Consider the following 288,358-nt stretch of genomic DNA (forward strand, 5'->3'; position numbering starts at 1 on the left):
GGGCCATGGCTGAATGCAGCTGTGATGTAGGAGGTGTGAAGAAGATGGGGAGGAGCTGGTGTGGCACGGCTGCTGAGCTTGTGATTGGGTTTGCATCATCTCAGACTCAGCACATACTCAGCACTGGGTTGGCCAAAGGCAGGCACAAACTGTTCCCTGAGGTCCTTCCATAGGGGAGCCCTTGCTCCTAGGGGGTCTAAGCCGTCAGGATGCTCAGTGTCCTAGTACTTGTTGGCCTGTCCTCCCTAGCTGACTGTTTTCCCAGCTGCTATCCTCTCCAGTGGAGGAGGTGACTTCGTGTGAGTCATCCTCTTCGGGAAAGAAACCTCTGGGTTCTTCCCCCCGTGGTGTGAGCAGCTGAGGGGGAAGGTATCCATAGCTATTTTATTTTCAAGGTCTCAGCTGGGGGCAGGAAGATTGGAAAATACAGACTTAAATTTGTAGCTTAGGGCGTAATTTATGAATAGGAGTCGAACAGACGCGTGCAGGAAATATTCTCACAGACTTTAAACTTTAAAGCTAAACAGTTCTCAAGTTAAAAACAACATCAACTTCTTATTTTTTTTTCTTGCACAGGATGGTCTGGTGGGACATGGGAGGTCTGAGTTCTATTTGTGTCTCCTGTCACCAGCTTCCTATGACCTTGGACTAGCTGCCTAACCTCTCTATGCGCCTCCGTTTCCTTCTCTGTAAGAGGGGGATGATCACATTTACCTGCCCCATGCAGACACTCTTGTGACTTGTTTCATAGTATAAAAATATAGGGAGGGCCACAGTGGGTCAAACTGAAGACCTGACTCACACAGCAGCCTTTCTCTGGCTGCACAGGGAGAAAGTGGAAGCATAGGGCTTGAGTTTTCCTGTCATGGGCTCTCCGTTGATCTTTCACAAAATAAAACATGTATGGGAAGCGTGAGGTATGTTCATAGTGGGGGAGAAATACATTTCTAGCACTGCCCTGAATGTTACAGAGTCAGTGAAGGCCATCAGGGGAGCTGGCAGGGCAGACTCCCTAAGCATCCTTAGCCAGTGCTGCCCCTTCCTGGCTTCCCTGCTCTGAGCGCTCTCAGTGCTTCTGGCTGGGACCCGTGCTGGTCTGGGTCAGGCCCGGCACAGAGCGGTCTGCCCCGCGGCTCCCTCTCCCAAGGAAGGCGGGGAGCGAAGCCCCGGGCCCCTGGGGCACGGGCAGCGCTTTGGGCGCTCCGAGCATCGCTCCGGGCAGCTGGGGACGGCTGTAAATGGCCCCCGCCCGACTCGGCACCCGGCTCGGCAGCCCCTGGCGGGACGCGGTGCTGTCAAGGTTTTCCTGCGGAGCAGGCGAGGGTCTCCGTAGGACCGGGACCCCACCGCTCAGCATTTGGTCTGCGAATCGCAAGTCCACTTCACGCCCTCCCTAGGAGAGCCTGACGACTTGCGAGGGACGAGTCCTGCTGCCCGCCCCGGCAGAGCTGCGGCCGCGGCGGCTGGAAGTAGCCCGGACCAGGGCTCCAGCGGGACGGCACGGACAGGTCCCTGGGGGCCGTGGGCGGCCGGGACCGGGAGACCCGCGGGGCAGCGACACCATGTCCACCGACGGACGGACGGGCGGACGGACGGACGGACGGGCGGGGGACGCGTCCCGGGGAGGGCGTGCTCCCGGCGGAGGATGTGGGCGGGGGGGCGGAGGGGTGCGCGGCGAGGGGTGGAGAAGTTATAAATCAGCGAGGCTGGGGCTGGCGGGTATCTGATGCCCGCAGGAGGTGAAGCTGGCAGGGCCGCCCGCAGCGGATACTCCGTTTCCGCAGGTCGGGCCGGGCCGGGCTGGGGCGGGCGGGCAGGATTCGGGGGCTGCTGGATGCGGATCCCGCGCCTCGCTTTGCCGTTATCTCTTCCACCGCGGGAAGCGCCCGGGACCGAGGAGAGCCCGTCGGAGCCCAGCCGGCGCCTCTGCCCCTGCCTCGCCGCCGTCGGCAGGGAAAGAGCCCTGCGTTCCCGCAGGCAGGACCATGCCCCGCCAGCTGCTCTCAGGGACCGTGCTGCTGGGAGCCGCCCTCCTGCTCGCAGGTAAGGGACCGCTGGTTCGCGCTGCCCCGGTCAGACCCCGTTCTGCGCCGAGCTCTCCGCGACGGGTCCCCATCGTGATATGCCTCATCGGCTGCGCCTCCCGCGCCCCTGACCGGTCCCGCCGCACCCCGCTCGTCTGCTGGAGCCGGCGGGCACCTGCCTCCCCTTCGCTCCTTTCCTCTGGGCAGGGCCGGGGACGTGATCCCTGCTTTCCAGGGAGCGGAGAAACGCCGCATCCCCGAGCTGTCCTTATGCTCCGGATCCCCGTCGGCGTGTCCCGGGAGCAGCTCCCCGGAGGGTCCGGCGGTGCGGAGCCGCGGTGCCGCTCCTCCTCCAGCAAGGCAGAGGTGGCGTGGAGGCCAGCCTCTCCCGGGCGCAGGGGACCGCCGTACATCATCGGGAGTTGTCCCAGCCGGTGCATCACGGAACGAGAGCATGTGTTGGCTGCAGGGCGCGCTACTTTCCTCCACACTTTATTTTCAAGTGTGCCAGCTCTGCCCGTGAAGCGGCAAAGGTGTACCTTTTCTTCGCAAAAATCGAGGTTCTGCTGCCTCCCGCCCGAGCAGGTCGGTGGAGCGCGGTGGCGCTCCATGCGGGGCTGGCTACCGGGTCTTACTGGAGAGTGGGATGGAGCTGCTCTCCGGTGCCTGCATCCCGCAATGATGGGGATGGATCATTGCAGATCTGATGCTCTAACCGAGTTTTATTTTGCTTTGAGCCAAGAGCCAGTCCCCGTGGGCCGGAGCGCCGCGGTGGGCATTGCGTCCCAGCCTTGTGTGGCTGGTCCCCTGAGAGCAGGGGTGCGTGGTGGCCGGGCAAGGGCCGGTCCCGCGTGGGCTCATGGCTCAGCAGGGCCGCTGCCCTGCGGGGATGCCCGCGGAGAGGGGCGGACCGGGGCTCCCGCCGCCTGTCCCGGCCGGGGCAGCGCGCACGGCCGCGGGGACGGCGCTCGGCAGAAAGGGGCCGGCAGCCGGCGGGGAGCGAGACCAAACCCCGGGTGGGGAAGCGAAAAGCCGAGCTCCCCGCGGGACAGCCTTCGAGGCCAGCGTTCCTGCGGTGAGCGGCGCGAGTGGCCATGGGCTCGGTCTGCTCCGCGCCGCCCAGCCCACGGGAGCGGTGCGGCTGCCTGAGGCTGCCCGGGAGGAGAGCTGGCGGGGCCGCTCCGACGAGACGTTTTCCTGCTCGGGAAGTGCTGATTCATCAGCTTTGATACAGATACATAGGTATTCTTCTACTTTTTTTTTCCTCTTTCCTTTCCCCAGGAAAGTGCTAATTTCCCCACATTATTTGTCTCTGCCTAGGAGGTTCTTATGCCCAAGATGAAATAGGCAGAGGCATGGGACACCCACCCTGGATACAGGAAATGTGGATTCAGATCCTTGCCAGGCTTCCTTCACAGCTTGAGTCTGAACTTCGGCGTCCTGCTCCTGCATGGGCTCCTGCAGTGACCAGCTCCGCCAGGGGACTGGCTTCCTCTTTCCTGTCGGAAAGGTTTTCCATTGTGCAGATCATGGCAAGCCCACTGCCCAGGGAGAGGGTGGATTCTGTGAGCCATGGGCTGTGAGAAAGACCCTGGTTCACCTTCCTGTTCATGTGCACCCTGCACCAATCCCATTGGGAAAAGCTTGGCTTGCTTAGGGGACAACCTGGGGCTCTGGGTGCTGGGGACAAACATCCTGATGGCCAGCTCAGGTGCTGTAGGCGTTGGAAAGTTTATTCTCTAGTTTTGCTGGGAGCCCTTACAACCATTTTGCTGGAAATTCATACCCTCCCCATAGTGAAGAGATTGTGCTCAAATCAGAATTTAAATGTTTTCAGGCTCATTGGCTTTCTTGGGATTTTTTTGGTCTGTTTTCTAGAGAAGCATTCTTTCTCTGCTTTGTTTGGACACCTCAAATAGGTTGATTATGCTTCTTCTGGGCCACTGGCAGAACTCTCCATAGTTGTGTTTGCACAGAGAGTTTGAAAGTTATTATTGAAGTGGTTGATGTTTTGTACCATACACCTCTCTGTGTTTTTCTTCCCATTTCATCCTCCTTCACTGCTTATTTACCTGCAGTTCTTACTCAGGCTGCCCAGCACTTTCCATTTCCAGTGCTCTTGATGAAATTCAATTCATCACTGGTGCCCTCTTGTAATTCAGTCTCTGCAGGTGCCTGCTGAGCTTCCATTTACTGGCAGGTTCTAGGGGAGATTCTCAGAAACAGTCAGTGGTTCAGAAAGAACCTAAAAGACCTCCACAAGGAGGAGACAGAAGAAGGTCTTTCAGCCCATATAAGTCTACTTAATAATTTAAAATTCCCGAAAACAACATGCAGCCTACAAGCTTTGAGAGTACCCATTTGAAAAATGATATTAAGGAAATTAAATTCATTTGACATGTGAGTGTTGGGCACTTCAGCTCTCTTGTGCCACACATATTTTGGTTAACTTGGGAAAGAACAGTACTTTTTTTCTGGGTTTTGCATAGAACTCACATATGTTTTCTTTATATCTTATAATTATTTATTCCCCAAATTGTATTGCATATGCTTGCTAATGACTGTACACGTAACGGTCAACAGGAATATGTGGTTGCTGTATTAAGTTCAATCTCCCAGTCCTCAACTTTATTACTATAATTATAATTATTACTATAGTATTACTATAATTTTAGTCACTAGCATTTGGGATTGTGAAGGACGGTGTTTAAACCCTGAAAACATCAGATTCTGCAGCCTGGATCAAGGCTTATGCACCATGTTTCTAGAAACATAAACTGATGGTTTAGCTGTATTTCCAGCTTTCCACACAGAAGTGGAACCTCACAATTTGCAGTTAGAAGGTGGTAGACTCTATTACAGTCTTAGCTGTGAGCAGCACTATATGATCTCAGTTATTTCAGTAGTAACTAGAACATCAAAATCCCCAGTGGACTTTTCAACTTCATGCCCAGCTGGAAAAAGTGAAGGAAGAAATTCCAGGTCAAATCTAATCAGTGCTGAGGTTAATTTCTTGCAATAACTTACCTGACTTCTCTGAAAGTGCTGTTCTGATGGATGTTCATATGTTAAGGTTTCAATTTGATTTGAGTACTTGCTGAAGCAATGACACAGATGGAATGGTCCAATTTGGGATAAGGGCTGGAGTTATTAACAAAGTTGAGAAAAACTGGCTTTACCACTTCTTCTTCATAGAAATGGGGCTCCCTAAAAATTCTGAACTGCGTTCACATAAAGAAGAAGGGTTAGAAGCTGCTATATAACAGAGATTTTTAGAAAATGTATGTTGTGTATGGAGTTAAAGCATCAAACTTTCTGACACAGTGAAAGAAAATCACTTACAGAGCTAATTGATGTTTTACCAGACAGGTGTTTTTCCCATGTGCTCTACACAAAGCTAGATTTCGTTATCTTACAGCTGGTGTAAATCCGGAGCAAATCCTTTGGGCTGGGCTAGCATCTTCTAGATTTACACTTTGTGTTGGATAAACTTGGACTTGGCCTGTGCTGTAGTAAAGATCTTCATATCCAGAAGCACCCAATATATTTAGAACCCTAAAAATTTGCTTTTGAGGAGATTTGAGAGTTTTTTTGGTGGTATTGGGGTGGGTTATTTTGCATCCAAACAATAACAAGCAAGCTGTCTATTTTTTGTCAGATGCTTCAAAGACTGAGACCAGTAGCCTTCCATGTTGTGTGGGTGTATAGGACAAAAGGAAATTGTCCAGATTTGCAGGACAGTTGATAAGTCCTTACATTTTCATGTGGTTTGGAAACTTCCAGCACACTGTTTATCAGCTTGCTAGTTCTCATGTCCAACTGAGATTGGGAAAGGAAGAAGCTCAGCAGAAGCAGATGAGGGTTAAGGTTTGGTGTTTCAGAAGTCTGTGTCCAGAGGGGCTGTGGAGGGACTTCAGCAGCAAACCTGTTCCTTTGAATCCCCCAGAGTCAGGGTTTGGGAATTCTGGCTGCAGGCCCAGAGGGAATGGAAAGCAAGACTGCTGCAAGAGTAGGTTCCACATGAAATGCCCAATCAAAGTCACCTCTGCTCTTGGAGAGAAGTCTCTCCTGTTGGTGTGAGACCTTCAAGAAGAAAACCACTCCCTCCAATGACATGCTTCATCTTCAGATCTCGTCCCTGCCCCCAGTAGTCTCTTTTTTCCCCTCTACCGATATTTGTGAGAATGTAGAGAAACACTTCTGTATGTATTTGTGCATGAATTCTACCCACAGACAGAACCAGGCTCTTCTCTCTTTGCCCTTGTCATGCATCCTCACTGCATGTATTCCTGCAACTGGGAAGCAACCTTTCCCAAGCATCCTCAGCTGGAAATGGTCTGACTTCTTGATCCATCATGGGGAACTGCTTATCCTAAAATTGGTCCAGTGATAGTCAGGGAGATGCCCACACAGTTTTCTCTTACTGAGATGCAGAAGTTCAGCTTCATTCTCCTATGGTTGGAGATCAGTACTACATAAATCTTGATGCTTAAAAGAAAGAACTATGGTGCAAGCAGGAGCTGGAAAAGTGAAAATGCAGTCATTAGTGCTCTCTCCAAAGCCAGGCATGGCATAATATCATGACTTTGTGACCAGCAGAATGAACTCGTGATGGAACTAAGCAAAGTGCTAACAGATTGAGAAACAAGCAACAAGGGCAAAGAGATTTGAAACTATAGCTTTCAGAGGTACTTTCGTCTGAAACTTAAGTCCTGAGCCATTGAGATGTATGGAGAAATTTGGACAGGGAATGTGGATGACTGTTTCTTCTGCATTAAGTCATATTTGCATTTGGGGTGTTTTTTGTCTGGCACAGTGAGTGGAGATGTGCCAGGCTAAAGATGAAGAGGAGGATGATTTAGCTTGATGTGGTGCATCAGTGTATTCAAGACCATTATAGATGTTTGTGCAATAGTTAATAGATTCATTAATCATGTTTCTCAGACTTTGGTTTGTCTTGTGTTAATGCTGAAGCAAAAGGTTCATGCTCATGGTGAGCTGATTTTACTCTCTCTGTTGTTTTCTCTTCAAAACACACTTGATTTTTCATTACCAAAATCCATATCCACAATGTTAAGTCACCCTTGTAGCATATTTAGAGCATAATTCAGTGAGATGTTGTTGACAACAATTTCTCTTGGCATGGCTTTTCTGGGTGGTGGGGCTGCTTTTGCAGCAGTCACTGATATGTGGCACTAAGCACTTGTGCAATACAACTTCTTTTTAAGTTGTATTCCTTCTTTTGGAGTTATGGCCTTGAAACAAGGCTCTCTTTGCTGTTGGAGCAGCTGAAGGATGGGCATGGGGCTAGAGGGCAGCTGCTTCCAGGATTTCAGTGAAGATGCTGTGGTGCCATTTTCCCCACACCATGGCTGGAAGTGGGTGAAGCAGGCAGGGCACAGTGGTCCTTGAGAGCCAGGGACCTGTGAGCAGATGTCTCTGCTCCTCAGATGTTCTCTCAGGAAGCCTGTGCTCTGGGAACAGACCCCCTGCTTAGTGCGTGGGGAGCGAAAAGGGATGAGTGTGAGGGCATTTCATGAGAGGAATTTCACAATTTCACATAGCTCACTTAAGCGTCCTTCCTGTGGGATTCTTCCTTGACACAGAGTGAAGGAATTCACCCCTTTTGTTCCCATTGTCATTCCTCTATGGAAAAACCTCTCATCAGGATCACCATAGACTAATGTTAATAGAAGCGTGAGAGTTGCCATCCTGGATCAGACAAGGGCTTTTTTAGCTTCATGCCATGTCTTTAGTGGTGTCCAGCATCTCATCTTCAGGAAAGGTTCGCGAAGCCTTGCAGGAAGCAGTTATCTGATAAAATTCTTAAGGGGGGATTTTGTTTTTGGTAGTATGATCTAAAATCCAATAGCATTTCATAAGAAAATAAGAAACCATGGGATTGAGAGTCAAGGAGAGTAAAATTTAGTTGTTGTCTATGTTTATGCAAGTGGATTATTACATAGTGGAAATCAATGACATTAAACTATATAAGACAGAACTTTTTTGTTCTGTTGTGCTGAAAGTGTTTGGGGCACTTTTCTTTGTCTCATGCAGTGCTGCAATTGGCAATCATCCTAATCTATTTTAAAAGTATGAATGATTATAATTTCCCAATGTAATTGAGCCATAGGCAATCTTGCCAGAAGATTCCTGCACATGCAATTACCTCCTTAGACCGGATGCTTTAGATGTCATTGAACAGCAAGGTGGGTTTTGCTCCTAAGCCATTGTAAGGGAACTCCTCTGTACAGACTCTTCCAGTTCTTCTCATCTCTCTATTTTAAATTGTTGTGTTGCATTATTTACTTGTTCTTGTTTTAAACCCAGGGGCTTTACTTATAGCTCTGCTTTATAGGTTTAAGTGGGATGGATGGAAAGTTGGTTCCTGACTCTTCTTTTTGTCTTGGAGCACTACAGGACAGTTCAGCTGTAACAATGGAAATAATAATCAGCAGCCTTCAGCAAAGTGTAGCTCCTTCAACTTTGCTTTACATTTTCTTTTACATAGTTCCTAATTTGTTTCTGTGCTTACAGCTTAGTGATTACTACAGCCCCAGACGAATTTGACAGGCTTGTGCTGCTGGCTGGGCAGGTAGACTACTGTCAGGTAGGCAGTTTACCACTCTTTATGAAAGTCTTCCAATTCAGTCCTATTACACTGCTTCTTTTGTCCTGCCAGCTAATCTGTTACAAATTTAAGGCATCCAACTAGTAAAGAAATTTAGTTTGGCTAAGAAAATGTACACCTTTACTCTAAATGCCTAGGATTTCTAAATTGTTTTTGTGTGAATTTTAGTGTACTTGCTTTCTCTTTATACCATATTGATACTTTTCTACTCACTTATTAATGGGATAAACTTTTCTGAAGAATATTGAACTGGCCATTATGTGCTAGGATCTGTCATGGTAGAATTAGAGCAGAGGCACTGTGGTTGCTGATACCTGTCAGTAGGTAGATCTGGTGACTCACAGGCATAGTCTGGATGGGGCTCTCTACACTGCGAGCAGCACAGGCTGAATCGTGTGGGGAGGCACGAAATGACGCTCCTGGGTGAATGCCACTGGCTGATCACATGGCATCCCTTTGGCTGGGCAGGTGACAGAGTCACAACTGCTTCTCATCTGAATGGCCTGAGCAGGATCTCCATGCAGGGCCAGGACAGGCACATCAAGGTGGAGGGGTATGAGAGCCACATGGATTTGTGCTGAATGTGGCTGTGAAAGTGTTGCTAGCTGTGGTGTTACCAGCTTCAGCTGACTTGTTTTGTTTTTAAGATGGGCATTTACTCTGTTGGAGTGAAGACCAGACTAAGGTGGGCACAACTGTGGTATTTCTCTTCTTTTCTCAACACACATCAGGTATATGCGTGTTTTTTGCTTTCTGGGTGTGGTTCACCAAAGTGGTCCCACAAGGGTTCATAATGGAGGTGTCAGACTGCATTTGGATATCCATTTTCAATTCTGGGTGCTCAGTGGGAAAGAAAAAGTTTGTAGTTATGGCTGGTTTTATTTCTTCTCTATGAATATGTCGTCCTTATATAGCTGATGAAATGAGCACCTTCATCAGGCTAAATATTGGCCAAGATGTTAATTTCAGATCCTGTATTTCTTATTAAAACTTGGTGGATACAACAGGAAACCAAGATCATTTTTCCCTCAGATCTTTGGTTGTTAAATACTGAACTTTATTTGTCATTGGCATTATCTGAAGTGCCTATGCTCATGTATGGAAGTTACCTGATGAGTTTAGGGCAAACAAGGCACAAACTTCTGATGAGCTGGTGAAGTAAGTGCCTTCAAGTGGGTCTTGTGGGGCACTAAATATGGAACTGCATGGCCTTGGTTTCCAGGTATGATGGGAAATGTCATTAATTTCAATTTATAGTAACTGGAATGAGATTTATGTCAAATAACCGCTGAGGTTTCAGTTTGTTTAATTCCTACATCTAAATTTTTTAATGAACAACCCCCTCCCTGCTCTTTGCTAGAAAGACTTCACCACAAACTTCTATAAAACCAACCTGACCTAACTAGGGCAAGTGCTGGCAAAATGTTTGGCAATTATTGGGGAAATAAATATTTGTTTACATTTGCAGCTATTGGCCATATTGGCATGACAGTGTGTACTGCTCACAAGTGTTAATGAAGAACAGAACTATTGCATTATTTTTAGCTTTGGCTCTGTAACATTTAATCTTACATCAGTGGGTATAGTCATCTTGGAACAGCAAATACATAAAGAGTAAATGAATTATAACTTGCTCTGAGATCTAGAACTAAAAAGGAAGGAATACACTTGTTCAAATACACTTTTACCTTTCTGTGCCCATGAAGGCCTATTTTGGGCAGTTGCACATCCATTTTCCTTACTGACTCCACAGCGTGGAGTCACGGTCAAGGCTTTTAGTCTACCCAGAAATCATGTAATCTACTGTTACCAACCTTATGCTGTTCAGACTTAACTATGGTGTTATGGTGTGTATCATAAAGCAGTCTAGCTTTGCCATCCTTTGCCATCCACTATCCTATCTTTTTTTTTTTGGCTGGCTGGCTGTTATGTCCTAATAGTACTTTAAATTCTTACATTATAATTGAGATTGATCAAATGTAAGCATTTGATCCAGAAATCACTTGGCATGTGTTGCAAAACATCAGACTAGATGGATGGAATGTTTCTTTTGGACATGAAAGGGATGAACCAATGAACTGGTAATTTTTATGCTTCTGTGTGTACTTAGTAAGTAAATAGCATCCAATAGTTTTCTTGGTCTTGAATGCAAAAGAGAGAAAAGTTTCAGACACCACAGGGATATGTGCAAGTGATGGCTCTGTTAAGGAGTGATACAACTTGAGCTGTTGCTTCTACCCTGAGGGTGTTTCTGTCTGCCAGCTCTGTACCAGCACACATGGTCCTTCTCTTTGCACAGGAGCCAACAGGAAACAAGTACAAAACTACCTCTGAGTCCAGGGACCTGTATCTATTAACACTTGTAAATCCCCATGGCTCTTAATTGGCCTGCAGATTTCTGCTTCAATAGAAACAGTGGTTACATTTTGCTGCTTCAGATCATGAGTTTGCTCATCTGGACCATTGTCAGTGTCAACCTGGGACAAAGTCACAACTCCTTGCTCTCTCTCAGTTAAGCTGCCCTAGTTTCTCTTCTGCAGGCTTCAGGTATGAAGTTTGGAGTTACTTCAGAGAATTGCTGTGAAATTAGATGACTGTGAGGTTTCCTTTAGAATGGGGACTTAGATGGCATCTGAAAGACCTGGAGATACCACTTTGAGTCTCAGGGTGGCTCATGCTTTGGCACTGTAGGTCTTTTCTGGAGACTGTTTGTAAGAACAGGCAATGGAGAGGATGCTTTTATCCCTAGGAGCAGGAAACCAGGCTGTACTGCCTTCTTTGCCTGTACCTGAGCATCAGAAACCCAGGTGACAGATGAGATGGGTGCTATTGATACTATGGGGATGGAGGAGTGTCTCCTTCCAGCAGCAGTTCTGCCTAGCCACCAGCACAGAATCAGAAAGCTTCATTATCCAGGGTGCTCCCTTCTCCCTCTAGTCCTGCAGCAGGACCAGGCCAGACAGTTACACATTGAACAGGAAAACAAAATTTTCTTTTTCATTCACCACACAAGTTTTAACACAACACTCCCTAAAAGTTCTCCTGTCTTTATAAATGCAAGTATTAATGCTGAAGAGAGACTCAGTGTTGATTAAACTGGTCTAGACTTCTTCATATAGTCAGATGTAAATTGAAAATTTAAGTGGTTCTTAAGAGTTGACCGTGACTTTTTCTTCTCTATATATATCTTTTTCTCCTTAATAGAGTGAATTGGTGTAATGATGTAATTGCAATTATTATGGGTAGGTACAACTGTTTGACCAAAAAAAATAGTTATGTTTACTTACAGAATAGATTGAAGAGCCTTTTAAAGAAATGGTAATACAATAGCTTGTCAAGAATAACTCTGAAATAAAGAAAACTACTGGTACCTCAGATTTCCTTACAGAATGGAGTAAAGCCAAATACTGCATTTGAGGTTAGCTAGTGGCCCTGTTCTGGTTAAGATGCTGTTGCAAGGCAGAGAGAGGTCATTTTCACTGGAGACACGCCGAAGGTCAACCCCCTGGGTACTGTCATGTACCTTTCCATTTTGTCAGGATTCTGCAACTGCTTTTTAGTTGTACACATGTGGGCATTCCCATTCCCTTCAGTGGAATGACTCATAGGGAAGTGCTCAGAAGCAAGAGTAAAGTCCTAGGCTGCATCTGAACTAAATGACCAATGTTTTAAGCACCACAGAGAGGTGGAGACCTTGTTAAGAAATAACCTGCCCTCTCCTTCCAGTGCAGGAGTTTCCTCTGCAAAGTACATTTTTGTTGAACGTTTGAATCAGGAGGAAATGATATTTGATGGTAAAAGCCTTAAAGGCTCAGTTATGTTTCACAAGGGGTAAGACATGTGCAAATCCATCAGTGACTGAAACAATTACTTCATGATGGATAACTTTATTGCCCACAGATGGCACTTTAAACCCAGAAGGTCAGATTCTTTGTACACACTGAAGTTGCAAAGATAAACTGATCATTCTCCTTAACCTCTCGTTGAGCAGGTGAAAAAAGGATTAGTCAACATGTTGAGGATAACAGGAGTGGCTGGAAGACAGTCACATCCCCAAATTATAGAAAAGATATTAGAAAGTCATTAAACCTTAACTTCAAGGAAGTTTATAATAACTTCTAATATTGTAATTTTTTAAACTTAGTCTTAAAGCTAGCTTTTGGATTTCCTTTCTTTAGTCAAAGGTAGAAGAAGTTCTCTGTTTATGAAAAGAAATTTAAAAGTAAAAACTGGGAAAATTGGAATGGGAATAATAACCCAGATCATAGTCCCAATTTTGAGTTCAACTAATCTATAATTTTTAAGAGAATCCAGGATTTAGCAGAAATCAGTGAAAGGTTCATCCTGCATGCATGTTACTCATTTGTCTATAGAACTGGACACATATCATATTGGAAAAATACATGCATGTCCATTTATTTTATCTTTTTTTCATGACTTGCGATCAGAGGGGTTTTTTGTTATCAGATAATTAATATTTTTATTTACTTAATTTGGAAGAGGATCAGCTTTTTTTGTGGGGCAGAAGTTAATGGAAGAAAACTCCCTTTATTTTTTTCCCCTTGAAAATCACAGATTGCTCTCTTCTTTCATAAAAAAAAAAATAATTGTCCTCCCCTTTACTTAGAATGGCTAACTTTTGTGATCTAAATTAACGTTTGCTCATTAATTAAGCAACCCCATTGACTGACTTTCACATGCATCTAATAAGCCTTCCATAACAAATAAAATGCGTCTGAAAAAGCCACCCTTTCCCCATGGGAGGAGATTCCTCAGTTATCAGGATTAATTAGTTCTCTTGTTGTCACATGAAAAGAAGCTGCACCCCTCAATGTAGGTCAGTGTGAGGGTAGGCTGCTGATGGTCGCTTAGTGACAGGCACAATGATAAGTGAATGTGTCCTCTTGAGCCATGACCCTTCAGAAAAGACAGTGTCAAGTAAAATGCCCACAGAAGGTACATAGAAGGCATAATCTGCTTCTAAATATTGACAGTAGGAATTTCCCTGCTATTCTCCTTCCTTTTTCTTTCCTGGTAAACATGTCAAACTCTATTGCATTTGTACTCTGCATTGGTTTTGAAGCATTTAAAAACGTAAGGAACCTAATGACCCATGAATAGATAGGATGTCAAATAAAGCTATTTTTCTTTGAGACATAGCATCTTGCTGGTAAAAGCATTGTGTCCCATACTTGTACAGCCAACAATTTTGGCTTGAAATAAAACCTCAGCTTTTTGTCAGTGAAAAACTAAATAAATGAATATATAACCAGGCTTGTATGTCTTCCCAAATACACTGACATTAAGTCTTGAATGTGAATGCGATTAACTACTGGAGTTAAGTGTCTAAAATGTACTTGAAATCAATGATGAAATGCTGGCTTGTGTCAATGGGAGCAGAGTTAGACAAACACTAAGCACTCCTTAAGATCCCCCACACAATATTTATAAATACTGTGCTGTCTTTTAGATATATGTAAAATGTGCAAAAAGGCAAAAGCTTGAGTATGTGTCCAGTATATTTGGGTTTCTTGTTTCTTTTTTGCCTACAAGATGGGGTGGAAACGTGGGTGGTTTTGTTATGTTTTTTCTTTGATTTTAGTAACTCTGAGGCAGATTTGACAACAGGCTTCCAGGCTGACTTGTTTTATATGCTTCAAATAAGTTAGATCTTAAAGTGGTCGTGTCTTTGTTTATATCACTGCAAAGTTAGGAAGGAAAAAACCTTGTAACGTTTATGATGGTTTCTTGCTCCTCACCTCTGGCAGACTTTGAAAACAGCAGCAGCCCACATTCCCAGGGCTGGTCTCCTGGTCTCAGCATGGGTCAGACATGGGCAAGGTGCTGCAGGATTGGCTTTGCTCCTGGGCATGGTGCAGTGCCAGTGCCCAGCAAAGCCAAGCACTCAGCACCTCAGGCATGACCAGGCACTGCAGACCCACTCTCCTGTCTTGCTGTCAACACCTGTCACTCACATGGATTTTTCCACTTTCTCACCAGTTTTACACAGGAAGCAACCTACATGTTGCTCTCTAGCAACTAGGTTGAGTTGCATGAGCAACATACATGTTGCATCTCTAGCAACTGGGCTTTGATCCCAATGGTTTCCTCTGGCAGACCATCACTGATATTTTTTTCATACATATTGAACTGCTTGTAAACACTGTTTCATGCTTTCAGCCTTTCCAGGACCTCAAATAAGGAGCAGTTCAGGGAAGCTTGAGGTCAACTTTTCCCCAAAGTAAAAACCAAGATTCATAAAGCTGGATATAAACTCTCTCTTCTTGGGAGAGCATCTGACCCTTCAATTCTGGGATGACAAGAGGAATGCAAATGAAATGAGGGAATGTGGGAGTTTCACAAAACCATCAGATTGTTTAGCTAGAGGATGTTGACAAACCCTCTCAACCAGAGTGCCTGGGTTGCTCTCCAAGCAGCTGCCTAGGCTGTTGTAACATCTTATCTCAATTTCTCAGTGATTGGCCTCAGAGGCATTGTTTCAGAATGGTGAATGAGAAGACTCATAGACTGTAAGCATCTATGGGAGATTATCCCATAAAAGCACACTTTGGGGGAACCAGCTCTTCAGAGTTGAGATTCCTAAAGGGCAGGCATGAGAAATGTATGTTTGCAATGCATATCACATAACAATTAACTCTTCAGAGATTTGCTGCACCATTTTTCTCTACTCTTACCAGCTGCTAGAGTATATTAGTTTCTAGTTAAAAATATAATTATCTAGACAAATCTCAGAGGAAGTTTGTGTATGTGGACAGTCTCACCATTCAAATCTACAGTGTTATTTGAGGTGTAGTCCAGAAGATCTCTTTATTCTGAAAAGTTATTATGCCCTTGCTTGCAGCTTGTGCAAGTGAACTATAATTTTATTTATGTCTATGTTCAAATGTTCATGTCTATGTCTATGTTCAATTTAAATCTTGTTTTGAATTGGCAGAGATGACAGAATATATCGAAAACTACTGGAGCCACATCTTAAGTAAGATATCCAGGGCTAAAAAGAAAGCTCCTGAATTTGGAGCAGCCATTGGCTTTGATGTGTTTATACATCTAAATTTTAGTCACCAATCTCAGCAGGAACTGGTGTCCAAAAGTTCCTTCTCTAGTCAACAAAAGAGGGAAGCTTTTCTGATTGGTGATACGTAGCCCCAAGAAAGGTTCATGTATTTCTACTATGTTTGGTGCATACAGCTGTTCATACTTGGCTGTGCAGGGACCTCTTACAAGGACTTAAAATAGCTGAGCTAAAACTGTACTTGACTGAGTTCTAGAAGAAAAATCTGCATTGCCCTTTACTATGAGATGGGGTTTATCCCATATGTTGACAAGGTAATACTTTCTCTTGGAATAAAGTGATTTGGGATAGTTGCTGTTACTCTCTCTCAACAATGAAATATTTACAAATTACACTTGATCCCAATCAGACTACAACTGGTTTTCAACTTTTAACTGTTTTGAAATGTTTTTACATTGTGTTCCTAGCTTCTGGAACATTTTGCTGTCAGTGCAAGGGCAGTGGGATGGATCAAGCACCGTTCTTCCCCAAGGCATGTTCTTCTGTCAGTTTGCCATGAAAGCTTTTGTGGCCACAGCCTATTACAGAGCAAAGATAAATCATTATGTCTTTCCAGCCAGCACCTCCTGACTTGATGAGAAGGAAGATCTCATGCTCTTCTGGTTTTCTGACCATGAGGCTTTTTCATGGTCTTCTTAAAAATGCCTCCATGTAGACTTCACAAAGCCCACCTGGATGTTTTCAACTGTCCTCAGCCACCTCGTGTTATGCTGACACCAAGGCTTTCACTTATGCCAGAATGGTCTGGCCACAACGTCATGCTTGCTTTCTCAAATAAGCAGCAAATCTCATCTGGAAGGTGTCTTGATCTTGTTCTCACAATTTACTGTAAAGGTCTACCTTTTGGTGCTACTTTGTTGACAGGAAGCCTGCAGCTGGTGAGGGGCCAGGAGTAAGAGCGCTGTGACCTCCAGACAGAAAGGGAAGAGCCTTAATGCATTTGACTCCTTCCACATCAGTTTCAGCCTTGCAGCAAGTTGTTTGAGTGGGATTTCAGTATCTTAGGAGTCAGTACGTGGCTCTTGCCATGGGAGTGGCTGAATTTATCCTTCCCATTGAAGAGGCTGCCATGGCTGTGTTTCCTGAGGAAATGCAGCCAGTGGTGCTGGGGGCACACTTCCTTGGTTAGATGTGGATCCATGAGGTCCTCAGTTTCTTCATTATATGTTCAGTGAAAAATTTGAGAGCAAAGTCATTGACTGATAGCTTTCAATTCTATTTTCTTTCCTGAGTAATGCTGCTGGAAGGTTATTTGAGTCCTGAGTCAGGGCAACAGGACTTTGCTCAAAGGAAGAGAGTATGTGTGGTGAGAGAGGCACAGTTTTCTTTTCTTTTCCTTTCCAGTATAACAGCATAAATGTGAGTGGACTGGAAGCAGAATTATTTGACTTTGTTAATGTTTTGATTTTTTTTCTTTGTTTTTCTAGGATCTAGTTCAGGATCAAAACTAAAAGTTCCTGAGCTGAGTATAAATGGCATACAGCACGTTGTTCAAGCCGGCCAGACTTTAAATCTCACCTGCAGGTAACCAACTGAGTTGGATTATGATAATTTGGCAGGGACTTCATACACCTGACACTTTCTTTTTTTTGTAACTGAAATTAGAAAAAAATTAAACCTTGTGTTGTGGGGAAAGGTGGGGAGTGAACTTCAATGGCAATTGTTTAATAGTTCTTTGTTGTTTCTGTTGTTGTTTTTGGAAAACAAGATAAAAGAGAACCCCATAAATAGCCTGATATAATAAAAAAGAAAGCTTGGGAACTGGAGCTATATAATTGCAGCCCAGCATAATTGTTTCTGCTTCCTTATCTGTGTTTGCAGGGGGGAAATGGTTCATTCATGGTCTTTGCCTGAAACTCTTAGCAAGGATAGCAAAAGGCTGAAAGTAATTAAATATGCCTGTGGAAGGAATGGGAAGCAGTCCTGCAGCAGTCTGACCTTGAGCAGAACTCAAGCGAGTGACACTGGAAATTATAGCTGCAAATACCCCACAAGTCCAGCAAAAAAGAAGAAGGAATCTACAGTCTATGTATTTATTAACGGTAAGATTCAGTTTTTTTAACACTTCCTGGTACTTGCTCTGCAATACAGCAAAGTGGAAAAGTAAGGCAGTTCAGCTGGGGCTGAGTTTTGAATGACATTTTCAGCCTTGCATAATGTTCATTTTCCAATTAATGTACAAAATCTTCTTTCTCAGAACTTGCAGATACAAATGGTAATCTTTTATCAGTTAGAAAAAAAATGAAGCAAGAAAAAAACCCAATCCAAACATTTGCCTAGAGAAAACAGGAGTCCAGATGGAAGTAGACTACAAGTGAATATGTGAAATAGGTATCAGAAACTGTCTCCTATGTGATGTGATGTGATGTTATTTCTAGGCAGCTGAAGGATGCTAAAGCTGCCTGTCAGATCACTGACTTGCCTCATGCTGCAGAAAATTACTATTTGCATGTGAAGTCATATTTAAAAATAACCTCTGTAATCCATGTCACACATATTGGAAAAATCTAGAATAAATGAAATCAAATTAAACACAGAGTTGTGTTCAGCAAACAAGTATTGTGTAATGTATGGGAAGTGCTGGAATTAGGTCAGTTAGACTATAAAAGAAATTTCTTTATGATCCTGCTTCCTTCCAGGGTATTAATCAGACACTTCTGAGAAGAGTGTAATTCAATAGACACAACAATAAAAGAACAAATTATTGACACTTTAGGGATTTAATGACTACTTTAGTTTTTTGTTATTTTTACACAGTAATGTTAATAGATTACTGTAGTATTTCAGGACACACAGGTTTTGAAAGCCCATGTTACAGAGAACGTGCAACTGGAAGTTTTCCAAATTCTGGATCTGCTGCATCCAATGAGTTCACATCAGAGTAAATTAGCCTTTGTTTTCATTTTGTGATATGAAGAGTAAGACTGGCACTGTGAAAAAGCAGAATGAAGTGGACCTCTCACTACACTGACAGAAAATAAGATAGCTCTCCCCATAACTGTGTGTTGCTTTATTGAGCACTATCGGCTGTTCATGCTGTTCATCCTACTTTCCTTCATCTGAAATATGCTGCAGTGTTTTCATCACCCATCTCTTTTCATATAATTCTCTGTAAATCCAACAACAGATGCATCCATGGAAGAATAGCCAAAATAGGATATTCATTTAGTGATCAACAGCCTGCAGCCTAGGGAAATGTACAATTTCCTCGGATGCCTTTTGCAAGTTTCCCATCACAGGACCTTCTTGAACCTCCCACCTTGGATATCATCCCTGAGACCTACCCTCAATGCTCTCCATTCACTGCATGAGAAGGACCTCTCTGCTAAACTGACTTTACCATACAAGGGTTGCCTTTGCATCCTCTTGGTCTCTTACCTGCTTGAAGAGTTAATTTTTCTGTATCCTAAATTTTTACAAATGAGAGACAGAACCAGCCTTCCAACTCTTCAGTTTCCCAACTTGTATGTGGCTTCCTGCATTTAAAAGGCACCTTCAATCAGATGATTGTCAACCAAGGTTATCTGCAGAATTCCCATAGTGATGGAAGAGACACATATCATTGCAGAAATTGTTTTAGGACAGTCCCATGCCAACCCCTGTCCTTCCATCCCTGCTAATCATTTAAAGAAGGCTGTCAGAGTGTCTTGGTTTTGTTGGTTTTTCAAGGACATTCAGTCACAAATCTTGATGTCGCTGTTGAAGAGATGGCTAGATTTTATAACTCCTCCTACCTTAATTGCCAAAAAAGAAATAAAATGTTTAAGGAACAAACCTGTTCCCTAAACATTTTAATGGTCTAAGGTCCATTACCTTAGACCTTTCTGGCATGTTGATTTTCTGAATTTGGCAATCATTTTGATTGAAAACAAATTTCTTAAGATTGAAGTGTTAGTTGTGTCCCAGGAAGCACACCTGACATTTAGGGAAAACTATGGATAATGAGGGAGGCTGCAAGGTAACAGCTCATTTAATGCCTGTTGGAAGTGTCACTCTGTCCTAAGGTGGAGAAAGGTCCATTAGTCTTCCCAAACTTTACAATTTCAGGAAGAATTGTTTAGTAAGTTAGAAAGATACAAGATACTGAGTACCAAAACTCACCCTTTCTGATAAGTATGTATTAGAAAAAGTATTTTCTTTCTCTATGCTATCTCATTATCCCTATCTCTTTTCTACCTGTCTCTTAATATGAGTCACTGTTTCTGTAAATATGCATGAAATTCAATTATTCTAGCTCAAGTGGGGTTGAGATAGGGGTAACAAAATCCTCTGTGAAGACTGTCTTCTTTCCTGAGTCTAGTTTCACTCTGCATTAATTCGTGGGTGTTTAGGAAATAAACATTTGTGAAATTTGGGTCCCTCCTAGTCTTGTATTGTTTCCTGTGACAGGACGTTGTGTCAGTCCATTTCCCATATTAGCTCCATGTGGATCTCCAAGGTGCCTGTTTCCCATGTCTTAGCATGCTGCAGATGAGAACAAATAGTTGCTATTTACAAACACAGAATCCAAATCAGGAAAGTTGATATTGTTTGTACAGGAAGTCATCACTTATTGTTTTAAAAATGTTCTTCGTTTCCGTAATTAGAGTGATACTGAATATGAACTGGATTAAAAAAAAAAAAAAAGCCCAAAGACCAGACCACAATAAACCCAGTAATTAGTAAAAAGTAAGTCCTTTGGTTCAGTGATGAATGTACACTCCAGCAGAAAATGATCTGGTATAGAGAAGAACAAGTCACAAGGCAATGACAAGGAGACTGCAAGTCCCACAGGCCCCAGGATGACTTGAAGCATTTCTAAAGTCCTGCTTTTAGGGGTCAAGGAGAGGCAGGCTGGTGACTTGCCTTGGAGGAGCTAGTCCTGACACCACCCCTCTTTCAGCTGGAGAGGTCACTACTGAGTTGCAGAGGGGAGTGAGTGCACAGTGTCTCCACAACTCTTGACCCCACACAACTCAGAAATTGAGACATTAGGCAAGGGAAATTAATTCTGTTAAGAGTCTTCATCTTTGCCTCAAGAAAACTGATGACCTGACTTTCCCCATGAGCCATGGGAAAAATCTGAAATGAAGCAAACCTCTTTGCCAATTTCTCCACTGTCCCGGACCCAGAACTGCTCAGAGCTTTGTTTTGTAAGGGAAAATACAGCCAAACAGTAAAAAGGAAAGATTTGCAATGAACGCTCACTGCATACATTGCAGTGAGCCATGAGGAATTTTCTGCTTGAAAAGAGATAATGATGGAATAAAGACATTTAAGAAACACCAAATTATCAGCAGGCTGTTCTGAACCCTATGTAAATTTCCCTGGGGACAGTACTAAGGGCTTTTCTTTCTGTCTGCTTTGTCCCAATATCTCCAAGGCACTTTTCAATTGCTGGAGCTCATTCACTGTCTTCAAAAATGTGTAGTGCACTTAATTCTCATAATTACTCTCAAAATTTCTTGCCTTTGAACAATTGCTCCCATGGTATGACAGAGAAAAGGCTTGTAAGTTCATTTACATTGATATATCAAAGTTAGATTTTTGCATGAATTTAAGCAAACTGTGATTCAAGTTGAAGTGTTGCTATTTTCTGTGATGAAGACTGCTTTTGGCAAGTAATATACAAGAGTAAAATCTTAATTCTTCTGCAACAGAGAACAGAATTCTTCTCAAAGTAAAACTATTTGGCTCTGAGGCAGTAGCCCATTTCCTAGTCAGTGTTCTCCCTCTCCTTGTCTTTTCTCATAATCCTGTGGTGTATGTCTTATGGTCACTTACTTTTCCTTGCAGAGAGAGACATGTTTTAAAATCAGACCTCTAGGCTGTGTTAGTTGTCTGTTCTCTTCCTATACTTAACAGAGAATAAAAGAAGCTTCTGGTATGTACTGTTCATCACCTACTTTTCAAGAAATCTGGAGAACAAGCTTAGAATAAATTTCTTGCTTTGAGAGGATTTAAGCCAGGTGAGGCAAATCAGAGTTGTGTAATTAAAGGTGCAGGTCCTGAGAGTACTTGTGCTCACCAATGCCTAGAATGTTGAGCATGCCCACTAGCTGTACGTATTTGGTTTGATGTATGTCTTGGGCTCAGCAGTCCAAAATGAAGGGCTTTATCATTAGGGAATTGTTCAAAATGTAAGGCTTTGAAATCCCAAAACATCTGGGATTCTGAGCTCATTTTCAAGCACTAAAGCTCTATGCTGCAGATTCTTAGTGTTTTAGAACTTCCTGGGCACCTCCCTGGGAGGTCCTCCTGCTGACAGATAGCTGGATCCAGACCCAGAACTGACATGCATTTAAGATTTAGCTTGGATGGATTGACTCCTGTAATCCTAAAGATACTATTGTTGCAGGACATGGAGGATATCCAAAGAGTTCTGCAAAAGGGTCTCCTAAATCAGAAGCATCAGAGTCAAAATCATTCAACGTGTAACAAAAGCAGTAAGACAAAACACCCTGAGAGCTAACAGAAAGGGAGAATTTTCTTCTTTTTCCTTTTTCTTCTTATTTACAAATTACACACTGATAAAAGAACCTGCTCAGGCCTGGGAAACTCTTCCTCTCCATGCCTTTTTTTGTCTTTGCTTTTGGCACAGTTTTAGCCTATGAGCAGTACGGTTTTGGCTTACACCGTCGGAGTCAATACTATGATAGCACTTCTGTTATGAAGAGGAAACCCGTTGGAATTAAACTATGTTGCAGCTGTATCAAGTATGCGGACACATTTTTAGCTTCTAATGAGGTTCCTGTTACAAAACAGAGACCTCTAGGACTTGCTGACGTCAATGGCCTATAATTGCCGCGCTTTTGTCATTGCGTGTGCATGGGCTCCGTATCACAGGACACCGCGGGGAGCGGAGCATGTGCCCACGCTTTGGCCGCATCCAAAGCTCTGCAGTGACCCCTCTGTGGTCCTGCTCCCTCACCAAGGCTCACAGCTCCTACTGAAACAATCATCTTTCCAGGGTGAGCCACCACAATGGAGGGACACATCTGAAAGAGCATTCCTAGTATTCATTAGCCTTTCTAGGGATTGCTTGCTGAACGTAGTAATAGCTCTGTCGTGGATTTCCTGGCTAATATGACTATTTTTCCTGAAGATTTTGAACTGTGTTTTATTTGTGTCATGGTCCTTTGTTGACAATAGCATAGTGTAACTAGTCTCAAAGTAAAACAAACCAATCTTGTCTAAAAATTTTTGTACAATTGTATTAGAAATTCTTTGTGTCTGAGTGTGCTCTAGATATAAATTAATAATCATAGAAGTCCAGGTAAAAGAAAGAAAAACAAAAAAGAAGGAGAATACTTTATCAGGTTTTCTTTCAAGGTTTAGACATACTTTGTATTTGAAGAGTGTTATTTACTGGTTTACAAGAGGCACGAGTGGAACAACCTTTCTTCTAGAATATGACATACAAAATGGGATTGTTTTTCTTTAAGGAAATTAGGCATATGAGCCAGTTCAACAGACATATTTCCTAGGGCATGATTCATCTCATGGTAAAGCAGATGTCTAAAACAGGTCAGATGAGTCCCATTACAAAATTCCCCTTTTCTCACCGGGGACAACACCAGTGGTTTGGCTCCTAGCTCAGTGAGAAATGTCTGTATTGTAGATGTGCAAGTGAGGCTGGAATGACTCTCGGTGTGCAAGATTCTTTTGGAATTACTTCTGAGCAGCCCCAATAATTTATCTGGGATAAATAAAGTTAAAGAGGTTTAATCCCTTCAATGGAAAGGGAATGTGGCAGTTGGCCCATGAACTTCAATGAAGTCTGCATGTCTGTTCCTTACTAAAGACTGTGGTCCTTTTCACATGCATGAGGGGAAAGGGTGTTATGTGAATGTGATGAAAATATTTCTCCCCCTTTTAGCCTGAAAAGAATCTTAAGGATGAGCCAAGTGTAAGCAGGTGTTTTGGAAGAACTTCAGAGGATAAGCTTTTAGAGATTTCAAGGAGCTTAGATTTTCCTGCAGAGACTTTTCTTCTTGCAAATGTATGTGTAAGTCCTCTGACTTACATAGCTCAGATTATTAAAAACAAAACAAACCCAAGAACAGTAGCTGAAGCTTGTGGAAAGAAAAACCCTCTCCACTGTTTCTGAATTTGGCATTTCAGTGTTGGCTAATTTAGTTGTTTGTGCAAACCCCATAAATAGCCTAGACAGGTTACTGATACCAGACATAATATTCCTTGTGCTAAGTCTCTTATCACATTTTTATCTGGCTGCCAACCAGCTTAGCAAAAAAGCTGCTATTTATGCTCTTTAACAATATAGCAAATGACCTTCATGAATTTTGTGATTTCATGAGTGCTCTTTGTGGTTTCATGTTGATTGTAACTGAGAGATATTGTAAGGAACACAGTCAACCCAGCACACAGGCATTCATTCTAGGTATAATTTAAAAATACACTAAACTGATTTTTAAGTAACCTTTAACATATGTAAGTATTCTGGCTATCCAGCTTTCATTTTTCTAACCTCACAGGCAGGTCTGAAGAAAAAAACCCCAACAAAATAAACCAACAACCCAAATGAATAATTCATAAAATCAAGGTCAAACCCTTAGATTTTCCATTCCAAATCCCAATGAAGCTGAATGTGTAACCTGGATGTGGTCTTCAAAATAGGTCAGTCTGTGATGTTCCTTTCATCTAGAGCTTTCTGAACATAGAATTGAGTGAAACTGGCTCAAAAGACTGCTGGTGGGAAATAAAGTCATGCCAGATGTGCTGCCAAGCAGCTATGTGGGGAAGGTTCATTTACCTCCCCTCAGGAAGAAATTGAAAGGAAATGTAGTGGGAGCTAATTGCAGTAGCTGGGGTTGTGATGGGAAGGAAAGAGGAAAAGAAAAGGCAAGGAGAAGCTATTGCCTGGGGAACCAAAGAATTCCATGTTGTTGGCAAACCCTGTCAAGGTGGCATAAGCTGCCCTGGCGCTGCCGTGAGTTCAGCTTTGCCTGATCCAGGCTGGTAAAGCCTGCACCAGATTCTGATCTTGAGGAAGAGAGAGTATCCAGTTAGGGCCTTTACGATGGAAGGAGAATAAAATCAAAGGGAACCAGGAAAAGCCTCCATGCTCATTATGAAAACAAAACTGTTCTTAGGAAACATGATGCGTATTCCTTTTAATCAAAAGCAGGAAGACATTTGGAGCACTCGGGGCCATCGATTGCCCTCTGGCCCATGGCGGAAGTCCCCGGTGATGTCAATGGGAGCTCTGCACGCGAATAGCGGGGGCACGGCGACGCCTCGGCGCACACTGCAGGGAGGGCACCAGGAGAGCTGTCACCGAGCCTTGGAGCCCACCAAGGGCAACCAGAGTGTTTCTGCTGCTTTCATACAGCTCTTTGTTGGCTTCTTCAGGTGTGGACGTGCATTTCCACTGAAGAAGAAGAAAGAAAACATGGTGCTTTATGCTGGTTTCCTGGCCCCCCGGGAATCCTGCGAGGTCTGAGCTGCACAACCCCCACTGCCTCAATACTGGCATCAGTCAGTGGTGACACTGTCTGCAGACAGCACTGGCAGGCCCCAGAACAGCTCTTCCTCACACTTACAATGATCTGGAGATTATGGTACAGGAAACCACTTTGCAAAGCTTGCTGGTTTTGGGCAGAAGCTCTTAATTTTGTGACAAAGACAAACGAGTCTTTGGGGAGTAGTAAATCGGTTTGTCTGGTGATGTTAAGGGGCAGGTGACCTCTTCTGTGCTGCAGTCCCTGAAACAAAAAAGGTTCTTTTCCCTGTGCTACAAACAGGTTCATTCTTGGTCTTTCCTTGAATCGTCCTGCAGAGGAAATGTCAGCCTAACAAGTCCTCAGGGCATTTTTTATTACATATGCATCCTCTATTACTCATAAGTTCCTTTCGCTATCTCAGTGGACGTTTAAGACCTACTATTAAATAATACTTTGTGGGTTTCATTTCAGAAAGTTTGTATCAGTTTCATTAAACCACTTTAGCAAAATTTTTTCTGTATCCTAGAGTACATTTGAGATCTTCTGCCTTAGGATTCTCACTGGTATAAATTAGAGCAGAATCCATTTCTCTTCCTGTTTGATGTCTCAAACAAAAATATTATTGCATATAGTAAGAAAAGAGGATCCTAAGGGCAGAACAGTTTGATGACCCTGGGAAGTGCATATCATACTTTTGAAAGACAAGCAAAAGTAACTTACTTGAAGAACTGCTTGAGTGAACATAGGTCAACACACAGAAGTTTGGGGCCAGAACACTTAAATCAAGTGTTACAGTTTGAAGTTTTATAAGGGATTGATTCTTGCTAACTTTACTAATTTCTTATCCAAGAAAGATTTCCATTGTTATTTCTAGGATTTTTGACTGAGTGAAAATAATGGGATTTGCCTGAAAAAACATTAGAGCTGTAGATAAGCATAGAATTAAGATCTTAATGTTCTGCTTTTTTTAGGAGTTAAAAACCAAACCTTATGTGAATTTGGAGGTAGTCTATCTGCAATGTGAGTCAAACTGAAACTTCAGATCTGAACACCTGCAAAGAAGATTTGGAGCCAGAGCCCGTGGCTTAAGCCCCTCTTTGTTAAGTGGCCCAAACAATAGCAGCAGCAATGTTCCCTGTTCCCAGCGCAAGCTATTTATGACAATGCCCTTTGTTAAAGGGATTGTTCAAGGGACGGTAAATTACTCTGCCAAGCTTTAGCTTTGACTCAAGAGGAATTAATGTTTTCCTGGCATTTTCATTTACCTTGTCACATAAAAAAGAGACACATAGGTATTGTGATAGTGGGAATGAGGAGAAGAATTAACTCTCTCTAGTCCGTATTCTCGGAGGTGAAAAAATGGCTGGATAATCACAGTAGATTCTTTCTCCTGATGCAGTCAGTGTGAATTTTTCCTATCAATTTCCTTGCAGACAGCAGGAAGATGTGCTTTATAGGGGGTTCCTGATAAGTGAATTTCAGCTCACTTCCCATACATTTACTTTTCCTGGTGATAAAAAGATATAAATGCCATGAAATAAGAAGCAGATATCTCAGCAGTAGAGGTTAGAGGTGTTGCTGTAACAGAAAAAATGGACTTCAACCGTCCTGAAATTTCAAAGTACTGATACTGTTATTGAATGATACATATACCTTCAAATACTTAATAATAGTTTGATGAAGATGTTTAGACAAAAGTAAACAGAAGATTGATTTCAGGACTTTGTTTAGCTTTCATTACAGACAGGGCTAGTCTGTTTTTTTAAGTCTGTGCAGTCTTACAATTCCCATGCACTGCCTTAAAATTTCACAAATTAACTTTTATTTTTTCTTCTTTTGCAGATACAAGCAATCCATTTGTAGAGATGCACAGTGATATACCTAAAATAATAAACATGGCTGTAGGAAGAGAAATGATCATTCCATGCAGAGTCACAGATCCAAACATTGCTGTTACTTTAAAAAAGGTACCTCTATCCAAGCATGCTCTGAAAGTGTTACTGTAGATGATGTTTTTGTTTGTTTGTTTACAGCTATTGTAATGCTTTTGAAATATTTTGACAATTTAATATTTCTTATGCAATGTTTCTGGGCGTCAATGTGTTCAGAAATATTTTAGTCTTGGAGGCTTCATTTTGAGTTGCACAGAAGGATTTCATCAAATCTCCTAAAAGGGTGGAAATTTTCTGAAGAAACTTAAACTTTTCATACTACTTTATTAAATCCTCACTGGCAAAGGTTTCTTAAGCCCAGGAAGGAATTTCTTGTTAGGAGAAGAGATTTCCTCCCACCTCTTCCCTTGCCCTTCCTCCCTTTTCCTTTTCTGTCCTCTGGAACAGCCGGTGAGTCCCTGGGGACTTGCAGTGGCTGTACAGGGATCTTTGCAAGCCTTTGCCCTACCTCACTCCCACCAGAGACTTTGCTGCTTCCTTTGACATGTGATCACACTTAGACAAGGGATAGCTTTTCTTTGTGGGGAAACTTTGCAGAGAAACTGCAACATTTGATGTGGTAGGGCTAGTTTCAGAGAGAAAGGAAAAAAAAAAGATATTCCCATGTTTTAGGAAAACATTTGCCTCCTAGATACCTTAAGAGTTACATGGACAGCTAACTGAACCATATGTATGCAGTTAAGTACCTGGTATCAAGACTGAGAATGGGGCATTTTTTTCAAAGTTACCTCTTTTTTTTTCTGAAAAATTAGGTGGAGGTGGCAAAGAAGTTTTATTTCTAAATAAAGGGAGTTATGTACATACTGGCAATGAAAGTTCATCACTGTTAAAAGGAAAGGAGGTTTGTCTCTTTATAGAATAATGTGCAATTGCCAAACAATACCACCGTAAGGTACTTATCTAGCGCAACATAAGTCTTTGATTATTCTTTGACTGTAGAGCTTTACACCAACCACAAATTTTATCAATTCTTTCAAGTGCTGCTCTGCTAATATAGATACTGATTTTGCTGCTTGGTTTTAACCTGTTAAATTCCATGAAAGAGAACAAAATGCAAAGAAAAGAAAGTGATCTGACGCAGAACATTACCCTATGTGTGTAGGTACACACACACACACACACACACACGAACACACACACACAGAGCTTTCTTGCAAGAAGATGCACAACGTTGTGTGGCACGGGAATCAAAAGCAAGTGAGATGTAGCATTCCACAGAAGGGGTGTTGTAAAGTGGGAATTTATTTGGGTGCTGTAGTGTTGCATCTGAAATCTCAGCATATTAGATTTCTAGCTGAGAAAATTCCTGTGAGGTTTCTCTCATTAAACAATATTAAAAAAAATGTCTCCTTATTTGTAGAAGATTGAAATGTAGCTGCTCTTTTTTTTTTTGATATCAACTTGCCTTTAGCTTGGGCTTGTAGTGTAAGGCACAGCTTTACACCATTAAAACCAGATGTAATACTCTCAGAAGGAGAAGGAGGAGGTAGAGCCAAGCCTTGAAAGAAAGGATTGGTTGCTTACATGTTTTGCATTCCAGGAAAAATAAATGTGTTCCCTAATTAATCCTAGAATTTCCTGAAGCATGTAAGCTACAATGCATTACATCATATCTTACTTTATTTATCTTCTATGACACCCTTATATGAAGATTCCAGCACGGTTTTACTCACAGGGCAATTAAGAGATGTGTTAAATGCATTCCACAGCTGCAGGCATACTACTGCTGGAGAAATGGCAAGAGCTATTTTGTGTTTTCCATCAGTGATAAAGGAAGAATTTGGTGTCCTCATAAAGAAGTCCTCTGGAGCTGGAAAGAAAATACCAGCTTTAGTGTCATTAGGTTCTGCCTTCTGTATTGCCAGGAAGTAAAAATACAAAATATTTTTAATAATCTCTCTCTTCTGGAAGGAATCCCTACAGTTTCATGAGCACTGCCTCCAGTGTTTATTTCTTTGCAGTGCTACTTCTTAGTGGACCAATATGGGAAAGGTTTATTTATTATCCATCTTCAAAACTACAAACCATTTTTTAACTCAAACTTCATCTTTACCTTAGTCAACCTTTTCAGATACTGTGTTGCTTTCATTTTCAGGCTGAACATCTGTGCAGATTGTATTTTATAGCATCGCAATCACATACAGCATAGGAGAGGAATCTTCAAAAATCAAGAAGCTAATAAAACATGGACTGGGAAATGGGGAGGAAGCTTTTAATCCCTATTTCAAATTCAGCCTTCAGGTCCTGATATAACCTTTATCTGCAGGAGCTGATCTTTTCCTTATCATATGAAGAATTGTGAAAACAATTAATAGTTTTGATCTGATGCTAATAGTTAGATATTCAGAGCCTCTGAAAACATCATTCCTATCAACATGATTCTGGCAGCCTCATTCAGGATCCATAAAATAAGATAAACCTTATTGCAAGTAAGCTATGCACTTCTCTTACCTCTTCATTTGTTCTTATCTTGATAAATGGAGAAAGTATCACCTTTTGATACAATGATTGAATCCATCTGTTTACCAAGAATCCTTTTGGATTCTCCATCATAAAAACAATGACATTCATAGGAATAGAAGTAAATAAGCTTCAGTACAAGGAATAAAAAGTGGAAAGAAACCCAAGGGATGTTGTGAATCACATACACAGACAATCTGAATTCTTAATAATGCCACCTCATCCTTCCCAAATTGGTGGAAGGGGAAACATGAAAGAAAAGCCAAACATTTGAGAAGCTAATGTACATTTTAATGAAACTTTTAGTTGTCTCTTTCCAATACAATCTGCCTTTGGAAATGTGGGGAACCACAGCTTGACTATAACTCTTGACCACATGTACACACACAACATGGTGCTGTATTGTGTTAATGCCACCAGGTACCAAAAACATTCAGCTAAGATGGAGCAAAGAAGGAGGCACAGCCTATACCGAAAATAGTTGCATTTGAAACAAAGTACAAAGAAGGTAAAAGGCCAAGAATGCACTGGGAGCCACAGTGATAGGGTTCACACAGATTAGTATGTAGACAATAAATTCCATGTTTACTGTAGCCGTCGCAACAAGCTGATTCTTTGAATGCCTCTGACTCACTGTTGGTTCCCATCTGAAAACTATTATTGTGGCTGAATTTATCTTCTGCTGCTTCAGTGGAAGTTTCACTATTTCTTCATAGGTTTTCTACTTCTCTCTGTGATAACCAAATGGCCAAGATCTTTGACAAGGCCTTGAACTACACTGGCTGTGCTCTGCATAGGGGCAGGACCAGATGACCTATGGAGGTCCCTCCCAACCTAAATTATTCTGTTATTCTCGGATCCTCTGTCTTGTACCATCCACACAGTGATCAGCATGGTGACTTCAGTTTTCTGAAGTTTTCCTTCTCGTAACTTAGTGTTGTGTTATGCTTTCACAGGTGACTGGTGTAAGTTAGTCTCAGAGATGCAAAAGAATTATACAAAAAAGCTGTAGCTCTAGTGGTTTTGAGGAGTGTCAGATGAGTAAACTGTACAGGCAAAGATTTGCCTCCAGGATAAGTAAGCCTAGTGGACATCCAGACAACTCACAAAATTACAAGTTGCAAAATAGGACTCTTCTGGGTGTTTTGGTTACTTTTGTATTCCTGGAGTAAGGCTAATACAAAGTCAGTAATACATCAATTAAGTAATGAATGTGCAGTGAATGAATTCTGTGGGAAATGCTAGTCTAGGAAAGCTCTCACCCTCTAGCTTCACTTTCTTCCTGAAAACATGTACAGAAATATGTTCAGAAATAGTTTGATTTTCACCGAAGCAGGAAAAGGATAAATCCAATTGAAGCTTATGAAAACATAACTATTAACTAGTTACACCAAAGTTGAAAATGCATTTTGTTTAGAACAGGAATGGCAACAGAGCTTGTAGGGACCAAGATATTGTTGAATGGTAGCCAGCAGGCTGTTACCTAATGGGCTTTACTAGTGTGTGTTCTGCACACACTTCCCTGTGATTTGCATGCTTATTATAGCATCTTATCCGCTGTTGTAAAGATAAGGAATTCTACCACGTCATTTTGTGCTCTGTATTTATTGTTTATTTGATTCATCATGAACTTGGTTGTTTTGAAGGGAGTGGCATGAGATGAGTGAGTGTAATCTCAAGGGTGTCTTTCTGCGCAGGCGGCATCAAGGGTGCCACATTGTAGGGAGAAACTGTACCCCATGGGAGGGAGACAGACTTCATTCTGCTTCCCCCGGCCTCTGACAGCCACCCATGCTGGCTTTGCTTGTAGGAAGGAAAGGGCTCTCCAGCACATGAGTCCTCTGCTCAAATAAAGGGGAAGAAAGAGATGAAGTGACACAGTGAGACTGGTGCACAGTGGGAAATGATGGACTGCAGGGTGCTTAGTTGATCCAGGGATCTTTCCTTATGACCATAATTCATTTAAACTCTGCTCTGTGCCATCTTTAAAAATATCTTATTTTTACTATTAAAACAGGTGTTATTCAAAGTAGAGTCATATCCAGGCTTTGTACTCATGGCTGATCTCTGTGCTATCCAAATGGTGGCATTTATTCCATCAATAAGGTATAACAAAATAGCATGATCTGAAAATGAGAGGTTTTGTCTGAGATCTAATGGCTGTGTTAGGCTTTACTCCTTCAGGTTTTTCTTGATACCTTATTAAAATGGGGCTTAAAGGGCAAAGGATCATAATGTAAAAGGTAACTTGTACTGCTGACAAAATGAACGTTTGATCCCACATGGCAATAATTTTTTTGTTTGTTTTTTAAGTTTTTTAGGCAAAATAAATATGACATGCATGAATTGAATCCTGGCAGGAATTTCTTAAAGCCACAAAATGACAGCAAATTAAGCCCATTTGTCCTCTCCGTTGAAAAGTGTGTATTTGTTTCTCTGTGTTGGAACCAGGATACTTAATTGCAAATGTTCCTGGAGATGAGCACTTTAGCTGCCAACCAGGAGCCAACAGAATAGCAGCCTAACTGCTAAAACTAATGGTAGTGTCAATCTATTGTGTCATAAATTACATCCTGTTATAAATAATGAAATCCTGGAAACAAATGAAGCATTCGCATTCTTCACCCAGGTTTTTCCTCTATTTTGTGATGAAAATGTGACTTGAAAAACCCACATTATTAAATGTCATCCTTTTCATATTGATTGGCATTTTTTTGGGTGCTTTTTCCCCCATCCCTTTTTTACTAGGCTACTTTGATTAGAGAGTAGACATGAGGATGAGCTGTTTTTCTGATGTGTGTTTGGCACTTCCAGATTCCACGAGAAACCCTAATCCCTGATGGCAGGACAATAATCTGGGACAGCATGCAAGGCTTCAGAATACCTAAGGCAACTTACAAATTCATCGGGCTCCTGAGCTGTGAGACAACCGTGGCTGGGCACACGTACAGCACCAAGTACCTAACGCACAGAGAAAGTAGGTGGCATTCTCCACCCCCTGCCTCCTAGAAAGCACCCTGCCCTGCTGGCATCACTAATTGTTCTCCCTCTTTGCCACGTGCAGCCAACACCATTTTTGACGTTCAGTTAAGCACCCCACGTCTCGTCAAGCTGCTGAAGGGAGACAGCCTAGCAATTAACTGCACTGTCACTGCAGCCTGGAACACCAGAGTGCAGATGACATGGACTTACCCTGGAGAGGTGAGTGCTCTGCCTGGAAGGGAGAAATCAGAGGTTTCCCACAGATCATGCTGCATCTAGCATCCCGGGAGGAATTCTGCTTCGGAATACTTGCCATTGTTTGCATTCCATCATTTTGACCCTCGCTGACATGTCTCTTAAGGTTTTCTTTTTTTTTCCTTCTGATGCTTAATTTCATAAGTAAACATGTTTACACAATGTGCTCTGGTTATATTGCATAATCACGAGCAAACGCTAGAATTGTTTCATCTCTGGGAGCTTCTTTTTGACCTGATGGAACAAGAGAAATTTATCACCCCATCCCAGGCAGGGGCTCTCTCTTGTGACAAAAAAGTTTTCAGTCTTGAGGCTGTCTTCTCAACACATTCATTCCAAAGACTGGCAGACAGTCAGGCACCCGATTTGAGCATGTTTGGAAAAGGTATTTTGATTTAACTAGCCAAAATCTCATTTGTTAAGTGTCAGACGAACAATCCTCTTGTTTTGACAAGTACAGGAATGATCTTGAATGAGCTTCTCCACCCCCCACATTGGGAGCATCCTCATAAATATTTGTCACTTACAGAATAACTGCCAGGGAGTCCGTGTAAAACTGATAAGAAATTTGACATTAGCTTAAGGTTTACAACTCCCATTCCTTTCATGTCAGTTTGATTTATGCTGGTGATTCAAGTCAAGATCATTTATTATGTCACTCATTGTATCTAATCACAGGCTGAAATTATGATTGCATTATACAGGGAAGATTAATGCAATTGTTTATTGCTTACTGTAGCCATTTTCCCTGGCATTTTTTCACCTCAGAAATAAACAACTTAGCAACAAGAAATGCTTTAAATATATTATATTGCTTGTTGCTGCCCTACCAAGCCCTATCTGGGCACCACACTTGTGAAATTGTGCTTTGTTTTTATTTAGATGGTAAATGAAGGGTGGTCAGTGTTTATAAGACATCAACAATGTCCTGGGTTAAATAAACTTTGAGGCCAAATGCTGAGGGGGAGTTGCAGGAAATAACTCCTCAGAGTCACATTATCTTCAGTTCCACCCTGCTATTCCCTTGCCAAATCTAGTCCCTTTTCCATCTGTAGCATTTCCAGAATTCTCCCCTCCTTGTGTAAATTTCCTTTTCTTCTGTGTGTCTGTTCCCTATGGCACTGAATCCAGGCACCAAACTATGTGCTGCTCTTCATATCACGGCTTCAGGGACTTTTAGGAGCAGTGCTGGACAATGGCAATGGGGAGCTGGGCATGTTGATATGACAGGCTATAAAAAAGGGAGGATCTTGCTCCCTCAGATGCCATGATACCTTGGATGAACATAGGGATGGATTGCCCTATAAGGTTGCTTGTGTTTTTTATTGTTGACCCTCTGGAAATGTTAAGCATCCTTTGCTTATCTGTGCTGTACAAAGACATCTGGGATTTTTTTATTAAGTTATGGTGGAAGTACAGGAAAATAAAAATCTCAGGAAATGCTCATGAAAATTGGTTTGATCGAGCTCTTTCTTGTTCATTTCTTTGGCTCTTATAGACAAGGAGAAGAGGTTCTGTAACGCAGCGTATTGACCAGAAGAATTCAGAGGCCAACATTTTTTACAGTATCCTCGTTGTGGACAGAGTGCGGGACATCGATAAAGGCCAGTACACCTGCCACGTGAAGAGTGGGCCATCCATCAAGGCTGTCAACACAACAGTCATTGTCTATGGTAAGAAGTGGTGCACATTTGTGGAATATTCAGTGTTCCTGTACCAAGGTCAGCTGTGTGATGGTTTTACATTGTGACACAAGGTGGGAGCCATCGTGGGCAGAAAAAGGGAAAAGAGGGAGGGGGGCGCTCCAGGATGGAAAACCTGTGCTGTTTCCTCCATGACTGTTTTCTTCTGTTGGCAATAGACATGTTAATGTTCAATTTCATCACTTTTGTCTGCTAAATATTGTGATGGAGCTGTCCTCAGTCAGTTCTAGGAGATACAATCAGGCAAATTCTAGTTTGAGGGGAAAAAGAAGGTACAAGCATAATTTAAATAGAAGAATCCCACTTCTGCTTCTATGGTACTTATGCATTTCTATGAAAAAATAAACAAGAAATAAATACCCTAACTCTACATGGAGCTGGTAGCTGGTAGCCCATTCAAAAAATGCAAATCATTAATGTGGTTTTACAGCAGGACTCTTGATCAAGTTCCCTATGGTTTGTCTGGGCCTTCTGTGAAATCTGGAAATTTCTGATATTATTTCAAATGCATATGAATAAGGACTTTTTTTGCATCAGATCTCTTTGGGAAGTGACCTTCTTTGGGACACCCTGTTACAATTAGAACTAGCCAGGATCTTTGGAGCACCATTGGTGTTGAGGCCAAGTGGCTGGTGGGTGTCCTCTACAACAGATGACTCATGGTCAGAATATGGATTTATTACATATTTTCAGCAGTGTATCCTTCCTCTCCTATCTGGAAGTGTGGACTAAGTACTCTGTGTTGGTATTCTTAGAGAGAAATTTCAGCCCATTTTCTCTAGAATTTAAGTTCTGGAATAAGGCACTGGGAACACAGGATGAATCCTGATAACCACTTACTCTATCTTAAACAAATAAACTGCATCTTTCAGAAAGAGAGGTTTAGATTATAATTTAAATCAGAGAAGTTGGAGATTAAAATTAGAGTCAGAGAAGCTGGGACTGTTGAAGACAGCCTGCATTCGCATAAGCAGCACCATCTATAGGATACCAATATTAGAAAGAGACTGTATGAATAAAGGTTTGCAGAATCAGGGCTGTATCTTTATAACTTAACTTGTGTAATTAAACTATTATTTGTCTTGTGCATATTATTTTCAATGTATGTGGTAAGTGTGATTAAATGTTGAACTTGTTTAATGGATGTCCATCATCCTTATGCAGTTCATAATGTGAGTAAATATTGCATCCCAGGTACCATCAAAAGGACAATCAAGAATTTTTTATACTTTGAATATTTTATTTTGCACAAGTCGGCAGGAGAGAAAGAGATATTTTCCAATGTATTGTATGAATTTTATGTTTTATTGCCTCTTGGAAAAGCCATCAACTTGGCAGAGAGTTGGAGATAGGGGGCAGAGCAAATGGATAAGAACAAATTCCAGCAGGTTGTTTTTATTCCAGTGAAGTGACAAAGATTTGCTGGTTTGATGAAACAGCTGTTTACCGATGAAGTTTCTGCCTTTTCCTTTGCTATTTCTCTGAAGGTCCCTTAAATCCTCTCTGGAAAAATATTTTCTTTTGGAACATTCATTGATCCTTGGCCTGTAAGAGTGAAAAGGTCATCTGATCATCCTCAGTTCAGCCTCCCACATACTACAGACCACTTTATATCTTGTGCCCTTTTTTCTGGCTGGACACAATGTGAATTTGGCTAGAGTGTATCTTCTCCAAGCAGATTCACGCCCTGGGAACTGCTCTCAGTTTCTTGGATATTTATGGTATTCCTTTATATTTTATAGATCTCTAGGAGATAAGGCTCTATTCTTGCTGTTAACATGTGGGAGCATCAAAATTACTAAAGATAATTTTTATTTGGAGTCACATTTTCTTTAGTAGAGCTACTCATTTTGCAGGGTGAAAATCAGTAATGCAAAGCTATTTTTTTTATTTTGTTTAAGATAAAATGTTCATTAATTTGAAACGTCGAAGAAAAACTGCGCTGGAGGCTGTAGCTGGAAGAAAATCCTATCGTTTGTCAATGAAAGTGAAGGCATTTCCCTCTCCAGAGGTTATATGGTAGGACAACAGTTACTTACACATGTTCATCCTGGACCTCTTTTTATAATAGAGTTGGGGAGGGTCTTTTTGAAGTTTCAGAGCTGCCTGGGGTTCTGAGAACATTACTTCCATTTCACAAGTGCAAGAAAGGAGATATGGAAAGTTTAAAGATCCTCAAATAGGTGCGATATGTCTCCCCTTGAAATCAATGGATGCTCTATAGCTAAATATCTCTAGCGCTTTGACTGAAGTGTTGCATCCCGCTTTGCTCAGACCTAGATATGAAACCTGAACTTACTTTTCAGACAGTAAGAGAAAGAAAAGAAGGCTTTCATTAAAATGAATTATTGACTTGAGTCATACAGACATGCACTATTGCAAAAAACTGGAAGTTGGTATTATTATGCAGTGATCTGCAGTTTGTAGGCTTACTGCAGGACAGCATTCACTGGATCATTCATTTTGTCTCGTGTAAATTGTGTTAAGAAATTTTCGGAACAGTTTTTATTTTTATTAGTCCAATCCACTTTCATGTTCAACAATGTTATCTATTCATGATCTCAAGGATTTTTTTGTTTAAATAATTTAAAACACCAGTAGCTCTGGCTCAAATAATTGCACTTTACAAAGGGTCTATGACAGGACTGATTAAGAACACAAACTATACATACATGATTAGTGAGAGTTCATGTTACAGCCAGGAATTAATTTTGCTCCAAAAGTGTTGTCTTGTTTTACAAAACCTTTACGCTTATGGCTTCATGTGAAAAACTGAGGGGTGAGTGTGACACTGATGCCAGCCATTTTTACATAATTTTCTGCTTTTCCAGTGTTTGAGTTTATTGACTACACATATAGATCCAAAACTTCTGAACAAAAAAATCTCAAACATTGTAACAAATTTTAATTTTTTTTTTAATTTAAAATTGAGGTTGGTCAAACATTGGAATAAATAGTCCAGAGTGGTGGTGGAGTATCCATTCTTGGAGATACACAAAACCATACTGAAAATGGTCTTGGGCAATCTTCTGACATTGCTTTGTACAGGACATTAGACTAAATGACTTCCAAAGGCTTTTTCAGCTGCAGCTATTTTGTGATTCTGTAAAATACACAAACAGTGAAAAGCCTAAATCCGTAAGTCCTTTGACCAAATTTTAGTGCTTGTCTAATAACAATAAGAGTTTTTTCTAAAAACTTACTAAAAGCTGTGAATCATTTAGATCAAATCCATCATTATAATGAATATATGTTGCACCCTTCTACTAACATCATGTTAACCTTCTTGCAGCTTGTTAAAATGCACTTTACACTGTAGTTTAGACTTCGAAGAAAAATATTTTGCTTCAGGAATCTGTGTGTGAGCAACAGTTAGTACTTTCTACATTGATTTTCTGTTATCTTTAAAAACATTCACTTGATAGCAGGATATCTGATTCTTAAGTGCTTATCTAATCTACTTACTCTTCCTCTTCCTAAAATCACAGCTGTGCTTGGAGTACTGTAATACTTTGTCCCAGGATGTATTCTGAGGTCATAGAGAAATGGCCAGTGCAAGATGATGCAACCTTTATTTCTGTGACCCACTCTTAGCCAAAATGGTTGCTTTTTAGACTAAATGGCGGTCACAGCCATGAACAACTGGGATCTTCAGAGACAGCATTGCAATTTTCAACAACTCTCAAATACCATAGAGCCCCAAGAGTCAGATTCTTATAAATTTTAATATATAGAATAGTATTCTCTAAAGTGGTTTACAAATATCAGCAATCTTATTTGAAAGGAAAGGACAACCCTGTGGTAAACAGAATCTCAGACTGGAAATCCAATCCCTTCCCAGAAGATTGAGGGATATGATGTAACATGGGTGGTTTAAGCAGAAATGATTTTCAGAATTTTGATTTCTGGAATTCCATGAAACAGGTTAAAAGATGGGCTACCTGCTGCTGAGAAATGTGCCCGGTACGTGGTTAAAGACTATTCGTTAGTCATCAAGGATGTTGCTGAGGAGGATGCTGGAAACTACACCATAATACTGAGCATTCCACAGTGGAACTTGTCAAAGAATCTTACAGTCACTCTTACTGTAAATGGTAAGTTTGCAACATGTTCCCATGTTTCTCCTGAACATGTAAGTGCTCCGTTTTCTCTGAGCTGGATTGTCACCAATCTTGCACACATCAGGGAATTGTGGGTCTTCTTGCTGACTTCATGGACCCAAACTCAAGCCTCAAATGCAGGGTGAAGGATCCATCTTTGAACCAGAAGAGGGATGCTGGTTTTCATTAGAAGTGTTTCTGTCCTCTGCAGCCACATATTTGCTCCTATGTGATGATGTGTGACTTAGGACTGTTATTTTCCTTTGTTCTCCTGGGGATTTTTCTTGTTACTCACACTGCAAGAATGTAGTATTTTTATACTCATGCAATATGTTGGAATTAAGCTGGTTTTAATAGCTTTCCAATTTTTGCCCTTTCCAGTGAAACCGCAGATATACGAAAAGGCCGTGTCATCATTCCCTGATCCCAATCTGCATTTACTAGGCAGCAAACAAGTGCTGACATGCACTGTGTATGGTATTCCTCCACCTAAAATTACATGGATGTGGTTTCCCTGTAAACAAAACCATTCTAAAACAAGGTAGGACAACATCTTTACTTTTATTTAGTATGTCTTCTTTTACTATTACACCAAAATTTTTTTTTTTTTTGCAAGAGTAAAGCTTACTGTAAACATTGCTTGGTTAATAAAAATTGTCTACTTTTAATCGATATAAATTTCGGTGGACATGTAGTCACAATGCAACTTTTTCTCCATCATTATTTGAAAATGGAAGCCAGAGTGGTTATTTAGTATTGTTATTTGGGTTTATTTACAGTTCACTACTATTCATGCATGCAATATTAGTCCAGAAGTGATAATTGCTTCTGCATTTTCATGAGAGAAGACAGTGTCTTGCAAAGTTCACACACTTTCACATGGAGTTTTCCTCCATGCTTTTCTCCACACACAGTGACTCCTATGTGTGGTTTCTTCTGAAATCAACAGAAAACATCGTAGAAACTTCTTTTATGAAGGGCAGATCTGTCCTGTGATGTGTTTATTCACAGATTCAGTTCAGCAAGCTAAATGTGCCCACCATTCTCCAGATGATATTTTAAAAGGATAAAGAATAAATGGCACTATGCAAGCTTACTTGACGCTGATGTGGTGCTCAACTAATCCTCTTTTTACATTTTAGATTTTTTTTAACTCTATTTCTTATGATTAGGAGCTTGTGTTGACTCACTTATCCACAGCTCTTCCTGCATCATGAGATCTGACACAAACTTAATGATTAACACTCAACCTCCACAACAGCATTATCATTAAGTTGCTGTTGGAGAGCTCAAACAGGGAAGGTATTTGGATCACAGCCCAATCAAGATATTTAAAAACCTGACAAGTTTAACACACAACATTTTCTCAGTTTCAGCTGAAGAATAATCACATTCCACAGGATTTCACTTTTTTAACCCTTTCATAGAACTAGGATTTAGCACCAGGCAAATATTTAAGTATGTGCTTAACTGCAAAGGTCCAAGACACGTCCTTCAACTGAACAGGACATCTCAATAATGAGGGTCTCAATACTAAACATCTCAAACTAAGGATACTTGTGAGTGCTTTGATATCAGTGAGAGAGTGGTCAGCACTTCCCAGAAGCAGAAGTTATTTCCCCCCCCCCCCGCCCCCGCTATGTCCTTGGGATTATGCTAATGGCTGTCTTTTTGTGCCCTTCTCACCTTCTCACCAAGAGGTGGCACTAGCAATCTCTCCTCTTGCTGGAATAGGTATTACCTGAAATTCTCCATTTCAAGGATAGGTGAGAGCTGTATTTCCTCTGTCTGGTGTGTTACCTTACAGCGACAAGTTGCAAAACTTATTTTTGCAAATAGATGTAAGAGAAGAGAAATCACATCTTTTAACTAGAGAAACCTTGAGAAAGGCATATATGAGAATTTTCAGTCTTTTAGTTTTTTTCAAGAGTTTTACAGCTATGAATAGTCTGGATTGAAATCCAGTGCAGGACTGAAGAAACAGTTGGTTCTTCCTTGGGGGTCGAGGTGGTGCTCATCTGTTGTCAGATATTTCCTTCTGTTAGAAGCACAGGTCTGCACTCCAGCACAGGACAGTGAGTCTTCAGAAGAGGAACTGACATTTGCACGCAGGTGTTCAGTAATGTGCTGAACTGTAGACTCCATTAAATGCTAATTAGGAGTGTGTTTGAGCAGGTGATCAAAGGAGGAACGTAACAATTTGAATCAGCTATTGGCTCTGTTACAATGTTGTTTCCAGACTGGCTTCCAAATTACCTTCATAATTGTTCTGTGATGATTCCCTTTAACCCTCTCCCCTTCCTTCTCCTTTAAGTACTCATTGAAGAAGTATCCTGGAGAACACCATTTTTAATGCTTTGCCTAAAAGGAGTGGGATGATTCCCTCTGAATAATATGACAATTAACTATTGCAGAAAGACAGAAATACCTGAGTAATTACATTTTGTCTCCTGCTCCAGGAAGGGAGCAGAGTGGAGTACCTCAGCAGCTGGCACACCTTGCTCAGGCTGATATCTGTTCAGGTGTTCTCCCTAAAGAACTGGAAAACCCTTTAATCCCACCTGTTTCATTATACTTCCCTCTTTGTGTGATGGGAGGTTTGCCTAAACAAGAGATTTAATGTGTGTGTACCTTCTGCAGGAGATAAGAAACATATCTTGTTCTGCCATTACAGTACTTTTTTATATTTATCTGCCCAATGTCAGGTTTCCAATACTAAAATGTTGCTCTATTTGTGGTCAGGCAGTGCTTGTTTCTGTACACAGATATACCAGGTACTTTAGGCAATAAACCCCACAGGTTACCCTTCAGTGTGAGGTAGTAGAGATTCTCAGGAAATTTCCGAGTCCCATGTCATAGGACAGAGTGTGCACTCTGACAAAAAGATGCTGTTGCTGCAAAGACTTTGCAGGACACTGTTGTCTCCAAGATCTCTTTGCTCCAATATTTCTTTATATGTGTGCTTAACTTCGCACCACTTGAGCACTGTCTCTGCTAGCTGGGGACTGACTGCCTAAGTTAGATGGCAGTCTATTTTTGAAGGACTGTTGCCTGTGGCCTCCTTTAATAGCAGCTATTAGGTTGTGTGGATACTTCTTTCACTTTATTTTCCAAGCAGTATTTCAGTTACAAAAATCTAAAAATACCTCAATGAATTCCATTGCTTTTAAAAGCAGGTATAGTTCAATGCTTTCTGATTGATGCAATCAATTTGCATAACCCTTCTCTCTGCTTCACTCAGGCCAGTAACTGGAGACTGGCCAAATTAAATAATTTCCATAGTTTCCTTGTAGTAAATAACAATAAAAAAACTGGTAACATTGCTCAACAAAGGTGAATTTTTGAAATGTGGAAAGACCAACATCATTAAAAATTCCCTGTTCTTTCTTTTCTGTTACAATTACTTTGCTTAATCTAACTCTTGCCATTAATCAACCTTTTTAGCTAGCTATCTAACTAGATATGTAGGTGGAAAGATTCTCTTCTGATGTTCACCCAAACAAGGAAACATAGAAGAGTCAAGGAAATTTGTGTAGGGCAAAAAAGCAGTATTCTGGGTTTCTTTAAGCTTATGTAGAGCTATTAAATTTAGAGATGGCAGCCAAAAGACAGTAGAAGACACAATGCAAAATAAAATGTAATTTAAAAAATATTGGTCTGTATTAAATGACTGAGAAAATGCTTTTCCAGGGCTATCTTACTGCAGCATATGTTGCTGCTCTGTAGCACATTCCCAGGCTGGGCAGCCCCCAGGTGTTCAGTAGATAGAGAAGAGCACAGCCCTGTGGGACACTTATCCTGAAGTGCCCAGCAGCCTCCTTAGCCTCTTTTCTACCCCTCTGGAGCCATCCTATCCATCCTGAATTTGCCTCAGGCTGGGTTGTCAGCAGAGGTGTGTGGGGGCAGGCAGCAGCAGGGCTTGCTGAGGGTCTCCAGAGCCAGGCAGGATGGGATCCACCCAAACAGATCAGTTCTGAGGCTGCAGAACAAGCCTCTGCATGCCAGGAACATGCTTGATGTTAATGGTTCTTGACCTGAATCTCTTCAGTAGATTCTGTTTATCTTAAACTGACCTGGCAGAAATTGTCAAGAAAGGCATGTGGGATACTGCTATTGCTCACTGGAAGCACTGGCTAGTTCAGCAGCTGTTCAGTGTTGTTTGGGGCCAGTTTCTCTCTCTGGACATTTCTATGTGGGCAGTTCCAGAGAGATCTCCAACCTCTGCCCAAGGTTTGACTGATTGGCCCTTCAGAAATGGCAGACAGTTGCAACACTGAAATTTTACCATGGGTATTTTAACTCTCCCATCACCTTGCTGCCTCCCTCCTCTTGAGCTATCAGTTTTGTTTAGCCTCAGACTGAATGTTACATTATTATTTTATAACCCTGCCATCCCATCAATCTGTGTTTTTTTGGCTTTTGGTTTTTGGGTTTTTTTTTTTCTTTTTTTCCTGTGTGTGTGTTTGCTTGAGAGAAATGTAACAGTATTATGGAGCTGCTTACAAAAGCAAAGTAGATGGGGAAACTGGTACATGATTCTCTGCTCTCCTGACTACAGTGTCAAGATGTGAACTCTACTTGGTGGTAAAACCACCTGATGCTGGGATTGGAGATGGAGGGCTGAATACATGAAGTATCTGGGAAGAAAAAAGCTTGAGGTGCTCCTTGAAACTTTTGCAGAGATACAGAAAGGCTGAAACTATCATACTGACAGTGCATGGCCAGACTCCCAGCAGCTTCAGTGAAAGAGAAGGCAGGCCATGTGTGCATAGCAGTCTAATTGCATTTCTGCATTGTTTGTGTCAGGGTATTAATAAGGGATTGAAAGGCAGAATCATTAGGATGTGCTTGGATACATGATCTGGGGAAACCAGATTTGGGACGTCAGTGAGGTATGTAAAATGAACAAGTAAAGAACAAATGTTAATTGTACTTAATTAGGAATGTACTGAACCACCCAAATTTAATTGTTGGATGTCTGCAAACATTGATGCCCATTAGTTTGCCCACAGTGACTTGTTTTGTTCCCTGCGCCACCTTCTATTTTCAGGAAGGGAAAGGCTGAGTCTTTGGAGCTGGTATAAGTAGGTCAGATGCCATTAACAAACAGGTAGTTCTAAAATGCCTTTGCTTAATTTGACATGTGGCTGAATCCTCAGCTCTACCTTCACACTGACTGAGGCTCTGGTGGCCTTTGTGCCTTCCACCCTCTGCTACAAGAAAATCATCTTACAGCGATCTAGTAATGTTAAGGTACTTATGGGTACGCCAAAAATCCTACTGGCTATTCCCGTATTTTGGTGGGGTTGGGGAAATAGATTAGAGTAAATAAGAGTCAAACCCTGTGGTTTTTTACATAACCTTAAAAAAATGCAGAGGAACTGTCACAGGTGTACATTGCAGCAGCATGGACTTCCAGGGAGCTTGAAGCCAAAGGAAAAAAAGGAGTGAAACAGCATCTGATCTGCTTCAGCCTGAATAAGGAATATGCTCAAGTATCTCATTCTGCACTTTCACTGGGAGCCAAAAGCCAATGCTTGCTTGTGAACACATTCTTTCCTCTGAGTAGAGCTAAGTCCTTGTTTTCAGTCACTATTATGGAATTTATAATATTTTTTAATATTTTGTTTGCAAAATGCCATTTGAATCAGATCTGGCACATCCATATGTTTACGTAAGCTTGACAAATACATGCTTTATACTAAGTACAGTTTGCCCCAGTCTGTCCACAGGGTTACACATTGACGAATTTATTCTGCAAGTATAAATTACTTCATTATGGATCTTAGTTGAATCAGAACCTTAAGCTTTCAAGTTTCAATATTGCTAGTTTCCAAATCACTTCAAATGAAATTTTTAAAAAATTAAAACAAGAAGCATTGTATTATTTATTTTGTCACTGATCAATCTTCAAACATAAGAGCTACAGCAGGATCCAGATGGTCGGGGATATTCTGCTTAGTACCGTGCTTTTATTCTCACTTGCCTATGTTGGGGTTTTTTTCACTTGGTCTTCCTTTTATTTTTTCCCAGTTTCTTTTTTTTAACTTTTGCTGCCTTCACAGGGTGGTCTCTTGGCTTTACTATGTGTACTCTGACAGCCAGCCTTAAGGAAAAACACTTCAGGGTCACGTATGGTGGGATGTTTCTGCTTGATCTTTTGCTCGGTGTGGCCCAGCCCATAGGAAGCAAAGTGTGTGACAGGCTGCTCGTGGGGACTGCACGACGTGAGCGAGGCCCCGCACGCTGGCAGCCTCCGAGCCAGTGGGGAGTCCCAGCCCGTGGCCAGCAGCCTGCTCCTGCACTAGCAGGGGCTCCTGGCCAAAGGAAGGCACCAGGTCAGGCTCTGCGTGTGCTGAGGAGTGATTATGAATGGAGTGCTATTACTGGATCGAGTACACCTTTTACAAAAATATACAAACTTTAGTTAGCATCCTCTTTCCTTTTGTGTGTACGCCTTTCAAAAAGCCTTTGCAGAAGGCTTTGAACAGGCATGTGAGGTAGGATCGTGCTCAGAAAAAAATATTCAGTTAAAAAATAGAAAACAGAGGTTAAGAGGGAACAGCCAGTTCTTGCAGCGTAGGGAGGTGATCAGTGAAGTTTTTCAGGAGCCGGTGCTGGGGTCTGTACTTGTCAACACGTTCAGAAATAACCTGGAAAAGGTGGCAAGGAGGTGACAGTGTTTGCTGATGATGACAAGTTGTTCAGATTTGTAAGGATGAGGGGCTGATTGCAATGAAATGCAGAACTCTATGAATCCGGGTACCTGTCTGAGTGAAAAAGTGGCAGGTGAAATTCACTGAAGATAAAATGTGCATGATATACATAGGGCAAAAAAAATCTTGCTTTCATATGTAAAATACATGTTAAAAAGCTGTTGGCTGATCATTACTACTACAAAGAGGGATCTGAGTGCTGTGATAGATGGGTTTGTGAAAGTGAACACCACCATGAGCAGCTCAAAAAGAAAATGAAGTGTTAGGAATTACCAGGAAAGAAACAAAGACCACAGTATAGAACACCATGATAACTCCACAAATCCATAAATTATCCGTGTCTTTTATGCTATGAGCATTTCTGATCCTTTCATTTCAAAGGATGCAGCCAAACTGGGAGGTACACCAGGAACAGCATCAAAAAGGATCAAAGGAATTTCAGAGAATGAGAGGAATGTGTGAAGGATGAGCGAGGAGGGAGATCAAGACTCTTGCAGACTGAAAAAGAAGTGACTTGGGAGCTACAGGATAGAGAGTTACAGACTTGTGAAAGATACATGTCTGAGGATCAGTTGTGTATATCTTTTCCAATTCAAGAAGTAGGGGCCATTAGATGAAGACAGGAGGAGCAGAATTTGGAACTGGAAAAGGATTTAGCTCCTCATGTAGTGGATAGCATAGCTGTGAATCTCCTTGCCAGAAGATTTTGGGGGCTTGAAAACTTTCTACAGTCTTGGAAGAGAAGTATAGAAACAGTCTATATTGCGGGAAGTTCCTGAGCTGATAATAATTGGTGACTGGGGGAGTATTAGAAGGAAATATCTGAAGTTAGTCCTGCTCTTACTCATCCCCAACCATCTGCATATGGTCATTGTTGGTACAGGATATGGGGTAGATGGATCCTTGGTCTTACATCCATGCCTGTCAGTATTTTCTCTTCCTGTTTTCCCTCTAATCAACTCCCCTCTCTCCTTAAAAATGTTTCCCTCCATTCTTTCTCATCCTTTCCTTGTTTTCTGCCTGGACTTCAGTCCCCCACTCCAGTCAGCGGAGAATTGCTCCCAGATCCCTACTTGAAGAGAAGTTGAAAACAAATCATCTTGAAAAAACAAAACCTCAGTGGGTCAACTGCTTGTCTGTCTCCTTTGCTAATCACTGAAAAATGGAAAGGGTGAGAGTTGTGCTTCCAGCTTGTCAGCAAGATGGGCCGTATGAAGGACTGTGTAAATAGGCTACTGAAGAGTTACTCCTTTCTAGAACCAAGAGGATCCAGATAGGACAGAAAAGGAAAAAAGGGGAATTTTGGCTTTCTGAGAAGTAAGGAGTTGTGGATACATGGATCTTGGAATATTATAGACATAAGGTTTTGTCTAAAGTTGAGTGAGCTATTAGAAGTGAGTTGTGCAAGGAAAATAATTTACACTAGAAGGATCTGAACAATATCTTGGACTTTATTTACAGGGAACATAAATTGGAAATAAAAAGAAACTGAGTGCAAGAGTGGACATTATATGTAGAGGTTTTGTGGACTTTCTCTTTAGGATTCTGACTGTTCAACTAAATTGCAAGATCCTCTTCCTTGCAGTACTTCAGACTCTCAAAATCAAACACTTTTTTGCCCTGAAAGAAATTCTGGGTGCTTATGGAAATCTCAAGGGATAATTCTATAGTTCCAGTCAACATCCTGCTTCTTTGTGCAAGACATGATTTTTGCTTTTGCACAGAGAAAGTGGAGGCTGAGTCACAGTGGCTTCATGGGAGATGAGAGTGAACACAGTTTAGTAAAGGAGGGAAGAGAAACAAGGAAGGAAAGTAGCTTTGGCTGAAATATGATGGTGTTCTGTGTCCATGAAGAATGCTAAGCAGTGTGAAGCAGAAAATTAAAGATCAAAAAGCAAAATATAATCTTCTGATAAGACAAGGTGAGAAAATTTCAGATAACCTCAGTATGTGTGGACCCCTGAAAAATGCTGTTATGTTCCCTAGCGGCCAGAGCATTCAAGTGATGGCAAAGAAGTTGGAAGCAAAAAGAGTTTTTTTTATGACCCTCAGTCTCAGTCATCTGCATTTTTTTGTTGCAAGTAACTGGTGTTGCAGGGTGCTCAGGTGTGCAGTTATAGAAGTGGTTTTTTCCTGTGGAAATCTGAGTGTGGGATGATGAAACACTGAACGTTGGGGTAGGTAAGATTGCTGTTGGCCTTGCGTCTTCTTTTGAGATAGCTCAGATCAATCAGCTTTCCAGACACCAAACTGGAATAGTTAAGGGCAAGTCATAATGTTTGGAAAGGATGAGTATGAAAGGGAAACACCATCCAATTATCTGGCTGCATATCAGTAATAGCAAGAAAGGCAATGTGCAGCTATCAAATGCTTCCTTTTGTGATAGAGCCATGAAAGTACACAACAAAGCTCTAAATGCCATCTACCCTACTCTTTTCAAAGACACCCCCCAGGAGAATGAGGTTTTGGAACATCAGGGACCTGATACTAAATAAACAAATAAACAATAAACAATGTAAAATATATCCTGTTCCTACCACCTGTAGTTTTCCTCCTAGCTCCACCAATGTGCATGTTAGGGAAGGTGCTTGGGATGAGCTCCCAGCTGCAGTTTTGCCAGTATTTTGACCTCTAACTGATTGGTTTTGACCTAGAGCAGGAGCACCTGGACCATAGCTTCTTAGAATCATAGAATCACATGCATAGACAAAGCTGGCAGGGGGCCAGCACATGTTCTCCTTCCCCCACCCCCATAAAGCACGTTTTACAAACTCTACATGCTCCCTGCTACTATTTTTCCTCTCTGTTTCCTGCTCCAGATTGACTCAATATTCCCAAGGACACGTGGCTACACCAGCCCTGTGCTATCAATCACACAGCACTGGACACTGAGGTGCAGAGCAGGCATGGCCCATGCCATTCAGATTTTTTTTTGGCAACTTGCAAATAAAAACCAATTCCTATGTATTCTTTACAATTCCAGGAATTTCCAGAGTTCCTGTCTTAATGTTAGTGTCATTGCCATTGCCTCTTAAAAGACATGAGTCAGCCCAACTTGAATTTGTAGTAACATTGCCCTCACACTGTTAGGAATTGCTGCCCTATAAAAAGGATAGCTGCTGAGAAAAGTATGTTGGCTGCCAATAATCACTCTAAAAAATGGGCACTGTTGGTGACAGGATGGTTTCCTCTCCCTCCCAACAAATCTACCCCAGTGAATGAGAGTGTGAGTGAGGCTGCCAGGGGCTTTGCCAAGAGGAATGCTTACTTTCAGAGTTGAATGTTGTTGCAAGTAACTGCAATTCAAGTTACACAAGGTAACGATTGCAATGGCCTCTGGAATCACACAGGAGGGCTTGGGAGGGAGAAGCTGGGAAGACAAGGAGACAGAAGATGAGTATTTTTCCAACTGATCTGTGGATTGAGGCTCTTTCACTGGTATTTGTTGTTGCACTGCTTGAACTGAAAACTGCAGTACTGTCTTTGGCACGGGGAAGATGTGTCTGGATGGGCTAGACCTGGGGCTTTCAATCAGAACTGACTGTCATACATGAGGTCAAACCATCCTATGAGTAACTGGACAAATTTTTTACCTCAGCTCCCATGCTCTGCTATAAACACCGAGCAGCTTTTCTTCTGAGACCAATAGTTTCATCTGCAGGACTTCAGCTTGGAGCTGGTTTGCAGTGTGATTTCAGTGAAATACATCAAGATGACATGAAGTACACTCTTACCCTGGAAACTTTTCCCTGTTGATAGTTATAAATACACCATGCTATTGTGCTTGGCATGCTGCATGCTAATAGAAGTGAGGGCTCTGAAACTCATTAGGAAAGGGAACGGGCTGCGGAGCGGAGCGAGGACAGTGTGGAGCGAAGGCTGATCACCACAGCCCTGTCCAGAATAGGCCATGGGAGTTTTCTTATCTCGCTTTGGCAGGAGGTGCTGCTAGCTTCCTGTGCGAAATCACGAGCATATGCTGCTTTCCTCTTGTTGTTTGGCTTCCTCCGCTACACAAGACGGTTCCCAGCACTGTGATTATCTTTGCATCTTCAAACATGGCACACTCTGCTTCCTCAAGGGCTTGATGTATTCTCGAGTAGCAGGCTGGCTCCCCTCCCCCCAGCTATTTCTCCAGGGCCCCCACGGGTGCCAACTCCACACATCACAGACCCTTTATAAAACTGGACTTACCTCTGGTTGCATAACCTACCCCACAGCCTCTCCAAATCCATGTAAATTCCCGAAGCTCTGGGTGATGAGCAGGTCTGACAGCAGAACTCACCCTGCCACAGGCAGAGCCACTCTCACCCCTCTTTCCCCCAGTGCTGGGCTTCTCTGAAAACCTTACAGAGAATAGTGGCTCCTGTTTTTACAAAAGGATAGCCTTTTTCTCAGGCTCTTGACACAAAGGCCAATGCGTGCCTGTGCGGGTGCACACCTGCAAATGTGCATGCCAGCACGCATGCAAGCATATGGGAAAAACTACTTGGGGTGTGATTAACCCGAGTGCTCTGCTTCTACCAGCCCTCCACCAAGGCAGCAGAGTCTGATTACCTCACTTAAAAGTTGTGTAACTTCTACAAACATATGTTTGTACACACACCCCTGTTAGTATTTCTTACGTGGGATCTTACACAGGCAGAGTTGCACCCACAAAGGAGAAACATTAAAGGGTCTGCAGGGACACAGGTGAAAGAAATGCATAGAAGTGTGCTGGCAGATATAAGCTTGCTTATCAATCCCTGTGCATGCTGTGTGCTCGTTCACTAACCCAGCAGTAACCCTGCTGTAAGATTTCCTGAAGATGCAAAGCACCGAGGCTCATCCCACAGCAAAACATTTCAGGAATTCATGTACTCTGGAGAGATATCTGGAGTAAGATTGAAATACCTAAAATGCAGTGGGATTTCCCTGCAAACACAGACAGTTCCTGCTAAAAATGCAATGCCCTTGTTATTTTACTGAGTGGGTAGTTTGAAGAAATTGGTAATTTCCTTGAAATCAGAAAAACATGCAGCTGATGTTATGTGAGGACACACTCTATGAAACATCAATCGAGTTAACAGGAAGATGATTGCCTATTTTGGTTCCAGCCAGCATGGATTTTTGTGTTTTCAGTTTTCTCTCTTTCTTTCCAAGCATCTGTGCTTAATGCAAACATTTGGTTTGATGATTACATCTAAGTTCAGCAGAACCCTTTCTCTTTCTGTTACAAAATGCCAGTTGTTAGAAGCTGAGGTCAAGTTAAGAGGCAGGACTTTTGACTCATTTTTCCCTTCCCCATCTCTACCTGATGCTGTTGGCTTAGGCAGCATCTTTCACATGGCACCCCTCGCAGCAGAATGAGGTGGGATGATGGAATATTAACCTGAATAGCCAGCTCAGGACAGTGGACACAGCTCATGTGCTGTCCCTGAGCTATTTTAGTGCATTTGAGGTTAAAGTGAAGGGATTTAGCAGCTGATGAGAGGAAGCATCTGGTTCTGCATCCAAAGAGATGAGTCTGAGTCTTGTCCTGGACTCTCTCTGGCAGCCGTGCTGCAACTGATCCATAAACATTTGCTGATCCAGCAGTCAGTGGAGCCGAAGTTGTGTGTACAACAGTACTCACACCTCCAGCTGTGTGCTGTTGGATGCAGCATTCCCAGCTTGATTGTGACTCCTTTTTTTATTAAAACCATGGACAACAGCTATGAAGACTATTCGATTTTCTAGTCTAATTGCATTAACATTGTAATCGCCAGTTCGGATATAGAACGGAATGTGATGTCAGTAGAGTTCACATATGCACCTCCAGGGCTAATCTAGCACTTTACATGTGTTTTTCTTGTTATTGTGATGTTATTGTAGTTATGATGGTGGTTTGCATTCTGGTATTAATGAGTAATCAGCATCTCATTGTGCTAAGCATCAACAAAGATGTACTACTGTCCTCCTCCCTAAGACATGGCAAACTAAATATATACAGTCTTTTTAAGGAATTGTGAGGAAGAGTATAATAATAGCAACTGAGTCTGGAGGTTCCAGAGCTGTAAGAAAGGAAATTGGAGATGCTTTTCAGAGATGCACAAGCAGCTTCTGAATATGCATTATGCCTTCTTTGTGTCCTTTATCAAAATATGTGTAAGGACTTCTATGGTAAAGAGTACAAAATTTCAGCACTGTAACAAAGAAACATAAACGCATTCTGTGGGGACAAGAAAAAAATAAATTAGGAGGCACCTTTTAATATGCATGAAGTGGGATTTTGGGGTCTCTGTTTTCCTGTACAGATTGCATCCAGTCACAAATGTACTTTTGATACTGCCTGTTTGTGTGTCTGGCATCACAAATTGAGTTTTGATATCTTCTATGGCATGAAAATGTTACCAGCTTAGCCAAATTATCATGCCTTCTGTGTTTTATTCTTGCTACAGAGCAAGACTTCTTAAAGCTTTAAATGTGCAAAGTAAATGGCCTCTACCTTTCTGAATAATTTTAACCAATTTTCCTCATCTGAGTGCAACAGGTGCCCTTATTAATGCACCTATCTTTCATTTACCCTGGCGTCAAAAATAATGGATTAGAAGTTGGCTTTTAAACCAGAGTCTGAAAGACGTGGTTGTGTAGATAGGGCTTTCCTGCCAGGCTCTTGCTCCCTGTCCTCTCCCCATGCATGAATTGTCATTGCCTTCTCCTGGCTTTTTTTTTTTTGTCTTTTCAACACACTGATCCTTTCAGTGCACATTGTGAAATTTGGGCAGCCCAAGTTAGTTTTCATGTCGTTATTTCTTTAAGCTGTAATATCTGCTAAGTCATTGGCCAGTTTGACGCAAAGCTGCACAATTAAAAACAGGCATGTAAAGCTGGTGTACCATTGGTACTCTAAACAACACAAAGTTTACTGTGCAAAGCAAACTGCACAGTTTGACTGAAGGGAAATGAACCTCATTCTTTGGTCAGGATTGCATCACATTCTGTTTTTCAGTCACTCGGCTTTAAAGTTCATTTCTCCAAACAATTGTTATACAAGTCAGAACTATTTGATTACAGATACTACAGCCATTATCTTTCAAATCCAAGGAACATAGTGTATTTGAAAGAACTTCATCAAGCTGAAGGGTTAATCTCTGCCAGTGATGCTGGAATTGAACAAGCAAAAACTAAATTCTGGATGAAAAACTGAGCTAGATATTCTCAAAGAAGAACAGGATCAGGCAACACTTAAGAAGCATTCCAATGTGTTTATCCATGTGTACCAAATCAGACTCTAAGAAACAAATTATCTCTACCATGACCACACCTGAATGTTCTGATTACAAGCCAGTTTGTTGCATAAGGCAAAAACATTTTATCTCTAGGACTTCCATTCATTAAGATGTATTTGATTTTCTTCCAGTTAAATTATCATTTAAATCCCTTTTTCATTTGGGTATAATTCTGTTTAACTTCATTTTGTTCATTTGGAGGATTATGCTTGTTTTTACTGTGTGTCTTGTAATCATTGAGCCTCAGTATTAATATCTTGCTGTTTTGCAAACTGAATTAAAGAAATATTCAGAAATTAAAACTGGCATAATCTTTTGTTAAAGCAGAAACAACCTGCACAGAGTAAAAGAGCATCCAATGCATTATGGAATGCATCTTGAAACCAATATAATTTGTCTTGAGTTAAAGGCTAAAAATAATATGAACTCATGTTTTGGCCATGTCTGAAAACAGGACCATTGGAAATGGGATGTTGGTCTTGTACAGCTCTAGGTTTAGGCTCTGATTGTAAATTCTGGCCTCACAGTTTGCAGTGGCTTAAATGTAAACATTTACTCCAGAGAGCTAATATCAAGGAGTGGATGTGGAAGTGAATCCAATTATCAGGCTCCAAACCTCAAGATTTAATGAAAAGCAATTATACTTTCCTGGTTGTCACAGCACCTGCAGTTTTCCTGACTGATCACTGTTTTCAAAACAATTGTTTTGTGTTATGTGTTGAATTTCTATTCAATTTCTACCACCAAATCAATAACATTTCAACTTTTCTTGTCTTTAGGCATGGATTTTGCTTTTATACTGAAGGATCTTTCATCCTGAAAGCTGGCAGCCATGTAGGAAACAGGATCCAGAGCATCACTGAGAGAACGGCCGTAATAGAGGGCAAAAATAAGGTATGAGTCCTAGGAGCAGATAACCTTTCTGTGTGACAGCATGTGTGGAAAAGGCACTGTAAGATGCTATCAAGGTAACAGAGAAGAAGCCAGCATTTTTATATTGTTTGGATTTGAGGACCTGCATACATGCAGATAAGTTTCATACTTGGTATTTATCTGCTGAGTATTTTTTTTCTGGTGGCTGTCATGTAAAAGTAAGTGACATGCCAAGAGAGTGTATCAGTGGGATTCTCTATATCTGCTCTCTTATTCATGGTCTGAAGTATCTTGGGGTACCTCAGAAGCACGGGGCAGGGTTCCAGGCCATCTTTGCCTCATTTTGTGAAATTGCACAATTTCATGTTTTTTCTCCTATGAGAATTAAACTATTTACACTCATTAGCCAACTTATTCACAGATGTGGTCCTAGTTGATTAGATGGCCATGTCTTTTTTGGAATAAATTCTAAAAAGCCAAAAGAATCCAGATTATGGAAGCAAAGTTTAAGAGAAGTCTCAGTCAGAGACGGCAAGATGGGATTTATCCCAGCAGTGTTAGCCATCTGAAGTTGGGTGTTAGGCCAAGCCAAGCATCCTTTTATGGGTCATGGGGACATGCAGGTGATTCTGAAGGGTGTGTGGGCCTGTAGTCCATTGGTGTCTAATGTGGAAGAGAAAGTCCATGAGATTTACTTGCCAAGGGCTAAGGAGGCTTGTCCATCAGTTAAAGCCTCAAATCAAGGATACCCTAGAGCAACTGCACTTCCCTGGGGTAGACATGAGACTGATTTGGTATGGTTGGGCAGCCTGTGCTACAGAGCAGCTCAGGCATCATAACACTGTCACAGAGTCTGTTTTTACAGGCTAGTTTTGTTTGTGGCTGTAATAGCTAAAGAGATTATAAGTTTTAAAACCTATCTTACTCTAGGCCTTCAATTTTTAATGACACCAAAATGACTTTTGTAATTCTAAGGGCACTGGGGTTAAAGGTCTCTTTTCCATGATGGCTGCCTTCAGTTTCCTGCATATGAAAATGGGTATAAACTGTAGTTATTCTCATGTCAAGGCCCTTTCACACACCAGAATAAATAGGGTTTTACATGCAGCCAAGAATCAGATCTGGGACTGCATTTTCTCCGGCTGTTTTATTATTTAGAAAGTATCACAGGTGTCCATGGCAGCATTCCAGCGCGTGGGAACAGGCTGGATCCCAGGGAGGCATTTGCTCTATTTAGCTGTCCAGCTCTACGTGCCTAAAGATCAAGGCAAAGATGGGAGCAAACAGTTTCCTAGGGTACTCTATCATAGGAAAGCACATGAAAAATGAAACATAAGGAGGGATTTGAAGGAGGAAAGGGAAACCATTTCAGGCACAGGAAGACACAGTCCTGTGGGGGGAATGATGATCCATTCCACAGGGGGAATGATGATCAAGGTGATAAGAATCAATTCTTTTCCAGCAGTCGTATAGCAGTACTATGGGTGCAGTCCTGCCTGTTCACAGGGTGCAGAAGGAGCTGTCTAATGACCAGATCTCATTCTTCTTGTGTACCATGCATTTTGGAGACAGCAGAAGAGGAGTGGCTAAAATATCAAAGCAACTTCCAGTCAACAGCAAATAAATTCCTCCCTGGAGGAAGATGCTAATAATGGGTCCTTGCGGTAGAACTGCAAGTCTTTGGCAAGCAGCCCTTTTTAAAAATGTGCCCAGAAATGAACCAAGAAATGGTCCTTGCACGGAAGGATTTGCAGTGAAATTTATTGGTCCTCCCTTGTATTCTTTGTCTTTTTGCTCTTTAGTTCAACTAAAAAAGGTCTACCTTGCTTTGCTTTACTCCTCCTGGTCCCTATGGGGAGGGGGAGGTTAGTGAAACAATCTCTGTACTCAGCTTTTTCACAGCTTTTGTAAAGTTTCTCTATTTCTGCTGCTCTTCCGTAGCTTTTCAAGCACAGCTGGACTGCTTTGTAAGTAAAAAAATGCTCTCTAAGCCCAGGCTCCTGGCCAAGCTGAGAGCTGCACGATTAGTGCACACACAGCTGCTCTAGAGCATCCAGGATTGTTCTTTTAAATCCATGGGAGTCTATGGTTTTTCACTCTTCGCAGCCCAAGACTCACCCTCGGCGCCCCTGAGCAAACTCAAAGAGACAGCTCAGACAGAGCCCTTGCCCATCTGCAGGGATATTGTCAGAGTGCTAATAGCACTGAGCTCACTGAATGCAGCACATCATCACAAGTGTCTGTCTCTGACGGACTGCTACTGTGAGCAGTTCTGTTCCTGCAAGCAGCTGTGAACAACTCTCTGAGGCACTTCCACAGCGGTGGTGCCCTGCTAAATAAACAGTGTGTCTACCCCACTTCCACATCCCAACACAGCAAGAGTGGTAAAAACAATCTCAGAGCTCAATGGAAACAACAAAGATGCAGGGGACAAAGAGGTAGGAAATGAATGAAGAAACTCAGAAAGTTTCACATTTGGGTTAGCATGAAAGGAGAAATGCGTGTGGTCACAGGATGAGATTATTATAAGCAAGGGAAGAGATGAACAAGGAATGATCAACAGGTTTCTTTAGCAATGAAGGTAGCTGTTTTCACCTTCCTAAAGACATTGTGCCAGTTCCACATGTTTCCTGTATGTGCAACATCTAAGTGCTTCTAGTTTGGCTCTTTGCTGTGGTAGGTTGTTTGTTTGTCTGTGGTTATCAAGATAGCCACAAGTATATTTTAAAGTTAGCAAAACCTCAAGCCCTGTGCCTGTGCAGTTAAAGTAGTGCAGGAAGCCTGCACTATGTGATTCTTTGGTGACAGAGAAACCCTGACAACAGTGTTTTAGTAACATTTCCGCTAAAGCCTCTCCAAGCAGACATTGAGAAACTTGAGTGGTACAATGGAAGAACTTCGTAACATAAGCCATAATACTTAATCATAAGACAGCTCTTGAAGTGATTTGATTCCCCCACCCAATGCTTTGATTCTCGTTTTGTTGGACATTTCAGTGACTTCCTACAAAGCTGCGCTATTCTTAGGCCTGTCATGTAAACAGCTCGCAGACACTCTGCTGTTACTCAGCTGACTAGCACCCATCACTTCTCAGTGCTCCCCTTAAAGCTGACTGCTGCGTCTGACTGAGGGCTAACACTGATTACTACTCTTTGCATGGTCAGTGTTCATTAGAGTGTCAGTCAGTGAATGACCTGCAATAGTAAGGTACAGAGAGCTGGTGTGTTCGTTGTGCCCCTGAGTACAATTGGTAGTGGTGCACGCATTCAGTGTGCTCTGTCCCGGGTGTGCAGGCTCACACTGGCTTATCAACAGCTTTGAAGGCACTTGGTACTCCTGCCACAGGGCTACAAGGGGCAGAGTTCTGTAGAAGTCAGCAAGGGTCCTGGGTGTGCAGCATGTGCAGAAGACCACTAAGAAGGCAAGTTGAGATGAGGGAAAGCAAAAAGTGTGGGCCAAGAAGAAAGGATTATAAATCCAAGGGAAGGAGACAGTAGACATGAGGGCAGTTGAGTACAAGGAAAAGTTGGAGAGAGTGAGACAAAACCCTTTGATTTTTGGGAACTAACCTACTGAGAACCTGAAGTGGAACAGAATGTTCCTGACTGCCTCATTCCTCTGCTGCTAGCATATGTTGGGAGTACCATGGACCAATAGAAGGTACCACAAAAGCTGGGTCTGTGTGACAGGGTATGCCTCCAGGTATGGTGTGTAAAGGGTAGTAATGGATGGAATTGGAGCTTACCATACATATATGTGTGTGTCTGTGTGTGTGTAAAAGTATATATATGTCTATGTATATATATATACATATATATATATATATATATATATATATATATATATATATATATATAAACTTTGTTTTCCACTGCACGAATACCTAACTGACACAGGTTTTTAGTGGATCCAACACTTGTGAATGACAAAGCCACTTGACTTCATGGAAAAAGGAAGGTAATGGCCCTGTATCATGATTCTGGAAGGCAAAATTTAGACTCACCGGTTTGGCTTGCAAAGATGGGTCAGTCTGACTGGTGGTGGTATTAAAAAGTGTAACTCTCCAAAGTGGAGTGCTAAATAGTCAGAAAAGCCAATCCTTCCTGGACAAGACTGATAAGTGTAATCACACAAAATAAAAGGGTTCCATCTCTCCTGCATCTTCTATGCCAAGCCCTAAACATCTACCTCTCTTCTGAGTTCCCATCTTACTGATGAGAGGGAGAAGCATGAGCTGTGTCTGTTCTCAGTCCTGACACATGCCAGCTGTCTGGCCAGTACATCTGTGCAGATTGGCCATCTGGAACCCAAAGAGGAAGAGAAAGCTGTTTAGCTCACTACAGCAGCATTTTGATCTTTCTCCTCCACAAAACAGCTGGTTTTCATTAAATGTGTGAGATCTCATGAGCTTTGAGTTGTCAATAAGTCTTGGATGAAACTGGACAATAGATTCAGAAATTACTGAGCATGTGGGGGTGGAGAGGATACTGGCAGACAGATGGACAGGCTGGCAGACAGATGAACATAAGGACGGTATGATCTTCCTCAGAACCCAGGCTAAAGATAGCAGTGGGAGCCCCACTTTCCTCTCTTCAGCACATTGTAACTTCTCCTGGAGCCTTCCCGACTGCTACTAGAATTGCTGTCAACACTTTCAAGTGAATCTTTGGGAGGTACCAGCAAAGCCAAGCCCTTGATGAGATTAAAACCAGCAGAGCTTGGGGCTTGCTGCTGCTGAGCTGCAGGACAGCACAGGATGCAGAGGTAAAACACAGCTCTGCTTGACAGACAGCAGCAACTCATAGAGATTTTTCTGCCTGACCCCAGGGGGAAAGTGGGTGCTGTCCCATCCGCTCATGTCCTCCTGTTGAGGATATTTTGGTGTTTATCCCATGCTGGTCCTGAAGGTGAAACCTGTTGGCCAGATGTTTTGCACTGATGCTCCTTGCCAACATGTGAGGCACGCAGATCATACGTCTTTGGCACAAGCAGACCAATCCAGCAGTGCCCTACCAATGTTTAGAAATGGATCTTCCTAAATTATATTCCTTTAGACAAAGATAATGCCAAGGGCATAAAGAGAGCGTATTTTCATTTATTTCCTTTCTTTTTTTTAGTCAATAGTTCTTCTTAAAAGCATAACTAGAAGGGAATCGGCAATAACTGACAGACTTGCACTAACCTGCTCTATGTTGAAAGGGCAGTGTTTTGCTTTTTAAATACGTGGGCTGTTTCAAGAAGTCAGGGCAGCAATCTCTGAACAGAGCAAGTTCATGTCAGCATCTTAAGAGGCCTTCTGGGAGTCACATAAGAGCCAGGTTGCCAAACATTTTCTGAAAACTTATTTTCCTTCTCTGCCATCAGCTGGAGCATTGGGAATCCTCTATCTCAGCTACTTTGAGAAGAGAGAAATTCAAGCAGACCCTCCAGGGGAAAGACCAGCCCACTGTGGCTCCAACAGCAATGATCTTGTCAGCTGCTTTGTATTCTCTTTGCCTCCACAGTCTTTTCCTCATCAGTTTCCACCACAAACAAATCTGAGAATTCCTCTTCCATCTCTTAGGATTTCTGCCTTATGCCTTTTTTATTTGCCCAGCAAAGCAGCAGCAGTATGGGACTCACTTCCTAAGCCCCTGGCTTTGAGATGAGCCTGTGACATGGTGCTTCAGCAGAGATGATGGGAGTAAAAAAAAAGGGATAAAAGGCCAAAACTTTGGTGATAAATGGAAGTTGTGGAGAGATGATGCTGAAGATATTGACCATGCCACCATGCCTGGGGGGATTTGCCTGCTCTGTCTGATCATGCCAACTCAATTTAGACTTTATATAACGTAGCTGCAAATCCAGTGACTGAAACTCCCTGTTGTGATGCCAGATGATACAAGATAGCAAAAACTTTTGCTTCTTTTGCAGTAATAGCTGTACAGAGGGACCATGCTGCACAAACTGATCTCAAACAGCCGTAGTTTCTCCATCAACAATATGCCAGGCTTAGTTTTATACACACTGCTTCTCTGGTGGGTTTTGGCTGGCATCCACAATGAAAAACACAGACTGCACCACTGGAGGGCTCACAAACTATTTAAAGAGATGTTATCTTATCCTTGTGACTAATTTATAAGCTAAAAGATTTATACAGAGACATGTTGTCTCTTAAATATTCTGTTCTGTTGCAAAGTCAGTCTTGCTTCCTCCTAGACACTGTGGTTTTCTCTGCCTCAGTAGAGTAAACATACCAGTGTGTGCTCTCCAGCACTAAGGCCTCCTGTGTTCACAGCATTTAATTCCCTTGCCTTCCAAAGAGCCATTGCTTGCATGGGAGTTGCCTGTTGGAAGTGATCTTTAGTCCATGCTAAAGTATTTGGGACAGTGTAAGTTGGTCAAAACCAAAATGCTGCTGGGGGGAAAGCTGGCAATTTAAATCTCTGGGTTTCAATGCCAATGAATGTTCTCTCAGGCAATTTAATACACAAGAAAAGGCATTATCTGTAAGTCACTGCAGTCACACTCATTTACCATAACTCTATGCACCATCCTCAGTGTGACAGAAGTAATAATCACATCACAGTGGGCTGAAGCAGTAAAACTCAAGGTAGTATGCACAATTTTCCATTAAAAAGTAATACCTAATGATAGAAGGACAAAATGCAGTCTGATACTTCCAAAAACTTTTCAAACCTTTGGAGTAGTTGTGGGAGGAATAGCCAGCATGTGTTTTTCAGGCTCAGAAATGCTCTGCCTCTGTGTATAATAAAGACAGGTGTCCTGGAGTCAGAGAGCAAGAGCTTCATTCTCTCCTTCACTGTGCATGTTAGGTCACAGGTGCTTCCTGGGCAAAGCTGCTGTGAGGTAACACCAAAAGCAGCAGAAAAAGGCTGGTTTTAGGTGTAAAGTCTGGCATGGCAGAAGCAGTTTTTAACCACCCACATTAGCCTTCTGTGGTAAACATTGTGGGACTTCCTTCTGGTCCGAGTTAGAGTTGAAAAAGCAGATGCAGGAATCCTGGTGCTGTACTCTGTGTCCACACTTAAAAAAATTATGTTTAGAACCTGGAAGAAATTCAAAGAGAATGACAAAATATTGACAGGGCCAGGCACACCCTTTATAATTAGAAATTTGTAGAGGTCAGCCTACTGAATTTAGCGAAACAGGATGATTTTTCCCTAAGGGCTGTAATTATCTATCTGGTATTACAGATGCTCTTTAATCTCACAGAAGATCCAAAAAGGTAGTTTATAAAAATTGTAGCTAGAAATACAATGTAGTATGTTAGCAGACAGGTAGTTGGCCTCTGAGATAATTTCACAGGGTAGAGATGCTGTTAGCATTACTTGTAGTGAATTTACCATAGTGAAGTCTTCTAAAACAAATAAGTCAAAACGAAATTATTTGCCTCAACAGTGTTTGCTTGAGTGCAGGAAAAGTAATAGACTCTCTGTACTGAAGAATGATTTTGGGAAACCAGAAGATCTATTACATTTAGGGGCTCCACAAGAGTTTGGGGATAGCTGTGCTTTCTCCCAGGAGGAGACAAAAGCAGTGCAAATGTTCAGTCAGTGTTTATGTAAAAATGTAGATAACTGGTCCTTATTTATTACTGCCTCACCCTCTTGTGTTTGTTTCTGAACTCCAGTAATCAGGCAGACTTAAAAGAATGTATTAATTGCACAGAACTTATTTTTAGGATTAAGAGACACCAAACAATTCCAAGCAGTGGAATTCTGAAGTCCCACAATTTCCATTCATCACTGTCCCAGCTCTGCCCATAACTCCAGCCAAACCATGTTTTACAGAACAAGTAAAATGGCAACAGAAAGAAAGAAAATTAAGCTACCAAGTAGTAACTGGAAGCACGTTACACTGATAAAGTCCATGTCCGTGCCTCATGTCTCAGCTCCACAACAGAATGACACATCATTTGTTTCTGCATAACTTTCCTCTTATGCCTAGTGCCCAAGCCACTAGACCATGGCTTCCCATCACCCTAAAAGTATAACTCTTATTATTACAGTGGTTTTTATGTTTCTAAGAGCACGTTAGGTGTTTTTGGCCCCTGGCCTTTCAAGGTCTTATCTTTCAAGTCAAATAACATCTGAGAAAATATTTAGTGTGCTAGACCTCTTAAGATGGTGATAGAAAATAACATAACAAAAAATGACATATTATCATATAGTAGAAATATTAAGTCCAGGAAAATAGTACAAAAGAAGATGAGTAAACATCTCTTTTGCCGCTGCTCTGTCTCACCTGACACGTATGTGGGAAAATGAAAGAAATCCAACAAGTTTAGTGCCAAATTGAGCTACTTTTTTCCCCCAGGGTTATCCAAATGCCTGAGGCGTGTCTCACCTATTCCCTTTGCAGTCTGGCTCTCCTACAGGCTGCTTATCTCCTTGTGTGAAACACATTCTGTCGTGCTTCATGTCTTGTAGCTTACCATTACATCACCAGCGAGAGATAAATCAATCTGAAAGACATGTTCAAAGTCATGATGGTCATGATGGCTTTGATGATATAAGGGTCACCCAAGGAGCTTGTTTCCTGTTATTCTTCTATCCTTTGCAAAACTGTGTATGGTAACATCTCCTTTAAATAGTCTCAGACGTGCCCATCACTGAATGAATGGAAAGAGTGGATCATGGGACAGTCAATGGTGACTTAGGAAAAAGAGAAGAAAAACTTTAACTGAGTTCTTAAGCCAACGAGAACTAAGCCTCTTCTTTCTTTTGCAGACTGCTAGCACTCTTGTTGTAGCTGAAGCCAAATCGTCAGGAATCTACAGCTGTGTGGCATCCAACAAAGTGGGAAAATCTGAAAGAAATGTCAGTTTTATTGTAACAGGTAAGATCTACTCCTCTACAGAGTCAAACGTGTTTCCTGATCCTGGAGTTATAACTGTAGGTTGTTGTGGCTTTTTAATATACCACTGTTTCAGAATTGCTGTAATGTGTAAGCTCATACCATGCTTTTGGGTGATGCTGGTAGATTTCATAGCTGCTGGTCTGGATTTCTAGGGACGCTAAATTGGTGAATGACTCATTCCTCCCTCAAGCACCAAGCATCAAGCATGACAGAAATTACAAATACAGCAATGAGTAATTCCCCATTTTGGTTCATCTCTGCAGTAATTTCGTGCATGAAATTTTAGTGTACTTTCACCCACCAGTAAGCCAGTTTCACATGTGACATTGAGGTGTCTACAGCCTCATTCTGTTGCCCACCAGGATATCTCACAACACAGAGCCTAGAGCAGTGCCAGTGTCTGCAGGCAGCATGCTGCTAGAGATGTCTGGGGAACCTCTCACAGATCTCAGGGACAATGGCAACTTATGGGTGGAAAAGTGTCAGGATACAGACTACAGAGTTTTGTTTCCTTTTCTGAGAAAGACAGCCTGGAATGCCATTTGTGCCATGGCACTGAGAATTCCTCTGGTGTTATCTTCACGTATGAGTATGCTTTCTGGTATTTTTGCATTATGAGATGTGTTTGGAGTTTTCACAAACAAATGACTTAATGTTTTACTTCAGGAATTTCTGAAAAAAGCCCACAGTGTGGCTTTGGGAATAACTACTGCATTATTCAGCAACACAAAGTCTGCACATGCAATTACAAAGGATTTGTTTTCTGTCAAAAGTTTAGTTTTGTTTATAAAGCAGTAGTTTTATAAACTTAGGCTGTTGGCAATTTTCAGAGTAGATCATTAAAGAAATGTAATTCATTCAAAAAGATGAGAAAAAGCAAAAAGGCTAAAATATTTAGATGCTTTGATCCCCAAATCATAATCTCTGGGGTTTTTATGTTGTCATTCTCTTGCTTATAATTCTAATGAGTAGTTTTAGTGAAACTCATTCTATTTCTATTCTGAGAGATATCAAAAGAGAATAGACACACTCTCACCAGATTTAAAAAAAAAAAAAGGAAAGACTACTTCAAAAAATGTTCTCCCTCCCAAATTCTGTGTTTTTAAAATGACAAGCTGAATCATAGAATACCAAGTTGAAAGGGGCCCCAGGATCATCTGGTCCAACCTGTCTTGGGAAAAGCACAGCATCCTGTCCAGATGGAACTTAAAAGTGTCCAAAGTTGGTGAATCCACCACTTCCCTGGGGAGATTATTCCAATGACTGATTGTCCACACAGTGAAAAATTTCTTCTTGTATCAAATCAGAATCTCCCCAGGAGTAACTTGTACCCATTACCCCTCATATTTTCCATTGTGCCCTGAAATAGGAGTCTCCATCTTCTTTGTAGCCACCCTTTAAATACTGGAACATGTTGATAAAGTCTCCCCTAAGCCTTTCCTCAAGGCTGAACAAACCCAGTTCTCTCAGCCTCTCCTCAAATGGCAGACTTTCCACTCCTTTGGTCATCTTTGTGGCACCTCTCTGGACCCTTTCCAGACTTTCCACATCTGTTTTGTACAGAGGGGACCCAAACTGAATCCAGTATTTTGGATATGGCCTGACAAGTTCTGAGTAGAGTGTAATGACTTCTTTATCTCTGCTGGTGATCCCTTGCTATTACAGCCCAGCAGCCTGTTGACTTTTTTTCACCACAGCAACGCCCTTTTCATTCATGCTGAGCTTGTTGTCCACCACAGATCCCTTTCCACAGAGCTGGTCCCCAGCTGAGCAGATCTGTTGACCCAGATGCACTGGTTTTGTGCTTCCAGGAGAGTGCCCTTTCCTCTAACTGGTAAAAGAAGCTTGGGCACCAATACCTTTCTCTGGCACCTCCAGGATTTTGTAGTCTTCCTTGAATCTGCCCAGATTCCATCTGGCTTCTATCCAGCTTGCGGTATCACTCCTGCCCACACAGAAGAGTAGCAATGAGCAGTAGTCAGTGCTCTCGACAAGTTGTGGCACTGTCTCACCAACATTTCAGGCCTCAGCTACCAGAAGGCAGCATGACTCCATCATGCCAGCAGATGGGCACCCCTGCAAGCACTTGCCATTTCTTTTTTAGGTATCCACTGTTGTGCTTCTCGTACAGTTTCACCTGGCAGGCTTCGTTTGTGGGTGTCTACAGCTGTTAAAGCTCCATGTCATAACACACTTTCACATTTAGAAAGTGCCACTTATCTATAAATATAGAAAATTGGTAAGAAGCATGAGAAGTATAAACAGATAAGTGACACACAGGCAGGTTGTTTGCTAAAGTACAGAAACTAGAAAAATGTCTCTGTGTTCTATTAATGGAAGTGACAAGAACATTTGCCACCTTGAAGATGACTCTTGTCCCCACTCTTAGTTTTGCTTTCATCCCTATCCTCACATTGTGTGTGTTTGAACAGAAAGATGAACACCACATAGTTCTCCATAAATTAACATGCCAATGATAGTTTCATCTTTGTGTGGGTACTTCACATGAAACTTTGAGAAGTCACTGAGGATCATTCACTGAGAATGCTGCTCTTTCAATGTGCAAGGGGCTGAATTTGGCCTTCTTTAACTCTTATTCCTCAGTTTTCACAATATAACATGGAAGATCCTGAAACCAAATGAAGCTGTACTTTGATGGACCTCATTCACCATATTCAAATATCCCTTTAAAAGTTTTGATGGTGGTTTCAAATATTTTAGCACAGTGACATGAAGGATGTAGTTTTCCTATTTAGACCTAGCATTCTCAGATCTTAAATAAGGATGGAAGGAAATCCTTCTCCTTGATACTAAGGCTTGCACGAGAACATGCAGAATGTTATGACTTCCCTTTGAAGAATCTTATATTAGCTGGTGTTCAGAAAGAGGAGTGTCAGCTTTATTATGTCTTGGAATTTCTTAACATCTTGACTGGTGGCAAACATTCCTTATAGTGTAGTGGAGCTGAAATGCATTTGTCCTATGAGCTCCTGGAGCTGAGCACTACAGTTGTGTGACATGGAAAGTCCTGATCATCCTCTGGCACTCACTTGCATTGACTGAAAGCAGTGCAAACAATACTATTGTTTGGTCCCTACAAAAATCCAGTTGTGCTCACCGTAATTCTCCTCCATCAGGCTGAGACCAAACTGCTGTGGCTGTGTTTCACATCAAGAAACAAATATGTCCAGAATGTGCTGAAAAATGCACTGAGGGAGTAAAAACCTGAGAGCCTCATGTGCTGATGGATGTGAACAGGACACTGCTAAGTATTTCCTTCTGATGAGTCCAAAACCAATACTTCAGGGTTTGTGTGACAGCTTAGGGCTAGTTTATCTTACATTGTTGAGTCTTCTGGCGCCATTTGAAGTCAGCCTGAGCCACACAAAAGTGTCTAAAAGTAAGAGAAGTGTCCAAGCAGGAGGGGATGATTCCTTGTAGGAAAAGGAGCTGCTGCCCTCTGTAAAAGGGATGCACCAGAAATGACTATAAAGAATAGATGGAGACAAAGACTGTTCTGAACAGGGAGATCCCTTTCCTTGAAGGCAATCTCCCTCAGCCCTTGTCCTTGGGAAGAGAAAATGCACGTGCTGCAGTGCTGTGAAGGGTCTCTTTTTTTGTGGACAGAAACCATTAGGAAGGTGGTGGAGGGCAGAACGTGTCCCAGCAGCACTAGTTTGGAGTTGACAAGTTCCACTCCTTCAGGGAACGGTAAACATAAGGAAATTACTGCCAAGAGAGAGAACCTAGGAAGAACAAGCACTTTCTTTAGTTACTGTAAATATAATCTTATTTCTGGGCTTAAAGTGAAACCCCCCTATCGTTTCCTAGGAAGTTTGAGAGTGGTGTACATGATTTTATACACTGTGCCTCAGGGTGTATGTATGACACAAAGACCATGGGCTTTGGAGTAGCCTTCCTACGGCTTCTGTCAGATAAAGAGCACTTTTGGTGTACTGTCACTGACTTAGATCTAAAAGCAAATCATTGTTCAATACCCAAAAGTAGCTGTGAAACTTACATAAAGGCAATGTAGAAAGGTGATTTCTGAAACCTCTCCTTCTGACTGGTATGGAAGCAGTCTCTGTAACAACACCTTTATGCCAAATTTAATTGTATTAGCACCCTTTCCTCCAGCCTGCCCCTTTCCCTACATTTTGGGCTGTTTTGCTGGCACACAGCAGGCCCATGGGTGTGTTTGCAATTACAGAGGGTGAAACAGGAACAGCTCTGCCTTATCTCCCTGGTTTCCCAATGTCACTAAGCGCATTTTATTTTGAGATTCCTGATGGTGCTTGGCAAAGATAAACAAAATCTTCCATCAGGAAACCTGGGAGCTATTTCCACAGGAAGCTTCAAATCACTAAAGTAAATAAAACCCTTTTACATTATTCCCAGCCACGTTATTTAGCTAGCCTGAGCCTGTAACAATTGCTGAGATAGGTGTCATATATTAGGAGGCTTGTAGCGTTTAAACAAATGATTCTTTTGGAACCCTGTGCATTTTGCTGTTGTCCCTAGATTTATTCAGAAAATAGTCTTCACAGAAGGCACACTGAGGAAGAACTCCAGACCTGACAACATAAAAGTAGTTGTAACTGCATTATACTGTGGGCATGCTATCCTTTTAAGCTAAAAATAGTTCACTTGCCTCAGTCCCCAGGGATCTTTAGTTTCATCTTAAGAGTTTTGCTTGGCTCTTCTAGTTTTACTGAGTATTGGCATCTTCAAAAGCAAAAATTATCACTATTTCTTACCAATACCCTGGCTTTCACAACACACATCAGAACAATTTGAAATGTACTGTGAGTAAGATGCAGCACCTTCTTTCTTCCAAGTACTTACCCACATTCAAAATGTTGGCCATCTGATTGTTTTTAAGTGTGTTTGAATTTAATGTTTTTTAAGAAAATCAAGTATAGGATTCAGTTCATCTAACTTAAATCTTACAATTAGGTACCTAAGCCTAAGCTGATCATGTAGGATCTCTTCATAATTAAGCATGAGGGACCAGGATGTCTGGCATTTAACCCATCTTAAAGGGATGGTTTGCACTGCCCTCTGGAGAAGCCTGTGTCACCCCATGGACTGTAAACTTTTGCCCATATACAGAACACAAAACATCTATATATTCAAGTAAATGTCTGCATTTTGGCAGCTGAGGCCGAATATGATGTATTCCATGTATGGAGGTGTTTCATCTTAATAGCTCTTCCAGTCAATATATTCTTAATTGAGATTAGAATCTGGCACCACACACTCTTACATATCAAACAGGATCCTGATGGTTGTCACTCATAGATGAGTTCATGAAATTTGAAGTTTTTCTTATAGCTTTGTTTGCTAGAGAGAGAAAAGTGGTGTCCCAATGGAATGTAAGTGGAACAATTTAACACCAAGCTTTAATACCCAGTCTAATATTTTAGTGTCTCTGCCTCCACTAGGTTGATCTTTGGACTGCACACCTGAACCACAGCTGATGACAGGCACACACTTTGCTCCCACTGCAGGGGCACGATGAGTTCAACCAGAAGAAATCAGGCCTCTCCCTGGGAGGCATCTACTGTCAGGAGAAATTTAAATCCAGGCCTAGCAGGAGCTCATTTACCCTCTGTTTAACTCAGGGATAGATGTGGAAAAGAGGATGTTATGGGGGACAACTGATGCCAGGCTTCCAACAGGCAGAGAGCATTGAGCAGGTTTTGCTCATGGTTCCCCTGGAAGACAAGGCAGCTGTTTGCAATGTGGGGATTTAGGGAGAAACTTTCTGATGGATTGGTCAATCAATGAGAGAGGTTAATGAAAAAATATGTGGGATATTATTCACTTGAGAGGTACTTTTTACATATTCCTGCTGAAGTGACATTAAACCTGAAGAAACACTGGTAAGAATGAACTGAATGGAAGTGAGCATTGAGCTGTTCACGATCTAAGAAACAAGAAAAGAAGGTATAATTCTCCCTTATGAAAGAAGAAGCCCTTCTTAGGATTTCAAGTCAAGTTTACGGCCAAGTGCCATAGCAATTAGTAGTGAAAGAACAATTGAAAATGGCCACGGTCGATGTCACTTGACCGAGAAGAAGGAAATGACTTTATCAGAATATTGGCTACAAATAAACCAAGAGAGGTTGCATTCTAGGAGTAAAACTTGGAAGTGCTTTCTCTCAGGAACTTCTACTTTCACTGAGGTCAGTGGTAGGAGTGCCCTGCTGGAGGGATGAGCCCCAGGTGGAGGCAGCTGGGAGGCAGCTGACACCACCACAGCTCTGCACCACTGCCCAGGTGGAGGAAGTTGCAAGTGACATTACAATAAACTGCAAACAGGACAAACAGGACCTTTTCAAGTAGGGCTTTCTACATTGTTGGCTAAATTACTCCTGCCTGAACCATCTGCTATGAAGTGAAAACTTAACCCATGTCTACACTTTGTAAATTGTTGGTGCAATGATCCTTGGTTTCTCTCAGGTGAAAATATTTTTCACCTGTGATAATGCCAAGGCACCTAAATAAAATACCTTCATCCTAGTGCTGCCCACACACAGCTGGTCACCCAGGGCAGAGGGTACTGCTTCTGCTTACCTCTTGGGTGGCTGGTAGGCCTTAAATGCAGGGAGGGTAAGCACCTCTGTTCCAAGGGAAATCTCAGGCATGTGATCAGAGATGATGTAATTTCTCGGGACTTGAAGCATTTTTAAGAAATAGACGTACTTTACCTGAACACTTGTGAATAACAAAAAAACAGTATAACCAAGCATGATGAAATGCAGTATTTTTATACTGCCCTCTTGAGATTCCTTTTCTCTTATGCAGTTCACAAGCTGGAGCTGTGATCAGAATATTTCTCCTTTTTCATAGTCCCAATGTGATGTCTTTAAATAATTCTGCTTTTGGTACCTTGCCCCAGTCTGTCATAACTTGGCATAACATTTATACAAACTCATTACTTCCAAGAGCAACTTCAGTTTACACCAACTGACATCTGAGGCCAAGTGTATCATAGCTCTAAGAAAAATTATGAGAATAGCTGGAGCTGAGTGTATGAAAGGAAAGATTACACACCTGAGCAGGAAGACAACGACATTGATTAGTTCAAAGACTTCCTGATAAAGGGGGAAGTATATGCTGTGTTAATTTTGGCTCATTAGTTTCATATAAACTAAAAAGTGTTCTTGATTTTTGACAGATGTACCAAGTGGATTCCATATTAGTTTGGAAAGAATGCCTATTGAAGGAGAGAACTTGGTATTGTCCTGTTCGGCCAACAAATTCCTGTACAAAGACATTGCTTGGATTTTACCCAGGACAGTCAACAATCAAACAAAAGCAAAGAAGTCTCACAACAGGGAGTACTCCATCACCCTCACTCTGACCATCAAAAACGTTTCCCTGGCACACTCAGGCACCTATGCCTGCCGAGCAAGGAACATATACACGGGGAAAGAAGTGCTTCAACAGAAAGACGTTACAATCAGAGGTGAGCACTGCAACAAAAAGGCTGTTTACTCTCGGATCCTCAAATATAAAAGCACAAGGAATGATTGTACAACACAAAGCAATGTAAAACATTAAAGGACTCATTAAACAGTAAGAGATGTCTCATATCATCTTGATTTTTGTATCACTGTTGCTACCTTTCAAGCTCTGAGGTGGTGCTCATTTCCCCATGGGTTGGAAATAGGAGGAATAGCAAACAAAATCCTAACGCGTGAGCTTCCACTTGAGTTCAGACGGGTGTTTTCTGCTTTGAAAAGGCACATGGAAGCTGGGGTTTGGAAGATCCCCCGTGCTACATTTTACATGCCGTTATTTTTTCTCTTGCTGTCTCCTACTGAGCAATAAGGAAAACTTTGGATCAATCTTTTCTTCCGCTTTGATATCAGCCTCATCAAAAGTGTCAAAGCTGAATAAACTGATTAACTTTAAAAACTGCTGTTTTCAGTCAACAATGGACATTTAATAAGCTAACTTGAATGTGCAGAATGAGCACAATTCAGTTTGAGATTGACTGGACTACATATTTTTTATTTTAATCTGATCTTGATGGACTTATAAATATTACCTGCTGAGCAAGTTCTAATACTTATTTATTTGAAATTATTTTCTACACTAAAGTACATTAATCTTAAAAAAGTATCTTCTAAAAGAAGTATGCAGGGAAGAAATAAAAATGTTGATATAATGCACAGACCTATCATATCATTTATAATAATGATGATTTTACAACTGACAGCCATGAACCATGTTTCTCCAAATAAATCCAGGTAGACTTCCAGTTGCTGTGTTGGTCAATTCTTAAAGTCAGTTCTGCACTAATGTAAAAAACTACTGATAAAATTGTGAGTGTTGCTTCTGGCCTGAAGATTCAGGAGTTTGTAATGTTGTAATTATTTTATCAAATGAGGAATGTTACACTAACATGACTGAAAAGGTTTCAGCCAGCACGGTTAAAAATATTTTTAAAAATACAAATTGAAAATTGATGCCATTAAAAATATTCATTGCTTTTGGTATGCAAATGACAATTGGATTTATTATGGGGATTAAGAACCAGCAAAACTGCTGAAGGACAATTAAGGGCAACCTAAGAATTCCTTGTGAGCATTTCCCCTTTTCTTTTCCTTTGTCATGATTTTGCTATGAGATGTTTCTGTGTGCTATAAATTCTGTGTAAGGAAAAAGTTACTATTTTTAATAGATCTGATAACTTTATTTTTTTACAATTACATAGCTTTAATTATTTTTGGTTACATTTATGATCGATCATTTATATAGCATTTACACAAGCCATAACAAAACAGACCACAATGACCAAAATAGCTGCAGCAAAGGAACAAAGTGGCTGTGCTTTTAAAATAGAGGGTGACAACATGACAGTTTCTTGCGCTTGGGAACTCACCAGACTATTTCCTCCTTTAGGTATCGAGACTGTGTCCCACGGCTAAACTTGCCTTTCACGTGGGAATTGCTTTTGTCAAGTGTGAAAGGGTAAACAATAGCATTTCCCCATAATGCCAGTTTCATGGAGCCTAAAATGCTTAGAAAACAATTGGTAACCTGGAAGTTGTCAGAGTAAAGAAAAGAATAATCATTTATATCTTGAAATGTCACCTATAGCCTGCTTGTATACAGTAACTCTTTTGTTCATTATTAACGTGATGGCTTCCAGAAACAATGTGTTCTTGCAAAGGGATCAGGCTCTCTTTTTTTCCTAAAACATGCCTAAAATGCAAGTGAAGTCGTTGGCGACTGCTTAAAAATGGAGCAAGCTCACTCTTTAGCATTTGCAATTCTTCAGAAGAACTACAATACAGAATCCCCTTTTTTCCTAGGGTATTTTGTGGGAAGACATTTGATGGCGAGGTGGGCGGTGATGACAGGACATTACAAATTTTCCATGGCCTTGGGAGCCGAAGCACCATGATTTGTGCAGCCAGTTGCCAGGCAATATGAGTTTGGGTCAAAAAAAAAAAAAAAGAGATGTGGCAATTAGACTGTTCTGTGAAGTTGTTGTGCATTGCAATGATGTATGTCACTGCTGAGTGGAGGTCCCACCAGCCTGGGCTCGACCAGCACTCAGAGGCCACACTGTGCAAGGATGCCCTGACATCCCAGTGTGACTGGCCGTGTTGGAGGACACAGAGAAAGCTCACTGGAAACCTTGGAGGAAAGCAGTTCTTGGTGGCAGGATAAAAACTACTGATGTCGCTTTTGATGTCCTTGGATGACTGGAGAATCTCATGGGTTTGGGGAGTTTTCTCTGCCTTCTGTTGTGTAATATATTATTTAGGGAGAAAGGTGTGAATTATATTTCTTCTTCTTTTTTTTTTTAAGTGTTTAAAATAAAGCTTGTATTTATATTTTTGTACTGATTAATAAAAAATAAGTGAACAGACAACATAATCCTAACAAAGGGCAAAAATGGATGGAATGCATATGTAAACCTGAAAATTAACAAATTGTAATTTCTCCCCTTTTTTTTGCTTTTAAAAATGCAAATTCTCCCTCCCTACCACCCCAGGTCAGAAAAGTACTCTGATACCAGTGTCCTCTTCTCCCCCCTGTGATCCCCCTGTCACACCCCTGGGCCAAATTCTGCCTACAATGAAGTTCCTTAGGGTTACTGAGAGCAGAGTTTGGCCAGCAAGGCAGCATTTGTGGGCAAGCATGAAGGCTGGGGTCAGGTCTGGGGGGCTGCCCTGGGGTCAGGTCTGGGAGCTGAGCCCCACACTCTGCTGGTGGCCAGGCTTGCCCCTTGGCTTTGGAGTGAGCGGAGTAGGACATTGGAAACTGTCCCCCTTGGCTTCACTGCAAAAATGAATGGGAGAAAACAGGTGGTTTGCAAAAGAGAATAATCCTCAGGTTGACCAAGTCCTTGAAAAATCAGCTGATTGTAGCAGAGAAATTATTGAAAGTATGTGAATGATGACTTAAGTTTTAAGCAAAAAAGTTTTTCTTAATATGAAATCCCATCTTTAGTGTATGGCTATAAACAAATTAAAATTAATCACAACTCACAGAACGTGTGATTTGCCTTTGTTGTGTCATCTTGTCCGCCTTCATTTTGGATGTCTGGGCTGGGATGTCTGTCAGGGACTGCTGATAAATATTGAGTTCTTCTCAGCACGTGTATATGGACATGCCTCAGACTGTGCCTGTTCATAGTGTTGTGAAAAATGAGAATTAAATAAAAATTGAGATGAGGTATTAAGGAGAAGAGGGCAGTCTTCTTGGCTGCAAGGCAAATAGAGTTGACTATGTCATTGTGTAGGTATGTGATGAAGAATTTACAGTGCCTCTCATAAGCAATGCTGTTTGGGAAGAGAGAACAAACTGTCTACCAGGCTGTAAAGAACAAATTTCATTGCCTGTGAAAATTACTGGCTTGCAGCTCAGAAGTGCCCAAAAGCCATAGTCATTGCACAGTCATGACTATGTTGGAATTAATTTTAAGGGGCAAGGGCATTGTAAAAATATCCCACTTTAAAGGTGTTTTTAGTGCTGTGGGGATCATGCACACTGAAAAATCTGGTGGTACATAGTGGTTTAACATTTGTGGAGAGTTTTTATTTATGTCTGGTAACAGAATAATTATGAAAATGGCTAGAATAATTATGTGTAATGGCTAGTTTTTCTGTAAGGAAAAAGAATAATCTTCCAAACACAGAATATCAGATATTAAGAAAGTGTCAGAATAATATCAATACACCAAATCAGTATCAGAACTGATACTGAACTTGGTGTATTGGCACCTATTGCAGCTTGAAAGAAAATCTTTGCAAATAGTTGGTTTCTCCTTTTTTTTTTTGTTTCATTTTGTATTTGGAATCTGTGTATTATATTACCATGTTAGCAATTGCTGATCCTGGCAGTGTCCTTGAAGGCAAAGATTGCAAATAATTGGGGAATTTGAGGGAATCTACAGAGCATTTCCATCTGTGATGATGCTCAGGAGCTCCCTGAATTCTCCATGACTGCTTTAAATGGGCCAAAATACCAAAAATAATTATGTGAGAGTTGCAAATGTGAATGAAAGATGTTGCCATATAATGTGCATAAACGTTGTAAACATCTTGACCTTTGTTAGAACAGCCTTCAGCACTGTATGAAATGAGGGAAGGAGTGGCAAAGGGTTGAAATGATCATGAGATTGTTTTGTTTCTTTCAGAGATGACTTTAACATGATGTTTGTAGTGTGTTTTTGAAATGCTGTGGTGTGGTTTGGCCAGGCCTGGTTATGTTCAGCCAAATATGTGAAATGCAGAAGTGGAATAATTTATGAAGACTTTGGTACAATGCTTATGTGCTCGTGGTGGTTTTGGATTATGTGAGTTTACTGAATATGATTTGTAACTGTACTCTTTAAAGTAAGTAAATTATCAAAGTCACATTCATGGCTATCACGGTGTACGGAGCAGCAAAGTGCTATCAGCAACACAGAGGTACTCTGCTACAAGGCTGTTCTGATGATTCTTCAAATCTTTGGTGTCACAGTTTGTTTCTTTTGATGGTGAAAAACTGAGCTTTCATAGAAAGTCATTGCTTTCGATATAAACAAGCGTGGTTGGTCATGGAACTGAGAAAATCTTTTGAACACTGTCATCATTGGGTGTTCATTGTTCACCATAGCATGCCATTGCTGTGTAATGGGAGTTCTCTGCACACACCAAACCCTCCTGAGCTAAGTAGAACACTAAATAAAGTCAGTGAAAAATGAGCTTGGTAGAAGAGCTGTAGCAATCTCTAATACCAGTAAAATGTGTGTAGGGGAGATAATTAAATCTCCACCATTACAAGAATGTAAAACAAAGGTGTTGTTTTGTCTTATAGCTCAAGAGGCACCAGCCCTGCTGCGGCAGCTTTCGGATCAGACAGTGAACGCCAGTAACTCTGCCATGTTGGAGTGCCAGGCTCGTGGTATTCCTGAGCCCCACATATCCTGGTTTAAAAACCATGAGGAAATACAGCAAGAACCAGGTGAGAGCTTTGTGTACTCACCTACCTCTTACAGCAGGCTTTTTATTTACCCTTCTGCCTTACATAGCCATTTGCAGAGCCATTGGCATCAGTACTTAGATGTAAGGAAGGCAGGCAGCAGCCCGGGCGCTCCAGGTAATTCTGTGTCACTCCAAAATATGAGCCAGGCTGGAGATCTAGACACAACCGGCCTTTATGGAATCAATGAAACACTTTTCACCTTAAAAGAGTCATCTCCAGAGAAATACATTTACCTCCATTTGTTATAGAGGGAGCTCAAGCAACAGGATCTTGGCCAGCAGACATGGAAGTACCAGCAGGAGTCTGTAATCAGGCACTCAAAGTCTGTTCATGAGTCAAAAACTATCCAGGAGACTAAATCCATGTCTGGGGTATCCAAAATCCAAAGGCATCTATGGCGGCAGAGGAATCCAGGTCTCATGCAACAGAGAGGAACAGCTTCCCAGGTGGCATGTTGCAACAACCGGAAAACTTTGGGAGCTGTTTACTGATGTTTCTGGAATGTGGCTTCAAAGATCAGCTAAGGCTAAATGTCCAGCTGCTGGCACCATAGTCATGGATGTGATGTGTTCCTTGGATATTTCAGATGGAAATGGATGACAGAGGAAAAGGCAAAACCTTTCTCATGGGAATTCATGCACATTTGGTTCAGGAGCACACACTGAGATAGTGTTAAAACACTCAGCAAAAATGTTCAAGGAGGTCTGGTGCATTGGAACTTGAATTCAAAGTGTAATCTTCTACAGAACATTTTAGAAAGTTTGTAGTTATGGTCATGTCCTGAATTATTAGGAATTACAATAGCATGAATAAAAACAACTGGAAAAAATTCTGAGGATTTCTCCAACTGAGTTATAAGCCCATGCAGACTTCCAGCCCAGGCACTAAGCTTAATCTAGAGACAGATTCCATGAAGCTTTACAGTGATCACATTGCTGTAATGTGCATTAATAACATTATCTTCCAAAATGAAGGTTATGTGTCTAACTTGGGTGTAATGCAACAGATACAATTGGGAGCCAGGGAGATGTCTCCAGAGGGTAGGTCAGACCACTTCAATTAGGTGCCTGAAATAGATGGTGGGAATACAGTTTGATGGGACTGTGATTCTGATGGAGCCAAACACAAGTGTGTACTTGATTGCACATTTCCTGGCTAGAAGGTGCCCTAGCAGCAGTCCTGAGACCAAATCTGCTCCCTGCCTCTTCCTTGCTTCTTGGAGTATTTTCCAGGCTGCCTTCTGGGTTGACCTATCTGGAATAAACAAGATGTTTAAAGCTTCAGGTAATTCCCTCATGGTAATTTTCTTTGCACTATCTGGAGCCCCTTTGTGAAGGAGCCCATTGCTGCACACCACAAGGGCAGGTGAGATTTGGAGCAAGTCTGCTGCCCATAGGGACAGTCTGAAGGGCTTCTGGAAGGGCTCTAAGCTTGAGCTGCTTCTGGGGCAGACCTGGGACTGTAAATGCAGTAATCAGATTATCCTTTTTCCAAAAGCTGCAGACATTCTAAAGTGCTTACCTGGATGAAAGCATAGGCACAGTGCTATCAACATAAACAGTACCAAGTACTTCCAAGATCATTCCCTTAGGCTGAGCTTTTTGACTCACACAAGTGCTTTGTAAACACTGATTTCCAAGAGGCTCGCAAGGCGTCCAAGTGTATTTGGCTTTCCTGCAGACAACATTGTGCCGTGCAGTCTGTGGCTCAGATTTCTTCTGAGAAAATCTTAAAGCAGATACTAGTACACAAGGGCCAGGTTTTGTTTATATCCTGGCTCCCTCTCATTGCAAAATATTTCATTTCACAGGAATAATTTTAGGGCCTGGAAGCCGAATGCTGTTTATTGAAAGAGTAAAAGAGGAGGATGAAGGACTTTACCAGTGTATAGCCACCAACTTGAAAGGGTCCGTGGAGAGTGCGGCGTATGTCACGGTACAAGGTAAAGCATCACACTAAATGGGAAGAGCAAGCCTTCCAGAGTGATGTTCTTAGGCTGGAAGGGCAGAGGTATGACCTGGGACTCCTCTGGTGATCTCTGAAGCAATTTGAAGGAAGTCCTAGCAAGGGAAGCATACCAGGTTGGAAAGGAAGCCCAGCAGGAAATGCTAACTCAGAGTGTGTTTACACTGACCTAAAAAGAAGAATTGCTTCAACCCAACAAAGATCAGGTCAGGGTAGAAGACAAATGTAAATTTAGTATCAGCAAAACAAACAATAACCAGGGTAAGTAACACTCTCCTACCCACATATTTTCCAATTTCAGATAAATCCCACAGAAATTAGAGGCCTGGGATGTTCTGATTTGTTTATTTTTCAGTGTAAAGTGAATTGCCAAATCAGACTGGAAGATTTTAGCCTAGCAATAGCTACATACGCGAAGGTACTACTACAAGGAAGTGGTTTGATTAAGTTATTTCTGTAACCATTACTTGAGTTATCATGCTAATAATTTAAATGTCCAGCATTGTTCTCCTTCTGACAACCTCGATTCATGCCTGTGGCAGGGAAATAAATTAATTTTACATTAAATAAAAAGAAAGTTTATTCAGTGACCTTTCAATTTCATTGAGTACCCTTTTGGCTCATGAATTATGAGATTAGAGAAGTAGGTTGACATTCTCCATATAGGTCAGTGTCGTGCATGTATTAAATTGACATAATCTATTTTACTGACCTGGTGTTAAGTAAGTAGTCCTGGATGCATTTAGTTGCTCCTTAAAAACACAACTGAAATATAACCAGGCCTCTTAGGCAGAGATTATATGTTTGTGGATGTTCTCATATAATTGTTAAATGTGTCTGAATACTTCTGAGTATTTGGATACTCTGCAGGACAAGACAATTACAACTAATATTGATTTTTTTGCCATAAGTGTGTTTGCAGTCGGAGTTAATAGTAATGATACAATGATGTTTCTGCTTTAAAAGGTCAGGGATAAGTGTATGCACGTGTGGGCTGGCCGAACTGGTGAAATTGAGGAGTGAAATACCTATCCCCTTATGAATAATTATAGAATCACAGAATGGTCTGGGTTGGTAGGATCCTTAAATATCCTCTTGCTCCAGCCTCATCTAGTGGAAGGCAGAAACACCTCCACCAGACCAGGTTTCTCAAAGCCTCCTCCAACCCAGCCTTGAACACTTCCAGAGCTGCAGCACCCAGAACTTCCATGGGAAGCCTGTGCTAGGGCCTCATAACAATCAGACTAAAAAAATGCTTCCTAATATCTAATCTAAACCTGTCCTCTTCCAGTGTGAAACCATCCTCCCTTGTCCTGTCTCTCCATGCCCTTGGAGGCAGTGACTCTCCATCTCTCTATTAGGCTCCCTTTAAGTAATGGAAGGCTGCCAAAAGGTCTCCCTGGAGCCTTCTTCTCTCCAGGCTGAACGATTCCAGCTGTCCCAACCTGTCTTCATAGGAGAGGTGCTTCAGCCCTCTGCTCATCTTTGTGGCCCTCCTCTAGACTTGCTCCAAAAGATCCACATCATTCTTATGTTGGAAGCCCCAGAGCTGGATGCAGCGCCCCAGATGGGGTCTCACAATAGCAGAGAGGCAGAATCACCTCTCTCTAAGTGCCTTGATAATACCAAGGTTTTTACAGCTGCTGTAACAGCTAAATGAATAACTTGTGCCAGCTGCTTGCTGTCCAAATCATCCTACTAATTCATAGTCCTGGACAATGTAATTCATTATTGTATTGATTTTTAACATAACTGAAGCTTGGCTTTTTATTACAACCACAAGCATTCTGTCAGATGGCTTCTAGGAAGTCATATATCCTAGTCCAGCAGAGAGGAAAGGGAGCATCCAGGAAGGCTTCTGCTGTGGTTATGTGTCCTGAGGGACCACCAGCAATGCTCTTGTATGACTTCTATGGGAGCAGGTGATGAAGACCACCACATTAAAATTTATGGCTTTGAGACTGGATGATGAAAAGAGAGACGGTTTGTCTTATCTACTCTGGTCAAGGAAAATGTCTTTCCACTCTTTTCCTACTACGTGAAGGGACGTCACTAGAGCTTTTTTTACTCATTCCTACACTGCTCTGGAATGTCTGTCCCTCTCCCAGGAAAGGAAGCCTCCTACTTCATCCCTGAGCCTGGAGGGACAAGATCAGGGCTTGACGGCTTTCTCTAAGCTTTGCCACTTTCTTGTCTCTCTGAGAAACAGAGGACCTGTGCCTGCTGCTGTGAGCACCAAAGCCTTGCCTCTGTCCTGGGGCTCTCTGAACCCGGGCTGCAGATCAAAGGGAGCAGAGCAGTGCCTCATGTTGATGGCCACGTTTAGCAGATTGGAAGAGTAGTTTGTGAATGGGTCAGGAAGGAAACTGTCTGCTCTCTTTATTTCCTCTGAGAAAACATTCTTATACTCACAGATAAAACAATGTGTTATTTTTGTGTCCGAGATGGATGAATGGATGGGGGAATCAAAGGGCTGTTTTGAAATTATTGCAGGCTGTGTTTGGTTTGGAACCAGGGGTTGCTGAGCTATCTGTGGAGGAGAAGGGCCATGTCTGTGGGCATGTCAGAGCAATCTCTCTGCTTGCTCTTGGCTGAGGAACTGAAGAGGCACCAAATCTGCAAGGACAGAATAGAAACAGCAGATGGCTGCCAGAGCATCCAGCAGGTGGAGAGGACTGTACCCCTTAAAGTCTGGGGAGAAATGCTGCTGGGCATCTTGGGCAGCTTTTTTGGGGGGATCAACATGTTTGCAGAGCTGCCATGAAAGCCATTTCCTGCTCCCTCTACTGAGGACCCTTGCAGCCCCAGGGATACAGTTAGTTGCAGAGGTGCTGCTTTGAAGGAGATGTGTTGATAAAGGAAGGAGCAGCTTATGCTCACTGAAATATGGACATATACCAAGCAAAGGAATATAGCAAAGTGCCCTGTCTTAAAGCTGATATTTGATAACTTCATGTGAATCCTGCTGATGAAAAGGAAAATATTTATCAAGTATTCACTGAACAATGCTGACACTATGAAAATGGTGTTAGCTTTTAAAATAACTCCTATTTAAATGACTTATTTTAAATAACTTTTTTATCTATCTATCTATCTATCTATCTATCTATCTATCTAGCTGTCTACCTACCTACCTACCTACCTAACCTTTCTGACTTTGTATCTCAGAAAGTTGTTGTGCCTTTTGAGTCATGCTGAAGCCATCAGGAACTTCTCCATGAAGTTTAGCTGGAATTCCCACAGTTACTAAACAAAGTTCAGCCTGGGTCATGACTTCAGTTTGCAAGATTGCAGGTGGACATCAGGGGATACTAAGGTTCCTGTTACCTCAGAATTCCACTAAAGAGGTTTGGAATGGAGTCCTGTTGGTCGATAGTTCAACCTCAGTTCAAACAAGGGTCATCACCAATGGTCTGGCTAAGTTATGATAAACTTTGAGGATGGATATTCCTCAGCATCTCTGAGCACCAATCCCAGTGCTGCAGTGCTGTGATTGTGAGATCACACAGATTGAGCAGAGTAGATCCCAATGGGGTAGGGGTGAGGGATGCATTTCTTTTTCCCTGGTTGACACCTGAGCTGCACCACACTGTTTAGGTGTTTAGAGCTGAAATCTTAATGAGAAAGCCTATACCAGCCAAAGGCTTGAGCTTGTAGCTGGAGGGATCAGCAGATTATTCCAGGCTCTTGTCCTGGCATACTTGCATGGTTCTGGTGGCTTCTGCTGCTACTGAAAAAGAGAAGCTGCTGGTGACACTTCTTCACTCACCCCTCCTCACCCCTCTGCAGTCCTGCAGGCATGGGGTGGTGCATGGGGGCTTTTGGAGGGGAGAAAGGGGGAGAAAGGAGGCAGCTGCTTGGGACAGAGTCAGGCAGATGGGACAGAGCTGCACACAGGGAAAAGTCTTTGTCTAATGAGGTGTCAGGTGAGTAAAGCTCTGGGATGGAGGTGTAAGGGGATGCCTGAAATCTTCAGCTACCAGGCAGAGAGGGGGATTTAGCACTGATTAAAGCCCACCAAACTCTGCTAATCCTAAGGCCTCTTCTGACTGTTTCTGCCAGGTCTGCCTCAAATGAAACCTTTTTCTTCCCATCTCAGAGACACTCAGAGAGCTCTGACTTCAAGGCTTTCAGCAAGACTAGGACTCTGGCATTTGATAACCCAGCCCAGCTGGAGAAATGCTTTCTGGTTGCCTACATTTGCTCAAACATTTCAAAGACAGCACCTTTCATTTCTTTGCTCACTCCTGGGCAGCTACTGTAGTAGTTAAAGCATTTATGTCTTCCACCCCAGGCCTGGCTGTACCTCATGGGTGTTCTGTGTCCTGCCATATGAAGTTGTGGTGACTAATGAAACTTCAACCCCTCTGGTTTTGCTGAATAAATATCAGAAACTATTATTTGCCTTCTGCAGGAGTGCTGGTCAGAAGCAAGAGGAGACTATCCAAATGTAAAAGGAAATGCAGATGCCAGAGAGTAGGCAAGCAGCATTGGGCTGTATTATTTATGCTATCATTATGTTCCATATCTAAATCAAGTACTTGAAAAAAATACTTGTGAAAAGAGAACTCTCTTGGTATTTCTGGAGACTATTGTACCTCCATTCATAGCTGCAGTCATGTTTTTCCTCAATGAGCTTTATTCTCAAAGCTCCAGAACAGACATCTGAGGGAAATCTTAGATATGAGACATGAATACAAATCTGATTATCATTTTAGGGAGGGAATACATTATGCCAATTAAGCAACACATCCTCTAAACAAAGCCTTGTGGCCTTTTGCCTAAAACCAGGCAGCACACCCCTCTGGATTACCCAGTAAAGTCACCAGTGAGACACAATAACACCTTTTTCATTTGTCAGGAGTAACACCAAGCTGTCAGGCTCTGAAACTCTGCAAGTGCAGACAAAACTACTGTGAAATCATGTTCAGAATTCCTCCTCCTTGTCCTCTCATTTACCCTCTCTAGAGGGTATATCAGAATAAGAGGCAGGGTATGATGGTTCTTTTTGCCTTTTATAACAATCAGATGGAAAACATATTGTGGGAAGTGTGGGATTTTTGATGCAATCACAGGATTTGCAAAACAAACTGCTCTGAATCTATTTTACAAATCCCTAAATAGCAGTCTGAAGTGAGTTTTATTTTGGCTTTTTTTAAGATTTGTCCATGGGCTCTAATACTTTCCAGATTTCTAATCTTCATGTTTTCTTGCTGCTTCATTTTCAGTTGTGGCCAGTTTTGTTTTGCCCTTTCTGTGCTTAATCAGTTCCCTGGTTTCTAGAGCCCTCCCAGCTCCCTGCCACCTGGGTTCTGTGGGGTGCTGCTGGGAAAGGAGGGGGTCCTGTGTTCCCTCAGGGAGCCTGGCCATGTGCTCTGGTGTGACTGGCAGGACACCTGAGGGCACAGAGCCTGCCAGGGGAGCAGGGGATTTGGAGGGAGGGCCAGGCCATATGCCCTGGATTTCTGCCCAGTGGGAATGAGGCTCAAGACCCTGGTTCCATGCTATGTATGAGCTGAGCCCCCAGGTGACAGATCAGATTCATCCAAGTCATGGGAAAAAGAGCTCATGGACTCCTGCTGATTCCACCATGAGTCTCCAAGAGAATCCCCAGGGATGGTTTTGGTGAGGGCTGGAGGGCTTACAGCATGTCTGGGATGGAGGTGCAGGCTGCAGGTCTCAGCCACCAGCAGGGAAGAGCTCTCTGAGAAGCAGATGAGGAAAGGCATCAGGTCCTGGACAGCAAACCCCAGGTAGCACCACTGCAACGTGCCCTGGGTCACACTTGGAGTCACTGGTGCCTACACCAGCACAAACCCTCCTAGGAGCTTCTCCAGCACGTTAGCAGCAGCTCTCACACCACAGTACCACCTCAGCAGAGCTGTCCCTCTGTGAGCCCTGTCCTCTCCTGAGGCTGCAGGAGACCTTTTTTTTTTGGCTCTGTGAGCCAGTCCAAACAGAGATTAATACCCCATTGAAAAGAGCTGGTCCTTCCTGGTATTTAATTTTAATGGCAAAAAAACCCCAACACAACAACTATGAAGTGCCTTTGGTTTGCAGGTCATTTTCTAATATGTTTCCCACTTGATTTTCCCAGGCATATCAGAGAGGTCAAACCTGGAGCTGATAACTCTGACCTGTACCTGTGTGGCTGCGACGCTGTTCTGGCTCCTGTTGACCCTCTTCATTCGCAAGCTGAAGAGGGTAAGAACAGACAGGGATCTCCCTGTGGCACCTGCCTCTCCTTGGCAGCTCTTTGTTCATGTCAGAAAAATTTTCCTAGGCTGCTGGGATTGTCAGGTCGACCAAAGAAAAATTCTGTTTCACTTTCACAGCACCAAGTCTGCCAGAGCTCAAGGAGTGTTTGGATAACACTCTCAGGCTCATGGCATGACTCTTGGGACTGTCCTGTGCAAGGCCAGGAATTGAGCTTTGATGATCATTGTGGGTCCCTTCCAATTCAGAATATCCTATGATTCTATGATTCTTTGATGCTTCTCACCCTTGTTCCTGGTGAAATAACCAGGTTGCTGATGGATGCTGGAGAACCGTGACTTGCAAGCCTGAGTATGAGTAAGCCAGAAAGAAAAGCCTGAGTGGGGACAAGGCTCTGAGGCTCACTTGAGTGCCTGACTCACACCAAAGACATTCTCATTCCCTTACAAAAACTGTGGGGGTTTAGCATCCTAATGTCTTTGAAGATCTGAGTGAGTGGGAATGACAGATCTTCACAGAATGTGCTGGGGTCTGGTTCACACAGTGTCTGGTACAATTACATCACTTCCAAAGTGATATTTTGCTGAAGGAGTTTTGATGGTGCAGATTCTAGAGCAGATGATCCTGTACCAACATGATAAATTTAACTGCCCCTGCAGCTGACCCTCCTTCTTGTCCAAGGCTGACTGTGATGGTTTAAAACCCCTTTTTGCTGACAGCACCCTGTCTGCATTGTGTGGTGTGTGCAGGCTAAACCACAGCAGCCTTCCCAAGCACAAAATAAAACTCCTCAGTGTAACCTGCAGGAGCAGATGGATTTGAGGGAAGGTACTGGGGCACTGCAAGACGTGAGCTGAGAAATGACTGCGTGCCCCCCCTCCTCACTCCCACACCACCACCAGCCCAGGATATCACAGCACAGCACCCCAGGGATCTGCTTACAGCCGCCACAGCTGGGCATGTCCCAGATGGCTGACAGACCATGTCACCTCAACCTGCACTAAGGCCTGCCAGTGGCTTAGGTTGGGTACTAAGAACTTTTATTGACTGGTGGGAAATCAGTCTAACTAACTAACTAACTAACTAACTAACTAACTAACTAACTAACAGTCTAACTGACTAACTAACTTTTATTGACTGATGGGAAATCAGCCCAAATCAGGGCAGTACAGCAGCAGTCACTCCGCCTGCATTCCTACTGCTGCAAGCTTTGGTGAGGAGAAATGCGTGGGAGTTTGGGGGAAAGGAAAGCAGAGGTCAGCTGAAACTGTGGAGAAACTTCATAGCTGTAAGGGAAATTACAAGGCAAGAGGGACCAGTACTGAATGCTCAACAGTAATGATGAAGCAAGTTATAACGTGACTGCAAATCTTGGGAAAAAGTAAGCTTTAAGTGTAGCAAGGGGTTGCAGATCTTTTTTATTTTATTTTTTATGAGACCAAAACTTGTTAGATTGTTAAAAGATAATAAAAATATCATCAGATAATAAAAATATCATGTAGAACAAGGGACTTTAACTAAGTGACATGTTGAGGCAACTTTCCAACTAGTGTTAGCCTATGTTTATGGTCTTCTCTGTTTCTCTTATAAACCCTTACTCTCAAAGATTTATGACTGGAATTAGCTCTGAATTAAATGTTATATACAAATTACGTTGCCACAACAGAAAAAAAACATGCTCTCCAAGAGCATTTATTTAAAACCTCTCTGTGATGCACACAGGGAGAGATTATATCCTTAACAATTTTTCATCATTGAAAATGTTGCTTTGAATCTCCATTTGTGCCAAAACCTTGATATTGAGTGCATCTGAAGAAGGAACTGTGGGAAACTGCCTGACTTTTCTACTCCCCTATTGCTTTTTCTGGAATGGATCCACTTCAAAGCTCTTCTAATGTGATGGGTAGGAGCACTTTGGTACACACATCTCTGTCTAGAAATGCCCCTTCTGGAGCACCACACAAGTTTCTGTTTCTACTCATACCCCACTTATGCATGTTCTTTCCAGACTTAGTGGATGGTTTGGAGCCAGGCTTCAAGCCTCCTGACTTTCTCCCAAGCATCCTTCTTGGGACAAAATTTATCGGTTTGGGGCAGATGAAAAGCAATTAGAACAGCAGTTGTTAATTACTGTCATTTTAGTCTAATTGTGTTTGTAATCAAGGCATGCACTGCTGGGAATATCCTTCTCAAAAAACATGCCTAGAAATGCAGGTATTAGGGACATATTTCTAAACTGTAGGGGAGGGAAGTTGAAAGTATGAGGAGGCAGTTGAAGCAAATAATAGAAAAGAGAATATGTGGTTATATCTGTATGTTTGTGATATCTATATGTCTTTGTCCATGTGCTACTTCCACAAGTTTAGGAAAAGCAACACCTTCAGGTTCAGTTCTGCAGATTTCCCATAGATTCCAACTAATAGCCAGGAAATTATGGCAAACACTAGACCTTTTCTATAGAAAGATAAGTACTCCTGTGTCAAGAGAAGTCCAGTGGATTAGAATAGAAATCTTGATGCTCTTTGAAGGAACATACATACATTTCAAAATGGATGAACTGCAGGAAACTTTCAGATCAGATTCATCTTTCCTTATATTTCTCATGTGAAGTGGATAGATAATACATTTGCTCAGGAGAAACTAAGCTGGCAAATTAATTTGAAATTTTATGTTTTAAAATATGTGTTTGAGTCCAGCTGTTAATAAATTCCTCCAGACTCAAATGATTTGAGTAAATTTTTCAGAACTTATACCAAAGAAATAAAAAATCCTACAATTTGTCAGCAGTTTGTGAAGTGTTCAATGTCCAGTGTGCTGAGGACTTGTCTTGCACAGTTTCTAACCACATATGACCTATCTTTGCGGGATATATGGAACAAATAAACACTGGCAGTAGAACTCCATCTGTTGCATGTGGCCACTTCTTGCTTTGCACAATCATGAAGGAAAGTTATTTTTATCAGCAATGTTTAGTCACTTGCTGAAAGTATTTCTCCTGACCGTGCAGAGGGCCTGTGTCATAACACCATATGTTAATAGGGACCCACATGGATTTCATTGAATAAACTGGTATGTCCAGATGGGAGGAAAGCTAGAGGAAGGAGTTTCTTTTATATAAAAACTCTTGCAAAATATAGAAAAGCCAAAGGGAGCTTAACCAAACCATGCAGTGTGCAGTGAAACATGCAGCCTTGTGAACAGAATGAACTTGGAGCCCTTGATCCAAACAAGAAGATGCTGACAGATACTCTAATCCTCTTTTTTATTCTGCAATGTCTTTGTTTCTAGCCTCGTTCCTCTGAAATGAAGACCAACCATTACCTATCAATCATCATGGATCCTGATGAAGTCCCCTTAGATGAGCAATGTGAACGTCTACCTTATGATGCCAGCAAGTGGGAAATCGCAAGAGAAAGGCTAAAACTAGGTAATATTGGAATAGCTCATTTACAGTTTGGATTGATTGAATAAGATGTATCTATAACTATGGGAAAAGAGGAGCTGATGTGTTCTAGGCACTCAGCACAGTGTACTTCCAGGTTTGGTGTGATCTGTTCCACTCTGCAAGCACTGATCTGCAAATGAATTACAGCCTTTAGGACTGATTGACCATGTCTACTTGACTTTTCACATGTATATTTGGACTTCATGTAGGAAAGAGAAAATAGAACCACAAGATCCTTTAGGTGGGAAAAAACCCTCAAGATGAAGTCCAACCATGGATAATCTATCTATTCACTCCAGGAAAAAGCTGTGGAAGACAGTGACAAAGGCTTTACTAAAGTCCAGGCAGACAACATCCACAGCCTTTCCCTCATCCGTTAAGTCGGCCACCTGGCCACAGAAGGAGAAGAATATAGACAAGAATGATGCATTCTATATTTTGGAAACTGATTTACTTAAAACATGACACAAAACGAGCAACTAAAGATTTCCAAATCAGACTGCCGACTTCGAAGTTTCTCTCTCTAGACTCAGGAGCCTGACCTTTGGCATTTACTGTAGTTTTGGTGATTCACTATAAAAATGATGAAGGGTCTGGAGGGGAAGCTGTATGAGGAGCAGCTGAGGTAGTTTGGTTGTTCAGCCTGGAGAAGAGGAGTGGAGAGGAGACCTCACTGCAGCTACAACTTTCTTGTGAGGGGAAGAGAAGGGCAGACACTGAACTCTTCTCTCTGGTGCCAGTGACAGAATCGGAGGGAATGGCCTGAAGTTGTGTCAGGGGAGGTTTAGACTGGATATTAGAAAAAGGTTTTTCATCCAGAGGGTGGTTGGGCCCTGGCACAGGCTCTCCAGGGAAGTGGTCACAGCACCAGCCTGACAGAGCTCAAAAGCATCTAGACAACATTCACAGGCACATGGTGTGCTGCTTGGAATTGTGTTGTCCAGGGCCAGGTTCATCCACAAGGATGATCCTTGTGGGTCCCTTCCAACTCAGGATATTCTATGATTCTATTGTTTTCTTCCCTTTCTTCAACTTGGAAACTTGGAAAAAGACCTGTGCAGAAATGGATCCTCATAATCCATCCTGCACCCCTTCCCGTTTCTCCCTCTCCTTCTTTTTCCAGCACAGTCTCCTTGTTTTCCCTCTGTGCTGCAGTTTTATAAATATTCTGTTATTGCACCATAAAGAGCAAGAATGTGACATGTAAGTCCACACATAAATAAATAAATACCCTTGAAAACTTTAAACCTACAGCCGGCTCCCCAGTAAATGTCCCAGCAAAAGGCATGGGTTTGGAACCACTCCTTATTAAGCCTCATGTGGGGCTGATGAGAAGGGAAGGGGGGATGGGACCTTATTTGGAAGTTGATGAATCCCTCCAGAAACCACACAGATTTTAGCAAGAAGGTCAACATTAAAATGTCAGTGATAAGCTCAGCCTCGTTGCTATAGTGCTGTTTGTTCTTTCAGGCATGCATCATATTTGTCCTACAGCAAGGTCTAGAAAATCCTTGCATTTTGGTTAGGAGCTATAACAGATTCCTCCTGTCTCCTGGGTATCAGGAACAGAGCTTGGTTAACATGTGCAAAATTAGGATCACACTAAATTTGCCTGCCAGAAGACACAAGGTGGCCAGATGTGGATAAGCACAGCTGAAATACATTGCTCTCGATTTATAATTGTCATGCATAATTCTGGGAATGCTGGAACCTTGTGCTGGAGTGACTTCAATCTTCAGACAATTTTCTTACAGTGATGGACCAAGAGCCTGATGTGCAGACAATGTGACCACTGGGAAAGAAACAAACAGAAATGGAATGTAAACAGCAAGGAAAAACCCATGCCTTTCAGGGTTAGTGTTTGGAGTCCAGAGGTGACGAACGATGACCAGAGAATGAGTTAAAAGTGGAAGAACTGGTGTAAACAAATAAAGAATGCTGACAATGAATGAGAACCAGATTTGAAGAAGTTGTGTATGTGCAGTATGCTAGATTAGTTCAGTGCAAGTCCTGCTTACATGGCAGTTGGCTCAGTCTTTGAGTAACCTTGGCAGTCTCTGAGGATTAGTGTCTCACAAACACAAAATATGCTTCTATGGTTTTTAAAAAATATTTTTACTTGGAAATGCAACCCCTTCCAGCATCTAATGCGACTGTTTTTCTCTTTCCACCTACTTAGCTTCCAGGACACATATTTATTATAACTTTTGCAAAGAAGTCTCTCCTTTCAGCCCACATCTCTTTTGCTGTGTGTTCCTCCAACATGCATACGCACAGCCCACGGCTGCAATGCAATGCTTATATAACAGGACTCTCCCTTCATCTGTAAGAGGTACAGCCATTACAGGAAACTTCATATGGGCATCACTGAAGTCAGGGTAATTAACATTCAGCATAGATTGGTCTCACTGAGACTAAATGTCATCTTTTCATTAGGCAGAAAAGGCTGGTGCCATAAATCACTGTCAGTGCGGTCGGTGATAACACGCTGTGTTAGCTGAGCCATCGCGCGCTTCTCCCCTCCCGCTTGGGCTTGACCTTCCCGGTCTGGAGAGGTGGCACAGTGCTGATGCTGGGACGCAGGGCCTGGGGCAGTGTGGCTGCTGGCTCCAGAGCAGTGTCACAGGCTCTGGTGGCAGTGGGCTTCCCGAGCCCTGCTCCCTCCTGTGCCCTGCAAGCCCACGGTGCTGGCACCGAGCACAGCGCTTCCCACTCTCCTGCATGTGCACAGCTGTCCTGTGTAACATAATGGAAAACGTGAAGCCATCCGTGGGGAAAACCCAGATGACTCAAGCTTAGGCAAAGAACCTGAGAAATGAGCACACCTCGGAGCCCATACCTCCCACAGACATGGGGTGCGGTGCCTGCAAGTGCTTTTTGCTAATGCTCCAGGTCCAGCAACTGACATGCTTGAAGGACTCTGCTAAAATGGGACTGAAAGGAAAATTCTCCTGATTCAAAACTTCTTGACTGAGGCGTATGTTCACTTTAATGCATTCTGAGTGGCCCAGTAAATTCAAGTCAAGTGTGGAAAACTTAAGCAGAGCACTTTGCTTCACTGGTCTGGATCTAAATTCTGCAGTATTACATATCTGAGCACTACCCCAAACACATCCAGTGTAGCTGCTCAAAGGCTATGACAAACTGCTCAGATGGTTGGGCAACTTAATATTCCTCTGATTAATAATTTTGTAGTTACTTTGTATGTCAACAGAAGGGACATTTGCAAGAACAGCCATAGCCACAATTGCATACTAAACCGTGGAGTTTTGAGCTGCATGATGTAAAGTTAAAGCAGCCCTGTCCTGTGCTACTATTCAGCACGGTACAAGCAGCAGCAGAGCAGCAAAGACTGAGTGTTGTTACAGTCTCCCATTGAATCACACCACTGTTTAGAGAAGGAAGTGCTGTTTCTAGTGCTCATTCTCCTTTCTGAAAGGTTAGCAGCTTTGTGTAGCTTTATGAGCCGCTGTGTTTTCCAAGTGGTGACTAAGTAAGTTATCACGATGTGGGAAGTGCATTAACAGTGATGGAAACAGATTAAAGCTACGGATTAAACAAAGGTATGGCGGGTTTTATAGGACCTTAAACTGCAAGTTCTTTGTGCAGAAACCACGGACAGTTAAAATGTTAAGAACTAAAAACATCAATTCACAAAGAAAACCTGAGACCAGAGTCTTAATGATGCTTCCCTTACACGATCTATATCCAGTAACTGAAAAAGGCAACAGTAGTTTTTTAGATGCACACTGATTCATCTGTATTTCTCCATCAAACACTAAGCCCTTCACAAACCAAGGTCAGTTTGTTGATGCTTTTTAGTCATGTAGATCAAGTTCTTTGTGGCTTTTATTTGCTGTAAAAAAATGACAACATTTTTGCGCATCTAGGGTGGAAATAATTTTCTGGGGGTTTTTTTGGCTCAGCATATTCCACTCCATGTTTCCATTGATTTTTATAACATATGTTATTTGCTTCTACTGACAGACATACTGAGAATTACAGTTTAGATACAATATACACATATAAAAGGCAGTATTGATTTAAACTAGTACAGACAGCAGCTCTTTTTCCCTGCTTGCAAGTATCTGAGTGGGATTAATCTCTCACTCAGATACCAGCAAGATAGATGTCCACCTGAGAGCTAGTCAAACAGGTGTTCATCATAGGAACAGGACATTGTCCTGTGGAGATGGCCATGCCACATGTGTATATCTGAGAAACAAATATATGGTACATGTTGTCCTTTGCTTTTATGTGAAAAGCTGACTGGTATTTTCTGCTCTTCTCTGAGTAGAAGAGCATGGCACCGCAGATCCTGGTGCCATACTCTTGTTAGCCACTTTGGTACCTGGGTTCTGCTGAAGGTGAAGCACAAAAGCAATCTGAAAATAGTTACTTGGAAATAAAACTTATTGCTAGAGCTGATATGTTGACAAGATCTCCCTGAGCCAGCCTTGACAGCCTCTGTAGCAGGGCAGAGGCAGCCAGAGCTGTCCATGTGAACACATTGTCAAAGGGGAAGAGGGTCTGTGATATTGAAGACATAACTGGCAGCACCACAGGCTGCTGCACCGTGCAGTGTGCTCAGGGAAAAGTGGAGCAAAATCTTTCTCTGGCAGAACTAGACTGAAAAAATCAAGTTTGAAGCCAGTGTACGTCCAATGAATGGTTGCTTTCATTTAGTGACATTTTCATTCCTATCACTTGCTCCCTCTGATGACTCTGTCTTCTAGTTTGACTGCTTACTTTTTAAAAAAACCCAATAAACCAAGAAACCTAAACCAGCTATATGTTGGAAATATACCGATGGGATTCATTGGAAAGTACATTTTTCAGTTCATGATCTATGAAGCCATTTGCTGACAGGATTCCTTTTTTTTACCAAGATGTATCTCTCCACTTTATTTTCTTTACAGGAAAGTCTCTTGGACATGGAGCTTTCGGAAAGGTGGTACAAGCATCTGCCTTTGGAATTAGGAAATCACCAACATGCAGAATAGTTGCTGTGAAAATGTTGAAAGGTATCTTGCTGCAAAGCTGCACTGGGAAAAATGATGCCTTATACAGTGGTGCATTTTTTATACAATTCTTCCAAAAGCAAAAGCTTTCCCCAATAACTTTTTAAAGCCTCCAAAATGTGTACAAATCAAGTTGCAGGACCACCACAAATGAAATGGCAGAAGTAGGATTCCATTTTGGAATGGAATGGAATGGAGAATCCATTTCAAGAACTGCATTCTCAGTAAAAAGTCATACCATTATGCTCAACTGACTCTATACCAAATGCTGTGAATGAAATTCAGCTGAAATATAAGGTATCTACCTTGATGTAAAGACACTTGGATAGAAGCTTTCATATTTTCCTTGGTCATTCATTCCAAGGAATGATCATCTTACTCTTAAAACCAGATGCCTTATGTCTCAATCACATATGCCTGACTTAGCATCTCATTTAACCTTCTCAGTTAGATTTTATAATGATTTTTCTTCATGAAGGCCCTTTTATTAAACTAAACACAGTTTTAGCTTAATAGTTTTACTAGCTAGTTTTATTGAGCAGTTTAAATCTTGGTGGTGCTGTGCAGCTGTGCCCCCTCTGAACTGGCTGCAGGCTCATCACACGTTGCTCAGGATGCTGACACCCAGGTTGTGCAATGGATTTGCCAGCACTGTTCATACACCAGTGCTCATCTGAAAGTAAAATCATCCCCCAGCTATTCAGTGCCACCTTTCTCATTGGAGCAGAAAGGACAAACCCCTTCGTTAATTTGAAGAGGGCTCTTGGGATGTTAGCAAGCAGGATGATATTCAGTCATAGCCTGCAGCAGCTGTGATTGAATTCCCTATCCCAGAGTCCTGGTGGCATCCTTCCCATGTACTTGGCTTTCCCTTCTTTATGTGTGTAAGTGTATGTAAGGATCAGAGGATCAGAGCAGGCTTTTTTTTGTTTTTCTTTTTTTTTCTTTTTTTTTTTTTTGCATTGCCCCAGGAGTTTATGCTGTACTACCTATCTGTCTTAATCCCTGAATCCTTTCTGGTGCTGTTTCTCTGCCAGGACACACCCCCTATTCTGCCAGTATGGCTTGGAACCCCAACACTCTCCCTTGACTGTGTTTGGCAATAGTTTGAATGAATCCATCTTAGCCAGTGGCTCCCAGCTTCACACATGCCTACTTGTCATTTATCAGGAGATGTCTACATGTAAATTCCAGCCCTTGGAGTGGACTGCTGGGTTCAGGGGTTCTCTGTGCACATCAGCAGGTTTCTTGTGCCAGCCAGCACCACCAAGGAGCAGTGGGTGCTCCTGGAACAGATGGGAGCAGAAGGCAGCTACAAGAAGTTTTCCTGGTGGGATTCACACATGCATGTGCAGAGCAGAGGCTTGTATCTGAGTTAGTCACTCAAATGCCCTTCATTGGCAGTGGTGAGAGACAACAGTTCATCTCATCCTAAGGCAGATTCCTTAGAATGGAATGGAGATTCCTCCTGCATAAAGGGAACTGAGTCCTTGCTCAGCTCTGCTGACAATGAAGAGAGCCAGTAGTGACCAGATCCTCTCTAGGTATCTCACCCAGAAGCACAGGGAGATCTGCCTCATTCCATGTGTCCTCACTAGATTATCCAGGACCTCTGCAGTCATTCATTAGGCCTCATCCTCACAGAATTCCCATGTGGTGGAGGAGAGGTGTCACCACCCATACAAGCAAATAGCGGATCACCAAGTAGAAGACAAGTTTTGTCTGGGACACCAAGAAAAACTGCTTCCATTCAGATGTTGAAATAAAGCCCTTTAAGACCCAGCTCAAGGGTTTTTTCCACAGGACTGTTCTTCTTGCTCTTGGTGTCACTAAGCTGAAAAATTCCTTTTGGGCCTACACAAAGCAATATTGAATTTTCTTGTTTCTTAACAAAATCAAATCCTGCAGGAAAAAAAATTTGCTCAGAGGGAATGAGAAGTTTCACTCAACATTAAATAGAATGTTTGGATCTATTTGAGGGACTTACATGATTCCTATTATTATAGACCATGACTGGTAAGGGTGAGATGAAGTCACTTCACTTCAACCAGTTAATATTTACTTCCCTGGTCTATCTCCAGGCTTCCTACATTATGAACAGAACCAGGCAGGCATTACCTAGGGGTAGTTTATCTTTCCCTTATACAGATGGCTCAACTCGATGGCTACATCAGCTTCTGAAATACTTTGCTCTTGACACTGGCCCCTTAAAACACTGATTAGTTCAGGCTAGCATATAACCCTTAGATAGCTGAAGTCAGATCAGATGAAGCCAATTCTAGATAGACTTAATTATCGTATTGAAATCCCTTTTTATTTTTTCTTTCAATTTTTTGGCTGAAACATCAGAACTATTCATGTAAAAAAAAAAAATTCTCCCAGTTCTAAATAGGATAGAGTCTACTGGGAGGAAGTTGAGTGCCTGACTCTCTTTATGGGTTTAATTGCAACCAAGAGGATGCTGAGCAGCAAGGAATAGAAACAGGACATCAATACAAGAAGTACATCCACTAACAGAGATTATTTCAATGGAAAGCAATGAGAAGTGGTAAAGCTCAACAGGACCAGTACTTTGTCTTTTCACATTGACTTTTTATTTTGTATTTACAGAAGGGGCCACAGCAAGTGAGTACAAAGCACTGATGACAGAGCTGAAAATCCTAATCCACATTGGTCATCATCTCAACATTGTCAATTTGTTGGGAGCTTGCACAAAAAATGGAGGTAAAAAAATCTGCACTGCTCAGAAAATGGGTTTGGATTATCTCCCAATAACAGCCAGTGACCCACGTTGTTTTTCATCCAGAGGTCAAGTTAGTAACTTTTATATTCGAGCTCATCCTGTAGCTGGTGAAAAAAAGAGGAAAAGAAAAAGAGATTTTCGGTCTCTTAATGAAGTGATTAAGCATTTCCTCTCTTTAAACTCTCTTTTAGTATTAATATGTGAAGTGTGAATTTAGGAGTATGCCACTTGCTGTCCTTTATCTCACTCACTCCACTGCTCAAGCTCAAGTTAAACATGATCTGGAGAGGCTGGGAACAAGGGGTATCAGCTGCTGGCCCTGAACTATGAATCACAATGCAGCTGTTGTAAAATCCTCCATGATACCACACCAAGAAAATCAAAAGACCAGTATGGGAGTTTGTTTGTTTTAGATATGTCACCTATTTTAGTTCATCAAGTGTGTTTGGACTGTGGGACTCCAGTCTGAACTGCCCGAAGAGGAAACAGAGCATCCCTCAGGACCCAGACTCAAGACCCCGCTTTCCAAAATTAGGCCCTGCCCTAATTTCCAGAAGCAGTATTGTTTTGATTACGTCCAGTGTTCTTCAGGCAGCCGTCTAGCTCTTAGGATGTGTTACCAGTTATTCTGGACTCAAGCTGTAGTTAGGGCATGAAAGATTCTTTCTCAGAACTGATGCTTTATACCTTTTATTGCTTTATGCTGCTCAAAATGTTTGCTGTTTTAATTTAATTGCCCAGGGCCTCTGATGGTGATTGTTGAATACTGCAAGTATGGGAATTTATCAAACTACCTGAAGAGCAAAAGGAATCTTTTCTGCCCTAACAAGGTGAGGAGGCAGATGGTCCTGGTAGGGTTCATCTTACCTGACGTAAGTGCTGGTGATGAGGGGGTCAGCTCTCTGAGCTGGTCTCCTCAGACTGTCTTCTACCAAAGCGGAGAAATGACTTTTGGGTTCACCTGACCTGTATTAATATTTGGTGTGGGATGTGTTGTGCCAAGAAAGGATTCACCTCTCCCTCCCTGACTGTGCAAGGAGACTGCTGTGACTAATTTGGCTGGAGTCATCTACAGCAAGGGGAAGTGGATCCTATCCAAAGTGTCCCCATACGCTCTTGTCCTGCTTTTGATGAACCCATTCCTGGTGAGCTTGAGGTCAGCAAAGCCAAAGGAAGTGGTTTTGCCCACTTATTTCAGTACTGCTGGGAGCACAAACAAGATAATACCAATGAAATCTCATGTCCCAGGACACCCTAATATTCAGAGATTTACAAGTAATCTTATTATTGTGTGAGGAGAAGAGCTATCAAGAGGAAAAGAGATTAGAGTCTTGTCCTCACATCCCACAGCCTTCTGAATCAAATTCATTATATGTTTCTTATTACAAACCTAAATCCAAATGTCCCAGAAAATTCAAATAGTTCCAGAAAAAATCCTCCAAATGATACAGGGCTCTAACATGAGACTTAGCCTGGATACAGAACAGCGGGTCTCCAAACCTCTGCTCAGCTGTGCCAAAAGCTCATTGGCATCTCAGGGATTTTTTTTGGGAGGGCTCTGTGGGAGAGCCTACTCGAGAGGACATGCCCCTCTGAAAGGCCTTTGCTGAGCCTCTGTTCCCAAGGCTGTCTGTGCTGCACTCCACACGAGACACAGCAACCGGCTCCTCCTACACGTGGCTCTTGGAGTGGGATGCTCAGCAGGGAGCATGGCTGGGCAGGGTCCATGCTGAGTGGAGTCATTCCCATACCCCCTTCCCACACCCAGTGCTCCAGCACCCTTGGGAAGGTTGCCTGGGCAGGAAGGAGGTGGAAATTTGGCTCTGCACCAGCAGCACAGGGAACAGAGATGGTTGCAAGATAAGAGGAAAAGTAAGAGGGGGCAAGAGTAAGGCAGGCAGCCAGGCTGCTCCACAGGTAGCAGTGAGAGAGCTTCTTCCAAACATATGTCCCATTAAACCATCACAAGATTGGCCAAAGGAAGAAAGCATTGGATTAAGGCATTGAAGAGAGGCAGTCACTTCCAACAGCAGCTCTGTTTCAAACACCAAGTGCCTTTGCTCCTCATGGAAAGGGCTTACAAGCCCACACCAAACCCTGTGCAGGGACATAGAGACAGATCTCTTAAGCAGGTTGGGACCAAAAGCTGATGTTTGAGAGGTCTGGGATACCTCCATTGTGGGCACAACCTTCCCAATCCACTCTGTGCTCCTTCTCTGTCTGCTGGAGAGAAATGGGCCCTTGCAGATGCCTCATTCCAGGCTGAGATGAGGCACAGCCCAGCATTCAGGTCCATCCATACACCCTGCAAATCCTCACTGTGGCAGAGATAGCCCATTGCCCTGGTTACCCTAAAACCATGTGCTGGTGCTCCCAAGACACCAAATTTCTGCCCTCTGGGGACGATGGCCTTGGTGGAGCACAGCTCTGCCACCAGCCCCTGCCCACCACAGTGGCACTGGACACCCCCACCCATGAGAGATGTGACCACCCATGACACAGACCACCAGCCTGGCAGAAAGGCATCAGCAGTCTGCCTTGGTTTCCATTGCTCTGATGTAGCGTCTCTTCTCCTCCTTTTGTTTGAAGGACTCCTCTCTGCAGGGAGAGCCAATGAAAGACAAAAAGGATATTGAACCAGTGGAAAGCAAAAAACAAAGGCTGGCCAGTGTCACCAGCAGGGAGAGCTTGGCCAGCTCTGGGTTCCAGGAAGATAAAAGTCTTACTGATGTGGAGGAGGACGAGGAGGGTAGGTATTAATTCCTTCCTGTCCCTACGCAGACTGTGATATTTTTACAACATACTGTGAATCCCTGAAATTTTTTTCCTCATTTATCACCCTAATAAACATCCGTGGGAGATGCTCAGAGGGTCATGTCCAGAGGGTAAAAGATTTAAAAAAAGATTATTTCCAGGGTTACAAAATCTGACAGGAAAATGTGTGATTGTTTGTTCTGACTGCTCCTTATCTTTGGGGAAAACACAGCAGTGTCCAAAGCATGGGCTGTACAGCAAGCACTATTTTTGTTTCCAATGACAGTGGGTTGACCTTCAAATACCCCTCCAAAAAGACTGAATTTATGGGAATAATGGGTTCTGTAAGAAAAGGGGGAAAGAGAGCCTGTGAGCTCTCTTTGTAACAAACCTTGCTTGCCACCTCTGCAGATGCTGATGACCTGTACAAGTTGCCCCTCACTATGGAGGACCTGATCTCTTACAGCTTTCAGGTGGCCAGAGGCATGGAGTTCCTCTCCTCCAGAAAGGTGAGTTTTGCACTGAGGGTTTTTCACTGCAGAAGGACAGGATTCAGAGGTGAAATCATGTCTACATTGTAGTGATACCTTCCTTGGGAGAGGTCCCAAAGGAAGAGCTGTTTTCCTCTTGGCATTATAAATATAACTGTGTTTATTCAAGCATCCATAGTCCATAAACACAGGATCATGACTGAAGGCAGTGGGTCAAGCTCATTCATTTGGGGAAGATCTTTTGGGTGTGGTAGGTTTTTTCCTAATTTCAACATATATTAGGGCGCTCCCAATGATTCAGCCCTTTCCCTGCAAATGTCAAAGAGCTTACAAATTTGTCACTTTCTGGACTTAATAATTTAAAAAAAAATACTGCTGTTTACAGTAATTTCATGTAAACTACAGGCCACTTCCCTAAAAAATTAAATATAATAATAATAATAATAATAATAATAATAATAATAATAATAATAATAATAATAATAATAATAATAATAATAATAATAATAGGATATGAGAGACAGGAAATCTGTGGGCAGGAATAAGGAAATGCAGTTTGATTGTGAAACTGTTTTATTATAGTGCATTCATCGTGACCTGGCAGCCAGAAACATCCTTTTATCTGAGAACAATGTTGTGAAGATCTGTGATTTTGGCCTTGCAAGAGATATTTATAAGAATCCTGATTATGTGAGAAAAGGAGATGTAAGTCAAGATGCTGTTTATTTACCCAAATGTTTATAACATGTCATTTCAAACTGTCCACCAAAACGCTCTGTAGATGTTCACATTCCCCGAATTTAAGAGCTCAAAAGCTGTTGGTTTTTGTGTGAAGATGAGCTGTCCAGATGTGTTGTGGGTCTGGGAAGCATTTCAATCCTCAGGCATAAGGCTTAGACATGCTAACTGCTTCACAGCTTTGCCCTGTTAATACTTTGGTTTTTTAGACATTTCTTGGCTGGCTCACCATAACCCCCTTACTTCGCAAACTTCCTCCAAGGAAAACAATCCCTCCAAAAGAAGGTGTGTACCCCTCAGTGCTCCTGGTGCCCTGAGCAGCTGAGCAGGACTTGTTCCTCCAGCACCTACTTGTTTTTTGCCCTCACTGCAGAGAGCAGGCAGTGACTGCCCTGCCAGCCCCTGCTGTGAAGGGCTGGGCCAGCAAACTGTGCTGGCACCCACCCATGCCTTGGGAATTTGGTGTGGGCATTGCAGTCATGCAGAGAGTCCCTTTCTGGAGGTCTCACCCATCTGCCAGCCACTCCCACATCTGTAAATAACTTCCAGGGTTTACAGCATTGCTAAGTAGCTGGGAAATGTTCACACAGCTTTGGTACTGCTCAGGAGACCCTAACAAGCTGTGCTGATGTGCTCCTGCAATTCTGGCTCTGAAAATTTCCCCCCAGATATCTCCAGCATTGTTACAGAATGGTTGGTGCTTGGATGCAGGGCTTTCTGCCCTGTCTCTATGATGCTGGCAAGAGACCTCTGCTCCTACACACTCCCACATCCCTGTAAAGAAAAAGCCTGGTCACAGGTTTCCAATGTCTGGTGTTTTGTGCCACACATTTTTTAAAAACAGCCTTTTACTCCAACAATTTGTTAAGCGTATGAATGAGTGTGGGTTTATCTTGACTGCCTGTAAGGAAATCCCACAGGTTCCTGCCTGAATGGTAATTATTTACATAACAATATATAGTTGATTCATCTATGATTAAAATCTTTCAGGCTTTGAAAATAATAGTCAGATTTGTCCCTTTTACTGCAGGCTCGACTTCCTCTCAAGTGGATGGCTCCTGAATCCATATTTGATAAAATCTACAATACAAAAAGCGACGTGTGGTCCTTCGGGGTCTTGCTGTGGGAGATATTTTCCTTGGGTATGTTAACTCTGCACCCCAGGAGCTTGAAAGGAGTGGGGACTCCAGCTTGGGGAAAACATCCTTTACCTTCAATGATCTTTTGGCAGGTGTTCCAAAAAGACCTAAATCAGAAGCAGAGGGATTATCGTGCCCCCGTGAACTAGAAATTTTGGTGCTTTTAAGAGCACTGAAAGTTCATTTGCCAAGCTGAAAGCCTCAAAGGATAGCACAGCTGTCTGAGAACTTTACCAGCTACTTCTGGCATGGGCAAAAGCTGGCACTAAGCTTCCCACTTTTCCCTGTAGAAAGCCTTGGCAGAGGATGCAGGGCAGCACAGCCAGAGCAGTCTCAGTGCTTTGTGTGACTGATGGCACTAGCAGGAAAATCAGGCAATTTTTAAAGCATTTTAATCGAATGTAGAACCCTGTAGGATAACACAGAGCTGTGATTCTGGGTCACCAGCTGCCCAAGACCAAGGCACCACCTCCTGTGCCACAGACAGCATTCAAGACACCAAGTGCCATGAGCTGAGTGCTCCCTCAAATGCTTCTTATTCCTCTTGTGGGAGCAAGGGAGCCAAACCCACAGTTTGGATGTCTCAGATCCTGTCACCCCCATTTCCAGCCCAAGTCCAGGAGGTCCCCCCAGCACCCCCCTCACCCAGGCTACTGGACACAGCAGGTGAAAAGCATCTGCACTGATGCTGCACAATGAACTAGAGCATGCAATCTGAAAATAAAACCCAGTGAAGCCTTTTTTTTTCTCCTTTCCTTCATGTGGAAAAGGCAGGATACAAGATGTACACTGAGTGGGAACAACAATGACTGTCAGAATAGAAGAATCTTAATTGAGTTCAACACAGAGGCTGACAAAAGAGGCGAACAGCAGAGGAAACAATACTATACAATTCTCAGGACAATCAATCATTTATTAGTTTAAATACATGTTGTTGGTCAGCCTGCCAACTCTTGTGATTTTATGGTCAGCCTCATAATACCTGCTATTTTTTTCTTAAAGCCCCAGCTCCTTGAACCTGGTGACTCTCTGACTCTATGAAAGGTCCCTTTTTTTTTTCCTTTCGTTTTCCCTTTTCCTGAATTTTTTTGTCTACAGAAAAAAAAGTACCAACAATACAATCAGGCTGCATCTGAGAAACACAGAAAATAGAAAAACAATGCAAATGTACTGTGACCTCATTTAAAACAATTATTTCAATTTTTTCAAGGTGATTTGGGGCATTTGGGGTTTGTTAATATTGTCCTCACTAGACTTTGGAGTAGTCCAAACCAATAGAAAGATCAGACTTGGCTTTTCAAGGGATAGTGTTTGAATTAAATTAATGTGCATTTTTTCTATTCAGGCTAGGAAAGCACCACCAATAGTTGTGGTCTTGATCTTGCCCCCTCCTCCAAAGACTGGGGCTTGGAGCACAACCAGCAGTAATTCCCTGCCTGAGGCAGCCAGCAGAGCCAGACCCTGTAGTGGGGACACTCCCTGACCCCCAGCTCTGCAACCTGATGATGCACACCCCTAGGGAGAGTTTGAGGGAGATCCTTAGGGCCACAGTGAGGTCTTGGGTACTCAAGGCATGTATCTATTCTCCCAATGTCACTTCCAGGTGCCTCTCCTTACCCTGGAGTCCAAATAGACGAGGATTTCTGCAGCAGGCTGAAGGAAGGCACAAGAATGCGAGCCCCAGAGCAAGCGACCGAGGAGATGTAAGATGCCTTTGCTTGCCTTGGGTACCACTGCCCTCCTGGGCTGCCCTCAGATGATGTTTCAGCCTCTAAAAGTACCCTGTGCCAGCCTAAAGAAAAACAACCCAATCCTCCATCGGTATCATCTTGTACACCCCCCATCCCTGGCTCTCCCAGAGGGTAGGGGGCAACAAGGACCTGAGCCCAGTGCACCACCGGGGCTGTGCTCTCAGGGAAGCTGAGCAAGGAGGAGGAGGAGAAGGGGGAGGAGAAGGAGGAAGGTCATTCCTTGCTAGGTTTAATATTTACCAACATGCACAGAGATAAGTGCTGGAGGAATGTGACATTAACATCGTCTTGACTTAGGATGTGACAGTGGAGGCTTCCTTGCAGTCACTCGGGTAAGGAGGGTCCACCCTTTCCTGTACACGGTGTCTGATGGCAGAGGAAGGTGACGGGGACCCGCAGCTGCCCCGCCCAGGTTGTCTGAGTCCTCACTGCCATGTCAGCCGTCACTCCCTTCTCCCCTGTCTTCAGGTGCAGCCTCAAGCTGCTACTGCATGGCCAACACCTTTTTGGAGACCAAGGTGGGTCAGGACAGAGCACCTTGCCTGGGAGGCCCATGCAGCACACTGAACATTCACCCTGTGACATAAATCATTGAGGACCATGAACATGTCCAGGGTATTTTATCTCTGGAGGCAAAATTGAGTACGTGTGGGTGTCCTGGTGCCTTCCCAAGTGCTATGTCATGACTCTAAATAGCAACACTTACCAAAAAATAGTTCTAGCAGCAGAAAAGGATGCAAGCTAGCCATGCCTATCTGGGAGTATTGCTCATTGACTAATTTTATTATCCTAGTGACAGTAGATAAGAGCTTTTTTTTTTTGTCTCTTCCACATATTTTATTGCAGGAAGGAAAGCTCAGCTCTACCAATACAAGGAAGTGACACATCCATATAAGTCATCTTAGGATGCCTTTAGGATACTTTAACCTAAACATTGCCAGTTAATAGATGTTTAATACAAAGGTTTAATGCTTAATTAGGAATGAAAAAAAGGAAGTATGACTGGTTGGCTGAATTATCCTTTTGATGTGGTCTTCTGGGGTGTTGCATGAAGGTTTTCTGTTTTTGTGGGAAGTTTAGTGCTTTACTTTTAGGAAGAGGCCTCAATGGTGTTAGAGAGAATCTTTGTAAAACCAAACAGGTTGAGGAATTACCCCCCTATGTCTGTCTATTGATGACAAGATGTCAAAGACTGCTGTGCTGCCTTGGATTAAATGGAGCTGTAACCCCACCCTGTGCTCACTTTGCTGTTGTCCTCACAGTTACCAAATCATGCTGGACTGTTGGCAGAGCAATCCCAACGACAGGCCACGGTTCTCCGAGCTGGTGAAAAAGCTGGGTGACCTGCTGCAAGCAAATGTCCAGCAGGTATTAATGTCACAACCGCATGCTGTCACCGAGGCAAGGGCAACTGGCCACGTGGACCAAGGAATAAGGCTTTTATTTCTTGTTTACATTTAGGAAGGTAAAGACTACATACCCCTCAGCACAATATTTACAACAGAAAATGGGTCTCCCCCTGCATCTGATGCTTTGTGCAATGAAAATTTTCCTGTTACAAGCTCAAGCTGTGGAAGCACCGAAAATGTCAGGTGAGATAAGCAAGAATAAGACTGTGTGTGTTCGTTGGGGTGACAGCTCGGTGCATAGCCCAGTTTGGATCTGGGTGGGAGAAAACACTCAGAGACAGCCCACAGGTGGCCAGTTGCTGAGTCTCCCACTGCTGTGGCTCTTTGGAGTGCCCCTGCCCAGGTCACAGGGCTCAGGCACTGTGAGAGGCACGGCTGTGCATACCCCAGGACTGGGGAGTGAGATTTGGGTGGGGTCTGGTTAACAAGCCCCTTTTGCATGACCTACCTCGAAGATAGCTGGGAGCTGCCCAAAGAAACAGATAAATACCCAACACTTCCTGCTTGTGCACTTCATACTCACCAAAAATTGTCCTCCTTCTCTTGTTGAACAGATACATAAACACTTTCAAAATAAACCCCCCCCAGCGCATAAAGACATTTGAAGAGCTTCCCATGAAGGAAACGCTTGTATTTAATGTAAGTGACTCCTGGGCCAAATGATATGCCAGGTATTTCTTGTTATTTATGTGACAGATTTATACAGGGATAATCAGGATGAGGGGGGTTACTGCTTTGTCAGCTATAACTGATACAAGGTTAGCTGATTAGCTGTACTTGCAACAAGAGGTTATCCCACTTCCCTACAAATTAGGGTCAGAGATCCTTTCTGGCCATGCCATGGGCTGCAAACACTCCTTCCCTGACATGAAGTGGTCAGTTCCAGTAGGTGTGCAAGGTTGGTAGGAACAAGACCTGTTAGCAGATGGACAAGCTGGAGCCATGTCTAACAGTGGGACACACACCCAATCCTGGTAGGGACAGGCATGGATGAGAGGCTGGGGCAAGCTTTTAGTGACTCAGTAGAGGGCTTTAAGCAGCAGGAGATGGGAAAGGCACGGTGGTCCTCAACAGGTGGCTGGCCAGAGCCTCAGACTGCATGTAGACACTTTTCTTCCAGCACCCTGGATTTGCATTAACATTACCTGCCTGCTGCACCCCAAGGCACAGGTGGTTTGGAAAGGCACCGTTAAATACCTCTGTGCACAGAGCTGCTGTCTCCTAGAGCTGCCTCAGTATCAATGACCAGAAGGATGCTGGAAATCAGACCAAAGAGGAACTGAGTCCTTTGTACAATACAGTTAACACCTCACAGGACTGCATCTCTCTTTTTTCTTCAAGGACTATCAAGCAGACAGTGGGATGGTGCTGGCTCCAGAGGAATTGAAACGCTTTACATGGACAGGCAGCAAGCAGAAACGGACACTCTTTGGGTCTGTATTTTACATTCCCTTCTTCTCAGGTTTTAGATGGCAAAGGAGAATTCAAGGTCCTTGTGCTAAATAATGCCTAAAGTAGCTGAGGTGGCTCCAGTCCCTGCAAACACTCTTGCTGAGCCTAGGGTTGGTTTAATCAGCAGTCAATCATCTTCCACACCTATGTCTTTGAAGAAGCAAATAACCCTCAATGCCTTCGATGCACATCAGCAATACAATTTATTAGCACTTATTGATCCACCTAATGCTCAATTTAATGCCAGTGTCAGAGAGCACTGAACTGAGGTAGGAGGCAGGTAACTGTGGGAAACAAGCCATTAATAATAGGGGAGGAGGAATGTGTGGCTGTGAAGGATTTGCAGTTGTTTCTGCAAGTCCCAAGGGCACCCCAGCTGGGACAAGGCCCCCTGTGCTTGTTTTTGCCCTTCTTTTCCATGACTCAGCTAAGCACGGCCCATTTAACACCCATGGGCTCAGGATGCTAAAGTGGCAACTTTACAATAGATGGATGTGAGGGCCTCACTTCTCTTCCTGCCTTTAAGCACTTGAATATATTGGCCATCTTCCTCCACCTAATTCCTGACAGCTGCCCAAGCAGGGAACTAGGGCTGCTCTAAGAAATGGGTTGCACTGACATGAACTCTCTGTAAATGGGAAGTGTTTATTTTCTCAGCGCCGGCGCTGTATCAGCTCCCAGCCGCTGCAAAGCTGGCAGTGTCCTGCTTTCAGCTCACTGCTCTCAGCCAGCCCGGAGACTGCCCAGACCCAACCCATCGTTCATCTCACGCTGGCAGGAGGTCAAGGCCAGCCTGCCATCCTGCCAGCGCCAAACTTGTCAGTGCTTTGCAGTTGGGCAGCCTGGGAGGGGTAGCATTGTCTCAAAGAACAATCAGAGCTGCCTGAAACGTGCGGTCAAGGCAGAGAGGCCTCGCTCCATGACAAATTCCAGTGACCTAGAGGGTGTTGGTTGAAATGCGTGTAGGACAGAAATACGTGTGGGAGAGCGCGTGCTCACGGGGCTGGAAAGCACGGCCTGGATAAACGCGCTGCTGGCAGCAGCCTGCAGTGGCAAAGCTGCTCATGCATGGCAAAGCCACTCCGAACAAATGCTGGGAAACCCTTTCTCCTGCCTTGACCTTTCAGAAAATAGGCTCCTGAGCAGTTTTATGGTACTTCAGCTCTGTTGTGGCATGCTGTCTTTGGAGGAGCCAGGGACGATAGAGTGTATGTGGATATTACAGGGTTCCAAAGGATGCAATGTTCTCTAGATGTGGTTTAACTCATTTCTTCTCCGCATATTTCTGAAGGCTGCTGTAGCCACACAGACAACATGGCAACCTCCCTAAATGAAATTTATGAAAAGCCTTTTTCTTTGCATAGATTGTGCCCCAAGCATCCCCCTGGAAGTGCTTTAAGGGGCAGCTTCAAATACAGAAGAAAAAAGAATACTTGCATAAGAAAAAAGAATTGAACTGAACAGTGGCTGCTAGAATGTAAATCCTTGGGAAAACAGAGTGGTAGAGTGAGATCATACAAGGTCATCTGGCCTGCAAGCTAAACAAGTGGTACTGTAGTGTAGCACTGTGCCAAAAAGCACTCATGGATGTGAATGCAGGCAGTGACCCTTCAGTCTGCACACATTCCTAAAAGTGGTAGTATCTTAGCTAAGCATCCTTTACTGAAAATTAATTGGAACAGTAACTAAATACCCCTAAAATTTGTACTGAGCAAGGTGGAGCCTGAAGGGGTTTGAGACATGGAAACTGATCTAAGCAGATGTACATTCATGCTTCTTCCCTTGCATCGCAGGCATCCTGACATTTCAGCTTGGCTTTTCTTGCAGGGAGCTGATTCAGGTTGCCAGATTGTCAGAACAGTTTCTGAGTGAGCAGTAGCAGCTCACTGTCAGGGCAGCTGGTGCCAGCACCAGGCTGAGGAAGGGTTTCACCTTCCCCTGGCAGCAGCTTGCCTATGGTTACGTCCCTTCGCTGCAACAAAGCCTTAGAAGAGTCAGACTGAGCAGAGCTGAAGAACAGCATAGGGTGGGTAGGAGCCAAACCCAGAGCACCCTGCCTGTCTCCAGAAGTACTCCCAGGGTTTGTTTCAGAGGGAACTGACTGCAGTAGAGAGCCAGCATGTGCAGCAGTGCTTGCCAGGCCAAAGGCAGAACAGAGCAGGGAGCCAACCTGACAGTGCAGGGGTACCCCACTGACCCTGGCGAGGCGCCTCCTCTTGGGCTTCCACTTCTCCTGCCTAGGGCAAGGCACTAATGCCACAGCTCACCCTTGGTTTCACTATAGGAAAGAGCATCAGCCTAAACCCTGGTGAGCTCCTTAGGCCCAGGTGGTGGCCAGGAGCAAGAAACAGAAATGGTTGCAACGTGTATTGGACTTGCTAATGCCACTGAGATGAAAAATTATATTCTGAGGAGCAGGAAGAGAAGTGGGTTTTTGCTAATATAAGGCCTTAGGCAAAAGAGCCCGGTAGAAAGGTTTGGGGGCAGTTTTCTGAGCTGTGCTCCTTTGCAGGAAGAAAGGATCCTGAGTGCAACCCTCTTCTAGCTTTTCAGTAGTGGTGAAAAAGCCCAACACAAGTAAGCCAAAATCCTTGGGCTGAGGCAAACCCTTGAGTCAGTGTAAATTACAAAGCCAGAAAAACAGCAAGAATTCCACCTCCTGTGAGCTGGAACAAGCATTTCACGAGCTGCAGCCAGCCTCTAACCTCACTCTGGTCCTGAACATGGCAAGAAACCAGCGGCCATTTCCTCCAACAAACAATCCCAATTAAAGACCAACTAAATACAGTTTCCAATTTACATTCCTAGATTGGCAAGAAGATAGTCCACAGCTACAGAAGCCTTTATTGACTGTAAACTCAGACTCAAAATGAAGCCTGACTACAGATGCCAAAACCCCTTGAGCTCCCTCAAAGTTTTTTGTGGGAATGCATGCCCAGGTACAGCAGTGCACTCCAGATAAAATTAATAGATGCAGCTCTACTGGTACAAAGGTCTATTAAAGCAGAAGCCAAGTCTAGCTCACAAGAAAAATCTCAGGATGCAAAAGCCTGATGATGATGAAAGGATCAAAGCATGACAGTTTTTAAGACTCACAACTTGTCATGCACACTCCACTCTTGCCTGAAGACTCACAATTACAATGTAAATCACAGAGGCATTTCTCTTTAAACCCATCACAAGAAGTCCATTGCATCTGTGACTAACCTTGTCATAGTTATGGAATTTATCCCAAGGCAAGTACTTCTCCATCTGCCAACAGATGCAATATAAAAATATGGGATGCATCTGCAATCCTCATCACAAGGGCTCTTCCTCAGGAGCTCCATTCATCTACTAATAAATGCAATGGGGTGGTCTTCTTAGGGAGACCTTCCAATTTCCTACAGTAAGAAGAGACAGAGACCACCCTCCTTAAAAAACCACACAGGCTTCTGAGTTAAGAATTTGAGAAACTGTGACCTCTAAGAGGAACTTGTAACGGTCCTGTGCCACTAGTTCTGTAGTTAACTTAAAGACCTAACAATGCAAAATAAAATGAAAAGCAAAACCCTGGGCTCTGCAAGCCTCAACAGATGTTCTCTGAATGTCTTATTTGGAATTCAAGACTAGGGCTGCCAACGTTTCTGACCTTATAAATGAAGAGGATTGTCCATGAACTTATAAAAATACAGGGAGGAAATATAATTTTAGACACTGTGGTCCAACATGTTTACTTTAGGATTTCACATGTAAACAGTGATGGAAAACTGCTCTGGCTTGTCCTTTGTCTACAGATAAATCTTTGGTATTCAAGTTCAATGGTGTAAAAATTCTCTTTGCCCTGATTTTCATTACTGAAAGAGCCCTTTTAAGCACTGCAATCTCTGAATATGGGTGAGAAAGTGCCAAAAGGCTAACAGTGCCTCTAAAAGTGGCTTCGCCCAGAAGACATTAAACCCCTCTTAGTAAAGGGCATCTTATAAACGGCAGCCTACAGGATAACTAGTCCTTTTAAGGGACAGGAAAATTCCAATTCAAACCAGCAGTTCACAGCAGCTGCCAAAAGAAGCCAAAAAAGAGCAGATAGCCAGACCTCATGCCCTTCCTCACAAACATCAGCCATTTGCATTAGAAATTTATCCCAGCATTAGGCTTTGGGAACACCTACACTAGTAGTTTTCTACTTTTGCCTCAAGGTTTGAGACCTTCCACCACTTCAGTCCTGCTCAAAAACCCCTGTTCCCTTAGGAAGAAACATTTTGGTATGGAGATGCACTGCCTCACCACAGCAGAGCTGCCAGATACTCCCCACTATGTGACCCTGCAATAAAGTCTCACTCCCCAGCACCTGCCACAAATGAGCAATTTGAACTTAGGCTGAGCAGTCCAGTACTCCCCCCAAGCAGCAAGACTGATAGAATGCACAAACACTTTTAACAGTGATGCTCACTCCCAGCACCTCTGTCCACAGGGAACACAGGAGGTCTCCTTCACTCCTCTGTTCTGCACTCCCTCTGAGCAAGTCCATCTGCATCAGTGCCCCTCCCACCATGTAAGAATTAACTTGTGACCTAGCTTTGCTCAAGTCACTAAACCAAAAATCCTTTCATGGTAAGAAAGCTCACAATGACACTGCTCTATTACAGCATTAAAGGTGCCAGCAGGAGCAAGGAGTCAGTGCTTTCTGGAGTAACCAAGCCAAGAAGCTTCTGCAGTTTCAGCTGTGACCAGCTCAGTGACTCCAAGCGAAGACACACCTGTGGTTATGCGATGCTGGAGAAAATGATTGCCAGCCGCTCTCCTCCTCCTGACTACAACTCTGTTGTCCATTATTCTCAGCCACCGGTTTAAGTACTTCTAGGCCAAGTAAACATGCAGGCTCTTGGGAAACACTGTCAGTTTAAAAACTCTGATCCAAATTATTTCAATTATCATAAAACTTGAGAAGTTATCATTGGCTTAATCCCAGAGATCTGCTTTTCTACAGACTGCCGCACACATATTCAAAATAGAGCAAAATATTATTGCTTAAACCTTGACTTTCCCAAATGCTCAACACCAATAGCTTTTGCTAAAAATGCTGAGTGCTTCTGCATCCAGGAAAACCTGGAAGGCCATTATTACAGCCTCTGCTCAGACTCACTTCTGTCCTGACTGGGAGAGGCAGCTGGGAGCCCTAGAGAGCCAGGAATCTGCACCAGGCACTGAGGTATTCACATCCCATGGCTGGGGTATGTGTTGTGCTGGAAAATAAAGGAGCCTTCAAGAAGATAAAAACTAGAAACAGACCACAAACTATATTTTTTTATGAAAACTACTTTGAGAAACTTGTGGGAGGGCTGGTGCTCTGGGGAAGCTGAATAAGCTAATTGGGGATGGGGCATTATATGGATCTTACTGCTCCAGATGGCAGACGCAGTAGGAAGCCTTGCAAGGCAAGAATTTAAAATGCACTGCTAAACACAATTGGCAAGGATAGAGGAGAACTAAGACCAGATCCAGGGCTGTAACAACAGGGAATACATACCAATTCAGTTTGGACATTCCTGTTGAAATTCAGTAAATATTGAAGTTTTGCACTTTGTCATAAGCCGACACGCACACACTGGAACCAAACCACAAGGTAGATAGGTTAAAGTCAAGCTCTGTCCACAAAACCTCACAGACCTTCTAACACTGCACTGATTATATTTTATATATGGGAATCTGTCTGAAAAGACAGGATGGCTACTAGACTGCACAAACTTTAATTGATCACTAGAGAGTTTGAAGAGATTAGTTAGAAATTACAAGGCAATCTGTAAAGTTAGGGCAGCTTTTTTATGAAGACATCTAAATTTCCATGTTAAGTTACCAGTATGTACAGGAATAAAAATGTATCATTCATTTACAGCAGATTTTGTATAGCATCTCAGAAAGGTCATGAGTGTTCTTTGCTCGAGAAGCATTAGGATGCACCCATTCCCTTTCACCTTTGAATGCAGTACTGAAATGAGAGTTGGACATTTAACACAGTAGCACTGATATCAGCCAACTCAATTACAGCCCAATGTCAGCTTCTTGTGGTCCACTAAAATATGTATTAACTTGAATGCTACATGTTATATGATCTCTTGCTCTCTCAGAATTCAGCTAAAGAGCTGTGAATGTAACCCACTAACAGACTTCAAAGCAAATGACCTTTTGCATATTTATAAATAAAAACGATTTTTGATATTCAAGCAAAATAAATATGTACCACTACTTCTGAGCTAAGTATCTCTGCACAAGAAATCATCAGTTTTAAGTATCTATTGCACTGTCTCTTGTTAGTAAAGTATATTTGACCTTGATCAAGACAAAATTTCAGTACTCTTTTGTTATTAGAACTGAGCAAGAATAGTTACAGAATGATGCATCTCAAAAGACGTGTTTGCACAGTGTAAATATATAAATATGCTTTTATGCATAAATATTTAAGAAAACTGGACTACAAAAGATTACTTTTGTATGAACCCTCAAGTGTCTTCAGATCTGAAGAACTCCTATTTTTTCTTGCATTTTCTGTCTTTATATAATGTGTTTGACTACTAAATTCATATAATAAAGTTTGCTTTTGAAAAAAAATTAGAGTTCTGCCAGTGTCAAAGACTGCTGTGGCACAGAAGTCAGCAGTGGGCAGCACAAACATCTGGTACACATCCATCCCACAGGCTGATTTTCTGAGCAAAGGAGAACATGGAATAATCACACAGAAGGGAAGGCACATTTCCCACACATCAACCCAGCTATAGTGACAGACACCTGCCACCACTCCCTGTGTGGGTGACATTCCCTAGGTTCAGCATATTTAGGAAGAGCTTACTGCTGTCTAGAGACAAAAATTCAACTCAGCCTCTGGGAGAGGCAAGGTTTCATGGTGGGGGAAGACAAACATCCATCCAACCACCCACCATTCCTGGTTTCTTCAGCAGCTAGAAGATGCACACCAGAGAAAAGGACAGCAAACAGAGCTAAGGTGTCCTCACCAAAGCCTGTTCTGAGGCTACTGTTACAGTAGGCAGAAACTTAGGCCTGCAGAGAGACTGTTTTCTTCAGAGAATCCCCACATGCCCACCCCCTCCATCTGAAGCTGAGGATGCTGCCTCCACAGAGATGTTCAATTAAGTGCTCTCTGCTAAACAGCATTCAATCTGAGGGGCTCTCCAAATGCTGAAAGTGGAGATGAAGCTTTCTCTGGGAAAGCAGAATGGGATCATCAGTTGCTGGAGGACTTGTGTTGCTGCATATTACTAAGGAGGAAACTGGATATGTGCATCAATCAAAAAATGTAGCTTATATAATAACATTCCTAAAACACTGCAATCTCAGTGATAATGACTCCATGTTAAATATATGCAAGGACTACTGACAATTCACAATATATTACATAAAATTACATCTTCTATAACCATGGTCAGCATTGGATGGATATAGGAGACTTTATCCCACCAGCAAATCATCAAACCTTTGCTAGTTAAAAATGTAGAAAAAGAGTTCTGTGTAATGAAGTTATTGTGACTCCATGTGCAAATTCTCAGAGAAATTAACACACTTTGTTACTGAGCAAAAAAAGCTCAAAAAACATGGAAGTAAGGGTACTTGAGCAGAGTTTTCAAAAGTAGGGCTTATTGAGGAAAGCAGACCTGATCAAACTGAAGCAGATGGGATTTGACTTGGGAGTTACAGAAATATGCATTAATACACTTCTAGTGAACAGCATCTCTCAGTTTTAGGACATCTGATACACTCTAAGTGGCAAGCACTAAACACAATTTGTGACTCCTGTTTGTTTAAACTCTGCATTGCAGACAGAATGAATACAAAAGAAGTATGAGACAAATGAAATAAAATTCCACCACCAAAGTTGAAATGCCCTGGATCCAACCTCAGAGCTTCACAATGTCAAAATAAGGCCATGTTACTTCTGGTATTCTTTATTAAAAATACTGCTGTACACATGAACAATGAAAACAGGATTAAAGATGAGTAACACATATTGGGATCATGACATTAGAACTTAACATACTGGTGCTTTTTAGGGGAAACAGTTGACACCCGAATTACTGAAACAAGGACAAATCAAAAATATATAGGTACCCTCAACAAAATATTTACAATATAGTAAATACAGCAACAAAATTTAAAACAGGTACAAAAATTAAAATGACCAACATCAGATGATTTCAAAGGTTGTCCCTTCTGTGCTTTTAGCTGTAAAAAATAGGAAGGTCAGAAATAAATTTCCCATCTGGGAGGGCACATCCTGGTGACTCTTCTTTTAAATACAGATACACAGTTCTTCCTATGAATGGATCAAACTACAACTTTAGGACAACCTTCTAAATGGAATTAAAATGGGGTAGAAGGGCTCTCCCCAAAAAAAAACACCCAAGCTGAACTTCAGACTGTTCAAATCATTCCCAAATACAGACCAAATAAAATAAATAGAAAACAAAGCTCAACTTCTTTTTAATTTTATGTATTACCTGACACCAAATATTTTCTGGCTGATATTATGTATGAAAACTTATTAGCTGTCTACCTTTTTATTTTTAAACCAAGTCCTGAGGTTACTAGGGGCTGAAGCAAACTGACATTATGCAAATACACACAGGTTTGCAATTTAGACATGTCTTGCAGAGGGTGTGCTGGTCTAAAAAGGATGAGAATTCAAGCCCTATTTTACCCCTGCCTTACACTTCCACAAAATATTGGTCCACAAATTAAATTTTCAAAGGTTCCCAAACCCCACAACTGAACAGATGATCCCCTTTCATTTTCAAAGAAAACAATACTGGAAAAAACCTCAGCCCGCTTATAAATTAAGCATTCCATATTTCTTCTAGAATACAAGTACTTCTTTTTTTGTACAAAAGAATTACAATATGATTTGTCAAAAAACATAGAAAAGACAGCTGCTCTTCCTCAAATACATGAGCTAATGATAAAAGACTGTTCTGCATGTTCACTTTTCAAAGTTCCTGTTCCTTTTATATTAAAAAGAACATTCTGGCAACTGTTATCGTTTGAATATTAAACATTATGTTCCTTTGAAAATTGCAACAATAATTGATTTTTAAACTCAACAACTGATGCTACTTAATGTGGATTCAACCACATTTTCTAAAATGTGTAAAGCATGTCCCTAGTCTTCAAAGCTTTCGATGTGAAGAGAGTTGCTTTTTTCTTGATGCAAGTCTCAAGGCGGAGAATCATTTTAAAGCTTATAAAAGTGGACAGAGAAATATTAAAAACTTCTCTGAAAACTACAAATATTGAGAATCATTAAAATTGATGTCAGTAACATCAGTTGCAAGTGCTTAGAGTCTGTCCTGACCTTTTGAGTTTCCACATTTTCTTCATGGTGAGCACCCAGTGCTATTAAAACATTCAGTGCTGGGAAAGGATAGATACAGTCTTCACTACTGCTTTAAGAAAGGAAATTCCTACATATTTGGCAGTCTTCAGTATCAAAGTGTAGGTGTTTAACTAGAAATCCCATGAATACCCAAGTTTGGAGACAACTGCATGTCCAAAAATTAGAAAGGTAATTGAGGAGCAAAATTCCAGACTTTTGAGACTGAATTACTTCAGGAATATTCATGTGTTGAGTATTAGCAAAAGTAATATTACTTTGGGCTAAGCAGTGACTGCAAAGGCACAGCAGATCATTATCCCTCCAGATTCAGGCCGTAAAACTTGAAAAGCTCTTGATGCCAGACAACTGCTGTGTTTAGTTAATCTTCTTTTAACAGTGTCTTTGTATCTGTATCCAGTGTAGCGTACCATAATAAAGCTGTGGTTCAAAGAACAGAACTTTATACAAAAATTATACTGTAAATAACCTAAAGTAATACACTCCTGAAACTTCAGGCATTTAAACAATTTCTTTAAAAAAAAAAATCTATTAAAAAAATTGCATAAATGTAAATGCTTCTGACTACCAGGAAAATGTACAAACAGTTTTTAAAAGGCGCTGGTTGTGTTTAGAGCAAGTTTGATATGCTCCTTAAATTAAAGATGTTTCCCATTATGCTGTTTTCGTCACTTCGCTTAGACAAAGTTTAAATTGAATGACAGGGGACTTTCTTTCCTTTTTAGTCAATTCACCAATACTTCACTTGACTGGTTTTAAAAAGTTGTTTCTTCTCACATTTCTTTGAGCTAACAGTGGGTGGCATACAGAGCTTGCATACAACACACTTTTACAGAGGTTACGAACTAAAAGGTCATTAATAGAACACAATTTCTATTAAATTATTTACCTGGTCCTTTATGCTATTCTGGGTGCAAATAATATCAAAAATGAATAAATTTTGCTATATCCTCAGTGACAAAAATGTATCCCAGAAATGTCCTTGCAAAGAGTTTCCCTTAAGTATACAATGTGGCAAAACTTCAGAGATCAGAAAAGTCTTAAAAAAATTAAAATTAGTGCATATACAAGTGGAAAAAATAAAAATAGGAACATCATGCACCTGATGTGTTCCTTAATCTAAAATAAATTCTTCACAGATAAAGCCTCCAATGGCAGCCTTAGCTCTAGGATAAGTGAAACATTCTTCCCTTCAAGTAACAGTGTACCTGACTGAAGTGCAAGCAGCTTTGCTCATCTCCTGTTTGTTTCCCAAATGTGAAATGAGATGACAACAACAATTCAGCTGTAGTGCAATTTGCTATAGGTTAAGTTCCTCAGCAATGTCCTGCATGCTTTCAGCAAATACTACAACTGACCATTTGCGGCTGCAATCAGTTCTTGAAAAGTATTTTCAAAGCAGCGTTTTAAATCGCTGTAAGTTACCACAAGTACACTCTTCTCATCTCTGGAAATGAGGCTTATTTTTTCTGGCACACCAGCATCTAACTGTAACAAGAATGCAAAAGATAAAATAAAAGAAGTGTGAAAGAAATGACAAAACATTTCCCCAGCAACAAAAGCAATCAATTTCTTGGCAAGTACATTGTTATGGTGCAGTTCAAATCCGCTAACAGGACACAAAGGAAGAATCTGAATCACACCACAACAACATCCTCGCCAAAAAATCGAGACATTTTGGTCTTAACCTGACAGACATTCCAGACCTTAGGACTAGATTACCATTGTTTCCTTCCCCTTCCACAAAGCTAGTAATCCTATAATGCTATACTTCCCTGTGTAGAAAGCTGGCAAAATTTTCATGTACTTCTTGAAGAACAAAACTAAATTTGACATTACATTTGCACACATGATCCACAAACCTAAACATAGGGTAAGTAATTTACTTCTTGTTCACTCCAAAATGAGATAATGGATGGATCAGCCCCAGGTAGCCTGAAAACTGGTAGAAACCCAAACCTCACATTTATGGCAGTACTGGAAACAAACTACGCTGTATGGTACATTTAACCCCTTAGAAAGAAAAAAATACTTTGGTATAATCCATAACCAAATGAATAATTTGGGGTTGAAGATCAACGTTTGTTCCACATTTCTTCTCATGGTTTGTTCTGACTTCTCAAATTCAATATGTACTTTTTTTTATATTCTATTAGATCCTAATTTCTAACAGAGGAATATCCTGCTTTACATCCTGAAGCCCATTACATCACTGTTTCTTATGTTCTTCTCACTTTGCAAGAAATGTTCATCAGAGAACCGTCAAGACTCTTTTATGCAGAACTTGTGTAGTTTTGTTTCAGTCAATATGTTGATAGTTGCACCACAGTCTTTCTTATTCCAATACAAAAGGTGGGGCAGAGACAAGTGACATATGACACTACCAATCCATTCTTTGGAAATACAACCCCAGCAGGTTTAAATGTAATATAAATGTAATGTAATGATAATACAATTATAATATTGTACTGAATAGAAAAACAATGAAATTTGTCACAGAGATGTTCCACTAGCTGTTGTCTGGAGCAACACAGCAAGTTAGCAATTTCTTGCATTTATCTTCTAAAGTAATGTTTTGAGTGTAACCTTAAAAACTGGAACCACCACATTTTAAAGCTGCTGCTTTGTGAATGGTTTCAGAAGGCTGAAAGCAAGCCAATTAGCTTCTAATTTTTGTACAGTAGGATAAAACCACCAGTGTCTTCCAACATCCATTACAAAATATTAATACAATTAAGGTGTTTGCGAAATATTGTCCACTGTTCATTCCCATTAGCATCATACAACAAATCAATTAATTACCTTAATGGAAGGTCTTCCTAATGGAAGATCCCTATTAAGAAAGCCACACTTCTAATTACAAACATCAATATTTATGGCTTTCTTTCCTCCTGTGGGTGCATAAATCAATATCCTCAGCTGAAAAGATGCTCAAACACCACATTGAAAAGGAAAGTTTGTTGGTTTGGTTTTTTTTTTAAACAATAGAATAGCTTTTCAAAAGGAATGTGTTTGGCAAGTACCAGTAAGGTCCATATAACTTCTACTAGTACTTCTACAGTTTCTGAGGTGCTTCTTAGAGTGTATTTCCAAAGCAGAGTTCTGAAAGCCTTACATTTTTTGTGTGCTGAGCCCACAACCACAGAAGAGAAGAGTCTCTGTTTGAAAAGGTAAGCCATGAACATTTATAGAACAAGGCATTCTTTGACATTGTCTCTTACCTGACCTATGAATTCAGGACTGTCCCCTCTTGCTACAGTACTGTATGAGTCACTGCTTTCAAATCATGATGGCATTTCAATGCCTACTTGAATGTCAACATGCTTTCTTTTTGATTTAGCCTCAATCCCTTTAATGTCCTTTTTAAAGTGATTACAGACACCAACCAGAAAGATAAAAAGGAGGTTAAAAAATGCACAGCAGTGGTCTAATAGGAGGTTAGAAACCCTGACAATTTTAGAAAGATATATAACTGTACAGTTATTACACATCAAAGGATCTGAACACATTCCAATTTTCTTGGAAGAGAAAGTTGGCTATCCTAGTCCTAGAAAAAAATATATATTGGGCATTAAAACTGTGTATTGTCAGTGTCTGCATCACCATTCTCTACAGAGCAAGTCAAACTACCAAGCAGCTACAAAAGCAACAACAAAAAAAGCTGCAGCATCTTAATCTCCCATGGATTATTGAAGTTTGGCAAAACAATGTAAAATAAGTTGAAAGCTGATCTACTAATAAAAAAATTTAATCAGCTCACATACTTTTTAATTTATGGAGCAAGACAAGTTCTTAATCTACTGAAGATCTCGTGGTTTCTCACACATCTCTTGCTATTAATCATGAGAGTGCTCGGATAAAAATCTGCTAGTGGTGCAGCTCTTAGAAAACTGCAGATAGCTTTGTTAAGTCAGCCTTGGAAAACAAAGGGCTGGAGAGACTAGGGAAGTTATTACAGAAGTGGACTTAACATTTTAAGTCACAGAAATTTTATAGCACTGTCCTGATGGCAGGGATTTTGCACAAATTTCAGTTTCCTTCCTGCCACCTACTCAAGTCAGCACAATTTAGGAATGGATCTTGCCTTATGACCATCCTTTGTGATAACTACCAACAGAAACCACCCCCAGTTAAAGGAGTATTATGGATCCTTTATGCTGTGTTGAAAGACCAGAGTAGCATAAAGGGACCAGCATTGCTTATCCACAGTAATCAATGCATTCTAGGATGAAAAGTTAATATTGTATCTCATGCTATATTAACAAATTTTTAATATCATGTACTAGTTTTATTTAAAATATCCATAGATGTTGGAATATTAGCTTATTAGCATCCAAAATGAGGAAAATAGCCACCAGCTAAGCCAATGGCATTAACCTTCCAGTGCCAACCTTCCATTGCTTTTCAGTGGAATACTCTTTCAAAGAAAGCTAACCCAATCAAATGTGTAAAAGCTAACTGAAGTACAGTGTACCTTGTTAAGACATGAGATAATGTGACTGAGGTCAATCCAAGGAGTACCCGCTTCTGTCACCTGATGGAAAAGGTGATCTCGAAAGAGCTTTAGTAAATACCTGTCTCCAGTTTCTGACCACGTTGGGTCCTTCTGAAACCTAGTGAAAAACAAATTCTCATATCAAAGCTCAGTAAGTTAAGTAAAATCAAACCCCACAGATATAAATGACACTTCAATCTCAGCTGAGTAGTCTTCTTGCATAGCTAATCTCCTGCTATAAATTGCAATTACATTAGTCCCCCCCACCACAAACAGAAGATAACCTATACAAAACTTTCTCAGCTGCTTGAGCGCCTAAAGCTAATGCCTTCCAAGAGCCACCAAAAAATAGTGGAAGAAAGCAAAAATTACCTGCAACAAGTTTATCACATAAAACACATGTAGAAACCTGCATTATAAACATAACTCTAAGTTTATGCAGAGGGACGAAAAATAGACAATGAACACTACATTTTCATGTAGTTAGTCAATAAAAAACAAGGTGAAAACTCACTAGCTTAAAACCAGTATCTACATCCTTTGCTTCAGTTAAAGCAAGCAATGGATTTCCTCCAAAACTACTGCCACTCACAAGATAAACCATACTAAATACAAGGAAACAACTTGTAGCCTTCTCAGCCTTCTCCTGTCTATTTAAAGTTTTGGTCAAAGTTGCTTATCTAATTTTTCTCAAGGCTTCTTAAATACTCATTTCTCCATGGGCAAATATGGGGGGAATAATTTAGCTTAAATTTATGAAGGAAGAAAGCGCATTGCAAACTGTGTTTTACATACTCTATACCACAAAAACAAGTTTTCTTACTCTGGCCTCTCATTGATTGTTCCCAATTTTGCTAGAAGCCTAAACAACCTTCCATTTTGCACCTCCTAGAAAACAAGAAAAAAGTTATTAAGAGTCTCTGAAACAAAATTTTAGATATTTACTTGCAAAAAAATACATGGTAATAATGCCAATGAAGCACTGATAATTACAAAGACTTATTTATTCAAAGGAGAGGGTATCATTTTTTCAGACAGAGGTCAAATGCATTGTATTATGTATCAGTAGTCCAGTGCTCATTTTAGCACTTCAAATTATAATGCAAAGTTTCAGCAACTAATGATACCTCCCAGTCCCAGCAGGAACTGGACCAAGCAATCTATTTCCTTGTGGAAATGTAAGTCTTATCTCCTGCCAGCCTATACTCACAGGTATGCTAAAATACAGTAAGTTAAATGAGAAGAATATGGGGTTTTATATATATATATATATACACACACACACACAGATATCAAGATATGCATAAGTATGTGGTACACCACCTGATTTCAGGTAAAGATAAGAAACAATCTACCAGATCTGTTTTTCAGAAATGCTTTGTAAACATTTTGAGTAAATATTTAGCAACAATATCATCAAACTAATACTCAAATGATAATTGATTGCAAAGATAATTTTGAAACAGGTTTTTTCAAAGAAGTTAGAATCTAAGTCTTAAAAGAGTATAAATGCTGAGTCCATAAATGACATAAATAAAGCAATGACAATAAGGTCACACAGAGGGAGAACATTAAAATTATAGTTGCTTAGCACACATGCAACTGAAAGTTGATTTAGCATGTTTTTCCACACTACTTAGGATGCAGTAAAACAGTAACATCCTAGCTTACATTAAACAAAAAAAATTAATTCACAGTGTAAATCGAAGTTGTCGGAAAAGATCCTCTCTGATACTATTCACATTCTCCAATGGCTCAGGTCTACAACATTATTCATGCTAAGATGCATCTAATTCCATGCATGATCATATTGATTTCAACTGAATTCAGTCTGGAGTAGATTACTGTGCACAGCTAGGTAAATAAAGTGGGTCAAGGTGATAGCAGCCTGACCTTGGACAACCTATGGGTTGCAGGTTTCTTTTAATAGTCTAAAAACACACTGAAGAACAGCTTTTACCTCAACAGTAGCAACACTTAGAGACTGACATGGAAAACCAACCCTGTCCAGCTAGCCAAGGTCTACTATTTGGTCTAACCATCAAATTTATTTTTGGCATATGGTCAAATACTCAAAAGCCAAAACTACACCTGTGTAAAGTTCACTGCCTTGCAGATTCCCAGTGAATGGTGACACAGCTGAGCAAAAACACAGGCACTAAGTCTCCAAGAGGCCTCTCTGCAAGCCTAGTAGCCTATAAGGAAGGAGATACTCTCCACAGGGCTTATAAACTGAGGCTTTGACTACTATGACATGAATATGAAAAACATAAAAGTGAGGAAGGAAAGGAATAGCATAACAGGGTTACTGCTCTGTGAGAAGTGAGTGTTACAAAGATAATAACTACATACAAACCACTCCCAGCATCAGAAGTCCCTAAGCTACAGATGACTGCACGCTTGGACAATATAAGAAAAAAAAAATCACACATGCTACTCTTTGTCTAATACTCCCTCCAAAGCATTTGCTTTGGGACAAAAATGAACAGAGGGTAGCAGACTAGACTTAAGGGATACTGTGGCTCTGATGTTAATGGAGGGGATGTCATAGTACAAACAAGTTACAGTGTGACAGCTAATTAAGAAGTGGTATTTATCACTGTCAAGTAAACAGCTATTGCCAAACTGGGGGCTAAGCAACAACTTGAATTTGTAGTATCTCTGCCCACCTGCTGGTGATAAGCAACTGCTCAAACAGCCTGACTAAAAATACAGAGATTGTAATGCTGATCACAGGGCAATCTCCATCTTTCTATGGGAAGGAGTTCATCTGCCCAGCTTTGTGTAGGCACACAGGCCACCTTAACAACAAACAAACTTAAAAACCTCTGGAGAAGGATTAGTAGTTGATTCTGAGAAAGTGGGCACCCAGCATCTAGAGGTACACAGATACTGCCTGGCTCTTCTCCAGCTCCTTACTTCTGATAGATTTCAGCATCTTTCATCAAGGAGGGGAAGACTGTTCTCCAACAGGACAATACTGGAGAAATCAAGAGAACCGAGTCTATCAGAATCCCAAACACTGGTCTACTGTCTCTTAAAAAGTTCTCAGTGAAGGGTTACAATGGAGTGGAATCACAGAACTTGATTAAATCCTTCTGTAGTACCCTATCCCACATATTTTCAGGGCCATGAGAGCATTCCCCAATGTATCTCCTGCTGTCAGTTGCTTCTGACAAACAGACACCCGCCTGTTGAACAAATACACCCTGACTTGATACATAGTACATATTTCCTTTAAAGATAGCACTTGATACCTCGACTGAACACCACAGACCCACACAGCAAGAGTGCACACTTCAGGAAAGCTGAACATGGTATCTCCATGGATTAGAATTAATTCAGAAAGGAAAGCATATGAGAACAAGCACACCAAAATCCAAACCTAAAAATTTATGGGGCTTTAGCACACATTAAATGATCTCCATGACATACATAGCCTTCTTTACTCAGAATGCTATTTTTAACCATGCTATAAAGAACATAATTTTCCCAAGACTACTGGCTGGAAATGAAGATACTACTTCAGTTAAAACACAGCTGAACACATCTTAAAACTAGGCATTCTTGAAGCTCTGGGGCTCTCAAAAGCCTGAGTTTAGACTTGTCAAGCCTTCAGGCACATTACTTAGGTTAATAAACAAACAGAAGGGGAAAAAAAACCCAACAGAAACTAGTAGAAAACATTCGCTTTCAAGGTACAGCTCTAGGAACACTGACTACAGGTCTTTCTGCAGAAGTTACTACATGATTTACCTTTGCTAGATCTTCTTCTATAACATCATTTCGCATCTGAGCAGCATCCAACTGAGTATAGAATCGTGCACCAATCATAGGCATGATATCGTTTACACTGCGAAGTCTGTTTTGGTCAGTCAGCAAATACCTGCCAAAATAACCCAACCACCAAAGATTATTTTCTGGAAATGCCAAACATTATATTCCATTATGATTTTATAACTATTTAGCTTCTTGTATTTAATACATAAAGTTGACAATTGTTATGTTTCTTTTAAGAAGATACCATCAAGAAAACACAATCAATTTGCATGTATACATTGAGTCAGTTATTTATACAAGACAGGAGTATACTTTCACAAAACTGTGCAGTTCACTCCATTCAAACAGCAAGAACATACACAAAAAGAGAGAGGGATGAAGATTCTGACTGCAATGCAATTGTTTTTCAAATGAGGAAAGGAGAAAAGACTTCTACTTTTCCCACTCAGGCTGTAAGGGAGAAAAAGGCTGACTATATTGAAATGACACAAAAAGAATACGCAGCCAGAAAAAGCTAGCACTCAACCTTTTGACCAAAAAGTCAGTGTGCCTATTTTATGAAGAAAACTCAACAACAGCAGATTTACCTGTAATACTACTTGCATTTAAAAATACCATTTCACTTTTGCATTTGTATACATAAGAAAAGTGCTGCAATTTCCTTTAAAAGGTTTATTAAACAAACTTACAAAATCAGATTCTTCAGGTCAGAGGAATAGTTGATTGTCACCAGTTCCATTGCTTTCTGCAAATTCTCTCTCTGAATTCCTGATAAAGAATTGCAAGCCAAAGCCAACACAACTTTCCCCAGGGAGATCAGATCTGCTTGCTAATAGGGAAAACACACAGAGGTAAGATTCTTAGTTCAGATAAATACTACCCCATGGTACTAGATGGTGTTAAAGAGACAGTTTTTCAATAACCTTAGAAGAATTCGAGCAACTAAAGTAAGTGCTATTCAAATCATAGTTCAATATGATTGTTCAAGTTACAGTAGTTATAAAGTACAGAAGAAAATCTGTCCTGACACCTAGCAATTTTCAAGTACTATATTTATCTTTGAATGATTAAAATTTACCTATTTTTAGCTTAAGGACAGTACCAGAGAGAACTGTGTAGTGAGCAGAAGCTCTGTAATGAGGTTCTCTGAGCCACCCACCTGCTCAATCCTGACAAGTCAAGGAGTTGGTGGCAAACAGAACAAGTCTTCTCAATACGAGATGTAGAAATAAAAGGATTATTTGTTAAACTGAAACCAGCATTTTCTGCATTCATATCTTTTCAATCTAGCCATCCAGTGTGAATTGCATACTGGGATCCATATCACATTCTAACACATGATATCACCATTATAACAAATTGCTCAAATATTTTAATCTCTGATGGACAGTGTGAAAAGATCTGAACTGTGCAAAATAAATAGACAGGCCTGTACAGCTGCCAAACAGAACAGCATTGTGTGTTATGAAGAAACCTTTGCATTACTAAACACTTTTGTTAAAAGCAGAACTGCTCCTAAAAGATGAATGCTGGATACAGCCTGCTTTGCCGTAACAGAAAATTCTTCCAGTATTAATAGCCAGCCATGAGAAATGATTTTGAAAAGCTGTAACAGATTTTAAAGCCCACTGCTAAAAGCAAGAGCCTAATTTAGTAGCAAACAATGACATTCATAGGAAAAGTTGAACTGATTCTTTCCATGGAAAGGCTTTCAGCTGCACACAACTTAGCAAAACTTAAAAACACCTGCAGCCTTCCATGCTGGACATGCCTCAGAGTGAATTTAACAGTCAGCTATAGATATGAAATTAGACTTTTCCTGAGGTTTTGGGGTTTTTTGGAGAAAATAAGATATTTTTGCAAACCTAAAAACATAAAAGCTACTAGTAATTGAGAATGTCAGTTCCATAGCCTAGAGCAAGGCCAAGCCATTTAGCAGAGAATGCAGTCATACAAAGAATCCACCTTCTGTCATTTCTGTAAGAAAGGCTAAAAAAATCTGGCAGCATGAGAAGTTCTGGTTAGAATTTGGCAGCTTTAGAAAAGTGCTGTGATGGTGAACATGCCACAGCCCCTCTCAGCTCTTCCACCCAGAGGCATAACCACACCTGCTGCCTCTGGCTGCAGTAGCTGAGCACAGCCTTCCCTGAAGCCACGTCTCCCAGGTGCTGGGGGAAAGGGAAAAATACCAAACCTTTCCAGGTCCCTCAATGTCCCTGCTGTTCCTATATCAAGTATGATTAAGCAGCACAATTTGAACATGGATACACAATACATCAGAAGTTAAAATGCATGTTATTCTTGTAGCTAATGAAGACAGAAACAGGATGTGGAAAATGAGACAAATGTGGACAAAGTGGTTGAAAAGGATGTGGGACTGGCATTTGCTAAACTATTTCCTAAGCAACACAGAATTTCTGAGTATTAGCATTCCTTTTTCCTTTGGTAAAGAGATGTTAATCAGAGCAATAAACCCCCTTTTTCAGTGTGAACTTGCTTCCACTAACAAGCAGTCAATTTCAGCAGCAGGGAACACTGGTATGGCTGTAAACAGAGGATTTCTGCTGGTGCAGTACCTAGAAACGTGTGTCACCTGAGACAAAGGCATTTTCATTATGATTTTTTTCTCCAAAAAGTCTTGGAAGAAATATGCATTTGTATTAACCACAGTTGTACTTCTTTCTGCAGTCCTCTACTTTACACTTAATACCTTTCAACTTTTAGTCATTCATAAGGATATAACCTATATAAGTCCTGTATCATCATACAACCCTGGGACACTGAAAATACACAGGCAAGACCCTATGAAAATTGTCTTCCTTTGCACAGGTGCTTTCATAGTACAGATTGCATTAGAATTTGGAAATTATTGAGAAAGTCTTACATTTAACATCAGACAGGAAATTTTAAATTCGAGCTTTGTGGGGTTTTGAGCTTTGATTTGCAACCTTAAATTTTTGTTTGTTTCGCATCTACCAGAAGAATTGGCAGAGAGAATATGACATTCCAATGCACCCCCAAACATACAGTTTTCAAATTACAGCCAATGATTAGCTTGTTTCAAACTCAAAATTGGCTTGGATTCATCCCACTTATTTTAGGAACTTCAAGCATTCAGTTAAGAGACTGATCAATATAAGACATCTGTAATTCTGTAAGACAATTCAGATTTTGAGCCAGTTGAACTGCTCTCTGGAGGCACTTTACTATTCATTGTTAGCTGAAATCCTGAAAGAAAATATTATCACAATACCCAATTTTAAAAGTTTTACAAGAGCACAAAGGCAATATTCTTCCTGTGCGACTGGAGAACCAGAATATCACAAGCTGGAAAGATCCCATTAAGTTTAGGATTTCTGAGAGTTAGATTATTGTTTTAGAAGCAACTAAACTACCATCTGCTGACCCACTCTATAAATTCAGACAGGGTACATGACTTCCCAGAAGCTGCGTTACACCATTTTTTCTGTAAGGAAGCAATCCACATAAGCCTATTAATTCCTAACCTATCCTATGAAAATATTCAGCTCTCACTGTTCCTAGGCAAAGAAAGGTTAAAGAAGGCACACAAGAACTACTAGACTTCCTTGCAGCAGGAACACCAGAAATATATTTTTCTGCATTCCTGTAGTAGCCTTGCTAGTGCAAGGTACAGATCTGTATTAGCTACATAATTTCCTTGTTTATATTCCCTATTGTGTTTGCATGCTCCTATGGATCATGTAAGTTCCTTTTGATCTGACAGAAAACTTCTGTTATGGTAACTATCAACAGTGACTATGCAGTAATACTAAATTGATTACTAACTTCAAGAAAAAGCTTTACACCTTCTAAGCACAGGCAGCCTTTTGTTCAAAAATGCACCTTGCATGCAATTAACAACCATTTAATTAGTAATTAAAGTCATAACTGTAACCTCCACCAACTTAATTTTCTATCTCTTGAAAGCTTTGTGAGTAAGGATTTTATCAGCATGTAGTTCATTGCTATTAAATAGCAGTCACTAAAAACCAGCACTAGGGGATAAACTCAAAACCAGCCACCTTCATTAATGTCTCCCTGTTACTAAGTGAATTTCAAGCATATCAAGTGAGTGACTTAAATGTTAATTGCACAGGTACCCTTTCTTATTTTTTTAATTGAATAGGTATGTGCTACTATGCCAAATGCCATAGAGATACCTCAACATACCAATACATTTGATTTTACCAGTCAGACATGTAAGTTACTAAAATAAAACTTTTTTTTGACAGGATCCATTTTCCAAAAACACTTTGAAACCAACACTACTTTTTATTTTGTTATCCTGATCCACTGCTATGCTTGGATAAGTATCAGCTCATTCATACCCTAGTTCTGTGGATTCACTTAAAAGGATAAATTCTAGAATTGTACTTAGAAGTACCTCCAACTTCCTACATTTTGGTGCGATTTTAGAGTCAATAATCGTACTTGAGATGTCTCTTCAAACTAGTTTATTTAAATTTGGGGAGGTGCATATGAAAGTTATTTTGGTCTGCTAAATTGAAAATATTTACTTTAAGCCAAAGTAACCTCATAGCCCTTGTTAAAACAGTAAAACTTATATTCTCTTTTTTTTTGTAAAGGGGAGGACTTACAAATTTTGTTCCAAATACAGAAATATTTATTAAACCTTTTTACTGTTTCCTGTATCACCACTTAGCTTTCCCATCTGTACCTTGCAATTGACTGACAAGACTTATGGACTGGGGCGGGGCAGGAAGTCACATGCTGCAGTTTACACAGGTTTAACCCCTGGTTTTCAATGCAAGTGGCCATTCATATTTCATTTACTTCTTTTTAGCTTCCTTTTTGTTGCCTTCATGTAACTCTTAAATGATCATAGAGATTAATGTGTTTAACACAGATTGCAAAGAACAATTGCATTCCTTCTACATAGCTCCTCACTGTTTTGGCTGAAATCTCTCTTTATATTAACCATGGGAAATAGCCAGAAAATGGCAAATCCCAACAAATATAGCTTTTTCCATTGAAGACAACAACAAGGAAATGCATATTAGCTGGGCAGTAAACCAAGAGATAACCTACATTTTTAACAGTCACAGGAGTCCCAAAGGAATTCAGGAACTGGGTCATGGATCGAAAGGAAAAAGGACGAACAGCAGCTGTTATTTTGTAATTTTATCTGGCTAGGGCAAACAAAGGTAGAGCATGAGAAATGACCCCTAAATTTCAAGGAATGGACCCAGTTTGGCACCTCTGAAGGAAAAAAATGGGCAGTAAAAGCCTAGCCCTCCTAGAAAAAACAGCAAAAGAAAAAAACAGACCTTATTTACTAATTGCAATTTAGATCTTCCAAACTAAGTATTTAGGAGTTTTTATTTTCAGGTTTAGCAGAGCAACCTAAATAATTTGAATATTAACAACATATAAAACATGAAAAGCCATTTCCCCTAAACAAAACTAGGCATTATCAAGCAAGTCAGCTGCCATGTGTTGAGCTGCTACGGTGATAAGTGCTTTTGACAGACTTGTGTACCTGCAAGTATTTTTAGATTTGTATCTTCAAGTATTCTAAATGTTTTTCTTTACTTGAATGTCATAATATCTCAGGAGGATCCCTTTCCAAGCTGAAATTAAAATAGAGAAGTACTTAGCTTTAAATAAAATCCCTCTCATTACATTTTTAGGCATGGAATCCCTTACTTATTTGTATTTTCATCTTCTCACAACTGTTTTCCACTAAATTATTACCAAAAGCCCACTGATACGGAGCTGAGTGTGTGTGTGTGAGCGTGAAATCCTTTGGTGTACTCCTCAAAGCACACTGAAAACTGCTTTACTGTACCATTAAAAAAAAAAAAGTTATGTTCTAGGTCTCCAACAAGCTAGTTTCTTCTGGCCAAAGTTCAAACATTTCAGTTATTACTTAAAGACTCTGAATAAGCAGTTTTCACAGTGAATAAGGTCAATTAATGAAAATAAATTAAATCCAACTCCCTACTGTAGTCTTTCACTCCCAGTACAAACAGGGTATGTGATGACTGCTGAAGTAATGTACTTTACCCTGAGGGGAAGTTAGGGAAAGAGGCACTCCTGTACACAGTGATGCTCCAGATGACTGTGGAACAGTTTTTGTTAAGTCTAAAGGGGTTCTTCTTAATTCAGGAATTATGCAGAGTCCACGCTTCAGAGAACACCAGGAGAGCACGGAAAAACTAGGAGCCCAAAATAAAGATACACTAGAATCTTTTTGGCACGAGGAGAGGGTCTAAATGCAGTTAACTGAAAGATCTTACTCCTCTCAACAGGTATTCAACACTTAGTTATTTATGTTAAAATCACAAAAGACAGAGCAAAAACTATTATCATTATTTTTTATCTCTAACACTAAATGTAAGATTTTTCTCCTCCTTTCTTTAGAAATTTCTATTTCCAGTCGTTTCTGACTTAAGTTTGTTAAATACTATAGTTCAACCTGTTCAGTGAGCTTGCTGAAATTTTAGAGACAGAAAATACCAAAATGAGCATTCACATTTATAAATTATAAGCAAATTTGAACAGTGTATGGGAGAACCAAGATCAAATCAGAAGTGAAAAAATACATTAATTTACAGATAGATACACTGGACTACAGTTTAATTAAAGTACTTGTCTTCCAAAAGGAATCACACTGGTTTGCAGTAATCCCTTTGCCAAGCCACCAACCTAACTAGCAGTGTTGTCATACCTGAAACTGAGCCATTAATGCCAGTGGATTATTTTGACTGTTGTCAAATGTCAAAACGTCAAAGATTCCAACACAATTAACTCGTAACCTTCAGGAACAAGAAGAGAAAAGGAAAAATTGCCATTAACCTTAATTGGTTACTCAATTTTTCTTCTAGCATTCATTGAATTTTTTGATATTATAAAAGCCAACAGTACTTAGCAAATTACTATGAATCAGAAAAGACTGATTTTACTATTTGATAAAATGCACAGACAGTATTCCATTTACAAAAAAAATCAACAAATTTCTAAACTGACAGTAGTGGGTCTGATCTGTAGTTTGAGGATAATGTATAAGTCTTCCCAAAATATGTTTTAGAAGACCTTTAAAAAACCAAAGTTACAAGCTTTAGCACAATGCCTCAGGCCAGTTGAGAGAAGTTAGTAGCTATTTATGTATCAGGTGCAGAGTCAGCAGCTGCCAGGAACCCAGAGCACAGTGAGACTGAATGCTTCCATTACCTTGTTTTTCCTGTTACCAGAATCTTGGTTGGATCCATAACTCTGCACGCCAGTCCTGCTGTGTGAATGGTCCGTAAGGCAGAGCTGAGCTGCACAATATATGCCCATATCAAAGACTCTGGAAGCAACCCCGCATGCTGCCGTGGCAGAGGTCCATCATGCTGACCTAGAACCAAAACATTGTGAGCATCAATGGAAGGCTGCTGTGCAAAAAGCAAAGTACAACATCTTGAATTAACTCACACCCTCATTTCATTTAACTCTTAATAGTCCTTGAAAGATACATCTATGTTGCTTTGAAGGTGAATTTCGGAAGTGATTTTTCTTCATTGGTTGGTTTCACATGGTGGTTTTTTGAAAATGCTGACAATTCATTAGGCATTATTATTTTCATTCTCATATTCAGGGAAATGATGTTTTGAAGTTGAGAATGAGCACTGATTGGAAATTTCTCAAAGCAAATGGCACATCACAATATGCAGGTACTTCAGAAGTAAAAACACCAATATCCTGAAATAAAGAGTATGTACCACAATAGCTGCAACATTTTATCGCCTTTATTGCAGGTAGGCTTCCCAATTAAACATTTTCTATCATCTAATACGAAAAAAATAACAAGCTAATTTCAGCTTACATGAGCAAATCGGACAAAGATTTGGAGGCTAAACATCACTGAACACAACTTCACTTACGTTCTGCTGTGACACTGCTCCCTGACAAATCATCACTGCATGACCCCTGTTCCATGGGTCATATGAAAGAAATGCATTACTCTCCTTCCAAATGAATTTTTAGTTCCCCTTTCAAAAGTAAAACTCAGTCTTTGCAAACACACGCTCAAATCCTACATTACAAACAGTTTGAGTAATACTGAGTCACAGATGAAAAAATTAAGATATAGATAAAAAAATGTTATTTTAAGTATGATGTGTGTAATTCAAGTAAGCTGGCATTGTTTGCCTTGTACGAAATTGAAGCAGAAGAAAATACATCCAGAGTAAGACAGTACATCTCAATTTTACAGACCACAAGAGATATTTCAAGAGGTTGCCTCAGTACTGATTTTGCTTATTTTGAGACCAGTAATATCATCAGTAGTAAGTAAAATCATGTAAGCAACTGATTGGTTTTGCTGTGAACTGACTACACTCTTCTCTAAACATTTATTTCTTTTTAGTTTTTTTCTTTGTTTGTTTGTGGGTTTTGGGTTGTTTTGTTTTTTGTTCTTGTTTTTTGAGGTTGGGGTTTTTTTTTTCCCTCCCTTTCCCCCTTTTCCTACACAACCATATCAACATCTGTGCATTTGATCAAAGTAAGGATATGTATACTTGCATGCATATGCACACACAAAATACATGCACAGTGAAAAAATGTGGAACACATTCCTGATAACTTTTTACTGGAAATTTTACTGACTTAGGGGTCATGGGCTGAGAATGTTACAAGCTTTCATTTGAGCTTTGTTTTGTCCATTTTTGAAATTTTAGTTTGCTTTTCAGGTTTAAGGTACTTTGGTTTAGATTATGAAGATCAAAATGCTGACTCCTTTAAAACACAATAAACTTGGCATGTCTACTGAAAGCTGAATATAATGAGATATTGTTTGTTTTTTCTGGCCCCCTGATGAATCAATATGCAAATCACTTCCCACAAAAACCATCATTCCAAGTCTCATGTAGCAAACTTTTCCCTCATAACTCTCTCTTCTTCAGAATGACAAAAACTATAATATAAAATGACTGAGAAGATACAACCTCCTGTACTAGTTAAGACTCTTTACTACTTGCTGTAGAATGCACTTTGTATCTGGTGAACAGCAACATGAGTAGCAAGTTTAACAGGGATGTGCATGGATACTGTAAGACAGTTACATCTGTGCAAAGTAAGTCCAGAATAGAAATGTTGCTATAATATCCCAAAGAGAGAGAAAAGCTGAAACTTGGCAGCTATTTTTGTGCATGCATAACAGCACCCACCCTTTGATTTTCAAATTAAGGCAATGTAACCAAGGTAAAGTCCAATATAAACAGAAAGACCAGAGTTTGACACAGCTTCTCCTCATCTATCAGAAAATCTCAGCAATGTTATTTTACTACTGGAAAAACTTACTTGAGGCAACAGCCAAATCTGCCAAATCTGGGCTGTGGCTTTCACACCAGTTGGCTGCACCCCACATTCACATACACTAAAGGTACAAGCTAAAACATGGGAAGAATCAGCTTTGAAATGCCCTCTTACATATCTATCTGTTCAAAATAAGCACAATTAAAATCAGTTCAGTTTGCTGCAATGCTGACTATAATGTATGTCCCAAGAGGCCCACCGCACCTGCTGCAGACAACACTTGAGCAAGGACCTAAGGAAATGAGACCCAAAAGCTTGCTCTTCAGGAGAAAGACACAGTTGGAAAGCTTTCCAAACAGTGCTGAACACAAGGAAAAACAGCACAAGAATGTAAGTAACCATTACCCAAATGATCAGAGTATTACTTGAAAAAGTGTTTTGTTAAGAGATTCCATGGTTGATTTGCAAAGGCTTCCCACCACAGGCTGAATCTATGGCTACAACAAGCAAAATTTCAGACTGTGTTCTTCCCACCTTCTGCATGGCAGATTCACCTCTCCTAATAATTTCATCTCTGTGATGTAGAACACAGCCACAAATGGAAAAGATTAAAAATTTAAAAGCTGCCATTTCAAGAACACAGGTTATCCATTATTTTTCCTTGCCAGATTGGGATAAACATAAATAAATAAAAATGCTGACACTTACTTTTAATTCTGTGGTATGCTGTTGACAACAGAACAAAAAAATTTACCCTCTGTACCAGTGTGTATGCATATATTAAGTTTTTCCTTCTTAAAAAAGTATTCAAATGAAATTCTGTTCTCCAGAGCAAGTGTGAATCCAGGAATAGTCCTGGGGTGGGAAGTAAGACCTGGGAACACCAGCAGTAGGACCTGTTTGACACCATTAGGAACACTGAAAGCATGCCAAGAAACAGCAATTCTCACACAGTGATGAAGAAAAAAAAAAACAGTGAGAGATTCAGCTGTTTATTAAATTGAACTCTCAGGCTTGTAAACCAATCTTTTACATTCAGAACTATGAATTGTTCAGTGTTTACTTCAGAATTATGAATTGTTCAGTGTTTCTAAGTTCAAATACTGAAAACAAGACAAATGCAGTAGTCTTCATCTCTCCTTCAGGGAAAATTGGGGTTTGGTTCTACATTTCCCCTTTTTTAATGTACAGAAAAGTTCTGAACTACTAGAACACAGCAGTATTTCTTGTAAAAACTCCAAAGCTACTGAAAACTTGAACTTACTTTGAAAAAGTTGCAGCTTTTGGCAAAGGTATTTTAGGATAATTATTAGTCACATATTCTGTCTTCAAAAACATCATGCTGACTTTCAATATTCACATATTCTTACTCCTCATCACACACTATTCATCTAGTCATCACACAACTTATTTCTTTTTCAATAGAAGAGGTATTTTATAAAAGAAACATTCAGCACGTGGGGATGTAAAAAACTGTAAAGTCAGCAGTGAAGTCCATTTTTGTGCATGACATACTACTATTAATGTGTCAAAAGCAAAGCAAGTTTCCCAGACCATGCTTATCTTCATCAGAAAGTATTTGTTTGCTGAAAAACAGAAACTGTGCTGCTGAAAACTCCTACTAACAGCATGTACACCAACATTTAATTACTCAGGGTTTAAAAGCAGACCAAAGGACATAACAAAGGCATGCTTATCTCTGCCAACCACAAAAACTCATCAGGACAAACCTTTCTGGCAGCTGCCAATAGTTACTGTTAATTTGCCAGGATTTTCTGACTGTTAAGTTTTAAAGTACATACATTCAGAATTTGGTTTACCATTCAGTTATTGGACTGTTAAGAGCAACATTTCAGTACTTTTAGGTTAACTCGCTAATGCAAAGAGAACATAATTTCGGCAGAGATAAATGCACTAATATATGCTATAATCTGAAGCTAAGAAATATAAGAAAGTTGGAAGAATGCCAAAAAGTTCCAGAACAACAGATTTAATGTTTAGAGTATGAAGAAATGTTTTGAGGAAATATAAGAAGTGAGAATAATATAAGAAAAAGCTTTTCAAATAAATGTACTTTGAGTATCGATTAAATGAAAATTGAGATTCCTGATTTTAAACCGTGCAAATTTAGTAAAATATGACAGAACAATGTTAGATTATCACACTGTACCATCTGAAGGAAGAGGAGGTATCACTGAATAAAGAACACAAGCAACAAATTCTACTTCATTCAGAAGTCAGAGACATTAGTTTAAGCATAAAAATAAATGTAAGCTGCTATTTTTCTCCCCCACACCAAATCTCTAGCAAGGCAGTCCCGAAACAGGGTCTGTAAATAACATGGCAAGAAGAAAACACCCAAGACTGACCACATTGACACCAGTGACATGCAAGACAGCCATGTAAACCATAATCCTCATCTTTTAACTATCAAGGTCTCATGTTGCCAACTCAAGTGTTCAACATAAATAAGGTTGCATACCTGAAATCAAATTCTCTGAGTTCACTGATCAGGTTCACAGTGTTGTGCCTCCTAAAACCTTTATAAGCAATTGTACTAATCTGGGCCTCATGCTGCAGAGTACCCAACTTCCATCCATTCCCCTGCTTCTCTTGGGAGTCCCCTCTAGGCAGGCAGACGGCCAAGAAACTCTGTGAGGGGATGGAGAAAGGATCCGTGAAGGCAGGCAATTCTGAGAAATCAAGTTATAGGTATGCAATCTTATTTTTCTCTCTTAAATTGCTCCTTCTACTGAGGACCAGACTAGAGAGCAGCAGCTATCAAAAAAAAAAAAAAAAGAAAAAGAAAGGCCAAAGCAAAGATATGCAGAAAGATTTGGCAAAATTTGGGAATTCAGGTGACTTCTTTTCCCCTAATTTATCTAATTTATCTACTGAAAATATTGAAAGAGCAGGTAGTAATTGCCACAGTCACGAGACAATTATCTTCCCTACATATCCCTGTAAGTTCTGTTGCAACAGCTCATTTTCATTAAGTAATACTTTGGTTCAAACATTGATGTCTTATTGCCAACTTCCCAGATTATTCCTGCCTATAAAAGGAAGCTGAAGTAGGTGAAACAAAGGGTCCAGATAGCCCATGAGCCTGTTTCAAAGACACATACACTAAAGTCAGCCTGCCATGAATTATGAAGTGTATAAACATAAACAAGCAAAATATTCTATTAGCCTCCACTGATTTGCAGCCCAGAAGTAAATATCATGCCTATGCAGTCCCCAAATATTTCTCCTCCATGAGTAAGCCCACTTCCCCCTTGAACTTAGGCAAAAGTCCACAATAATCTGTGAAAGTTCCATGGCTTAATTATCATGACAGCCTAAGTTTTGAATTTGCTACCTGTCTATTTTCATTGGTAAGTCCTTAGTTTTAGGCTGGAAGAAATAATAAACTTTTTTTATTAATTTCTTTGTTATTCCAGATGATTTTTCAGACCATATTCCAGGCACTTTTAACCCCATTATATTCCTTTTCTTCTTTAAAAGCATGAAAAGCATTATTCCACTTTGCTTTTCTTCATCCAGCTGTTCCACACCTTTGATCATCCCTGTCACCTCATCTCAACTTCTTTGCTGCTCTTCTACGCCTTTCAAAATGCATGAGGAACACAGCTACAGAGAGGAGTCTATCAGGCACACACAATTTGAATACAATGTCTACTATTTCACTGCCCTTTTCTTAATAAGCTAATCAATCTATTTCCTATTTACAGCTATTCAGCAAGAGGACAGTATTTTCTTCAATCTACTTAACTGTGGTCCCAGACCTATTACTGAGTGGCAACAGTCACAACAGAGGCCATCACTTCATGTTTAAAGCTAGTTCCATTTTTCCTTTCATCACATTGGTTTACATTACATCACCTGCTGTATTATCAGTACGAGTTCCAGTCTTGTAACATCCTTCTGCAATCAATCACAATTGGCCTTTGTTTTTAACAATCCAAATAATTTGGTATTACCAGCAAACTTTGACAGACCATTTATCTTCAGAACAAACAAGTGAATGTGTTAAGAAATACAACTCCCAGGACATCATCTTGTGAGACCCATCAGCGATCTTCACTGTTCGCTCTTTCTGTTTTCAATATTCTAACCAGGCATTAACCTGAGAACCTTCTCTGCAATATGACTACTTAGGTTCTTTTAAAGACTCTGTTGGACTTCATTGAAAACTCCAAGGTCTTATCTACTCGATCTTCCTTTAAAGAACTTTGATAGATTAATGAGACATGACTGCCCTTTATAGGCAGTAACTTAATTATTTTCCAGTATGACCAAAAAATGTGTTCCCAAGAATTTTATGTAACTTTTATTATTTTATCTAGAACAGACATCATTCTACTATGATTCTCTAGATAGATACAAAAACATAACAAGGACTGATTCACATGGAAATTGAAAACCATGACTGGGAAACACTCAGGAGTCTAGTCCTGCACGTAACAGTCATTAACCTAGCAGTAGATCTTCCAGTTTTATCTCACCAAATTAGTTTCACATCAGGCTCATTGAATCTGTAATTGCACTCCGATTTGCTGCAGGATATGACACATCAAACTGGGGTTTCCTCCATCTGAGATATTACCACCAAAATCAGTGGTGGAAATCAAGTTCCATCTCCACTTAAAATGGTCAGCTCAGTGCAAAGTCAGTGAGAATTATGCAGTATATAAGTTACATAAAAGTATCCACAAGTCTTTGAATGTATGTAAGGTTTTCTTCAAGCCTTTTAACATATTCACACACACTACCAAACCATTATACTCTGATGTAAAAGATAGCCAAGTGAAATTCTAGATGTCAACCTTTGAAACAGTTTGAATTCACAGCTAAAAGCTCTAATTTCAAAAGGCATGAGAAAGAAAAAACCTTAGCTTCTGTTTCTCTTCATACACTGGGAGCCTAAAGACATTTAGGGAAGATCTTCACTAATTAAAAAAAAAAAACAGGCCATGTCACAGTCATCTGGTCATCTTTAATGCTGGATCTAATTTCAGAGCTGGTCCTGCATTAAGCAAGAAGCTGGTCCTAAAAAGCTCTGCAGGGTATTTTTCTACCTCAAGTCTTTCTGTGATTGCATTAAGCAGTGACCACCTCTCTTTCTCAGCATGGCACTGTTTGTGTTGCCAACTCCTGACTGCAGTTTGTAAGACTGCAGGGGTCACAAACTGGTCCTAATAGGAAAAATGATTGACAGCACAGTGTTTTGGAGAGGAAAAGGCTTTAGCCACAAGCATATGGGCTCTACTGCGTCACTTGCTGAGCCATAGACCATCCTGTGACAGATTTAAGAATACTTATGTAGTGACTCCATTGAATCTATGTATAAACATCATTAAAAAAATTTCAGACCTAAGATGTGAAGTTGGTGTCTGAAAAGAATAAGGTACAGGGATTTTTCAATCCATTGTCTTAACTAGTACTTCACATTTCAAATCATCAAATAAAATACTGTTTAATTATTCCTCATAGTGAGGAAAAAACCAGAAGGGTAGGACACCTAAACAGCAAGCATCAAATTGGCACAGCATATCTTTTGAATTTTGGAACTATTGCCATTAAATGATAGGTGTGACCTGGTGATAGACCTGCAACAAGGACACTAGAGCTCCTGGCTCCCAGTATTGTTCCAACTTATTTTTCTCTCAAAAAGCTGTAATTCCCTTACATGCTGACATCAATTTTATATTTGTTTGATAATTTAAAAAGATTTTACAAATAGGAGGCGAAGAAGAACTCTGTCATGTCAATCAGCTTATGGCATGATTAGCCAAAAAAATTAAGTTGAACAACTATTTTTGACCAGATGTTTACTGCCGAAACAGTGTATAGAAGTATTGTATCATAGTGTGGTTTCCTTACCCCATTTCCGTTTTGTGAAATAGGAATCAGCACTAGGGTCATTGAAGTGTCTGCTCATCATAGTCTCTCCTCCAGCATGAAAATCATACGCAAACACTAGAGCTGAAAAACAGAAACAGGTGATATTTACTAACTCAAGCATATTTGAAAAAAGTATACACACATCAGCTGGGGGGGAGCTGGGGGGAAGGGCAGTGGGAGAAAAAAAAAAAAAGAAAAACTTACAGTGTTCTCCAAAAGCTTTAGTGGTAAACACTTCACGCAAAGTTACGATATTTGAGTGCTGAATCTTTTTCCACATGTCAACCAATACCATGCACTTTGTGTTAACAAGACGGAAACCTAGGGAAAAAATGAAACCCATGGTTTAAAGTATAATGTTTAGAATGAGAAAATTTTACTTCAGCATTTAGTCTGAAACTGCTGAGAAGGAACCAGACACTAAAATATGACTGGTACACTCTGGAATGCTAGTCCTACTGAGACAACTCAATGTTTCTCACCATGTATCCTCCGAAGGCAATAGGGCAGGTCATCTTTACTATTTACAGCTTTATAGCACGATGTAATGTACCCAAAGTTGCTCGTTTTCTGTATCCGATTGGGCGGTGGCAGTGGTTCCAAAGGAAAGAGACTGTGGTAGCTGTCCACTTCCGCAGGAACTGCTAGAATCAGTTTATACACAGAAACATGTTAGGCCTTAGCTGACTTTGAGAAAATTACTGAGTAGCAGAGAAAATTAAAATGACTTCCACTAATATTTAAATTATCTCCACCATCTTTTAGGTGCACGTGAAGTTAAAATTCACTATTTTTGCTTTAGCACCAACATATTCATAGGTTCCTAAAAGTGATCCCACTGACCTAAAATTATTGTCTTCAGAAAAAGTGTTACACCAAGTAAAATCAACAGAATACATGCCATTTCCATTCCATCTGCCATTTTCTTATTTACCTTAGAAATTTACCCTTATGAATGATATTTCTTTGGTGTTTTTCCTACACTGATTCAATAATAAGCACCAATTTCCATGCAGACTTCATACCATAGTAAGAGCCACATTTTCCTCAAAAAAAAGCAGGTATCAGTCTTACATGTTTTAATATACTGGTTTATAAAAAACAGGAAGAGAGAAGTGCTAAAGGTTTGTAAATCAGATTAAGAGATTACCTTCGCACTTCATCAGGATTAAAACACTAAACTGCATTTTTAACTGCATCATTATCATAGTATGCACACATTTGAGAAGATACTGCAAGCAAAAATTGTTTAAACCAAGCTGAATAAAAAAAGCCAAATCACAGTAAACAGTATAATGGTTCTTCTGCCTGACAGCTAGCACAAAGCCTTCTCTCATATACCAGCGAAGTCACTTCAAAACAAACTGTTTTGCTAGTTCACATACCACCTTTGAAAATATATTTAAGGAAGTACTTCATTTAAAGAAGTACCTAATACCTACAAAGTAATAAAAACTATTCTTCACAGGGCTTAACTGCCTTAATGATTTTTCCTTTGTCAGCAATTTGAACTATTCCTAACCATTCCTAACCATTAAGGAATTTCAAAACAGAAGAAAATTACAATAGAAGACAGAAAGAATAATTCATATTTCTGAAACACTGCATTTGGTTAACCATGGCCCAGGCTGATGATTAAAGCTACACGAAAAAATAAAAACAGGTGGCAGCTTTTGTAAGAGGTTGTTAATATAGATGAACGTACATGGTTGCAGAAAAACATGATCACTGTTTAGAGTTTTGAGAAACACTTACTTACCAGGAATATCAGCCTGATCAATCTGGGCCATAGTTATTAAGTGTCTGTTGATGAGTTCCTGAAGGAAAAATTAAGTTAAGTTTTGAACATTATGATTCAGCTCATTAGTTTTGAAAATTTAAGAAAACACTGTCTTTGAAGTACTAGCATCTAGTACTTCAAAAGTACTAGCACTAGTACTACCTGTACTAAAATAAAGAATTAATGCAAGTGTCTAGGGTAGAGAGGATCAGAAGATCAATAGCGTGAAAATTTGAATGATAAAATACCTAAATTCTTAAAGGAGCTTCAGAAGACATTTGCTATAGCTGGCACTGACAAAGGCAACTACTACAGTAAAGCTGAAATTAATAACACTCACAGCCAGCCTTGAGATGATGAACCCTGAGCAGAGCTCTTCAACTAACACCTGCATACACTTCCATTGCAGTGGGAGACTTTCAAACTGAGTAGTATTGCAGCTTAAAATAATGTTACAAAAATAAACCCATGCATGCCAAAAAACCACATCAGTAATAGTACTGAGCTGAATAGTAAATCATGGCATGTAGATTAGATTGCAGTTTTATGTGTTGTAACTCACCCCCACCCTCTGTTGTACTCCACTTATTACAAGATTTGATTTTTCAAATTCTCCACAGGGAAAACTGACTGCACATATTGCAAGTGTCTATTTCCATTCTACCATTAACAATTTTTTATTTTTTGCCAAGATATTAAATTTTCCTTTAAACTCTCTAACATCTTACCTGTCTGAGCTCATCTGCCATGAAGAAGGAAGGTGCATTTGCTTTTGGCTGCATGTAAGCAACATGAGGTGCAGCTGGATGGTAGATGTGGTAGTTTGGAAAAACCTAAAAATAAAATATTTCAAGAATCTTTTTCAAGTCCTTAAGGATAAAGTAAATGAAGAGTTTTCTCACTCTTTCAGTTCAAACTATGAAATCCTCATGTACAAGTTACAAATATATTGTCAGATATGTTACCATTTTTGTATGTGGTATTCACTTCTAAAGATTTCAAGGGAGAGGGAGGTGTATGTGTATATATGTATGTACGCAGTTATTTTCACAGTTTTGTGACTGCCTTTTTCCCCATCACTATAAATATAAGAGCTATTTAACCTATCAAAAAAAAAATCTAGACTTTTTGATGTTTTCTCATTATGTATGTATCCACTGAGACACATAAAATGCTTTCCTGCTATTACTGTGTTAAAACCCCAGAAAGCTCTACACAGCTGTAGAAATATATAAAAATTACTCTGGTCCTTATATTTCAGTAATTTTTGGATAACAACTAAAATAACTAAAAGGTTAAAGGCCTCACCTTCATGCAGAATAAGCCATTTATAGCATTAAAAATAACATCTGTAGTATCAACCAATTCAGCACTCACAAACTCCAGACAACTGTGTACTGAAAGCCAACATACCATTCCTGTGAGAGGTGCTGGAGTTGTATCAGTGTAGAAGTATGTTGTTCCACCCACTGTTTCCTTCTGGATCACCTGGCCAGTAGATGGAGGCTGAGAGACAGCATTAGCAACAGATGCAGAGGCACTAGTAGGCACCATATAGTTTGCTGGGTTAGGAGTATGACTTCTTCTTCGAGGAGCAGGAGATGTATGAGGAGTTATTTTGGGAGAATGAAGAGGAGAAGATCCTGCTGACAGTGACATTCCTTAAAGAAATACAAGAAGACATTCTAGATCAAATCTATCATCAAAAAAATTTAGCAATTTCAGAAAAGCAGCCTTCACTACCAACAACATTCTGAGCAGGTGAGACACTTAACTCTTCGTATAGATATAGAAATCCTTGAGAGATAAGACAGCAAGAGCATGACTGAACAGGTATCTTTCCCCCAAAATTTTTGTTTATTGCAGAGAAATAGGGCTTGGGAACTTACAGTATACACATGAAGAAATGAAATTAAAAACATAAGTAGCTGAAAAGGGAAGACAAGTCAAAATAATGCTGTGTCTAAAAGACAGTTCATTAAACTGCAAAAATATAAAATATTAATGATTATGTAAGTGAATGTTTACTTAACAGTTACATGAGCAGTCAATGGAGTTTGCTTAGCTGTAACTCACTTCACCTAATTATGCATGTACGTTTATTAGAACTCCACAGTTATGTCTCCAGTAATACAGCTCATAAATAAGTGTGTGAATAATACACAATATGCTACTAATAATAACTTCAGGGGAGTAATTACCTATTTTCCTATAATTATTATATTTAAAAGACAGCCTCCAAAAGATCTATTTGATATGTAAAAATAAGTAACATCTCATGATATTTAGTCTATTAAACAGTCCTGCTGGAATTTTCTTATTTATTTGAAATTATTTTCTTGGCTGCTGTTCACCTTCAACATTACAGGAGCAACTCCACTGATGCCTGAGAAACTCTGCTTCTAAACAAAGTGCATTAATGAAAAAAATAAGGGCAACTCTTCATACACACTTTTTAGTTACCAAACTAACTAATTACTAATTAATTCAAGAGCTATTGCATGCAGAATTCTCAGATTTGCTTACTTATAAAAATTAGCTGTAAAATAGACATTCCAGGGTGCTGCTGAGGAAGAGATAACCCTTCAAAAAAACTCCTTGCAGAGTTACTTACTAGCAGAAGATCTGACATATTCAGATGTTCAGATTAACACCAAGGAAAACATCTTTGAAAGGTATTATTGCTCAGTTCAGACTGGGATGTACTTTCTTTTCTATACAGTCAGAATTGTATTAGTCATACTAAATCTTTTCCTTGAAAGAATAGAAGATACACAGCTTTCATATTTAACATTCTGATGACAGCTGAGAATTCTTCTCTAATTAAGAATGGTTAGTTATTACTCAGGTATTTGATTAAATTAATTACGTAAACTCTAGTAACCAGAGTAATTTAAGCAAATATCCAACTAATAAAAGCAAGAGGAATTTTTTTTTGCATACACACTTTTTAGTTACATAAACTAGTTTATTTAACTTCAATCATGAGTTACTGTATGCAGAGTTCTCAAAATGCATCATCAGTAATGCGTAGGAGTGATTTCACACTCGTATCGTGTCCCTAAAGCAATCTCATCCCTCCTACATTTCCATTTCTTTCTTTTCTTTTTTAAAACAAAAGACAAAAGCAAGTTTCAGTATTAACAAGTAATCAGTACCTTGGGAAAATTACTTTGAAGCTATATTACCCTAATGATATTAAAAGAATATTTGTAACCTTTCATTTAGCTCCTCTCATTTACTCCTTTGACATCTCAAAAGCCACGTTTATTAATTCAGCACAATTCTCTTTTGTTCCTCAAAAATGAATAGTTCCAACAAAATGAACAAGATTTTTTAAATGTAACTAGTAAAATCATATGCCTTTCTTTTTAATTGTGTCCCTTAAGCCATTTATTCTTTTTATAAAACTGTAAATTATAAGAATATGGAAGGATAAAAGTCTGCACTTTTCTAGTCTAGAACTTTTCTTTGTATTAATACTCATACATGTGTGTACACACATCTTATAGATAAGCAGTATTGTAAAATATTGCTGATCAGTGTACTAACCTAAAAAATGAATTATAATAGGCACTGATAAATGGTAACATAAACAGTCTCCTAAAAATCTGTTTAGAAATTAACTGTATGATTGTAAAATGTTACATATCTGGATAGTAACAATTTATACTACAAAAGAAAGTAAATTTTCATTAAGGGAAAAGTTACTTTGAGTGACTGAGTAATACTTCAATATTTCAATAGCTCTGTAAATACTGTTACATTTTTAACAAAAGACTAAAACACAAATGCATTCTTAATCCACTGGGGAAAGATCAATTTCAAATGAAACGATGTATTAGTATTAAAAGCTGAAGGATGACTAAAGTGGCCATTAAACTGAAGCAACTCTACAGTTAATGATAACTAAGAATTGTCTTCATCCATGGAAAGTTAGTGACATGTCTTTTGCACTCTATTTCAATAAAGTGGTATTAACTGAAGTCTTCGCAAGCACATCATCTCAACTCAGACAGGAATAAATGGCTTCAAGAGTAACTCAATAGAACAGCCAACTGTAGGGATCAGGAAATAAGAACTCAGCAGCCTTCATATATACTGATGGAAAATTAACTGAAGAGACCTCTCTGCTTTCAAATAAACACTGTAGGTACAAGACACTAAGTAATATCTTACAGTAAAGTCAAGACTTGCAACTAGCTAAAATTATACTGTAACCTTCTACTACAAGTTTCCCAGAAAAAAAAAGATCTCTGGTGATTTTTAGAGATTCAATTTCAAACAATTTCCACTTTAAGATTTACTTTTCAAAAAAAATTTATCCCTGTCAAAGAATAGTTACACACACAAATCCTTCATGTCTTTGCACAGGTATTAATGCAAGATTGAAAGAAAAGGATCACAGCATCACACAAATCCTTTCAGATGGCCTTCCAGTCTAGCTAGGTCTCCTCAGAAAGGACATTGAGAGTTCAGTGAAAATCACCCGGCAGGCAGAACATATGGCCTCCTCATTTGCCAATATGCTTAGTGAGTTCAGGAGAAGAAATAAGCTTGACCAGAGTCTGGTTTTATTCTACTAGAACACACTACACATGCTACAACAATTTTGCTCCTACTGCCGTGGTAGGTATGGACGGGTTGAGACAACAAATACTGAAGGTTACAGATTCTTCTGAGAGACTTGCATTACATTCTGCACAATCTAAATAACTATTGAAAGCCCAGCATAACAAAAAAAAAAAAAAAAAAAAAAAAAAACAAAAAAAAACACAAAAAAAAACCCACAAAAAAAACCCACTTAATACAGCAACTATGCATATGTAAGTACTTCAGGCAACTAAAAGAGTGCACAAACTCAAGCAGGTATCACCAACTTCATTAGTATTTCAGTAAATTAAAAGCATACTAATAGTAATATTTAACCATAACAAATGGAATTAGAGGAAAATAAAAGAAAAATAGTTTTTTTAACAAGTGATTATATATTTCTACTGACTAATCCTCAAGGAAAAAGATGTTACTAAATATACAATAGTAACAACAGAATCAGACCTCACAGAATTAGGCTGGTTTTAATAGCACAGTAATAGCACAGTTGATAAAAATGCCTATTCACTTAAGGGCCTAACAAAAAATGAGCTTTTAAAAACCTACTTATGATTTATATATATACACACACACACATATACATGTATACACATGTATAGATATATATAGATCTATATCTCACTCCTATCAGTGATCTTGACAAATAATATTAAGCTTTCCCTATGAGAGGGTTCAAGATTTCCCTGCATCAAAATTCAAATGCCAACAGGAATACTATGACAGACATCAAAAAGCCTGTTTCAAATTGTCCCTCTCCATTCCTTGTCTAAGGGAATCTTAATACACTTCATGAAGAAGTCAAATACAATCTTAAAAGATGAACTGCAAGGGGAAAGGGCTTCTTTCACTTTTCTATCTAAAAAGAGGTGTTATGGTATGCAGCTGTCATGGTGTTGCCACACCAACACAAATGGTCGTGGGATTTGAAGATTTTTTCCCAATATTCACAGTAAATGTGCAGGCTACCTACACACACCTGCAGCTCCTGATGCCTTCTTGTAAAGAGAGATACTTACATATCCCTCTTATTCTCATATTTTCATTTATTGCCTTGTCTTTTATTTTTGAAGTTTCATCGTGACTGAGGAAAGGGAAATGGCAGACTCTGACATGCATTTGAGACAATGCCCAAAGATATTTTATGAGATTAATATTTCTAATAAAGCTTTGTAGCACACAATGTATTTGAATTAAAAGCTACATTGTATTTTGAATCTGATAATTCACACAGATAATCAGGATCAAAGGGCATTAAGCATGATTTCTTAATGACTCAGTATCTACAACTTTTTGATTTAATGACAATTCACTTAGTGAGGCAGGATTTCATTAAGTTCAGGTGTATGCAAATCAGCTGGCCTACAACATTAAAGGTTTTAAAAAACCTTCAAGTTTTGCCTACAAATTTACTAGTTTACAACCATATCCCTATGTCTCTAATGCTTGTAACATATTCAGAGGTGAAAAATTAAACATTTAATATTTTATCACTTTAATGTTCTGTACTTTAGAGATACCACAGACCACCAGGTAAATTTTGAAGAATGACAAAGCAAAGTAAATTATAATATGAGATTATTTCAAGAACTTAAAGTAGCATCCCTAAATTCATTAACTCTTTCTTTTTATTGTAAGCTTTCTATCAGGTCATTAGCATTGTAGCTGTGTACTTTCAAGTTAATTAAATCTGCTTCATTCCCTAAACAATTTGTATTTTCAATTCTTCCTCTTCAGTTTCAATTGGGAAAATAAGATAATTTTAGAGTCTCTTTGCCTTCTTCTCTTCTTACATTATTCTGGAATAGCTGCAGAACTTCCTCTGCACCACATTCGATCCAAGAGGCTAGAACAAGTTCTTGGGGCCTTCAGCCACACAAACCACCTCAGCTGAAAGTGCTCCATCTCCAGCTGGGGCTGTGGGCTCTGAGAGCTACAATCCTAAAGCACATCACAATGGAGATGTGTCAATTGGACACGAGCACAGCACTTATGGCTCCTAAGCCTGCAGGTTCAGACTGGCAGCAGAAATGGCATCTCCTACATTCTGCATAGCTCAGAATCTGACTTGGACTAAATATAAAAGCAACAGCAATTTGCTGTCACTTCCATCAGTGACAAAGGCATCATTCTTTAGGTATAACCGAGACATTTTTCACTACTGGGGGCTATACATCTGTTCTCTCTCAAGTTCAACACAGCAATGACATCTTATCACTTCAATGACATTCGTGAATTTCTTTCATACACTGTGTTGCATATTTAATGGCATTAATACTCTAACACAGCCACACAGGACTGGGTAAGATAAACTTGGAAGCAAAAGTGCTATTTGAAGATCGTCAACTTCTTATTAGATTTCCCACACAAATGACAAACAGGGTGTGTTTGCTAGCAAGGAAAGGGAGGAGCAATAAGGTAGTATTCAGGTGAGTTTACGGAAAAAGAGTTTGGAAATGGTAAAGGAGATCTGTTTACAACTCTTCAGTGAAACAATCTTCTCCCACCACTTGTGTAAGCTGCACTTCATATCACTCTGTTTCCATACTCTATTAAAGGCCACCAAGGTGAACACAACTCCATGTTGAGATAACCCTAGAAAGCACTTACATAAATAAACATGTGAATGTGGGAGTAACCTTCTTCCATGCTACATTCTAGTCGATATGTCAGGCATGGATCCAACAAGTTACCCACTGAAGTATTTTATGTTTCCCCTGTCATATTTTTCAGTATTTCTGCAGTACTGTTGACAAGACAGGCAGAACAAATATTTCCCAAGGACAAGAAATACTAGATGTCAAAAGTAGTTTTGATTTGCATCTACCTTTAGAGAAATCTCAGAAATTAGGTATGTGAAAGAACTTACATTTTTTCATCATCAGGAAGGAAATCAAAGAACTGATTTCATAATTTACCTACTTTGTTATGAGTGAATAAAACTATAGCAGTCTTAAATACTCCTACTACATTTCCTTATTTCTCATGAAATTTTGACTTCCTCCAGTATCCTGTAAATTACAGTACGAAATCCTAATCTCACATAAATACTTAAATCCGCAAAGTTATTCTACTGGAGAGTATTCACCCTTTAACTAGAAGGAGACTTATCTTTATTCAAAGGAAAATTCTTATGAACTCTTTACATGGCTTTTATTTGAATTTGTTTTCACTTATTGAAACCTAACATATCTCAACCATTTTTTCATGACAACTTCACAATGTATTTCAGTATTTTTTCATTCTGTTACCCAGTATGATCTAAGTGGTGAAGTTTCCCCACACAAAGATACTGCTTTCTTATTTAAGAGCCTAAGCTTTTAGAAAGAGCACCTCCTAGCTGACCTTGAGGTAACAGGAATTTTTGTGCATGGATCCTGTTGACAGCTTTAATGTTGACATTTAAATAAAAATAAATGTCTGTGAGCAGTATTTACATAGGACACTTAGGTTCAGAGAATTCTGCACTTAGTGAGAGAAGAAATGCTTCTAGAAAAATTCAGAGAATCCAACCAAGGTCCTTACTTTGAACTATATTTTCATTTTATTTTTACAGGAAGAGCAGGGAAACAAGCCAACTCTGCCTGAAGTTCTCTCTAATGAACACTCCCCCATCCCTCTTGTCCATAAACAAACAATAGTATTTGAGGCTAGAAAGTATGCAGCATAGGTATCTATATTTATTTCTAGGACCTGAAATTGTTGTGCGAACTTCTTTCATCAGTGTTACTTATCCTTTCAAGTATTACTTACAGATAGTAAAGAAATTGGACTGTGAAGGATCCCTCTGAGACCCCACTGGACACTTTCCAAAAGTAGATCATTTTACTGTATTCTATTTAATCCTTTATACACTTTTCAATCCAGGTGACAAGGCTGAGAGGCATATAAACACAACAGTTTTCCAATAAGACGGTACAGCACAATATAGGATCAAGCAGACACAGTACCACAACATGTTCATTTGGTCAGCAGAAGTATCAATCTGTCCTAGCCTGCTCTGCTATGTTTTCACATGCAAGCTTAATGCTGGCTTCTTTCACATTGACACTGGCATCAAGAAAGACTGAAGTTCATTTTAATAAATGGTAATTGCCAATAGATGTTTAAAAAAATCATTTATAGCATTAATGCAATTACCTAATGGCTCTCGGTAGCCACAAGAGACTTCTGGAGGTTTAAGTACATACAGAAACTCATTAAAGAATCTGCAGTGTGAATATCCAGATTTGCTGATAGCTATATACTAAAAATATTTTAATTTTAATTCTATTAATTTTGTTTAAATAAGTTAACACCTTAAGATCAGAAGACTAAAAGATGCATGAAGGGCTTGAACTTTTCAAATGTGTAAAAAAAAAATCTGTCACTCAATTACATAACTGCATGGGACACATTTCAGTAAGAGTTTTAAACCTGGGAAATAACTATAAATTAGAAGTCTTAAAAGTGAGATTACATGTGACAGATACAATAAAATTAACACTATTTTGCAAGGCACAGTATTATAGAATTAGCTTGTCTTCTACTTTGTGTTTTTAAAGCAGATTTTTAAGTCCTCATATGCACTCATTAATAACAAAAAAATACTTCTACATCACACAGTCTAGAAACATATAAAAAGAGCACATTGGTGTGTAGTAAACCAAGATCATATGCATTGTAGACTATAATGCATTTCTAGACTATGGGTAGTATAAATCCTCTCTGGGTACTGCTCTGGCAAGAACCACTCAGGACACAGTATGTGATAACTCAGCAACCCTTTTCCCCAAAAAGAGCAGAGTAAGTTGTTAATTTCAATGCTGCTGTGGCTGAGCAGATTTCACAGCCTGCAGTGTGATTTCCATACTACTGGAATATAAATCCAAAGTTCCTCTGCTTTTTAATGATTGCCTTAAAATTAAGAGCTGAAGTAGGAGGTAGCTACACCTATAGCACACTGTACTAGAAATCATTACTCTCAACTTACCTGGTGCTAACCCAGCAGTAGCAGGACTTCCCATGGAGGGGTGAGAGAACAAGGCTTGAGAGAAGGCAGACATACTTGACTGGGATACATTACTCAGCCTGGAGGTTGATCCTCCTTTAGGAATAAATTCACTTGCAGAAGGATTTGGTGTCTGTTAAAAAAAAAATAATAAATTAAATGTTTATTTAAAATGAGAAGGGATTTATTTGGTAGAAAATACTTTCTAGACAGGCCTACTAGTACAAGGGGTATTTTTACAGTACATACAGCTTACTGAAGAGAACAAAGAATACTGGAAGCTTGTCTGCATGAACAAATTTAGACATGTTTTAAGCTTATGTCTGAAGTGTTAGAAGCAAACTTTCCATATGAGCAGCTGGTCTACAAATTCATACAACATTTTGCAAAAGGCTTTCCATAAGCATTACATTACAAGTTGGAGAACAGATTTGACACTGAGAAAGCTTTGCCACAGCTGCACAGACTGTTCTCCCACGACTTCGGCAATTTTGTCTCAAACTAACTAGTAATTTCAAATTAAAGGAGTAAAAATGATTCCTACTAGAAAAGTCACCCCTGCCTCTATTTCATATAGATCTGTATGTTCAGTTTTTTTCTGAAGGTAACTTCTGCTTTAATTACCTGTTTTATTTATCTAGCACCCTTAATAATAAAGTCTAATTTGGTGCCATGGAAAAAAACAGAATAAGAATGATGGCCAAACATCCAGTATTTGTTAGTACATAAAACAAACACATGAGCAATTTTTAATTTCTATTAAAATCAGTGCAGACAGTTTTGTAGTTTGGAATCATGGTGTTTGTTTTGAGGTGAAGTTTTTGTTTGATTTGGGGCAGGGAGGGTTAGAAAAAGAAAATCCCAGTTAGAGCTCTGAAGGCAAAACACTTATCATTGGACAAACAATTACAAATGACAGGAGTGGAACCAAAAACTACATTAAGCCAAGAAATAAAATTAGTTATTACATTAACACACTGAAAATCTTGAAGATTATTGAATTACAGGATTTAGTTTATTAAGTAATCTGCACAGTACCTCCCAAAAGTGTCTAAAGTTAAGTAAAATAAGAAGACAGCAACAGTTCCCAGTAGACAAGGGGTACTGTTAAGATAATCCATAATGGTTTTTACAGAAAATTGTATTGGACTACTTTGCTTTCAGGCAATTTTAAAATAACCAAATATATCAACTGTTAGTTAAGTTACTAATACTGATTTTACCAATATAAAGCAGCATCAGAGAAATAAGTTAGTGCCAAAACAGAAGTGAAGTGTGAACATCAGTGAAGAAAGCATTTGAGAACAGTTTCCGTTAACTGGGTTTTAATACCTTTACTTGATTATTTCTGACAAATATCATAGTATTAATGTACTTCAATGCAGAGAAAAAGAAGGTTCTTAAAGTTGTAAAATCAAAGAAGATGCCCAAGTTTAAAAGCAAATAGCAAAAATAGTCTACCTTTAATCACACAGTAAATTTTAACCATGATCCACTTTATGATACCAACTACCACCTTATTTGTCACCTTACATGTGCATGTTTCTGAATACTGAAGGAACAGCTACAAGTAAATATGTTGACTGTGAAGTAAAACATTTAAATGGGTAAAGTGTTCCATGAATTTTAAAACTCTTTAATCATACTTCAGGAAAACATGTTAAGATATACACTAATACAGCAAAACAAATTATAAGTTGAATTATACAGATTGAAAACACGTAATTGATCCATTTATACTTAAAAGGTAATATTCTGGACTTATCTGAATTTAGGTACAGGAGTAAGTAAGAAGGAATAGTGCTCCTCTAGATAAAACTGGCATGCAACGATTCAGTGAAATTTGCACTGAAACTGAAGAAAATTACAAAGGTGGTGAAGTACAACTTTTCCAAACAGTGATAGAGCCAAATAGCCATCAAACAAAACAACTGGGAGAGCAAGGGACAGAATTTGCATCATCTTGCTTTAAGAACACAATTCCAAGGAACTACAAGATCTACATTTTTCCACTGCTAAAAGTAGCAATGACACATGCACAGCTCTATCACATCTAAATACTGTGTCAACCAGATGACAAGGGTGGGACATGCCACTAGAAGCATGCAAGCAGAGAAAAAGACACCTTCTGGAAGGTAACTCAGACTTTCCTAGAGCAACTGAGAGAGTTCCCAAAATCCCATCTTATTTTCACCTACTGATTCAAACTTCTACGGCACAGAGATGCCTTTTATTTCTAATCACATTCTGCAATTTTCATAGACCAGTTTTCCTGTCTAAAAGTCACTTACTTACTAAAATGTTACTTACTTGCAAAAAGGTACTTACCTACTAAAAGTTACCTATAACCCCCATCAAAATTTTTAAATGCAGCTTCACTTTAAGAAAGAGCTCCACTTTAACTGGGAGGTGTTTTAATTTATCCAAGTGAAAGAGTCAAACCCAGGAATCTGCTAGGGCTGATCTGGTTTATGCTGTAGAATTACAAACTGCAATGGGTCAAGTCTGATGGAAATTCAGTTTCATTCCATTATTTGATATCACAATTCAGGATGAGCATCAAAGCCGAGTAAGATGAAGTTGTTTTTACATAACTTTGATGAAAATGTTGTGTATGAGTAAACAGCTCTGATTCATGAAGACAGACCCTATACTATGAAAGCCTGTTTTACTTCTCTGTGATGCTGAGATGCAACATGAAGCTGCAATCCAAGACTTTTCCCACTGGTAAAAAAAGTGATTTAACTTTTGGTTACAATTTTAAGACCCCTTCCATCTTCAAGTTGTTTTCTAAATACAGAAAAATACAAGTTCCACAGTCAGTAACCACAATAAACAAATCAAAGTAATACAGCAAATTCTAGTGATTGGTGGTCAAAACTAGCAAATACTGTCAGACAATTTGAAGCTTAAGCTCCAATCCACATTTAAATTCATTACATCTATGTGAAGCTGCAGTTCTTAAAAAAGTTCTTCTATGCTTTGGAAAACATTTTATCTGAAGTAAAATATTAATTTTTCTGAAAACAGTTTTCTTGCATGAAAATAATTAAGATAATGAGGCCAGATCAAGTGACCAAACTAAGTGAGGGAATGTAATATTACTATTAGCTTTTTAATATTTAATATCTTAATTAGTTTTGAATCTTTGTAGATAACCATTTTACAGCAATGATCATGCAAATATGCCAAAATGAGAAAGCCACATTCTTAGTGGCCAATGATTCAAAGTATTATATTCTTGGCCTTCAAAACATCCTACTTTCATTCTGTCAACTCATAATACAAAGTATAAATTCCAGTTTTAGCTTTACATTTGGATCAATGGCAAGCGTGAAAATCTGTTTAAATGGTAACCATGCTTTAGAATCCAACTGAGTATTCTTACAGTTTTCCCATTAAAGTCCTACCAGACTCAAATGGAAAAACTGTAAGATGACAGTTTGAAAGACTTCCCAAGATGACAAAAAAATTTCAACTTTTATAAGAATGAAAATAATCTAGAGATCTTCTTAGTGAAAACATTTTCTTCATTCTGTATTATGTTTAGATTTTGTATACAGCTTTTAAACAAATGCCATTTAATTATTAATTCGTTATTCATCTCAGAATAAAGTAACTTATTCATGCTAGATGAGGCTTAAAATTTTAAGTCAGAATAAATCAGGATTGGTAAAATATGTAGAGAAAATGGGTATTGAAAACTGTTATTAATTTTCAAGAGTAATTCAGAAGAATAGACATGCAAGAATCATGTAATGATTATGCAATACTGTGATGTTAAAAAGTAGCAAATGTACTTCTAAACCCAAAACAATAAAAAAAGCCTACTAGTACTGTCTGCACTGTATTAAATAAGTCTACTTTCAGTTTCAAATGCACATGCCCCATAAAAAGGGACACACAAAATTTCAAAATGCTAATCAACATGTCTTCAGTTAACAGCATAAAAGAGAAGTACAGCTGTGTCAGCTACCTTATGTATTTCTAGCAAACCACCTAAGATGACTTCTAACTGATACCTTTGCTAAAATTGCCATCATTACCTTTTCCTCTCAACCTTGCCAACTGAAATGTCACCCACCTCCTTCCAATATATTAGTAAAGATGCCACAAACTAAAGCAGTAAAGCAACTTCCCTAATTACTACCTGAATTTCTTTATTATGCATTCTCAGAATGATTCCATGAAGAAACTTCATCTAAATACCCCCCTCTGAGATTCTTTATGTCCATGCCTCTTTTCAGTCAGCCTTGCAAAGAAACTTCCAAAGACAGACCAAAAAATACTGAGTCCATCCAGCTCCACTTACAAAAACAATTCCTACACTTCTGTACATCACAATGAAAAAAACTTTATAAAGTACAGTCCAAATAAAGGCTGGTTTTAGCCACGATGCAATTACTAAGGATGGGACCAAAAAAGTACAAAAGGAGGCCAGGACTATTAAACTACTCATTTGTGTCAACAGTCAGCTCAGAATTTGTCTGGTGACTTTTATGCTTTTACAGGTATTAAAAGGAAATAAAATTAAAACGTAGCATGGAGGGGAGGAAAAAAATATTCTACGAGTATCACAAAAAAAAAACCCACTCCAGAACAATTAAAGGGTCCTTAAAAGAATGTACAGATGAAAGCAAAGAGCAAGCCAAGGACGTAAGCTGAAGACCACCACAGGAAGGACAACACAGCAGCATGTGGCATTACTGTATGTTAAGGAGTTGCATGCAACAGATTTCTGTAATCCAGAAATAAAATCAAAATTACTGTTTCATCAACTATAAACTTTGATACACATTATTTGTCTTTACGCTCCTCGGTGATAAACTTGTAAGGCCCCAGTGCTGTACTAATTAATAAATGAATCCTCAAAGTGCCTTTAAGTACAGAAGTGAGCTGAATACAGGGATGCACAAGTTATGAAGCATTTGGAAAGTCATGCAGGGATCCCACAGGAATACTGGAAACCACTCTTCTATCTCTCTCTCATTTCTCATTCAGCATCTCTCAACACAGCTGTACAGCAGCAGCAGAGACAGCACATCAGCTTCAGAGGCTGTAATAGTACTTCATTAGCTTGGTTCTGGTTCCTCATTCAACCAAAGCCCAAAGCCAGCTACCTAACTCAAAAAGTAGGCCAATCTCATTTGATTTCAGAAGGATGTGCTAATGTACTTACCATGCTAGAAACTGCATACAAGCTTCTTTGTTCTCTTTTTATGTTCTCCTTCACTTCCAAATTTATGCTGATCTGTTCTGACATCCCAAATTACATAATCGTGTAATGGTTACAGAAAACCACCACTAACCCACAACCATGCTATAAAGCAGGGCACTCCTTTACCAGTCTATTTTTGGCACAGTTTTCATAGTATCTCTTAGGAATACAGAAACATGCCGAAGTCTTTCTTGAGTTTAACATCTTATTTTGTTGCTGTTGTTGGGTTTTGGGGTTTCTTTGTTGTTTTTTTAATGGGCAGAGGCTCTATATGAGGAGATCCACTTTACAGAGCATAACAGAATTGTTGCAATTCCTCCAAAGATTCCTTGTGAGCCATGACTTCAGGAAAATATGCATTTTGTGATGTCAGAGCAACCCAGAAGACATGGGAGGTTGCCAAGGACTTCAAAGCAAATCTTTCTATCCCACCATTGAATTTGTGTAACATGCTACATTATTATAATTACTGTGACAAGTCATCACATCGCTCCAACAATAGGCTCTAATAAATTTCAATTTGCCAACATTATTATTTATGTTACTCTACTGCTCTCACAGAAGAATTAAGAGTCAATTTAATTAAAACTGGGTAAAATTACTTGGCTAAAGATTTATTGGTTTATAAACCAGGTCACAGGCTCAGACAAAACTATTAGCAAAGTCTTGTTACAACTGGCAAGTAGATCTCACTAAAAAGTAAACTTTAAAATTATATTTGGAATATTTTCATGTTTCTTTAACAGAAATCCTTCAAAGTACTGTAAAAACATGTAAAATTTTAGAGGTCTGCTCCTAATGCAACATGCTTGAAAAACTTCATTTCTATTATTAATTTTTGCTCAAGAAACAAAAAATCAGGTTTTGATGGTGAATAAGAACTAATATGTATAGCTAAAATGTATCAATTCCTACTATTCTAAGGAGGATTACATTTGCTATTATAATATATATCATGTGGTAGTATAGTAGCTCAGGACATTTCCTAATAAAAGGTAGGATATATCACTATAAAACAAACTTTGATTTGGGTTTTTTCTTCTTTTTTTAATGCAGAGTACAATTCACTCTGCAGACTTCACTTTTAATCATTTAAGTGTAACACCATATTTAAACAAAACAGATTGGGATTATAAATTCATAGCCATGCAGGAGTAACAGTTAAATTCTCTTACAATGCAAGTTTTAACACCCTTCCTTCTTTAGTCTTGCCAGACTCCACAGTTGCTCTTCAATCCCTCCTGTTTCTCCTCCAATTCTATTTATTATGGCTGGCACATCCTTCTGTTCATATTTCCATCACATGTGCTTATACACCCTTTGTTAAAGCCCACATCTCCATGGGAAGAAACACAACTGTATCATGTAATAAAAAATCTTCAGCCACACACACTTTAAATCCATTATGTAGCCAGGATTCTGGTGCAATAAAGGAGACTGGAACTGTACCCTTCAAAAGCTATGTGCTCTGCAGCCAGTCCCAAACACTGCCAACCTCCGAAAGCATGGGGACCTTGAGCTTCCTTCCCTGTGCCACACTTTGAACAATACTTTAGAGTGCACAGGCACTGAGAAGACAACTGCTCCTGGCAAGAAGCTTCAAGTTTCAGGCCCCTGCCTCTCCAGCCTCCAAAAGCATTAAGTCCTTTTGTGTCTAATCTAAATGGAGTAGATTGACAACAAAGCTTGTTGCATCACTGTACAGCAAGAAAACAACAGAGGACAGGAGTGAAAACAGGACTTTTTTGCCCATTAATGTCCACCTGAAAACTAAAAACCAATTTTCTGCTTCTCTCTTCTCAAAACAACTGTCTTTAATTACAACTTACATTCACTCTAAGATACACACAATAAATTGAGTTTGTCCATCTTCTTTCCCTTCAAAACAGTACTGCTTCACAGGGTCTCACCACTGTCCTTCAGGCTTACCTGGTCCTTCTACCAATGTTTCCTTAAAGCTTCATCTTTTCTCCCTCAGTGACTATGTTGCTTCCCCAGCAGCAAAAGGGCCCAGACAGGTCCAAATGTCCCTAACCCACATAGCATCATGCTGCCTACATCACGCTGCCCATGACTGTTCATTTCAGTAACACAGAGATGTGTCCAAACACCAAATAACACAAAACTAGTATCAGTGTGGAAAGGAGCTCACACAAGCATCATGTTGGCCCTTACATGGCAGAAACTCAGTGAACTGAAAGAAAATCCGAAAGTGCCACAAGTTTTAATTACAGGTCTGTTATCAATTTACCCACTTCATTCACTTAGGAGACACTAAAAATAAGATCACCGTCATAGGAAGACTAAAATAGCAATCTCTGAGGAATAAAAAGCACTACACAAGTGAAAACAGTTTTAGCAGCAGTGGTACAGCTCCCACCACTGTAGTAATTTCCATCTAAATTCCACTTTAAGGGACATGAAGCAGATTCATCCTAGGCTAGAATTATCCTTCATTTTCATCCCAAGGATTACTACTACTTCGGTAGAGAGTTATTCAAATCCACCTGTACAGAGTGGATTAATAATTACAGAGCTGAAGAAGATTCAGGCATAAAGTCAAATAATGGTAAGAGTAGCATACACTTCTCAAAACAAGTTGAGAAGTATAAACTATCCAAACATAAAAATTAAGAATTTATACTTCCTGATGGCAATTCATACTTCATGATGGCAATGTCTTCAAATTCTGTACTGAGGGCATCTATTTGCATTGTGTCAATCATTTTAACAACAATCACTAATTTTACCAGTAAAAATCTTCCTCAGGTAAGAATTAAAGGCTGTGGTTGTTTGCTTTTTTGCTTTTAGAATACATTAAATGATTACTTTTGCTCCTTCTCCTCAGATTATACCAAAATCAAGTAAAGTACATAGCTCAGCAATGGGTGAAGCTAATTAAGTATCTCCAAATCACTCTTAGAGGACCACTGTGTCTATTATGTAAAATAAATATTTGATCTTAACTCATACTTGGCGTAACTCTTTCTAACATTTTCCAGAATTGAAAATAAACATCCAAAATACTGAAAAAATTACTAGTAAAAAATAATTTTACCTGTAAATTGTTTTCTGTGACTCTGTTCCACCAAACCATATTGATGGGTACTCCTGTTTTACACCTGTCAGCCAGACAGCCAATAGGGTTCTTTGATTTTCTTGCTTTTGATCCCACCGGAACTATCCTCTCATCCAGCACTCCCAGTCGATACTTCCTGGGCTATGAAAAAGAAGGAGAGAAACCAGGCCACTCCTAACAACCCTCATCTAAAGCTACACTAAAATAGGTATTGCACTGTGATATGATCTTGGATTGGTGGAATAGGAAACAATTTGCAAGTAAAATTTAACTGAGACTGTTTCCTTTCAATCCTGACTATTTGGTTACAATAAATAATGCTTTAAAAAATTTAAAAGAAAATATACTTCAGAGACTACTAATTATTTGTAAGCAAAGCCATCCATTACAAGTCAGCCACTGAAATATGCACATAAATTTGGAAATTCTGTCCAAATGAGAAATTGTTTTTAAAAAATCCATGTTTTCAAAATAAATACCTTCAATCACATCATAATAATGAACATCTCCTTTGAAATTTCTACCAAACAAATTTTAAATTTAAATTTGCCATGACTCATCTCCTGAAAATTTGCTTTTAAAAATCAGGTAAAACTGAGAAGCCAATTGCAGCAGAACAGTGAGAAAAACATTTCTGCTTGGGTTAGTACTTAAAAAAAATAACTTCAGCTACTGTCTTAAGTGAAAACAGACAAGAATTACTATGACAAATGCATTGGGAACTGTCATAAAATTGAGAAAATAAAACATTTGAGGAAGTTAACATGCAGGAATTACTTGCACCTCATTAACAGTGACATTTCTAGACATTTCTACTACATTGGCAATGATCTCTACAAATGGAACTATTTATAAAGAACGATATGAACAATTAATTCAAAAGGCACACTGTAAAAAAGAAAATCTGTTAAATACTTTCAAACAGGTAATGTACAGAAGTTTTCAAGATTTCTCTGTGCTTTCAAACCTATGTATATCTACCTAAATAGTAAATATCATCAAGATAAAGATGATAGATTTTAGCATCTATGCATATTTAGACCAGTACCTTTTATGCCAATTATATCAACAATTGGATCAAATTGCAGAGGTTGGCTGGTTTTCTTTTGCTGTGGGGTTTTGTTTGGGCATTTTTATGTGACAGTGCAACTATCATCTCAATATAGATCACTCTAAGTAATCAAAGCTTAACTTACCTTTATTCAGGTATCTACTTCACCTAGCACCTTAGAAATCTTAGCAACATGTACCTTCATACAGAGTTTACAAATTATACCTCAGGAAACAAGGCAAGAATCTAAGTGGAGAACATTTCCCACTCACACAGAAACAATTTATAAAACACAGGACAAAACTACCATAAAATGGCTGCAAAACCAAAACCTAAACAGATTCTCTCCTCTACTTCCCCAGAACGTTTTAGGCTGAAAGCTTTGGAAAGAATTAAAACTCATTAGAGTTAACAGTACCTCATCATTTGCCAAAAAAACCCAAACAAACCAACCCCTCAAAAAAACCCGCAAAATCCACAAACAAAACGCAAAAAACACCCAAGGATACCAACATGGACTGTGAACTACAAAGGCAATAAACTCTATGGAGGAGTTAACCAAACTTAGTAACAATAAACAAGAATGAATTTTAGCATACCAATTAGAAATCTGTGATGGGTAGCAAAAAGTCCTCCTGCACTTCAAACACACACCTGATCATGGTAAATCTAAATACAGGTTGTTTATTTGGAGAAACACTCAACTATTGGGCAACTTATCTCAGTAAATCAGAAAGACTACTAAAATTCTAACCTGCAGACATTAGAGCTGAGATGCTGGACATTCAAGCAAGATTGGACTTTAGGGCAGGGTTTGAATACAGTATGTATTTTTCTTAGGCCAACTATTGGAAACAATATAATGAAGAGTAACATTTTCCCTGGAAGCTTTCCTCTCTCTCTCTCTCCCTCCATGCTCTACCAAGTGCAGGGGTACAGTCTGCCTCAGACTATTGGACTACAAGCCAGTGCCCAAACATACTTCCATTCACAAAAGGTTCTTCTAATCTTCCATAGTAACTGGTTGTCTACAAATATTTTGAAAAGGAGAACCAAAACAAAAGAGAAAATAAGTGAATCTGGAAGAAGGCTATTTTGATCACAACAGGATTCAGATTCCAGACAACAGGATGAAACTGTATTCTAGACTTTATGAAAGTCATATATAGACAATATGAATTCATGTTCCAGTAGTAGTAGTAGTTCTTTACTTACTTGTAATAAAAAATGAAATTAAGCAGTAGATGAGTCTAAAGAAACACTTTTTCCTTTCATTACTTATCATAAAACATTAGGGGATTAACTAGATCAAGATATCATTATTTAGACAGACATTAGAAGATGGAATAGACAATATTAACATTTGGAAATAAATTTTAGTCTATTTGCACCACGTCATTCTAAATAACACCAAAGTCATTGTTCTCAATGAGCAAACTTGGATCTGATTTAGAAATGCAATCAGAATTTAAAGGTAATCAGAAAACAGTATCTGCCAAGAGGAGAGATTCAACAGAAGGGAAAGCAAATAGATCGAGAAGTTTCAGTAAGTGTATCAACCTTCCTATATCCCTGACCTCTACACAGAGCAGGAAATAAAGCAACACAAACAGTTCACCTTAAAATGAGCCAGAACTCATCAACCACTGATCATTCTGAACACATAGATATATATATAAAAGTCTGTAAATATATCTACCTAAAACACAGAGGGCATGACAATCTGGACTAATTAAGCAAACTTTTCTGCTTGGGGACAATTTCTCTTGGATGTTTACAAAAACAATTGTTTTTTTGTGTTCCCTACAGTCTATGAGGTAAAAAAACTGTTCAGGTGTAGTAATTATTGGCTGCAAATGTTTACATGAGGCAGGGAACAGCTAACTACCTTTAATTGCTAGCAACAGCTTAGTTTTCCCCACGGTGAGAAGGGCAAGCATTTTCAACCATAGCTAATAATTATAACCCTTGCCCTGCAGAACCAAGCTGCTGCCAACAATTAATGATAGGAGCCTACTGGTTGGCACATTTATTAGGAAAGATAAACCCCTAAAGTCTGAAAAACATTACACTTGAACCAAAAGAGAGACACTCCAGAAACAAGTCCCTCCTAAGTAGTATTTTCACATGAGAACACTACTAATGATGATTAACTTCACTAGCCCATGCTAGAAAGGATTCCTCAAGTCAGCTTAATTACTTGGCTCTCATTCATTCAATAAGAACCTTGGGGGAATGTGTTCAGCAACTCTATTTTCTTCCTACTCTTTGCTGTAACAGTGTCTTTGTCCCTAGTTCCTCCTTTTTCAAGGACAGTGGGCAATATCACATTTCCCTTTTCTAATTCAGGATTAAACTGACCTCTAGTGTAAGATGTTCCATGGCTATCCCAGAGGAATAAATTTAAGCAAGAAAATATCTACAAACATTCAAACTATAAAGATTTTTATGCAGTATTTAAGTTAGATAAGCTGACACATCAAGCTACACAACTGCAAAGTTTTCTTGTACTGAAGAACTGCCACTTATTTTTTTTAGGATCACTCAGCTCCTAAATTACATTTCTGTTCCTTAAAATGCATTTACCTCTAGCAACCTTTGAATTTTAGATTTACAAGCCCTTTCTAGTACCAAAACCTACCCAATTAAGTCTAGCATACAAACATGTGAGCAGGCTATTGTGTTTCAAAGTATTGTGAAGAGTCTGAGCTATGGTAATGCTGTTTATGTGCTTCTACTATCAAACCAAATAGAAGCCATCTTAAGCCTTCTCCATCACAGGTTAGATGAAGCAGCATTACCCTAAATTACTATAGCTAAAAGGTATCACAGTAGCATTAGCTAGGACTCATCTGTTGTACAGTGAGTTGACTGTATCTACACATACAAAAAAAATACTACATTCTCAGACAGAAAATTTTAAAAAGCTACACAAACTCACACTTTTCTTGTACAACTTACTGGACTACTAAAATTATGTGAGACAATTTTAAATGTCAATGCTCACTTTTGAAAGGTTTAATCTTTTTTTTTAAATTAATGGCAAAGAGACCATTAGAAAAAGAGGTTAAACACTAAGCTAGGCTGCTAATCTACTAAAAAAAGGAGCAATTTCTGTTTTATCATGCCTTTAAAACTAAAACCAAAATAGAAGTTCTTGGTGTCTTTATTGCTACTTTCACTCAACAATTGATTAAGCTGGAATAAGCCAGTACTTGAAACACCAAACCATAGATATGAATTTCAATGTCATTGAGCTCCGTTACAGGCACAATCAGCTAAGCAGTACCTTAATTTTGAATACAACTCTGTTACTGTGTATTACTGAACCCAGTTAAGTGCTACACCTGGAACATGAGTTATGGTCAACGGGAATATCCTAACAGACTTTTAATATGAAAAAGAAAAACTGTCTTTTAAGTGAAGTTAAGCTGTTTAAGTTTTGTAGCAAACAAAGCTGCAATATCCCTTCACATGGATTGGGTTAATTGCTAACCAAAATACCCTCTACTCTTCCTTTTTTATTACAACCAGCAGGAACTGGCAGACAGGCAGACCACACTTGTGCTTTTTTGTATCTCAGCTTCTGAAGGCCAGAACCAATTTTTTAATTTTTGATATCCAAAAAAAAAAAAAAAAAATTGAATAGGGGCTTGGTCAACAGCTTAAAAATAATTGTGTGGTGGGCTGGTATTTGTTGTTGGGTGGAGGGTTTTTTCCTTATGAAAAAAAGACTATGCTAACATTTGTAATGCTTACAAGTTTGGAGTTTAGAATACTATACATTGATATTACATGCATTCAACAGACTAGACACCCTTCCATCGAGATTGCTCATGAAAACCTGGGTTTGGCTGAGGTCAGAATTTCACTAGTTGAAAAACAGAAGAGAGAGAGAAACAAGATGTAATCTTCTACCCCAAGAAAACTTAAGTGTGACATTTGGCATGGAAATGTGTCTTACTCTAGAGCAATGCATCTGATCATTGCAAAAAAAAATTCTTGTTTTAAACAAATTTTAGAGATGCAATAGATCAGGCACTATATCAGGCATTTTAAACCATAGCCAAGGGAAACTTTTCTGGCTAACATACTAAAAACTTTTATTTCATGAGTAGATATGCTGAAGGCATGAAAATCTTGAAGAGTTCAGAAGCAGCATAACTGACATAATTAAGTGAAACGTTTTCTCATCAGTTTTGCAGCACAGTTATGCTGGGATGAGGTATCAATTACCACAACTTTAAATCCTGGCATGGATTTAATTATATTGACAAACTTCTTTACTAAGAAATTCATATCCTCTGTTCAATTGATGTAAACTGGTGGAAAAGCAGACTTTTTCCTACCACCATTAAAATAGATAGTTCTAACTATAGCGAAGACTTGTCAGAGTACCACCACCCCAAGATGTACTTTCAAAAACTACTAAACATTATGGGCAAACCACAGATTTTCTTAATGTTTAAAGGTTCCTTTTAATAGGACAGAAATTTTTGTGTTACTTACAAAAAGTGCACAGAGAGTAAGAGAGTTAAAGACTGATGCAGCTTTTAATGTGGTCTTTAACAGGCATGATTTCTCAAAATGCCTAGCTATTTCTAAAATATCTCAAAATTTCTAGCCATTTTAAATACTTGTATAGTGCCTTCAACTAATGTGTGCACAAGTTTAATTTTTTTTTATTATTTTAATGCAAATCACTCTTGAAGACTACATACACCTTGTCATAGCAAGAATCAAACAAAGCTTGTAAATGTAAACAAATGCATCCAGCTTATCAGTTACATTTGAAGTTATTTGACTTTAAATACACAAAAGGATGAGGCAGCAAAATGTAAAAGTGTTACATATTTTTAAAGGGAAATGCTTCTATAATTTGACTTATATATCATAATGATCACTAATTCACAGACAAAAATAAAAGCAAGTAATATATTCTTCCATGACACACTTAAAAGTGAAAAATACATATTTATTCAAATAGTAATAACTAAGATAGCAAGAACATACAACCAAGGAACAATTCCAATAACTAACTATTCCAAGAAAAAATGTAAAGCAGATTACATTATATTATATCCTTGGAAAATGTTTTAGACCACAGTACTACCTACAAACATTCATTAGTCTTCCCATAAAGCACAGTCCTTCTGCAATGCTGCAACAACTTTTTTTAGCACCAACTATAATGTTTTATTATTGTAGTACAGGTGTATAAATCCTAGAAGGAAAAATTTAGGTTTGAAATATAAATTTAGCCCAGGTACATTACAGAGTCTGTGCAGCCATAATTCTGTCTCAGAACACAGTGACATGATGCTTGATCATTACCCCTCAACTCATCAGAACATGATTCGTGCTTCTGACATTGTATGCAGGAGGCTCTGAAAGATGAAAACTGTCTCGACACATTTTCATTAAAAGTAAATTCAGCAAGACCAGACATGGCACATAGAGCTTTTCAATGACACCACTGAACTAGATAATGATCAGGTATCAGAGGTGTCAAGATAGAGCTGGAAACAGGAAGCTGGAGAGAAATAGAGGTTCCCAACAGGTAACAAAACTAGATGGGACGCAGGACACAAAAATAAAATAGCAACCGCTTAAGTCTTAAGAATTTAATATCTACAGGACCTGAAGTTATCTTTATTGTTTTATTTTAACTTGAGAAGTAAAACTCTTCTCATACTCATTAAAAGGCTTGCATTTATGCAGACTAGGCTTACAGGTCATCTTTGCTTCAAATAATTTTCTATGCACATTTATCTCTGCTGATCAAAGTAAATTAAGTCTGCTGTCCAGTCTCCCTTGCTGTAAATCTCCACAGATGGCACTCAACAGCTGCACCCTGTTTGGGGTGGACTTCAATTCAGATAATCTCTTATACTTTCCTTTCTAATCTAGAGGTTTTGTCCTTGCCTTTACTCACCTAAAACCAATGGAAGGCATTCAAGAAAAAAAATTCTTGAAAATCCACAAAAAGCAGCATTAAATTGTGTTTATAGAGTTGTTCAGTACAATTAGTTCACCCCTTGCAGCCTGTGAACTGAAGTTATTCTCACCTTAATGGACCTCATCTAGGTATGACTGAACAATTAAAAAAATGAAATGGAAATAAGCCACTGTTAGAAACTTTTCTTAAGAGTTCAGTTTTAATGAGGATTGAAGGTATGAAAATACAAATTAAAATGTAAAGTAAGTGCTTTTCACTATCCTGTAAGGCTGACCAGTGACAAGTACAGGAACCTTTTAGCCTGGATTGGTGGCAACAGTCTCAGAACAACTCTAAACAAAAGTTTCACAATATATTTTCGTCTTAGTGCATTAACCTGTCATGTCCTTGACAGCAGATTCTGATCAGTTATGTCACATAAGTTTTTATTAACTCTTTACCAGAAGCACCAAAATGAAAGCAAGAACTTTTCCAAACAGATTATTTCAGATATAGAGAGGAGCACTGTTCTAGATAATGGCTAAAGTCAACTCGGGAAAAACATCCAGGAAATTCAAGTTCAGAATGCCACCCTATTTTTAACAAGAATAACATTTATTTGAAGAAAAAAAATGAAATAAGCATGACATCATTATTCTTGGGAAAGGGTGTTAGTCTATTACTAACTCTAGCTTTTGTTCCATGCTTCACAAATCCTATTTGTGCATTTTAGATTAATACTTACCTAAAAATCTCTTATAGGAAATTCACTTTAGGGTTGCTTGTCTTACTGCATGTGGAGTTACAACAACCAGACAGTAAATCCAGAAGGTTTTACAGTTGACAGAACCTCCACCAAGGCTCCATCTACTGAAATACTTAGCTCCTTTGATTTCATTTTAAGTATCCTATAAAAATGTCTTTAAACAGTAATCTTAGCTTTCCTGAAATCTAAAATTGAAATGCAGTTTAATAATTTCTAAACAGAGATAATTATCTCGAGAATGTTCATAAAAATTCAAGGACTATGTTTACTTTTTGAACAGAAAGTAGAATAGCTCTAAACATCAAATAATCAAAAGCAAATTAAACAGCTCAGTCATATTAACTAGCTTCAAAAATACTGCCTAATTAAAAAGTAAGGATATTCAGAATTACAATCATCAACTTATGTTTAGTATTTTATTGATCTCGAATATTTCTCCATATGCTTGCCCATTATTAAAGGGCTGCCAGCATAACATGATCAGCAATATCCAGAGACAATAAACTTGCTTTAACAGAACTACATAGTACATGCTTTTACAGAAACTATTCAGTTTTACACAACACAAGCGTGCAGTTTTTACATAGTTCCAAATAACTTCATACTTCAAAATATTACAAGTCAGAATGGCGATATTTTTAAAGGAAAGCAATTGTTCTTTATTCACTTACCAAGACTGTATTATATCTGTCCTCCAAGTCAGTGATAAACGAAGGAAATGCTGGTTTTGCCAGCTAGTTCAGAACAAACAAAACCTTAGACTTGGGCTCTTAGTAAGATAATGGAGACTTTTTCAAACAGTAGATGTTGTAAAGACATACATTTGAACTAGTCACCAAGGCTCCCTTTATACAGCAGGCACCAAGCACTGGCCTAATAAACCCCATTGTTCGAGCTCTAAACAAACTCCAGTTAATGGGGTAGAGGGGAATCACACAAGGTTTTAAATACCTGGCTCTCATGTGTTTAGTGCTTTTAAGGAAATCACTTCAGATAATTTGAATATTGTAATAAAAATACTAAAAATATATAAAAACTACATTGTAACTACTTGCAATGTATTGACTGGCAGCAAAAGTCTGTCACAAAACTTATTAATTTCTCATAACTTTAGCCATAAATTTTTGTCCACTTAAAGCAATCACCAACATCCAGTCATTTCCAAAGACTTTTTCTCAGAGAAAGCTGAATGTTTCTTTAAACTACTCATCTCCCTGTGCTGACTATAGAGGGAGCCTGGATGCCTAGATTTACACAGCTCAAGTAGTATTTTATCAAAACTTCCCCATTATTAGTACTTAACAACCTTTAATACAAGAATACGTTACAAAATAGCAGTCATAACAAAAATAAATATTCTTTAATATGCAAAGAAAAATACAAACCTCCTTCAATTAATGCCAGTTATAGCTGAAATGCTAACTAAAAAAAAAAACCAAGTTCATAAATTTCACCGCTAAAACTTACTCTTAATACTATTTTAGCAGCCAGTGCCTTAATTTGCTTCTTTTTCTTGAGGAAAGAATGCATTAAGTCAGAAAGCACTGCGAAATACTATTTGAGTTTTGAGGTATTTGTGTTTTACAAGCAAACATTCATTGGTTTGTTTTCACTTTGTACTGCTTAACTTCAAAGTATTTTTAGAGACAGTGGTCATTCTTGCAATACTTCCGTTTCCGCTTGTTTTCTTTGGTGCATGTGGTTCATACATAAGCAAAAATTTACACCCAGGCATATACATACACATGTGTATATATTGGCTCTCAATGCCTGTGTTAAGGAGGAATGTACAATTATTTTTCATTTTTACCAGCCTTGGCAAGTGGATAAGCAACACATTTTTGGTTTTTTACATCCAACTTTCAGCACACTGTACTGGCATTAAGGAAAAGAGCAATGCAGATATTCCATGTAGTTTGGAGACATCATAATATTAGAAAATTAATGTTCAACAACACCATTTATATTTAAAAAATAGTGTGATGGACCAACTATAGCAATTATCTTTAAGCTCAATCTTCACCTGCAGGAGTAATACAGAACATACTGATGTAGCTTGCTTTCATTATTTACTACATGAAAGCTGAGGATAATGTGGCTAATAAGTAGAGAACATGAAAGTCATCAGTGAAAATAAAACTTAATAATTGGTTGGGATAAGATAATGTCTGGTTTTGGTAAGCGGCAGTTCATGAAAATGAGACAAAACTCTCACGTAATCAAATTTTTGTCTCTTATTTCAGCCTCTGAGTGTATAGCTGGAAAACACCACAACTTGCACAGCTGCAGGTCCAAGATGTTTGAAGATGCTGCCTAGCCCTCAGCAAAAGAAAGATTTCTCAATACAAATTAGAGGGATGGAAAAAAAACCCAAACCCTCACTTCCCAATGATAACAGTGTCTTTTAACCTAAATGCATTTCCAACTGTTAATTATTATCACATTATGTACAAATAAATGGGAGAATTGATTCTTAACGTATTCTGAACTTGCTCCCATAAAGGCTTGCAGATCACATGTCCCTCACTAGAATAAAAATAATTTGTTTTCAAATTCAATGGGCTACATACTAAGTTTCATATTCTATAAACTTCACTTTACAAGTGCCTGGAGTATTTCTTATCAGCAGCACCAGTCTGATCTGATGTAGCAAAAATGAAGTAGTAAGATCTTATTTATATCAGCAGCAACACATTAAAATAAATCTAGTAACATCAGAAGAATGATCCTTATTTCATGCAGTATTTCAAGTTATTCCAGATCTTCTTCCCTGTCAACTCATACATAAATAGGCTACTTATGATTTAGTTGTTGCCTACCTTCCTCCTTTGAGATACGCTGAGGGCAGCAAAGTCATTAAACAAGGATGAATTTGGTGAAGTTAGTGGATCTATAAAACCAATGTAAAACCAAGGTGTTACATATATATACACTACTAAAAGAAATTTTTTATTTTTTAACTTATTTCTGTATGGAAAAAATCCTTTTGACAAAGCTAAGTTTAGCAATCACACTGCTAAAACTCCCAGCATTTATTAGATTCTGTGCAACTGCTTAATTGAAATGGTGCTCATTAAGAGAATTCAGTATGTTTAATTGCTGTTGACACTATTTAAAGGCCACCTAACATTTCACAGCCTTCATCTGATCAGAAAAGCTGTTCTAAGTGCTCCTTACATTTGCATGTCATTTTTAACCCTGTAGATGATACACTGTAACGTTTCCAATTCACCGGGAGATCCTCTGAAAGGCCTGACAAGAATTGGAAGAGGTTGCCCAGGGCAAGTGCATGAGTCACCATCCCTAGGGGCATTGTGTAAATGTAGTACTGAGGGAAAGCTTTAGCAGTGCACTTGGCAGCGCTGGGATAACAGTTGGACTGGATCTTAAAAAGTCGTTTCCAGCATAAAAGATCCTATGATTCTATGATCTCCAGTTACCTGAAATTAGCAATCTTCTGTTTAACAGATCTTATAAATAATGATGTGACTATTGCTTGTCCTGTCACTGTTCTGCACATCAAATTTAAATCAGAATCAAGGATAGCAGAAGCCCACATTCCATTAACTTTTTATTGCTTTTTCTTTGTTCCTATCCATCTCTTCCGAGTTGAAATATCACAAACTGTATAACATTCACAGATGCAACTTAAAACTCCAAACTACGTGGCTAAAACTGTCAAATTGGCAGATGACTGCCAGCTGTAAACATTGGTGTTTTGATGAAACACTTTCTTCAACATTAAATTCTTACAGAGAATTTATCTTGCATTTGTTCAACAATAAGTATTCCCTAAAAGGGCAATTCTACAAATGAAGCACTGCTTGGCAGAGCCAGGGAGAGGGAGGGAGAAGGATCTGAGATATGACAAAATTTAAAATGGTTTCTAAAAGTTGGTGTGGTTTCTCTCTTTGACATGCATCACCATTACTATTTGGCCTGTCACAGTCAAACTCTGACTGCATTTAGAACTGGAGACCTCCACTGCCTTGAATAGCTAATTGTTCAGTGGGACAAAAGAAGCAGAGTCAACCTCAAAGCCTACTGGAAATAAACTAAGAAGAAAAAACTAGAAAATACCCGCAAATTTTGTCTTTCAAGAAAGTTCATTTTATAGTAGTTACTACCATGCCTAAATTATAATCCTAGTAAGTACACTAGCTGCAGGGTCAGACATGCAAATGGAGTTCTAGCATAATTTACACAGTAATTCTCAAAGCAGAAATTCATTTTAAATGTATGTCCTTGCCATAAGGGAGCAGTACCCTCTTCTTTAAAGAACTTAATTTAGCAGCTACAGCTGAAATAATCTGTAGTGATTCTGAAGAGCACATTACAAAGCTCAATACAGCCTCCACAATAATTTAGCGAGTACATAGGCCTCCACTATCAAGACATTCTCTTCAGCTGAAAACCATGTATATAAAACATGTTCCTATAGCAAGGAAAAAAATTATAAGAGGCAAAGTACTGCCTGCAAGACAAAACTGAATAGCTATTTAAAATCAGCAGTTATGTGACATTTCACAAAATCCACACACCCTAAATTTAACAGAAAACACCTGTACACTAATCCCACACAGTAACTTACCCAAGAAGTATCATAAAAAGGGATACTATGGTGAAGCAACATAAATGCTTAAGCTATCAGTGTTTTACAGTGGATATCCAAACTAACACTTCACTTGAAGTGACAAGACTGATAATGACTAAGTTTTTCCCCTACAGCAAAGAGAAAGCTAAAAATTTATGAGTTCATTACACCATCGTTAAAAAATAAAGTTTTGCTGTATCTCAAAATCCGAGAACAAGTAGCACTCCCTTAAGCCTCAGTTTTGTGAATCTCTCAAATTTGCCAACATACTTTTATATGTATTACTTGAAACATACTTACCATGGCCTGCATACTGCTTGGCACTGTCATTGAGAAGGCTAGGGGAGCTGCTGCTATTTGTCATCCTCTGTAAAAACAAAATATGAAAGCATACATGTAAAATGAAGCCTTAACAGATTAAGTGAGGGCAATGGGCATGACCTTTAGAAAGTTTTAAGGATAGCCTATGAAACTTGTGCTCATTCCCCATTTAGTAAATACACTAAGCAAACAGACTTGTAATTGACAAAAATGTTTAGTAAAATAAAGGATTTTGCACAACAGAAATGCAAACCAAAAGTTACTGTATATTCAAACAAAACACTATCTTCATTAATTTCTTCTAAATGAGGAGGGTCAACCAAGCCTATGGTTCTCTTCCCGCATGTTGTGAAAACATTAGATAAGACAATTACTTATCTCCTTAAAACAGTCTTTCACACTGCACTCCTGAAACAACTACTCCCTTTAAAATACTATCACCATGACATGAAACTTCTCCAGTGAAAAATACTTAAATATTTGATAGACTCTTTTTTTAAAATAAAAGAACCTTTTGAGATCATTCAGCAAAACATCTGATTCCTCCAAGTCAGCAGGACATCTGAAACCCTTTTAACAGTCCTCCTAGGTTCCACTTGATTCTCCTGCATTCCTTTAGAGATATCAGCCAGCAACAAACTGGACTAAAGTGAAGCAGTGCTGCTGTAAGAGCTACTGCTTCTTTCATAGAGAAGTTTTAAAGTGTCTTCTTACTCCTGCTTATTCTTTCACCTTTCTTTCACCAGCTCCCCAACAGGAAGAAAAAGTGTGAGAAGAAAAGGAAGGCAAGGTCAGGAAGTGTTCTTGATCACTGAGAGAGACAACTACTAATTTGTTAAAATACTCCCTGGCATGCTTTTGGCCCACATCAACCCAGAGTCTCCCAGCCAATTTCCAGGCACTATTCAGCAGTGAAAAGGTTTGAGAACCCTTCAAATTGATGGTTTGCATGCAGACTCTGCTTTAGTGGGTGAGCACACACCAGCACAAACAGGCCCTTTTGTGCCAGCTGGCCCTGAGCATCAAGGAAAGTTTCCAGGCATGTTTCATTTAGTAGTCTAGACACAGACTGACTCAGAACTGGTCACTGGAGCTGCTCTTTACAGTTATATTTCTCCATAGCCAGTCTCAATGTTGGTGGCAAGGGGCAGGAAGCTTACTATGTTATACTTCAGTGCCATTTCATCTAATTGTTGACCACAAAGATCAACATTCTGGAGTAATTTTGGTAAGAACAGAGGACAACCAATAGAAGCAGGAGTGCTATCCATTATGGTAGAACTGTAAACCTACTGCAATTCAAGACTCCCATCACTTGCAGTTTTCAGAGCACTGAAAACATCTCCAGGAGCTGCTGCTTTTAAAACCTGTATCTAAAAGAATAGATGGTGTAAAGTAGCTTTTATGTGGAATGCTTACAACACATAAATAGCACATAAACCTGCAACTTTTTCAAGACTTCAAGCAAGCTGTTTGCTACGTGCTCTTTCTGTATTTTGATGTCACCTGTCTCTTTCTCCTAAACATACTGACCTGACACAATACATATATCACTAACTGCTTAAGTGATAAACAATTCTATACACAAAAGGCATGGGTCTAGCGCAACAACGTCAACTTATTTTTTACAAAACAAGGTACTGCTTTGAGAGACACACACTAAATTGACAAACTTCGCTCAAATTCAAGGACACTCATCCAATTGCTCACAATCATCAAAGTAAGAATAAACATACACCAAAATATTATAGTAGCTCAAATAATCATACATCATATTCCCTTCCTAAGCAATGGATAGAAGTTGAATAGTTTGTCACAAATATTTTAAAAGCATCCCTATTATGCATGGGTTTTTTTGGCATTTGAGACATCCACACTGATCCTCATAAAAACAAGGGGTTTAAGAAGAAATTTCCTAAAGGGAACCTTTCAGATTTGCACAAGATTTGTGCAGGTGAAGATAAAAATAGTATTAATGTCCACTTATAATACCACATTTAATAATAATTTTATTGCAAAAGGTCATGATTTCTTGAAACAAGAATAAATATGACATTGAGAACTGTGCTGGTATCAAAGCTGGTTAAATGCATAGATTAAACATGGAACAAAGTACTTTTATTCCATCAATATTCACCATCCTCAGGTACAGGAGTTAAATATTCAGCCAACAGACTTTCAATGGGAACAGGAGCCTGCGATGATGAAAACCTGTGCTGACACAATCACTGAGAACATACAGGGCACACAAGGCAGACTGCAACAGAGCATATTGTTCTGGATTCTGAAAGCGTAGTGCAACCCAAACCTGTGAGCATCAGCTGTGCTTTTACAAAGTCAAGTTCCCATTCAAGGTGCAAACATATCTTACACACACAAAGTTTCTGAAAAACCAAAGCTTGGGCAGCCCTTGCCTTAACAACTGCTTGTAACCTGCACCTTGAATAGTTAGAAACCTCCATCACATTCATGAATTTTTCATTTTGCTCACTTTTACTACACCTGCACAAGCTTCTTACCTTAACATTATTCATAGAAGACCTGCACGTAATCAGTAAAGGCTTTTTAATCTGTTTTAATATTAAGATTTCTGCCACCACCCAAATGCATTTAGTCTGAAGGCTACTCCTGTATGTCATTTTTACCAAAAAGGTCTTGAAAGAAAAAAAAAGAATTAGAAGAACACACAAGTGCTGTTTGTTGTGTTTTCCTGAAGGCAGCTTTGATTTTAAGTAACACTTATCAACCTCTTCTAATGACATTGAACTATTTTTCATACAAACTCAATTTCAAGATTGTAAGCACCTCAAGCCAAGGGATGAAAGCTCCAGAAAGGCAAAAGCAACCATTAACAAGGAAGAAAATTAAATATTAAGCCTGACAGAGAATATAAGCATACACATATGAGAACTTCAGACTGTTTTACTACATCAGAGCTTTTATCATATGGAAGCTAATATAGAAAGACAACTTTCTGATAACCAAGTAAAACACTCAGTTCCACAAACTTCTTTTCTCTGCCTGCCTATTGCTATGATTTGCTGAGGTTCTTTAAACAGTACTCAAAATTCAACTAGGATGGCTGGCTTATGTCCTGCCCTTCTCCCTTTAAAGGAATTTGTTTCTGTTTTAGCTTTCCCTCACAGGAGGGATGCTCCAGTACCCACATCCTCTTTGTGACCCTTCACTGGACTCTTTTCAATATATCCCTGTCTCTAATGTACTGAGAAGCCCAGCACTCCACGTGTGACTTCACCACTGCTGGACAGAAGGGAAGGATCACCACCCCTGACCTTTTAGCAATGTTCTACTTCAGGCAGTCCACTTCCTCTGTGCAGTATATAAGAAAAGAAATGTTACAACAAACATTCCCACCTTCTAAAAGGAACACACCACCTTGCCTCCACCCTTCAATACTCAGTAACAAACCCCAAGATTATAGCTGCACTTCAGGCAAATTTGCTTTACTTTCATCTCCCTCAAGTGTATATTACAAAGTTCTCATCAAGATAAAGCATGAATAAAACTTTGATGCAGACAATTAGATCTAGTTTTACATAGCTTATAACACTTATCTTGAAGTGACTGGTTTTCCTTTTTTTTCTCTGCCATTTCTTTTCTCCAAAATATGTAAGAGATTATATTTATTCCTCTTTTTCTCTATATTCCATGCCCTAATCCTGAAAAAGTAAGGATTTTCCTAATGGTCATTCCACAGTGCTAAGCATACCACCTCAAAATATTCTGCAGTATGTCACAATCTAGTCTCTTCATCTTACTACTGTTTTACTGGAATTGTATTTCAGAATATTTCTTTATAATTTTCAGAATAAGGTTGGAGTACAAACAGTCATTCTGCAAAAGATTAAGATTTATTTGTTTGGCTATGACATTGTTTAGTTGTCAGATTCTGTGACCTACACAGGGTGATATCTTTTGCTTTTCTTTTTAAAAAATCTAAAACCTGTCTTTGACAGTTAGCACACATGACACCATCTACAGAATGACCCACTCAACTGCTGAAACAAAAGCAACTGGATTTCTTCAGAAAGCATTATGAAAACAACAGCATCATTTTATATTTAAAATAGCACATCTGTATTTCCACTCAGCTCTCAACAGTTAAAACTGAAGACATTTACAAGCTTCTGTGCTATAAGGAGAGTTTTATTACTCGACTTGGCAGATGCAGCAATGGCAACAAAGGTCTTTGTGTTTATTCAGCTGCAAGGCTTTGAAGTAAGCATGGTTGCTACTTCTCAGGCTATTCAAGAATGCTTAGTACACCAACATTTGCATGATGAAAGCAAGCAAAACCAATTTTCCATTGCTTGGCCTTGTCAATTTTAATGCTGAAGACTGTTACTCCCCTCCTATTTCAATTAGGATGATTTACTGAGAACTTAAGATTCTTCCTTTCTACATAACCTGCAATCCAATGGAATCCATGTAGTTATAAATCTCATCCCATCAAAATAAAGAAAACCAGACTCCTGTGAAGCAACATGGATGAAGGCACCTTCTACTCTTTTATGCTCTTACAACCAAGCTGCTCAGTTCTAATAAAATGTTAAAAGTTTTAACATCAAGATACTTCTTTGCCTCATCCTGCTATAACAGCCTTTGAACAGCCCAACACAGTATAATTAAAGCTTCTTTCCACACCACCTGCATCTTTGGTCGAGTTAGTCAAAGGGCAGCACTAATGCCAGAGGAACAGCGACACCAGCCAACAAAGTGGCATGCACTGAGCAAACAGCCAAGCATTAGAGGCATCCCAGCCAGCCAGCTCCTGCCTCTTCACTGCTGGGAAAGCCAAAAGCAGTGAGCTGCTTTTTGAACCACACCTCTGACTGTCTCTTGGCAGCTGCTGCTATGGCAAAAAGAAAAAAAACAGCTTTGAGGACAGCATGCAGCCTGTGGACCATGTGTTGCACAGGCTTGCTCTGCAGTCAGTTAGTATCACTGAGAGAAGGGGAAAACAGAAAAAAAGTGGTTTGATAAGATGGAAAACAAAACTGTTAATATAGTGTATGAAAGCATATGCAGATTCAGGGAAGAAGAGACGTGAAACAAACAGTCTTATGGAAAAACACAAACCAATGAGGACAGAAGACTATTAGTCAATAGGAAACTAAGTAACAACAGAAGATGATGGGGGCAATGAAATGTTGACCAACAGCAAAGACCTTTGAAGTAAGAGGAGTGGAAGGATGAGGCAAAGAGGTATTTTTCAGAAAGGAAGAAAATGGAAGAATTACAGTCACTTCAAAAATCCTGCCTCTTTTGAGCTGTACCACATACTTTTACTCTGTTTTCCCCACTGCAAAGAGAGTATTGCCATTAACTGCATCTTCATCACTAATGTAAGCCCAACAATATGTTCAAGATCTTGTAAAACATTCTTCCACAGATATAAATGAAATCTGAAAGTCAGAAATAGCCATTCTACAGAAATGTTGACAACTATGCATCTACATTATTTATGGTCAAAGCAGCACATCCACTCCCAATTCATCATGATATAATCCACTTTCTTCCCTTCTGCTGCTTACTTAACACTGAATCTGAGAGCACAGGCACTGCACACAAAAATGTGGTAACTGCAAACTTTGATATAGCTTTACTTGATGCAGTCTGATTCTATTATATATGCATTATGATAAACCAAACACATGCTTTTTAACAAACCTGTTTTATGCCCTGCACGTGACAAACATATTCTGGAGATTAGATAGGAATGGTCAAGACAACTCATCAATTGAATGTCTGACGATTATGTTGAGAGATATGTAGTGAATAAAACAAGGACAGCAGAAAGATTATTTCATGGTAACAGAAATGAGCAATACCCTGAAGAGACTGATCTATTTACTATCCTTCCTAGAGTGAGATCAGTTAAGCAACTTGAACCAAGTATTTTACTGGTGGTCATTAGTTGCATTCTTGACCTTCCAACTGTAAAGATTAGTTTCAAAAACTCAGGTCTCTTGTTTGCCAGCACTGTTGCAGTTTTGTTTGTTTAATTTGCCATCCTTTTTTATCCTACGCATCCATAAAATCTAGACTACTTCTCTGTTTCATACAGAAAGCACCACATGAAGTTTGATGGAATAATTGTAATAGTACCCAAAAGTGCACTGCCAACTAAGAGTCTTCACAAGGATGCAAACAGCATGCAGGAATAAAGCACAGAACCATATGATGACCATTTAATCAAATATCAAACAGATGCTCAATACACATGGATGTACCACACATCTTGTGCTCTGACTAAGTCCCACTAACAATTTTCCCACTGAAAAAAATTACACAACATTATGACCTCTAAATATAACCACAAGGCTGCAATAGCAACCTAAACTTACCATTTCCTAACATCTTGCTGCATCTTACTACTGTTTTTCTATTAGTATGTTTTTTTGCATGTTTGTGCAATTTCCCAGCTTTAAAAAACTAGCAGAAGAGCTTGCCTCACTGCATCACTGATGCATCTATTTGTGAACTACACAGATTCACCAGAGATGACAAAGTAACTCAGATGGAACTGATGTTTCCATGTGCAAAAGCAAAACTGGGAGTTAATGAACTATTTTACAGTAGACATCTGATGTTTCATTGATGGCAGAACACTAAACTTCTAGCATCTTCAGTTTGATTCAAGAACCTGGAGAGAAATAGGAACACGGATTTGTTCTCTCCACCCTACTTTGTCCCACCTTTATATTATGAAAATTTGTTTTCAGTTTCTGTGTATTGTATTTCTACCATTCCAGTCCCCATTCTGTGAGTGCCCCACCAAGATCTCCTCTCTGCTTCAGTCCCTTTGCTCAATCTTTCCTGGTTTCTTCTTTACTTATCTTCAGCTCAGCTTCTCAAAGCCCACAGTATAAGTTTCTTTTCCCTTACCCACCCCTCTGCTCTAATTAACACAGATACAGCTCTTTCATTAAATATAGATCCACTTCCATGCTACTTCAGTCTGAAGGGGAGGAAAAGGAAAGAGGGAAATGAAGCTGATCAGTGTTCCTACTCTGAGTTCAGTCAAGGCCTAGATTATGCCAGAGCTGCAACTACAAAAATGTACTCAAGCTAGAACTTGCCAGTGCAGATTACATCTCTGGGAAATTATTTAACATCTAGGAAGTCTCCAGTGGGTCCATAAAAACCAGTTCTGCAAAGGTTTAATCAATTGACAAAATCTGTGCAAATTTTCAGAGAAAGCAAGCAAGAGGTAGATCCTTGACACAATAACCAATCTACCAGATTCAAAGTCTCTATTCCAAATCATAAATAACTAGTATTATTTGAAGTCAAACCCACTAAAATTTCTCCATTGCCTTGTTCTCCACAGGGCTGAATGACACAGAAAATCTCATTCCACGTGGCTAAACTTTATCAGTATGTACTTAACCTAGAAGCTGACACACAATCAAAACAGACAGCATTACCCATGTAAACAAGAACTTAAATTACAGGATTCAAAGGAAAAAAATCAATACAGGAATGCTTTTCAAACTGTAGTTTGATGCCTGTAAGCACATTCTCAACACTAATAAAATCCTACTTCCAAAGTAATTTTCCTTGTCCTCCAATGGGCAAGAGGCACACTGATTTCTTCTCAAAGAGAAACAATAATGCCTTGACTGTAATCTCAGGCATTAGTAAACTATTTGAAAATCCCATGAGCATTCATGTTAGATGCATACCTTACTTGCATGTCTGTCTTTCTAGAAGAAACAGTTATACCTAAAAACTAGTGTTTAGAAAGACACTAGTGCTTCTGTAGAATACAGTTTAAGGATACAAAATATAATGACTTTGTGTTAAAATATAGGACCTCAGTTATACAAAAATTTGTAACTGCCAGCTTCAGTACACTTTGGAATCAGAGGTTAAAATTGTTCTTTTTAAATCATGCATAATTGTCAAGAAAACATTTCCATACTTCTGCAATTCTGTCGAATAAGAAAATCCAGTCTCCTTGAAAACATGCAGTAAAAAAAAACAAAACAAACAAACAACCAACCAAAAGAAAAAAAAGGAACACACCTAATTAATTCCCACCTTTTGCTGAGTTATTTTTCAATCCATTATACAGCCACAATTGAGATCAAAGTAACCTCACAAGGTGAGTTTCCTCGATATAAAAGAAGAGAGTTGTTGTCAGGACTCAGTGTGAACTGTTTGACTCATACTCTCTCATTTACCAGAAGTTGCTTTGTTTACTACAGGACAGACCATCTTCTTTCAGTGACTGTACTTCTTTTAAAATGCGTAACACTTCGAGGGAGTTATTGTAATACTTTGTGTGTTAATTCAGTAGATACTCATTTAGGTTTTAAATATGACAGACTTTTGTTGCAAATTTTCCATAATACTACCTACACAATAAATTCCACCTCATGGGAGTTCCTATGCCAACCTCTACAGAACACTATAAATACAAGGAAACATTTCAGAAGATTTAAATATGAATTCAACATACCACCACCAGAGTCTGAGTTGACAAATTCTGAAAGTTTTGCCTAGTAATTTCAGGTTTGACAGTTCACATTTTCCTTCAATGACTCGGGGTCTTTGAAAAGTTTTAAAACCTGAATTTTATATATTTAGCAAAAGGCTATCAAAAGCTATGAGCCTAAAAGGAAATCTAGAAAGTCACATTCAGAAAAGAAACCTAACACAGAATTAATGTATGCAGCAAAGTTCAACACAGCAGCTCAGGTAAGTGCAAATAAAACCAAATTAATTTTAAAGCAGTAATACTGTTTCATTTCCATTTGCAAAATTAAAGTGAATATATACTCTGTATATATATGTATATCATACAAGATGATACATTCCAGAAGGCTCCATCTGTCCTGCCTCTTGAGCACTTTTCCCTTTTTGGTGTAACACCAGAACACCCGAACTAATGAAACATTACACAAATCACTGCTATTACCTGCATCATGGGATACTTGGTTTCAGCAGGACTTCCAAATCCATTAACGCCAATGAAGCTGGTGCTAAAGTATGAATCCGTTAGATTAGCATCAGCTAACCCACCACCATCCATTCCGGGAACTAAAAGGAAAAGAGAAAAAAAAATGCCTCAGAAAATGTTTCCATAGCCATGGGTTTATTCACTACTATCCATTATATGTATAGATTTTTTTTTTTCCCAGAGGGGAATAGAATATGGTACTACTGTTTTCTCAGCAAAACAACCAAAAACAAAATAGTGCATACCATGAAAAAGGAAGTTAATGAAAGAAGCTACTAAATGAGAGCATTTGTAGCATGAAGTTACAGCACAAATGCAGAAAAGCAATGAGTCTGAACTTTAGAAACAAGAATAACGAGGACAATAACGATATCAAAAAGAAAATAAATCCATTAAAAAAGCTAGAAGGCAAGCTTATTTTATGAAGACCCGTATTCTTGCATGCCCTTCTTGAAAATATATGTGTTAGGTAGAGTCTGGAACTGGATGTGCTGATTCTTTTAAAGGGTAACATATAGAAAATGCACACTTAAAAATGTCTCAAACCCTTTAAAGCACAAACACTTTAAATGCTTCCTTAAGAGCTTAAGACAATTTTCATCATCTCATTCTTTGTTAAGAGGCAACAATTTCCTGAAATGTAGCCAAAAAAATCCTTTAGATTGAAAGCAAGTGTGAAAGATGCAAGGAGATATTCATCCCACTGAAACAAGGGTCTGACATACAAAACTTTAACCACATATAAATTAATTCAATACTAAAAAGTTACAAAGAAAACAAGAAGCTGTCATAATTAACACAAAACTCTCAAGCAGGTATTACTTTGACAGGGAAAAAAAAAAAGGCATTTACAATGGTATGGAAGCTGCAGTTCAAATGAACCTTCTGTAAAAGCACCCACAGTAAATTATAAAGACACTCATCAGTATGGCCAGGCCACTGCGAGCCAACAGGCATGAGTAATGGGTAGCTTCAAGGTAGGAAGGCACACATCCAACTCAGAGGAACATCCTGTACCAAACTATCCAACTTGAACTTCTGGGAGGACTCGCAGCCAGGTGGTGACACCCGGAAACGACTTCCTGATCCTAATCCTCAAAGGAAATAAAATGCAACTTAGTGGCACAGCTAAAGGAATGCATACTATAAACCCTCAATTTTCAACAGAACAGGAATTTTCCCTCCAAAACAGACTGCATAACCTGGTGAGCCATTTCCATGTGCTAGGCACAGGAAACAACAAAAGAAGTACAGTCATATGTAACCACAGGAAGGTCTGGAAGAGGATGATGAGTAGCACGCACACCACAGACAAAAGGAAACACTGTCCAGCTGCACTCCCCTGAGACTGGAGCTGCATGAATCAGCCCACTGGGGGTAACACCAACACCAGTTCAAATGGAGAACTCTATGTGAGAGACCAAATAAATGGAATATCTCAGTGGCAATAAACATCAGTTTTGCAAGGGAAAAAGATTATTGAACTTTTGTTGCCAAATTGAGAATATTATTTGTACATTCTGTAGGTTTGAAGAAAACACCTAAGAAACTTTAAAGATGCTAAGCATTAATGAATTGCTACTTCTTTTTACAAAAATTTTACAAGTTACCTAAGAGAATAGGAAAATAAAACTCCCTCCACTAGTTATGCTCTAGCTCCTCCTTCATAATTTTAAGGAAATAGCTACATAGAAACTTCAGAAGTCCTCTTGCTACAGCCCTAAAAAAGACAAAACTATTTGGATTCATCTTTTAAATGGCTGTTCCTCTTTTGCCTTCATTTAGGAAAGTCGCATTCAGAAGTCTAGGAAAAGTATTTTGTAGTTCAACTGCTGTACTACGGAAAATAGTAATGTCGGCAGTAATGCCAATTACTGTCTCATCCTCCTGCTACAGTTAGTCCCTAACTTATGCTGTCAAGGTTAGCATCTTATACAGGGTTTTCTGGCATCACAAAAAATACTAGGACTCATTCATACCAGAAAACAAAAAAGATAGCAAATCCATATCTAATTGTAGGCAGTTTCAGTCCAGTTTGCCTGTAAATTATCCAAGGTTTTAACTGTGGTTTTTATTTATCTAAAAATACATTTCCAACATAGCTTTCTCTGCCTATACTTCAGCGGTTATCAAAACCTCCTGCAGTTTTTATGCTACACCTTGACTGACCAGGAAAACTGTTTTATTTTCAGGAACAACTGTCATTTTAAGGTACACTATAAAATTTCAGCAGTATATCTGCTACTTCATCTCATGCTTTTGCCTGAAATTATAGAGTCTATCCAATTTTTAACAAACTAGCAAGATACTCCCTCAGATGACACCATCAGCTTTCCAAATCCTTCAGGCTCTGTTAGAGAATTAAGAAAAATACTATTATTCCTGCTTCTCACTATGCTAGAATCATCATGAGAATCCAGGTACCTTCATTTCTCCCTTGAGCAAATACAGCTAAATGCACAAAATCCTTCAAACTGGGAAGAAGCAAATGAAAACTTACACGGAGAAACCCCAGAGCTGTCCTGCAATAACTCCAGACAGGTGGTACAGCTCAGTCACCCAATATCCAAACAAAGCACTTGAATCTGTGACAGTAACCTTGCCAGGGCACAGATACAGCACCAGGTGCTCTGCTCCTGCTCTGGCTGAAACACCCTCAGTGCCAGGCAGGTCAAGCTGCAGGCGGGAGCAGCCTTTCGGCAGCAACCCCAGAGCTGAGCAAGGCTGAGGCTGCTGCTGGGATCTTTGACACTGCAGCCTTTCTACTGCTGCTATTTGCTCCGCCAGCCTATCCAAGACACTTAAAGCTGCTCAAAGCTACAATTTAGGCTATTGGCACAGTGATATCTAACAGGGCACTTCAAACAGCAGAAGCTACTCGAGAACATTTCCTTTTATCATCTCTGTACTGAAGTGCTATGGTTTGGCCACACCAATCAGCCTCCTCGTGCCACTCCAACAAATTGCTGTACTCCAGTGCTGACCCACCTTCGCAGTGCTCAATTCCACTGGTACCATAGCAACTTCAAAATGGCTTTCAACACCAAGGATTTTTATTGTCCTCTTCCAAACTGTCTAGAAACATACTGCTAGCAGAGGGACTCAGAGCACAAGAAACCATATTCCACAGGAACAATCAAAAGAAAACCAGCAAAAGTACACTCATTGGAGCTGAGGACAGTTTTCTTGGCAGTAGCTCAGGTTTAGAACAGAATGCTCTAAAAGTGGCAAGTATAACTATTGCCTTCAAAAGAAAATTCAATACTAGCTTCCTTAAACTGACTTCCCTGTAGCAATTAGCAAGAAAATTAAGCATGCAGAAAAGACAAAAAAAAGTAATTCTTGCATTACTTATAGAGTGAAAAAAAAAGTGTTCAATACATACTCCATTTGTGTTCAAAGGAACATTCAGCTTTTACACTGCTGATAGCCCAGCAAATACCTGAACAGCCAAAGCATTTTTACTGTATTTGCCACCTGGCCTTCTCTATGAGAAGCGGACAACTTTCTCCTCCTTCTGCCAAACATTTAGCAAAAGAAAACTTCTCACTTGCTTCTTGAAGACCACAAATTGAGAAAAATTATTTATCATAAGCAACCCACAAAAGGTCTGCAGAAGTGGGCACACTTTACCACACCAGCAGTATGGTATTAAGAAAGTGGAAGCCTAGGCTGGGGAAAAAAAACTCCAGTCCTCATAAAGTTTTTATTTTTATGTGTTTACTTATTCACATCAGTCCCTGTATTTGATTTATCCATCCCAATCTTTCCAATAGAACAATTGAAAGCAAACACTTTAAAACATTCCATACACCATGCAATTAAAATACCAATGAACTTCTCATGTCTGTCTTTTCTCTTTTAAGACATTGATTACAACTTTAGTAAGTTTAGGCAATTTTAGGAAAACCCTGAATTAGCTATTTTTTTGTTAAAGGAATAAGCCTTTCTGTTGTGCAGCAGCACTATCCATACAGGTTCTTCTTGGACAGAAGCAAAACCTTCCTTATAAAAGCAGAAAGGCTGACCAGGCAGGTCTGAGTAAAGACGGATGCACAAGCAAACAGCAAAGAATCCAGAGGGAAAAAAAAATGGTAACGTGTTATGTAAGCAGCTGTGTGAAAACAACAAATTTCTGAATTCCATCAATATTCAAGACAGAAGGTACATCCAGGCAATTCTGGAAAGAAATTAAATAGAACATCTTGAGAAATTAAGACAAAATTTTCTACTTTTTATACACATTATCTAATACTTTTCTTGCTTGGTGAGTAACATTGTAGCTTAATGTGACAACTGCAATTAAAAATAAATATCTTCTTATATAATTCCTCTCCCACAGAATTTTAGCAGAAAGTAGGCTTCCTGCCAGATGCAGACAGGAAAAAAAAAAAGAAAGACAGTTAGATAGTTACTTTTGCCTTACTCATTACAATGACATTTTTCAGAAACAAAGTATCTCATCACAGCTTAAGTGCTTGAGTAGTACTGCCGCAAACACAACACATGTGCTTCAACTGAAGGAGTCAGTTTCAGGGAATTTTAGTTTAATGCTTGCCTTGTCTAACACTAACACTGTCAGAACACTAATACTAACTGAAAATATTCTGTGATACTTTCATTCTGTGATTTCACTAACCAGTAAACAAATATTACATTATCCTAGACTACTTCTTTTATGAACCCAGTACCAGCACTGATGATCTCCGACATTGTTCATAATACAAGAAAGGATCCTTTCCAATAATGCAATATATTACTTCTAAAGTGAATGAGTAAAGCAAGGCCACAACAGATTTAGCTGACAATTTTCAAAACAACATTTTAAAGATTTCTGGCAAGGTAATAAAACATGGATTTAAATGACTCATTTTGCTATTAGTATTTTTTTTTCCTAAATGTACAATTATTTTTAGGCCAAGTAAAAAGTTTATATATTGTCTTGATTTAAACTCTCAGCACAGCAACAGTGCACTTTTTGCATGCTGGTAAACTGAATCATAGGTTCACTGCATACATGTGCATCCTAAGGACAAGGTGTTATCTCAGCTAGATATAAAGCAGTAAAAAACTGCAGTGCCATATCTCCAGAGGAATTTACAGAGATAGCTATCCTAATATTGAGACAAAAACAATAAAACATTTATACAAAGCTTATCTAAGTAATTTAAGATTTGTGTCCTTTTAGTCACCCAGAAGAACCAAGGTGTCAGAGGAGCTTACACTCATTTTTCTTTTTGTACTGACACATACATTTCTGTACACCAGGAAATCCTGTGCTGCTGGTGCTAACCTCACTTGCACGCCTCAGTGCTATTTTCTCTACAGTGCTCCTACTTGGAACTTGTTAGGGAAACTGGATTCTCCACTGTTCTTATGCCTCTCTCATTTAATGCAATGCTTTTGAAACACAGACTAGGAATCTCTGAAATAGAGGCACCAGACAAAGAAAATGAACCACGCTTCCAGGCATGAGAGGCAAAAATGAAAGCACATGCCTGGGTTAGGACACTGTGACAGAGTGCAGTCAGAGGGAGGACAGCACAAGTGAACCAAGTTGGCTGAAAGGCAGACAGGAAGCAAAACAGTTTGGGAAATCCTGCCTTATTTACAAACACTCCCACTATGCCACGAGATATTCATGGGCAAGCAAAGGAAAACAGCTATCTTTACCATAATAGCAAATGGCTGGGCTGTCTTTTTTTTTTTATATACCTCACGTATCATAGAATCATCTGATGAAGGTGAAGCATCTGAAGAAAGCAGAAAAACAGCATAGGTGCCATTCTTCTGCTCTGTAAAAGTTTTTTACAGAGTCCAGAGCAGCTGCACTCCTCCTCATGGACCAAATCCAAAAGCACAGCGATAATACAAATTAAAGTTGATACTTTCTCAAAAGAGTAATCAGAACTATTCTGTTATCAGAAACAGCAATTTAAAGTGATACAATTACTTAATACCATAGCTTTACCCTCTCCAAGATCTTTTACAATTCCTAAAAAATTGCATTGAACTGTTCAATAAACTGCATCAATTTTTTCAAACATTTAAACTTTTATTTTAATAGCCTCCAACTAAAACTCAACTTTTTATAAAAATAATTTGCATGAAGCATGTGCAGATAACCTGAAGAGAACATAATGATATTTTTCACAGCAGATGGGAGAATGCACAAAAGAAAGGAAAAGTCTTCCTGACATTTGCCTCAGCAGCAGACCAACTGAAGTTGAGAGACTATCCATAAACTACAGAAATCACACACTGTATGACCAGTTTGACAACAACCTGTATAATGTGGGTCTCTGCTCCTACTTTTATATATATTTGCTTCGTTTCTATATCTCTATTCTCAAATTCTTAAAAGGTCAGGAGTAAAAGGCTGTTAAAAAGCAAATTAAAAAATACAAGTTCTAAGCACAAAATATCTTTGAGAATCAAACAAGGCAACCACATGATTGGAACTTTTTTAACTACTGAAAGACTCATGCAGCCTACACACACGCAAGAGTGTGATCATTTTCAACTCACGTCCATACACACACAGCGATTCACCATACCATTTTTCTGGTGGCGTAAAGCATAACATCTTTACTTGAAAGCAGCAAATCAGGAAAACATCAGCACATCAGCTTACTATCTAAATCCCTGCACTGACCCCTTTTCATCAGCTGCCTCACAACCAAGATTATTTTTTCTGCTTTGGAGGTTTTTAGGAAATGCTTGTGCCTCTCACCCTAGCCTCACTTACCCACTTTACCCACAACAGTCTAAATGTGCTTCTAGCTGGTTCCTTACACATGGAAACCTTTCTAAGCTAATCCTCAGAGTCACTACTTTCTGGACATTCAAATCATTCCTGAAGGCCCACTCCTACAGCAATACCTAAAAAAAATCAGTTTCTAGTACCTGCTAGACAGAAATTAAATAGGGATGTCCTCAGTCTTGAAAAACAAGCTTCCCATTACTAAGATATTGCAGAGAGTTTGCTCCTATAACACAACTATCCCCACACTCACACTCCTTTCCTTGTTTGCCTTTGAAGACAGAAAACAATGACAAGAGTAATAGTGCTACAGTATTCTTCAGTACCCAACACAGGATGGGTCCTACCAGAAACAAGTAATTACCAATACTCCTCAGATATCCACAATTCTTGTGAAATATCTGAACTCTGAATGATTTCCTATGCAATAAGGAAAAACCATGAGGTATATACACAGATAAAATGAAAGCAAATTAATAGTGTAATTTTTTTTTCAGTTTCACTGCCCTCAAAATCTCAAATAACTTTTCAGATTGAGACATTTTTCCTTAGCTCTCCCAAATCATATTCCTCCTATGGGCCCTTCACTTAACAGATTCTTGTGAGTCCCTTCCAACTCAGAATATTCTGTGATTCTGTTATTTCCACATGAAACCCATAAAAGCAAAAAGAAAACCCATTTCTAATTATCCGATTTCTGGAGCTGACATATGAGACAAAGTGATTAAGTGAACTCAAACTTTCATTTCCTCTCATGCATCTCTAAGAGGTTATTGGTTTTACTCTTCAATTCTCAATTGTATTGGTCTCCAAAAGCTAAGAATTTTTTCCCATTTCTTAAAGATATTCAGAGCAAAACAAGATGAAAATTGTATGATCTGCCAACTCCCAGAAAAGGCATAATGAAAATTAAAGAGGGAGGTACCTCCAAAGGAAAAAAACCCCAAGTGAGGTACACAACTAATATAGCATCACTCACAGAAAGCACAAACATGTTTGGAAAAAGAATTTTCAACCATACACCTTTACTATAATATGTACTTTCTTCACACAAGTGGAGAAGAAACAAAACCCAGGAAAAGTGAAAAGTATGTGACATACTGCAACTATAATTGTACTTAAAAGTTTCATATAACTGCTTCTAAACACTTCAACTTATAAATACTGAAATGCTACCAAAGATAAGAAAAATCCACATTTTGAATAAACCTGACCACTTTCACTGCATTAAGAAATGCAATCCAACAGAATACCTTTAGTATGAGTTTTGATGAATAGCTATCTTTCCATTTTTTCTGTGTCAGCTGCTTCATCTTGTTTAAAAAGGAGTGTACTGGTAAAGAATCAAGCATCCTTTAAAAATCAGAACATTCACAAATGTCTATGTCTTTCCACTCCAAGCCTAGTGTATTTAGGGATGTCCCAAAACCTAAGCTGTAATGCTCACTAAACCAAACATGGAGCAATTGCATATGGAATTGCTACAGCAGTGGCCACTACTGCCCTGACTGGACATGACATGCAGATGGCTGTGAAAACAGAAATAATGCTTTTATTAGGGCTGTGAAAACAAACATAATGCTTTTATTAGGCCAACCCAACACACGCCAAGTCCTGATGTCCTTTCCACCTTCTCGCAGGCTGTCAATAAACTCTATTCACAGATGGGCTGTTCTCAGCAGCCATAGTAAAACACCACCTTGCAGAAACACAGACCTGTTTTCCAACTACAGATTTCCTAGGAGGGCTTTTGCAAAAGGCTTTCTAGCAGAGAACCAAATGCAAACATGTCATAGTGGGAGGGTGGGCTAGGCTCTGGCACTGTAAACTCTCACAGCAGCAGCAGCACTGCTGCTGTGGCCAGCTCCTCATAGGCAGCCACTGGGCCCAGAGCACACCCAGCACTCCTCAGCTCAGCAGCCCAGTGTTTTATAGGAATCAGAAGCCAGAAGAAAGGGTGAGTACTATGTATTACAAACTTCACAGCAAAATTGGGGCAGAAATTAGCAAATGTCTGGAGCCATACTTCAGCTTGTACCTATCAATATTTAATATGAGATCTACATGCAAAAGAATATTACACCTGTTCAACTACCTGAAAGCTAACAAATACAATGGCAGTTGTCCATGCAACTTTTACTTATCTAAGTACAGGCATGATACATTTTAATACCACAACACTTCCCTCTAGACCTTTCCTCAGGCAGCACTGAGAAGGGATGGCGGCCTAGGAACAAGCCCACAGCATGCAGTAAAGCAGGCTGCTGGTCTGCTGCTTACAGAAGCTGCAAAGTGCTACAGAGAACAGAGGGCACATACAAGAAGAGAAATTCTTCATGCTACCATGCCCTCCTTCCATAGGCTACTCCTTTAAACCCTGTTAACCAAACATATATTTTTCCCTAAAAAGCAACAGTCATTCCTACACCTCTGCTTTTTCTCTAGCCTTTAGATATGTGGGACATACACCTATTAGAAAAGCATCATGAGCAAATTTAAGTAGCTACCAAACTTGGAGAAAATGCATTCTTTTCCTTTCCCCCTTATTTTCTCACAGAAGTTCTCTGTAAAAAGGATTAATGTTTTTAAATAAAATTTTAGATAGGCAATATCAACTACATTCCCTATTCTGTATGCAGTCAGCTGGCCACCTTACTCTTGGAAGGTGAACCTTACTCAGGAGGCTGAGCACTCAACTCTGGTGGAAGAAGCAGGAATGGTGCTTTGAACACATGCTCCATGTCAAATAGTCTGGGGGCAGTGAGCAGCAGTGCTGCCTTCTGAGAGTGGGTGGAGCTCATGGGCATGGCCAGCATTGCCCCCCAGGAATACAAAAATCCACATCATCAAGCCAAAGCCACATTAAGCCAAATACCTCATCATCTCTGACATTGGACTGCAGTAGCTATGTGGACAAAAGTACGAGACAAGGATAAAGTAGGATTTTCCAGCAGGCTTTCAGCCATATATATGTAGGGGAAGATGAGTCTGATCCAGAGATGTGGATTCTTTTGTATTTAATAATCCCAAGGAGAGTTTTCTTCCAAGACTATCTGATCACTTCTGGAATTCTGTCAGATGTTAGTGCCCCAAACATTTATGGGCACAGCATAGCTTAACCACACATCACCTGAGAAACTCCTCCTGGTTAGCTCTGAGGATGTCAGCTGCTCATTCCTCTTCATACTCTAGTACTGGAATACTTCCACACTGGAATATTTCTCGCCTTTTCACTACTCACCATCTCCTCATCACTCAACATTCTTACCACCCATGTGGTGAAAAAAAGTTGGTATTTGGGGAGCCCTTGTGATTACCACAGAAAAACCTATAAGTAAATTAATAATCCTGTACTCAAAGCAGGATTAGAGTAACACGCATGTTAGAATGAGGCACTGACCCACTTTTAACAATAAATAGGACTACCCAGTTAATTAGTCAATGACCATTATCTCCTCTGTGCACTGAATGAGGCTGGTGTCCAGTGAGAAAGGAGCAAGAGAAGGTGGCCTCCATAGTCACTTTAAGACTACAAAATACTTCTGAATTAGGCAGGTGATTTTTGGCAATTACCACTTTCATATTCCTAACTTCAGAACTTTCTTAATATGACTTTGTGTCTTACTTCCTACATGCACAGAAATAAAACTTTCATTCCATCCACTTGTAAATCATACTGTAAACATCACAGGCCATCAGCAAGGTAAGGAATTTAGATACTAGCCTCTCAGTTCCTACATATATCAACTTCAGATTTTGAACGATTATTTTCCTTATTTTTTTCACAAATGCATCCCAAACCAAAGTTTAGAAGCGAGATTAGGCCCATTTCCTGGCTTTTCAACTTTAATTTGCCTGGCCTTTGTTTCTGGACTCTTTTTCCTAGCTAGTGTCCTTCAAGATCCACCAGTGGAAGCTTTTGCCCCTCCAACAAGCAATGTGGCCTTCCCAGCAGGCAGCCACTGACAGCATCGTAGCGGGTTTCTCCATTCTTGGTGCCCCCACTCCTCAACTGGGTACAACTGCAGCAAGCATGTTCAATGGAAGCAAGTGTTTCAAATAATTTAACTGCTCAGCAGTATCAATTCCCAAGCACACACAAATACTGAAGGTTTTTGCCTTAGATTCAGCGCTTAGGCAATTTTTTAAACTGTTTCTTAGAAGAGCAACCTTCATATAGGTGCTTTTACCTGCAAACTAAGTTATGCATCCTCTCCCCACGTCTGAATCCCCTAATCATTTTCTTTCCCCTAGGGAAAAGATAAGTTTCACACCAAACTCTGTCCAAACGAAAAATTAACAAAGATTGACTTATTGCTGCTGAATCCCTCTAACACATTTCTATTTAATAAAAAAAAAAAAAAAAAAAAAAAAAGGCAAGAGAGCCTTCAGCTTGAATAACTTAAGTTCAAGAAAAATCTGGAAGATTTTTAATAGAAAACCTTATGCAGTAGTATATTAAAGGCTCACATTGAGAAGCTACCAACTACAGAGATAATACTCAGTGGCACAAGCTCACCACACCTGGCAAAACAACAACTGCAGAACTGCAGGACCCTGAAAGATTTATCAAGCACTAAAAACCTATGTACAGGGTGCTGAGCATGGTTGCATTTTAATTTCAGAAAAAATATGGTTGTGACCATTTAGTAGCTAAAGCATTTAATGTAAATAAATGCCATGTTTGTGTCAAAAATCAATAATGCAGCCAAGCTGAATATACTCATGTAAGAAGCACGGCTTTTCTCAAGAAGCACGTTTTCCTAGCCTGCCAAATGCTGCTTCACCTACAAAACAAATGGTTATTAAAATCACTTTACTGCAAGCTCCATCTAACTATCGGCCTGCACATCAGGGGGATGCAACACCAACCAGCAAGAGCAGTGCAGCTCTGCATGACACACAAGCTATCTGAACTCTCACCATTTGAAAAGGGGCTGCGCATGAGGGCTAGAAAACCTCAAAAAAAGATTCTGAGACAATTTCTGCTCACAATAGTAAATAACGTAGACGCCTATCACAGAATCATAGTAACATTGAGGCTGGAAGGGATCTGGGGATCATCCAGCTCAATCCCCCTGCCAAGGCAGGATCACCTACACCAGGTTACACAGAAATCCGTCCAGGTGGGGTTTGAATGCTCCCAGACAGGGAGATTCCATAATCCCCCTGGGCAGCCTGTTCCAATGCTCTGCCACTCTCAATGTAAGGCAATTCTTCTCATGATGAAGTGAATCGCAATTTATATTTTTTTTTCGTAATTTTAACGTTATATTTTAACTGGAGCATTTCAACCTTCCAGGAGCCGACATTCAATACACGCTGTTCGGAAAAGCCCATCCAAGGGTACCGCTCGGGAAAGCGCTGCCTCCCTGTTCCCGGCCTGACTTCGGGCAGGGGATACCCGTGAACCTACACCAAGCCTAGCGGTAGAGGGACGGATGGACAGCTGCCCGGGAGCCCCTTTAAAGCCACACAGGAGGAACCCCCTCCCACAAACACCTGCCCGCTCCTTCCCATCGGTGCGGGCCGGATCTCCTCTGGGCAGCCAGCCCAGCCCCGTCCGCCCACCCGGGACGGCCGCAGCCGGGCAGGCGGCCCGGGGTCCCCCGCCACCACCATGGCTGTTGTTATTTGTTTCCGGCAGCACCGCGGCGTGTCGGGGATGAGGAACACCGCGCCGCCCGCCGCCCGCTCCCGGCAGCGCCCCTACCCCTACCCCACCGCACCGCACCCCCGGGCCGCCCCGCCGCACTCACTCGCCAGCCGCGGGCCATCCAGCCCCCCGCCGCCGCCGCCGCCGCCTCCCGCCCCCAGCTCGGCTTTCTTAGGCCCCACCACCGCTGCCGCCGGGCCCGAGCTGGCCCCGTGAGCCGAGTAGCCCGGCCCGGCGGCGGCGGCGGGTGGGGGGATGCCGAGCGGGAGCCCGCCGAGGGGGGGTGCGGCGGGCCCCGGGCCGGCGGGGGCGGCGCCCGGCTCCTCATGCAGGAACTGGCACTCCTCGCCGTAGAAGCAGGTCTTGTCCTTGGCGTAGTAGCGGCAGAACTTCAGCTTCACGGCCCCGCCGCCGCCGCCGCCGGCCCCCGCCCCGCCGGCCGCCGGACCCGCCACGCCGACCCCCGCCCCCGGCGGCGGCCCCACCACCGGCGACGGCGACGAGCAGGGCAGGCCGCTGCTGTTCATGGCAACCGCCCCGCCGCCGGGGTCGGCACCATGGGGAAGGGGGCGGGCAGGGGGAAGGGGCGCGGGGACCGCCGTCACCCCGGGTCCGGCTCCGGAAGGGGCAGGAGGAGGAGGAGGGGGCGACTCCGCGCCTCTTAAAGGGGCCGCGCGGCCCGGGGCGGCGGCGCCTCCTCCTCCTCAGCGGTCCCGGCGCTCGGGGTTGTTTATGCCATTTTCCTCTTCCTGAGCGGCCGCGCCTGCGCCGGCGCGGAGCATCCTGGGTAGCGCCGCCGGCCGGGCCGCGGAGGCGGAGGGGGAGCCGGTGCCGCGGGAAGGAAGGAGGGAGGGAGGGGTAGCGGCGGCGGCGGGACGCTCCGCTGGCGGCCGAGTGCCGTGGCCGGCGGGGCCGGGGCGGCGAGGGGCGCTAAGAGGCCGTGGCGGGAGTGTCAGGCGGCAGGTGACCCCCGGCCCCTGCCCCGGGGCCGCTCGGCTCTCAAGCGCTGTGCCGGGCTGGATCTCGAGCTTTCTCCCGCTTCGCGGGGTCCGGGTCAAGGCACCGGCCGTCCCCGCAGGATCTCCAGCGGTTTCCCTCCACAGAAGTTTCCCTTTCCTGCCATAAAACCACACGGCAGCCTGCTGGCCGTGCCGTGCCTGCTGGCATAACGGGAACGCGGCCAGAGGGATTCGCCTTCTCCCGGTGACGAGACGAAGTTCTCGACGAAGAAAATGCTTCACGTCTTTACCCCGGAGCTCGGAGAACTTCGTTACGTGAATTTTAGCTGACTGTCTTGCGATGCTACTCAAGATTTTAATTTTTTTCAATTTTTACTCAGTCAAGTTGTTGGCATAGCTCGTGGTGCTGAAATAGCTGAAATAGTGTGTATATATGTAGTTGAGAAAATATAAGTTAAAGTGTACTTGACATTATTTTGGTAAGGAAAACATTTACTGTAGAATTAAGATTACTTGTTGTCTATCATAGCCTTCTCTCTTATTAAAAATGAAAAGAAAATCAGGGCCTGCCTAGACGATGCTTTGACAGTTTGTGTGAAAAGAAATTTAAAAATAATGAGTGAGCTTGTCTCATTGGAACAAATCAAAATCTTTCTTCCTCAGATAGAGTGTTCAAAGGCCTTGAGAAATAAACGTGCCTTAAGCTGAAATCTCAAGATCAAAAATTTTGGACAGAAAACTAGAGAAAGGACAAGACTACAACAGTGTTAGACTTCAGTTTTAGACTGTATACCAAGAACACAGGGTGAGGATATAATCTCTCTGTCATTCCGCACCAATTTTTCTGAAGGTTTTTGCCTTAGATTCAGGGCTTGAGCAAACTTTTTTAATCTGTTTTTTAGAAAAGCATTCTTCATTATAGGAGCTTTTAGCTGCAAACTAAATTATTCATCCTCTCCCCAAGTCTGAATCCCCTAACCATTTTCTTTCACATAGAGAAAAACTTTTAGCTTCTTTCAACAGTATGGCAAAGAGCTCACAGCTTCTCTCTTCCTCCAAGCTTGAAAAGTAGGCCAAAGAATGGAAAGACCCTGTTGGTTTCTCCATTAAAGTCTGGGTGTCAGAGCTCAGACAAACAGCAGATTCCATGAGGGAGAGAGACCTCATTAATGCCCCAACCATGGGAAACATTTCACTCCCAATTTGCACCTTCTGAATAACCAAAATCGGTTTGCTTTAGTGCACAGATGGGTCCCAGTTGCTTTAGGTGAGGTGCCCACAGTGCTGCTTGGTTGTGTATCACTCAGCCCCCTGGCATTAGTGTCATGCCTCAGAGGAGTGAAAACAAGGGCTTCCCTGCACTGTTCCAGCTACACATGGGTGCCTGCAGGTGACACTCCCTCAGCTGCTGCAGGAAGAAAGAGTCTGGGAGTGCATTGTTTTCTCTCCCTTTGTCCTGCTGATTGGTGCCCAGGGAACATGCCAGCAGATGGTGGAGGTCTCAGGCAGATGGGGACTTTAAGGGGCATGGGTTTAGGGGAATGGGAGGTAGAAGGTGTTTCATTGAGGTAATGCCAGGGGTGAGGGGGAGACAGGAACCCAATATCATTCTCTGCTTAAACCTTACCATCAATAGTCTATCACCTCTTATTCCAGGAATGATGTCCCTTGGAAAAATCCCTTCCCTCCCCAGAGGTCAGACTGGGTAGAAAAGTTGTGTGTACATGTGAGGTGGTTTGAAAGGGAGGCACAAAAATGTTAGTAAGGGAGAAGAAAAATCTCAGCTTTCACCCAGAGTTTTCCCAAGATCTGTGGGCCCTTTGTCTGGAGCGTTAGTATTGTGGATTTAATGGTATCAAATTATCTTACAAGAGATTTGATGATACACATAGGGTAATGCCTTTTCTGGGTAAACTGGTTGAACATGAAGTTTATTCTTCCAAGCAAAGACTTGAGATGCATAGCCACTCCCATTGCTGAAGTGTATTCTAACCTGTGTTTTCAGCCTTGTGAATCTGCTTTTCCCACAGCTCTTTTGCTGATCTCTGCATATGTCTAATATTACATGTGCACGGTGAGGTTAGGAACAAGGACACAAACGGGCTTGTGTACGCACGACCCACATTTATTCTATCTGCGTGCTGTAGCTCAGGTTCAAAACATTCCTACTGGACGTGGGAAGAGCTGAGATAGTGAACTGGGTAGTAGTGCATGATCCTGCCAGCCTGAGTGCCCACCTAGCAATGAGGTGTGCAGCGTGGTGCCAGGAATGCTGGGGTTCTCCCCCACCAAAGTCAGCCTAAGTACTGTACCTCAGCCACTAAGCAGCAAACCAGCTTGGAAATGTCCCTCACCTTTTCTACATTGTCTTGTCCAGTAGAGCAGAACCAAAAATGGGAAGAGGCTCAGGAGCCTCTTTTTGTGACTCTGGCAAGCTTTCATCTCTCCTGTCCCTTCATTTCTGTTCACTGAATACAAGGACGTGGTCTGAAGACTGACCAGCAGGAAGTGAATGTCCATATGGGAGCCTGACATCTTCTCATGAATCATGTCTTCTCCAGATTCTGATTTTTATTGCCTGTTCCTGCTGGTCAGCCAGAGTGCTGAGGAGGCCCACAGACCATTCTCTGTCTGCTTCAGCTTGCTCCCCTGCTTCCTGTAGTGCATGGGGATGTAGTATGCATTCCTGCAAAGGAGTGATTGATGATGTTATTTTTTTCACAAAACTAGGTCCCCGATCATCGCAGCTGGCACCTCTGTGGAGAGTGTTGCTGTACTTTGCATGAAATTCAGGAAGCAAGAGGAAGGAGAAAGAGATAGATACCCCTGGGTCTTGTCCCACTTTGTAGTTAAGTGATAACTGTGGTGTGCTTTTTGACCCAGAAAGGGGGAAATACCGCTGTATGCATGCCTGCAGCCATGGCCAAGTGACAGAGTTTGTATGAGCTGTGCCAGAAAGGCAGAACCAAACATTAGGAGATGAAAAATCGGGGGGGGGGGGGGGGTAATCCTTGGAAAGGAAACATCTGCCAAGAGCTCTTTTTTTCCAGCCAAATCAGCTTGCAAGTGCCAAGCAGCTCCCCCCTAACATTTCAACCACTCTTGAGAAAATAATGTTTGCTATTGAGAGTGACAGTTTCTCTTTGTGTCAACCCAGAATTAACATGTTTATTAAATCATGTGGAAACAGATCCTTAAGTGCAGGCTGGCATCAGATAATGCAAATGAATAACAATACTTTTAAAAGGGAAAGAGTTACTGTAGCTGACTGGTTTTTTAAGGTATAGGCAAGACAAGTTTTGTAGGTAGGAATCTTGTTTAACCAACCAAGTAGTTGGAAAAAGTAATGTGTGAACACTGGGTTTTTTCCAGTAGAATCAGCTGGGTCTATTAGAAGATACTATCTCTACTATAAAACTGGCCCTAGTATTACTGAAACAGATCAAAGGAAATAATACTTCTAAACAAAGTTTTCACATAATCTGAATTTAACTTTTAAAGTCTACTATTATAGTATATAATTAAGGGAAAAACCAGATGTGATCAGGGTCCACAGAAATATTAGATGAGAATTTAATGTTTATGAATTTTTCATAATTGCTAATAATTCATATTTTTTTCAAATAAAACCTGATACTTCAGGCTATGCACCAGCTACTGTCTGAAGTCAGAGGGAGATTGCCACTCTTGAGCAGATTATTCCACAAAATTAGGGAGTTTTTTATCTGCCTTTGAAATATTTGAGAATTACTAATATGGCAGTCAGGACATTGGACTGCATGCACTGACCTGCTGTGGCAATACCCATGGATCCCTAACTGGGCAGTTGTCTTTACTAACTATCTGGAAGAAACCAAGTGTTTCTCCCAACCAGACTCCTATTCATGTGTAAAAAAAAATTCACTTCAACTCAGTGAAGTTTTGAATTCAAATTAAGTCACAAACCAGCAGTTGACCCTGAAGTGCTCTTCTAGCACCAACATTAATAATGTATGCTAACACTTATATTAATAATGTACGGGGGGGAGGTCTTAGCCCTAAGCTAAAATTAAAATTAATAGGAGCACTAAAATATAAGTCTAGTTTCACTGTGCTGGTGTGGCTTAGCTAGAGAATGCTCCACTGGCATAGGCTTTATCTACCTGTTGCAGTGAAGGCCAACCAGGATGTGACATAAGATGGCTAAAATACTTGATAACAACAGAAACCATTTTCTCATGGTGGAAAAAAGCCCTGCTCACTCAAAGAATGCTTTACTGTCATATACATGTGTATGATATATTCATTGAATCCTTTCAGACCCCAGTCCAGCATCTTTAGGAATAAGTTAATATGGCAGAATTTATAAATATGCTTTGGCTTAGTCCAGTAGATGTGAACTGTCCTAGCTGGTTCTTACACAGAAGCTTTTACACTGAAAACCTGACATATACATTAAGGCTTCTGATACCAGATCAGCTGAATCACCAGCAACAGATTTGCATTACTAAACAATAGTTTCTCCTTATCAGGATCACAAAAAAGCAAAATGTCTTCAATGGAATCCTAGCAGCTACCAGTGCTGAGTGCATCAGGTGGAAGAGAAAACAAAGCACTTGGGTCACTTGCCAGTTTTAAATCAGAGGACAAGGATCCACTTGCCTGGTAGATATGTAAGTGTTTAGACAGGTCTTTGCCAGACTACCCTACTGACAGTGAGCACTCAGTGGCTGGGATAGATGTCTGTTCTTTTCAGAACAGAAGTGCAAACTGTCTACCCCTGTTTTCTGAGGGCAAAACCTTTATATATGTCTAGGGTTGAAAGGGCTACAGGAAAGTACAAAACACATAATTGGTAAAGATGTTGAACTGATTTGGTCCCAAAACTGATCCCTCAGGAACACCACTTGTCACTGCTTTCCACTTGGATGTGAAGCCACTGACCACAATTCCTTGAGTGTAACCGTGCAGCCAATTCCTTGTCCACCAATTGGTGCCTCTGTCAAATTCATGTCTGTCCAGCTTAGACACAAAGTTTCATGCAGGACAGTGGCCAATTCTTTACATAAGTCCAGGTAAATGGTGTCAGTTGCTCTTCCCTCACACACCAAAGCTGTAACCTCATCATAGAAGGCCACCAGATTTGTCAGGTGTCATTTGCCCTTAGTGAAGTCATTTTGGCTGTCACCAATCACCTCCTTATTTTCCATGTGCCTTCTAATAGTTTCTAGGGGAATCTGCTCTGTGATCTTGACAGACACCGAGGCTGACTACTGGTCTTCAGTTCCTTAGGTCTTTTTTTTTTCCTAAAGATGATAAGGGATTGGGGTATCTGGTAAGGGATTGGGAGTGAAATGGCTGGGACTATTTAGCCTGTAGAAGAGAAGGCTCAGAGGAAACCTTATCAATGTGTACAAATATCTGATGGGGGAGCCAGACTCATTTCAGTGACAGGGCCAGATGCAATGTGCACAAACTGTAACAGGGGAAGTTCACTCTGAATATCAGGAAACATTTTTATACTGTGAGGTGTTTAAGTGCTGAATAGATTGCCAGGAAAAGTTGTGGGCTCTCCATCCCTGTTGATATTTCAAACTGTACTGGATGTGCTCTGGGACAGCCTGTAGTAGCTGATCACATTTTGAGTATAGCACTGGACTAGGCAGTCTTCAGAGGTGTCTTAAAACCTCATTCATGCTGAGGGACTGTCTATCAGCACAGGCTGTGGGAAAAAAAGGGGCAACCTGCCAGTCAAAAAAGCTTGTTTCCAGCATGGTATTTTCCTGTTTGCATCGATTTCTTTAATGCCCGTGGAATCCTTTGCTTCCTTTTCCCATTTTTGCATCCTTGCAAATGTGTACCTCCCTAATTTTCATATCATTTCAGCTCCTGCCTTTGCACTGCAAAACACACAAATTTGTGTTGAGCACCACAGTACAATGCCATTGACTCAGTCAGTGTGTCTGAGGCAGTCTTGTGAGAGATCATGCATTCATATCCATGAACAATGCTGGCCTCTGTGCCCCATTGCCTCTGCAGTTACCTTCAGGATGTTTTATTATATCTTCTTTTAGCTATGGTATGTCTGTCTAGTTCTGATTCATCTACATTTTTATTTTGACTTCCCTAATGCAGAAGGTATTTTATTATTGATACCAGGCAGGTACCAATAAAAAATCTAAATATAATCTCTGAGACGTTTCTGAGAACACTTTACCAGCACTGAGTTTATTTGCTTAGGGATTCTTTTTATCCAGCTTCTGAACAATTCTGCTATTGTTCAGAACCTGGATAAAAGAATTGTTCAGAACCTGGATAACAATGAATGCTTAGCCTTTGGCAAGTAAAAATAACAACTGAATGAACAAAAAATATAGCATTATATATAAAATATAACAGCTGAGCAAATGATAAACATCCCCTGGTCTGTCCTGACAGATCATAGGGGAGATGCTCAAGCTTAATCCTTAGAAGTGGATGCGGTTTCTGCCTGGTGACTGTGATGCACAGCTGTGCAAGACAGGGAGTTCTGTCTGCCCCTCTGCAGTGTCCTGTTCTGGTACAAATCAGTGGGGCTTGCTGGCACCAGCAAGTTCAGCTACACCTGGGCACACCAGCAATCTGGAGCTGATGAGGAGGCTGCTCCTGAAGCACTACACTCCAAGGAAGGTGGCAGGCAGGGACAGGCTGAGGGCAGAGGGATTCTGCCTCTACAGGCTCATGTCTGAGCCTGGAGGCCTTTGTTTTTATCCCCTAGACAAGCAATCTGTGTAACAGCTTCAGAACAGCTGTGGCTCACTTTGAACATTGCTGCAAGCAGTGCTAGTTCCCTGTTCCCCCTAGTCTAAGCACAGCCGCATGCCACAAGCCCACTCCCTGCCCAGGTGGCAGCCCCCAGGATCTCAGAGGTGACAGCAGCAGGTCCTCTGTCACCAGCAGAGCAAGTGCTCACCAAGCATGGGAAACCTCCCTCAGCCTGCCACAGCAAATGTGGCAGGGTATTCCCATGGCGTTGCACTAACTTCATTTGGATTTTTTTTTGAGTTCTTCAGCTTTCGCAAAACACTTGCTCTTCCCCTCATCAGGACTTGTAGAATTTATGCTTACTGCCAGCATGTGAAAGCAGAAATTGTAACTGCTTCAAAAATAAGAGTTGAAGTGAGACAACACAAATTTACAGGAGAAAATATGTTTTAGTAAGTACAAGCAAAGGACTCGAGACTGAGCAGCTGAAGTGGAGGCAGTTGCTCAGCTTGGTGGAGGCATCCTCTGACAGAAGGAAGATGCTCCCTGATCCCCAGTGAGGCCCCTCTTCTCCACGTCCCACAGCCGTTTCCTTGTGGCTCAGGTCTCGAGCCCTCTCTTTTGAAGAAGTGGTTGCACTGTGGGCAGTGACAAGCACCCTTAAGGCAACCACCTGCAGGCTCAGTTTCACTTGTGGGGCCAGGGCACTGCAGGGCACCACCAGCCATGACAGCGAGTTGGCCCCAGGGCTGCTCCACTGGAACTCCATTTCAGCTCGCAGGTGAGGTCTTCTCATCACACCCCTCAGCCCCTTTCCTCTCCATTTCCCACTCTCACTGCATCCCTTCCCATCTTTCTTTCACCTTTTATTTCTTTTTCTCTCGAATCTTTTATTTTCTGTCTCATCTTTCTTCTCTCATCTGGAGATGCTCTTCTTCCTCCCATCACCCTAATCTCTCCCAGCCCAGCCTGCTTTTGCTCTTACTGCATCTGACACATTTGTGCTCAAGGCAAAAAGTATTTAAATTACTGGGGTTTTTGTTCTCTTTCTTCTGATGTAAATGTATTTCCTGCTGTTAGTGCTAGCTTGACCCGAACACTTTAAATCATATACCAGCAATTTCCCACATAAATAATCTGTAAATCAGATACCTTAGTAGAGCGAAATATAATGATGCATCATTGTCTTATCAGTTTTTTTTGTTGTTGTTTAATGATCTAAATAGAAGACGGCATGATATTAATATATAGAAAGTACCTTTGCTTATTGTTTGACTGAGAAGTTTTGGAATTTAAAGCTTGTTTTCCACTACTGAAAATCAGCCCAGAATTAACGGTTAAGAAAAAAGGAAATAGCATTTGTTTCCATCTCAAATGCGTGAAACTGTTTTTCTCTAAAATTGATGGCTTGCTCCTATCAAAAATGATCTTGCTGATTCAAAATCCATGACTGAGTTCATGTTTTTTCTCCTGATTGATATAGTGCTGGTGCATACCTGAGAAGGTTTTTTAACAACCTATGGTCCATTTTCAGCTCCATATACAGAGATAATAATATTTACTTCAAAGAGCAATTGTTAGATATTATTCATTCATGGTTGAAAGTCTACGTGAGCTATTTGAAAAGAAGGTGGAGTAAAAATGAAAATGAATAATTTATGATCTCTTGCTTTGCATGACTACGGATACCACTAAGCAAACCCTGTCAAAGAGGGCTTTCTGTGTTTTCTTCTTGACTGGGCTTTGCTACTTTTGCAGGCTGCCTAACAAAATAAATAAAAGTTACTAGCATCTGGGATGTGATGGTGCCCAAAGAGCCCTGTCAACATGGCTAAGAGACAGTTCTGCAGAGAGAGCAAAAGGGGTGAGAGCCCCAGGATATGATTATCCTCTAGGAGGACTGGTGTTCTTTCTGCTGAGATATTATTTAGTCAAGGCAAGGTGTACAGGGAGGCAGTGTTTCTTCTCATAAGGCTGGCTATTATATGGAAAAAAATGCAAATGCCTTTGGACATACAAAACAGGATCTGAAGCATCAGAGACAGACTTGACAGCAAAAATCCTGATATTTGCTAGTTCCACACATGTCTCTAACAGATCACTCTTAAAAACAATTTTGATGTAAATAATGTGAAGCATTTAATGAATTATATATACTTTCTTAAAAATGCCTGTGTTCCCTTTAAGAATCTGTGTCTGAAGATAAGACTGAGTAATAAATCGTGTAGACAACAGATGGTATCCGTATGATGAACCAGTGTAATCAGAAATGGCAACACTTAACCAGCAAAGGAAAGCTAAAGAATAATAACACCTGTAGGGAAATCTCCACAATATCTTTAGACTTAAGTCAGCAGGTCAATCTTAAAATTACAGTCTCAGAACTGCAAAAGTTTCAAGAAAGAACAAGCATCTTGCCTGTGTTACTTGCTGCAAATAAATGCTCCCCAGCAGCAAGGAATTTAATCCCAAGAACTTCAGAAAACAATATACACAATACAATATATATGTAAATAGAGCTATATACATTAAAAGGACCATTCCAGTTTCTCATCTTACATTCTTCTGGTCATCCCAAACAAGAGTTTGTGGCTAAAGGGAATGTTATCTAGCATACAATTAGCCTTGCATTAGTGGATGAGGTAGGAGCATGGATGGGGCCTGGGAACAGAGGCAGTAGTAGTTTCGTGTTTTACAAATTGGAGAATTTTGTAAAAAACTTTCAGTGACCTTTCTCATCAGAGGAAGTTTTCCACTGACAACCACTCCTGCTCCCTTTTTTTTTAATTGTACCCCTTTCTTACTGAGAGAAGTTCGTGAAACCCAGTTTCAGGGCACCTGAGAGAAATGAAAATGTGAGAAGCTGCCTAAGATCTCCTGTGACTGGCAAATGAGAGTAAATTGTAGATAAGCAAGGACTCCAAACTCAGATCCCAACAAAGTCCAGATTAGATGATGGTGTGTCTGACTGCACAAAAATTATACGGCAGTACTGTTGAAAATTCCCTCACAGAACATACAAGTGTCCATTAAATTCCTATGGCAGAGATCCTGGAAAATATGAGATGGGCCAGCATGTTTCTTTTGGAGGAGAATCCAGATATGTGTGGGACCCAGCCACCTGCAGGATCTGTTCAGCTCCCAGCAATACACTGATTTCTCTCCAACAAAACAGCTGACAAACATTCCAGAGCAAGTTCAGGCACTGAGCGCTGCCACTGGCAGGAAGGTGAAATCAATGAGCACCCCAGGGGGAATCAAGTTTGATCTTGTCTCTTTTCCAAAACATGCAAAAACTTGGGTGCAAGCTGGTTGTGAATGTTGGATAAGGCCAGTACATGGTTTGCTCACTCAGGGAAACTGTTTGGCCCAGCAGACCACATATTCATGGTCATCCATCACCATATATTTCATGGATCAGAAGATAAGGTATCACTTCTGAAGATTCCTGAAGGTGAAAGGACTGTGCAGAAAAACAGTTGTTTTCCAATGGAAGTAAATGCAACTTAAAACTATGGGTGCTTTTTTTCTTTTGAGGTTTGGAGCCATTTGCTGTTCCCCTTCTTTTCTTCAGAAAATTCCTCTGGTTACCCATATTCCAAGGTACTGAGAGGCAGAAAGATGCCCAGAGTGCAGCCCGACTTCCAGGGCTGTCCCCACATCTCTGCCCAGTGTTGGGTGTGTTCTGCTGCTGTGGCTGCTCAGCAGAGGCAGGTTTGTCAGCAGAGCAGAGCTGTGGGCATCCTGTCCTGCTGCAGGAGCCCCTCCTATAATGCCCCCCAAAATAATATGGCATGGAGCACCTCTTGTTCACAGGCTTCTGAAAATGTATCTCTCAAAATACCTGAGACTTCATGAAACTCACATTTCAGCTGAGAAGCTGGTTTAGATCACTGGGTTGATTTAGATTTTCTGAAAATCTTCCTTTAAAACTGCTGAAAAAAATGAGCAGGGCAAACAGACAGAAAAGCTAGCTTATTGCCTGGATATTTGGCTCTGTTACTGTTGTAAAAGACAGTATTTACTCCTTTGGCAGTAGATAAGATTTCTAATGTGTGAGATGCAAGGGCTAGCTTGAAAAGTGATTTATTCTTACAACATGATCTATAAGGAATATGTTGGATTTTACATTTGTACAACTGCTTTGGAATTAAAATTATTTTTAACCCTAACCTCCCAATGAGACAAATAAGAACAACTAGAATTTATTTTGTTAATTTTTACCATATTTAGTTCCAAATAGCAACTGTGATTTTTTTTCAAATATCTCAGATTTATTTTTGTCTTTTCTTATTTTGCAACAAAATTCTTCTCTCCCACTCTCCCTCTTTCTGTCCATTCTTCCTCCATACACATCTCAGTCCTTCTGTGTTCCCTCCTCATTCCCTCTTCCAGGAAAGTAAGGACAGTATCACCAAGTCAATTATAGAAACTTGTTTTCATTTAAAAGGGAACTTTTACCATACTAGGATGACAAGGAGTATCAGTTCTTTATCTGACACCTTCTGTTTTCATTTCTGTTTCAGGCAGACCTTTTTCTCCTTCTTGAATTTGTGTGAGGACTCTTATACCTTTACTCTTAGATACTTAAGTTAAAGTAGCCTTTGCTTGAAAGAAGTTAATAATTCCACTAATGTCAGTAGAAGTGCTACAGTGTGCTGGGTAATGAGCTGGAGTACTTGAACACAGAGCAGTTAGAAAAAAAAAAGAAAAAGGGTTAAAGCAAACTTACTTATGTCATTAGATGAGATGGATCTGTTTACCTTACTTCAGGGTTGTCTATCCAGCTCCTTAATAGCACAAACATGCCATTCCCATGAGCAAACATCCTCTAGAGAACAGTTAAGGATAAGGACAGCCCAGTGCCACTTTCTGATTTGTGGGAGGCCTCTGTGGTGGCGTCACACCAGTGCTTCTTTGCCCACAAAGTTGTGCAGTCATTCACACAATCACAGCAGGGTTGAGGAAGTGACCTCTGGAGGTCATTTGGTCCAACCCCGCTGCTCAAGCAGAGTTTCTTAAGGCAGCTGCTTAGGATCCTGTCCAGGTAGCATTTTGATACCTCTCAGGGTGGAGACCACCATCTCTCTGGACAATGTGTGTCCATGTTTGGTCACCCATATGGTGGAAAAGTCTGTGCTCATTGCCTGGGTGTCACTGGGCACAACCAAGGAGAGCCTGGCTCCATCCTATCTGCACACTCCCTTCAGGTGTTTGTGCCTCTGAACTTTCTCTTCCCTGTGCTGAACAGTTCCTGTTCTCTCAGCCTTTCCTCATAGGAGAGATGTTCCTATCCCATAATCATCTTTGTAGCACTCCACCGCACTTTCTCCAGTATGCCCATGTCTCTCTTTCACTGGGAAGCCCACAGCTTGGCACAGGACTCCAGGTGTGTCCTTGACAGTGCTGAGTAGAGGCAAAGGATCTCTGTCTGCTGGCAAAACTCCTCCTAATGTGGCTCATTGTTCACCACACTTAGTGGGGTGGAAAGGTGATGTGGGAGCCAAGAAGAAGCTCCCTTGAGAGGACGGAAGATGTGGACAAGAAGCAGAAGAAGAACCAGCCACAGCATAGGCTCTTCCTCAGAGAGGTTGCCATGGTAGCTGAGGTTCACTGTATTTTCAGCCACTTTTCAGCCACTTCCTAAAACAGGATGTCCTCAAAAGTCCCAGTTATTCTTTGCAAACTGAATCACAAGTGGCTGGATCACCCAAAATGTGGCTAAAACAGCAGGGATTTCAGCGAGGTTCCTGTGAGCACCAACCTGAGCAAAGTAGGTTGCTATTCTTCTTAACTTAATGAATGCTGAAATCACTATTTTTATCACAAGACATGGTTTGGATATCAGTCTGCAATAAGTTCTGTGGCAAAATTAATCAATAACACTGGATATGTACTAGTATCATGAGAAAAATACTCCTGGACTTCCTCTCATTGTGAGCTTATTGTTGCTACATAAGGCACTGAATCTGATATACCTATAAGTAATCAGTAAAACCAGGAGTATCTGCTGACTCACAGCTGCCTGTTCTTTGGAGTAAGTTTTTGTCTGGTTTTCCAACAGAGGAGTGTAAAATATATACCCCATGTGATACCTTATTTGAAAGCTTCAGCCATTTCAATTATTCTTTGATAAAATCTCTGTGTAATTTACAAGTTGTGTGTAATGAGCCATAGGCTGGGCTGCTGACTGTCCTCCTCTAAGAAGACAGGTATTAGCACTGAAAAGCATATTTTTATCCAAAAGATGAAGTTTGCTGGAATCTGTACCAAAATTGAAAACAGTGACCAAGTTATTAGGTATTTCTTTAAAAAAACAAACAAAAAAAAAAAAACAAAAAAAAACCCAAAAACAAACAAAAAACTCACAAAAACAAAACAACAACAACAAAAAAACCATGAAAGAGCAAATTTCTTGCAGCTGTTTTCATCTGGGACCTGAAAGTGGAGGGTTGATGAAAAGATGAGGAAAATTTAAAATACAGAGTTTTAAACAGAATGGACAGAGTTTTCCCTGTTGCTTGTGTCACGCTCTATTGAAGTAGGTGGGTCTTGGCGATAGTTTTCTGAGGCAGATTGAGGAAACTTCTCTGTTTCTCATATGTTGAAGAAGATCTTCTAGATTAAGGCATAGATTAAATTTGGGAGAACTAGGGAAGCAAACTTCTTAGGAGAGGCAGTGTGATTTTGCTACAGAAACTGACATGGATGTTATCAACCAGCAAAACCCTTTGCTGAGACTTGCACTGGATGCATAGAAATGGTTTACTCACTGTGACAAGTTCTAGTTTAATATACCTTCTGAAGAAATCATTTTGAATCCACTTTAATAAACAGGGGTACAACCTACATGAAGGTGTTCTTCTGAGAAAAATTTTACTTTATGAGTTATTCTTATGAAAAGAAACCCCAATTTTTTTTCTATTTTTTTTTTCAAAATCAGAGAATCATAGAATCACTTAGATTGGAAAAGACCTATAAAATCATCAAGTCCAAGCATTAATCCAGCACTGCCAAGTTCACTACTAAATCATGGCCCGAAGTGCTACATTTGTAGGTCTTTTAAATACCTCCAAGGATAGTGACTCAACCACTTCCCTGGGCATCCTGCTCCAACACATGACCAACCTTTCTTGAAGAAATTGTTCCTGATATCCAATCTAAACTTCCCTTGACATAATTTGAGTCCATTTCCTCTCATCCTCTGAATTTTCACCTAGGAGAAGAGGCTGATCCTCAGCTCATCACACTTTCTTCAATGTAGTTGTAGAGAGCAATAAGGTCCGCCATTAGCCTTCTTTCCTCCAGGCTGAACTCCCGCAGCTGCTCCTCATCAGACTTGTGTTCCGGACACTTCCCTAAGTTTCTGAAGTGTTTTTAAGCTTTCTGTCTTTCAATTAAAAAAAAACAGAACATGTTTGCTGGAGATGCCATGAAAAAAAAAAAAAAGAGAATAAAGTCAGTCATCAGCGATTTAACTAATGCATGAAAGAATTTACAAGGCACTTCTGTGTCACGTTAAGAACATAAAAAGCGTAGCATCTCCTCTGCAGTCACCCAGGAGCCGGAGCTGGGCGCGTTAGGGGTGGGCGCCGCGCCCGTATGCCGCCGGCATTGCCGCGGGAGCGCCGGGATGCGCGGGGCGGCCGCGCGGGGCCGCAGCGCCCCCTGCCGCCCGCACGCCCCGCCGCCGCTGCTGCGTGCCCGTGCCCGTGCCCTCCCTACGCCTCGCTGGTATCCCTTCAATCCCAGGGGCAGTCAACTTCATTGCTACAGCAATCAACGTAAAACCTCCTGCCCTCTCACAATAGCAAACCCCCCTATTCGTCTGATCAGTCCTAATCAGCGCAGTACTCCTACTCCTGTCCCTTCCAGTCCTTGCCGCAGGAATCGCAATACTCCTTACAGACCGTAACCTCAACAACCCATTCTTCGACCCTGCAGGAGGAGGAGACCCCGTTCTATACCAAGACATTTTCTGATTCTTCGGTCACTGTCCTTTTCTGGTTCACGGACACTGTCCGGGCAAACAGCGTGGGCTGCCAGCGCCTGCGCGGGTGGCGGAGGTTGGAGAGGAGCCGGGAGGGCGGGGGAGGCGGTGGTGGCAGATGCAGGTGGAAAAATAATCCGCGCTAAGGGCTGCAGGCCATGGCAAACCAGGTGACAGAAACATTCCAGGATGTTGTATAGTGTCAGTGTTGGACCCCATTATTCTTTTCTGACTCAGTATACAGACCCAAATTGAGCACTTTTTGAAGCTACACGACCTCCCCTGCTCCACTTTCTCTCTTCTGTCTTGCTCAGTGATTAAAGTCTAGAGATTCTTGTCCCCTCTCTCTAAACCCTCCACACAGAGCCATCACACTCTATAGGATTCTTTCCACCTCAAATCTCAATCATGCTTGAACACGACTGTGAATAATTAAATCAATTCACGTGACATTTATTGTAACTAACTGGTAAGACCAGATAAATGACTGCTCCTGACCCAGACATACCCCAGGCAGTGTTCCAACAGCTGGTCACAATTAGCATGAGCTGCAGCAGAGGCATCTTGTCACCCACCTTGCTTGTTAAACCCTGTTCTAACATGGTTATTATTCCAAAACACAGAGCAACACTTCTGGCCCTACCATCATACAAAAGTGAACTCACAAGGTGCATATTTTTCTGAGCTGGGAGTTATTTAAGCTGAAAGAGCAAAGATGCTGAGGAAAGAAGATATGCGAAAAAGATGAGGAAGGACAAAAGTTAAGTTTGATGGGAGAGAAATTAGATATGGTTAAAAGGTGGGAACTAGTTTAAGATCAGTTCTTTTTGCCTGTCCTGCCTCACTCTGATTTTTAGCATATTTGTATTAAGTACAATTCTCACTTCAGGATCCACCACTCTGGGGGTGATTTGAGAAAAAGGCTACCACATGCAAAAGTGGAGGTTTTAAAGAGCTAATGAATGAATATTAATCTCATCCATGAGCTTAATACCACTACTTTGAAGACTTTTTTCTGTCAAGTCATGACAGACATAACAGTTTTCCTGAAAGAAAGGGTCTATCTACCTCTCCTGATCACAAAAAAAAAAATTTGGAAAGTTAATCCAGAGTCACACTCAGAGGACATAGTCAGAAACCAAAGAAGACCCAAATCATAGTTTGCTTTATGTAAATCTTCTGAGCTGTAAAGCAGAGTGGAAGATTGTTCTATGTCTAGGGAAGGCCTGGCTGCTATGTAAAATATTAAGCACCCTGAGCTGAATACAAATACAAGATGCATCCCTTGGTATGAAGAGAAAGGTTTTCATCTTTCACAGTTCTCCAGTTTCCAAGCTATTGTCTTTCTAGTTAACTCAGACTTTCAGCATATTTTGGAGTGGTTTTCCCAGTCTTCCAAAGGCTACTTTTGTCACCTCCCATTTGAAAATAAACTTTTGGAAGCAGTTGCATTCATCTGATAGCTGAACTAGCTTCTTGGTCTGGTATCTGTTCAATAGATTCAGACCTTTCTTGTCAGCACCATAACTCATAAGCTCCCTTTTTGCCTTTTACAGGCATTGCCCCAAGTATGAGCCAACACATCTTGTTGAAGTCTTGGCTCTGTCTATGGCAGCTAGATGTTTGTCTGACTGCAGTGAGAACAAGATTTCTCCTACTGCTTTTATTTTTGTATAACCTATAAAAAGATAATGAAGATGGAAAGCAGGCATAAACAAACATTGTTCAGAGGCAGCAATTTATTTTCATTTCAGCTTCACTCTAGTTCAGCAATAGACAATATGATTATGCATGCTACATATTTTATATTCTTTACCCTGTGCTTTCAGTCTCTGCAGTTCTTAATTTGGGTTTTCAGGAGGATGGCTGATGTGCAGACCATAACAGCAGCCCTTGAGGAGGCCATGTAGAAGCTGAAAGATCAAGATGGCAAACCAGAACATTACCATTTTCCCAGTGTTTTTTTTTCTTGATTTTACTTTTCCTGAAAGGCTCATTCATGCTCTGATTTTCTATTTTTTTCAAGACCTACACAAATTTAGGCCACTCAATATCATATAAATACTTCTTACTATCATATTACTCATTTGTTTCTCACTGTAAAGCATCTGGAATCATGTCAGGTTCAAAACATCCTTCCTTACCCTAAAATCCTTCACAGGAATAAAGGTACACCACAGAAGTGGCAAGCTGTTGCAGTTTACATGAAGAGGAGTCACATTTCTACTTACACATGAGGGTGTCAGGGTGCTCACTGCTTCCAGCATAGTCTCTCATATCATCCTGTACAGATGCAGTTCCAGCTCATCAGACACTTTGTTTGCATGTCTCACTCACAGTCTGGTTGCTACAGCTGTCTAACTTTTGGCTGCAAATCTGCTCCCTGTTGGTGTTTCAATACACCCTTCCTTTTTCTGCTCTGGCCTTAGGACTCCCTCTGACAAGGCAGCATGAGCAAAATAGAGTAATTCCACATTGGGATACAGGGACTTAGCTTGTACAATCAGAAGTCAAAATTCAGAAATCAGAAACATAAAGCAAGGGAATACTCAGCACACCAAATGAGTTGAGATTTTGAGGTCATATTTTCAGGTGGTTTTTGCTGGTGTGTTTTAGAAACCAGAGGACAGGTGGGTTTCCATCAGCTAAATCCCTGGCCATGAGCGAGGTTAATAGTCTCTGCTTTGAAAAGGGTGAAAGAATCAGCCAACAAACCAACAGAAGTGGAGAATGCTAAGCAGAGAAGGACCTGGTGAAAGGCTAGAGAGGGAGCTAGAAACCTGAGTTGCACCGAGGGAAGGAATTCCGCATGCTTGAATTGTAGGTATTTGTAGGTATAGATACCTAATGCATAGCTGCCTTTCAGCTGCCCGCTGGCACTCGGTCTCAAGAAGTGCCATTATTATTTTTATAGCCAAAGGATGGAGATACATGTCTCCACAAAGAGATCATGTTCATCCTTCTTAGGGATAACACACAGGGTTTTACTCAGACATCTGCAAAACAGCCCATTGCCTGTGCATGCTGCAGAAAGGTGGCAACCAAAATGAAGTGTATGTTGTGCGCCTGAATGAGAAAGACTCAGCCTTAATACACTTTGGCAAGGAGAAGAGGTTGTCAAAGTGTTGCCAGCTCAGAGCTCAGACAGTTCCAGAAGATACAAATGGCAAGGAGGAGATGGCAACAACTCTAACTCGTTTTTTCCCGCTTCCAGTTTTGCTCCTTCATTGCCTGCAGAAAGACACTCATCACATTCATCTTTCAAGTACTTTGTGATATATTTACTTTCTTTCCTTCTTTCAATTCTGCACCTAGCTTTGTGTGCAACCGTCTCAGGAACTGAGGGGGAAAAAAAAAGAAAACAAAGCAAAACACCAAGGCCTGAAGGCAGAAATATTTCAGGTTGCCAGGAGAAATATGTTATTTTATGATTCACTGCTTATTTGTACTGCTGATGGCTGGCTTTAGGGAATTAATGGAAATCAGACACGTTTCACCCAGCCAGCTGTACAGTCTTCCTTCTGCTTGGTGTAGTGGTGGGTACGTGGTTACTGTAGCTCCTTTAAAGCTGAAAGGAGACCTTTCAAGCTGCAGTCCTGCAGAAAGGCTTATAGGAAGCATTATGGAGAGATGATGCCTTTGAGGCATCAGAAGCTTTCCCACACTGCTCTTTACACATAAGGATAAAGGACTTCTGCTACTTGAGGCATCCACAATTACTCTCAGCAGCCTCATTCAGTGCCTCAACAACTTCCTAATGAGGAATGTCTTCCTAATATTTAATCTAAACCTGCCCTCTTTCAGTTGAAACATTCCCCCTTGCCCCTGTAAAACATCCCCCTCCAGCTCCCTTCTAGCCCCCTTCAGGTGCCTGCAAGGTGCTGAAGGGCAGCCTTCTCTTCTCTAGGCTAAACAGCCCCAAATCTCTCAGCCTGCCTCCATAGGAGATAATCTTTGATAATCCTTTGATAAGCGTTGTGGCCCTCCTCTGGACATGCTCCAATGACTCCATGTCCTTCTGTGCCCCAGCCCTGAACACAGCACTGTGAGTGGGGGTCTCACAAGAGCAGAGCAGAGGGTCAAAATCCCCTCCCTGCCTGCTGCCCATGCTGCTTTTGATACACCCCAGGATGAAGTTGGCTCTCTGTACTGCAAGTGTACACTGCCAGCTCATGTTGATCTCCCCATCCACCAACATTCCTGAGCCCTTCTGCCCCAGGGCTGCTCTCAATTAATGTTCCACTCAGCCTGTGTTTGTGCTTGGGATTGCCCTGACCCAGCTGCAGCACCCTGCACTTGGCCTTATTGAACATCATGAGGTTCCCACAGGCTCACCCCTCAAGCCAACCCAGGTCCCTCTGGATGGCATCCCTTCTCTCCAGTGTGTTGATTGCAGCACACAGCTTGGTGTCATCAGCAAACTTGCTGAGGGTGCACTTGATCCCACTGTGAATGTCATTGATAAAGATGTTAAAACTTATTGGTCCCAGTTCTGACTGCTCAGGAATACTTGTCACTGCTCTCTCTTGGACATCAAACCTTTGACCATCCATCCATTGACCAACCAGATTTGCCAGGTGCCATTTGCTCTTGTGAAGTCATGTTGGCTGTCACCAGTCACCTCCCCATTTTCCATGTGCCTTCTTATAGTTTCCAGGAGGATCTGTTCCATAACTTCTACAGGCAACAAGACTGCCTGTCCTATAGTTTCCTAGGTCTGTTTTTTTTTTTCCCTTTGAAAAGGCGACTTATGTTTTCCCTTTATCTATCACTGGGAATTTCACAGGACTGACACAGCTTCTCAAATATGATAGATAGGGGCTTACCCACTTCCTTTGCCAGTTCCTTCAGGATTCTCAGACACATCTCATCAGGTTCCATGGACTTGTTCACCTTCAGGTTCCTTAGATGTTTTCAAACCTGATCTCCTACAGCAGGTGGTTCTCATTTTCCCAGTCCTTGCCTTTGCCTTCTCTGGGAAGGAAGGTGCATGATCATCCTCCATCTCAGAGTGGGCATGATCATCTTCCATCTCAGTGCTGCAGAGTTTGGTGCTGCAGGGTTTGGTGCTTTCCAGCACAAGAATGCAAAAAGGAAGCACAAGAGAGCGTCTGTGTTTGGTAATGCTGTTTCTAAAGGAGCCTCTATAACATATGGTGGCTTTTGTCTTTAGATTCCTCTGCAGCATTATGGGACATACTTGTTAAGTGTGATGTGCCTGTGCTTTTGAAAGGTTCTCCAAACAGAGCTTGCACTCAGCTTCAATACACAAATGCAGAGTTAGCAAACTCATGCAGTATGTCTGCATATTCAGTTTGGCTTTTTTTTAAGATGTAATCTTCCAACAGGTTTGTTGTATTTTAACTAAAACTACTATCCCATAGCAGAGATCTAGACTTTATTGCATGTGTTTCTATTTCTGTTTTGCAGTTTTTGTTATGACAGCAGTTGCTTTCACTTCTACAATGACTCAAAATACATCTGAAATCACGTGTGGGTTTATCAGCCAGAAGGATGAAGGTTCGGAAGCACCAGGGACATCAGTAGCTCCTAAGGTGAAATAATAGAGAACAAGTTGCTTATAAAATGTTCCCGTTCACTCCAGGATACCTTCACAGAAACTTACAACACCCTAAACCTTTAGAATGTGAGAACATCACAGACAAAATCACTAGGGCTATGCCAAATATGGCTCCAGAAGGTTAGAGGGATACATATCTGAAAATTCAGACTCTGAAACTGTGAATAGCTAGGTACCAGTTTTCTCTAAAACTGGCTTTTTTATTAACATCTTGATGTTATCTTATATCAGCATGCCTGAATATTGCTGGATATTGTTGGCAACATATCAGTGTAAAAATATATATGAAAATATGTGCCCTTAAGAGGAGACTGCCAAGGCCATGGGGGGTGTGTGCCACAGCTGCTGGGACTGCCAGAAAGCTGTACCACCCTCTATTCCCACCACCAAAGCCCATAAATCCCTGCCAGGTCCAAACTTTGCCTTCGACACCAAAGCTGGACATTTAATCAAATACCATTTTATTTTCTTCTCTTCTGACACAAAATGGTAGAAAACCAGGGGGAGGTGATGTATAACTAAATTATAAATCAGCTGAGACCTGCAGGATTCTTGTTTCAAGGAAGTCTTATGAAATCTTTTTCATTCCTGAACAAATGAATCAGTAATTCAAATAACAAATGAAGGTATAGCAGCCAAAGCTGTGCTGTCCTTGTACCTGACAAGGCAGAATATAGCTGTTATTTCTGGGTACTTCTCAGGTCAAGAGAAAGGAGAAAGGAGAGAGTTGTGAGAAGAACCAACAAAACAAGCAAAATGGGGATGCAATGAATTCTGTCCTTTCATAAACTTATTCTGGATAAAATTCACCCAACAAAGCAATGGAGACATTTAGGGCTCCTCTTCAGACAGAGCTACTTCCTTGCCACCTTTTGCTGCAGTTAATCTTAGAGACTCACTAATCCATTGGTGGCTTTCAGAATGACTGTGGAAGATTCTGTTTCTGTTTGCAATTCTCCTTTAGCTGTACACAGGAGTGAGAAAATGAAAAATATGACAGCATCCAACCCAAATGTTCCTTACCCAGTAAAGCCCCCAAGGAGCTGAGGAGGAGTCTAGCCAGATGATGCAGTGACAAGCAGTGAGATGCTAAAATAAACCAAACATTCTGACCCTGCCTTTGCATCCAAGTTGCAAACAGAAAGGTTTTATTATAGTTCTGTGTCTCCCTATGGTTCTAAATAAAAGGAAACAAAATCAAGTGTAAAGAATAACCTGTATCACTAGCAGAAATTATCATGGCTCTGGCTAAGATTGTTCTGTGGTGTTTGTCTAGAGAACAGAATTGACTAATTCAACAGGAACTCTACAGAGGTTCCTCATGCAGAAGAATTCAATGTATTTATTAATAGGTTGGATGGTAGAAATTAAAAAAAGATCATACTTTAAAAATATCTGAAGAAAAAAAAAAAGGCAAATAAAGCTAACTGCTAATAAATACCTAACAGTCTGTCCTCCTGCATTGCAGGTTCCTAATATTTTGGAAGATCTTGGGTGTTACTTGAATTCTCAAGGAACAGAAAACATCTACCAAACAATAAAAAATGTGGAAGTCAATGTATTTGAAGATGTTGAATTAAGAATAACAATGAGCATTTCAAATATCATCTCATGCTTTTGGTTCTTTAAAAAGAGCAAAGCCTGTAAACTTTCTTTCGACTCAGAGAATAGGTAAGTCAAAGAATGTACTGGATCAAAGATCCTTTAAGAGATCTTTTCTTTTAGAATGCAAATCGAATGTTTTCTGTGACTGTGCCTGTGTTTGATTTCATGTATGCATTATCTTTTTCAATCTCTTAATCCTTAACTGTTGTCGTCCAGCAGCACATTACTGATTGTCATTTAGATCAATGTACACATATGAATCTTAAAACCAAGAACATTTTAAAATAAGCTTGTTATTTTAATTTGTATAGCATCCTGCATGGGAGTCTCCAGGCACTCTCTGACATTGATGGATTTGAGCTTTGCCACGCTCATGAGGAAAAATTGTGATTTTATAGCCAAAGAAAAAGAGGCATGAAGAATTATGTGACTTTTAGGATCACAGTGCAGATCAAGAACAGCAACAGCATTCTAACTCTCACAGCCAAACCTGGACTGGAACCTGAGGCTCCATAATTGCCTCCTCATGCAAAACTTGTAGAATGAGACTGTAGGTAAAGCATTTGGCTGTGGAGCTCTTGAGCTGCCTCCAGCTCAGGAAGGCCATCCTTCCCAATGCTTCTCAGCATTAAGTGTGTGGTACTGTGGATTTAAGTTCCTGTGTGCTGCTTGTGTAGGAAGACACCTGAAGGAAGTATTTCAGGTTGAAGGGCTCTGTGTAAATAATGAATACCAGTGTCTTTGAAGGGTTTTTGCAAGTGCTAAAGAGCTAACATTTAATTGTGTGTGCTGCTTATTACCTTCCTAATATTAGCATGACAAATACAACTTTACTTTCTGTTTCATAGATATATTACATCTTTGGCTTTTTCTCAAATGAAAGAAGGACAAGCTGGGATATACACCCTCTTGGTCACAACTAAAACTGGCAATTACACAGTGGTTGTGCCTGTTCTCATCCGAAGTAAGTATGTCTACATGAAAGGGGTCATTCCATCAATAGGTTCAAGGGCAGAGGCTCAAGTTCAGTCAAAGCAGTGAAGCTTTCATGTGCTGCACTTCAAGCATCTTCCTAGATTAGCATAGCATTTGGGGCTGTCTTCGGAGGCTGAAGTCAGAACCACAAACTATGTGAGTCAGCTTTCTCTAGTCAATAAACCATGCAAATGAACAAATAAAGATGTAAATGTGCAGAAGCTTTCTTCTCCCCTGTGAAAAATCCCCTCTGTGTCAAAAGAGACAAACTGATGGTGGCTTTTTTTGTGCTTTCCATGCTCATGGGCTAGATTTGTTTGCTTTCATTTTAACCTGTTTATTGTTGGTGTTGCTAACTTGGTTGTAATCTGGACCAGATCAGGATTTCCCTTTTATATTCTGGTCACACTTTGACCTGCTGCCACTTTTCCAGTTGTTCCTGCTGCTAGGTCTCTCACTTCTCTCACTGCTTTTCCTTTTACAATTCTGTGGGTGGCAAGAGGTCCACTGAGGAAAGGGGAAAGAAACAGTTCCTCTTCTCAGCACCAGCTTTGACTTGTTCATTGTCTTTTAAACCAAAACTTATCAGTTCTGCAGCTGCTCAACACAAGTGTCCCTGAGAAGCTGAGGTTTTAGCTGCTGCTAAATGCTCATGACAGAGCACCTGTGAGGTGCAACTTTTTGAAAGGTTCCCAGTGAGACTGGATTTGATTGAGTTTTCTCAAGGCTCAAACAAAAGACATCTCTGATGCAAAAGCAGCAGCTACAACATAGTGCAAGCTTCTGTTTCTAATTAGGGGTGTCCAAAAACATCTCAAAAACCCATAAAGATACATAGTGACATGATTTTTTTAACACAATAGAAAGATTATATTATTTTGTCTAGAAAGGGATAAATTTAAAGATAAAATGTAAAACTGCAAAAAGAGATTTCAAAGGCAAAATCTCAATCCAAACAGCTAAAAGACTAGCAAACCCTTCCAGGTTTAACAAGCGCTATTTCTTGCCTTGGTTTTAATAAACTGTGACTAATCAACATTTGGTTTTCCCTCTTTAGTTGTTTTTAAAGTATTTCTTCTGTTTAACTTTTTTTCTCTCTCTGGTGTCAGAAAAGTCACCTCTAATCTCTCTTTGTTTAATTTGAAGGGTTACTGCATGCTTCAGTTATAATTTTAACAGCTTCATTGAGGGGATAAAGTATTAAACTTTTCATTAAGAATTGCCATCTCAATACCAATTAGGCTTTAGAGGTAAAAAGTGTTATTACATGTGCAAGCAAGAATAATTTGAAACAATGTTGGTAAAGGTCTTTTCCACATCAATTGCTTGGATTGCTTTCTCTTTGGTCCTGTGAATTTAATGTCATGATTACATCTCTTATAAAACCCTTCAGGCTAGATGTGAATCCTTCAACTTGGATGTGAATTTCTGTAGGTAAAAAAAACCTCTTAGACATAAATGAGCAAAGAAATTACAAAGCCATGATTATTACTTTCACCTTAGCACGTCACCTTGCCCACAGTGAAAGTATGACTGAGGAAAATGTCACTTTTACATTTGGCAGCTGCAATTTCATTGAAAGATTACTTAAAACTGGACTCAGTGCTTTTCATTTTGAGTCAAACCTTTACGAGTTTTAACACAATAAATTTTTTGTTCCTAGTCTGGGTCTGTGCTTGAGAGGTTCAGGACGCTGGGAATTATCTAGGAATCATTTCCCTCTGGGTTACAGATGCAGAGTAGAGAAGTTTGCTGGTTATCAGAGGTCATTATCACCCCTTCTGTCTCCATTATGTATCTGATCTGACTGAGCAAACCCCATTTTGTGTACAGATTTTGTAGTCTCAACAGATACTCCACCAAAAGACGGACTTAGGATGTGATTTCAAAATCACAATTGCTGCTGCCTAGTGAAATGAATAGCAACTACAGCAAATTAACACCTTTCAGTATCAGCCTCAGGATTATCCCCTGGCATATAGAGGCAGGCCTTTGGTACAGGGAAGCTGTGTATTTAGCAATCAAAGCTGAAAAGCTCATGAGACCAACCCACAGTGCACCTAAGGCTAAACCATTTTCTGTTCCTTCAGTGTTGAAACTCCTGAAACAAATCACAGCTATGAAACTTTATGTACTACAAAATAAGCAAAACAGTGTTTCAAAATTATTTTGTCTTTCTTAAACATTTGCATTATTTTTATCAGAAAAACCAGCCAAACCCTATTTCAGGAAAAGGGAAAAATCAGATTCTATTGAGTGCGTATCTGAGAGCTACCCCCAGCCCTCTGTGGAATGGATATTCTGCAAAACACCTGAAAAGGGGTATGTGTATGTTTATATGCATGTTGAATCTCTAGACTGAAAGTTTGCTGTCTTCTGAAGAAGAAGTGGCAGGATGAGAAGAAATGACTTCATGATGTGCCGGGGGAGGTTTCAATTGTATATTAGGAAAAAATTCTTCACTGATAGGGTTATTAAGCACTGGAACAGGCTGCCAGAGGAAGCAATTGAATCACCATCCCTGGAACTGTCCAGAAAACTTGTAATGTGGCACTTGGAGACCTGGTTTAGTGGTGAATATGGCACAGTTAGTTTGATGGTTTGACTCGATCTCAAAGGTCTTCTCCAAATCTTAATGATTCCATGATTCTACACTGCTTAGTGTGCCTACTCAGCTATCAGGGAGATAACTGAAGAAGAGCCTTTGATTCAGAATTTTTGGAGATGGGTTCTGCTGTTTAGCACACTCACAGGCTAAAAAACATAGGAAAACCCATGTCCATGTGATCCACTTTTGGAGTGCTGCAACACATTTTCCCTAGACATTTTGACTATTCTGCTCTTTTGGACACTGTCAGCTCTTGGCTTCAGAAATGTTATTCCAGATTCATATTTTGATGTCACAAGAGCAAATCTTGTTTCCCCCTAGTTTTTCACATTTTTTAAAATTTGAATCTTACAATCATAGAACACTATAGATTGAAAAGGACCATAAAAGCTCATCTTTTGGAGTCTGAGTGCACTGCAATATGCAGGTTCATCTTCAACAAGATGATTTGATGGTTTCAAATCACCTCCCTGTGCCTTAGAGGAGCTTCTAGGAGGGTCTGTTCTGTGACCTTCACAGAGGTGAGGCTGACAAGTTGGCAGTTCCCATGATCTTCCTTTCTACCCTTTTTTAAAATGATGCAATGTTTCCCTTTTTCCAATCACTGGAGGCTTCACCAGGAGTATCAGAGCTGAGAAGACAAGGGGTTGTGATTTTGTGAGCTAAATCACTTTTCCCATTCTATTAATATATAAAGTTTATTCTATTAACAGGGGCAATAATGCTTTTCTCTGCAGCATGGCAGTTCAGGGTCTGGATCTCCTAATGCCACTGGATTTGCAGCACCTCCCACCACCAGGAAATCAGAGATGTGGTGTGAAAGCTCAGCCTCTATGATTTTACTCTTGTCTGGATTTTAATCACATCATTACCTGTCTAAGAGCCAGTCTGAGCATATTCAAGTCATTTCAGCTCACATTTCTGCCCAGACTGTGACATTTTTACTTTCTTATCTTCACCTTTGCTAGTTCCTTTTTATTCAACATGTGAAATCCAGTTTTCCCACTATTGTTTGCATATTCTCATGGCTTAGAGATTTATCAGATTTATTTGCTTGCAGTTAACCAAATGAGTCAATGAATAATTATGCTTGTAATTGCAGTTGCCCTTATAGGAGGCATGAAGAAACTGAAGAAATAGATGGCATCCAGATGGTGCAACATGAATTATTTCAAACTTACATATGGTGCTGTGCAGTCAATGTCCTGGGCAGAGAATGCACCAGCCTCTTTACAATAGGTAACTTCCCTCTAAGGTTTACTTGCATGTGAGCTCAATCCTGCTGTTGAGTTGTGCTACCCATCTGAGTATGATTTCTGGTCTAAGCTATTTGTTTGTAATCACTGGAATAAAGCTAACAGTGAATATCATTGCTCTGTCACATGTTTAAAACCTAATTTCAACAGCTCTTTGTGGTCTCTGTAAAAAGCCTCTTGCCTTTCTATATTTGCTATACTTGTATTGACTTTTTGTTCAGGCTTTTAGGACTGTGTGCATGGAAAAGCTCACCAAAGTGTTCTCAAACATATATATTTATATATAATTATTAATTAATATATGCACTCGGATTTTCTTGCCTGTTTTTTAAATAAACCCAACCCGAGCTAAGGTCTATGCTGCATTGTGCCCTAGAGGTGTCTTGTGAATCATGACAAAATTTGTTTTGAGACATCTAAATCCATGAAGGTTACTAATTTCATGATTATGGTAATTATCATTACTATGTAAAAATTAATATCTATACAGCATTAGCAGAAAAAAATGTTGATCTAACTGAGCATTTTCCAGGCAAAATGATGGTTGTTTCACTGTCTATGTTTTGGTTTTGTAGATTTAAATGAAAGACAGGCAGCACCTTTACCTGAACTACTTCTTAAGGTTGGAGAGCCATTGCTGATCAGATGCAGAGCTGTTCACCATAATTATAAATTCAGAATACAACTATCTTTTGAAAACAGAGAAGTTGAGCAGGTAAAAAGATAGGGCATACATTAACATAGGTTGTATTGGGCACTATCAACTGATTAAATGTGAATCTCTGTTGAAAACTAGGGTTGCCGCTTTGGAGGATTAGAATATCAAGCAAACTTGTCAGCAATTCGGGTCCAGCATGTGTTTATTTCAGCAGCAGAAAGAAATGACAGTGGACATTACACCTGCTCTTCTACTGCTCATCCAAATCAAACTGCTTTGATCACAGTTCTAGGTAATTCCAATCCCTGGTGTTAACTTTGTCTCTCAGCTGTTTTGCTTTGTTTTCCATGTGTGTTCTTTACTTGCAGATATGCACTGTATGTTTGTAGCTCCCTTGCTAAGGAAAAAGTCTGTTTGCACTTCCAAGCAATCCAGGAGAGCCAAGAGATTAATCTGAACTGAGTCATTCTGGTCCCTGAATACAATTAACCTTTTCTTTATATTGCTTTTCAAATAATTCCCTTTAAAAGACAGTGCTTTTAGAGGTGAAATGAAATGGCACTGTTTAGACATGCAGTCTGTATGACTGTTTCAACGGGATCTTCTGGAATCACAGGCTGGGATTCATCTCACATGTTGGTGACTCTCAGCCAGTGTGCCACAGAGCCATAAATTTAAAAACCAAATCTCATTCTACTTAAGCAACATGCTGATTTTAAAGTCAGCGGTGTTGAATTTAGCTGAGAGCAGCCGCAACTACAAACTTTGTTTCTCAGGTGGAAAAAATATACAAACAGGCCTAGGTCTGGAAACAAGGCATGAAAAGGAAAGCTGTAGGTAGGACCCCGCTGCTGGATAGGTACAGGGTGTAATTCAATGACTGGTGTGCCTGGAGCTGGAGCCTCTAGCCCTGAAAACAAGGCTCTCTGAAGCAGTCACCATGTGTTTGACCTTAGATGTAGCTGTTCTCAGGGTTTATGATACCTAGGCTAGGTATGGTAGGAAGTGAGAATACTTACCCCAGTCTCTTCAGAAGTTACTTTCCCAGTGCAATATCCTCTTTTCAGCTTCTGCCTACCACTGAGCAGGAAGTTCTCTCGTCATTTGCAATAACTGACTACAATACCTGTGCATTTTTTCTACACACATCTCCTTGGTAAACAGGAACATAGGGGTGAGGGTGTACTGTAGAGGTAGGGCAAGATCCTCTTTTTCATCAGTGGCCGTGCATAGGTCAGAAAGAGTGGCTTCTGGGATCTGTGAACTATCAGGTGTGAGCATGGGTGACAGTCAGAGGGAATGTTTGAGTTGCTGTCCCTGGAAGGCTGTATTTCTGAGCAGGGTATTTTTTTCACTACAATGCACCAACATTTATTGATTGTCTGTGCCCTCCTTAATACCCCTTTATCCCAACAAAACTTCTGAGGGTTCATTGTCTTTGCTGGTGAAAAAATCTATTTGTTTGCTTACATGGTGGATTAAAGTGGGTGATGTTGTCATACCAAGCTAACAGCTGTGCTTCTCTCCAAGGTTTTACAGGAATATCCTGTGCTTCTGACCCATCCCAGCATTTAGCCTAATGTGTTAATGACAATCACCGTGGGTGTGAATTTATGCTAACAATGCAGATTCCATTCCAGCAGTGATACAGATACAGATTTCACTCAGTTGCCCATGTCTTAGGGTAGCAGTTTCTGAAACAATCAGCGTCCCACCTTTAAACCATCACTGTGCATGACTCAACACCTGTAGCTTCACTGGGAATCATCATGGTATAACTTATCCAAGAGAAAACTGATTTGGTTGGCACACACTCCATTGCCTGGGGAGCCTGGCTATCATAGCTGTATGGATGGGGGCTCTTCGAATCTCTACTAATGCCTTGCAGCCAGACTGCTTTCATTTGTTCTTTGGTAATTGATACCTCACCAGTTTATCCCATTTTTGTGACCATCAGGTCAGGCAGGGTGGTTAGGCCACTCAAAGCACAGCAGAGATCATGCCAACAACTGCAACTGCAAGGCTCTTTGTTACTGCAGGTTTTATGTTCAGTTTCCACCACTGTTAAACAAAGAATTTTTAGCACTACACAATCTCACTTAAGGAATATGTAAGGTATTTTGCAGCATATTATATTAAAAGCAGAAATATGAGGAACACAGAGACTTGTTCAGCCTCAAGAGTTTCATCTCACCTCTTTGTCATTGCTCAGTGTAAATAGTCAAAAATACACTTAAGCCTGCCAAAAATAATAAACCAAGCAATAATGTGCCATTTTCTTTCTCCTCCAATAAAGAAACTACTTTTTTTTTTTTCAGTTGTTTTCCAGAGAAATGGCATACACTGCTCCAAGGTCCTTATATGCTCTCTGGAAAAAGTCTTTACTCTTGCCTGGTTGTGTTGTTAACAGTACACTCAGAGATAATATTCTGCCTGGAAGGGATGAAGACCAAAAGATGAAGGCTCCATGTATAAAATCAATAAGCTTTTAATATCAAAAAATAGGAGAGTACTCATGAAAGCAATAGTTTCTTGTTTTGAAATACTGAAATGTTTGTGGTAGGCTAAGGCGGATAAAACATCAAGCAGAATATAGGGTTGCAATCAGACGAAAACACTCAAAAGGGAAAAACAGGTCCAGCAATATTTTTATAGTGTAGTTTTTCACCATGTAGCTGATTAAACACCACTCCAAATTTTCCAGAGGTTGTACAGTCCTTGGAGATACCCAAACCAAGCAGGACATGGCTCTGAGCAACCCCATCCAGCTGGATCTGCTCTGGGCAGGAGTCTGACTACATATCTCTTCCAATGTTTATGGTTCTGTGATCTTTACAGAGTTGATCCTAGCACCACTGGTGTCTTTAGGACAGCCTCCCCCCACATGTCTGCTGTTCAGTCTCCTTGGGCAGGATTCATTTCAAGCCATGAGACATCTAGCCCCAGCTATGACTTTGGTTCCTTCTTCAGTCGGTGCCAAGAAACAGTATTTCCAGAAGTGGTTCAGTACATCTTTGACATCTTCTGCTTTAGGATGGGATTCATACAAATATGCCTTTTTCATTCCACTGAGTTTATCAGATGACCAAACAAGTAGCTTAGGGGGATCACAGAGCTTTTGACACCTCCACTAGGTGAAACAAATCCCACCTTAGCAGAGCAAATACCAGCAGCACATGGTTCATGGACCTCTTCAAAACATTTTTCCATGTTGATGTCATCTTGCATTAAATATATTTCATTTAAATGAAGAAATAAAGGAACAGCTACAAGACTCATTTGCAAAATCTTCAGCTTATTTCAGGGAAGGAGAAAGAACTACTGATTATGATGGTGGTGTCACCTGGTTTTGTTCCTGTAGAAAGAAAGTCAGGAATTGGAGCTCTTTACACCTGGAATACACACCCAAACCTAGCTAAATAATTACATTATTGGACATGTGACTTTGTAGGTCAGACTGAAGAGAAATGTCAGACTATTTTGGAATTGCTCTAGTCTGACCAAATATGCAACTTCATCAGGCTCAACTCATTTGTCTGCAGCTGAACACAGTGACAATATTCCAGTACTATTTTGAAGCATTATATTATTTTGATTAACAGGATACCTTTTGTGATGTAACATGGTTTTTGCTTGTGATAACCAAAATGAAAAACATACAGATGTTAAAATGTCTTCATTAAAGTCCAACCTTTCTAATACAATTTTTCTTTCATTTTTTTTCTCCAGAAAAGGGATTTATAAATATAACTGACTCTAAAGAAGATTTTGAAATTGGTGAGGAAGAGTTTTGCTTTGAAGTTAACTTTACAGCATATCCTCCAGTTAGATGCATGTGGCTGTATTCCAATAAAACATTTCCATGTATACAAAGTTACAGTGTGGATGGACACAGGTATTTGAATATTTTGTAATAATTTAATATAATAATGTTTCTTCTTTACATCTCATTTGGAGCATTTACTGCCGATGTTTTTTACTCTGTGTTTTTAAGATATGAATGGCCCACATGGTGAGACTGTTAACAAAAGGCACTCAAACACAATTTTGGCTTTGAACAGCAGTTCACACAGATAACTTGTAGAATCACTTTATTCTCTGTTTATAATAAACCCTTTGCTAAGTTATGCATCCAGCAGCCCTTAAGTTTATATGCATTTTGCCATTCCCCTTCTCTCTAACATAAATTCTGAATTACAGATCTGTTGCAGTTTTCATTCTGGATCACAAGTTCTGCATGTTCCCATTTTCTCATCCTGTTGTTGATGATGTTCCCAGTGTCTTTCAAGCAGCTCAGACCAAGTGCAGGGTGCTGCAGTTCCCAGGGCTCTGCTGGCCCGTGCCTGTGTCACAGAAACATGCCGTTCTGCTCGTTAGCCAGGTCATGGATTCTTCCACTGCTGCAGCAAAACATGTTTTGAATAAACCTGTTAGTTATCTACCTATTCTGTTATTTCCTACAATGGACTTCTGGCAGGAATCCTGTTTAAGGCTAATGTTTTCTCCATTCCCTAGGCTCTCTAATTTCTTGATAACATTATCTAATTTCCTTCAGGGTTTCTTTCAGAGTAGTCCCATGGCAGGTAACAGCTTTTACTCACCTCAATGAAAGTAAAGCCAAGCTGCTCTTTTCAAGTTTTTACATTAAAAGTGAGCAGGCTATAGGCAGGAGCTAATGCAGCTGCTCTGATTCTTTCTCATATTCTTCAAATCTCTGTCATTATCTGCATAAAGCTGTGTCAAAGCCTTGATTACACTTTCTCATGATTTCTTTCCATAGCATTTTGGTACCTTTGATTTTATCCACTAGCTTGTCAAGTTATCTTTGCAACAGACTGGCCTTTTCATCTGCATCAGATTGTGTATTGGAGTCAGACCTCAGTGAAGTTCAGAGACAGCTCAGTTCAGGTTAGCAAATTGTCATCTCCTGGCAATGGCCACAGGAACTCTGTCCCTGCTGATAAAGTGAGGGCTGTCAGCAAACTTTGATAGCACTGGGTGGGTGTTGGTGACTAATCTGCAATGCCTGACGTGGGCTTGGCAGAACTGTGCCTTGTGACAAGACTGATTTTGGAAATGAGGTCTCAGGGGACAGCCAGGAGCATTTGCTCATCCTTGTCCAATAGGTACCTCCCTCCAGCTGATAACACGGGGTTGATTTGCTTTGCAGCTGATACACACCCCTCCTCACTGCTTGTACCAGCAGGACTCAGTTTTGCTTGGATGATTGTCAGTGGGTGTCAATTCAATCCAGATAAGAATTAGGTGCTACAGACTGTGCCAACAGTAATTACATTGAGAACTTTTGAAATGGTTTAGGCAGCTGTCATCAGTCAGTAAGGTGCAACTGCTGGCCTGGGATTTATGAGTCACTTCAGAGCCATGGCAGCAAAGAGCAGCAGTTGCTGAGTGCTGATCACCACCTGCTGGATGGGGAAAGGCCAGCTCGTGTCCCTGGAGCCCTGTGTCCAGGCTGGCTCAGCCACAGGCACAAGCCACAGCCACCAAGCATTGCTGGGGCGTGCCTGGTGGTTTCTTCAAGCAGATAACTCGGCCATTTGTCTGACAGTGCTGCTGGACGAACAGGATTTTATGTTTATTTTGGGTAGTTATTCTTTGCATTTATTTGCATCCTCTTTATGTTATGAAAATATAAAATAGAGGGGAAACCACTTGAATTTGCTGATTGTCTCATCTGACAAGTACATCCTTTTGTGCAGACATCCCTCACAACAATCCAATTTTGGCTGAATACAAGCATTGGATAGACATGTCTCTGTCCTGAGGACAAAGAGTAGGGGTATATATTTCATTCAGTTTGAAGCACACAGAAGCAGCAAGGGGTAGGGAAGTCAGGAGATTCTGCATGCAAGTCAGGAGATTCTGCCTGCAAGTTGTAGTCTTCCATATTTTAATGTGATTTTAAAACAGAAGGTTTCTCAAAGCAACACAAAAAAAGTCGTCACGTATCTAAACACATTGTGAGTCTCACTTTGCATGTTCTGGTTGATTTCTGTATAATCCTGTCTCCCAGTACTTCTACTTTGTTCCTTTCATATCCTTTTTCATTTCCTGTTTTTATCCTTTTAATTTCTGCCAGTCTCTTGTAAAATAATTCCTTCAGATAAAAGATCATATTAAATTTTAATAATTAACTCTGTATTTTTCTTCAGCTTTTCATTTCAAAACCCAGTGATCCATCTCTCCTGTCACTATGCTTACAGTATCTTTTCAGACATTTCTTCAGAATTTCCATTTTTTATTTACTTTTGTGGGCTCTCTGTTTCAGCACTCTACAGATTTTCACTTCCCCCTTAAGAGCTAATGACTCTCCATACACACAATGTTCTCTGTTAAATTTATAGTACTTAGCTCACATCCCCTTATATTTTCACGTATTGAAGATACTGTGTTAATTTTTTTTTCTGATTATTTCATTAGGATATAATCCTTCCAACCTGAGATTTCAAAAATAACTAATTATTTTTGGATTGGTTCTTTTTTTTTTCTTGTCTTCAGTTTCTTTTTTGAGGCAGCTTAAAAGGGTTCTGACTTTAAAAATCCATGAGTTCGGAGACATCGTTAAGGCCATTTCGGATCAAGACATTCAAAAGTCAATAACTATATGAAAGTGTGACCTTAGTCAAAAGACAAAATTGCCGGTGGCTTTAAGAGGAGTTTTCCTGGTTTAGAATTTCAAGGCGATTCTTGGTGCCTTTGTATGTATCTTGCTTAAGGAGAAATATCCCGATTTCAGTTCTCTAGACTGATCTCATTACTGCTTTCTCCTGCTTTGCATATTGCTGATATGGGCTATCTGTTTGGTTTTTTTTTTCTTCTCTCTTCAAACTCTCTGATGTTCCTGCTTGCCTTTATCACTAAAACAGAGTTGGGGACCTACAACATGGTTACCATTGTGTTGTCAGCAAAAATATCTAACCCCAAATTGTCAGCAACTACACGTGAGAGAGATTTTCTTAGGTTGCTCTTCTAATGCTGATGAACTGCATTATCTGCTATTCAAAGCTGACAATTGTCCTACAGCAATAACCTAGCTGGAAACACAGAAATAGGATACCATCACTGTACAATGGCATATTCCCTTCTCCCTGCCTCATCCCATGTCCCATACATCAGTGACAGAACAGGACAGCCAGGCATGAATCTTTAATTCTCTGCAGCTCTTTGTTGTTAGTTTCTGCCCAGAGACTTGTTAGAGCCCCTCCTGGCCATCTCCATTGTCACAAGCTGTCTCTGGCATGGTTTGGGTCGTGGTTTTCTGCCATCCACTGGCTCAAAGGCCATAGGGATTAGTAAAAGGCTGGCTTTTTCCTGCAGAATGACCTTGAGAGTTGGTGTTTCAGCTCATTGACAATGAACTTATGATGATGATCGCTTTCCTGAGCCTGTGTGAGATCTTTCTCTTTGGAAATGCTTGTCTCTTATGTTCCTCCCTGTCATTGTTGTTTCCTAACACAATCTATCACATCAGCTAGAAACTCCCATCAAAGTTCCTTGGAGAGAAGAAAGTTTGATCCTTTGCTGGTCTTAGCAGATGTGCCTGGGTGTGTCTTGTCATCCAATGAATTAGTAACAAAATCACAGCTTGACAGCCTGTGTGCACTCCAGGAAGAGTGAGAGAAAAAATGCAGAATTAAATCAGTACTGCAGGGAAAAAATATCTTCTCACCAGCACAGTTAGATTCTGGGATTTATATTCTCTAAGCAAAAATAATTTCCTTTGTATTCTTCATGAAAAGACGCAGAATTGTTTCAAACATGTATGTGCGTTTTAACTGCATTGAAAAATTTTCAAGTCAATATTTTGTCCTTTTCCCTTTTTTGACTTTGTTCCACAGCATTTCATCGAAGTTCTGCAACCATCAGCACCAGTCTGGGATATATGTATTTTATGCTGAGAATGATGATACAGTTGTAACAAAAAAATTCACTCTGTATGTGAGAAGTAAGTAACAAAACTATTGCTGAAGATTTGGCAAAGTCTGGGATTTTGTCACTGGTATAAATTGAGCTATTATAGGGTGGGTTTTTTTTGCATTCCCTATTATTCCCTATTTCATTTACAAAGATTTATTGCTTAAAATGGAGGATCAAAAGGCAAAAACATCATTTTCTTCACACTGCATCACACTGCTGAAATCCAGGCACTGGGTCAGAGAAAGACACTGGATGTTTGTGGGTTGTATTTCTTGTGTCAGTTAGGGATGAGGAACAAAGAAAGGAGGAGAAAGGTGGTTTGTTTTGTTTTTTTTTTTTTGTTCTTTTTAGTCTACCATAAACAGAATATGAGGAATCAGTTGCATATTGAGAAAAATTAATGCTTCTTAAGAAAATTACAAGCCTAGGAACTTGCTAAAATACAGTAACTCTATCTCTAAAAAGCTGGAACTTATGTGGCTGCTGCAGAAACCACATGAGATACACAGTTGGGAGGAAACCCTTATCCCCATTAGGAATTAGATTTCTATGCCATTTTTTTCTCTAATGGCATTTATGAGTTAATGTAGTTAGTGTGGAGTTCCTCTGGTGTATAAATTGTATGTTTGGGCTGCAGTGCCTCATACACCCCTGCCCACAATTCACACACATGCACAGTCCTGACCAATGGTCTCAATCATCTCAGTTGTGCCACATGACTGCATCATCTCTCCCTTGCTCCAGGTCTGGGGGCTTTATTTGTGATATGTAATTTATACAAGGGTCTTCTGTGCACAGTTTGTATGAGCTGGACACCCAGAACCTCAGTGCCAGGGCGGTCCTAGGGCCAGCTGCTTAGACTGAGTGAGAAAAGCAGAAGTCAAGACTTCTAATTTTGGCTCTGCCATTGTTTTGGTCTGGCTGTGCCTATACAGAGAAGTGGCTGCTCCCCTTGCCTTGCCACACTGCCATCCACAAAACCAAGGAAGGAGGAGGACTGTGAGTTACACCCAGCTCTCACTGTGACATGCAGTTTTCATTTTGGAAACAGAAGCAGACCTTGGTCTCAGCAGATATGACATTGCCACACAAGTGTACAGGGTTTTGTCGCTTGAAGTGCTGACAGGAATTGTCTTACAGAATCATGGAATTGTTTAGGTTGAAAAAGATCTTTTGAGATAGATTCCAACCATTAACCCAGCACTCCCAAGTATACCACTGAGCCATGTCCTTAAGCCTTGTGTTGTCTTATCGCAGGAAAGCCTGAAATAAGGATGCAGCTGTTGTTCAAGAAGATCTCCTGTGTTGCTGAAGGTTACCCTGCCTCATCCTGGGTTTGGAGGAACTGTCTTGAACTCAACTCATCCAAGTAAACAGCTTTCTTTCTTTTTATTCCTTGCAAAGACTATCTGAGCTATTCTTGATTAAATGAAGACCAGCCTGTAACAAACTAAATGTCAAATGCACACTTCACTGTGTGCATTTAACTGGTTCCCCTACTCCAGGGGAACCAAATCACCAAAATCAGGAGAGGTTTTCCCTTTTTTTATTGCTATCAAATGAAGTCTATAAAGATGTGTGTCTTGGGCTCTTTGCAACAAAATAGATCCCACTGGGTTTATATCAACAGTTAAAGAGTAACAAAGTCCAATCTAAGTTTTTCTCTTAGCCTATCAAAGTTGTAGGGATTCAGGGAATGCATTGGTTAATACAGGCTTGATTAATTGGTTAAGCTTTGGTTAAAAGAACTGCTATGGTGACCTGTTACCAAAACCACTAAAGTCAGTGAGAGTGTTTCCAGTTAAGTTAGTGAGAGTATTTACAGTAAAGTTAGTAAGAGTGTCTCCATTTCCTCTATTTATTTAGGGGAACGAGTCAGACTCTAAAATTTAAAAAAATGCTGAAACAGCTTTGACCTGATTGGTGAACTCTGCAATTTTTATCTTAGATATGCCAAGAAACTAATAATCCCATGGTGCAGAAGAATACTAAATCAAATTTTCCTTTGTAAGATTGTGGATAAACTCTAAAGTATTTATTTTAGCTAGACATAAAAAAATACATAGACAATTTTCTTATCCATATCTCTTAAAAGTCTTCCTTATATCAATCTGTGTAGAAATGCAAGAGGAAAAAAAACATGCAGAGAGTGGGTTTTAAATACTCCTTAAATCATCTTTCTGTGAAGAAAGTGCTGTGACATATCTTTTCTGAGGAACTTCCAAATGTAGAAGCTAGTGCTATGAGTAGAGCTGAATAAATTTATTCCTTATCTCCTAATTTATTTATGTGGAGAGTAAATTAGACAGTAAGTTGATGAATGATAGAAAAGCTAGAAGACAAAATTATCTATGTGGACCACCTTTCCCTTGAGTGTCAAGCTCCCTCTTTCTACATATCAGGCCTTAAATAAGTCATTAATGCTGTCTATCTGGGTGGATGGAGGCTCTCCATCATGAGTGAGAGAAATTTCATGGGTGAAGTGACTTGCCTTCAGGGAAAGGAGGTGGAACTTCTACTCTGGGTTCATACTGCATTTATAGTATTAGCATGGCTCCTTTGCAGCTGCTTAGTGGTTTAAATGTTTTGAGGCAAATATGAAACCAGTGGGAATAGATGAGGTGTGGGGGGTGGTGTCCGTTGAGAAATCGATGGAGGTTCCAGAGTTCAGGGAGTGCAAGTACCCTGCCAAGGCAGTGGTGGAGAGTGGCAGAGAGCCCAGTGTAGGAGGTAGCTCAGCCCCTGCTAATCCTGCCATGTCCATCACCAGAAATGAGACTGGTCAGTGACCAGAGGTCTCACTCTGTCGCTGACAAAACACAAACCCCTTCCCTTCCTCACTTCCAACACACACATAAGACATGTTTTGGAACTTCCCATCTTCTCCCCTGGCAAATGTCACTAAAAAAAAGCTAAAAATCTAAACTGGTCTGCTTCCTTTTTCAGCTGCACAGAGGAAATCACAGAGGGGATTCAGAACTTCTTGCCAGAGAGGAGATCCCTGGGGTCATGGATTTCAAGCAGTACTTTATATGTACAGGACACAGCAACAACCTTCTCAGTGGAGTGCTGTGCAAACAATTCAGCTGGCTCAGCCTGTGAAAAGGGTTTCATTAACCTGTCAGGTACCACAAGCCAGTGTTTTAGCACGGGTTTTCTCAACTATAGCTGGCATGGTAGAACATACAATACTTTTTATTTGGCTAAATGGCTGACTGTGCAATGGCCTTGCAGGTAAAACACAAGCTCTGTATGTACACAGCATCAGAAATGGTGGGTGAATGGGAGACACAATTCTCTTTTCTCTAGGCCCAAAGCAGAGGCCTCCCTCATTAAAACAAACAGAAAAAAATAGGAAGTGCAGGAGCCATGGCAGTGTTTGAGGCTGATTTCTTATTTGACTTTAGTGATCCCTACATGAAGTCTGGAAGAATCATCTTTGGCAAGAGCTAAAGGCTTTTTGGTAGCTGGTGGCATGTGCTATCCCTTGCTGTTTTCCTATAGGTCCCTGTGGTGCTGCCAGAAATGCCCATGGGAGCTCTCCTCACCCCATGGAGGTCACTGCACACCCAAGCAAGATCATGGCTGAGCCAACAGACCCACTGAGGGGTCAATCCCTGTCTGGAAAGCAGGAGTTCTGGGAAAGAGACCTTCTTAAACTGCTGTAGGCGGGTGACAGAAGGTTAAGTCCTGGTTAGGTAGTCTCTCTTCTTGTCAAGGGAATCACAGATTATTTCCTCATTGAACCAGAAAGTCAGTATGATTATTTGCACTTTGTACTTGCAACACTATATCTATTCCATGGAGAAAAATATTTCAGTAAGAGGGAGCATGCTGTTGCAGTAGGAGTTGTTTTGAAACACCCAGGTATTTGCAGTACAGGGATTTCCTTTGACATGATGAACAAGCAGTTTGGTGCTTTTGACTACAGTGGACAGAAGCTGTGACCACCGTCAGAGTTTGAGCATTCATGCTGGAATTAGAATAGAAAGTAATCATAATACTTATGGTTAAGAAACAAGCAAAATATGAGGGTAGGTCTCATGTTTGCATGCTCATCTACCAATCAACACCTTATTCCTGTTTATGCTCACTAAGTTCAATCCAAGAATCACAGCAACACCTCCATGCATTCCAGTATATTAATGGATTTAGCTTTTTTTTTTCTTTTTTTTTTAATGAAAATAGATGTCAGAATTACCTAGAACTTAATGCCCACTGCCCATCTTGCTTTGCATATGGCTGCATCTCAATCCCCATGCAGAGCAGGCTCAGGTGTGAGAGGGCTGCAGACTGCCAGAACTGACCGTGGGCTCTCCTTGCATTTTCAGCTGTACACACACTCTGTTTCAGTGGGTAGTAACATGTGTCTTTTAAAGTTTCAGGAGCTGTTTCTTCACCCCTGGACAATGCTGCATCCTATGCCTCCATTGGATTTCTTCTCCTCTTGATTGCTTTTTTGATTATATTCATTTTTCTTAAATACAAAAAGGTAAAAGAAAACATAAATACCTGAAAATCCTTCTTTTGCTCCTACCAGACTGTTTATTCTCTAAGACTTATTTCATTGTGTGTTTTTTTTTCTTCCAAAGCAATTCAAATATGAAAGCCAGTGGCAAATGATACAGATGATAGGGCCATCAGATAATGAATACATCTACATCGACTTCAGAGAATTTGAATATGATATAAAATGGGAATTTCCCAGGGAAAATCTGGAATTTGGTGAGCAATCCATAAGGTAAATCTCAATACTGGAGCAGTAGTCTGTGCTGTACCAGCAGCAAATAATACTGGCATTTTGTGTCTTGTAGGACAGGTCCTTGGTTCTGGGGCCTTTGGGAAAGTAGTGACTGCAACAGCTTATGGAATTAACAATGCAGGAGATTCAGTCCAGGTCGCAGTCAAAATGCTAAAAGGTATGATCAACCCTGGTGCCTTCCACAAGCAGTGATGTATTCTAGTATCTCCAAAGCAGAAGAGGCATTAGAAATCCCCCTTATAGAGAAAACTTTCAGCAGTTACACCTCACGAATGCTTATCTTCAAAATCCTTTCAAAATGCTTTCAAAACCTTGTTTCAGTTTGGAAAGGTAATGCTGAAGTGTCTTCATCCCACAGCACGTTGCATTTTGCCCTACGCACTACAGAAGGTCTGTGTTGTGTGGGGAAGTATGGAGCCTCTAAAGAGGAGAAATGCAAATTCCCAGTGCAGATTAGCCTGCTGGTTATATTGGTGACTATGACCCTTGGTGTAAGGCCCCTTTTTCTTGCAGTGCTGCCTAGCTGTGCCAAACCCTTTGCCTGCTGTGTCTGAGCTAGCTTGTTTCCAAAACTTCCAGCACAATTTCCTACAGCCTTTTTTCTTCATGATGACACAAACCAGTTTCTTTCCATCCCTCCTTATGAATAAGGATACTAAACCTCAAATACTCCTTTCTGCTATGGTCTGGACTCCTCACAAAAGCAGAGGCCAGGAGCAAGCCTCCCTGGAAGAAAGCAGAGGAGGGCTGCCTCACTGTGTCTCTACTAATCACAGCCCCGTTCACAGAATGTTGGAGTATTTTACACTGGAAAAGATCTCTAGGATCACTGAGCCCATCTGTTAACCATCACTGTCAAGTCCACCACTACACCGAGTCCCTCAGTGACACGTCTTTTAAATGCATTCAGGGACAGTGACTCAACCACTTCCCTGGGCAGCCTGTTCTGGTGCTTGACAACCCTTTTGGTGAAGACATTTTTCTGAATATCCAATCTAATCCTCCCCTGGCACAAACTGAAGTGTTTCCCCTCATCCTTTGACTTGTTACTTGGGAAAAGAGACCGGTATCCACCTCACCCACCTTTTGTTATATATTGGAATGAGCTTCACACTGATACCAGCACCCTGCCCACCTGTGTGCCCACACAGCCCCTTCCTGCCAGCACTGCCATTCAGGTTTTCATCCCCCATTTCCACATAAGCATCAGTTTTATGCTTCCTTGGCCCACTCCTTTGTCCTTTGTGGAAGCTCGACTTGATCATTTTGGTTCACGTACACAAGTCACTGAAGTCATGAGCACCAAATGCTCACTGACAAACAAGACTAAAGCTGTTACTGAAACACAGGGTGGCCCTCTCAGCTGCTGGATTGCAGCTGGTTGTGTGCCATATGGCTGCCATTTTCCTCTCTTAACATTTCTCTGCCACAGGCTTGTCTGCCATTTTTCTGTGCTTGGAAACACTTTAATATATTGCTGTCATTCCTTGCCAGCCCAAGGATGACAAATGTTGACATTTAATGACTGCTTTCCCAAGCTCTCAAATGATCTGCACTCACACACAAATTTAGTTTCAACCTTTGACTGAATCTTTTTATACTTTGGGAAGGGTTTTTTAGCATGTTCCTGAGTGTACTGTCAGTCCAATGAATTTGAAATGAAGATTTGCATGTGACACAGCATCACAACTTTTTAAATTTTCATTTCTTTGCCAGAGATTTCCAAATCTGTATTACTGCTTTTACAGAAAAACCTGATGCTTCAGAAAAAGATGCTCTAATGTCTGAGCTGAAAATGATGACTCACATTGGAAGCCATGAAAATATTGTGAACCTACTAGGAGCATGTACCCTGTCAGGTAATTGAAATTACCCTGTCAGGTAATTGAAATTGTGGAAAAGAACCAATTAAAACTACCAGAAGAACAAGGACTAATTTTGCTGTGCTGTTCTGGCCCAAAATAAGATGAAGATGAACTTAAAGCAAATTTAAGGCCATGCATGTGTACAGAAAAGGGTCATTTCTGATTGTACTCGCAGGAAGTGATACAACAGTCCTTCTGTGGAATAGGATTTCCTGTTATGGTGGTGATGGCACTGGTATGAGCCAGTTTATTAAGTGAAGAGGAAAAACTTATCTGGTGTCAGGGACTTTTGTATACACATGATTTTGTTCACATAGGAAATTATAATTTTTTTTTTAAATTCATGTCGCTCACGAATGAATGGATAAAAATGGCTAAAAGATAGACAGGAAACAAAAGAAACTGAAAAATTACATGGGTAGGAGGGACACAAAAAAAAGGAATGAGAGAAGTAAAAAAAGGAAAGAGGGACAACCTTTTAAAGGACCAAATGTAAAAACAAAACTGAAGAGTGAAAAAAATAAGCAAAGGTGGGCCAAGATAAAAGTAGTGAGATAATATCATTAATTAATTAATGTGTGACTCATGTTATCATTGAGGTAATTTGCACAGCTATTCTTGTTCCAAAAAACTGCTTCTCTGGCCAGTCCAATGGTGAACAAGAGGAGGTGAAGAAAGGCTAAAGAACAGATCAGCTTGGGGAAATGCCAGGGTTTCACCCAGTGTAGGTCCATATCATGGACTGTAACACCTGACACTGAAAAGCTTGACAGATTTTCCATCATGGTTATTTATTCTGTCATAAAGACCAAGCAGAACAGTTAGCTTTTGTTTCCTCAGTTTGCATCAGTGGCAGTACTGTCAGGCCCAGACATGTGAGGGGTAAGAGGAAAGCAGAGAAATAGTTTGTTCTTAGTAGCTTTAGCTGATTTTAAAATATACAGACTGCCACTGCCTTCTGGAACAGTGGGCAGGATGTGATGGTGCAGGCAGGAGAGCTGCAGGGAAGACCTGCTTAGTCTGGTAGGGTAGGGCAGGAACACTTCCAGCCTTATCCAAGTGCCATTTTCAGCAGTATTTACATGGTTCTCATGACTTTCCCATCCATCCTCTGAGAGAGTTTACAGCTTTTTTCAGTGTGTCCTACCTTGTTTGACAGTAGGCTTCTCACAGAAATATCCACAGATTCATGGTCAGTCTTTCTGGGCCAGAAGTGGTGGTGGCAGAGTGAGGCTTTGCAGGGTGATATGTGAGCACTCTGAGCTCCTGCTGGCTGGTCATGGCTTTTATCCAAGCCTGCCTGGCTCAGGACTTGGATGTATTTTTCCTTTCTTGAGAAAGGTGTCCTGACCAGTGCTCTACTTAAGACACCTCCCCTTGCAAGGGATATCCCTCATTTATCTGTCATTTATCCCTCATTTTAGTACCCAAAGTACTCTTGGGTTTCAGGTGGTCTTCTTGAGGAAAAATAAAAAGGATCTTTCCAGAGCACGAAGGTTGCACAGATAGATGGAAGGATGTAGGTCAAAGGATACAAATTCACATCACCCAGATAATTAGCAGGAGTCATCTTCTGCTTAAACCCTGCGTGGTTTAGAAAATATGCTGCATCCTTACAGCCTGTACTGTCCTCCCCATTGCCATTGGGATGGGCAAGGATTTTTGTTTCTATAAGAGATTTTCAATACAGTTTGAGAGATGCACCACAAGGACAAAGTTACACAGACTTTCCAAGGGACATTATAGTCAGTAAACAAATTCTCATTATGTGCCTATCAGTACAGCTTATCCACCTGGGAGTGGAAGATGCTTGGGATGTTTTAACACAGATTAATCCTGAGAGAAAATGAAGCAGCATTAGGGCTTTAATAGGGAGGGTGCTATAAATAGCAGCAGGCTATTTACATTTCCAACTATTTCAGGACCAATCTACTTGATATTTGAATACTGTTGCTATGGTGACCTTCTGAACTACTTAAGGAGCAAGAGAGAAAAGTTTCACTGGACCCTGACAGATATTTTTAAACAACAAAACTTCAGCTTTTACCACAATATTCATCAGGATCAAAACTCTAGGTAAAGAATTTAGTAACAATTTGATACTTTTAAAAACTGCTATTGCTTTTAATCTGCATTCTCACCTGTGCTGTGCACACTGGTGAAATTATTGAATTCTTGAGAATGTGCCTTCACATACTTTAATAAACAATGTTTTATGAGGAACTGAGATTTGATTCTCCTTATGGAGACTGCAGAAGACAAAAAACCTCTTGTTTCTCTTCCCAGTTTTGAGAAGAGTCATGTCTGTGTACAGGTTTTTAATAGTAGTAACTGTTCATGTTTTTCACTGCAGAAGAGTTTATGTGTACAAGATTATGTGATAAATTAGATGTGATAAATTATGTGATACTGTGTGAAACCTTTGAAAATGTATTGATTGCTCCAGGACAGGGACTCACCTGAAGTACAGTGTGAACACAGCTCTGTGCAGAGGGGATGAATTTGAAACCATGCAAAGTCAAAACATAAATGTGACACTGGAATCAAATGGGATTGTGCTGCTTTCTGAGGAAGGTAAGAGATAATTGATTATATCTTCAGGAATGCTGTTTTATTGTATTTTTTATATTATTGATATGACCAGACTAAATTCCATGACAAAAGAGGCCTCTTTCTATCATATGTTTCTCTTCAGTCCAGGCAGGAGTTTTGCTGGAGGAGGATTCAACAACACTGAGATCAGAGTCTTATGTTTCTGCTTATGCTATGAGCATAGTATTTGAATATGAAAATTCTCACCTTTATTTTGTATCTGAGTGAAGGATAAAAAAGATGGATGCTCTTTGTGATGTTGCTCTTGGTAGGAGCTTGTGAAAATCCTTTACAACAGTCAGTGGGATTGATCAGAGTGAGGAAGTTCATGGAAAATTCATACTTTTGATTATTTTTTACAGATAAAATTAAGGATGCAGGCACACCAGTGGATGAAGAAGAGGATTTTAATGTGCTCACTTTTGAAGACCTTCTTTGCTTCTCTTATCAAGTTGCCAAAGGAATGGAATTTCTTGAGTCCAAATCGGTATGGTGAAGGGTAGCAAATTTTTCAGATAAAAAAGATGCCAAAAATAGGTCAGTTTATAAAAGGCAGGTTGAGGAACAGAGCCACTCAGTGGCAAGCTTGATCTATACCTCCTTCCTGGTTTAACAGCGAAGACTGGGTTGCAGTTTTAGGCAGCATCCTGAGTAAGAAGCAACTGCACGGCACCTTTGTGCCTGCTCTGGCCCTGTCTCGTTGCCACCAGTAGCCAGGGGGTGTCCAGCTTGGCCATTCACCAAACTGCTGAAGTGGAAGGAGGTGGCAGCTCAGAAGGCAGGGAATTGTCCACCACTGGTACCAAATGCTGCTGAGCATTAATCCTTCCTTTCCTTCTAAGTGTATCCACAGAGACCTCGCTGCCCGGAACGTACTGGTGACCCATGGGAAAGTGGTGAAAATCTGTGACTTTGGCCTTGCCAGAGATGTAATGAATGACTCCAACTACATTGTCAGGGGCAATGTAAGTTCATGAGGGCTCTCTGGTTTTCACAGCATTATAAGAATTATAAGGAACTAAGAAAGAAAAGTTTTGATTTTTTTAATTCCTTTTTAGCTTTGTGCATGTCTGTATGGGCAACACAGAAATCTCAGTTTTTCCTGCCCTTGGCAAAAGCAAATTCTTAGATTATAATTAAAATAATCAAGCTGGTTCTGTAAATGAGATGGTATCCATGCTCTTTTTAAAGCATCCATTGATGGAAGCACTGGGAATTTTTTACTGTTGTGGGTAATAACAGTGTAGAACAACAGCATATGTGTGGGGGTGTGCCAGGTCCTCTGGCTTTATGAAGAAGCACAGTGTGCACATCTCCATCTGGGCCACTCTATGCTTGAAGTCAGAGGAAGGAAGGTGGCTTTTCAGGACTGAGCTCACCTCTTCCTTAAATAGTCATCTAAAATGGATGAGAGGAACTGGCTCTTTAGGAGTGTCCATTTCTCTCTGCAATGGGAATGCCCAGGGATTGCTGACAGAGACACAGCCTTGCACACAGCAAACACGAATCGGTCACGCTGGCAGTGAGAAGTACAGTGAGTCAGAAAGCCTGTGTCACAGCCTGTGTCACAGCATGACCTGGCCTCCATCCCCCTGTCTGCACAGGCTCGGCTGCCAGTCAAATGGATGGCCCCTGAAAGCTTGTTCGAGAGGACATACACCATGAAGAGTGATGTCTGGTCCTATGGAATACTGCTGTGGGAAATATTCTCCCTGGGTATGTCTTACAGTGGGACAAAAGAGCAGTGCTTGGTTTTGGCAGCTTTTGAATTGACACATGTTCTCTGATAATTTCCGCAGGTGTAAATCCTTACCCCGGCATTCAGGTTGACACAAATTTCTACAAATTAATACAAAGTGGATTTAAAATGGACCAACCGTATTATGCTACAAAAGATGTGTAAGTGTATTTCCAAGTGATGCACAGCATGAGAATTTATACTTACTAGGTCACTGTTTGAATGACCTTTTATTTATTGTACACTATCTCTCACCCAGAATTAGTTGCAAAATGTGAGATCTTCCTCTAAATCTAACAAAGTCTGTCTGATCCTGCAGGTTTTGTTCTAAAGCAGAAGTGATCAACACTGTAGGTTATGTGTATTTGACAGGTCTAATTCATTATAATTATTTAGTTGTGCCTTCTTTCCCCAGGGAACTTATTCTCATATTTTCTCAGACCACAGATTTTTTTCCCTTTTTTTCTTCTTTTGCTTTTCTCTTTTTTCTTTTCTTTCATTTTATTTTTTCCCCCAAAAGCTATGTTTTCCATATTGACTAAATTTTTGGTGGGTTCTTTCCTAGACTTTATTATTTAATCAAGGTTCACCAGGTTTATTTCAGTTCCAGGTGGCTAGGGATCCTCTTAGATAAAAACCCTGCTAAGGAAGAGTTGGGGAAAGCCATTTCTTTGCTCTCATCACATAATTTTCAGCCTGTGCCTCTGTGCATGGGTGGACTCTGCCTAGAGGTGGGCCCCAGGGAACAAGAGAAGAGAAGGTGACAGAGAATTATGAGGTCTGAAACATGGAGGAAAGGAAAGGACTTTGAGTTGGCTGAGCTCTTCTGGCAGATGTTTCACAGATGCTCTAGGGACAGAGTGCCATGCTATGATGCTGCACTGTTCTTATCCTCACCACATAAAGGCTGTAATGGCATTAAAAGTACAGGGGAATCTGACATATTAACCCATGAAAGATTGCTGTGGAGAGTTTAAATATCAGGGAGCCTACTGTTCCAGTAACTTTGCAAGGGACTTTAGCAGTCAGGCACAACACTGATGCCTGATGAAGCTGCAATATTTCTAAGGTGGTGTTTAAACTTCAGAAAGATTTTTTTATGTCAAATTACATTAAAATACTTGCTGTGAGAAATTTACTTAAGACTACATAGTCCACAAGGAACAGGTTTAGTTTCTATGAAAGACAGGCATTGTCTTCCTAACATTTTCTCTATGGAAGCTGGAAAACAAACATCATGCTATTATGTGTCATACCACAATGAAGATTTTACTAAGGACTCTGATTAAGTCACTGTAAAATCATTTCACCTTTTATCCTTATCTTTCTGCTTCTTTTCCACTGATTCAACACTGTAATTCTGGCCTCTTTCTATAAAATCATTCTGATCCCCATGATTCCCCATTCAAGTCCTGCATTTCCACACAGTCACTTACAGAGAGTCTAAGGACTAACAAGTTTTCTGTGCCATCTTTCCTTCTGCAGCTATTGCATGATGCAGTCCTGTTGGGCTCTTGACTCCAGGAAAAGACCCTCTTTTTCTTACCTGGTTTCCTCTCTGGCCTGTCAGCTGGCTGAGGCAGAAGGAGCAGTAAGTAAACACAGTGAGAGGAACGTGTGAACAATGTCTGGGATTGGGTTTGGGTTTTTGTGGGGTTTATATGTAGCTCCACAGATGACCATGAGATGAGGGATAGCCTACTGCTTTCTACTGAAGTACACAACTCTATTATGGATACATTGCCCATGGATCCATTTAAGTTGGGGCATGTTTTTCTGCCATCAGAAAGAATCCTGACCTTCCTGATGAGGATTTTCTTCCTCCCACTGGGTCTCTGGAAAGCTGAAGTCTCTCAGCCTGTGCTGAGGGAATGGGGTCCCCTCGCACAGCAGCCAGTGCAGTCAGGTTTGGTGATGCTGCTGGCTGCCATGGGAGGGGAGCTGAGCCTGCACCAGGGGCCAGGGGGTGTCATGAGGGATCACCGTGCCATGTCCTCACAGACACAGACAGCATGCTGCATGTCATTCCCAGAGGTCAAAATAATAAAGATGATCTGAGGAAGTCCTGCTCTGTCCATACCAGATGTTTATCTCCTCTTCAGGGAGGATAAACAATTCCTTTCCAAATTACCAATTGCTACTTGGGTATCCACTCTGGACTAAACACACTATTTCTCAGTGCCTGCTTCATGGGGAGGAGAGCACTTTTCCAAATACAATAAATAATAACAGAAGATATCTTTTACTTCTTCTTCCCAATTCTAGATTTACCATAATACAAAGAAAAACTTTGCTACACACCATTCCAGCATCAAAACTAAACCTCGTGTAAACAGAGATGAGGAATCTTTGCTGTCCCCAGTTGTGCTCCAGCATGAAGACCCTCAGGTTGAAAAATAATCTGAGTTGTGGATTTGGTCTCAGTATTGTCATAAACTCTGTGTAGGATAAGTGTTTTTTATCAGGTCTAGGAAAAGAAATTGTCACCAACTGCTGCACTGTTTGTGTTTCTTGTGAGCCAGTCAGTATTTATGTAACTTTTTGAGAAGAAGGTGTAATTCATTTGTTTGAATTCAGCAAACACATCTATAGCAAGACAGCTTTTTTTGCTGCCTCTCTCCAACTGAATGTCTCTTTTCCTGGTGCTGTGTAAATAGTGCCCAATCAACATATTGAATTATACTGTTCTTGCCACATTGCAACCAAATATGAGAGAATCCACAGTAATTTCAGTCAATGTTTGCAAGCATTGACTATGCAGCTAAAGAGAGCTGCTGTGATTTCCAGAAGTGCTACTCACATCTTCATCTCCAGATGTCAGGGAGTGCTGGGAAAAAAACCCATTGTAGTCACCAGTTTTAGATGTCCAAATTTTACAGTTCCATCAGTCTTGTTTTACAAGGAGCTCTTAGTTTGGTTGAGTGTAACTGTCTTACCCTGGACATCTCAGTGGTTGTGAAGTGTGGTTGGTGGGTGTTCAGGTGAGTTCATTTTATCAATATTTAGTTACTCATGTGGCCTCTACTCAGCCAGGCTACATTCTGCAACTGCTGATGAGAGATAGGCACTCACAGGAGGCATTCCTTTCCACCTTAAATAAGCATCTAAAATAACCAAGAGGAGTGATATTTGGAGATAACCTTCTACCTCCCTGGTCTGGAAAATCCAGGTGGCAGTCTCCAGCTGGAAGTCTCACTTCAGCTGAGTTACAGCTAATTCCATTCATGGGGCTTTGTGTGTTTCAACAGCAAATAAAGAAAAAAATGTTTAATTTTGAAGAAATTACGTTCTGTAATTTAGGAGAGTACTATCATCTCTCCAAATCCACAGAATTCAGCCTGGGTATATGAACACTGCTGCACTAAAATGAAGCTATGCCTCTTTAACTTTCTCACAGACTCCCAGGACAATACCCAGAGGCTTGATGTGTTTTCAGTATACTTAAAAAGACAGCTATTTTCACTATGAGATTTAGGAATCTCTAAAAGCAACTTTCATCATGACTAATAGGATACATTTGCCTACATCACAGTGGATCAAGATGAGAATATATTGGTTAATAGTTTTTTTCTCTTTTACATTTTACAAGGTGCTAAGTTCAGTTAGGATTGTTCAGAGGCAGATCTTATAAAATAATAACTATTCATAGATTATGCTATCACAGAAATTGAGGTGCTCTTTACTAACACTGTCTGAAAATAATGTTGTAATACAGTGATTATGATTTGTATATTTTTGTTAATGTTATTAATAATTATCAATGAATCATCAATTTTTAAATCAGATACAAACTGCTGAAGAGCAATCTAGAGATATTCAGACAGAAATAAATTTTAACATTGCATTCTCTGCAAAATGTATATCATTTTTAACATACCCATAACTGTTTGAAGGTGTTCATCTGCAAGATATCACTGTCCAGCACTGTTAGCCCACAGCCTGCAGTGGCTGGACAGTGAGAGTTAAGCATCTTGTGAAGACAGGAGTTTTCAGCCTTCAAATATAAAGGAACCTAATGCTGAACTGGTCGCTTCCAACCTGGCTGGCCCTGGAAACTAAGCAGATGTGAACTTGGCTCAAAGAGGAGCAGATAGGAATCCCACGTACTTAAAAACAAGCCAGTGAATGTGTCACATGCTTATCCACAAGACTTGAAAAGAACTGGACATAGCTCATCTGGCCCCATCATCACTACTGAGCTGAGACTTGGGGATATAAAGGCTTGAGAACCTTGGAGCAAGTACAACTTCTCATGATTCACACATGAAAAGCAGCTCGGGCAACACAGCACTCCATGAGGAAGAGCAATCAGGAGAATAACCCTCCTGTACAGGCTGAACGTGTGGGAAGTTGTGCATCTGCTTCTACATGCAGAAGAGTTGGATGGAACAAAGCTACAGGAGGTACTGAGTGAAAAAATAATTTCTTTTAGGACATTTTCTTTCCAGGATGCTTCCCAAATGACTTAGCAAAATGGTGGTCCAGTATGAGGTTTGTGCAGAGCCACAGACAGTGCTGGATAGGGATCAGTTTTGTGATCTTTGAAGGGAAATGCCCACATTTCTCTCATAGGATCCAGACCCCTAATCTATGCCTCCAGAAGCACGTTGTCAGGAGAAAGTGATGAGTTGCCCGCTGTAGTGAATGGAGAGAGTTAAGCTTGTCTGAAGACCTCCAGCAGAGATGCCTTTAGTCTAAGGTGGATGCCTTAAGTTAGGCACAGACTGACAAAGATCCAGTAATCATTAATCCGGGAAGAAGAGCAAAAGAAGGGTTGAGGTCAATTAAAAGCGCTGAAGGACATTTGAGCTCTCCCTTGCAACAGTAACAGAAATAAGAAAGATAATTTGACAGCCCAAACTGAAAAGACAGGATGGCGCTGGGGAATCTGCCCGAATTTTCTTTCCCCTCCGCCTGCAAGGGCGCGCCTCGGAGCCGGCAGCCGTGTCCCGGGGAGCTCGGAGTGGACAGTCGTGTCCGGGGAGCTCGGACAGCCGTGTCCCGGGGAGCTCGGACAGCCGTGTCCCGGGGAGCTCGGACAGCCGTGTCCCGGGGAGCTCGGAGGGGACAGCCGTGTCCGGGGAGCTCGGACAGCCGTGTCCCGGGGAGCTCGGACAGCCGTGTCCCGGGGAGCTCGGACAGACAGCCGTGTCCGGGGAGCTCGGAGCGGACAGCCGTGTCCGGGGAGCTCTCCCGCGGGATGTCCGGAGAGCTCTGACAGCCGTGTCCGGGGAGCTCGGGCAGCCGTGTCCGGGGAGCTCGGAGCTCTCCCGCGGGATGCCCGGGCACAGGCGGCCCCGTTCCCGCCGCAGCCGGCACTAGGTGGAGCTCCGCGACCGCGGACAGCCCGAGGGACGCCGGACGGGGGACAGGGAGCAGGGCTGGCGCTAGGCACAGGGAGCCGGGCCAGCCGCCGTGTCTGGTCCAGAGCTACAGGAGACCCGGGAGTAGGGATGGGCGTGAGGGTGTCGGTCAAAAGGACTCCACAGCCAAAACCTCGTAGCACCGATGGGATAAACCCAGTACCAGCACAACCCGCTCTGCCCCCCCCACCCCCCTCAGAGCGTTTTCCCAAACAACCATGTCCTGCTGCCTTACCAAAAATGTAAGAGACCCTTCTCTGTCCCTATAGAAAAACTGGAGGTACTTCTCCAACACGTCATGCTTTTGGGTTTGGGATACCTGGGATGGGCTCTGTGGGGTCCCTCTGAGAGAAGTTGGGATTTATCAAGTGTTAAACCCGAAGAGAAGAGCAGGAGTGAGCCTGTCATGCATGCCAGCAGTGGCTTTCACTCCACGTCTTCATGGAGGGCACTGTGAAAGGCAACGAAGAAATCCAAGGTCATAATTGCTCCAGAGCTATTTGCAGACAGGTTTTATCTTAAGAATCAGAACTTCTGCTGGAAATTATTTCAGGGGCAAAAAATCAAAGTATACTGAAGATGAGTGGGTCCCATGGAGCTGGATGCACCAAGTCTCAGCCCCCTTCTCTCAAACACAGAATCAGATCAAGTGCTCAGTGGCTCAGGGCTCAGACTTCCCGTTCTGCCATGTTCACTCCTGCATCAAAGGCTAATTAATTAGACCATGCAAAGAAAAACACCTTTTTAAAAAAAAAAAAAAAAAAGGCACGCGAATATCCACCCAGATCTGTGGTTGAGAAGGCCTCCAATAGCTTCAGAAAGAGGTAGAACCTGAGCCCAGCTCTTTCTCACCCTTGGTGAGCACCCCAAAACTATGGAATTGCCCTGCAGGAGTCCTTCCAGGCAGGTTGTCTAAAACCTGAGCTAGATTCATCCTTCCTGAAATGCTTTGCAATGAGATAAATAGTGCAGCTTCTGGGGATCCTGCCTTATCAGTCACTGACAGATTAAAAATTATGTGTTTAAGGCTGTGCCAGAAAACTGATAGAGTAACACTCCTTGAAGATGTGTGGGTGCCCTGGGGCACAATCTAGTTCAGATCTCAGCTGAGAAGGAATTCTGAAGAGCTGTTTGTGGAGAGAGGTGGAAAAGTCGTGGTGCTCCTGTGGTTGCCTCCACAGAGGCACATAAAGACTGGTGTGGGAGCCGGTTTATTTAAACACTGCTTAGCTGGGATGAAAACAGACAGGAGATCCTGACAGTGACCCACTCCTGCTGCCATGGATTGCCTACACCTACTCGTGATCCTTTGCACCAGAGCTAAGCTTTGACACTTAGCTTTGGCTGCCCAGAGAAGCCTTTTTCCAGGCACACTAGGGTTCCTCTCCCTCTTCCCTTGCTCTATGCTTCCACTGGCTGAAGAAAACCCAGAAGTTACTTCTAGTGACAGCCCTCCAGTCCCACCAGTGCCATGACTGTCCCGTCCACAGAGGAGGCGAGGAGGCTTCAGATCATAAAAAGAAAGAGATGCCTAGCTCAAGTTTCCAAAATACTTCTCTTGGAGAAGTAACTACGTGATGTGTGCTGGGTTCTCCTTTGGAAAACCTCTTGTGTGTAGGGTTGCCCTGGGTGAGGAGGGGCTGTGAAGCTAAACTGGGGCAGGGCTGGGCTGGTCCCTTGGAGCTGAGTCAAGGAAGAGAGCCTGGGGCAGGGGAGTGTGGGCCACAGCTGGGAAGCTGGCTCTGGGTCTGCCTGCCCCTACCTTCTGCTCCTTTTGGGGCTTCTTTTCAGACCAGAAACAAAATGTAGTGATATTCCTTTTCCCTCTCAGAAACTAGAATAAAATAACTGGAGGCAAATGTGAGATGGTGGGGAGCAGTCAGGTACCAATTTCTCCTTGGAGCCAGAAGGACTAAGGTTTTGGATTGGAGGATAAAGGTTTGTCAGGGGAGAAAGATGAATCTTTTTCTGCCTTCCTACAGCCCCATTGTAAGGAAAGGTCCCATGTGGGAGCCTTGGCCTGCTCCCTGCCAGGCCAAAGAAGAGCTTGGCACTTCTCTGCTTTGGGCTCCTACATTTGCTAGTATGAAATTTTATCCACAAGGCACCATGGCCCTTCAGGGATGTGTACAATTATGATCTTGCAAACAGCAAACCATCTACATGGGTCAGCAACACCCTATGCCTCTGCTCACTGAAGGGGTTTGTAGGATTCAGCCATGGAGCTCAAGGCTGAGGGACACAGTGGCATGGGGCAACCAGCCCATAGTGTCTTGCCATGGAAGGGCTTGGAGCAGATGGAATGGTGGAGAAAAACCAGCAAGACTAGCATGTGTTGTGGAGATGGGGACAACACACCCAAGGGGCGTGCATCACCTCCCTGCTAAGGCTTCAGAGCTGGGAAATTAATCAGTGAGGAAAGCAGTGAGGGCATCAGCCTTTAGATTGCTCTTGGGAGAGGGAGATAGCACAGGGGCAGGCACACTGGTGGCAATGTGTGCAAACCATTTTACAGCCCGAATTCGGTGTTTTGCTTGGCACGGGAGACGACACACTGGCGTTAGTGACTCCATCCCACCAGCTGGGCTTGCGGTTTCCCTGGGCCAACCTCTGCCCGGGTCTCCCGTGCCGGCCGTGCCTCGCCGCAAAGCCGGGGGGGCCGTGAGGTCTGGGAGCCCCGCGCTCCCGCTGCATCCCGTGGGAAGATAACAGCGGCCCTGCGTGCTGCGGGGAGCGTCCCTGGGTGGGCGGGGGTGTCCTTGGGGGACAGAGGTGACAACAGCCGAGCCCTGGGTTTCCCCTCCCGTGAGAGGGAGCGCTCCCGCCCCGCCCGGCCCGGGCCGCGCCGTCGGGGCCGTCCCGCGGTGCGCGCCGCCGCTGACTCACGGCTCCCGTGACCGGAGCGGGCCCGGCCCGGCCAGACGGGACATGCCAGCAGGGCCGGGCACAGCGCTCTGCGGGCAGCCGGGGCGCCCTGGTGTGGCCTTCTTCCTCTGTGACATTTAAAAAAGATAACGAAGTGAGGTAAAGTCAAGTAAAGAAAGTTATTAAGATAAAATCCAGCCAAGGCTATTTCCTTGGTCAGCAGAGGTGTGCCAGCCACTGGATCTGAAAGGGTGGGGGCACCCTCACCTCTCTGGCTGCAGAAGCCTCTGGTGTATCATACGACTTTTTTTCCTTCTTCGCTGTTTACGTTCCTGTTTTCTGCAGGAGAGCAGGGCCATGAGAACTCAGGCCGGGCAGCACCTGTGCAAAGAGGCAGGGCTGGCTACCGGGACCGTGGCGGTGCCGGTACGGGGCGGCTGTGCCCGACACCAGGCACCAGGTGCCACCTTCCCTCCCCGTCTGCTTTCTTCCCAGCAACGCGAATCTGCTCGGGAGCGAGCGTCCAGCATCTAACCCCCTCCTAGAGGCATGTGCTTAAACAAGACGAGTATCAACCCCACGATAAAAGTATTGGGTTATTCTGCAATGTAATCTACATCAAAGCCTCGGGGGCTGCCGGCTTGAAAAGATCCAAGATGTTTTCTGAGTCCTTATCATGTCTGTGCTTAGGGGGAGTCATAAATTCCACAGGTCGGACTAACTAACACACGATTCCTCCTTCCCTTCTCTCTCCATGGCCGCCAAAGGGCTTTCAAGCGGGCTTTTTTTTTTTTCTTTACCTTGTAAACAACGCTCCCGGTTCCGTGTCGTTAAGGTGGAGGGAGACAGAGAGATCCCCCACACCCCACCCCGAGATTCTCCAAAATCACAGAAAAAGCAGTTATACCACAAAGCAGGTAGAAATAAAGACAGTGAATCCGCATCCCCACAGAGCTCCCGCCGGGTGGGAGCAGCCTGTGGAGGAGGGATGGCGGGTGCTGCGCAGCACTCGGCCCTTCCCGGGACTTATGGGGACGTCTCTGACCCGGGACGGGAGTCCTCGGGCTGTGCTGTCCGCCCCATTATCCCCCAGACCGCGCCAGCCCCGTGGCCCGAGGCGACAATGAGCATCGCCCCGAAGCGCGGTGCCCGCTCCGGTTCCTGCCCCGCCTGCCCGGGGCCCGAGGGTCCCGCAGAGTCGCCCTGCCCTGCCCTGCCCCCGGAGCTTCCCCGCAGCCATGCCCTGCCCTGCCTCCCACGGAAAAATGTCGGAAATTATTTTTTCAGATCAAGAAGTAAGGTTGAGGCTGAAGGAGGAGGACGGGGAGCCCAGCGTCTGCCCAGGAGGCAGCCCTGGGTGAAACAGCCCTGCGGGGAGAATATCGAGGTCAGCGTGGAGGGGAGGGGAAAGATATTTCCCTGCGAACGGTGTCCCCTATCAGGCACTTGTCCGCTTGAGAGGCGTTGAGTCGCAGTTTCCCGCTCAGGATCTAACGAAATAAGAAAAAAAAAACAAAAACAACAAACCAACCAACCAACCAAAAAACCACAAAACACAAAAAAACCACAACCAAAAAAAAAAAAAACAAAAAACAAACAAACAAAAAAAAAAACTGAGGAAGCTAAGAGGGAGAGATCAGGCCTTCACCCAGGCTCCGGAGTGGAGGTCTGGTCCCAGACCAGAGAGATGTGGAGAGCGAGTTTCAAAATACTTCAAAATACCAGGATCTGTACTCCTCTCCCGGATCTGCAGCTCTGGGCCGGAGCTGGCGGGAAAACCCGAGACGAAAGCGGAGAGAGAGCGGGCAGAAAGGAGGGGAGAAAACGGGTGAAACCCGGCCGAGAGATATATCCTCTCCCCAACCTCCTTGAGAAGCCCCGATAGCTGGGTAGGGCCGGAGCGAGGACAAATCCTGTTCCACTCAAAAGGGAGAGAAGCCCGAAGGGCCACCAAGGCGTCTAGGAGTGGATCGGGATCCCTCTTATTTTAAGGCAATAGTGACGCGGGACAGCGTGTCTCCATCCCCAGCAGCTGCCGTGGGTCCCGTCCGGGGAGCAGCTGCGCGGTGGCGGAGGATGCTTGGAAGTATTTATCCGCGGGGGAAGCGGGACTCGTCCCCATCTCGCCGCCGAGCCCGGTTAGGGTACGGCTGGTGGGGCTCGGTCTTCCCAAGTCCTCCCCGTACTGGGGGGGAACTGGGACCACTGTCAGAAGGGCAGCGTAGCGGAGCAGCGCTCCGGCTGCCATTCCAGGTAGTGGCGGAGCTGCCTCGGAGCCTTATCCTGTCCCTTCACTGGAGCCCCATCCGACACTCTCATTTGATCCCGCGGCCGACGGCCCCGGCCCTGTCAGCTCGGGCTGGCCTCGGGTCTCATCCCAAAAAGCCACCTGGCTGCCAGGGATTCACTGACGGCGCCTTAGGCACGGAATCGGGCTGTTTCGGGGCTGATCAGGGTTGCAGTGCGTTTTATTACAATATGTCCAGAGTTTTGTCGTTTTAATGGCCCCTTTCTCCGTTTATGGCATCATCAAATTCACATCTGCATAGATCGGCTCTGTCGGCGCTTATCGGGAGAGGCGATTACATTGAAGGGACACAGCATTTCCCTTCCAGAGTGACATTTCAGTCTCCTGCTCAGACAGCGCTGGGAGCTCCAAGCCCCCCTCCCCTCTCCTCGTTATCCCGCCGTCGGGACGGGGGGAAAGTGTCACGGTGGGAATAGGTAACAAAGAGAGAAATTCCCTCCCGAGAAGGCGTCCGGCAGGCATCTCTGCATCCCTGCTGTTGCGTTGCTATTATCGTAGGGTCGCAACCGCGGCCGCCTGCAAACAAGTGGCGGTGTGGGCCCAGCATGCCCGGCTGTGCGCAGGGTGGGGATACCCCATTCCTCGCATCCAGGACATGCACAGCGACTCCGAGGGGGCCGTCTGTGGCCTCTACCCAAGGAGAGATGCTCCATCCTTTCCTGCTTGGGCGTCCCGGTCTCCCAGGGCCACTGACACTGGATCCCTTGGGACATTTTAAGACAGGTCGCTGAATTTTACTGGCGTTAAAGCCTGGCTCCGCGTCAGCCCCACGCTCAGTACCAAAGGAACGACAGAATGGGGGGAAGAAGGAGGGGGAGATTTTCAGAGAGTGGGTTCGGGACATCTGCCTTTGCAGAGCTGAAATCCGCCCTCAGCTGCGAGACACCCCGTCTCAGCGACACTCCTCGGAGTGCAGAACAGCCACCCACGTGGAAGGAAAAGCACCCTTGGGACACGACCACGTGGATCTCCGTGTGTAATACCCGGGACAGGAGGGTCCGCGACAGCGCGGGGCCCGTCTGGGCAGCCCCGGTAGGACCGAGCCGCAGCCGCCCCAGGGGACCGGGAAAGCCGGTGAGAACGGCTGAGACGGTGCTGCGCTGCTCCGGCGGAAAGTGCTGGGAAAACGGGGGGACATTCCCGTCCCCATCCATTTTTTCTCGGCGGGTGAAAGGTTTCCTCCCTGTGTCATGGGAAAAGATGCGAATATGCAAACGTCGTCTCGCATTGTCCCCGCTCAGGGTGAAAAGTTAAAGCATAAAAGCGGCGGAGGGAAGCTGAGAGGGGATCGCCTCTTCAAAGGGGACTGGCTGGGCTGGGGGAGACGGCTGCCGCTTGCCTGGGAGCCGCCCTTCCAGAGCCAGCATTTCCAGAGGGTTTCCAAGGAGCTGGGGAGGGAAGAAGTGTGTGCCTGGAGGGACAAGCCGCCGGGCTTCCCGCGGGCTCGGCCGCGCTACATACAGCGAGGGAATCGCCCGGTGAGGTGACGGGCTCCGGGAGGAGGTTGATGGTTCCCTCCTTGAGGAGAACCATCCCCTGCCTCGGTCCCAAGACCTCTCCAGGCGGCGGGATTATCCGGCCTCGCTCCAGCGGTGCGTCTGAGGGCAGAGGGTGTTTTAAACGAAGGCACCCCCAGTCCTCGTCCTTTCCCGGACCTGCTGGGCGCGCCCGACCTCGAAGTTCTGCAGACACACGCGGAGGAAGGAGACAGCGCCCTTGGAGGGGGGAATTTCTCCTCTTACCTCGCCTTCATCGCCCATGACCGAGTGGGAGCGGGAGCGGGTGGGAAGCGTTTTACAAAAAGCAGTAGGCCGTCGCGATGGGGTTTGTTGCTCAGAACAACCACGACAAAATAGCTTTGTGGATTTTTAATCAAAACTCCCTCCTCTTCCGCCCCTTCCCCCCCCCCCCCGCCCACCCCCCAATACCAAAGCACAGAGAAGAGCTGGCTAAAGTGCTGCCTACAGATCGCCCGTGATACACGGCTCCCATATTCCCACCCTCGCCCTTAGATCTCCCTCTCTGTCTTTTGCAAGTCTCTTGATTTCATCCTTTGAACCTGTGATTGGAGGTTAAAGTGCACCAGGTTGCAATGGAAGGAGGAAGCTCTTAAACAATAAAGGCTTGAATATTTAGCTGTGATCAGGTCGCTGCCCTCTCCTTATCTTTTTAAATGCAAATCGTCTTTTAGGGGTAGTAGCTATATACCCAGCGCCTCTCCACGTCACCTGCCTTTGGTGTGTCTGGGCCATTACTAATAGAGCCTTGTAAACAATCGTTAATCATGTAAGGACTGCCGGCCATTGGATTCGGACCGGGAGCGCGGACCGGGAGCGCGGAGCGCAGCGCGGGGCCGCGGCCCCTCCGCCTGCCCCCTCCCCGCCCCGGGCAGCCCGGCCCCAGGCAGCAGCAGGCGCGCCGCGGCCAGAGCCCCGAGCAGCATGCGGAGAGCCGCCGCCGGGGCCCCGCCAGCATGTACGTGAGCTACCTCCTGGAGAAGGACGGGCCCATGTACCCCGGCCCGGTGCGCCACTCGGGGGGCCTTAACCTGGCGGCGCAGAACTTCGTGGGTGCCCCGCAGTACGCGGACTACGGCGGGTACCATGTGAACCTCGACGGCGCCCAGTCCCCCGGGCCGGCCTGGCCCGCGCCCTACGCCGCCCCGCTCCGCGACGACTGGGGCACCTATGGCCAAGGGGCGCCGCCGGCCGCCGGCGCCGTCCACGGCCTCAACGGGGGCTCCCCCGCCGCCCCCATGGCCTACAGCCCCGCCGACTACCACCACCACCACCACCACCCGCACGCCCACCACCACGCCGGCCCCGCGCCCCACTGCTCCGCCGGGGTCGTGCAGCCCCTCAACGCCGCCGGCGCCGCCGCCAGCGCCGCCCCCGAGCCGCTCTCCCCCGGTGGGCAGCGCCGCGGCCTCTGCGAGTGGATGAGGAAGCCGGCGCAGCCCCCGCTCAGCAGCCAGGGTAAGTGCGGGCCGGGGCCGGGCGGGCCGGGGCTGCCCCGCCGACGACTCCCCCGGGGCGGCGGGCTGCCGTTTCACCGGGCAGCTCGGCAAAGCCTTTTCTCGGGGAGAGCTCCCCTAAACAAGCCCTCCCGAGGGTCGGTCCTCGGGAGAACAGGGCTGCCGGGCTCTACCGACAGCCCGTCCACCTCAGTGCTGGGTGCCGGGCCGGCGCTCGGCCGGCGAGCAGCCGCTGCCGGGCCCGGGGCTCGGTGCCCGGGGGTGCGCTCCGGCGGAGTAGGGTGGAATGGTCCGGATCCCGAGGAAACGCTGGCTCTTCCTGCCACTGCTCCGCTCTCCTGCTTATAGCCACTTAGAAGATTTTTATAACCAATTATAGTCATATAAATCATCGGCCGGTGTCGCTCCGCATTTGTTTCTGAGTCACTGGGCGCCTGCCCTTTATTAAGGTCTCCGTGCGGCCAGGCCTCCCGAGCGACAGCGGCGGCCACTTGCCAGCCCGATCCCTGCGGGCCGTGCCGTGGCCCCGGCCGGGCCGGGCCGGGCCGGGCCGTGCGAGGGCGTGCCCTCCCGGGTCAGGCCGTAGCTGGCGCCGCGCTCCCTTGTGATGTTAATACCCCCGGAGACCCTCTCTTTCATTCCCACCGTGCATCTGCCAGGGGACATGCGTGTCCCGCGCTTTGATATACGCCTTCCACTGCTACTATCTCCTTTTTTCCTATTTTTTCTTTCTTTTCTTTATTTTAATTTTTTTCAAATATTTGTATATAGTGGCCGGGAATGGATGACGACTTTCGCAGTGCATAATGACTTATGGCATTCCCCTCTCATCCCCTGCCTTGCGTGACCGACGGCAGGGCCGGCGGGAGTGTCCCGGTCGGAGCGGAGCGGTGCGGGAGTCCCGGCTGCGCCCGTGGCCGCCGCGCCCCGGGGGAAAAGCCTCGGTGCCCCGGTGCCGGCCGCTGGCACTGCCACGTCCCGGGTGCCGGTGGAACTCTTACAGGCCCACCGCGCTTCCCACAGCAGCCCGTGGTGTTCCCACAGTTTGGGCTTGTGCGGTGGTGGCCGGTCCCTTGTCTCCATTCAAATTCTGCCTTTGGAGCCAGTGTTTATGTTAATGTGCAGAGCTGGGGGGATGAAAGCGCCTGCCGCCATTTGTTCAGTAGTGGTAATTCAAACAGAATGTGGCTGTCATTAAGGCTTTGAGAAGGGTTTTTCTTTGATAAGATCTCCTTGTCCTGCATTGTTTGGGATTGTGTTCCCTATTCACTGGCTCTGGGGAGTTTTCTCTGATCAGGCTTGTATCTTTACAGGGTGCTTTTGTTGTGGTTTGCAGAGAGTTTACCTGAACAAAGTCAGCCTGCTAGCCATTAAGCACCTTGGGGGCAGAGACTCCCCGCCTCGGCTCCCTGGGGAACGGGAGGGCCAGGGACACAACCAGTCAAACAAGAAACCCTCGGGAAAAAGGAGGTCAGGCGGCTGCGGCGATGCACTCTCACCGGCTGCTAGCTGGCATCGCCTTCGGATTCCCTTGGGTTTCGGTGTTTGGTTTGGTTTGGGGTTTTTTTGTTTGTTTGTTGGCTTGGGTTGTTGGGTTTTTCTGAGCTCTGAAGTTGTACGTCACACTTCCAGGCTTCCCAAGAAATGCCTGTAGCCCCCGTGCCGTAACAGAAAAGGGGGAGCTGGCCGCTTCACGAGTGGTTCCCCGCAGCCGCTCCCGATACTCCCCCCTTAGACGGCTGTTTCTCGTTTAGAAACGAAATCACCGTGCCCTCAACGGGCCTTTTCTTTCTTTCTTTCCCTTTTCCTCTTTCTCTATAAAAAGTTTGTTGTCGCTAGGGAAGGCAAAACAAAACCAAAAGCCGACAAGTGCACAGTGAAGGTGTCCCTGTGCGAGGCAGGGCTGCGCGGTGGGGCCAGGGCTGCCAACCGGGGCTGGGAGCTCTGCGCCCGCCGGCATGCCTGGCATTGATGTCCCATGTCCCCAAGGAACTGCGGGATGTCTCCTCTCCTCTGCTGCGCTCAGCACAGCCCAGGGCAGGGGGAGGCTCGCAGCAAGCCCGGGAGGGGGGGATAGGACCGCTCCTGATCGCTCTGCACCGCAGACGGAATGGCTGCGCTCAGCTCTGCCCTTTGGCTTTGACTTTCTCAACCCTGGCTTTGTGCTCCGCAGTTAAAACCAGGACGAAAGACAAGTACCGCGTCGTGTACACCGACCACCAGCGGCTGGAGCTGGAGAAGGAGTTTCACTACAGCCGCTATATCACCATCAGGAGAAAAGCGGAGCTGGCCTCCAACCTGGGGCTGTCGGAGAGACAGGTCTGTCCCAAAAGTGGCGCTCGCTGTGCACGCCACGTGTGGCCGGGCTGCGCGGGGTTGGGATGCGCGGGGGCAGGATGCGCGGGGGCAGGATGAGCGGGGTTGGGATGCTCGGGATTGGGATGCTCTCGGTGAGAGCCCCTGGGAGGGGGATAGATCCCCGGCGAGCTGTCCCCCCTCATTCCCCTGTCCACCTCCTGGCAGGTGAAAATCTGGTTCCAGAACAGGCGGGCGAAGGAGAGGAAGATCAACAAGAAGAAGCTGCAGCAGCAGGCGCAGCCCGGCGGCGCGGAGCCCCTCAGCCCCAGCGGCTCCTTGCAGGGTCCCGCGGCGGGGGCGGGCGCCGCCGGGCTGGGCCCCGCCGCCCCGCAGTGACAGCGGCCGGGGACAGCGGCGCAGGGACTGCTGGAGGACGCAGCGGAGCGGGCCGGGCCGGGGGCACGGAGGGAGCGGCCCCCCGATGCACTGCACCGCCCCGCGGGGCCGGCCGTGTGTACAGGTGTACAGTGTTTGTGTCTCGTCGTCCGGGGGAAGCGTGTCCATCGCTTTATTAATATTATTATTATGTTTGGGTGCTTTTTTTTACCCTGGAATTTGTTAGGTAAAGTGGGGGCGCTGCCTGCCAGTCGACCCCCGTTATATCTCAGGGATTGGTCCAAAAGACCTTTGCAATGTTGTTGGGCTAATGATGAATTTTAGCAGGAAAAAAATAATTAAAGCACATGGTTTTTTATTTTATATTTTATTTTATTTTCTTCTTGCTACCATGAATATGCAAAATGTTCATTCTGCCCTGAGGGTCAGAGCAGACAAGATAAGGCACTGTTTAAACGTTCAGAAGTGAATTGCTTAATGTTAGGCACTTGTAAAAGAGCCCATAAATCCAGTGCAGATAGTCATCCATGCAGATTTATTAGTTGCACTGCAGAGAAATTGAAAGAATTTCATCTCTTCTGAAAAAGGTGTCCTGTCATGCTGAAGTGAGAAGCCTTGTTTGTATGTGCAATGTCCCTTCGGTTAAACTGTGTGCTGTTTCTCACATCCTTACAATTTCTGCCTTGTTGAGGGGGGAGGGAGGGGCCGTCTCAGTTGATTTTCCAAAGTTCCCTTGATTTTATCAGCTCTATGTAGGCTTCATCACAGCTCCACCAGAAGCAGAAATCCTTGGAAGAGCCCTGTGCTCTATCAGAGCCTACTTTGCACAGGCTGTGGCCCATTTCCACATGCTGGCTAGATGGAGGGGATCAGGGTAGAGAGGCCAAAAGACTCACTTAGGCAGATATGAAAACTAGAAAAGTCCAGTTGATTTGGCCAAATCACCCTGGCTGTTTGCCATATGTACTTCTTACTTAGGGATGGGAGAAGTCCAGATGAGAAGTGAGGCCAGGCTGGAGCAGCCACACTGCAGCCAGTGCCATTGCCTGGGTGTGGAGCCAGCAGGGGTGCTGGGAGCACTGTCCAGCCCCAAACACATTCTGTGGATTATGGACTTCCCCAGGATTTAGCCCCATGCTGTTCAGTTTTGGTAATCAAATTTATTTCAGTTATTCCATTTGCCTTCTTTTGGTTTCTTCCTCGTTGAAGCTTTTCTTATATTTTTGCTAAAAGCCAAAGGCAAATGCTGGCAGCATCTACAGAACTGCCTGGGGAGAATGGTCTGGTCAGGGACTGACCCTACTGACAAGGCAGCTCTCTCTGCCTAGGGGAACTTGGGGAAATGGAAAGCACCAGCCCCAAAGCCTCTGCACTGCATTTTGTCTGCATGCAGCTCCATGCCTTGCAGGGCCAGGGGCTGGCAGTCCAAGAGCAGATATGTGGCCATGAAAACCTGACCCAGGGCTCCTGTGCCTGGGAGAAGATCACGGTGGGAGCAGCAGCTCCAGTGCAAGGAACCTGCCTGATTTCCTGCTGCATTTCATGTGCTCTCTGCAGTGGGCCTGGCCAGGAAGCACGGGTGCAGCCCCAAAGCAGCAATGCTCATTGCACACGGGCTTGACACAGAGCATGTCCTGCTGGGTCCAATGTCCATGGTTTGTTCCTGTTCAGAGGGAGGCAGGAGCCAGATTCATCCTTCTGTGACTCTAAAGGGTCCTTGGATCATTCTGGAGGAGCTGCTGGGGACAGCCAAAGCTGAGCAGCACCCGAACCGAGGCTCTTGGCTCTGCTGCAGCGCAGAGCAGGGCTCCCCGGGCTGGAAGGGCTCTGCAGGCACCATGGCCCTCTCCTCGCTCTGTGCTGTGCCCGGCACAGGGCTCCGGGACGGCAGCAGCCGCGGGCGGGGCCGGCCCTTGGAGGATGTCCTGCGGCTGCCGGGGCCGCCCCCGCCGCAGCATTGATCCCGGCCCGGCTGCTGCCGGAGCTGCTGCGCGTTGCTGCGATACGCCTGTCAATAAAGCCTGTTTGGATTGTGGAGCAGAGCGCAAGGTTTGTTTGTTTAGTGGTTAGAGGTTCAAAAGTCGGCATTGTCCCACTGCAAATGAGCACAAGTTTTTTCTCCCTAAGGAAAAGCTGGCTGTGCTGAGTGGGAGGGAGAGATATCGGTGGGCCCTTTTATTTGCTTCCAGGAATAATTAATGGCAGTGAGAAAAAAAGATGACCACGGAGTTATGAAAGACCATCAATAAGTAAATTAATCACAAAGGATCTGAGGGTTTAAGAGGTGCTGCTTGCTGTGGTTTTGTTGGCATTTACCCATGCCAATGGGGCTGGGGTGACACGGGACTGGCAGAATCCAGGACTCCTTGCTGCAGTGGTGGCACACAGTTGCCTCTGGCACCAGCCCAGGTATGGCAACATTTGGGACAGTCCCTGTAATCTTTCAGTCGTGTGCTTTGTAGGTTGGGTTTTTTAATGCTGAAAGTGTGAAAATCTCTTTCTTGCCTGTAGGACTTTTGAGACAGTTGCCCTCATTGAGGTGAACTGTTTGATGTCCACACAAGTTTTTTTCTCCAAAAAGCTCATTAGAGATACATCAACAAACCTGACACATTTTAAACATCCCCATTCCAGATCTCTTGATTTCTATTAGCAAGCATGCATTTTCTGAGCTCTCCTCAAATTCTTTACTCTGGCAACACAGAACTCAGATTTCTGAGTGTAAGAAGCAAGTAACCAAGCAAATCATATCCACTCCAGTTTCAAATATGTTCCCTCTCCCATCCCAAGCAGGCAAACCATCAAGCTGCCATCTTCCTTTATACTCCTCACGCACCATAAAGGAGTGTAAAAAGGAACAAACTGGGTGTCCTGTTTATTTGAGTTTATATATTTACAGGCACGTGGATCAGTCCATAGCTGAACTATGACACTGAACCAGAAGCTCTCTTTGTCAAGGTGGGCTGGTTGTGGAGAGCAGCCCATGGGTGTTTTCAATTCTCATGGAGCTCCATGCAGTCCTTCAGCAGCCAGCCAACCCAGACTGGTGGGGCTCAACAGGTCAGAGCTGCTGCACCTTGCTTGCCAGACAGGGGCTGGAGCAGGAGTCCATGAAAAGAAAAATCCAGGAAATCAGAAGGTTTGGCCCCCAAGTTAGAAGCTGGAAGTTCCCTGCTCTCCCTCTCTTTTTCCTGCTCCTATCACTGTACAATAACAAATTGGTATTCCTTCTCTTGGATCAACTCTTAGGCAAATACCAGTTTCTTAAGAAAGCTCTTTGAGTTTGGGGCAAGGGATGAGAACATGTGCCATAGCCCATCACAGGAAGAACAGTAAGGTCCTTGGAGGACTTGGATGCCATCTAGAGCAAGTGTCTGCTTGCTCTGATCTGAAGTATCCTTTAGGGGCACTTTATATGTCCTCAGTCTGACAACTGAGCACTCTGGATCTGCAGAATGAAGACAGGAAGCTTTATAAAAAGAAAAAAATAAAGATCTTACATTAGGAGTAAGCAACAACTTGAGACACATTTTCCATCCAGCATTTTTCCCACACAAGTGACCTCTGTCCAGGCTGTTTCCATCTGTGGATGAAGCAGGGGTTAGAAACACATATCCCTGCAGAGCCCATCCTTCAGAAACTGAGGGGGGGTTGCTATGGCTGACTGAAACCATGGCTCCAGAGGACTGTGCGAGGCCATTGGTTTCTCCTTGCTACTCCATCAGCAGCTGGCATGGAAAAGGCAATAATGGAGCTTACAATTCTGTTGACACAGCTCTGCTGTGTCATAGCCAAAATTCATGACCAAATACTTTCCCTCGGTCCCACACAAGCGTGGAACTGTGCGCAGAAGTTTAGAGCAGCTAGAGCTGGAAGCAAACCTTGAACTGATGCCAGAGAAGCAGCACTGGAGGCCTTCCAGGGAGCAAACAGCTTGTAAATGTTAACAAAAGTCAGCAGGACACAAGTCTGTTGGGGGCAGCCCAGCTGCAGGGGCAGCTCAGCAAGAGAGCAAGGCCACCCTGGAGGGAGAGGCCATGGCATGGGGGGCCTGACCCAGCAGAGTCAGTGCCAAGGAGGTGCATGCTAGGAATCACCCCAGCAAAACAGCTCTGGTTACTGTCAGAAACCTCTGGGGACAGATGGGAACAAACTCTCCCAGAAGCCTTAGCAGCCTTCTGGGCATTGCTCCAGAACAGCTCTTTGAGGGAGCAGGATGTTCCTGCTCTCCTCGCCGATGAGGAAGGGCTGCTTCCTTCTCTACTGCATGTTCTGAGACTCAGGTGAACACAGACAGTTTCTTCTAATTAAAGTCTCAGCTTCTGCAATGCCCCAGTTACATTAGCAGTTTTTGACACATTCAGAAGTCAAACTTACCCTTCTTCAAAGAGGACAACAGAGAGTTACTTGCAAAGAAACAGGAAAAATTTGAGCTATTCATGAAAACAAACAGTTTGTTGCCAGGAGACTGGAATTAGAGATTGGGAATCCCTTTCAAGCCCTGTATTTCTAAATTAAGGTATCACCTGTTTGGGGATGACAACCATTGGATCCTCCTGCTTCAAAGTAGGTACAGGAAAATGGAGGATGAAAACTCATGGATGATTCTCATTACACATTCACACAGATGTCTAGATACCAATCCGTGGCATTCATTAGACTCCAGACCAGTTAACCACTGGTAAATGATATGAATAATTTTCTCATTGCTCCTAATTTCCTCTAATTAAAACACTAACTCAGCTAAGATAATATCTAATGCAATCTGTATAATAGATAATCCATTTAATGTAATACCTGACCTATTGGTCCAGGTAGGTGTTTTGATTCAATTTTTCAAACTGAGGGAAGCTCATCATTACCTTTCTTAAGTGTGCTTTATAGAACCATGTAATAATGTGGGTTGGAAGGGACCTTTAAAACTCACCTAGGTCCTTCTGCCCTGCAATGAGCAGGGACATCTTCAAATGGATCAGGCTGCTCAGAGCCCCATCCAACCTGACCTTGAATGTTTCCAGGGATGGGACATCTCCCACATCTCTGGGCAATCCATGGCCTTCATGCCCTCTCTGGGAAACATGTTCCAGTTTCACCACTCCAACTGTAAAAAAATATTCCTTGTATCTAGTCTAAATCCAGCCTCCTTTAGTTTAAATTTCTGACAGCTCGTTTCCAACCTGCTGATCTTTAGCACTTGAGCTGGACTGAAGAAAATTAGGAAGATGCCAAATGCAACATCTGTGCCTCAGCTGCAACAGGCAGGATTTGGGGGAAAACCACTGCTTTTAGTGCTATTCCAAAAGGAGAGAACAAGCCAAACAGAGCACCTGAAACTTCCCTGCTTTCAGCATTCTTCTTCCCTTAGTCACCCAGGTATTTTTGGGCAGCTGTCGCAAGCTCGTGCAGTTTTGCTTTTGAGTCAGATCCTGTTCCCCTGACACGTCTTGCTGCCTTCCACAGAGTTGCAGCCAGGCCCACAGATAACTTGCATAGACCCAAAGACCTTTGTGAGAGAAAAGCTGCCTTATCTCCTGCATTCTTTGGAAAGGGATGCTCCTCACTGCTATGTCCCTTCCTCTGCTGGCATTCAAGAAAAACTTACAGCCCAGGAAACTGAGACTATTTGTGGTCTAATTTTTCCATGTCATGGTGTGACCATGCAAAAAGAAAGATCACTTAGGGCTACAAGACTTGCTTGGTCTCTTCCCTCCCTGAGTGTCACCAGTTAGGGCTTTCAACAAAGGCTTGCTTGCAATTAAGTCCTTGGAGAACATCTTGATGCAGAATTCAAACAGAAACAAGGTACGTGATTCAGGGCACTCCACAACCAGCTGGGTCTCAGGATTTTTAAGATGACCATTCTGCTTTTCAGCACCTCAAGTGCAGTATGGGCAAGACATGGATACCAAGAGACCTCCTGAGCCTCCAAAGGCATTGAAACTCCTAAATCAAGCAAGAGACAAGAGGCATAAGTATCCAATATTTTTCTTCCTTTTTTCACAGTTTGAAAATGAGCTAATTCTTTCATGGAGATTGTTGGAAGTCATATAAAGAGCTGTACAACAGTTAACTACTGAGGTCTCTTTAAAGACAACTTGAGCTTTTGATTATGTTTCAGGGAAATTCCAGCCCTCACCTGTTCTAGAGATTTTTTTCGTTGTTATTTGTAAAATTTCAGGTGAGATGGAATTTGCATTAGTGAGAATCCCTTCCTATCCATAATACCAAAGAATTTTTTTCCCAGTTTGTAATACAAATGTGCTATTTGGAGAATAATCAAACCACTCATTTTTCATATATATAAGTGCATAAGTGTATGCTGTTTTTCAGGCTTCTTGATGGGGAAGAAATAAGATCTAAAAAAATTATGCTAGTTTTTTTTAGATCTTCTTTCCTCCCCATCAAGAAGCCTGTATGTATCTATAGAGGTGGAGACAGAGCTAACCATGGAGATCAGAAAAGGGGTCTCTGAAAACATCTTGCGCAACCATTTCCAGGAATGTAGTGACTCAGAAGAAAAGGGACTTTCTCTTATCAGGAGTGTGTTTCTTCCTCGAGGACTTCAATCCAGAAACATGATCCTTTTTCCAGTTACAGTTCCCAGTAACTGACATCCTGCTCTTCCAAGGCCAGAGCAACACTTTGGACCTACTCTTTCACTCTCAGTCACTCCCTCACCAATCTCCTATCTCAGCTCCAAAGGTGTTTTCCATCCTCAGAGACTCAGTCCCTGGCAGGGCTCCTGCCAGTGAAACATGCCCTTTGTTATCTCCTTGCCTGTGGGCACATGTTCCTGAGCTGGAGCAGGAAAACTTCCTCATGGCCCAAGGAAGGCAGCTGCTCAAGCAGGAGCAGATGGGGCTGGCAAGGCCAGGGGCCAGCAGCCCACCAGAGTCTGTGGTGGTCCTGAGTCTGGGTGGATTCAGCCTTCTCCAATGCACATCCTGACTCAGGCATACTGCCATGGACACCTGGAAACTGCCTCCTTCCCTCTTGGTGTAGCAAAGTGCTCCTACATGGGCTGTGGGCTGGGAGCTGCTGTCACACAGATACCCTGCTGCTGACACCTTATGCAAGAGACAGAAAAATTGAAGGGTAAGAGAGAAAATAAGGAATTTTCCTGTCCCAGAGATAAGGAGATTGCTTCTGCTGTGGTAAGGGAAAGAATCTGGGGCTGCAGAGCCAAGGGCTCCTGGAGGCAGGGGATGCCCTCAGTGGTACCGCAGAGAGAGGGCCCAGGCACAGCTGCTGCAGGCAGCAGCACCCCTCACCCCAACCCGGCCTGTGCCCCATGAGGGAGGTTCCTGTGGTCTGGGATGGGCTCTGAGGCCCAGAGCAAAGGGAGAGCCCGCAGAGAGGGACACAGGTAAATGCACCACAGCAGCTGGCAGAGCCCACGGAGAGCACGGAAGGAAGGAATGAGAGCCCAGCAGCCACTGCTCCTTTGCAGGCAGGTTCCTCACAGTGTCTCACCAGGCCACTCCCTTCCCTGCCCACCCAGCCTGCTCAACTCACTGGTCCCTTCCTGACAGTCCAAGAAAAAGCAAGGGCCAGTACGAAGTGTTAGGAGCACAGTCAGCACAAAATGATGATTCATGCTGAAGGAATCAGCAGTGTGGTTTTATCTGACCTTAAATGTTTAACTTCACTCAATCTGCTTTTCCTTTCTGAACATCACACTCTATATATGCTGTATTATGAAAGACACAAGACTGCTTTCTTCCAAATCAGCATGTGCTCAGATGCCTTCAGTAGTGCTCTTCAAATTCAACCATTCTGTCCTGATTTGGAGGTTCTCAGCCTGGCTCCCAAATCCTCACTGCTCTGGCATCCTGCAGTATCAAACTCCTTGAGAAGAGTACTTGTCTCACAAAGCCAAGATCAACTCCCCTGGAAATTCTCTGGAGTCATCCAGAACCAGCTTGGGTGACAGAAATCTTCCTTGCTGCAGTCAAGTTGCCCATTTGATAAGCAAAGGTAGGGCTGAACTCCTACATCTGTCCCAACAAAATGAAAAGTGCCAGGAAATATTACGGGGCCCTGCAGCTCCATCAGCAGGGCCATTAAATGGCTGGTGTGGTCCACAGCCAGCAGTTGGCTTGGGTCAGCTTTTATCTGATGGCTTTCTTCCACCAGGAAACCTCTGGGTGGAGATTTAGAGGTAGGACAAGCAATGGACTGTTTTCAGGATGTGGTTTAGATACAGCCAACCTGCTCTAGAGGGTAACACAGAAGTCACCTGCATTTGGTGACAGCTGCGTTCAGTGCTGAGGAGTGATCTTGAGGCATGCTCAAATTATGGGTGTACTCAGATTCCTAAGTGGCATTGAAATTGTGTGAGCCTATTCCAGAAAGACATTCCTTCTTGTGTTTTTTGTAAGAAGACGTGGATATCTGCAAACTTGAACACTCCTAGTGAAATGCCCCTGGAGATCTTCTCCTTTCCATTTGCTTCTTCAGCAGGAAGGCAAAAGCAGCAGGATTGGGGTAAATGCTGCAGCTGTGCTGGACTCACAGGACTGATTCTTGATGTTGCTGCCCAGACACTGCCCAGAATTGTGCCTGTGCAGTTGGCAGAGCTGAACCATCAGGATGAGGACAGCTGCCAGCACCCATCTGCCAACCTGCTGGCACGCTGACCAAAGGCAACCCAAGCCTCTGGCTTTCAGTGGGGAACTGCCGCCTGCTTCCTCACAGCCAAAACGTTGCCATTGCAGCATCTCTGTGCTGTGGGGCTGGAACGGGATCGAGACACGCTGGGATTGCGTCAGGAAGGTCTGGGACCGTAGCTGTGACTTCCAACAGGAGGGAAGGGGAGGCTGCAGTGGCGCGGCGCGGCCCGCAGGTGGCGCTGCGGCGGCGGCCCCGGCCCGTCGCGGCTCCGCAGGGATTCCCGCCACGAGAAATGCGTTCCCGCCTCCGAACTGTGTTCCTGTCTTCATCTGACCCCACGAGAGGAGTTTGGCACATCCTTCCTCCCCTCGCTGGGCTTCTGCCACGAGGGATCGATATAAAGAGTTTGAAGAGGTTCAGCATCCATTCCCACCAGGCATCACAACAGCATCGGGCACAGTTCCACCGTCTTCTTCCCTCTGCAGTGTTTTTCCTTTCTTCTGATAGTTGTTGCTACTGCTACACAAGACATCAGCCAGTGCTGCCATGTAAAACAAGACCTCATGGAGCAAAACTCGCCAATGGCTGTGGCACCATCTGGAGAGCTCTGGTGGCACTAAATAAAGCCTTTACATGTCATACATAAACCATGTTTGAATGGCTGAACAAATCCCTCTGCCTCCTCCTCACTTTTCTATCCTCAGTTCTCCACACTCATCATACCCCTGATATCCTCTTTTACATCTGCTGTTCAAGAATCTAGTCCAAAACCCATTCAAATCAGTCCCATTGGCTGCAGTTAGCTTTGGACCATGGCCTAGATCTCCTTTGCTGGCTCTTGGCTTTATGCCTCTTCCAAGCCCTCAGCTGGAACAGTCTCTGCCTCTTTGAAGGCTCCCTTCCATCAAATTTCCCTTAGTCCCCCTTCTTTCAGGATGTCTCTCTACCCTGGGTAAGTGATGGCTTCAGAAAGTGTATGGGGATATAGCAGAGGCCATCTAAGGGATGGCAGGAGATGGAGAGATTCCTGGCAAAGGGGGATATCTTCTGGAAGGGCAGCAGGGAAATTAGGGTGGCCAACAGCCAAGATGTGTCAGGCTGCAAAAGGAAGCTCAGGCAAGGTGAGGAAACTCTTCCAGTAGCTATGCTGCATCTATGTTTCCAAAGGTAACTCTCCTCTGCTTCCCTGCCTGCTTCTTTGTGGCCTCCAGCTCCTGCAGAAGCTCCTGCTTTGTGTCAAAGGTAGGGCAGGTGCAGGCATGCAGTGAGCTGTTTCCAAAATGAAAGATATTTCATTTCCATTTTTGCAGGATGATGAGCATTTTGTTGGATTGATGAGTTGAGCTGTCTCATCCAGCTGCTTCTGTTTGCTGCAGAAACAGGGGGCAGAGAGGGAGTGCTGGGATTTCTGATTAATGTGACATGCCACTATATCCTCAGATTGGGGTGTGACAGCTTCCTGGCCCTTGCCCATCCATTGCTGCCCTCCAGTTCTGCCCTTGCCTGATGTCTCCTTCATCTGTATCATTGCTTTCTGCCCCATGTTTTATTCCATGTATGCCTGAAGGAGAGAGAAGGCTTGAAAGCAAATTGTTCCTCTTCTCCTCCTCCCTGCCACTCTTCTGGCTCCCAGCTACAATTCCTTCCCTGTGGCATGGGGAGAAGCACTGTCTCTTTAGTTACTCCCTCCCTGGATGCTTTTTAGGTCCTGCTGCATCTTCCTGCATCACGCACTCCATGCCCCATCAGCAGGCAGGGTGCCAGGCTGGCATTGCAGAGGTAACCCCGTGTTGCCATCTTATTGCAGGGGTTCCATACTGTTGTCTCCTTACCACAAAAGTTTCATACCCTCTTGGTGTTTCTCATGGGCATCTCCTCAGAGCACTGACTCTTTCTCCTTCACAAAGCAGCCAACTGCTCCAGTTCCCTTCTCAACCAGCCACCCCTCTCTTTTATAGCACTCCTCACTGGTTACAGCTGTGGCCTGTTAAAGTCAGGCCCGCTCCTAATCTTTGATAATTGGCCCAGCTGCAACTCCTTAGGGGTAAGATTACTTTCTACACTATCTTTATTTTCTTGTATTCTATCCCCCTACAAGCCTGCATCTCCCTGGATCTGCCTTCCCCACCTCCATGCAGACACGGCCTGCAGGTGTCAGCTTGTCTCTTCCTAGCTCCTGATGTCAGCCTGTAAAAGCCTCTCCTGAGCCTCCCTCCCCACACTCTCCCAATGTTCCTAGAGCTCCAGCCAGTGAGGAATGAAGCCCTGACCTCTCTGGGGACCACACCTGGAGGAGAAGCAGGGGCACTAAGATTTTCCAACAAGCCAGCACTGCTCCCAGCCCTCTGTAATCCAGCAGCTGGGACACCACAGTGAGGGTGGGATATTCCAGACCTTCCACGAGCAGTGCTGCTGTGGGCCTTACCTCACTCCTCGGAGCCAAGCTGAGAGGATGGGATAAAAGGAGACACAGGGGCAAATGGGACTTTGCTGGAGTGGGACATAAATTTGCCACCCTAAATGGATTTTTATCTCCCACATCTCTGCAGATTTTCTGACAATTTCCAGTGCCTGCATCTAAATGAATTTGGATTATTTTTCACAGGAACTGTGAGGCAGGTCTGTAAGATTTTTGGCCAAAACAGAGCTTGACTTAGAGCTCTGAGCAAGCAGGACTCTAAGTACCTGATTTACCATAGGCAGGAACAGCTGGAACAAGTGAATAAACACTGCTGCAGAGCAACTGCATTAAATGGAAATCTCTGCCAGAATCACAACTTTCCTTTAGCGTATGGACCAGGAGGAATGTGAAGACAAGTGAGAAAACTCCATCACATTACAAGGGGGAATTAAGCTTCTACAAGGAAGGTGCAAGCTGCAATTAACAGCTAAGTAAAACACACAAAACACCTGGTTTCTGTATCATGACTTTTCCCCAGAAGCCAAATGGCATTCCCAGCTAATGACCTCATTGGTGTCATAATCCTGTAGCTGTTGAGGTCTTGGCATTACATCAGTTATTTTTTTTCTTCACCCTTCTCCATTAATGCCTCCCTCTGGCTTCTCTCCATAACAAACCAACTGCTTCAGCCCTAATTTGCCTCTCTTCTGACCTCTCCTGCTTTCAGTGCCTGCTCATCCTTCTGGCTGTCCATCCTGTGAAAGTGTTGCCTCCCATCACTCCGTGGAGTACCATTCCTCTACTTGCCTTGTAGGCCCATCCTGTCCAGCTTCTGTGATTGAGCTCTGGGAATCTGCTCTTGGGAATTTCTCTTAAAAGTCTCTAATAAGGCAGAAGCTGCCTGGAAAATTAATTCTCTTGTCACCAAAACTTTTCCTTTGGCTTCTTGGGAAGTTGTTTTAAAGAGAAGTACATTGTCCTCTCCTTGCTACTAGGGCAAGAAACCATAGGCTATAGCTGTAATATGTAAGATTGGTTGGCTGCTTGGGAAATGCACTCGTGGTGGGAGTAATGATGCACTGAAACAGACAAGATTGTGAAATCTGCAGTTATGTAGCCCTTAGTGAAGAGAAAAGAACATGTCTGAAGTGATCTTACTGTGGGCAGAAGAACAGAGTAGAAAGCTCAGTGGTTCCAGTTTCAGCTCTATTTTTGCTCCTCCAGAGGTGCTCCTAAAGAATCACTTCTTTGTCATGAGAGGGTCATGCAGCTCTACATTATATGGCCCTTTCCTCTGCCTTTACCTCCACCTAACCTCATGCACAGCTCAACATGCTCTCTTGCACAGCTGCCATCAGTTGTACCTCTTTCTGTTTGAAGTGAAACTGTCTCACTAAAGTACGTGGGATAAATATAACAAACCAGCAATGATGTGGCAGCAGAGGGTGAAGTTGTGAGCAGGTGTTCAATCACAGCTCCAGGAACCAGCCTGGCTTTAACAAGTTCTATCACATCCATCCCAGGGTAAAGGATATGATGACTTCAAAGTAAAAGGGATTTCCCCCCTCCTTCACCTCTTATGATAGTTTTCATTTTTTGGATAAAAATTCAGCTTACGGAATGGACTAAAAATAAAAATAATGCCAAAACAAGACTTGCTATTCTGCCACCTTATCTTGAGCAATGTCACCTCATGCAGTCTCACCCTTAGCCAAATACTGACTCACCACCAAGGGCTTAGCAGCGGGAAAGGAGAGAGGGCATACCAGATGAGAGAGCAGCTCTCCTGGCTGGAATCCTGGCAGGGAGTGAGAGGCACGTGTTTGGATCAGAGGGACTCGAGCCACTGTGCTGAAATGTTGTTAAAAGCCAGAATGTGAGGGGGCTGCTTTGCTACTGCTTGCTGCAGGGAGGTGCAGCCTCCTCTCCTGGAGGGTTTGTGTTCAAAACATGCCTGGAGCCCTGTGATGCCGCACCCAGCTGAGGCTCCCAACAGGCAACTGTTTGCTTTTCTCTGGAGAAGGGTTTGGGCCCAGGGAAGCGGTGTTCAAACACAAGTCTCTGCACAGTCCAGGACCTGGTATAGCTCCCCTGGCTCCACCTTGGTCCTGAGACAGCTTGGTCTGCCAGCAAGGGCTGTGGGTACCCTCTGTTCTCTGCAAGGGGAGGTCCACGCCCTGTTTCTGATTCCTTCTTACAGCAGGGGAGTCACTAATCCCTGCCTGCCTCTGCTCAGTGCTCCGAGGTCTGCAGGGAATGCCCAAAGCAGGCACAGCTGAATATAAAATGGCACACACTGCCCATGCTCAAACAGAACACCAGAGTGCTACCAATCACTCTTGAAAACAACTCTTCCAGTATCCACCACCAAGTCCAGCCCTGGGAGTGGAGACACAAACCATTGCACCCTCTGCTTCCTGAGCCTGATGGATGTGTTTTACTTTTGAACCTTAATCACTCTGCCAGGGGTTCTTTGGGCAGATGATTTTCTCCTCCTGGGTCTGGGTCAAAGAACAGGAAGAAAATGAAGCTGCCACTGTCTGCAGCTTATAGTTTGCATTGTTCTGTGCTATGAGACAAAGCAACCCTGTCTTTGCCAAATGCATTGCTTTTGCAGGGGTCATTGCAATCTTCTTGCCTTGTTGGTCCAGCTCACCTGCATCTCCAGAGTAGCTTCCCATTCAATCTATTTTTGGGTTGTTTGTGAAGAATATGCCTGTCTGCAAAGGCACCTGCCTCTTGTGACCAGTAAATCCTGGTGGATGGAACCAGAGCTCCTGTCAATATGCCTAAAGGCACCTCATGCAGAAGGAGAACAAGTCCTCTCCTCCTTGCAGTGGTGCTGCAATGATTTCTGGAACAAGCCCTGATATGAGGCAGCAAGTGCGTCAGACCTTATAGTAGGGGAACCACGTGTTTGAGTTTCCTACTGCATGAATGAGGCTGGCCAGGCCTGATTCATCCCCGAGGCACGCTGGGGAGAGAGGCACTCAGCTCATTTCCTCTGCATTTTCTTTGTTCCTGCATATGCTGTGATCCCAAAAGCGCTGGGGAACAGAGGAGCTGCACACCAGGACAGTAAATGCTGGGAGGAGAGGAGGTGTAGAAAGGCAAAGATTAGGAGAAGCCTTGTCTCCAAGCACCTTCCCCTTTGCTCCATTCTTTGCACTTGCAGTTAAAGCACTGCTGGGACACATTGGTGCTGGCAGAGTGCACAGAAAGACACTGGAAAAGGTGCTGGAAACCAGTGAGACAGGAGCAGTGATGATAAATGCTAAATGTTAAATGAATGTAAATAGTGGGTTGGTGAAAGTAGATAGCATTCATTACTAACACAGACACTGCAGGGTTTCTACATTTCATTGTCATTTCATTGTCATTTCATTTCATTTCATTTCATTTCATTTCATTTCATTTCATTTCATTGTCCGCCCTAGATTTCTTCCTGATTGCTATAAAAAAATATCCTGGAAGATCGAGCCATTTTTATCCCCATCCACGGAAGAAGAAAGCAGAAAAGGTATTGCCTTTCTGAGTCACAGTTTTTTGGAAGCCGTGTGTGTGCATGTGTGTTTGCATGGTTTGTCTATGCTAATGTGTACAGGTCTCTCTAAGCTATAACCAGTGAAGGGAGCACAATTGCATTTCTTTCTACTCCCAAAACAAGTCTTGAAACTCAACACGTAACCCTCAGCCACCTCTGCCCTGTGTGGAGCACAGACCATGAGGTGCACTGCCAAGGAAGGCTACAGGGCCCTGCTTTGGTGGTGGTTGCAGGGCTGCCATCCCATTCCTGGTTGCACCAAAGCTTTTCTGAGCAATATTTCATCTCTCAACCTGCAGCATCTCTTTGGCTGTGTTCATGGCAGCAGCAGCAATCACAGAGTAGGAGGTAGCAGCCTTCAGTGCCTGACTGGAAAGCCTTTCACACCTTAGGTTAAATCACTGCTTTCAGTATTGATTTATGGGTGTAATTATCCATAAATTGAGAGATCTCCAGGTGAAAATATAGGTTTGTACAGAGGAGACAAGTATAGTCTTGCAATCCTGCTTTTCACACGGCCACTGCTGCGGGACTGTGGGACATGGTCCTGCTGGGGGACGTAAGGCAGGGCTGGCAGCAGACTCTGGCCCGGTGTGACAGCAGCCCCGAGGTGCTGTCGGGGTTTTCCCAGCCATGTGCCACTCACCTCAGGTGCTCAGCCAGTGAATTTGCCACTCACCTCAGGTGCTCAGCCGAGCCTGGGGGAAGGAGAGGTCCTGCCTTGTGCTCTTTCATGGGGTGGCAGTCAGTGTCTCAGTAGTGCAGAAGCAGGACAAGAACGCTTTCCCTGCAGCACTGGGGGATGGATCTGAGCAAAGTAGGAGCAGCAAAGGTGTTGCTTGTGCAAAGCTCCATCCATACTCACAGCCAATCTTCCCTGGAGGTATAGATACAATTGATGTCTCCATAGTTTCCAATGGGGTGGATGCCATGGCAAGGTGCACCCAGGAACAGGAAAATTGCCCTGAATCTTGCTCAGCATTTCCTTAAAACAATTAACACTGAACACATACAATTTTTCAGGACATACCTCTCCCACACCTGCGTAAAAGACTTCACTATTGTCCAAAAAGGAAATAAATAGATGTCTCACACTTCATTATTTCTTGTCTAATTTTAAAAGTAGTTTGAGAAAGTTTTATGGATATTCTATCCTAGGCTTAAAGGTGATTCCAAGTCATAAACTATTTCATAAAGGGAGGTGTCTCCCTGGTAGATGGATATATCTAGACAATTGGTTTTGGTGAGGTGACATGGCTCAAATGGCTCAAGAACTCCAGTGGCCCAGTAACTCTCCATGTCAGCCTTGCCTTTCCCCAGCACTGTGTAGGGCTGGCTGTTCTGTCGGGTGAAGTTACCATGAATCTTTAGCTCTACAAGGTGTCTTGATTTAGTCAATGTTAATTTTTCCATTGGTGCAGTTGTAAAAAGGGTGTGTATATATATATATATATATATACATATATATATATATATATACACATAGACATATGTAAGTGCTAAACAAATAAACTATGTCAGCTCTTAGGAGAAAAATACTTTATTCATTAAAACTAAACTATGTGCTTCTGCTTCTGCTAATAAAACCACCTTGGCACCATGATCAAACAATTATCATTAATTGTGCACGCTTTTTGTTTTCAGAGTAGTGCATGAAGAAAATCAAAACTGAATGCACTATATTAAAGAAAGGACAGGCAACATTTCAGCTACCATGTATGCTGCTCAGCCAAAGCTAAGCCAGGCTCAACAAATCTTAGAATAAAATAGAGGTATTTTGTGTGAAAGACATCCTTTCTTCAGCTGGATCTGTTTTTACAGCGGCTCCTGATTTGTAATGTCTGTGGCAGACATTGTAAAAGGTACATGGAAATTGTTCCACTTCATGTTACCAGTGAAAGGTTAATGCTAATGAATAGGGATTAAAAGATCTGAGGTTTAAAAATGGCTAAATGGCTTAATGTCCCCCAAAAGTTTAAGAAATGTTATTTTAATTAATATGGTGCTTTACTTCTTAAGCAGAACAGCTTTATTTGAATTTTGCTCATATCATGATTAGTAACAGTTCTCACTCATTGACTTCATTTTGATGAACAAGGATATACAGGCTCGGATGATAAATTTCTCAGGCAACTTGCAGGAAAAATTACCAGAAATAGTCCTGTTTGCACACAGACAGTAATGTCCCCAGAGGAAAGAAAAGCAGCAGACAAATTACACCTTCAGTTCAAGTTTCCGCCTTAGTCTTAGAAGTTCCATGTGAAACGAGAAACCCCCAAAGAGCTGTGCCGAGCTATTTGCTCTCCCCCTCGCTTTCAGCCGAGGGACTGGGAACACCCTGTGGCCAGGCTGCGACAAGTTATCCTCATTTTCCTCCTCCCATGGCGCTCCCGGGCCCGCAGCGCCGGAGGGCCCGTGGCGGTCCCCGAGGGATGCTCGAGGGGTTGCTGCTGCCGGGTACGGGGCAGGAACCTTCCCGTCGAGGAAAGAAGGCAGATCTGCCTGACCGACAGCAAACCGGACAGTTCCTGCTTCCTTCCCACCGGTGTCTTCTGTTCCTAGGTCGGCTGTGAATTGTTCCCCGCTGAGTTGGAGTCCCCGCCGTTGTCGGGACGGGGAAGCTGTTCCTGGAAGCGGGAAAGGCAGGCTGGGCCCGGGGCGGCCGGCACGGACTCCGCCACCCGTGTGTCCTCAGGGAAGCCCCGGCCGGGCTCTGTCCCTGCTCCAGCCCGCAGGAGCCGAGCTCTCCCGCACATCGGGCCGGCCGAAAAGCAGCACCCAGGAAAAGTCCGCGGTGCTCGGCAGTGCCTCGGGAGGCAGCTGGCCCCGGCCTCTGCTGGGTGTAAAAACAAGTGTGCAGAGCAAAACCACGCAGAGAGCCACGCTGGGACAGGAGCTTATGCCGCAGAGAGGTTTCTCCTCTCCGAGGCAGAGTCCGAGCTTGCGAAAGAGTTGGAAGAGAGGCAGGAGCTTTTTCCCAAAGGACAATGCCCCTGGAACCAGCCCTACCCCCAGATATATCTGGCTGTCTGCTCGCCCGGAGAGCACCTGCGACTTTTTTTGCTGCATCCCTGGGCTCGCATTCAGCCCTGGAAGAGGCGAGCGCAGCCCTGGAGCCGCGGAGTTCCACGGGTGGCAGCTCAGGGTCCCGCAGCCGCTGGAGGAGCCCGGAGCAGGGTCTGGCTACCTGTGCCGGTCATCGGGGGAGACAAATCCTGCCCGCAGGACACATGGGCTTTTTCTTTTCTAATTTTTAAAATTTTTTTGTCTTTTTTTTTCCTTCCCTCCCCCTCCCCCCCGCCTTTTTTCTTTCCCAAAAGCAAAAGAAAACGAAAGACACCAGGTTCCAGTTTCCAAAGAAGTAAGTAACAGTCCTGAGAGAGTCCTCGGTAGAGCCGATGCCCTGGGGGACTGGAAGGGACGGGGACGGCGGCGTGCCAGCCCGTGGATGGTGCGGGATACTCGGGCCCGTGTCCGGGCCTGTGGACCGACGGACGCGGCGGGACGCGCGCTCCGACCGAGCGGCTGTGGGCGGCAAGGAAGGCAGCGTGCGCTCGCTTCTCCTCCGGTGTCCAGAGCTCTTCGTGCACCCGGGGTGGCACACACCATTGGTGGCCACCTGACACCCACCTTCCCCGGGGGAAGCTGTCCCGTAGGGCTCGCTGAGGCGCGGGCGGCCCGGGGCAGCGGGGCCCAGCTCCCCGCCATCCCGGCGGCTCCCTGCGGCCTCCTCCGGCGCTAGCGCCCGCAGCAAGCCTCTCCTTCTCACAGCTGGGCATCTTACATTTACCCTCCGGAGAACGCGAGTTTCGGAGTGGAGGCACCGCTTTTCCCCGGGGGAAGGCGCGAGTGGGTTGGCACGGCACGGCACGGCACGGCAGTGCACGGCGGAGGGAAGCTGGCCCCAACCTCTCGGCTCTTTTCCATGTCCCATCCTTTTCCTCGTCCCGGGCCGTGGAGCTCCCCGCGGCTCACCGGGAGTCCTGCTGCCTTCTGGGGACTAGGCTGGGGGCGAGAAGGTCCCTGGAGGCTCCCGAGGGAATGTTCCCGGCGGGGCACGGCTGGAGATCCTCCTTGGTCTGCAGCTCCCCGGAGGACACAACGCAGTCTTGCTCGGGGTCATTGCTGTTGCCCGCCCCTCGCTTTTTGTCTTCTTCTTTCTTCCACTTCATGCGTCGGTTCTGGAACCAGATCTTGATGTGCCTCTCGGTCAAGTTCAACATGACAGCCAGCTCCACCCGCCGCGGCCTGGAGATGTACTTGTTGAAGAGAAACTCCTTCTCCAGTTCCAGCAGCTGCGCCCGCGTGTACGCCGTCCTCGTCCGCTTGTTCTCCTCTGGTTCCACCATGTAGGATCCACCTGGAGAGAAGCGAGAGTCAGCCTGGGCCCGCCCGCCCGCCCCCTCGGGCTGCGGGCACCACGTCCCACGACCCCTGCGCGGCGCGGAGGATTCGCGGGGGGAAGCAAGCGGGGTGATGGGGAGGCCTCGGGGAGCTGTCCTGCTGGGCAGAGCGAGGTGGTGCTGCTGGCGGCAGTCACCGCTGCTGTTATTTTATTTGACAATAATTTAATATTTTTTAGCAATGATTTGGATGAGGTTTTCAGGGAAGCGCCGTCTCTGGAGCCGAGGGAGAAACTCACGTGCCACCGTTTGCGTGACACTGAAAGCTCAGAAAGGCTCCCGGATCCAGGGCCGCAATTGTTCAGGTTCTCGTTAAAATTAATTTTAAAAATAATTTTAAAAAAAGGTAAGAAAATAAAAAGAAAAAAAAAAACCAAAAAAACTCCAGCACACAAACCAAAGCAAAACGGAAGAAATTAACCCCTCAAAAAACCCTAAAAAAAAACCAACGCACTACAGAAACCCCTCTAAAACAAAGCAAAAATAACCATTATAATTAGTGGGACTGCTGGGTCGGGCCGGGAGTTGGACCGCTGCCGCTCCATTTCATCAACCACCAAGGCTGATGAAACCTTGGGTTTCTTGTTCCCGTAAAAAGCGGCGGCAGCGGGATCGCCGTTCCCAGCGCGGCCGCCGCAGTCCCGCGTGGGCACCGGGGCACGGGCAGTACAGGCGGGCACATCGAGAGGCGCAGGAGGTGGGCACGGAAACTCAGGGCCGATTTTGCCAGTGCCAGCGCCCCTCTGGGAACGATTTTTGGGTTGATATCATCTGCGGGGAATGGTGCTTTAAACAGCCAGAATGAAATAATAATTTCAAGAGAGATACGTGGACTCTCCCACAGCTCATCTTCCTATTCCCATGATTCTGTATTTATATATACACTGTTTGTAAATGTAAACCTATGTATAAAACTTATATATGTATTTAAAATATATATTTAAATACACATATAACGTTTGCATAGTGATGTGTATATACCTATGTGCGTGTATAAATAAATATTAAAATCATTGTATATATGTATAAAAATGTTGGTAAATCTAAACCTATGCACGCATGAGTTTGTATCTGAAAAAAAACCCTTATTCTGTTGCTTTAAACTTTACTGGAGCTGCCGGGAAGGCGGAACGCCCAGGTCTGTCGGAGGGCCGCGGTCGGCCGGGCCCCGGGACAAGGCCGATAAGCCCGGGGTGAGCGGCGGAGCCCGGGGCCGGGCACGGCGTGTGGCACCGGGCCGGGCTCGCCGCGGCCTCCATGGGGAAAGGCCCGCAGCCTCCATGGACACCTAAATCCCAAGGGTTTGCATGAAAAATAAACCGCCGGGCCATATAGTTTGCCACATACACGGTACAAAAAAATGCCGGGATTTGGCTGTGAGCGCCCTGTCGCACTCGGCACAGCGCTCACAGCCCCTTTCTGCCTCTGCGGCGTGCTCCGACAGGAACCCTGCGCTCACATCGCACCGACCGGGCCATGCACGGCCCCTGCCTGCTCCTCCCGGGAGGGCTAGGGACAGCAGGCAAGAATTTTAGGCTTCCACCGGGAAAGTTTCGCTTTCCTGCTGGTTTTGTCATTCTTCGGGTACAGGAGAAAGAGAAAAAAAAGAGGTGTAGTTCAAAAGTTTGGCTTATTATTATTATTATTATTATTATTATTATTATTAATTCCCGAAATTCACTCAACTCACGAAAAACAACCTGATTTTCTCTCTCCCTCTCCCCACCTCCGCTCTGGCACCATCCGCGGGCTGGGACAGCACTCTCTTCTACCTTTGTGGGCGGATGTGCCTCAGGGAGACTGGGGACCGCCACCTGTCCTTCCCTCCCCCTCGGCCTGCCCCATGCAATTCCCAAACTATTTCGTGGGGATTTTAATGCTCCGGTCCTTTTTCCAACTGTCTATTTGAACAAAGCCATTAATATAATATTTGCCGTATAGGCGTGACGGAGGCGCAGGACACGATAACATTGTGCCGGCAGAGACAGAAATATTGTTGGGCAGCGGAACTTTCTGCCTAGATAGAGTTTCTTCCCCTCACTGGCAACTCTGTTTCGTTTGTGCATTGTTTTCCGTGCCCTGGTTTTTTCCCTCGGAGAGGTGCATTTGTGCCTAAAACCCGCCGGGGAGCGGGAGGAGCGGGATAGAGAGGCCAGGAGGGGAGATGGGCTCTGCGCCGGGGCAGAGCCCAGAGGCAGCTCAGAGGGTCTCGGTGGCTGTCCTGAGGGCTCGGGGGCTGCTCCGCGGCCGCACGGTGGGCGCAGGGACGCGGGGGCTGTCCCCTCCCGCCTGCCCTGCCCGACGCTTCCCCGCCCGCTCCACCTCGCAGGTGCCGCCGCGACCCGGCCCCGCTCGGAGCTCACCGCGCCCGGGGGACGCTCTGCTCTGCTGCCCAAGGAAGCAGCTCCCGGGAGGCGTCACGACGTCCCGGCTTGGCCACAATTAGTTAATTGGTGAAAAATAATTCGTTAATAATTGCTGAGGCGCAGGGAGCAGTGAGCCCGCCGGCGGGGGCTGGAGCGCCGGCTCTCTCCCCGGCGTTCAACCCAACACTAGCAGCCCTAGAGCAGTGGGTCTGCAGAAGCTGGCAGGGGGAAAACGACCCTCCAGGGACGCTCCACACGACTTCCGAGCGGTGGGAGCAGGACCGGTGCAAGGGAGAGCTATTGAACGCCGAGTGGGACAGAAGCGGGCGGGCAGAGGGATGCGACGGGGCTTACCGGTCCACTGTCCCTTCCAGGCGTGCGATTTGGTGGACTTCATCCAGGCGAAAGGCACCTGCACTCGGGGCTCCTCTACAGCCCCCGTGTCCGCCCCGTCTGCGAAAGGCAGCGCGTCCTGGTGGGGAGGAGGAAGATGAGGGTGGTGGTGGTGGTGATGGTGATGAAGGTGGGAGACCCCGGCATCCTCAGTGATGGGGGGCACCTCGTAAGGTGAAATGTCTGGAGGGCTGCCTTGCTCGAGAGCCCCTAAGGCGCTGGAATAAGGAGTCTGTTGCTGCCTGCCCATGTACAGGCAGGCGGGGGGGCTGGGGTTGTAGTCCTGCGCTTGGGCTCTCTGAAACGCACACGACTCCTTGTAGAGCTGCGCCGAGGCGTAATACTGCTCCTCGGTGTTCATGGCGAGCGGGGCCAAGGGGGCTTCCCAGCTTAGGGACACATAAGGCTGCTCCCGCTGGCGGAGCCCGGGATGCCTCTTTGACAGCTGGCGGCCCCGCCGGGCCCCACCGCCCTGCCCGGCTCCCGCCGCCTCCCCATAGGCGCCTCTCCCCCACGTGAGCCCTCCCGCAACCCTCCGGGGCGGGGCGCGGGCCGCAGGAGGCCACCCGGAGCGGCCCTGGTCCCGCAGCTCCCTTCCTTCCCCTCCGCCGGGCCGACCCCAGACCCCCGGCCTTGTGCTGGGTGGGTGCCGCTCCCTGCTGTGGGTGAGGATCCCGCGGCGCTGGGCTTGCGGGGCCCGACTGGGGCTCAGGGCATTGCGCCGATGCGCGGGGCGCTCCGGGACGGATGGCGCTTAAACTCATCTTTTCCCTCTCCCCTCGCTTGCCCAGAAGCTGCTGCTCCCTCAGTGAGCCCCGGGGAGGAAAACCCTCGGAGGGCCTGTGTAGACTCGGCTCCTGGAGGGGTTTAGCGACAGGGCACTTTTGGCTGTGAGGGCATCTCCCCTAGGGATGTGGGTGTCCAGGGACGGGCCGGGCGCTCCCTCGGGGGTACCCGTGTTCCGGAGCCCTGGGCGAAGGCCAGCACCGGCCGGTGGGGGACCACAATGCTATCACCAGAACGAGCGATAGGCAGCGGATTGTTTGTCCAAGAGGTAAATTTGGGAGCCTTCCCCGCGGCTTGGGCTGCAATGTGTTGACCCTCGGAGATAATGCGCTCCGAGCTGGTGCCGGTTGACTTGGTGACGAGGCTATGAGGAGGCGGAGAGCTACCGAAAGGGACAAAGATCATTTCCCTGCCTCCCTGCGCTCGGCCCGGCCGCCGCTCTCTCCTGCTCGGGTGCAGGCACGCTTCCTATCGGCCCGGCCCGCCTCCTCTCGCCGCCGCTTCCCCGACACTCCGGCCGCCTTCGTCGGGGTGCCCTCCCTCGGCCCTGTGTAGGGCGGGTGCGGGAGGCCCGGCCCAGCCCGGCTCGGCCCGGCTCGGCTTGGGCAGTGGTGATGCACGCCCTGAGCGGCGAGGCAGGAGGGTCCCGGTCCCTCGCTCCTGCGCCCTGTTCCGTGGGATCATAAACCCGCCCAGTCCATTACGCTTTGAGTTTCCGCTCTGGACTCACGCGGGTCCCCCATCTCTTAGAAAGCACACTGAGCCTTTGATTCAATATTGAGCCATTAAGCGATTGCTTTCCCAAGCCATTTAACAGCAGCTCTTATGGATAAATAAACAAAAAAGGCTGTAAACCAATTATAGTGCGGATAGTGAAAAAGTATTTTATTAGCGGGAATTACAGATAGCCATGGCTGCTGCTCAGGCTCCCTGCGCCCGGCACCTGCCCCCTCCATCCCCTGGCATTCCGGGCAGGATACGCGGCCCGGCGGGGCTCGCAGTGTGCGGCCCGCGGGGATGCGCAGCTCCCTTCGTGGTGGTTCCCCCATCCGCGCCCACGATGCCTCCACTCAGGTCGCTTGCAGGCACGGGTGTCCTTTGATCCGGAGAAGTCTTGTGCCCCGACCCCAGAGCAGCACCGACAGCCCCTTCCCCAGATATCTGTTACCTGGAGCATTTACTGCTCCGGGTTTTCGCGGGGAACCGGCGCGGACAAACAAACCCGAAGCCATAAAACCCGGAGCAAATTGATTCATCTCCTGGGAGGACCATTACCCGGCGTCTTAATGCGGTCCTCTCTCTATAACGAACGTTTCTAAACAGAGCAAACACTTCACCCTCCAAAGCAAATGAATTTCGTATAATTTAGAGCTAATTCTCTTTCATTCTGCCTGCGTGAGCAGGCGATAAGGGCACGCTTTGCCGTTCTGACAACAAGGTGGCGAGCAGCAGAGCAGGAAAAGGGCCCCGCTGGGTATCCCGGCACTGGAGACCTCGGCCACGTCCTGGGGGTGGTGATGTCCGGCAGCCCGGGGTTCCTGGGGGAGGCGAGCCTGGCTGGAGCCAGATCCCAGGGATCACCTCTGCCTGCCTCCTCGACCTAGGATGCAATCACTGACACTTGGCTGGAATCCTTCCACCACCCATCAGCTAAGGGTTCGCAGGAGAAGTCTCTGAGCAGCGAATGTGTCCCACCGGAGAGGGAAATTATCCACTTGATGTGGAAAATGGGTGATGGAGGAGGCCGACGGAAATGATGGGAATGGCCAATGGCCCCACTTGCCCCAGAACTGGGCTCTGCAGACACAAATTCGTCCCTGAAAGTGGTCAGTATGTATCCCTGAGAGAGCTGCAGAAGGGTGTGCATACAACAGTAAGGAGTTTAGTTCAGTGCCACTTCCTAAAGTAATCTGGTTAGATTTTCTCTATCTGTATGATAGTTAGTGACTTCTCAGTGCACAAACCCTTTTCTGGAATCCACACTTAGACAGAAAAGAAGTATTGAAGGTGAGTGGAGCTTATTCACAATAATCTCTTTTTCTCTCTCATCTGTGCTCAAACCAACATGTGTAAGCTCTATCCATGGCAAGGGACCTCAGTGGGAGAAGGTGACTGGGAAACAGAGCTTTCCCAGGGATTGATTTTTAACCCCCCACCATGGCTGTATCTAGCAGAAAGGTAACCTTTCACAAAGCTGGTTAATAATCAATAACCATGTGAAAACAAATCTGTCTTTCCCTCTTAGAGCTAACGATAAAAATGAGAGCATGAACTATTCCAGCTGCCCTAAAGTAAGACTGGTTCATCAGCTTTTTTTTTGGCAAGAAGCTTTTTTAGGCCTCTAAGTGATTCAGCATTGGCACACAGCAGGTTCAGTTTGCTCTTCCCACCACACATCAGCTTCTTCACACTGCAGGTGTGAGAGAAGAGAGCTTGAACTGCAGGAAGACATGTTTACGCAACCATTTTAAACAAGACCTTGTCCAGGAAATATACAGGGAACTTGCCTTGGGAAAGCTGAGAATAGTAAAGTCTTTTACATACGTAGCCTCTTTTTACACTTTCTAATATACACCTTTGAATTTTTTCCATCTTTCCCAAAATTAACTGTTTCATTGTCACCGGGGAAGCACACTTTCACTGTCTTGTAAGAAGAGCTGAGGATTTACTTTGAATACTGTGAACCCTCCTTCTGAAAACACAGCTGTTGCTGTGTTTGCCCACACAGTTTTCTGTTTTCTACTAAATGTTTATTATACCAGATTGGAGTAGAAAAAAAATCAATATGTATATTTATTTATTTATTTATTTATCCAGAAAGTTACAGCTGGAGGAATCCAGGGTAGAATCATTAGCCTGAAAGAACTCCTCCTCACATCCCCTGACTGCTTGATTTTTCCCCTAGACCCCAGGCTCTTTGGGGCACATGAGGTTTGGGGCTCAGACAGAACTTGGCCAGGCAAGCGGCACCTGGCAGTTCTAATCACAGTCCTCCCCTCTTGTTTGTCCATTGGAATTTTGCTGGACTTCAACCATTTGAGCTGAAATTTTCCATTCTGTATCTCTGCCTCTCACTAAATATGCAGGGAAACTTTCCTTATAATTGTTTGGACTGGTATAAAGTGAAGCTGGAAAATTTTGACACAGCAGCTACCCATGCCTACTAGGAAGGGTGTGGAGTCACTGCCTCCTTTGCAAGGCTCTGAAAGAAAAAGTGGCAATGTATGGATGATCCCAAATGAGTAGAGGACAGGAACAGTTGACATTTGAAGACAGCAACCCTGCACAGAATTTTCCTGCTCTGTTTTGTTAGCTGCTGTGTTTCTGTGCTGGATTTAAGTATGTTAGAATTCCTGCTGGGATGTTTTCCCACATCAATGTCTCTCTGGACCAATATCTCTGTGCAAAGCGTCCTACATTTAATCAAACTCTGAACTGCTGGACATCACACAGGTTCCACAGATACATCTTGAAACTCAGCAGCCAAGTCCTTTATGTATTCACAACAGTAAACAGATCCTTGGCCTGGACCTGAGGACTGAGTGAGAGCTCACCATGTGGCAGCTGTGATACTGAGCCCTGCAGGGAAAAGTTGGGAGGTATTCCTCACACTCCATTCTCCAGCCCTGGGCATGAAGGAAGAAGGTGATTTATGCAAAAATACAAGGTGTAAAAAATACACACAAGGTGAACACCCTTCAGAGAAAAGCATTTGAAGGTGTACTCCCTGCCCACAGTGAAAAACATGGGTCTGGAGGCCAGGAGAGAGGGAGGCTGTGCTCTCATCATCCCTCTGCCCAAGTGGGAAGCAGGACCTGGGCTGTGCTACAGCAGGTCTGACCAAAGGGACACGATGTAACTTTGGTCAATCTCTTGGGTAAAATTTTCCAGAATGGCTTTCCAGTGCAAACACCTTTCTTTTATGGACAGCTGATCTGCAGCAGCTCAAGGTACTCTCAAGAGAAGGGGAAGCTTTTAGGGAGTCTGGCTGCGAACACCCAATGACACAGGAACTGCACTCTGGAAGTGTCTTAACCCCTTCCAGTGCTGTCCAGTCTTTTTCTTAGCTCCAGTAGCACTTCTGAACACTTCAAGTCGACACTAAGAACCAGGGGAGACTTTTTAGCCTTATGACACTTGATCTAACATAGATTTCAGAAGGTATTTATATGGTTATGCAACGACTGAAATTCATTTGGAAATCAGGGCATCAGATTTCATTCTTCTCTCCATAATTGACACCATATAATCTCTGGAGGTGCTGTGAAACTTTCAAACTCCACAGAGGGAAGTGCTAGGAAGAATCCACAAGAAAACCCATCCCTCTGTCCTCTGAGCAGGGGTGCTCTAAAATCAGCAGTGAGTAAGTGTTGGACTCGAGCACCTACAGAGGCAAAGTAGAACAAATGCAGCATTCTTTTAACTGAGTTTGTCTATAATGTGTTGCAGATAAGAGAAGAGCCCTGGGGAGGAGGAGGAGGAGGGCAGCAGACAAAATGCTGTGTCACAGAGTACATAGATGTGGTATCAGCTGAACCTCTTCCTTGCTTGTATTTCCTTGCCTGTGTAATACACTGCAATGGCCTAGTTCTTACATTTATCCAAAAAGGGAAGAGAAATGTATCCATCTACAGCTTACAGGCTCATTCAGTCACTAGCACAGGTTCAATTCTAAATATTGAAATGATGATATATTTTCTAAGTTGAGATATCCGCCCTTCTGAAAACTTTTTGGACCTCTCATGTTTTAAAAAAGTAGGAAAAGTAACTAGAATTTTTTCACAGATAACTCACTGAGACAAAAGTAAGTGGAGCCAATGAAATAATATGGATTACTCACTTGCTCAATGGCAATGACCACTGATTTCCATTGTATATAAAATAATCTAAACATTTTCTGTACAGTGTACCATCTCTTACCTTTGCTTATTTTTTTATAATACACTGTTTTAGGTGCAATTTAGACATATCAAGGATCCATGTAGGTACGAACATTTCCACTGATCTTCAAAACTCCTCTGCTTGCATTTCTTGCCCCTTGCCTCGTCTTCCACCACTTTCTTTCATTTGTTTTCTCTTTCACTTTCTCTTCTAATCTTATTAATTATATTTCCATCTAGTATTTCCAAATCCCTTATCAATTTCCTTATTTTGTATACTACTTCTATTCAGTATTTATATATTTATTTCTGTATAAGATTCAGAATTCAAGTCCAGCTCAAGTTCATAAAGCTGTTATTTAAATCCACAGTTACATAGAACACTAGAAAAAAACCCAATATCTTTATGAAGGGATGATGAACTGCACACACATAATGGGTATAGGTTGGCACATTTAATTGAAAATTTGACCTGATTTTTATTCTCTGAATGATGCATGTAGGTTTTATTGCTCCTTACGTGCACACTGGAAAGCACATTGTCAATGCTTGAAATGATTTTATGTACTTGAACACCATCTGATTTAATGCATCAGCTGACAAGGACAAAGACATTGATTAAATGTCCTGCCTCAGGTGTCCAGAAGGCTGGAAAAGGTTGTCCCCTCAAAATAACCACTGAAACTTCTCCCAGTAATCATTAACTCAGTATTTGGTCCAAGCTTTGGGAATAACAGGAGGCTTTAAAAAGCAGCAGTCAGAAAACACTCAGCGTGAGTGGAGACTGTTTGGTCTTGTAGTACATTAAGGGAGAGTCGAATGTCGGTCTCTCCCTATTGGTAAGAAATGCACCGGGCATTTGATCCTTGGGAGGGCACCTCTGGACTTGGCTCTTAGCAAGCCCTGAGTGCTTGCAGAGGGATACCAAGTGAGACACTTGGTACTCTCAGCTCATTTCAGTTTCAGTAAAAGCTCTGGGCAGCCTGCACTGACCCCTGACAAAGTTGGTGTCTGCACTGCCAAGGAGCAAATGAGTGCTTAAAATGCTGCTTGGTGAGCTACAACACAGCAACACCCAGCCACTGGGTTTCTAGCCAGGCAAGACCATTAGATCTTTTGATTTGAGGCAGTTCTCCTATATGACATCTAGAATAGTTTTTCACAGTCAATAAAATCCACGTGGCACTGCAGAAACCTTTGTGAGAGTATTTTAATCATAGCAACTGAAGGAAGTGAGACATCACCTTGTAGCAAAGCAGCTTTCAGAAACCCCACAGCCATCTGGGCCATATGGTCCCACCACTAGCTCAAACTAGAAGATGACCTCCTCTTGGAGTAATGTGCAGTCCAAAGATCCAGAGCAGACCAACACAGGCAAAGGCTCAAGGGAAGGAATGAAGGAACCTATTCCAAGAAATAAACCCAGTGAAAGACTCCAGGTCTCCCATTCTTGGCTGGTGCCCTATGAAGCGATTGCTTCCTGTTCCCCACTGTGGTTAGGAAACATACAATTTAATAAAAGAGTACTACTGTTGCCAAAACCAGCCTCTTAACATAAATGATCCTCTTGTGATCCTCAAATGAAATCAACTATGTAGTGCTCAGCTGGTTTGTGTAGCAGCACCATTAATGTGGTTGCCTAATTTACAGAGCAGCCAGGTTCTGGTTAACAGTGCTAGAGTGGGTTAGAAGGCAATTAGTGGTCTATTTTCTATGCACACTGGAGCAGAAACTTGTGTATTAAGAAAGTTCTTCTGGCAGGTGCAGCATGCTAAAAAGCTTTCACCTAAAATTATATAGCCTGACAAACAATGTAAAAAAGCAGATTGCCCAATAAACAAACAGCATATCAGCCATTTATACAAACCCATAGTACTTAGACTCCTCAAGCTTGAAATGACTGTGTATTTTTTCCCCATTAAAATGTTATTATGGTCTATGTATAAATTGTTTTAAATTCAGATTTGATATCAGTGTGTTTTCAAAGCCTAGATAGATTTAACACTTTTTCTGGGATGAAGCATTAGCTCTGGGGGTGTGTGGAATTAGCTCCAAAGATTTGTTCTAGTGAAAGGCATACCTGACCAGGGCAGGAGGGTTGGAAATAGAGGATTTTTAATGGCCCTTCCAACCCAAAGCATTCTAGGATTTCCTTCCCATCTGGAGCCATGATACATGGTGCCAGCATCCTCTGGGGCTCTGGTGCCCTTGCAGGAGCCAAGCAGGAACTGTGGTAGGGATGCTGAAGGAAACAAACTCTTGTGGAGGTGAGGCCACACCACAAACACCCTCTGTGCCCTTCCCTAGGGTTTCATGCAAGCTCCTAATTTCTTTTTTATAGCATTAGACTTAGACACTCCATGAACCAAAGGTGTGGGGACCCTGGGAGGCATTTCCTGGATTGGGGAGACACCAGAGGCTTCCCTCAGGGGTTGTTGGGACCCCATTGGCTCCTTCCCTTGTTCTTATGTCCCTCAGCCACTCCCTCCCTATTCCCCCATTGGCCATGATGTTTGTACTGCCCGGATGCCACAGGTCAGCTCGAACCTCTGGGGACAAGAAGAGACCTGGACTCTCTTGAGGTGTGTGCCTGGGGCCCTGAACATCTTACCAGGTGGCTGAATTAAACATCTGTGGATACTGTGCAAAGGCCTTTTTGATTCCTTACCCTGGACTTTACTAGCAGCAATTCTGGTTACAACAAAAGGGGAAAATGCTTCTAAATTAGAATTCACCAAAGCAAAAGTCCCATTCTCCCTCCTGCCCTCCAGTGGTTTCTACTGAGTTCATGTGCTGCTTCCCACATCAGCCACCCCCAAAACCAGACCCTGGCACAAGTCCCTCTGCCTCCATGACCCTGCCTTGCCAGTCCCTCTTTTCTTGCTGAGGGCTGCACTTGTTCCCTGTGTACAGCTGCAAATGTTTTAATCCCCCTCAGTGGGAGCAGCAGAGCTGGGCTCTGGGGGCTGCTGTCTGCAGACCACAAAGCTGCATGTTTTTTCCACAAGGTTTTTGCCTTTGAGGGCCAGGCAGCCAGCCAAGCCCTCAGAGACAGCCTCTGAGCTGTGCTCAGGAGAGGCAAATGGCCCCTGCTAATCACTGACTCAACGTGAGCACCAGGCAGATGGATGCAATGTGTTTAGCTCATGAATCTTCACCTGCTGCAAAGGCAACAGCTCACTTGGGCTTGGACTTCTTCAGTTCTTCAGTTACAGGAAAGAAATCCCACCTACATGTCTTTTTGTTTTAATTTGGCATTATCTGCTAGTGAGGACACTTGTACTTTGGGGCTTGGAAAGAAGGAAGAGGTGGGAAGCTGCCCAAAGCCCTTAATTCATTTCTAAGCATTGCTATTGTCATATCAATAGCCTGATACAAACCTGATACCAAGTGCAAGATGCATATTCTCCAGTTTCTTGCCCCACACACCTGGGTGAGATATAAATGAGGGAGTATCAGGATGCTCTCATGTGCCTCACTTGCCTGTTTTCTATCCACAAACACTCAGGACTGTGCCTGGAGCGTGAGCCATGGCAGCCGCTTAGTACAGCCTCAGGGGAACCAAGCAAAACTCCTGCCTGATCCTTGCAGAGGTCACACCATGCCCAGCAAGCCAACAGTAACCTCTTTGCCACTGGGAGACAGCATGCTCCTCGTGACCACATGTCCTACCATCTTGCCAATGGCAGGTATGCATTTATCAGCTGCTCTGCAGTCAGGGTATCTCTCTCATGCAGTCAGCAGTGGGGGTGAGCTGCTGAGGTGAGAAACATGCACCTTAGGAGTGTCTCAGAGTAAGAGGGAGGAACTGCTGTCTACAGGGCTGGGAAAGACACAGCAGCCTCTTGCCTCAGGAAACAACACAGAAGTTCACTTGTTTTCTAGAGTCTTGAGGTCACCAAGGAACCTGACCTCCTCCCAAAGACCATTCCCCCATCCCAAACACCTTTACCCCAACCCTGATACCTGCAGTATCTTTCTGGCTAGGCACAGAGAAGGAAGTCTCTTTCCACAGAAGTCCCTACAGCTTCTCTGCATGGACATGAAAAACACTGGCTGGCATGCACAAGAACCAGGGAAAAGTCCATTCTCCAGAGGAAAGATGTTCTTGGAGGAAGTTGATACATCAGCCTTTGCTCCTGGATTCCCTGAAGACCTTTTTTTTTTCTGATTGATTGGTTGGTTGGTTGGTTGGTTATTTTTTTCACAAGCTGTAAAAAACTGAACCAGAAGTGTTCTGTGATCAGCCAGTTTAGGTCCTGTTCTTGTTGCCTCTGGGATGCACTATTGGCTCACAGACTTGGACTGAAGAGTGGTCTGAGCCTTTATTTCTCACTGACAGAGGTTTCCTTGAGACCACACAAGGTGGTGAGCAGATGGCTCTTGTGCTCTCAGGTCTGATTTCCAATGCCATCCAGTGCCATCCAGTGCATGGCAGGAGCCACTGCTGCCAGCCTTCTGCCTCTCATACTGGTAGGTAGTTCCCCAGCCACAGCTCTGCTAAGGGCAGGAGCTACCTCAGCTTCGGCTGTCAGAGCTGAATGACATCTCCAAGCTGCTCCCAGAACCAGCAGAAGCTTCTCCTCTTTCCTACCTGCTTTCCTACTGGAGGTTTGGCACTGTGTACTGGGAAAAGACCTGTTATTGCAGCCCCCTTGGAGGGGAAATTGTCCTGTGTAAGTAGGTGGCCAGCTCAGACACCGATTGCTCTTGTCACATGGTTTGGCAGGTTTAATTTTGCAGACCCCCAAGGGTTTTTTCATTTCCCACACAGAAATACAAGTTTTGCAAGTATCCTAGAAGTCTGATGGGTGATAACAGGTGTGCTTTGCAAAGTGTTTGTGAGCACAGAAGAGCAAAGACTGCACCTGGATGCACAAATTCTAGGACGCTTTTAAAAGAAGTTTATAATAGAAAGTTAGGGGGTTAGGGGTGCAGCTTGTGAGTAGACTGGAAATCTCAGTTCAGGGAGTTAGGACAAGCACTCCAGGACAGCCTGACCAGCTGTCACCCCCCAGATGGTGGAGACAGAAGCTGTGACCAAGTGGGAATCTGTTTGAAGGTGACAGGAAGGTGTGATAGGGAAATACTCTGTAAAGAATTCAGTGAAAGTAAGGACATAAAATAGCTGTGTCCCACCCACTCACTGCCAGTCTAAGCAGAATGTATCATTTAAGTGCCTGGGGCTGGTCCACGCTGGGAGGTAGAGACAGCTCCATGTCCTTGTACAGGATGCAGGTTCTGTCCAGGAAGGCATGAAGGCAGTAGGTTGTGCAAGTGCTTTCCCACACAAAGCCCTGAGGACTGCACTTGCTAACCCTTTCTTAGAGATGGGCAGCACCTCTTCTCCACAAACAGAAACTCAGCTTTATGACTAGGTGACACGGGAGGGGAGGGGGCTTAGGGGATAAACCTGGAATAGACATGAATTAGGACACCTACTTGAAAATGGGTGAATGACAATTATGAATATTCCAAGCAGAAACAAAATATTTCCTTGTCTTTCTCATCTGTCAGTCTGGAAAATTCTGACCATCATTTCAGTATAGGGAGCTGGAGCCTTGAGGCTTTCTCTATGTAATCATGGTCCAGAATGGCTTATAATTAACCAAAAGAGCTGTGAAGAACAAAAATGCTTATTGGCTTATTAACACTGTTTATTTTGCCAGAGGCTGACAGACAAGCAAATTATATACTGTCTGCTATTTTTCAGTTAAAGACATTCAAGGAGAGCCATTTCAACAGGTGGAGGTAGACAAGTTGTTACAATGGAAACATCTCAAAAAAGCTGAAGTCCTGGATCACTTTGTCTCAGGTGTGAGAGTCTTTCTAGGTACATTTCTGCAGATACCACATGCTTGAAAAACAAGGTATAAATCAGGATTTTGAATTCACAACAGCCTGGTAAGGTGATAAAATCAGTCAGTAGCCCTAAACACAAAATTTAAAGATAGTTATTATAAAAAAAAAAGTTTATTCAATTTATTAAAAATATAACTTTTAAACTCCCAGAGCTTCAATCAAGGAGCATTTGGATCAAAATTCTGATTTTTACAGAAAAAAAAAAATGAAACCACATATTATAAGAGGAATTGCATTCTCTGAAATAATGGCAAGAACCTTCTCAAAAATTTATTTAATCAGAACCCCATTTTCAATTGAAAAACAATTGCAAGACTTTGTGGGCTGGTTGTAGTGATTGATCCTATCCTTAGGTACTGTGAGTCACCTTACATCATGTTTAGACCCCACTGGAACCATTTTGAAGAACAGTATCAGTACATATATATTAGTGCAAAGCATTAATTTTGTTTCAAAAATTTTGGAAGAAGAAAACCTGAAAATTTAGATGCCAGATTTTTTTCTCCAGTCACGACAAAATGATATATTCTGTAACTTTCTGCTCTCCAGTCTTACATTCAACAGTTACCTGCAGAGACTATTTTAAGGAGAAGGACATATATATTCCAAATTTTCCTTCTATCTATGTTTCATTGACATTCTGGTCTTCAATTTGTGAAGAACTGTGGCCCATGGAAAGGACCCATGGAAGGCTGTCTCCTGTGGGAGGGACCACATGCTGGAGCAGAGGAGGAGTGTGAGGAGTCCTCACCCTGAGGAGGAAGGAGCAGTGTAGATAGCATGTGATGAACTGAGCACAGTCCCATTCCCCATTCCCCATTCCCCATTCCCCTGTGACCCTGGTGGGAGGAGTGAGATAAAATTGGGAGTAAAGTGAAGTCCAGGAAGAAGCTCCCAGTCCTACCTGCTATTCTTTCTTAGTAACAGCTTCTAATTGAGTATCCCAGGAGTTTTACATATATGAGCTTAGTGACACTGCTCTGCCTGGCCACCCATGGCTCTTCTGTGCTATGCACATGGGCATATTGACCTAAAAAGCTGTCTCATGGGCAGGGGATTTTTGCAGGGGAGAAAGTTCAGGGCAATGGAACCATCAGACT

General features: G+C 42.2%; 5 protein-coding genes across 17 annotated transcripts; 3 read left to right on the forward strand and 2 right to left on the reverse strand.

The window, feature by feature from the left end:
- The first annotated feature begins 1,718 nt into the window (after nt 1-1,718).
- FLT1 (fms related receptor tyrosine kinase 1) lies at nt 1,719-110,545 on the forward strand. 2 transcript variants are annotated; one of them, XM_077173829.1, is made up of 31 exons: nt 1,738-2,043; nt 17,176-17,272; nt 17,570-17,790; nt 27,034-27,158; nt 32,418-32,580; nt 32,668-32,804; nt 34,339-34,513; nt 36,445-36,562; nt 38,468-38,637; nt 39,025-39,184; nt 53,389-53,503; nt 62,215-62,323; nt 69,528-69,818; nt 74,672-74,818; nt 76,650-76,781; nt 82,902-83,008; nt 86,309-86,447; nt 91,385-91,489; nt 94,097-94,210; nt 94,971-95,059; nt 96,819-96,978; nt 97,395-97,492; nt 98,057-98,179; nt 99,243-99,354; nt 100,955-101,054; nt 102,365-102,470; nt 102,564-102,694; nt 103,066-103,150; nt 103,853-103,944; nt 108,417-108,497; nt 108,592-110,545. In XM_077173829.1, exons 1-31 carry the CDS (start codon nt 1,986-1,988, stop codon nt 108,794-108,796), a joined length of 4,065 nt encoding a protein of 1,354 aa, XP_077029944.1. In that variant the 5' UTR covers nt 1,738-1,985; the 3' UTR covers nt 108,797-110,545. The 2 variants fall into 2 exon arrangements, with proteins under 2 accessions (XP_077029943.1, XP_077029944.1); XM_077173828.1 differs by lacking the exon at nt 108,417-108,497 and having other exon boundaries at nt 1,719-2,043; nt 108,592-110,544.
- Nucleotides 110,546-111,884: 1,339 nt separating this feature from the next.
- Nucleotides 111,885-191,324, reverse strand: PAN3 (poly(A) specific ribonuclease subunit PAN3). Of its 12 annotated transcripts, XR_013180951.1 has the most exons (21): nt 190,660-191,323; nt 178,090-178,217; nt 169,128-169,194; nt 167,053-167,123; nt 164,905-164,967; nt 156,458-156,619; nt 148,164-148,314; nt 139,994-140,241; nt 139,309-139,413; nt 138,560-138,617; nt 137,283-137,444; nt 137,005-137,121; nt 136,780-136,881; nt 128,833-128,998; nt 128,330-128,417; nt 122,307-122,446; nt 121,594-121,723; nt 118,661-118,725; nt 117,817-117,955; nt 116,564-116,701; nt 114,721-114,830 (listed from the first exon to the last, which is right to left on the reverse strand). XR_013180951.1 is itself a non-coding variant. In XM_077173831.1 (20 exons), the coding sequence occupies exons 1-20, from the start codon at nt 191,081-191,083 to the stop codon at nt 114,690-114,692; spliced, it is 2,724 nt and encodes a 907-aa protein (XP_077029946.1). In that variant the 5' UTR covers nt 191,084-191,323; the 3' UTR covers nt 111,885-114,689. The 12 variants fall into 12 exon arrangements, 10 of the variants coding, with proteins under 10 accessions (XP_077029946.1, XP_054484015.2, XP_077029945.1 ...); XM_077173831.1 differs by lacking the exon at nt 116,564-116,701 and having other exon boundaries at nt 111,885-114,830; nt 137,283-137,441; XM_054628040.2 differs by lacking the exon at nt 116,564-116,701 and having other exon boundaries at nt 111,885-114,830; nt 178,096-178,217; nt 190,660-191,322.
- Nucleotides 191,325-205,840: 14,516 nt separating this feature from the next.
- On the forward strand, nt 205,841-241,650 carry FLT3 (fms related receptor tyrosine kinase 3). Its single transcript, XM_077174673.1, has 26 exons — nt 205,841-205,972; nt 206,183-206,304; nt 207,785-207,864; nt 211,659-211,783; nt 213,278-213,480; nt 214,263-214,378; nt 216,594-216,711; nt 218,100-218,236; nt 218,829-218,968; nt 219,050-219,203; nt 222,641-222,806; nt 226,771-226,877; nt 228,107-228,218; nt 229,796-229,974; nt 231,229-231,341; nt 231,442-231,574; nt 231,664-231,768; nt 233,360-233,470; nt 235,399-235,552; nt 235,923-236,050; nt 236,431-236,555; nt 236,911-237,033; nt 237,673-237,784; nt 237,868-237,967; nt 239,292-239,397; nt 240,072-241,650. The coding sequence occupies exons 1-26, from the start codon at nt 205,841-205,843 to the stop codon at nt 240,204-240,206; spliced, it is 3,336 nt and encodes a 1,111-aa protein (XP_077030788.1). The 3' UTR covers nt 240,207-241,650.
- Nucleotides 241,651-250,815: 9,165 nt separating this feature from the next.
- On the forward strand, nt 250,816-254,010 carry CDX2 (caudal type homeobox 2). The gene is made up of 3 exons (XM_054628314.1): nt 250,816-251,317; nt 253,490-253,635; nt 253,840-254,010. The coding sequence occupies exons 1-3, from the start codon at nt 250,816-250,818 to the stop codon at nt 254,008-254,010; spliced, it is 819 nt and encodes a 272-aa protein (XP_054484289.1).
- An 18,529-nt stretch (nt 254,011-272,539) lies between these two features.
- Nucleotides 272,540-276,091, reverse strand: PDX1 (pancreatic and duodenal homeobox 1). Its single transcript, XM_054628176.1, has 2 exons — nt 275,692-276,091; nt 272,540-272,928 (listed from the first exon to the last, which is right to left on the reverse strand). The coding sequence occupies exons 1-2, from the start codon at nt 276,089-276,091 to the stop codon at nt 272,540-272,542; spliced, it is 789 nt and encodes a 262-aa protein (XP_054484151.1).
- Between the last annotated feature and the right edge of the window lie 12,267 nt (nt 276,092-288,358).

The sequence above is a fragment of the Agelaius phoeniceus genome, chromosome 2 (genome assembly GCF_051311805.1).
Source record: "Agelaius phoeniceus isolate bAgePho1 chromosome 2, bAgePho1.hap1, whole genome shotgun sequence".
Classification (NCBI taxonomy): Eukaryota; Metazoa; Chordata; class Aves; order Passeriformes; family Icteridae; genus Agelaius; species Agelaius phoeniceus.

What these genes read in the sequence shown, in the direction of transcription:
- FLT3 (XM_077174673.1), top strand. Translation starts at nt 205,841, where the DNA reads ATGCCGCCGGCATTGCCGCGGGAGCGCCGGGATGCGCGGGGCGGCCGC. An exon ending in TCTTTCGACTCAGAGAATAG is followed by an intron (nt 213,481 to 214,262) that starts GTAAGTCAAAGA and finishes TCTGTTTCATAG; the next exon opens with ATATATTACATCTTTGGCTT. An exon ending in TGGCTGAGGCAGAAGGAGCA is followed by an intron (nt 239,398 to 240,071) that starts GTAAGTAAACAC and finishes TCCCAATTCTAG; the next exon opens with ATTTACCATAATACAAAGAA.
- CDX2 (XM_054628314.1), top strand. Translation starts at nt 250,816, where the DNA reads ATGTACGTGAGCTACCTCCTGGAGAAGGACGGGCCCATGTACCCCGGC. An exon ending in GCCCCCGCTCAGCAGCCAGG is followed by an intron (nt 251,318 to 253,489) that starts GTAAGTGCGGGC and finishes TGTGCTCCGCAG; the next exon opens with TTAAAACCAGGACGAAAGAC. An exon ending in TGGGGCTGTCGGAGAGACAG is followed by an intron (nt 253,636 to 253,839) that starts GTCTGTCCCAAA and finishes ACCTCCTGGCAG; the next exon opens with GTGAAAATCTGGTTCCAGAA.
- PAN3 (XM_077173830.1), bottom strand. Translation starts at nt 191,083, where the DNA reads ATGAACAGCAGCGGCCTGCCCTGCTCGTCGCCGTCGCCGGTGGTGGGG. An exon ending in ACAGATATAATACAGTCTTG is followed by an intron (nt 156,620 to 164,904) that starts GTAAGTGAATAA and finishes TCTTTTTCATAG; the next exon opens with CCCAGGAAGTATCGACTGGG. An exon ending in CAGCACCTCTCACAGGAATG is followed by an intron (nt 139,414 to 139,993) that starts GTATGTTGGCTT and finishes TTTTATTTTTAG; the next exon opens with GTTTTTCCAAACTACCACAT.
- PDX1 (XM_054628176.1), bottom strand. Translation starts at nt 276,091, where the DNA reads ATGAACACCGAGGAGCAGTATTACGCCTCGGCGCAGCTCTACAAGGAG. An exon ending in CTGGAAGGGACAGTGGACCG is followed by an intron (nt 272,929 to 275,691) that starts GTAAGCCCCGTC and finishes GCTTCTCTCCAG; the next exon opens with GTGGATCCTACATGGTGGAA.
- FLT1 (XM_077173829.1), top strand. Translation starts at nt 1,986, where the DNA reads ATGCCCCGCCAGCTGCTCTCAGGGACCGTGCTGCTGGGAGCCGCCCTC. An exon ending in ACTTTAAATCTCACCTGCAG is followed by an intron (nt 17,273 to 17,569) that starts GTAACCAACTGA and finishes CTGTGTTTGCAG; the next exon opens with GGGGGAAATGGTTCATTCAT. An exon ending in GTGGGAGATATTTTCCTTGG is followed by an intron (nt 99,355 to 100,954) that starts GTATGTTAACTC and finishes TGTCACTTCCAG; the next exon opens with GTGCCTCTCCTTACCCTGGA.